The sequence below is a fragment of the Petromyzon marinus genome, chromosome 21 (genome assembly GCF_048934315.1).
Source record: "Petromyzon marinus isolate PM22_M1 ecotype Great Lakes invasive population chromosome 21, UKy_Petmar_22M1.pri1.0, whole genome shotgun sequence".
NCBI lineage: Eukaryota > Metazoa > Chordata > Hyperoartia > Petromyzontiformes > Petromyzontidae > Petromyzon > Petromyzon marinus.
The window spans coordinates 7,216,198-7,484,521 of NC_133687.1; the positions used below are offsets into that span (position 1 = coordinate 7,216,198).

The following is a 268,324-nucleotide window of genomic DNA, read 5'->3' on the forward strand; positions in this document are numbered from 1 at the left end:
GCCCTGCAGGATGAAGTGTTCACGCCGTGCAGGGTGAAGTGTTCATGCTCTGCAGGATGAAGTGTTCATGCCCTGCAGGATGAAGTGTTCACGCCGTGCAGGGTAAAGTGTTCATGCTCTGCAGGATGAAGTGTTCATGCCCTGCAGGATGAAGTGTTCATGCCGTGCAGGATGAAGTGTTCACGCCATGCAGGATGAAGTGTTCATGCCAAGCAGGATGAAGTGTTCACGCCGTGCAGGGTGAAGTGTTCATGCTGTGCAGGGTGAAGTGTTCACGCCGTGCAGGATGAAGTGTTCACGCCGTGCAGGATGAAGTGTTCACACTGTGCAGGATGAAGTGTTCACGCCGTGCAGGGTGAAGTGTTCATGCTCTGCAGGATGAAGTGTTCATGCCCTGCAGGATGAAGTGTTCATGCCGTGCAGGATGAAGTGTTCACGCCGTGCAGGGTGAAGTGTTCACGCCGTGCAGGGTGAAATGTTCACGCAGTGCAGGATGAAGTGTTCATGCCATGCAGGATGAAGTGTTCATGCAGTGCAGGATGAAGTGTTCATGCAGTGCAGGATGAAGTGTTCGTGCCGTGCAGGATGAAGTGTTCACGCCATGCAGGATGAAGTGTTCATGCTGTGCAGGATGAAGTGTTCACGCCGTGCAGGATGAAGTGTTCACGCCGTGCAGGATGAAGTGTTCACACTGTGCAGGGTGAAGTGTTCACACTGTGCAGGATGAAGTGTTCACGCCGTGCAGGATGAAGTGTTCATACCGTGCAGGGGGAAGTGTTCACACTGTGCAGGAATGAGTGTTCACGCCGTGCAGGATGAAGTGTTCACACTGTGCAGGATGAAGTGTTCACGCCATGCAGGATGAAGTGTTCATGCCGTGCAGGATGAAGTGTTCATGCCGTGCAGGATGAAGTGTTCATGCTGTGCAGGGTGAAGTGTTCACGCCGTGCAGGGTGAAGTGTTCACGCTGTGCAGGATGAAGTGTTCATGCCGTGCGGGATGAAGTGTTCATGCCGTGCAGGATGAAGTGTTCATGCAGTGCAGGATGAAGTGTTCACGCTGTGCAGGATGAAGTGTTCACACTGTGCAGGATGAAGTGTTCACGCCGTGTGGGATGAAGTGTTCATGCCGTGCAGGATGAAGTGTTCATGCCGTGCAGGATGAAGTGTTCATGCTGTGCAGGGTGAAGTGTTCACGCCGTGCAGGGTGAAGTGTTCACGCTGTGCAGGATGAAGTGTTCATGCCGTGCGGGATGAAGTGTTCATGCCGTGCAGGATGAAGTGTTCATGCAGTGCAGGATGAAGTGTTCACGCTGTGCAGGATGAAGTGTTCACACTGTGCAGGATGAAGTGTTCACGCCGTGTGGGATGAAGTGTTCACACTGTGCAGGATGAAGTGTTCATGCAGTGCAGGATGCAGTGTTCATGCCGTGCAGGGTGAAGTGTTCATGCAGTGCAGGATGAAGTGTTCATGCTGTGCAGGATGAAGTGTCCATGCCATGCGTAATTAAGTGTTCATGCCGTGCAGGATGAAGTGTTCACGCCGTGCAGGATGAAGTGTTCTTGAAGTGCAGGGTGAAGTGTTCACGCCGTGCAGGGTGAAGTGTTCATGCCGTGCAGGATGAAGTGTTCACGCCGTGCAGGATGAAGTGTTCTTGAAGTGCAGGGTGAAGTGTTCACGCCGTGCAGGGTGAAGTGTTCACGCCGTGCAGGATGAAGTGTTCACGCCGTGCAGGATGAAGTGTTCATGCTGTGCAGCGTGAAGTGTTCACACTGTGCAGGGTGAAGTGTTCACGCTGTGCAGGATGAAGTGTTCACGCCGTGCAGGGCGAAGTGTTCACACTGTGCAGGGTGAAGTGTTCATGCTGTGCAGCGTGAAGTGTTCACACTGTGCAGGATGAAGTGTTCATGCCGTGCCGGATGAAGTGTTCATGCCGTGCGTAATTAAGTGTTCATGCCATGCAGGATGAAGTGTTCTTGAAGTGCATGGTGAAGTGTTCACGCCGTGCAGGGCGAAGTGTTCACGCCATGCAGGGTGAAGTGTTCTTGAAGTGCAGGGTGAAGTGTTCTTGAAGTGCAGGGTGAAGTGTTCACGCCGTGCAGGATGAAGTGTTCACGCCCTGCAGGATGAAGTGTTCACACTGTGCAGGATGAAGTGTTCACACTGTGCAGGATGAAGTGTTCACGCCGTGCAGGGCGAAGTGTTCACGCCGTGCAGGGCGAAGTGTTCACGCCGTGCAGGGCGAGAACATCGCTCCATCGACCCCCCGGCATTTCTCTCCACTTTGAGTAATCAACGTCAGGCGTCCACTGTATTTGTCTGCTGTGCGTGATCAGCCCACTTCGTAGAGGTGTCATCTGTTACAGCCTCGTCGCCTCTTAACAAAGAGACACGGCGCCCGGTTGGGCACCTTACCCGGTCAAGTAAAATTATTTAGTTCCAGTAACTAACTGAACCTTTACTAACATAGCACATAAATGACGTCACGCACCTCGGGAGGGGGGGTGGGGTGAGTCAGACATTTGTGACGATGTGTGACGAAGGGGGGGGGGGGCGTTGAGAAATGTGACGTCACATCAAAATGCGCAACTTTAAATAAATATAGACAACACGTTCTACTTAATTAAATAGACGTTTTAATAAATGTTTTCTCCTACAATATCAGAGTGCAGCGCCACATTAAATAACGCACTACAATGACAATAGTTCAAAGCGATTTGAAGCATGTTTTATTTTTTTGGGGGGGGGGGAGGGGGGGGCAGAGCTTTGTGACGTCATATTTGAGGGGGGGGGGGTAAAAAATCGTCCAAAATCGCGTGACGTCATTTACGTACGGCCCCTATCCCGTACAGCGGACAAGTCAGGAATAAGCGGAGCTCAAAAAGTTCACACGAGCTGTTAGCGGTGACTCCGGAACACGTTGGGGGGGGGGGGGGGGGGTGTGGGGGGGGGACACGTGTTGACGCTTTTCAGGAATGGAATCCACTGACGACCGTGCCTATATATGTGTGTGTGTCGTATATTGTAGCTAACAATGACACGCGTTACCATGCCCGGTCCCGTGGTGGTGTGTGTGTGTGGTGGGGGGGGTAAAGTGTGACTCCTGACTCTCAGTGCCTGACATGGCACTGCGAGGAGGTCGGCGTCGGAGATGCACAAACAAGCCGAGGATTACTACTCATTGTTTTTTTTTGGGTAAAGTCACGTATGATGTAAAAATACAATTAAATTATATTAAAACAAAAAAAAACAATCACGACGTTTCGATCACAACGCAAGCGATCTTCATCATCAGTCACGAAAGCTTTAATACTTTATTAAGCCAAGGATTGGTTGCTGGACCACCCCCCTCCCCCCCCCAAACCAGTGCCGGATGAAGCGAGTGCGGGACCTGGGGAATGTGTGGCAAAGGGGCCCTAAATAAAATAAATAACGTAAATATTAAAACACACATTTTTGTTACTTACATAGTAAAGTAATTGTATTTGTTCATTTGCTACACAGCCAGATAAAATATGACAAATCGCTAACCTTAAACACCCAGTCGTTCATAACAGTTGAAGGCGGTATAGTATTATAGTAATAGAGCAAGTGCAGAATCACTGAAACGGAATTGACAGCTTGAAAGCATTTAGCGCGGGGTCCCTTGAAAGTGCTGGGCCGGTAGCAGTAGCTACTACTACACGTGTAGTAGCAGCTACTACACGTGTAGTAGCTGCTACTACAGCTACTACAAGCTACTACTAGTGTAGTAGCTACTACATATGTAGTAGCTACTACATATGTATTAGCTACTACATATGTAGTACCTACTACACATATGTAGCTACTTTTGCTCGGAGGAGAATCAGGCACTGCCGTCACCCCCCCCCCCGTCTCCTTCGCAGGAGGATGAGTTAAGAAGCCCGCGGACTTTTTATTGTGGAGCTCACAGCAGGAGAGAGACATCGCTTCCAGGAATTGACTCACAGGATCTCGGTTGTGGTGGGGTGGGGGTTGTGCTTGACTCATCGTCGCGGGAAAGGTTTGCAAGTTCAAATCCCGGTCAGGGTTCCACGCAGCCCGTCATGCGGACATAGGCGGAGTCTGACTTCGATGTTTGGGTGGCAGGGCACAGGGGGTTTGATGTCGGTGGTGGCCAGGACAGCTTTCAGATGTCACGCTGTACTTACGCCCGTCGTGGCCCGGGAATTGAACTCGTGTCACCGGGTTTGTAGCATGGAGTGATAACCGCTCAGAAGAATTTCTTCCAAGGCGGTAAAGTTGGGAATGTTAACGGCAGCGAAACATTCTTTGGAAGTCCTCGTTTTAGCAGTGGGTTTACAAAGGGCTATCTCGTGGAACGGATAACACGAAATAATTGTTTAAAAAAAAACTATGGCGTTATCTCCTAGGGTCACTTCATATATATAAAAAAAAATAGCTACCGAAAAAGCAAAGATCACCACCGCCTAAAATGGTGGGCATCTTAAAAAAAATACAACAACGGCGGCAATTTTTTTTGTAATTTATAGGTGCCTAACGTTTATTTGTGAAAAGTTACACCATTGTGAATGTCTAACATGGTTGTATCGCAATGCAAAAACGATTACGGTCATCCTCGCAGCGGCGGCTTTTGGCTAATCGTCGGACAAAGAGGGCCACCGCATCGCGCGCTTTCAGATCGGAGGGAAGAGCGTTCCAGACGGTCACAGAAGCGCATCCGAAAGCGCCGCGCGACGACGACGATGATGATGCGGCGGCCGCCGCCGCCGCCTTTGTTCGACGGCTGAGCCAGAGACGCGAGGAGGAACCACGGACGAGAGGGAAAGTCAGTAAGCCAGGCGGTGAGCCCGCGCCAAATCCCTACCCCCCCACCTCCGCCCCCAAGCTCTGCGATCCTCCATATATTAAGGCGCCATTGGCCAACTAATGAGTGCCAAGCCACGCTTTGCGAGGCGGCAACACTCCATCCTACACAGGTGGGACAGGTGGAGTTGTGCCACACTGCATTCTCACGGAAAGTCAGAGGATGATGATGGCACCTCCATGTTGACGGGGGAAGGGAGTTTCACAGTCGCAACACACATGCTCGGTGGGTGATCCACCGACTGTCGCTGGCTCCACGGTGCTGGATTAGGGGCAGGCACGTGGATAGCCACCACCGCCACCACTACCAACGCTACCACCACCACCGCCACCACCACCACTACCAACGCTGCCACCACCACCACCACCACCGCCACCACCACTACCAACGCTGCCACCACCACCACTACCAACGCTGCTACCACCACCACTACCAACGCTGCCACCACCACCACCGCCACCACCACTACCAACGCTGCCACCACCACCACCACTACCAACGCTGCCACCACCAACGCTGCCACCACCAACGCCACCACCACCGCAAACGCCGGAACCAACGCGGCTAAAATGTTTCCGGATTTCACGGGGCAAGCACGCGCGTTTGCTCGGGGTTATTGTCCACGTCACGGGGGCCGTCCTGGCTGGGCTTTGTACACGTGCAATTAATCACGCGATTCTTCCCGGCAATCGCCGCTATTGTGTTAGAACGCCGCCCTGTGGATGGGCTAACTTGCACCGCAGCCACAGACTCCCTATAAGCGCCGTACGGCGAAGTCCTCGCTTAACGCGTTAAACAACGCGACGCGGGGCACGCGCGCGCGTTATAACGCGGTTCCTGATCGGTGGACGACGAACTACTTACTCGGGGAAGTAGTTCACGCGGAAGGATACGGTAACGCGCCGCCTCCTTACTGCTGGTACATGGTACAATTCGCGGTAACGTTGCGTTATTTACCGGGGGGGAAATGTTTTCGCTTCAAGCGGCGCTCGTCAACAAACGCATCAACGACAACCGCGTTAAACGAGGGACAAGCAAGTTCCTCGCTTAACGCGGGGGGGGAGGGGGGGTTGCGTTCCTAAAAAAAAAATCGCCGCTTGTCGTTGTTATGTTAAATGATCGATCACGGAATCGATTTCACCTACGGGGGGGGGGGGGGGGGCGAAGCGGGTGCGGGGGGTGGGGGGTGCCGGGTGGGGGGTGCCGGGGGGGGGGTGAATTAGGGATGAACGAATTGGGGAAAATATCAATTTTTCTGGCAGATATTGCGATTGAGATTTCATTTGCGATTTTTTTTTTTGAAAGTCAAGCTTCAGTTGAATATTCACTGCGTGATAGATTTTAAACCATGTGATTTAAAATCGCACCCTTTGCGATTTGTTAATCGCATTGTTTCAAATTGCGATTAATCGATTTGAAATCGATTAATCGTTCAGCCCCCAGGGTGAATCGGGGTGCGGAGGGGCGGGGTGAGGGGGCGGGGGGCGGGGTGAGGGGGCCGGGGTGAGGGGGGCGGGGTGAAGGGGGCGGGGTTGAGGGGGCGGGGTGAGGGGTGAGGGGGCGGGGTGAATCCCCCCCCCACCCCACGCTGCCCCTCCCCTCACTCTGCAGCCTCCCTTCCGTCATGGCCGCGTGCGTGGAGGCGCCTCAGCCGATCGCCCCCTCGAGCGTGGCCAGCGTCTTCGACTCCATGGAGTACGGCCCGGCTCCAGAGGCGGCCGACGTGGCACAGGTGCATCATCATCATCCTCCTCTTCTTCTTCCTCCTCCTCTTGTTGTTGTTGCTGCAACCGACGAGTCTTGCTGCTCCGCCACCCACCGCTCGCTGTGACATCTGTGGGGGGTGGGGTGAACAAGAGCTTCATAGCTCATCGGATTACTCCGCGATAAATACAAAAAAACGTTCCGAGCGAGTGACGGCGCCGCCGCCTCCGCTGTCGCCTCGGCTGAGGCGGACAGAAGCCGGAGCGGGCGGCCGGGCGGGCGGCCGGGCGGGGGCCGGGTCCCGTGCTTCGTCGTCGGCGCGAGTTTTCTAGGAAATAGCGGAGGCGGGCCGCAGGCTTCGTGTCGGCCTCTTGAGGGGCGGCGATTAATCGTCGATTAATTGTGGGCGATTGGCGTTCGATTAATCGTCGATTAATCGGCGTCGAACTCGGTAGGACCCCACCCACCCCCCCCATCCAATATTGCGTCCGAGGCAAAACCTTTAACTCAGAGATACTGATTATGAGAAAGAGCGAATGGACCTGTGAGAGAGCCTGCTGCATTTTAGAGAGAGAAATCCAGGTAGGCAGTTTGAGAAAACAACATTTTAGCATTTTATTGGGAAATGTAATGCAATGCAACGCAGAGAGTCGGCTAGCACACAGTTAACGCACTTCCCCCCCATCTCTCTCTATTTAAGACCTCGACACATGCATTGGGTCTCTGTGTGTCTCTCTGTGTGTCTCTCTGTGTGTCTTTGTGTTGTGTCTCTCTGTCTTTCTGTGTGTCTATGTTGTGTCTCTCTGTGTGTCTCTCTGTGTGTCTATGTGTTGTGTCTCTCTGTGTGTCTATGTTGTGTCTCTCTGTGTGTCTGTGTTGTGTGTCTCTCTGTCTATGTTGTGTCTCTCTGTGTCTATGTTGTGTGTCTCTGTGTGTCTATGTTGTGTGTGTCTCTCTGTGTGTATGTGTTGTGTGTCTCTCTGTGTCTATGTTGTGTGTCTTTGTGTTGTGTGTGTCTCTCTGTGTGTGTCTCTGTGTGTCTATGTTGTGTCTCTCTGTGTGTCTCTCTGTGTTGTGTGTCTCTCTGTGTGTCTATGTTGTGTGTCTCTGTGTGTCTGTGTGTTGTCTCTCTCTGTGTGTCTATGTTGTGTGTCTCTGTGTGTCTATGTTGTGTGTGTCTCTCTGTGTGTCTATGTTGTGTGTTTCTCTGTGTGTCTCTCTGTGTGTCTCTGTGTGTCTCTCTCTGTGTGTCTCTGTGTGTGTCTCTCTCTGTGTGTCTATGTTGTGTGTCTCTCTCTGTGTCTATGTTGTGTGTCTCTCTGTGTGTCTATGTTGTGTGTCTCTCTGTGTGTCTCTGTGTTGTGTCTCTCTCTGTGTCTATGTTGTGTGTATCTCTCTGTGTGTCTATGTTGTGTGTCTCTCTCTGTCTTTGTTGTGTCTATCTCTGTGTGTTTATGTTGTGTGTCTCTCTGTGTCTATGTTGTGTGTCTCTGTGTGTCTATGTTGTGTGTGTGTCTCTCTCTCTGCTTGTGTGTCTGTCCGCGTGTATCCGTGCCTGTGTTTTGTCTCTCTCAAATGTAGTTCTACCTGATGACGGTTGCTTGTGTTGCAATCGAAACGTCGTATTCTATTATTTAATGTATTTTCTTTCTACGTGACTTTACCGAAAGAGCCAAAGAGTAATTCCTGCAGTCACGAAAGCTTCAAATCAAATTCGAGGCACTGAATGTCGAAGCCGCTCGAGATAGTTTTGTGTTTTAATTATTACACGCTTTTATTTAACTCGCTCTGTTTTATCCTCAAATCTTGTAACTCAGTTTTCACCCACTTCCCAATGTGGTATCGACTGCAAAACTTGGTATACGTATGTCATACTGATGACAATACTATATTCTATCATTAAATATATATTTTAAAACATTCTTTTGTATATGTTATGTTTCTGCTTGGGTCTAATTGTGCACGCTCAACTGACGTTGGCTGTAAATCACCACGGGCCCCTTACGTTGTGGCAAGCTTCGGGGCCACTTCATGGAGTCGTGGAGTTCTGCCAATACTCGTACGGTACATTTCATTAAAGCGTGTTTTTTTTAAAAGGAATTTTTAAATATTACTTATTTCTCTGCGCGGTGGAAGGGAAACAGGTGGGCGTTGGGTTATTTATCGATGTTTAGTTCGCATTTTACCGGTCTTAATTTTGTTGTGTATAACGGCGCTCGCTCGCGCTTATTTTGAGTTGTAGATTTAGAGGACTGTATCGTGTTTTATTGTGGGCGCTGGCAACCTGCGGCCAGATCTCGTTAAACTAAAATACTAAAGTACGTTTATTTTTTTTTTAGCAGGTGAGGCGCCCATTGAGCTATGTAGCCGTCTTTTTTTTTCAGAAGCGACCCTGGGCCATCGCAGATGGATAGCTGCTCGACGAAGTGGGCTGTCAATCACTTCTTTGAGCTATCGGGCACGGGGAGAGAGACGGTGCGAGAGAGACAGCGAGAGAGAGAGAGCGAGAGACGGAGACAGAGAGAGACGGAAAGAGAAAGACAGAAAGACCGAGAGAGAGACGGTGAGAGAGAGAGACGGAGAGAGAGCGAGAGACGGAGACAGAGCGAGAGACGGAGACAGAGAGTGACGGAAAGAGAAAGACAGAGAGACCAAGAGAGAGAGACGGTAAGAGAGAGAGTGAGAGACGGAGAGAGAACGAGAGACCGAGACAGAGAGAGACAAAAACAGACAGAGAGAGACAAAAACAGACAGAGACACGGAGAGAGAGACACGGAGAGAGACACGGAGAGAGAGAGACACGGAGAGAGACACGGAGAGAGAGAGAGACACGGAGAGAGAGAGAGAGACACGGAGAGAGAGAGACACAGAGAGAGACACGGAGAGAGAAACACGGAGAGAGAGAGACACGGAGAGAGAGAGACACGGAGAGAGAGAGACACGGAGAGAGAGAGACACGGAGAGAGAGAGACGCGGAGAGAGAGAGACACGGAGAGAGAGAGACACGGAGAGAGAGAGACACGGAGAGAGAGAGACACGGAGAGAGAGACATGGAAAGAGAGAGAGACACGGAGAGAGAGAGACACACGGAGAGACAGACAGAGAGACATGCAAAACTCCAAACAATATCAACACATGCAGCAAATTGTGACATCTTACATTACATATAATTGATGGGGGGAGTTAAAGGTCGTGGCCATCGTGAAGAGCGGAATGCTCCGGGCGGGAGTCGACAACGTTTTAAACTGGCAGGCAAAATCGTGTGCACCAATCCCGGCAATCGTTGCATAAGAGTTAATGCGCAACACGACTTTCTACCGAGGGTTCACGTTTCAACCACCAAACATCGTTGCCGTTCGCCAAAAGAATGGAGTTTATCTTGTTGGGTTGGAGGCATGCGGCTGGAATAACAGAGTGGTCCGGATGTCTCGTGACCCCTCCCCCCCCTGTTTAATTCGCTCAAAATGTGCTGTTTTTTTTAGGCGAGGTTTATTTATCCATAATACAGGTGTTTTGGGTTAGATCGCGTAAATATATAAATGTGTCGTTGTTAAACCCGCCACCACCCGACACAGCCAATTAGTAAGGTTTGTCACGTAAACAGAACATGCCAATTCATTACTAGTACAGCACACCGGTGTGTTGGAGAGCAAATTCACAACATTTACAATCTGAGTACGACGTTTCGCCTGTAATTACAACTAGCTTCATCAGGCGACAGCCAGATTTGTGGCGGGTTTAACGGCATATTTATATTTACCCGATGTAACCCAAAAACACCGATATTATGGGTGATATTTGTCGCGAAAGCCTACTGCGTGTTAAACTGAACATTTTCTCTTTGCTATGGTCGTGTGCTGGCTACTATAGCAAAGAGTAAATGTTCAGTTTAACACCTGCCCGCCCTGAGGCAAGCAAGCGAGCATTTCTTTTTTTCACTTTGACCTCGTCGTTGTGTTCTCAGGAGCTGGAAATGGCCGGGTAAATTTTGCAGATAACATTTTAGGACAAAGTCGAAATGCTGCAACGTGCAAACAAGAAGCACGGTGGTTAGGAGATATTACCTACCTTGCCCTGGTATGAAGGAGGAGGTCGTGGGTTCGATCCCGACGCTGACGCCTGCTGTTTATTTGGAGTTTGCGTGTCTCTCTCTCTCTCCGCGTGGTCGCGTGGATTTTTCTCCGGGTCCTCCGGTTTTTCCCTTCACATTTATAATCAACGTGCATTTAGAGTGTTCGGCTGCGGTAAATTTCCACGTGATAAGCCACTTTAATGGGCGATCATCTGTGGCCACGTCGCTTCTGAAAAAGAGCTATGTAGCTCAGTGGGCCTTACCTGGTAAAATAAAAAATAATTCAGCATTCCAACGGCGCACATCTCTATTGGTAGTCCAGGGCATCGTGGAAATTATGCATTCTTATGGGTTGGGGCCAGTTTATCAGCAAGACAACCAAATGTGTACGTTCAACAAGGTGGTGTCTCCTTGGCTGATGGATTGGCCGAGATTTGAACTCGCACCATTGTGAGGTTGAGCACTCTGCTGCAGGGATACTTGACAAAAAAATATGAGTGGTGGCCGTTTTGTATATCTTGGTGTTGGATCCCGAGACTTCGTTTAGCCTTGAATTCACAAGTGGCCAGTTTGCGGTCTAGCACGGGTACGGTACCTTGTAAATAATTGCACACTCGGTGGATGGAAGCTGCCCTTGGCTGTGAAGGGGCTTAAAACTGCAAGCATATTTATCCCCCGTCTATTTAAGACCGAAGCAGGAGGATTCCTCCACAATTCTGGCTGTCCGCCTGATGACGCTGGTTGTAATTATTGGCAAAACGTCACGGTACCTGAATTGTAAATGTTGTGGTCGTTACTTTCCAACACAACGGTGTCCTGTACTAGTAACGAATTGGCATGTTTTGTTTACGTGGCAAACCTTACCAATTGGCTGCGTCGGGTGATGGCGGGTTTACTGACGCGTTTATATTTACGGGATCTAACCCAAAAACCTCTGTTATGGATAATATTGGCCGCGAAAGGCTGACTACTCGGTGTTAAACAAACTGTAAGCACTTTGAATTTCAAGCTGCTGGAAATGCCAAAGTCGATCACGTAAACCTCGCAGACGATGCGAACTTGCACGTTGCTGACGTGGCTGGGTCGGCTCAGGGGTCAGCGCTGAGCTGGCATTGCTAAGATCCTGGGGGTTTCAAAGCCAGGCAGGGAGTCAAGTCGATGGCCTCAGTCCTGTCACCAATAACTGCACAAACCTTCCCCCCCCCCCCATGCATATAGCATCCTGCACGAAACCAAATACGGCTGAAAAATATTACGGTCAAGCAAATAAAGCCGGCATCAGAACCAAGTTTAATACCATTGAACATTATTGATCCGGTCGTGTGATACAATCATGAGCAGTGAATATCAATGTGACCCTTGCATTTGTGACTTTTGTTCCTTACACCTCAGTGGGTCCATGCCTGCTCGTAAACCTGTGATTTATCAGATGTTCCACTTCATACCAGGAGGGTGGGGTCTCAGGGAATGCAGGGGTTACTGCGGCTGTCTTGTGTGCATGGCAAGAGTGTAACAATGCGCCGATTAAAATCGATTCTTACGCTCGCGGGTATTTTCGTCAAAAAGTGCTTGTAAGAATTCGTTATTTCTGGAAGCATTGTTATCGGTCCACCACAAGTCAACTGAAGCGAACTAATCTGGACGCAGGCTCATACGTTGCTACTACTCATCCACGCGAATGCAAGAATGCAATTTTCAATGTTGGTATACCTTGCATGTAGCGGGTTTATATTAGCATCAACGTCATTCCATAACGAAGCACAGACATGAAGTTTCTTAAATCGCTCTGTTACTCCTACAGCTTCGCCAAAAAATTATCATCATCGCATTGTGCAAGTGGCCGATTTGTTTGAGTGGCACGGCTGGGGCCAATCGCCATGCCATTGCATCCCCCGGGTCACTGGCAAAAGCTGTTACGTGCATACAGCAGGGGCTGGGAGGTTTTAATCATTGGTTTAAAACAATTAAATATCCCCACCCACCATTGTCATTCGTACTGCAGAGCTACTCTGAAAAACGGCCAGTGCCGGAATTGTCAGCCTGGTTTGTGATATATCGGCGAGTGGTGTGGGTGCACCGATCGCTACGCTCGTGACGGAGCGTGTGGAATTGCGGCGCACGTGAGAGGGTCTGTTCTTTACAATGTGCGCAAATTTTGACACGGGTTATTTGCAAATGTTGAAGTTATGACCATCGAGGACAAACGAGGCTGTAGGCGTGGGGCGTGAATTTTAAGGTGAAATAACACAAATGGTGGTGGTGAAAACGATCCAAAAATAGTCATTGATTCCTGAATACAGTCAAGACCGCATCGTGGCGTTTTGTTTTGTTTGTGATTGCTGTTTTCATTGCTGTACTTTATTGTATTGGGTTTTCTTTTTGTCATTTTGGTCATTTAGGTGACGGTCATTTTGGTGACCCAGTTCACTCTTGCCAAAGTCGGCTCATCCTGGTCTCTTTGAGTTCTCTCCTGGTACAACAAAATAAATCTGACCTTGAATATAATCCTTTTGTGGCCTGCAAATTGTAAAATGCTATAAGACGGTGTTAATGATGGATGATAGTCGTTTTATGCATTCTCTTTCTCTCACCCCCTTCTAAAAACGTTCCTTTGTATTTAGTCTTGACCGCACATTTTCTTCGTAACTTTACATTTGTATTGATGCATCGCTTGGAGTTGGAGAAAGTGAAGTCCGATGGTTTTCCAGGAGACTTTACGGAAACCCTTTCCCGCTTCGGTAACATAACGTGCATGCCATCCAAACGAAACCAGAAGAAAAACTAAAATAAAATAGCTTGAGCGGTACCGAGGCTCCCACAAGGCCATGCGAGAGGGCGTGCGGCACAGTTTGGCGCCAGCCATCGAGTGCAGTCGCTACGGTTCTCCTTAAAAACGACGGCGCTACGTCTCTCTAAATAAAATTAACCCCGAGCCGCTTGCGCGCTCCCAAGATTCGGTGGTGAACGGGACACCCACCCTGTAACTTGCAGGCGTCTCGGACGGGAAAGGGTTAATTATAAGACGTGTAATTATCTTCTAACTCTCTTGTGGCCTTGCGCATCACGGATCTTGTATCTCTTCTACCGCCCTTCTCTCTCCCCACTTCCCCTCTGCTCCAGCAAATCACCTGTCTCAACCTACCTCCAATGTACACACGATGGGAGGTCATGCCTTTTCTTCTGCTGCTCCTTCTGCCTGAAAACGACGTTTCCTACACTGTCAGCACTATTGAAATGCAAAAACACAGCGATTCGACCCGTAAACGCCTGGATCTTTCCCGTCAACTGCCAAGATGCCTAACATGCCCTCGAGGTGCGCCTAGCGTGGCACAAGCGCTGCGTTGATGCGACCGTACTTGGTGGCAAATGTGTTGGCTGTTGGCATACGTATGTGCTGCCACTGATGCACATCGCTCTGTGTGTGTGCGCGTGTACACGGTCGTGGGGACCGCCAGCGCAACGGTTAGCGCTACGCTGCGCTACTAACCCGGTGACCCGAGTTCGATTCCCGGTCACGCACAACACCAGTTACGATTATCTGAATCGCCCCTGGGCCTCCCCTAGGCCGACTCGGCCTCAGATAATTACCTGGTGCCTTGTGTAAGCATCGCCACTGGGGAGACAAAGGCGGTCGGGCGTGGTGCTCGCCACCCACCCCCCCCCCCCCCCCATGTGCCGTGCCGGCCTTCACATGTGCTACTCGCTAACGGCACTTGCCCCAACAGCCTGTTAAGGCTATACGGGGGATCTTTGTCTTGGTATGCTTGCATACTGGTGTGTACGTGCACATCAACCTCTATATGTGTGTGCGTGTAGGCATGGCTGGATTCCCACGGCCGAAGTCTGGGCCACTTTATCGATGGCAAGTGGGTGAAGCCAGAGGGGCGTCCCACATACACCTCTCGCAACCCTGCCACCGGTAAACCGTTTTTCCCCCCACATTCGTTATTACAACCACCACCATCATCATCATCAGCCATGATCAATCCACTGCTGGACGACGGCCTCCCCCAAAGCCGTCGACAATGCCTCACGCAAATTCTGCGACGTGATAATCCGTCTAGCGTCTTCACACGAGGCTCCGTCTCCGCGGCGATTGGTTCCGTCTCCACGGTGATCGTCTCCGTCTCCACGGCGATCGTCTCCGTCTCCGTGGCAATCGGCTCCGTCTCCGTGGCGATAGGCTCCGTCTCCACGGCGATAGGCTCCGTCTCCGTGGCGATCGGTTGCATCTCCGCCTTGTGCGATGCTACGCCTAGGCAACCGTACGACCGCTTATTCCTACCACGCGCGTCATAGTTTCGTTCATATAAGGTTTTACCCTTTCTGGCAATTAAAACAGGAGGTGTTAAGATGTTAAAACACCAAACAGAAACATTTTGCAAGGAATCAAGTCTGTATTAACCACACACAGTACTTGTGGTGAACATGCAAACAAAATGATGTATCTGATAAGATATGCATTGTCTATTAAACTGATTGGTCTACACCAGAGAGAGCTTAACACGTCGCCCAATCAGTTTCAAAGACAATGCGATTTCTATTATCAGAGCATATTTTTTTTGTTTGCATGTTCACCACAAGTACTGTGTGTGTGGTTAATGCAGGCAGGATTCCTTGCAAAATGTTTCTGTTTGGTGTTTTAACTTCTTAACACCTCCTGTTTTATTGGCAGAAAGGATCAAACCAATTCTTATATTTTGACACTCGCAACAAAGGTCCCGTATTGTCGTTTCGTTCACTCAATCGCGTTACATCCAGTTCGCATCCGCGTTACAAACAAGTGCGTTCCCTAATACACTCGTCGTGTAAAATCCAATGAAAACCACTCGTTATCGGAGTATAGACTTGACCTCCGTGTACTGTGAGTGGACGTCAGCCCTACGTAGCCACAGAGCCATGTGCCAGCCTCCTCCTCCTCTAGCACGTGCAGGACAACGACAATCAACTACCGCACGGCCACTCCCTCGCAGACTTCACAGCCCCGGACGATGATGCGCCGCCATCTCCTAGCTCCCCCGTATTCACGCAGCGGGATCGTCACGGAGTAGTGCTTCGCCCCGTCGATGCTCGGCGGGAGGGGCACACACGCACACACACACACCTTGCCCTGGTCACACCGGGAGCGGTTCAACTGAACCCACGGGGCGCCTCGCGAGACTGTCGCCTCGGTGCGAGTTAAAAACGAAGTGAGCGAGCGCGGAATCGACGGCTCGCCCCATCGTCTGCGTCCGCTCGGCTGCCCCCCCCCCCCGCCCCCCGCCCCCACGTGCGCCCAGGCGAGGTGCTCGCGGACACCGTGCAGGGCACGACGGAGGATGTGGCGCTGGCGGTGGGAGCGGCGCGCCGAGCGTTCTCGTCCTGGAGCGCCCTGGCCCCCCACGTCCGTGCCCGCCACCTCTACAGGTGTGTGGGGGAGTGGGGGGGCGTGCAGGTTGCAGGCGCACGACCAGCATGTTGAGCTACGATCGACGGCCACGCGCGCATGTGTGGGGAGCGGTTGTGTAGTGGACCCGGTGAGCCGAATTCGACTCCCGCTCACGGCCAACACCGGTGATGATTATCTGTACCGGCTCTTGGGCCTCCCCTAGGTCGACTCAGCCTCAAATGAGTACCTGGTGCAGCGGGTAGACATCGCCACTGGGGAGACAAAGGCGGCCGGGCGTGGTGTTGGCCACCCACCGCCTCGCGTACCGTTTTGGCCTTCATAGTTGCTCGCTAACGGCACTTCCTCCAACAGTCTGTTGAGGCTACACGGGGGGGGGGGGGGGGGGGGGGGGTCTTTGTGCACTATGTGCGTGCTCGCACCGGTTGGATTGTCCCGATTGTCCTGCAAGTTAAAAGTGGGCACATGAAGCTTTTTATTATATATATGTTTTTCATAACATTGTATCGTCATTAAAGAACCCAGAATACAAAGTGGGTTAAAAAAAGAGGGGGAAAAAAACCCAGCAGATAACGCGTTGACAAGCTCGACCTAGCACGTGAAAGCTTCTGAACGGGTGAATTGCGTCTGTCGTGGCTTTTGTAAAAGCCGACGGTGGCGCAGATTCTTAGTGGGTGGCCGATGTAGATGATGTAGAGCAACAACTACGATTTCACATTCAGGCGGTCAAGCCAGATGACCGCGTCAGGAGCAGCGGAGTAGTGTATCATCATCGCCGTCATGTCTCCTTCGTATTTATGGATCGGCATTACGTCCTTATACATTGTACGGTATGTTCTGGATGACCACAGTCGCACACTGCTACTGGAAAGTTTTTCATCTTCCATTTGTGCGTCAGGTATTCGCATCTACTGCCATGGTTTGTGTCAGTGGATGCGGTTTAGGGTGGACCATGAGCCTCGTGGTGGGAGATCAAACTCGGAGATTGTCTGCGTTGGGTCTTTCACAAGGTCTTTGTTTTTGTGAGCTAGTGGGTGCCGCTAAATAAAACCATAAGCCAATCCGGTGAGCGAGCCTGTTCATAACAATTTCCACCGACGGTAGAAAGTGTTGAACCCTGGTCGTAATCACCAGCGAAACGTCACAGTACTCGAATTGTAAATGTTGTGGGTTTACTCTGCAACACGCCGGTCTGCTGAAGTAGCAACTAATTGGCACGTTTTGTTCACGTGACAAACCTTACTAATTGGCTGCGGTGGGTTTAACGGCGCATTTTCTATTTACGCGATCTAACCTCTGTTTAGGATCATATCGTTCGCGAAAGCCTACTGCTGCGTGTCAACGCGTTGACTTGTGCACGCCCCTCCTCCTCCTCCCTCCCTCACCCTCCCGCCCCCCGCTGCTCCGTGTTGCCCGTGGCAGCGTGGCGCGTCACGTGCAGAAGCACCAGCGGTTGCTGAGCGTCCTCGAGAGCCTGGACAACGGCAAGCCGATCCGCGAGTCGCGCGACTGCGACGTGCCGCTGGTCGTGCGCCACCTGTACCACCACGCGGGCTGGGCGCAGCTCGCCAGCCAGGAGATGGGCGCCTGGAAGCCGCTGGGTGAGATGGCGAGCGCCCGCGGGGGCGGCGACGGGGGCGTTGTTACCGGGCACGGCGCGCGTTGCCCTTCGCCCGGCTAGAGCCCTCTCCCGTTCCGAGGCGTCTGCGAGTTGAGAATCAGAATGATTGCCGTCGGCTCCGCGGTGCAGCCTGCGAGTCGATTTTTAGGGGGGGATGCTGATCGTTGTGCGACCGATGGGGATGTAACTGTGTGCGGGCGGCATCCTCGCCATTGGTTGCTTGCGCTCGCGTGGAAATCTACGATCAGCGATTCCAACTTGATGCCTCTATATTTACTTTTATTTTCCCGACCGAATTATGTTTTTTGATGTCCGTACTGGGCCCAGGGCCCTCCATTCCTTCAGCGACCCGCGCTGACCAGCAGCGTGGGTTAGGTACAGAATCAGAATCTTCATTTATCCTCGAGGAATCCGATGAGCTATAAATCTTTTTTTCACAGATGTCCAGTCAGGGCACGGGGTCAGAACATTACAACAACAATACAAAAACACGATCGGAGTGCAAAGTATAGGAAAGGTCAACGAATCACTTAAAAAAAATATACAAATAAAACTGAAATATTTTTTTATCTTACCAGGTTAAACCCACTGAGGTATTAACATTTTTTCAGAAGCAATCTGACCACAAATGATAGCTCAACAAAGTGGCTTATCGTGTGTAAATGTATAGCAGTTGCTGGGTGGGTATCCCGTTGACCGCTGAATCTCGGAACGCGCAAGCAGTTCAGCATTCATTTGTTTAGAGAGGCGTAGCGCCGTTGTTTTTAAAGACGTCGTACTCGCCGCAGAGAACTGTAGCGACGCGACTGCACTCGATGATAACTGGCCCCAACCTGTGCCGCGCCATCTGAATGGGAAAGAGCTAATAAGCGAAAGCGAAAGCTCTGGAACGATTCGTAGCCCCGTCTTCCTCTTCGCCAGGGCGTCTTGGAGTGATCTTGCACGCGATGAGCGGCTTACGTCGCATCTCACCTCGGCACATTTTAACTTTGGGCACCACCCCCCCCCCCGAGCGACAGCTGTCCCTGCATGGCACAATTCAATATTCATTGATGAAACTGTTGAGACTTTTTCCTTGCCAGTCGCTCCTTGCCCGGGGGCTTTTGCCCCGGGTTTTGATTCACTGGTCAGGTGTCGCCGAGTCTCCCAACGCCGTCCCCTCGGCGTCTTCCTGGGTACAAACGAGCGTAAAAGGAAAACTAAAGTGAAACGCAATCCCGCTCGTGTCCCGTGCGTGCGCGCGTGCAGGGGTGGTGTCGGCGATCGTGCCCTGGAACTTCCCTCTGATGCTGATGGCGTGGAAAGTGTGCCCTGCCCTTGCTATGGGTGAGCATCGGCCGGTCTGCGATGGAATGAAACGCCTCCCACCCACGCCCGCGATAATAAACCCTGTTATGCTGTGACTGTGAACCTTTTATTTGACCAGTTGAGGCCCACTGAGCTATGTAGCTCTCTTTCAGAAGTGACCCGGGCCCCAAAACAATAGCTTGACGAAGTGGCTTATCAAGTGCAAATTTCTAGCGGCCAATAAAACGCGTGACGTTGATTTTAAATGTGGAGGGAAAAACCGGAGGACCCGGTGAAAAATCCACGCGACCACGGGGAGAGAGACATGCAAACTCCCAAATATGTTTTACTCCTACTATGTAAGGTCCACTCAGCTGTGTAGCACTCTTTCAGAAGCGACCTGGCCACAAATGACAGCTCAACGAAGTGGCTTATAATAATAATAATAATTAAAACTTACAAAGCGCTTTTAAACAAACTTTCTCACGTGGAAATGCATAGCAGCCAAAATACTCTTAAACACGTGTTCATATTCAGCGGGCGTCAGGGTCGGGATCGACCAACTCGACCTTCCGTACACCAGGCGAGGTTACCTGCGGAGGAGCACGAGTAATGGGACGTGGCGCCCCCACGCGCCCGTGCCCCCATTTGTCTCTCTCTCTCTCGTCTCTCTCTCTCTCGTCTCTCCGCGTAGGCAACACGGTGGTGCTAAAGCCGGCCACGTACACGCGGCTCACCGCGCTGCTTTTCGCCGAGGTGTGCGCCGAGGCCGGGCTGCCCCCCGGCGTCTTCAACGTCGTCACCGGCAACGGCGCCTTCGGCGGCCTCCTCGCGGCGCACCCCGACGTGGACAAGGTGGCCTTCACCGGCTCCACCGAGGTGCGTGGACGTGCACTGGTCCGGCGGGGGAGGGGGAGACAAACGCTGCGCCCTGCCGCTGACGTCTGCTGCAGGGGGTCGGAGTCGGGGGTCGCCCCGGGCCTGGGGCTGGTGCGGTGATCCGGCACGCACTCACGCACTAAACCCGCCAACGGTGAGAGTTCGACCACGGGACGTGGTTAAAAGTCAGAGCTGGTCCCGTCTGCAGCTTGCGCTCGGCTCGGTTGCCAGTCGCAGTTGCCATCGGGTGGGAGGTGTTCATTCGGACTGACCGGCGTGGTGAAGTATGGTCAAACAGCCCTAATGGCTGACACGGCAACGCCTTCATCCAGCAGTGAGTAGACAAAAGGGCTCTAAGTTACGTAATCCAAGCTCCTGATAGCAGGCATTGGGTGCGTACTGAATCACCCGTCTGTCTACGGCAGCGATTCGATGAATTGTCACGGTTCTGGTTTACGATTCGGTTTAAGATTGGGTCTCGTTCATTCTGTCCCGCTCGCTCGCCGTCCCGTTTCCCGTCGGCTCGGCCAAACGCCGCAGGACGTCTCGCGAGTTTTTGCCTGAATTGTGCACGGCGCGGTCGACCGCTTTGATGCGTGCGACTCTTTGCCGTGGCGGCCTAAGGGTTATTGCCGCGCTCGCTTCAAAGTGACGCTCGGCGCCCAGGTGTCCCGTGGCGCCAATCGTCGGGAGGGTTTTTCCGCTGTGCGCCACCCCCCCCCGCCCCGCCCGCAGGTGGGACAGATGCTCCGGCGAGCCACGGCAGGGACGGGAAAGAAGCTGTCGCTGGAGCTCGGCGGGAAGTCGCCATTCGTGGTGTTCGAGTCGGCCGACCTGGACAGCGCCGTCGAGGGGATCGTCGATGCCATCTGGTTCAACCAAGGGCAGGTACCGGTGGTGCCGCTTGGGACGTCGCACGCGTACTGGGATTCCCCGGGGCTGTTAATCCGTGCGTACATCGTGTGTGCTTCCTTCCGTACGTACGTACGTAAATGCTTACGTTGATGTGCACATTCACACACACGCGCGCGCACACATATATACCGGGTGCTTCACGTGTGTGCCTACGTTAAACTCCTTTCGCGCCGTACGTAGCCAACCGCGCCAATCGGAGGGGGCCGTTCACGGCGTCGTCCGGACGACCGAGGAATAGTGAAGTGGGGCTCTGGGGCAGGACAACGTTCGTCAAGATCAGCTCGGCGAAGTCGCTTACGCTCTTTTAAGTCTAGGTTGAAAACTAAAAAAAAAAAAAAAATTTCGGCTCCTGCTTTTTGTGTTTAGTTTGTTGCACTTCCCCCCGCGCCTGTGCGTGCGCCCACGTTGTGGCCTGGTGTGTCCACGTTGTGGCCTCGTGTGTCCACGTTGTGGCCTCGTGTGTCCACGTTGTGGCCTCGCGTGTCCACGTTGTGGCCTCGTGTGTCCACGTTGTGGCCTCGTGTGTCCACGTTGTGGCCTCGCGTGTCCACGTTGTGGCCTCGCGTGTCCACGTTGTGGCCTCGTGTGTCCACGTTGTGGCCTCGTGTGTCCACGTTGTGGCCTCGTGTGTCCACGTTGTGGCCTCGCCTGTCCCAGGTGTGCTGCGCAGGCTCCCGCCTGCTCGTGCAGGAGTCGGTGTGGCAGCCGCTGCTGGCGCGGCTGCGCGAGCGCATGTCGCGCCTGCGCGTGGGCGACAGCCTCGACAAGACGATGGATGTGGGCGCCCTGGTGGACGAGTCGCAGCGGACGACGATCCGGGGCTTCGTGGAGGAGGCGAGGGCCGAGGGAGCCGAGGTGAGGGAGTCGCGCGGCGAGCGTCGCGGGTTAGGGGGTCGCGCGATGCCGCCACACGCCACCCCGTTGTGGCTTCGCCCGATTAGCACGGCCGCTTACGCACGGTGCGAAAGAAGTTTGTGCGTGCGTGCGTGCGTGCGTACGTGCGTACGTGCGTGCGTCTGTGTGGTGCGTGCTAGGGTTGTGGGGAGCGTTGGCGCCGCGGTTAGCTTGCCGCGATACGAACCCGGCGAACCCGAGTTCGGTTCCCGCTCACGACCAGCACCAGTGGCGATTTATCGGAACCGGTTCTGTGCCTCCCCTCGGTCGACTCGGCCTTAAATGAGTACCTGGTACGGTGCGCAAACATCGCCAATGGGGAGACAAAGGCGGCCCCGGGCGTGGTGCCGGCCACCCACCCACCCCCTTCGTGTGCTGTGCCGGCCTTCATAGGTGCTCGCTAACAGCACCTGCCCCAACAGTCTGTTAAGGTTACACGGAGGGGGAGATCTTTGTTGTTTGTGTGCAGGGGTGGGGGAGGTGTGCGTGGCAAGGGGAGCGATAGCGTTGCGGTTAGCGTGTACTGCCCTTCGAACCCGGCGACCATGGAAAAGTAATTAGGGCTTTCTGGAATCGTTATTCTGACCTCCTGGATCTTGCCCTGATGATGTCTCCTGCAAGACGCCCGATCCAACTGCCGCATTTGGTTGTGAACATGCAAACTCCAAATACGCAGCAGCCGTCGGGGTCGGCATGGAATCCACGACCTTCTTGCACACCAGGCGAGGTAGTTAACATCTCATGGCCACCGGACTCAAACTCTTGCTTAGTTTCCACACCCCGATTGGATTGGGTACTTTCAGTGTGTGTCGTAGGCGTTTAGTGTGTGACGGGCGAGGCGCGTGAGGGGGAGGGGAGGGGAGGGGGGTCGTTAAATTGATTTAACCCCGAGCGTTAATCGCGTGCTGAACGTGCGTTTTGCCCGTGCAGGTGTACCAGGTGTGCGCGAGCCTGCCGCCCAAGGGGCTGTTCTACCCACCCACCCTGATCACCAACGTCAACACGGCATCCCGGGTCGTCAGAGAGGAGGTGTGACCGCCCTGTCGTGGCCCATGGCTAGAAACCACCTTGCACTTTGTTGGACTTTGTTATTCTGGACGGTTTAAAAAAAAAAAAAAATCTATTTATGTTTTCAAAGCGTTGATGCCGTCGGCTGTATTCGTCTATAATAGAGGTTTTTTTTGTTGGGTTAGATCGCGTAAATATATAAATGTGTCGTTGTTAAACCCGCCACCAACCGACACGGCCAACTAGTAAGATTTTTCACGTGAACAGAACGTGCCAATTCGTCACTAGTACAGCACTAGCGTATAGTGTAGTGTATAGTAGTGTAGCGTGTAGTCTAGTGTAGTGTATAGTAATGTAGTGTGTGGTGTATAGTAGTGTAGAGTGTAGTATAGTGTATAGTAGTGTAGTAAACTAGTACAGCGCACCGGTGTGTTGGAGAGCCAAGCCACAACATTTACAATCCGAGTACGACGTTTCGCCAGTAATTACAACCAGCTTCATCAGGCGGACAGCCAGATTTGTGGAGAAATCCTCCTGTTTCGTTCCTTAAATAGAGGGGGAGATGTGATGACGTCACTTGTGAGCCCTTCCGTCCGCCCGTTGCATAACGGGAGGCACGCATCTCGATTGAAAACTAATTTATTTAGAACTGCTCGTTGTTATGTGTAGTTTGTTGTCCTTCCCCCCGCACCTCCAATTAGCACGGTTGGCTACGTACGGTGCGAAAGAAGTTCAAAATACATGCATACACCAAGTGGGAATGTAGCAGCCAAGTACTCTGAACGCACGTTGATTCAAAAAATTGAGGGAAAAGAACGCGAGAGACACGCAAACTCCAAATATACAATAGGCGTCGTCAGGCTCGGGATTGAACCCCACGACCTCCTGCATACCCGGCGAGGCAGTTAACATCTCGTGGTGCGGAAGAAGTGGAACATGCATACATACAACATATATACAACATACATACATAACCCCGGTTATCGACAGTTCAATGTGAACAGAAGTTTGGCGTATGGTTGTGTATGTAATTAGGGATTCGTTCCAATCTGGTTACGTTAAAAGGGTCCCTACGGAATCGCTGAGACATCTGGCGTGTAGAGCCCTTGCGTACCACAGAACACACTCGCGCTTTACAACAGTCATGAAATGTGTTCGGAGTAATTTCCGTAGCTTGTGTGCATCACCTGCAACAATTTGGTTGAATGCCATGGCATTCGCATACAAAAATTAATTCTGAAATATTTACCGCGTAATTACCGCTGTTTAAATTATCTTAATGAATTGCCCCACTAACCTTGAAGAATCGAAGCATTTCTATTCACCACGTGCTGCCTGTCAGAACTGCAGATCGCCCACGTCCGTGTGCATTGCAAGTGCAATGCAATTAGGATTTACGTAGCGTCTCCTATCTAATACAGCTGCATCTGAAGATGCCGTCACATCCACGTGCACTGTACGTTATTAATCAAGTTTCCTGCTGCTGCCGCTGTTCCTGCTGCTGCTGTTGCTGCTGCTACCACTGTTGCTGATGCTGGTGCCGCCGCCGCTGCTGTTGCTGCTGCTGCTACCACTGTTGCTGATGCTGGTGCCGTTGCTGCTGTTGCTGATGCTACCACTGTTGCTGATGCTGGTGCCGTTGCTGCTGTTGCTGATGCTACCACTGTTGCTGATGCTGGTGCTGCTGTTGCTGCTGCTGCCACTGTTGCTGCCGCTACTGCTGCGGCTGTTATTGCCGCTATTGCTGCAGGTCTTTGGGCCAGTGTTGGTGGCGCTTCCCTTCCGCACGGCGAAGGAAGCCGTCGAACTGGCCAACAACACGCCGTACGGCTTGGCGGCGAGCGTGTGGACAGAGAAACTCTCCCTGGCTCTGGAGGTCGCCTTGTCGTGAGTCCGCTTCGATGAACATGGCAGATTTTTGTTTATTTGTGCGTGTGCGGGTGTTTGCTTAGCGCTTTTTGTCAGTTCCCCTGTTGGACAAAGGCCTCTCCCCCATGCCGTGTCCGTCACCGGGGTTATTTTTGTCATATTTTACCGTATTTCCATCGCGCTGGTGAGTGCGGGTTGGTGAAACGGTGTGGCGGAGGGCGGGTGGGGGACAAGGGGGTGGGAGATTGGGAACTTGTTCGTACGTCGCTCATCGTCGATGTTAGCCTTGTTCAGGGATCGAACACGGGTCACAGGGTTCAGCGTGCGGTGTGCAAGCCAACGCACCTGGCGCCAGTTGTCCCAGTTACGCAGTTGGGAGTCGACTCGTGTGTGGACGAGGCTCGAGAACTGACCCCAGAATAATGTCGTACGGCAACTTCTGTGGTCGCTTCAATTGACCTTTTTTTCACCCAATGGTGCGTTGCACCACTTCATACTCCGCAAGCAGTGTTCAGCACGTGTGTGTGCGTGTGTGCGTCACGTGCGTCACGTGCGTGTGCGTGGACAGCATCAAAGCCGGCACGGTGTGGGTGAACGGACACAACATGTTTGACGCTGCCTCCGGCTTCGGGGGATATCGGCACAGCGGCTTCGGGCGCGACGGCGGCAAGGAGGTGAGAGAGCGAGACGCGCAGGGAGGCTTCGCCCTGCCCTGCGCAGGGAGGCCTTGCCCTGCCCTGTCCAGGAAGGTTTCACCCTGCCCTGCACAGGGAGGCTTAACAGATTATGACCTTAATTAGTTCAACCAAACCAATGGCTACATTAAACTTTATTAACGTGTTTACTATTTACTTTTAAAAGAGTGACGATCGCTTCCTTAACCCGCACACCCTACCTGGCCCTAGAGGGCATTGGGAGGGATTGAGAAAGGGAGGGCCTAAGCCCACAGAGACTGATGGCACATTGAGCGTGGGGACGGAGGGCCTGGTGTGGTTTCTGGGCCATTCCTGGGCCGGCAATTCATGGTTCCCAGTGATTGAGGAAATGAAGCAAGAGAGACCTTGTAATCTTAGCTGTCGTTGAGGCTTTCCCGGGTAAATAAATGGTTATTTAACAATATGTAATGTATGTAATGTGCGGCCCTTTCGTCAATCCACCGCTGGATGAAAGGCTCCCCACGTATCTCGGTCATCGGGGTGGTTTGACCATACTTCACCACACTGCTCGATGTGGTTTGGTGAAGGTGGGAGGGGGTGGCGGCGAATCTGGTTCACACATCGCTGATGTTAGCCGTGGCTCGGATTCAAACTCGGCTCCCTGGATTCGCAGCACTCTGCGCTGACCACCGCAGCACTGATTCCACCCCGAAAAATGAAACAGAACTACCAGCCGGGTGGCTCGGCAGCAGAGCGAACGGCACGCAGTCGGAAGAGTTCCGGGTTCAGATCCTGGTTGGGGATTGACTCAGCCCATCATCCGCGCGAGGGCCAATAAAATCAGTACCACTTTGCAGGGTGGGGGGGGGGGGTAGGGGGTGAATTCAACAGCGGTTGCCCTTTGGTCCGACTCACCCCTGCCATAGCAAAGTAGAATTTCCCCCCCCACTGGAAATCGAAGGCTGTAAACAGGAGACGTGCCCCCGCGCCTCGCGACGCTCGCTCGGGAAAGAGAATGGAAAGAAAAAACTGGAAAGGACGCAAATCCTGAGCTGGTTCCCGTCTCCCGTCACGCTGTCGTGGCGGCAGGGCCTGTTCGAGTACGTGCGGCCCCGCTGGGAGGAGCGTGCACGCCCCGACCCCGGCAACGTGGACCTCGCGGCGTTCGGAGCCGCCTACGGGGCCGACGTGGCGCCCATCCCCGGCACGGCCGCCGCCGTCGCACGCCCCACCGTGACGGCACACGAGCAGCTCCTCCCGAGGCACGTCGCGCCGCGCCGTGGCGGCGGTGCCGCGCCGTGGCGGCGGTGCCGCGCGATGCGCCGTGCGCGCAAGACGCGCTGTGCAGGCAGTCCCCGACTTACGAACGCCGGACTTACGAACGCCCGGCTTACGAATGCCCGGCTTACGAACATCTGACTTACGAACATCCGACTTACGAACACCAGACTTACAAACGCCCTACTTACGAACACCAGACTTGCGAACGCCAGACTTACGAACGCCCTACTTACGAACACCCTACTTACGAACGCCCGGCTTACGAACACCCGACTTACGAACGCCCTACTTACGAACGCCCTACTTACGAACGCCCTACTTACGAACGCCCTACTTACGAACGCCCTACTTACGAACACCCGACTTACGAACACCCTACTTACGAACACCCTACTTACGAACGCCCTACTTACGAACACCCTACTTACGAACACCAGACTTACGAACGCCCTTCTTACGAACGCCCTACTTACGAACACCAGACTTACGAACACCCTACTTACGAACACCAGACTTACGAACACCCTACTTACGAACACCAGACTTACGAACACCAGACTTAGGAACACCAGACTTACGAACGCCCTACTTACGAACACCCTACTTACGAACACCAGACTTACGAACGCCCGGCTTACGAACACCCGACTTAGGAACAATCCGCACCTATGAACGAGTTTCCAATATATTTTATTTAATCCTCCGACTTGCAAATGTGTACAGTATTTTTTTTTACAGTGTAACATGCAAATGTAGATATTTATTCTTATGAGTTTAACAATGCTTCCCTTTTTTTATTTAGCTGCAACACATTTTATAAACCTTACCACACGTGCATTTAAAGACAGTGCATTACTGTGTTCCGATGTACGAACCGTTCGACTTACAAACGGCTCTTAGAAATGGAACCCGTTCATAAGTCGGGGTGGGTGCCACAGTGGTGGGATGTTAACTGCCTTGCCTAGTAAACAGGAGGTCGTGGTTTCCATCCTGACCCCGATGCCTGAATATTTGGAGTTTGCATTTTCTCCCCGTGGTCGTGCGGCTTTTTCTCTGGGTCTTCCGGCTTTTCCCTCCACATTTGGCTGCTATACATTTCCGCACGATAAGCCAACTTGGCTTAAGCTATCAATTTGTGGCCACGTCGCTTCTGGAAAGAGAGCTGACGTAGCTCAGTGGGCCTTACCTGGTAAAATAAAAAAATAAAAAAAGAGTTTAGTAGTAGACTCACCCCGGCCGTACTTTTGTCCGTCGTGTGCCGTGTGGTTCGCTGCGCTTCGTGTTGTCCCGCTGTATCGGCGCGTGGGTCGCGGCTGTGACACGCTGCGTGTGTACGCACGTGTGTGTACGTACGTGCGTGCGTGTGCGTGCGTGTGCGTGCGTACACGCGTCCGCCACGCCGCGCAGCGTGGACCGCACGTACAAGCTGTACTACGGCGGGGCGCAGAAGCGTCCAGACGGGATGTACTCGAGGCCCGTGCTGGCGCCCGACGGCAGCGTGAGCGCTTACGTCGCCGACGGCAACCGCAAGGACGTGCGCAACGCGGTCGAGGCGGCACACAAGGCCGCGCCCGGGTACGTAGCCGCCACCACCACCACCCCCCCTCCATCGTCGTGCCGCTGTCAAACCCCCAGCGGTTTCAGTTGTGTGTGGCGGCCCTCGCACTGATGATGTGTTATCGGCGAAAGTGAAAATTAGCGAAGAACGCTGGTATTAGGGTGTATTGTATTGATGTCTTCACGCCGGTGCCTCCGCATTGCTTCGAGCCGATCGGGATCGGCTGCAGTCCTTCCGCGCGCGACGCCAAGGACGCCTTCTTGGCATCCGGCGGTTCGACTTTTTGTCAGAAATGTCACCCCCCGCGATGGAGAGCTTAGTTCGAAAGAGACGCCGGCTGTCACTCTTGTGGACATGTCGCCCCGTCCCAGTGCGCCAACTCCAGCGACTTGCGCGCGTCAGGTTCGCGGTCGACGTTGGAAGCGAAGGCCGCGACCCTCAAAGGAATGGCGCCAACAACCGTGTCCACCCCCACCCCTCTCGCCGCGATGCGTGGCTCAACCAAATCACTCGAGACGCCGGCGTACGGCAGCAAGGGCAGCTTATACGCGCGCGACGGGCGGACTAAATGAACGGTTGCCTCCCCCCCCCCCCCCACCCCCCGTATTCACATGGCGCAGGTGGGGCAAGCGTGCGGCCCACAACCGTGCCCAGGTGGTGTACTACATGGCGGAGAACCTGGAGCTGCGGCGCGACGAGGTGGCGCGCCGGCTGGCGGCGCTGACGGGCGTGACCCCGGCGGCCGCGCTGGACGAGGTGGAGGAGAGCGTGACACGGCTCTTCCACTGGGCGGCCTACTGCGACAAGTACGGCGGCACCGTGCAGGTGGGCACGCGCTGGGCGGCGGCGGCAGCGCGGGGGGCAACCAGGGCTGGCGCGCAGAGCAAACCGGAGCTTGTGAATACAGGGGGCAAACCGGGGACTGTGAATGTGTGGGGAACCGGAGCTTGTGAATACAGGGGGCAAACCAGGGACTGTGAATGTGTGGGGAACCGGAGCTTGTGAGTACAGGGGGCAAACCGGGGACTGTGAATGTGTGGGGAACCGGAGCTTGTGAGTACAGGGGGCAAACCGGGGACTGTGAATGTGTGGGGAACCGGAGCTTGTGAGTACAGGGGGCAAACCGGGGACTGTGAATGTGTGGGGAACCGGAGCTTGTGAGTACAGGGGACAAACCAGGGACTGTGAATGTGTGGGGAACCGGAGCTTGTGAGTACAGGGGGCAAACCAGGGATTGTGAATGTGTGGGGAACCGGAGCTTGTGAATACAGGGGGCAAACCGGGGACTGTGAATGTGTGGGGAACCGGAGCTTGTGAATACAGGGGGCAAACCAGGGACTGTGAATGTGTGGGGAACCGGAGCTTGTGAATACAGGGGGCAAACCAGGGACTGTGAATGTGTGGGGAACCGGAGCTTGTGAATACAGGGGGCAAACCAGGGACTGTGAATGTGTGGGGAATCAGAGCTTGTGAGTACAGGGGGCAAACCGGGGACTGTGAATGTGTGGGTAACCGGAGCTTGTGAATACAGGGGGCAAACCAGGGACTGTGAATGTGTGGGGAACCGGAGCTTGTGAATACAGGGGGCAAACCGGGGACTGTGAATGTGTTGGGAACCGGAGCTTGTGAGTACAGGGGGCAAACCAGGGACTGTGAATGTGTGGGGAACCGGAGCTTGTGAGTACAGGGGGCAAACCAGGGACTGTGAATGTGTGGAGAACCGGAGCTTGTGAGTACAGGGGGCAAACCAGGGACTGTGAATGTGTGGGGAACCGGAGCTTGTGAGTACAGGGGGGGGGGGGGGGAGGGCAAGCAGTGCTGGTTTAATACGTGATGACCCGGTGTGGCTGACCACGGGGGGCCGATGGACACGTGAGGAACCGCATCCGTTGATGCAGGTGGCAGCCAAGGGCGCTGAACTTACCGGTTGAGCCAGCGCTTGCACAAAACGCGTGTCCGCTTGTTGCAGAGGTTCGCGGTTCGAAAGCTGGCAAGTCGCGCTGGTAAATAAAAAACTATAGGCAATTTAAATTTTACCAGGTAAGGCCCACGGAGTTATTTTGCTGGCCACAGTTGATAGCTCAACGAAGTGGGCTATCGCGCGGATATTTAAAGCCGCCGAATACTCTAAATGCATGTTGATTCTAAATGTGGAGGGAAAACCCGGAGAAAAATCCACGCGAGCACGGCGAGAGAGACATGCAAACTCCAAATATATACAGCAGCAGGCGTCAGGGTCGGGATCGAACCCCACGACCCCCTGCATACCAGGTGAGGTAGTTAACATCTAACCACCGTGATGATGATAGAGAGAGAGACACGCAAACTCCAAAAATACAGCAGCAGCAGGCGTCAGGGTCGGGATCGAACCCCACGACCCCCTGCATACCAGGCGAGGTAGTTAACATCTCCTAGCCACCGCGGTAGAAGTGCCTCTACGCGAGCCTTCTTGCTCGCGGCAAAGAGTTTGGCGCGCGCGCTGAAAAACCACCACCCCCTCCGTGTGCCGTTTGGCGTTGCGTGCGTGCAGGAGACGACGCTGTACGGGGCGACGGTGATGGTGCGCGAGCCCGTGGGCGTGGTGGCCGTCGCGTGCCCCGACGAGAGGCCGCTGCTCGCCTTCGTGAGCCTCTTCGCGGCGGCCATCGTCAGGGGCAACGCCGTCGTCATCGTGCCCAGCGAGAGACACCCGCTGCCCGCGCTCGACTTCTATCAGGTGGGCGGGGGGTGCCCGTCGGCGGCCACTGTTTTTTTTTATTTTATTTTATTTTACCCAGGTGAAGGCCCACTGAGCTGTTGAGATCTTTTTCAGAAGCGACCCGGGCTGTCACAAATGCTCGCGCGACGAAGCGGCTCGCCACGTGGATATTTATCGCAACCAAACGCTCTTAAAACGCGCGCGCTGTTGATTCTAAATATGGAGGTCAAAAAACCGGAGGACGCCGACAAAAATCCACACGGCCAAAAGGGGGAGAGAGACAGAGAGAGAGAGACACATCGCAGACTCCAAATATACAGCGGGCGTCGGGGTCGGGATCGAACCCACGACCCCCTGCACACCGGGCGAGGTAGTTAACATCTCGCCGCTGAGCCACGTGGGTCACGGAGGTTGTTTTTAGCAGCGCTGCATCACGTCGGTCACTGCGGGTTGGGTAAGCGGGCACCCAGCACCAGTCCGCAACGCTCGCCAACTGATGTTCCCAGCGGCAGGGAATCGAAGCCAGGTTGCCGCGTTCATAGCGCGGCGTGCCAGCCACTGCACCGCCTCTCCACACGCTCCGTTTGCCCGCAAGATATTTCAACGGAGAGTATTATTTTTTCCGTCACGTGCACGATTCAATTAGTCCATTGAGGGCGTGAGACTATTTTAATTGGTGAATGTTTGCATGTACGTGCTCGTGCATGGGATGCCTGTAGTCCATTGGCGGAGCCAGTGCGGGGGGGGGTGGTGGCACATGCCCCCCCCCCCTCCCCCAATGATCCGATCGAAATCCCTCATTTCGATCGGATCATTTAGGTTTATTAGTAATAAATCGCCATTTTGCGACCCCCACTGCCACTGTGTAGCATATTATTACGTGCCAGGGACTCTATGAGATGATAGGACAATAGTCCGAGTCCATAATTGGCAATAAGTAACGGCAATGCGGTTATAAGCGACTCACAGAATTGTGCGCAGTTGCGTCTACAGAGTCCACGACTTGCCTGAAGGCATCGACACCTCCAGCGAGCGCGGTGCCGATCACACCACGCGGTTCGAACTCGACACCTCGCCATCGCCGCACACGCGTCAGAATAAAAACTCCTATCGTTTTTTCATTGCTGGAGAGGTTGCCCCCCCCCCCCCATTTGAAAATTAACCAGGGGCTGCGGGAATCTAACCTCGAAAACCCTCTGCAGACTCGCTCGGTGGGTCGAGCGTGAGCATTAGGAAACAAAAACTCGCGCTGGCAGGTTAAGGAGAAACGCGCAACAGCGAAGAGACAAACAAAATCTCCCTCGTCACGTTGACACGCAACCAGACAAGGCCGCGTGTTCCAGGCTGTTCTTGACGCGAGCTTGAGGCCTCAATCGTGGGACAGAGTCAACGGACGGTCGGGGTAGAAACCACTCCCCCCACCCCCCTCCCTCGGGGATGCCCTGCCGCCAACCTTAGATTGTGAAAAGTTGATGGGGGAAGCTACTGTTGTGTGCGTGCACAGGTATTCGACACGTCCGATCTGCCCGCCGGTGTCGTGAACATCCTGACCGGCTCGCGGGACCACCTGACCAAGTACCTGGCGGAGCACCAGGACGTGCAGGCCATGTGGTACTTCGGCAGTGAGCAGGTACGACCTTGCCTTTGCCTCGGATCGGCAGGATGAGCAGGGAGGCATGAACTAAACTAATATATTTATTTTACCAGCTAAGGTCCCCGCAGCTATAGAGCTCTTTTTCAGAAGCGACCTGGCTATTAACAAATGATAGCTCAGTGAAGTGGGTCATCATGTGGAAATGTGTAGCAGCCAAATACTCTAAACGCGTGACGTTGATTCCTAATGCGGAGGGAAAACCGGGTGACCTGGAGAAAAATCCACGCTACCATGGAGAGAGAGAGAGACACGCTAACTCCAAATATACAGTAGGCATCGGGTTTGGGATCGAACCCACGACCTCCTGTATACCAGGCGAGGTAGTTAACATCTCCTAGCCATCGTGGCGGCCCCCAATATTTCTGACCGAAAAAACTATCCAGAGGCGTTTCGCGTCTCACGAAATGGGAGGGGGCCGCACTGCATTTTCGTTTTTATTCCGCGCTTTTATTTAACTTTCCCTATATATCTGTTTAAATCTTTGACGCGTAATGTCTTCGGATCTACGAAGCCTAGCGAGCCAAAGTCTTCGACCCACAGTGTCCTCGTTCTCTCGCGTGACAATTTGAGATTTCGTTTCAAAAACCGGTCCAGGTCCGACCGATCCAGGGGCTCATCGTGTTTCTTTTTACTTCTGTTTTTTTATTCCACTATTTAAAATATTAGAATTATACAGACAATAATGAACTGTTGTTGTTGTCTGTGTTGTGATCCTAGAATGAATATGTACATACTAGCCTTTTGCCTGTCTCAGGATGGGTGTATTGCAGTAAATATGAAACTTGCATGCGAAAAGCACGTGATATTCACTGCATTAATTCGTTGTGCAATTTGTAAGGCCGCGGTGACACAGATTTATTTCATTTAAAGGTTATAATCCCTTGTTCATCACGGCGTCCTTTTTACTTCGATGTCTCAACAGCGTCACGGAGATCACGTGACGTGAGGGTTCTGCCTTTGTAGTGAGGGTTGTGAGTTGACGCCGAGGAAGGGGGGAGGAGGCGCCTCGCCCCCCACCCATGTGGAGTGACGTCACCCGTTAATTATTTGGAGGACGTCACCAGTTCATGATTATTGAGGGGGGGCTGGTTGACGTGGAGTGACGTCAGGCACATTACACACTGACATTATTGGGTAACTATAGTAGTAAATGCAGATTTTTTTTAAAAAAATTGGTCACAAAAAATAAGTTTGCCAATGCACACACTTTTATTTGCACTCAAAGGTAGAAAATAAATTATCTTTACCCCAGAATTAATCAAATTTGATGTGCCGAATAAAAGCGGGGTAGGCTTGCAAAAATTCCCTTCGACATATCTAAAGGAAAACCGCCCACTTTTATTCAGCACGTCAAGTTTGATTAATTCTTGGGTCCAGATAAATAATGTAACTTTTTCAGCGCAAATAAATGCGTGCGTATGCCCGCGCGTTGCAAAACTACCGTATATATTTTTTTCCCCCACTTTTGTTGTTGTTGTTGCTGCTGTGCCCCCACGCTCGCCGGATCGCAGGGCAGCAAGTTCGTGGAGATGGCCTCCGCAGGCAACCTGAAGCGCACGTGGGTGAACTACGGCGTGGAGCGCGACTGGGCGAGCGCCGAGTGCGGCCGGGGCGAGGAGTTCCTGTACCACGCCACGCAGTGCAAGAACCTGTGGCTGCCCATGGGAGACTCGTTTGCCAACTGAGCGCCGCCGCCGCCGCCGCACTGGGCCAAAACACGGCTTTTTACAGCGGGGGAGCGTTGGTAAACTGACAAACTTGATTTTTTATTTGTAAATATTTTATTTTACCAGCGCCGCGAAGCTCTTTTTCAGAAGCGACACCCGGCCATCGGCATATGATAGCTCGGCGAAGTGGCTCATCATCGTCTATGGCAGCCAAATGCTCTTAGACGCGTGATGTTGATTCTAAATGTGGGGGGAAAAACCCGGGAGAGCTGGAAAAAATTCCACGCGAAGCACAGGGAGCGGAGAGACACACAAATTCCAGATATATACAGCAGCAGGCGTCGGAGTTGGGATCGAAAACCACGACCTCCTTCATACCGGGCGAAGTAGTTAACATCTCCTAGCCACCGTGGGTTAGCAGCGCAGCACAATTTAACGATCGTGCTTTAATTCTATGCTCCTGTGTCTTTCCCCCCCCACCCCTCCGCTACCCATTTCAGGCTGAGTTGATCTACAAAGACAAAGATCCCCCGTGTAGCTTTAACAGACTTGGGGCAAGTGCTGTTAGCGAGCACCTATGAAGGCCGGCACGGCACACGAGGGGGTGGGTGGCCAACACCACACCTGGCCGCCTTTGTCTCTCCAGTGGCGATGTTTACACACCGCACTGGGTACCCATTTGAGGCTGAGTCGACCTAGAGGAGGCCCATGACCGGTTCAGATAATCGTCACTGGTTCGTAGCCCAGCACCCTGACTGCTGCACCACCGCTCCCCACCGTACCCCCACCGTACCCCACCGTACACACACGTACATACACACACACACATCTGCCTTAACAGAATCGGTGCTCTGTACGTCACGTTGTGACGCACACACACAGACACATTCACAAGATATCTGCGTTCATTTCAATCCGCAGCCTCGAGTCTCCGTTACTTGGGCTGTGTTTATCAACCGTGAGGCGCGTGCAGTGCGTTTCTACTTTGATGTTTCATTTCAGCAGGCGACGACGGCCGAGAAGTGACGCACGGCGGAAGCGTGCTGGGTGACTTGGGGACTGTCAGTTGGGAGACTTTGTTCACAGAGTTGATCATGAGTTGTGTCGTACATGTCACACACGGTGCATGTACGTTGAACTTCTTTCGTTGCGGTACGTAGCCAACGGCGCTAATTGTAGGTGCTGGCGAAGGACAACAAACTAAACACAACAAGCGGTTGTAAGCAAGCGAGTTTTCAATCTCGATGGTTTAAAAGTGTGCGTAGCTCCGAGTGGCTTCCTAATGTCGGAGGGAAGAGCGGTTCCAGACGGTCGCAAGAAGCGCATCTGAGAGCGCATGATGATGCGGTGACCGTCTCGGTTTGACGTGGTACTTTTCACGGGCAATGGTCGTGGTCCTCAGACGTTCAGAAGTGTGTGTTGCCGAGTGCATCCCAGCGAGCGATGCAGCTCTCTGTCAAGGGCCAACTCGGCCAGCGGACAAAGGGGTCGGCAGCAAGGTTTACACGTCACAAGTTACGCCCTAAAGAAATTAACGGTATCTCAAGCGTAAACATTTCTACGGTTGTATCTATGTTCACACGTGATGTTTTGTGATCTCAACAGGATCTGTTTAAGGAGAGCAGGGATGGCAGAGTGGAGATCCGTGGTAGCGCATCCAGCACTTGTCGCAGAGGGTTCACGGTTCATAATCCACTGGCTGCCCTGGTTATTTACTGTCGGTATATTAACCCTTTCCCGTTCCGATGACGTACGCGTATGTCATCAGCTCTTCTGAAATTAAAGAACGTTATCGATACCGAGGCTCCCGCAAGGCCATGCGGGAGGACGTGCGGCACAGTTTGGCGGTCGTGTCGCTGAGGTTCTCCGCGGTGAGTAACGACGTCTTTAAAAGCAACGGCGCTACTACGCCTCTCTAAATAAAATTAACGCTGAGCCTCTTCCACGTTGCGAGATCGACGATGAACAGGACACACCCACCCTGCCACTCGCAGACGTCTCGGAACCGTGAAACGGGTTACCTCCGATGATAATGGGGCACGGCAATAACTCACGGCGGACGTCACAACATCCGCCGACGTCATTTGCTGGAGCAGGCCATCGCGTGTGCGAGCGCCAGGGTCCCAAGTGTTGATCATTTGGGATCGTGCACCACAGCAGCAATCGTCGCCCCTCCCCCTCCTCCCCCACCGTTACTGCCAGACTTAACGCCCCAATTCACTCTTGCACATGAGACTCGTCCTAATGATGGGCCTCATTGAGTTCTCAATCTCGTTAAACTAAAAAAAAACATGAATTTTTCGCGAAGAGTTTCAGTTGAGAAAGGCGTGGCACTCACTGCCCAGTACCTGGTTCATAACATCTGACGCCGTTTTATAATTGTAATTTAATTGTGGGTTTTATTATGGTTTTATTATGGGTGGCACTGCCCAGTAGCTGGTTTAAAAAACCGACGTTTCCCGATTTCCAATTGTGGATTTTGTTTTGATTATGAGTAACACTGCCCAGTACCTGGTTTAAAAATCTGATACTGTTTTTATTATAATTGTAATGTGTGCTATTACCTCAAATGTTACGCGCCTGCGGTTGCATTTTGACCAATGGTGAATCAATCAATCGGCTTGTGCCATGAGGCAGTTTTGATTGGAGATGTAGATTGTGCATCCGAATGACGGTGACGAATGCAATGGACCTGGATCCTGCTGGACAATATTTTGACTGGCGTTATGAATATTACAATAAGGCACTGACATGCACTTATTATATTAACCCTCCCCCCCCCCCCCCCCCAAATTATACTTCAAAGATTATTATGTTAAAATGACGATCGCAATTAAAAAAAAAAGCTTGAATACGATACGTTTCCTTTTGTCTGTGTTTAGGAGGACAGAGGAGGTGACTCAATCAATCCATCCATATGATTGTTAAACCTTGCACGACGAGTTAGCCATTGATGAGTTTGCTGCCCAGATCACAAAGTGAATAGTAATTTCACTTTCCTGAAGAAGAAGAAAACAAAAAAATCTGCTTCCCCGGATTTAGAGCGCAGCTGGGAAGTTATAAAACAAACAAAAAATAATAATGTTGCTCATGTTTGGAGGTGTGGAGCACTTAGTTCAGACGTCAGGGCACTTAGCTGGTGCCAATGACAAGTGAGATCCTGGGTTCAAATGTAAGCACTCACCTGTTATTAAAGCGGTTCTCAAATGCAGTTGATGGTTCCGGCCAGGTCACCAATGACCGCACGCACAAATTTGCGCGATTTGATTCTCCACTGAATTTTGGTTAAATTACAGCTCGAATTTTTTGTTGTAAAATATTGGTCTGTCACGTTATGTGGCAATGCAGGTGGCAAAGTGCTGCCCCTATTGTGTGTGGACCAGACGTCACTTAATAGATATCGACTCCGCTACTTACGCACATTCGACTTACAAACTTTCAGAGATACGAAAAAACCTGTCCCCGTATGTCCAGTTGCCTGTTCGGACCGACAGTCGTAAGTTCAACCGCCGCGCAATAGATGGCGGTGGTGGCATCTACATCTGCAGAACGTGAAGAACCAGTGGCATCTACATCTGCAGAACGTGAAGAACCAGTGGCATCTTCAGTGAGGGAAAAAAGTATTGATTTCTGCTGATTTTGTACGTTTGCCCACTGACAAAGAAATGATCAGTTTATAATTTTAATGGTAGGTTTATTTGAACAGTGAGAGACAGAATAACAACAACATGACTTAGTACTTGGTGGCAAAACCCTTGTTGGCAATCACAGAGGTCACACGTTTCTTGTAGTTGGCCACCAGGTTTGCACACATCTCAGGAGGGATTTTGTCCCACTCCTCTTTGCAGATCTTCTCCAAGTCATTAAAGTTTCGAGGCTGACATTTGGAAACTCGAACCTTCAGCTCCCTCCACAGATTTTCTATGGGATTAAGGTCTGGAGACTGGCTAGGCCACTCCAGGATCCTGAATGTGCTTCTTCTTGAGCCACTCCTTTGTTGCCTTGGCCGTGTGTTTGAGGTCATTGTCATGCTGGAATACCCATCCACGACCCATTTTCAATGCCCTGGCTGAGGGAAGGAGGTTTTCACCCAAGATTTGACGGTACATGGCCTCGTCCATCGTTCCTTTGATGCGGTGAAGTTGTCCTGACCCCTTAGCAGAAAAACGCCCCCAAAGCATGATGTTTCCACCTCCATGTTTGACGGTGGGGATGGTGTTCTTGGGGTCATAGGCAGCATTCCTCCTCCAAACACAGCGGGTTGAGTTGATGCCAAAGAGCTCCATTTTGGTCTCATCTGACCACAACACTTTCACCCAGTTGTCCTCTGAATCATTCAGATGTTCATTGGCAAACTTCCGACGGGCATGTATATGTGCTTTCTTGAGCAGGGGGACCTTGCGGGCGCTGCAGGATTTCAGTACTTCACGGCGTAGTGTGTTACCAATTGTTTTCTTGGTGACTATGGTCCCAGCTGCCTTGAGATCATTGACAAGATCCTCCCGTGTAGTTCTGGGGTGATTCCTCACCGTTCTCATGATCATTGCAACTCCACGAGGTGAGATCTTGCATGGAGCCCCAGGCCGAGGGAGATTGACAGTTCTTTTGTGTTTCTTCCATTTGCGAATAATCGCACCAACTGTTGTCACCTCACCAAACTGCTTGGCAATGGTCTTGTAGCCCATTCCAGCCTTGTGTAAGTCTACAATCTTGTCCCTGACATCCTTGGAGAACTCTTTGGTCTTGGCCATGGTGGAGAGTTTGGAATCTTGATTGCTTCTGTGGACAGGTGTTTTGTATACAGGTAACAAGCTGAGATTAGGAGCACTCCCTTTAAGAGTGTGCTTCTAATCTCAGCTCGGTACCTGTATAAAAGACACCTGTGAGCCAGAAATCTTTATGATTGAGAGGGGGTCAAATACTTATTTCCCTCATTAAAATGCAAATCAATTTATAACATTTTTGACATGCGTTTTTCTGGATTTTGTTGTTATTCTGTCTCTCACTGTTCAAATAAACCTACCATTAAAATTATAGACTGATCATTTTTTTGTCAGTGGGCAAACGCACACAATCAGCAGGGGATCAAATACTTTTTTCCCTCACTACAGCTGCAGAACGTGAAGAACCATTGGCATCTGCATCTGCAGAACGTGAAGAACCAGTGGCATCTCCAGAACGCGAAGAACCAGTGGCATCTACATCTGTAGAACGCGAAGAACCAGCGGCATCTACATCTGCAGAACGTGAACAACCAGTGGCATCTACAGAACACAAATAACTGGTGCCATCTACATTTGCAGAACGTGAAGAACCAGTGGCATCTACATATGCAGAACGCGAATAACCAGTGGAATCTACAGAACATGAAGAACTAGTGGCATCTACATCTGCAGAACGCAAAGAACCAGCGGCATCTACATCTGCAGAACGTGAAGAACCAGTGGCATCTACATATGTAGAACGCGAATAACCAGTGGCATGTACATCTGCAGAACGTGAAGAACCAGTGGCATATACATCTGCAGAACGTGAGGAACCAGTGACATCTACAGGAGATTATACTACTTTTAAAGCTATTCCCCATATTTAGTGCACATGCCGTACGTGTTTGGAATCGACAGGAGTACGAACAGACCTGGAACCGAATCGTTCGTAAGGAGTCTCTACACTTTCGTGGGGCGTTTTCTAACCCAAAGGGATTGGCACTGTTCAACCAGAGATCCAATTTGGATTGTTCGTCTCGTGGTATGACGCTGGGTGCACTGTCGGCTACAATTGGGGCACCAGACAATGTGCAGGGTACTTAAAAAAATGGTTTAACACTTACATGGGGAAAAATAACGGCTAATAATACACTGTAACATGATAACAAATGTGACGTTAATAGCTTTAAAAGGGTCTCAACTTGTTCGCCATCATCGTCAACGCGTGGCCTGGATCTTCTCCCGGTTGTCTCCAGAGCCCGGAGGGCGCATTTATCGTGGTGTTGTTGCAAATTCTCAGAAGTGTTACAATTTTTTTTTGCATTTTTTAAAGTGATTAAATGTTGAAAAATCAATCCTGCTGAAACGATGCGCTCCCAAAAGGCCGTGTAGCTTGATTGGTTGTGTACAACACAAATACTTTTCCCGCAGAGACATGAAGTATTATCCGCTTACCCACGTGATTTTCCGACGTTTTCCTTCAGTGCGTACGTAACAAACAATCAAAAAAAATAACCACGCCACACAAAGCGCACGCTGACGCGTTAGGGGGCGCTTTAAACATTAAAGGTGAAATCTTGACTTGAAGCTTTCGTGACCGCAGGAATCCATACTCTTCGATTCTTTCGGTAAAGTCGCGTAGTTAGAAATAAAATAACATTAAAACAAATCACGACGTTTCGATCGCTTGTGTTGCGATGGAAACGCCGTGATTTGTTTTAATTTTATTTCTAACTACGTGACTTTACCGAAAGAGCCAAAGAGTATACAAAAAAAAGCGTTTCTTTTCTGTTACTGTCCATCACGTCGTCCCGGGACAGCCGATCGCGATCTGCTGCGGGTGCATGGCTGGTCACCCACGGTCGCAGCTGCCGAGATTTCTGGGGTCATTTGGGGTGATTTGATCACGGATCGTGTGCACGTGTCTCAGTGCGAACAGCGAAACCACCCGGTTTCTTAACCATGTACAACAACCAACAATCAACACATTTGTCAAGAGCGCAATGGGGACTATTAGGTGACGTTTCGAGCAATTTACCTTTATATCACTGTTCTAGGCTCATCATACCTGCCAACCAATCCGGTTTGCCCGTATTCTTGTACAGGGAAATTGAGTTAAATCATTTTTTTTGTCAATTTGTTTGTGTTTCTCCCTTGTGATGGAACTTTTTTTTGGATGAACGTTGAGATTGATAAGGGACACGGGGGGACCAATACGGTCTGAAATGGTCTGTAATAAGGTAGGGGACTGATAAGGGGTTGACAGCTGTGGAGTATATAGACGATAGCTCTGTGCTATGCAGAAGAGCCATTGCCCAAACATTGGCGGTTATATTTCCATTCAAGGCAGCGTTGATGATGGCGTCGAATTATTTTGTTGTGTTTATGCACCGCTGTCAACGCATCACAAAACGTGAACCCATGTTGCTATATTTGTAAAGGTTGAGGAGTTATGTATAAGGGGCCGTCCATAAATGACGTCACGCGACTTTGGCCGATTTCTGACCCTCGTCACACGGCGTCACAAAAAGTCAGACCCCCCTCAAATATGACGTCACAAAGCTCTGCCCCCCTCCCCCCCAAAACCATATTTCCATTTTGAAAATTAAACATGCTTCAAATCACTTTAAGCTATTGTCATTGTAGTGCGTATTTAATGTGGCGCTGCACTCTGATGTTGTAGGAGAAAACATTTATTAAAAAGGAGGCGTTGGAAAGCTGAAATTTAGCATAAAATTAACTTGAAAATATTTAACGTCTAACTAAAACTGCAGATGTTCAGAATATTATATTGCAATCACTCTTATAATTATAAAATATTAAAAGTAATTATAACTATAAAAAAGACTTGAAACTTTGTCGTAAAACGAAGCAAAATGGAGAGTACAATTATAACAATCATATTCATTCCACAGAATGAAAAGCCCTGGTAGAATCATTAAAATTTAAATGTTTAATAACCATTTTAAAAAAATGTATGCTTCTCCATTCTCCCATGGAGAAGCAAAATGCTCCTTCATGGAATAAGAAAAAGGTGACCTTAGTAACTTTAAATAATTAAATAGTTAATAATGAAAATTACTCAAAATTAGTGTTGTTATAACAATTCTATTGTTTATATTTATTTAAAGTTGCGCATTTTGATGTGACGTCACATTTCTCAAACCCCCTCCCCCTCTCGTCACACATCGTCACAAATGTCTGACCCCCTCCCCCCCCACTAGGTGCGTGACGTCATTTATGGGCGGCCCCATATATTAAAAAAAACTGCTGACATTGTTTGTCTCGTAATGTGGGTGGTAAGTACAAGACAATACTCAAACCAGTCCAGTTTGCATTGACTCAATGCCGCTACAATACTCCCAAACGGCCATGTTGGCTAAGGTTGTATAAAATAATCTTACATTATTTTTTACGTGGAAACGGAAGTGGAGATCTTGTCTACTCATTTAATTTTTAATCGATATTCTTCATGACAGTTTAACGTCGGATTTTGCGACCAATATTATTCACAATAAAGGTTTTTGGCTTGGATCGTGTGTCGTAACCCTCCACCACGCAACGCAGCCAGTAAGGTTTGTCACGTAAACAAAACTTGCAAATTAGTTACCGTACTAGTGTAGTGTATAGCGTAATATAATTCACCCCATCGTTGTGTTGGAGAGTAAATCCGCAACTTTTACTATTTTAGTCTGACGTTTCGCCGGTAATTACATCCAGCACTAATCCGGCGAATCGCCCGATGATGCTGGATGTAATTGCCAGCGAAGTCGTACTCAAATGGTAAATGTTGTGGATTTACTCTCAAACACGTCCGTCGGCTGAAGTAGTATACCAACTGGCACGTTTTGTTTACGTGACAAACCTTACTGGCCGTGTTGGGTGGTGGAGGGTTGCGACATATTTATATTTACGCGATCCAGCCCAAAAACCTTTTTTTTATTATTCTCCACGACGCTGATTTTGAGTTAATAGAGGGCTGCAGAGCTTGGGCAATTGTTGGTACCAGCTCCACGCCTGGCCTGCTGCTCTCTAGCTTATCCGTGATTCAAGTGATTGCGAGATGCAATTCGCATTAACCGTCGCTATATAAAACCATTTATTATATCAAACCAATGTAATTAATTGGCAATGTTTGTTACTTGTCCTCCACCACACCGGGCATACTTAGAGTCACGTTGAATGCGGTGGCTTTGCACCTTAAACCACGTGCATTAACAGTGCCAGTTTCGCGTTCCCTCTTCATCATCGAGCATAGGAGTCGGCAACACGCGTCTCCAGAGCAGCGTGCGGACTCTTTACGGACGGCTTCGTGACGTTGTGTGCTTCGTCACGTGCAATGCGGCTCTTGAAATATTAAACTTTATACAGAATTCGAAAAAAATGGCTCGTTATTTTGGTTGCAGAACCCTTGTGTATAGCACATAGCAAGACCAACTTGACACATTGGGTATCAAATTTTTATTTAAAGCTTTCGTGACTGCAGGGATTCATATTCTTGGTTCTTTCGGTAAAGTCACGTAGAAGGGAAACAATAAAATTCTCACGTTTCGACTGCAACATACGCAATCATCAGGTGTGAAAACCACAGCAAGAAAAAAATGATTGCTTGTGTTGCAGTCGAAACATCGTGAGAATTTTATTTTTTTATATTTTTATTATTTTGTTTCCCTTCTACGTGACTTTACCGAAATAACCAACTTGACACATTGGGTATCCTTTAACGGCCCAAAAACTTTGGCTTCTATCCACTTTTTCTATTTACCGTTGTACGTGTTTCAGTCCCGGATTCACCGACCCTGATACTGGTCACATGGCGAAACGCCCGTTCCCCAGTTATCTGGGGTCCAACCAAACCGCATCAAGAGCACATTATTGAACAAGAGTTGAGGCCATCATATAAAAGACACGGTTCAGACAGGTCAACATTTAAATAAGGTATATGTTTTATTAACCAAAATGATTACTTAATAAACTAATTAGCAGAGTGTACAGTATTTATTACATTTATCCATGCACAAAACTAATGCTTTAACTCAACTGTAAGTCACACACGACACTGGGTCACAAGCAGGCATTAAACAGTATTATGATGCATTATTCAATGCTGCACTTTGCAAACGCACATTGATCATTTTGGTTCAATTGACACCACACTAAGAGTCCTAATTGTCAGAAAACACCACAAAACCATCCTTAGAAATAAGTACAATGTGAACGACTCGCATTCAGAGCAATGACAAGCGCCCCTGGGAATTATGACGATTTAAAATACTCTCATATATCGTTGTGGAATTTTACACTCGCATCACACGACACTCGTCATGGCACATGCATCATATCCACAGGATGTCAAAGGTGAGACAAGAAACACCTGCATTTGGCTGCAGGCTCTTGCTGGGAAACACATTAATGGATATCAAGCAAATCAAACTCAAACCACCACCTTTACACCCTTCTGTAACGTTTTTGGGTTACGTAGCTTATGGCGCAGGAAATCCAGAACCAAACTTTCACCAAGTTGTCGCATGAACACCCTTGGTGCCAGCCCAATTTGCTACCAAGCCATCCATTTGTGATTATCAGGACAGCCAGACTACCAGGGCTTCAATACCAGCCACATCCAGCAGACTTAAGAATATCAAGGGCCACCTATTGGCGTTGCACTTCGCTGTGTACATGCCCACTTGCTGGTTTCTAATTTCTACTCTCTTCGTTACAGCTGCTGCCATACCATGGTTGACAACTCTGGCATGAGGGCGCTAAGGTGGCGAGATGTTATCTCCCTCGCCTGGTTTACAAGTCGTGGGTTCGATCCCGACGCCTACTGCATATTTGGAGTTTGCACGTTCTCCCCGTGGTCGCGTGGCTTTTTCTGCGAATCCTCCAGTTTTTCCCTTCCACATTTAGAAACATCACGCGTTTAGCGTAGTTGGCTGCTGTAAATTTTCACATAGGCGACTTCGTTGAGCTATTATGTGGCCAGGTCGCTCTTTAAAAAGAGCTATGCTGTATAGCTCAGTGGGCCTTACCTGGGTAAAATAAAATAAGAATGCTGGACACGTCCCTTGGTTCATCTGGCTGCCTTCGAGTAAAACCTGTCGATTGAGATCTTTACTCTGGTTCCATTCGGTAAAGTCACGTAGGTAAAAAATAAAACAAAAATCACTACGTGACTTTACCGAATAGAACCAAAGAGTATGGATCCTTGCAGTCACGAAAGCTTCAAATCTAGAATTGAGAAGATCTTGATCATTGGTTTCTTACACTTTTATCTGGCAACAAACTGAGACCTTTTTTTTTACAAGGAGTCATGTTTGCATTGACCACAATACCTGCGGTCGGAATGCAAACAAAAAAACAACTCTGATAATGTATGCACTGTCCTTGAAATTGATTGGTCCACACCCAAGACAGCTTTCCTTAGAGCCTAGTCTCACATGGTGTTGGACCAGATGACGCGCTTTTTGGCGTGCATACATTATCAGTTGTTTTTGTTTGCATTCCGACCGCAGGTATTGTGGTCAATGCAAACATGACTCCTTGTAAAAAAAGTGTCAGTTTGTTGCCAGATAAAAGGGTAAGAAACCAATGATCATATTTTGCTACTGGCAAAGGAGGTTCCAATGGTGAGATCTTGTTTAACATTTACTACCACCAACACTGTCCCATACTTGACCAGTTTCGTTCTTGATGCATTGATAAAATGGAGCTGCCTCAGGGTTGGTGTAACTTCACCAGTCATTTCGCGATGCAGAAATTTGGTGGATGAGCCGTAAAATGCCGCCACTTGCTTGTTGCTCGAGATCACATTCTGATGTTTTTAAAAACCGAATGAAACGAAGGTTTTGAATCTCCAGATGCTTATTGTAGCACAGAAAATGTCCATCTTCAGTGCCCACTAGCTCTTAGAAAGGTTAACGAGCAGAGCGGTAGGCTCCAGCCAGACGGTAGCTTTAATTTCAGTCACGTCAACTGGTTTCCACATTTTAGTTTGCAAATGTTCAGCATTCCATTCCGTACATGCCCAAAAAGCTCCAATCATGTATCCGATTCAGCAATGTCCATGATCTAATTTGTAAGGTAGAGGTCAAATGCTGTACTGTTGTTATCCACTCTCCCTTCTCTGGCAACACAAGAGCGGGTATCTGATGACATCTTGTGGACCTCTGCAATACACAGCAACATTAAGACTCCAAACAAATTTCTAGCTCCCATCTTTTCTGGCCTTGGACAAGACTTGCTTCATCTGCTTTACTCGTCCTCATATATTGCATCTTCCCCTCCTCCGTTCTAATCTTGAACATGCCTTCTGTCCCAACCACCCTTTTCTTGGCTTCTCTGTGGTGCAATTGCTGGAATTAGTGTGTATATATATTCTCCATCACCGGCACTGTCCATGGCATGCGCCTCACAATTTTCTCCTTGACAGAGCCCGATTCTTCTCTCCAGACATTAAGTGTTATTGTCTTGTTCAGACGCAACCAATTCTATCAAATGATCATTGTTGTTCTTTGAGTCTCAGTTCTCAGCTGTTCTATTTCTCAACCATCCAAAAAGTCACCGTCACCATCCCCACTGATCTCACCGCTGCATTCCTCGCTCACGTTCTACAATGAGGAACGTAGCGTGTCCACACTTGTGTATCTAGCTTGGCTGGTTGTCATTGTTTTTCATCAGTTCCCATTCTAAAATAATTACAATATGCTATCTTTTACACGATGGAATTGACACTTGCGAGTACCCCAGGCAAACAATAAACAAATTAAATATGAAGCCTACATTTCAATCAACCTGTGCATATGCTGGAGCCGTTATTTCACAATTGCCAAAAATCACAGAATCGCTTGGTTGTATCCATAAAATAAAAACCCTGGGGTCCATCGGACTCCAGGTTACATGACATCAATGTATGCTTGCACAGATCGACCCATATATAACAGCACAAACATAACTCAACATATTCATCAACAATTGCGAAGTTAGCTAAAATAACATTTCAGATATTAACAAGCACTGCCCCATGTATTTGCGCGAGATACACGGCCAGGGTGGAGGGTGGGTGGCAGGCGGGACATCAGCACAAAACAACCCGGTTCAACGCTGTGGGTGACGTCATCACGCAGAAAAGCGCAGTGACGTCACCACCGCGCACTTGCCAGCCAGCCAGCCAGCCAAACTTTTTTTTCTAATATAGCACGATTCAACTATCATCTTCCTTAACTTGTGCAACATTCGATTGCTGCGCCTTTAGATTTAGGTCGTCGTGAAGAATTCGCGAAACACTGCCATAGGACAAATTCAGTTCTGCGCTTGTGCTGCGGATTGACTTCTGAGGGCTTTTGAGCATGGCATCCTGCACGCGCATCACATTCTCCTCCGTTCTCACAGTTTTTGCCCGATTTTTCTTCACATTTCTAACTGAACCCGTGTCGCAGAATTTGCGATACAATTTGTAAATGGTTTTCCTCTGCGGTGGCGCGCGGTCAAATTCCTCCTGGAAGAGTCGCTGCGTGTGCGCCACGGATCCGTGAATCTCCATCCACGCTACCACCTTCCTCCTCTGCTCCTCAGTCAGATACGGAGCCATCGCTGTCACAATGCTCAATCACCTGTTGAGAAAGGGGTAAAACAAAAAATAAGAGGGTCATGAGAAATCGGTGGGTCTGGTGGTGTGCGTCTGGTTCTTTTGCGAAGCGATGGGAGTCATGGCAAAACAGTGGCCTCGTCAATTGGCGCCGCTGGCCTCTGCTTTCATCGCTACTGCTGTCACAGAGCTGCAGCGTCGTCGACTCTGCCATTGATCGCCCGGGGCGACTTGCTCTTCCTGGACTCGCTCTGTAAAACCCTTGGTCGACGCCTCCCTTTCTCGCTTGGCCCGCATGTGGTTTATTGTTAAAAATTCGGTCACAGTTCCTATGATCACTGTTACATTGCATTTATGGCTTTATTTTGGTGATTTCTAAAAGTTTTTTGGTTTGGCCATGTTTTTGTTTATTGTAGTACGGAGTTAGACTGATGGCCTTAATCTAAGTTTTCTTCTTGTTGTTTTGACTTGCATCCCACTGGGATTTTTGCACACAGCGTTGGTGTACGGTGCTATTTCAGGAATATTTTGATGGTTTTTCCTGGATTTTCTGTTTGCACATGCACAAAGTCACTTTAAGATGTTTTCTTGTTCATGTTTTTGTTTTTTTGTTTGTTGCGGTTGCACCCGATTCAAGAGCCGAATGGCTCACAGGGGCTATACCAAATAAATGAAACTATGGCGTCGACCTGCCCAACGCTTACTCGCCTTTCCTTTCTCCCTCCGGGCCAGCAAGAACTCCCCCGTTCCTCTTGCCGTTATTGTCCGGGTCAGAGCGTTGGCACGAGCCACGTCGAACGGGGGTTCACAAGAGTGTCGGGCGAAGGAGCCCTGCCCTCGCCCATCCTCCTGGACGCATTCTTCTCGAGGCCCTGCCACGTGGGAGCACAGCAGCTCTTCGATCGTGTCGACGACGCGGCCACTCTTAGCCTTGCGGGGATTTGCGTCTTCTCTCTGCCCAGCGATGAAGAAACCTCCCTCGCCGTCGCCACAGCGCTGGCCTCGGATTGCAACTGCTCCTCTTTGGATGTGCAAATTAAAGAAAGTTCGATGGAAGTTGGCATCCGGGCTATTTGTGTCCAGGGTTCCTCGTACCAAAGGTTTATGTTCGGCACATCTGCCCTAGTACTGGCCATTTCCACTTGATGGAAGAGAACCTCATTTGCCATTAAGTGGCGGTAATGTCAACACGGCGCTTGTGCCAGGCTATGTGCCACGTTGAGGCCACGTGAAGTGTCGAACGCCCGCTGGCAGGAGGTCACGGGGCAGACCCAGGTGGTGCCACGGGTCGACTGACTGAGATGACTGAGATGACTGGACGATGCACCACCTGTGCCCCCTACTGTACCATAGTCATAGTAGAGCCATGCATGCAAAGAAGATGGGGTCGTAAGCTGTCAATATTAACAGATTATTATGACATCGTCAGCACTTAACTATTACACCAAAATTACTAATTTGAGTGGTTATAGTCCCTGAAAAACGAAAACTTCACTTTTCCATCTGCATAGTGATTGGCACCCTGGTGGTATCTAGAAATGGATCAATGTAACCTCAGGCATTCTACCCATGTGATTTACACTGGCTTTATGCAAAATGTATCATTGTATAAACTATTGATGCTTATTTTTTACATAAACGGAGGTGACATCTGGCTTTTATACACATTTCCCTAACCGTTTGAACATACAGCACGTACTGTATGTGTATTCCATACAAATTAACGCAACTGCTTCGGAACACAACCGTGGTATATTATAATCCAATGACATTGATCACGCAACTATTCATAAAACAATTGCAGTACGACATGGTAAACCGAAAGGAAAACGTTATACATGCATATACACCGTACCATAATAAAGTGTGTCAAACATAAATAAACTACCGAGTTAATATTGTACGCGGCAAATACCGTGTGAACAATGACATCACACTTCAATGCGAAACGTACTGGAACGCCTCAGAATTTATTCCCAATGACGTAAACCGGTAATGTATAGCAGTAGCGGTGAAAGTTAAAACGTATGTGAACGACGCAAAACAAAACAACACATAACACGCGCGGCGTAGGTAACATCAAGCGAATACATTTTGAGGCGAATTATTGTTGTGTTCCACCGCTACCTTTAAAGCAACAGCGACATCGCCTCACGGGCAACCCATCAACTTTGCACGAAGGCTCTCATTTTGCGCGCTAAAATCGAAACACCCGAACGAGGATTTTTTTGTTTTAAAATTATTAACAAAACTATCAGATTACGTACGCGTACAAACCCGCGTGAGATAGTACAGCAACGTAAACAACAACAAAAAAATAATCCTTGAGGTAAAATTAAAAAATAAATATATATAAAACGCTGCCCCGCATTATTTTGTACGGGCGGGCAAAGCGGAGTGCGAAGGGACGCGACCTACCTCCTCCGCGCCGTCCGCCATCTGGCGACTGCACGAAGATGGCTCGCGACCGCCGCGCTTACCCATTGGCCGGCGCGCCTCCCGCGTCATCCCCCCCCCTCCGCCCAACCACCGCAACCCCGCCCCCCCCCCCTCACTAACCCCCTCCCCTCACCCCGGGCAATCGGTTGGCCCCGCCCGCGCGAAGGCGCTCGCGACCAATGGGGAGCGCCGCGCGTGCCGGGAGCGCGCGCGGCGGTTGGTGGGGGGGTGACCGGGATGGGCGGGGCGGTAAGTTCGTGGTGGGTTCGGGGCGATGGTGAGAGATGGGCGGGGCGAGTTGTGGGAGGAGTGGTGGGCGGGGCCGTGATACTGGAGGGGAGAGAGGAAAAGGGGAGGGGTTTACTCGCTAATGACGCAATTGCCGCACCCCCTCTAGGCCCCTATTGTTGCTACCCCACTTTCCCCCCCCCCGCCCCCCCCCAAAAAAAAACCTGTGACGGACGGCGGCGTCGGTCGGCGGTGAGCGTCGGGGGTTGGATTGGCTGAGCCGGCGGGGGTGGCGAGGCCGTCCGCCGAGTGTGAGCGAGCCGAGCGTGAGGGGCGGGCACGCACAGCCGAGGGAGTGGAGCTCGCGAGCGGCGCTCTCTCTGTGTGGGGGGTGGGGGTAGGTGGGGGGGGGGTCTCTTCCCTTTCTGCACACGACGAGCCGCCTCCAGGGCGCCTGGCGCGCTCGAAACTCGCGGGGTTTTTGTGTTTGGGCGGCCCAGCTACCAGCCCCCCCACCCACCCACCACCACCACTTCGCTTACCGCCGATAGATTCGTGCGTGGTGGTGGCGGGGTTGGTGGTGGTTGGTGGTGGCTGCTGCTGCTGCTGCTGCCGGGCGGTTGAAGCGGCGAGTCAGGGGAGTGGAGGGAGGGACAACAGGCGGCGGGCGGGCGGGCGGGGGTGTTCGCTCGGCTCGGCTCTTCCCCCTTCGGGAGGTTTTTTTTTGGTGTGTGGCGCGAGGCCCCGCGCGCGCGCTTTCTGCCTCGAGGGCGGCGGCGTGTGGCGAAAGTGTCGTGGTAAATAAGTAAATAAATCGCGGACACCACAACCCACACACACACACAAAAAGGCTGCCGAGGCCAGAGAGGCGCGAGGCGAGAGCGAGGAGCTAAGGAGGATCCCCGGGCCTCGCGGCGCCGTGCGGCCTCCCGCTTACCCCTCCCCCTCTCAGCGGCGGCGGCGGCAGCGGTAGCGAGAAGCAGAAGAAGCCGAGGAGGGCCGGCCGGGAGGGGCTTGTCGGGGTTGGGGGGGGGGGACTGCCAGCGGTGGTGGCGGCGCGGCCGGAACGAGCAAGAAGAGAGAGGAGCGTGCGAGCGTGTGAGAGGAAAAGAGAAGGCCGAGAACAAAACAATCCTGTCGAGGGTAAAAAAAGGCTAGACGCCGCCGCCGCGTGATGATGATGATGATGTTGGGGGGGGTGGTGGTGGTGGGTTACGGTCGTTTGATATGGGTTGTGATTAAAATGAAGGCGATGTTTAGCCTGGGATTTGAGCCGCTCAGGGCCCCCGTTGTTACCGTGACGGGTCGCCTCGCTCCGACGTTCGTCAACGCTTGCGGTTATTATTGTTGTTGTTGGTTGGCTACCTTTGTTGCTGCTCGTGGTGGTGTTTCCCCCGCCCCCCCCTCCACCCCTTCTGAGGGAGGCCGACCGGCCGAAACGTCGAGGCCTAATCGCCCTCGCGGTAGTGGCGGTGAATAATAAAGAGCGACCGCCGTGTGTGTGGGGGGGGGAGGTTTTTGTTTGTTTGTTATTTAAATGGTCGCCGTTAATTAACCTGTTATTGTGTAAGTTCAACCAAGCAGCAACTTTGTGGCTTATTTGTAATTGTACGGCCTATATCTCGGGCCCCCCAACACACCACCACCACACACCTCGCCACCGCTTCTCGGACCGCGGGCTTTTTTTTGTAGGCCCCTTTGGTGGTGGTGGTGGTGGTGTCGGGTTGGCGGGCGGCCTAAACCCAGAATACCTGATTACAAACAAACAACAAACCCCCCCCAGTCAACAAACAACAACAACAAACCGATAGTGGCAAAGGACAATTTGACCCGTCCTGAGCCGGCAAAAAAACCCCGTTTCGGGGAAACAATTGCGATGGGCCACGCGTTTCGGTCCCGGCCGAGGAGGATGCGGGGTGGTTGACCGGGCGATGCGCTCCCTTCTCTACACGGGGGTCCGGCTATCGTTTCCAGGCAGCGGGGCAGTACATTAAAAAAACATCCGCTCGTAAACGAAACGATCCGATCCATTCCTCCTCGTCTCTCTCTCTCTCTCTTGATGATAGCTGATTGCCATGAGAAAAAAAAATCCGCACGAGTCGCGTGCGATTTCAAGGAGTTGTGTGTGTGGTCCTGTGCTGGTGGTGGTGGTGATGATGATGATTCGGGCTCGCCTCGGCCCTTGTTATTAATTGTGGTGTTTCAGCTGTTGCTTGCTTTCTCTTTCTCTCGCCGTTATTGTTACGAGTTGGTTGCTGCTCGCATTTAAACGGCCCCGCGTTTTTTTATATACAGCGGACCCTGTCGTGTTTTATACTTTATTTATTTTGGAGGTTTCCTCCGATCCACCCTCCCCATCCTTGATTACCTTCTCGCTGCTTTCTATCGCTATACCTGTGGGTCCGGATTTATATCGTTTATACGGGACCGCTTCCTTCCAATTGACAGTATCAAAGATCGTTTAGACCAACGCTATGAATGTTATAAATGAAACATATGTAACCTACCATATCTGAAACCTACCATATCTGAGGTGGGGGTTTTCATTGTAGTTCCTTGCAATACAGCTCTGTTTGACTCGGTTCTCTGTGAACACTTTCATGAAATCAGTTGTGATCAAAATGGGTTTATGTTTATCCGTGTAAATGGAGTGATTTTAGCTTTTAGCATTTCTTCATGACTTCCTACCCAGGCAGAAGCTAAAGTGGCGGGCAACTTTTTCTCTAAATCCGTAAAAATGTCAGTCCTGTGTTCACATCCTCATCGGCTTCCCGTTTGATCTCTGTCGTTCAATACCATTATTTAACCTTTACAGTATCTCCCAATATTTAACGTCAAGTACTCCCTTCTCCACACTCATACATCTCCCACGAATGGCCTTTAATGTCTCCTGAGGAATGTCTCTCTCCCTTTCATGTATCCCATCCTGTATTGTAACGTCTCTACTTATAACTTTAAAAGTCGTTGCAATGCTTTTTTGGATTGTGTGTAACATCCTTTCCCTGGTATTACATTTTTGTTTTGTTTTCTATTTGTTACATTTTATTAACAACCCTCTCTCTTCCTTTCCACCAGTACCAGCCCAGTGAAGAATCGCCTGCCGCCGTCAGGTCAAGGGAAACAACACAAGAAGTGAAGATAGACTTCGGCGAGAGCAACTGCTCTCATTTTGGGCCTGGGATTTCGCTGCAGCCAGCATGGGCCTCAGAGGCAGGGCTGGCCAGGACTTGCTCGGCTAGAAGGCCCTTCACCAAGGAAGGACCGAAGAGAAGGGGCCCTGCTTGGCGGCGAAGGGAGAGAGAGGTGGGGGGGTGGGGGGGGGTGGGTGGGCTTGGGGTGGATTTGTCCACGCTGGGTTTTTGAAGTGGCTTTGAGGACGTGGACCTTGGTGGTGGTTTTGGTGGTGGTGGTGCTGGAGGTGACGGTGTTCTTGTGCGGTTGGCGAGCGGGAGGATGGCTCACCCTGGTGGGGCCGTGGAGCCGCGGAAGAACAGCGCGTTTCTCGACGCACTCCGACAGTTCCACCAAGGCCGCGGGTGGGTGAACGCTCGGCTGTCTTTCTACAGTCGTTTTCTCGACACAGTATCAATATGTTTTCTCCCGACCCCCCCACCACGGTTGCCTGGTAGCTTGTTGGTGCACGTACGTCTGTCCTTAGGCATTCCCAGGTTTGGATCCCACTATTGCGTTATAATGCCATCACGTCGCGTAAGGATTCAAATTGTCAGGTATGAACATTGACAAGCAAGTAATGGCACTCGTAAGAGGCACGTGTTTTACTTGATAATCATAAATCCAGCGAGTTAAATATCCTATGACTCCATTACAGACCTTGATTAGGAATTGTAGGTTTCCTTTTATGGCTACAAACAGCATCCTCACGAGAGACACGTATCTCGCCAGGCTATCACCTGCTTGTAAATAAAGGAACTTGATATTGAATCACCCCTCATTGCTGCTGCTCCATCACATTTTATTGAAAACGTTTTTTTTCCTTTCCCGCATGGGAATGTTAACCATAAAGGGTACAGGTGCCTCGTTTGCAGACTGGTCCCCGCTGGGACGAATCGGGCAGCAGAGCTAACACAACATATAAATGCAATGTGCGGTAGCGTAATGTTTCTACAATATAACTACTTCCAAAAGAGCCTCCGAGAATGCACTCCACGCAAATTCCACCCACTGTACAGTATACAGAGCCATTGCACATGACTGCCCCTCCAACACCAGCTCCTTTATTGAGCCCTTCCCCAGAATATCATTCCTGAAAGTATGTGTTTACGCTCAATAGATTATGCTGCATTAATGATCATGTTCAGAGTTGTGTTATTGTTGTTGTTCATTCAATGTCATAGGAGCTGGAATCCAGCAGAGCTGGCATTGTATTTAAATGACGATGCGGTCTCTGTTGTCTTTTATCACAGCACGTGGGATGGTGTCACATGGCCACACAAGTTTGGTTTTTTGGCTAAATTGACGTAGCTCCGTTACAAGTGGACACATCCATTCTAGACACACATCCATTCTTCACTGCTTGTTTGAGGGGGGCGGGGACTGGTGTTGGGTAATGGGATTCCTTTTGAAATGATACGAGAAATATTGTGGCATTATCTCCGTGAGCTGTTTCCTGTTGCGCGACATCGTGTTCTGTAAATTTTTTTATTCTCAGAGAAGATAATTTTCTCATTTTATGCTTTAATCCAGATGGTTAAATTGGGGTATCATTGGTGGTCAATCCTAAAGGGACAATGAAAGAAACCCACATTGTGAACAGTTTTGGACAAGCTACTTAACCGTAACCAGATTGTAGTACTAAAATGTATTTTTCTTAATTGTCTTTTCATGCTTATGATTGCATAGAATGTAGGTTGCACAGTGTATGGAGTAGACGTGTATTGATTAATCGATTTACATTTGATTATTATGCCTGCGATACAACGATCCCTTCATGGAAGAGTTGATTATCAACAATTTTTCAATGATGTGAAAATATATCCGAACGTTAACTTGTTGAACAAACGAGACAATGGAAACGTGGCTGCATCTACGTCAAATAATTTCAAATGAATCAAATAATCACAGCAAAAGGTAACTAAATGTTCATCTAATTGTTGGTGGGGGGCGTTGGATTGTTAAATGCCGTGTTACGGGGTTATTTAAAATATACTATTATGGCTCTTAAAAATTATCCTCTGTTGTACCTTTCTTTTGTAGCACACCTTTTAAAAAGACCCCTTTAGTTGGCGGCAGGGAAATTGATCTGCATTCGCTGTACACACGGGTGACTTCTCTCGGCGGCTATCACAAGGTGAGTTTCCTCTCGGTGTTCCCATTATTGAGCTGTCGTTTCTTGAATTTATCGGCTGAAAACTTTATTCACAGCCACTATCATCGTCAATTCAATTGTTGAACTGTTGACGTTACCTTCAGGTGAAGCTCTTAACTGGAGCACTGTTGTGACAAAGCCTGTTGGAAACAGCACCTGAAATTGGACATGAGGTCTCAAAACTGGATATACTTTTGTGCTTAAACTGAAACATTTTATTGGACACATGCCATTGGGCAGTACATAACACTGTGCAAAGTAAAATTATTTGGATTGAGAGCCCAAGTGAACCCGCCATATAACAAAATAACCTTTTACATCTGATGTATGATGTCACATATTGCAAATACATGTTTTAGCAAATGTATATTATTGTAAGGGACTTGCATTTTATCCTTTGTCATATGCATTGGTTGATGCCGTTTGACTGCTATATTTTACCGTTGAGCTTGTATGATATCATTTCTCTGGGGTTGCCAAAACTAAGATCGCTTTATGGGAAGTCAACATTTTTTGCCATTATGAATAGGCTGGCTCATGCCATGGGTGTGTGGAATTTCCACCACTGCCGATCAGTGCTTTGCCATTGCTCGCTTGTGCAGGGAGATGGTGACTTAATTTATCCAGCAGTACCTTTTCAGGCCATTACCTTTTGCAATTTGGAGGAATAATGGAGTACCTAGAGAAAACCCATACATACGGGGGAATAACATTAAAATATAGCTGCAGATTAATGAGGGCCATTTTCTATACTGCCATCTACTGGCCTCTGCTTAGCCTAAGTTGATTGAGAGAGTCAAGTATTTAAACAATGTGGAAATAAGCATGACTTCGGTACCTGCATTCAAATAACATTTTTCAATTGGTTTTTGGAATAAAAATTAATGTGGTAACATGCCAACACTGAGTTGTATTTCAGGTATAAATCCAATTGTTGTTAAACCCATTGTGATTTTCAATACAGACTATTGTCTTCAATAAAAAATGTTTCAAACATTGTTCATTGTGCAGCACGACCATTTAGGCAAGTGATACTATTTAGTTGGTTGTGTGTGTCTAGCCTAGGCTATGGGCTGCCCATACAAAATGTATTGATGGCTCTCAAGCGGTGGAGACGCAAGGTTGGGTTTTCAGGATCAAATTCACGCTTTTTCCAGGAACCTTTTAAAATTGTTTCATGCTTTTGTGGATTGAAGACCAGAAGACTTAAATGTTTTTGCTAATGGCATTTTAGGTCCCCTAATAACCTCTCTGTCGACGTCTGTCATGGCGAGAAAGAAAATAACGTTGCGAATTTTGATTAATATGTAAAGTGAAGATTCATGTTGGTAGGTTGCTGTTGTCCCACAATCTCGGCCCTATTGCCCACAATATGACTGTGCAATGGATGGAGAGAAACCGTTGAATCGACAAGCTATTTGTTTATTTTAAGAGCCATACATACCCCCTTGTTTGACATGCACCTGGCACGTGTTTGATTTTATTGGCCCCCCCCCCCCCCCCAAAACGCTTGTAGGTTAAAAGTAGCAGGGGCGTAGTGCTTATTTTTTTCTGTGGATCCTGGATGTGCCAGTAACTCGGTTTTTGCACGATGTGCTTTGAAAGACATTAGACGTGTTTTAGAATTCACGGCGTAGTTTTCCTTAATCGACGTCGCATAATCGCTGTTTTTTTTGCCGTGTTATCTGTTCTCCTGATTAAGACTACATTACGATGCTACAGTGCGGCGAAAGCATCCTCTTGTTCAAGTTCTGAATGCCTTTTTGTTGTACTCTGGTATTGTGACTGTACATGCTATGCCATCGTGTATAATTTGTTCATTTTATTACTCTTAAATGGCCTGGTACAGTGCAGTTAGAGTACAATCCTTTCAGATGTATTTTATTACCCTTCCTGTATGCGTACACACGTGCGTGCAGGTTCATTCGTATTCGTTTTCTTGCACAGGCACACGTGGCAAAAGCTGTACACACGTGAAAGGCATTCATCAGTACAACACATACATTTACATATGCAAATTTCCTGTGTACAGATACCCAGCATGTAACAACTCGTTGATTAAAAGTGACCCTTACGCTTAACGTAGATGCTTCGAATTGTGCGAGTGATAATGGATTATTTCCGATTTATATATTTTAGTACGTGATTGGATCACATAAACCCCTACAGCCACTACAGATTCTTCATTCACCAGAGCAGCAATAGAGAATCCAATGTTTGAATGTAATCATGACCCAGGATTGACAAGTTATCCTATTCTTGGAGGGGGGGGGGGGTGGTTAATGCCCAATGTACACCGTGATTTTTTTTTTACTTATAAGGTAACGTAGTTAATTTAATGCTACCTTGGGAATGCTCAGTAATTCTGTAGGAGGAGGCTTGATCTCAAGACCTGTGTGAGATGTGTGTGCATCCTCCTCGTACCACAGCACGCGATGGCCCACAGAATGTGCCAGGACATTGACATCCGCCAGAAGGCTGTGACTTGAGTTGATAAGATTGGTGGCTTAATGTCCACTGTGGAGGATGGTGTGCTCGGACATGTACAGATGCTCGGCTGTTTAGGCAATGAAATACAGTATCCAGAATGTTTTCTAGGGTGTACTGTTGTTCCACTTAATTTTTAGTCACAGGAGGATAATAATTCCAAGAACTTGTTGCTGTTTTTGTTTGCTTGGGTAATTAGGAGTTGGAGTACATGGATTTTTATAATCGCACAGTGGAGGAGTGTCGTATATTTTTGTACATTCCACCTATATATTCTGGAGTACATTAGTTAATAATTGGAAGCCTTGTTTTCTTTAGAAACTGCATGATAGCTGTGGTAAGTATGACCTCGAAGACGATGGCTGGCCGGTTAAATTTGTGATCGTGGCTGTGGAAATGGAAGGAGTTGATTTTTTCCACTTATTTCCTCTGCTCAGGCCAGTGGTAAAATGGGGAGATAATTTTCAATGGTGGGGTGAAGTGTGGTAACTTTTCGACCGTTGAAGACCGTGATGAATGATCTTTTAAAGAGCACAACGCACACACACTGCCCCATATCCAATATGTGCAATAATCACAAGGCCTGTGTTAACGAGACCTCGTAACTGCAGCTTTGGGGCAATCTGTACCTTTTGCAGATCACTGCTGGATATAAAAATTATCAATTGGAACAAAGCACTGGATCGCGATGACCCCGAGCAATCATTAATAACTCGTTTTTACAAAAAGGTTTGTAGCAACTGAGTGTTGTTGAAATGTTGCCCGTTTTCGCATAATTTCAGTGCTGTTAAAGGTTTTGATCAAAGTTAATCTCGTACAATTACTTGCAATTTATTTTTGCTACCTCCGCAGTGGAGTTGTCTGATGTTTATACGTTGTGATTTTTATTATTGCCTTTTAAAATTATTAAATGCCATTGTAAGTAAAATGTCTGAATGCTTTGGAACATAGCACTCTCATGGTTTTTTATGCTTAATTAGTTTCTTTAATTAAATTAGATTTGTTTGGCTGTGGTGCATTACAACCTTAAAAGTGCATCCAATGGATTAAATTTGAGGCCGTAACTTGTTTTTAGTTGGAATAAAAGTAAGTGTGTAATGTCCAGGTTGTAGCGAGTAGTAGATGCTGATTTGTGCTAAATCCTCATGCCGATGGGACAATGAATAAATGAAGGAAGTGATTGATGCAATAAAAATGGCACTCTTTAATTGATTGGGGACTTAAAGTGCTTATCATCATCAGCTATGATCTATCCACAGCTGGATGAAGATAATCCATCACCATCTCTAATGCTCCCGCACTGTCACAGTCCATCTAGCGCCTTCTGTGCCTTTCCGCTCTGTCTCATCCATTGGCTATCATCCTTTTAGCAAGGTGTCCCGTCCAACCCCACTTATTATTCTTTACAGTCTCTATGAATTATCGACGTTTTGTTTGGTGTGGAGCACAAGGGAACACCTTCAACTTAAGGACCAGGGGAGGAGAAAGGGCTACCTGACGTTGCACAAGAGATTGGTGGCATGGTGTGAGAATGGAGTGTTTAACTACAGTATAAAGTTAAGGTTTGTCAAAGCAATTTTAGTCGACATGTACCAGTGGGGGGTAGCTTAGGGCAGTGGTTCTCACTTCTCAACTTTTTTTGGACGAAGAACAGTTTACATTCTCCACCAAAATCTCTCAGCCTCACTTTAGTGGGTGGCATTTTATGGGTGAGTTGGGAGGATGTTGGAGGGTTGGTAAGTTATTGTCAAAAACGTGGTTGAAAGTAACTAAAATCATATTTTTAAAAATAAAAGTAATCTTCCCGTTTTTCTTTTAAATAGCTATAAAAAAATTGCTTCCTAACTCAAATCCATTGGCTGTGCAGGGTAAAGAGAGAGCAGGGGTTTGGGAGGAATTGGAGTACGAGGATAAGCCACCAAGCCTCATAGTGTTGTGGGGTGTGTGCCTGGTCTTGTTTCTGTGCTAGAACTGGAATAACTCTGCGTGATTCTCATCAGTCAAGGAAATGAGGCATGTGCCTCATGGTACATTGCAAACTATCTCTGTAGGCTTGTGATATCTGGAGCACTTTAGGGGAAAAAAACTGTGCTTCGAAGAAAAATGTGGCTCGTGGGAGCAGGATTGGGTGAATGGATTATTTTAGGCAGTGGAGAAAGATGTTGTCGAGTTTGGGATTTGAGTTTGCTAGAACGAGTTGTGCACTGTAGACGGTCAGAAGGAAACACCTCTTGTACAATGTTGGCATGTGGGGAATACAAGAAACTGCACATTTTGTCTGGACATTGATGTGTGAATTGGAAAGAAGGTATTGCTTTTGATTTAAAGCTTTCGTAACTGCAGGGATTCATATTCTTGGTTCTTTCGGTAAAGTCACGTAGAAGGGAAACAAAAAAATAATAAAAATATAAAACAAAATTCTCACGACGTTTCGACTGCTTGTGTTGCAGTCGAAACGTCGTGAGAATTTTATTGTTTTATATATTTTTTATTTTATTTCCCTTCTACGTGACTTTACCGAAAGAACCAAGAATATAAGGTATTGCTTTTTAAAAGCACAGTGGAGTGGCATTAAATCAGATAGGGAATGGTAAGACACGGGATATTGAAAAAGTGCCTTTGAAAAAAGTGGCGGTTTTTCAAATTTTTTGCTGTAGTTTTCACACCTGATGATGATTGCTTGTGTTGCAGTTGAAACGTCGTGAGAATTTTATTGTTTTTATATTTTTATTATTTTATTGTTTCCCTTCTACGTGACTTTACCGAAAGAACGAAGAATATGAATCCCTGAAATCACGAAAGCTTTAAATTAAAATACTGAAGTGGGAGTCGAGGGTCTGCCCTCTATCCTCTCCCGCCACGGAGAGGGGGAGGAGGGGAGGGCCAAACCCCCCCCCCCACCTCACGTGACATCCAGCCACCATTTCCTCAGTGACCTGTATAACCAACTAATTTAAGGAGGTTACGTGGGAACAATCACATCTGCGAGAAGCATCAGCAAGGTCCGCAGACCAACTTGACAATCACAATGGCAACGCAACACAGCAAGCCATTCGAGTACAACTGTGCACATAACTGTCTTACTGACACACACGTCAGACAAACAACTTGTGAAGGTGGTAAAACTTGGCGCGGACCATCGGCGAGTGCAGCGCGTGTCGATGGCGAATTATGACAACTCGGTGTAACGTTGGCCACCGACCCTCTCTTGACTACACAAATGAACCCATGACAGAGCTTAGCTGGCGGCGGGGAAAAAGGATTTCCAACCTTCAGCATGCCCTTAGTCTGTCACCATGGCCGAGAGTACCGTGTTCCAAAATTTACCACCTTGAGCCCCCAGCAAATGAAGTCTGTGATGTTTCATGAAGGTGTGAGGGGGAGCTCCACACTGCGGCCTTGAATATTTTTCTTGTCAAAGGCATGCCAGCTTTGCTAGGTCACCGCCATGGCCCTGATGAAATGTGGATTACCCGGCTCGGCTCTACCATGCCCCGTGACCTTGTATGCCTATTGGATGTTTAATGAAGGTCCCCAAATGCAGCACTTCTTGGATAACGTTTTTTGTCCTCAACAACAACGTCCAGTGCCCACCACCAGCCAACATAACTCCCTCGCTTTCCCTCTCCCGAACGCCCCTTCCTCCACTTCACTCTTTCCTTTTATCCTCTTCTCCCTCCCCCTCTCCAGTCTCCATCCATCCCTTCTAACCACTCCTTCTGCTCACCTTATAACATCCTCAATGGACCCCTTGACTCTTTGAAAATATTCCCACCTTTCAAACCTTCCAACCAATCGCCATCTAGCAAGGCACGTTATCGCGATACTTTTGCAGTAGCGCCCCCTCGTGGCGGTAACGGTGTTTACAATATTAACGTCCCCCATGTCTGACAAATATGATATCCAAGGATGTCTTAACATCCATACAGATGCATACCCGCACCCACGTGGCCTCCCTTTGTTTTGAAGTTGCCTCTCTTTTCCTGCTTGTCCAGGACAAGTAGCTGCTCCACCTTCCACATTCTCTGCGTTTTGGAGATAAAGAAGGCCATCACTCGAACTGGGTTGAGTCTGGGGAGGCTTGCTTCCACCGGGGAGCGGAGAAGCAGCAAACAAAACGCGAACATCACGATCTTCTGGCTAATGTGAAACTCGTAAAGGGCATTTTGGACAGACCGGGGGGAAGTCCGCATCGCCACCTGTTTATATATCACGATAAACCAGGGGGTTCGCCATGTGGGCTTATAGTTCGCCAACCCTTCGGGCTGAGGTGATCGCCAACAAGAATAGCATTTTGAAGAGTCAACAGCCTTTCAGAGCACATCACCATGGGTTCAAAAGGAGATCTACATTGAGACTTTAACTCCAGGTGTAGATTCCCGGGCACCACCCTCGACCGTATTGTTGGCCTCTCCTGCCTCGTGGCCCCGAACTTTTGACAGGATCTTGGATGACACCACCACCACGTGCCCCTCGACTTCCTTGTGAAAAGCCAAGATAGCCGCCGCTCTTACTCGCAGGGCCGCCAACAAAATCTGTTCACCGAACGCCTCCAAAAAAGTTGCAATCTTCGCAACACCACAAAATGCAAAGCCTTTGCTTGACACTATCCTCAACTTTTTTTTTTCCAGTGGGAAGCACACCCTTGCCAAGTGGCCTGTCTCCTGGATTCCAGGAGTAAATCCTGAACCCCTCTTATCTAGACCAAGTCTGGAGAACCTGGTCCTCTTAATTTCCATGCCGCCAGGTTCAAGGCTTGCAGACCCTTACACCAGACCCCCCCTCTGCGAGAGCAGGTGCGGCCTCGGATCCAGGGTTTCTCGGCTTAACCTGATTCTAATTTTCGACCCCGGAGAGGCCTAGATAATTGAAGCATCAGCTTGTTGGTTCACCATGGTAACCGCTGTCACATTGTCGCACCTGAACAAGACTTCCCCATTTCTACGGCTTCTATCCATAGCCTTATGGGCTCGAGTAGATCGATACTGACCTTCCTTTCCTCTGCCAACTATTTCCCCAGCAAGGCTCTTCCTGGGGAAATCTCTTTCCCCCGCACCTCCGATTAGCACAGTTGGCTATGTACGGTGCGAAAGACGTACACACATACAAGGCTCCGCTTTAGCAGCAAGCTTCTTAGCCGAACTGGCTCGAGTCCTCCCAACGCTACCTGCTCCTTGATAAAGCCCAGGTGAACGCCTTCCTGTAAGCAAGGCGTCTGGAGCCACACCATAAGAGGCCCCTGCCTTGCCGACTCGTAGAGAGAGCTTCACAAAGTGTCTCATGTCGCCCCCCACAGGTTGTTATCAGGCACCACTGCATGGCCCTCCTAATGTAGGCTGGCCAAAGGGACCATGTCTCCTGTGACCACTCTATGGCCCGGGGTTACCAGGAAGCACCTTGCACACTGCGCCTATCGCCGAGTCCCCGAGGATGTTCTGGTCCCCGGCACAGGAACGGTGTTCATTTGTCATTTGTTTACAGTCAGGAGTGTTGTCGGTGGCCAACGTATGAATAATAGTTTTTCACATAAGGCAGTCATTTGGGTATGTTGATGAAGTTCGTAAGTTTACATAGTTCAATGACAACATTTAAAAATAATTAAATATCAAACGTCAGCTTGTAGCCTGGAGTTGAAATCGCAGTCTAACCCTGAGAAAGTGGCTTTTTGGGTCCATTGTTTAAAATATCTGTTTTTTGTTATAGACTTAATAACATTACTATTAACTGAAAACAAGGCAGCAGTACAATTCAGTTGGGAGGTCTTAACAGATTCATAGAAGTTTCCAGGGAATCCTGAGTGTAGCTCACTTTTTTTGGCAGTTCAACATGCCGCATTATTTGCAAGAACAGCATGAGGGCATGTATTTATCAATTCCAAACACTACTTGATTTGAACGTACCCCAATGTTCTAGTGTTATACTTGGGGGAAAAGTTTCAAATTACAAAATGAAGAAGCTTAGACAGGCCTTCACAACTAAACAGAGCACCTTCCTCAGAGAAGAGAGTAAAAATTAAATTAATGAAATGTGATATCTCTTTCGAATGCCTTTTCCTGACAGCGTTTTCCTTGCACGGTACGCAGGCAGTATGTTTAAGAAAGTATTACATTTAGGAAATAAATAAACGGTAAATGGCTATGGCCTTGATGCTATGTTTGCTTCCTTTGTGGGCTTATAATGTCACTCTTCCCCACTCCCTTCATGCATCGTTTGAATTAACAATTTTATTCAAGAAGCAACTTTTTCTTGTTGCATTTTCACTCTCGTTTTGCTCCATCTTGTTTGATATGATTTGGAATGGTGCCTCATATTTTTCGAGAACGGTTTGTGGTAGCAGATATCACAGAACTATTTCTGAAATATTAAGTGAACTCTTATTCACACTGTCCAGGGCAGCACTTTCCCACCCGGCTTTCCCAAACGTAAGAGTACCGTGTTCATGACGGGACGGTTCAAACCATGTTTTTAATTATCTAGGCTGGAATTTAGTTAACAATTCAAGTGCAGCGCCACATTTTAATGTGGTGGAATTGTGTGCAGTCGTTTTGTGGCATGGGTGAGACCGTCACCTTATGACACTTAAGAAACCAGTTTAATCGCAGGCGGCGGTGGCCTGGGTTTGAACCCCCAGGCTCTTAGCGATGCTGCCTCGGCACTCGAACCTTACTTATCCTCAAACTATGTTTTATTTTTTTAAATCGCCCAGATTAAGGCTCTGCAACCAGCTGCTCTGGAGCCGCATGCAGCTCTTTTTTTTAAGGACTGCTTCGTGACATTGTTGATCAAGGACCACAGTCTCGTAAGCGCATTGCATTGCGGCTCTTGCAATATTGAGGGTTTTTTTACCGAATTCTAGAAAGAAAAATGGCTGCTCTTGTTAATTTGGTTTGACCCCTGGCCCAGATGCATGTCTATGAGTATGCATGTCTGTATTTTCGTTGTAATTTGACTTTATTTTTTTATATTAATTATTACTATTATTGTGGAGCAGTGGTGTGGTGCCTAGTGGACTTATCAATTCACTTGAACTGGATATGTGAGTAAATGGTTATCTGAACCTGCTCTGGTCCTTATCTAGGTTGACCTATCTCAAAACTAGGCTCCTATTGTGGTAAGTCCTCATTAGCAATGGGAAGACAAGTTGGCAGGGCTTGGCACTGGACCACAACGTGAACCATTTCTCTCAGAAATGCCATCCATTCCAGTGTCCTGTCTATTGCTGTTGAACAATGAACAAAACCAAAACGTTGACCGAATTTACTTTTAGCTGTTTTCACATGTAACGTTTTGTTTGAAATTGAATGTCTTCCATACTTCTTAAAAGTATTAATACATTGAATTAAGTTCATGGGATCTCATGCTGTTATTGTGCAGTACAATAATTTTGCTAATGAGTGAAATAATCTTAAACTTCACAAAGTGCCATGACAGTACATCCGTTTTAAAATGCAAACGTCTTTAAGACGTTTGCAAGAATAGTTTAGATTTATAAAATAACAATGACTTGCTATGTCTACTGGCATCCATAAATGGTTTCTCTAATATCACTGATGTCAACGCACATGTGCTCAATGGGGTCTGGTTTGCCTGAGAATTTGTAATGGCAGTATGATGGACTTAACTGTCAACTGCACACACAGGTAAGTTGGACCAGATTTTGCAACTTATGTACTATCTTATGGTGATTTAAACGATTAGCGTTGATGAATCTTGTTGAATACTGTATCTTGTTGAGGCTTGTTTTATATGAACTGTACAGGGAAATCATGGCAAGACAATAGCTGCTTGTTGCTTGCTAAAAATGGTGATCTCTGCAGTTTATGGCACCTTAAACTAGTTTTAAATGTTTCTGTTGGTTTCGACATCTAAATTGCAGTGCATGCGCAAATATTTTTTCTACTCGCAAAGAACTTCACTTCAGCAATGATGGCATGCGTAGCGTCTCGCACAAACAAAATGATTTGAGAAGCTAGGAGATCCCTTATTGAATTGATTTTGGTTTATAAACCAAATTAACATACTCCATGGTGTACATATTCTTACCAATAAGATATTTTTAAAATCCCCAAAGCGATATAACCACAAGCCTTTGTAATTTGTTTTTTTTCGGTAAAGTCACGTACAAGTAAGTAATAATAAAATGACATAATAGCGTACGACGTTTCGATTGCAACACTTGCTTGTGTAATTTTATTATTTCTTATTTCTACGTGACTTTACCGAAAAAAAACAAATAATAATTCCTGCAGTCACGAAAGCTCCAAATTCAAGTTTCAAGCCTTTGTAAATCAATGGCCAAGCTCTTTTGGTTGGCAGAAAGGCGGATTCTGCTGCTATCTGGCAGAATAATTGCTAATTTCACAAATTTAAAATGGGCATCTACAGGAGAGTGTTTTTAAAATAGACATTAAGTCCCCCATAACTTCAAGACTGCACTGTATGGAAAGTCTGCAGGTTGTCAAGGTAAACATTTACCCACCTGCTTATAAGGCCTTAACAGCTGGACTAATTACCTGAAAATAAATGGTAATTAAAATTAAACAAATCTGATTTCTGCACATTATTAATTGCATGATTTGCTGCTCATGATCATGTCATTATAAGGCCATTTGCAGTTGTATGCATAGAATCCAGGAACGTTTTCAGTTGAGAACTTATAAAGGAACTCTGTTGTTTTAGTTTAAAACAATGCTTTTTAGTGTCTAAGAACGCACCCTGGTAATACGCCGGTCACCTCAAACGAAAATGTAGGCAAGTGCCTTTTTAAAAGTCTGTTGTACGTGAACTTCTCACGACGTTGGACATTTTTTATTTGTGTTAATAATAACGGTAACGCGGTGCTTTCAGGTGAAAATTCGTGGGAATGTACAGATGCTGTGTTTATATTCCACATGTACTCGTGTCACAATGGAACTGGTGCCAGTCATATGATGGCATGATGTGGAGCAGCCAATCACGTTATTGTCAGCCCTGTGGCGACATGCATCCAAATAGCAATCGATGAAATATTAACGATTTGGATTCAAATGAGACGGTTTTTCTGTTGCCTTGCTCATCATGTTCTCTGGTATAAATAATTTTGAAGGAGGAGAGATTTATTATTTTTGTGTTCAAAATGATGACAATCTTAATGTGTTACAAACTGACCTTAGGAAGCTGATTGTAATTACCAGTGAAACGTTGTACTCTAATTGTATATGTGGGTTTACTCCAACGCACCGGGTGTGTGCTGAATTAGTAACGAATTGGCATGTTTTGTTTCGGTGAAAAATCGTACTAATTGACTGTACCAGGTGGTGGCGGGTTTAACGACACATTTATATTTACGCGAGCTTATATAAAAAAAAAACTCGTATGGAAAATATTGGTCACGAAAGCCTACGTGTTTATATCCTGACCTGGTCTGACAGTTTCTGAGCATGTGAACAGAATAAGCGGGTCTCTTAAGCCTACTGCTCTTCTGGATATGCTTACAAGCCATGTTTGCTCCCACTTACTACTTAAAAAAACGTTATTTGCAGTTATATGTGCAGTGAGTCCAACTGGCCGTGCAGGGGACGTCAGTCGTGCAGCGCCTGGGGGCGGAACAGAATCGCTCCGCTGAGGACTAACCTCAGCGGGCGTACACTCCGGCTCGTCGGACACATTCGACGCTCGGCCCCTGCGGTGTGGAGATGAAACGAATTCGCGCGGCGCAATAAACGGTTTCAGGCGAGAGGGATGCATGAACCAACTCCGCCGACCCAAGTTGACCTGGACACACTGTGGTCGTAGACGCTGTTCTTCAGAGGCAACACTTTTATTGTAACATCAACCCGTTAACACAAAGGGGTAACTGCCCCTTCACCAGATACAGCCTAGGGTGGTGACCACCCAGCAAACTACTCTATACGTAGCAGTTACAGCTACAAAGGGTCAGACCCTCACTCGGGTCCCCGACCATGTGTTGATGCCGCGTGGAGCCTGTAGACGTGGAGCTTCCAGCTTGTAGAACCCCGGTCCCTCCCAGGGACCCACCTTATATATCCCTGGGTTGGGCCTGCCCCGCCCGCCTTCTCGAGCGTTCTACCTTTCTCTCATCCCTTTCGAGAGCTCTCCCCGGACACGTGATCACCCCCTAGCACCCCCCCCACCCCACCTGGGGCCCTCTCTGTGAACACTCCGGATCACGTGTCTACAGGGTCAACCAGAGTGCCATGGCCCGGGGCAACCCTGCCCCTGGGCTGATACTCTCCAACTCCCCCTTGTGGGAGCCCGCACTGCATGTCATGCGTGGTGCCCGTGCTATCCCAGCGCTCACCAAACCCCGCTAGGGCTGGTACTACACCCGCCTATTGGGTGTACGCAGTGACAGTGCATCGCACGCCGTGCTGTGCTAGAGCCGGCTTCACACAGCAACCCACCCGGTGCTGTCCAAGATGTAGGGACATCGCATGCCGGCACCATACAGTGACATACCCTATGTTACTACGCATGTACTGCCGTGATGTATTGTTTTTGCTTTTTGGGTGCATTTTGTATAATTTGTAGATAACGTGTTTTGTGATTTCCTGAAGCTTTTGAAATCCGTTGATGCTGCCCACATTAGCCTGATGGCACCACAGATGCTCCTTTTTAAAGCAGCCTTCTTCTTAAGGGCCAGGTGGTTGCTTTTCATTGTTGTTCTATTAACATGGTGCTCTACTCATTGCACCAATTTTTCGTTCCTGATTGCTCTGGAAGAGAATGCACTACTGCTTAGAGCAAAATATGGAAAATATTACATTGCTGTGCCTGTAGATTTAGCTAATTGCGTATATGTATAAAAATGCACTTGGTAATTATTTCCTCTTTGCATTGTAGTCTATTTGTAACTGCCACTGCAAGTGAAACCATTTTTAGGCAATTTCAAGTAGCAAATGGGTTGATAAGAAGTATTTACCTGACGTGACGAGATGGCTTTGAGGGCCGTAGTCACTTCCTCTGGACTTTAAAGTGCTGGGTCTGAGACCAAGACACCTTTATTGTATAGCTTATATCAGTTTAGTTGTATTTTATTATTAAGTAATTATTCATGTTTAACTTTTTTTTTTTTCAACTTTATCCATTGGTGCAGTCTGTCAGCTTAATATGAACGTCATATAATTTGACAGTGACCAACAATCATTAGAAGCATATTTCTGTTAATTGATGTAAAATGTTTACCATTTCAAAAATTTCGAGCCACATTGATAATGATGGATGGCAAGCGATGGAGGTTGCTGAACATAGCAGGGAAAAACATTGGTAACAATCTTGACTCGCAGCAAGAAGGGTCCTGGGTTTGATTCCCGATTCGTGTGCCTTTCAGTGTAGAGTTTGCATGTTCTCCCCCATTTCTACAGAGATTTCTTCTGAGTTCTCCGGTTTCCTCCAACAGCTGACATAAAAACCCGTAAATTGTAACTGGTATTGACCAAATATCCCAATGCTACAGCATTACCTGCATATTAGTCAATTGGAATTAGGCATTGAAACTAAACTAAACTAATTTTTATTTGCCAGGTTAGGCGCATTGAGCTATACAGCTCTTTTTCAGAAGTGACCTGGGCACAAATAATAGCCCAATGAAGTGGCTTATCATGTGGAGATTTATAGCGGCCAAATACTTGAAACACGTGTTTCTAAATGTGGAGGGAAAAACCGGAGGACCTGAAGAAAAATCCTTGTGCCCACAGGGAGAACATGCATACCTCTAACTATTCAGGCATTTTCGGGGTCGGGATCGAACCCATGACCAACTTTATATGAGGCAAGGTAGTTACCACGCCCCCCCCCCCCCCCCAATTAAAACATCAACCCCTGCTGATAAAACTCTGCAGAATCTTAATGATGAAGAGTCTTCAGACTCTGCGAGGCTTTCCTGAGTGTAAATAAGAATAAGAAGAGAGTTTGAGAAATCAACACGTATTTCAAGGCAGTTCCTTATTCCGAGAACCAACCGTATTTTTATTAAATGAGGCCAAATATATGTTCACTGTATGAGCAGCAATAGCGAGGGTGGTGTTTGTATGCATATTTATGGGTGTTGAGTAAAACCTTGGATTGCGAGCATAATTCGTTCCGGAAACGTGTTTGTAATCCAAAGCACTCATATATCAGTTGTTATCACGTGACACTCGGCAGTACAAAGTGTATACGTACGCTGCTCGTATTGCAAGACCCTCGCTCGTTTATCAAATTAATATTTACTTAAAAAATTTGCTCGTCTTGCAAAACACTCGCAGACCAAGTTACTCGCAATCCAAGGTTTTACTGTAACACCAATGTACACACCACCTTTTATGCTGCCACAACGTTCATCGGAATGCATGGATACTCACAAGGATTTTCCATTTTGAACAAGCAGCATACGGGTTAAGGACAGAAATGAGAGGAACTGCATATTTATGAGGTTTTTTTGTTTTGTTAGATCGCGTAAATATAAATGTGTCGTTAAACCCGTCGTCACCCGACACAGCCGGTAATGTTTGTCACGTAAACACAACATGCCAATTCGTTACTAGTATAGTTTTGGAGAGTAAACGCACAACATTTTCAATTCGAGTATGACATTTTTGCCAGTAATTGTAACTTGCGTAGTCAGGCGACAGACACATTTGTATAAATAAAATAAATGTAAATATTTCCATATTTCTGTATGCCAATCAGAGGATCACAAGAATAAAACTAAAACTGCATGTATATTGGTATTTTTTTCAATAAAACAAATTACAATTGAAAATTAGGCTTTTTAAAAATATAATTGGTCAATTTGCTAATTTTCTAAATGTTTCATCAGCTTTGGAAGTGTAATTTTTCAGAATTTTTAAAATAATGATTTATGTTTAAATTGAGGGATTTGTATTTGGAGAACGGTAGTGTAGCGGTTAGCGTGCTGCCCTACAAACCCGGCAACCTGAGTTCGACTCCCGCTCACGGCCAACACCAGTGACAATTATTTGAACCGGTCCTGAGCCTCCCCTAGGTCGAATCAGCCTCAATTGAGTACCTGGTGCTATGTGTAAAAACATCCCCACTGGGGGAGACAAAGGCGGCGGGGCGTGGTGTTGGCCACCGACCCCCTTGTGTGCTGTGCCGGCCTTCATAGGTGCTTGCTAACAGCACTTGCCCCCAAACAGTCTGTTAAGGCTATATGGGGGATCTTTATCTTGTGTTTTTGTATTTGGACTCCACTGCACAGGTCAATAGCTATGTGTAATGAGCGACTTCCACGACACGTCGTATAGAGGGTACTTATTCTTTATTTCTCACACTGGGCACAACACAGGCCAACACTGGTTCTTCCTCCCACTGAATATACTCGAGGCAATAACACCTCTACCGGTCACACGCACAGCCGATCACTCGGCGTGGTCCCCTCGCCCTCACTCGTCTCCGCTACTGGCTGGCGGCGTGACGACGACGGCGATGGAACCCACGCAGGAGATCTTCCACGTGACCGGACGACGGAGAGAGATGTCGGTGAACAGCGACACGCCAGGGCCCAGTACCCCACACACGAGCCCCGAGCTCCGGGTCGGCTCCCTCTTATATCCCTCCAGGCGTGGCTAGGCCCCGCCTCCGGCCACGCCCTGTCGTGGAACCTTCGAGTAGGTTCCCGGAGTATCTCGGCTAGCCCCACCTGTTACCTTTGCCCCAGATACACCTCCTTCTCTGATTGGTTGTTACCTCTGTGGCCGTACCCGTGAATCCCTTCCCAGGCCAGCAGGTGTCACCCTGTCCTTACATATGTATTGCCCACTTCCCCCTGCAATTCAGTGAATTATAATTCATGATCACAATTTGATTCGCTAAGGGAATCATTAAAAAATCTTTATGTTTTTACCTCTAATTTATTCTCCGTTTTTTATTTGAAGCTTTCGTGACTACAGGAATCCATACTCTTTGGTTCTTTCGGTAAAGTCACGTAGGTAGAAAAATTAAAGAAAACAAAAAATAATATCACGATGTTTTGATCGCAACACAAGCGGTCGTCCTCAGGTGGTAAAAATATAATCCAGCAGTGGGCTGGTTCAGCAGTTCCACTGCTGGATTATATTTTTTTCGCCTGAGGACGACCGGTTGTGTTGCGATCGAAACGTCGTGATATATATTTTTTCTACCTACGTGACATTACCGAAAGAACCAAAGAGTAATTATTCTCTATTGTTTGTTTTGCTTGGTCCTAAGGCAACAAAACAATTTCTACATGGCACGAATAATTGCGTAAATCCATAGATGACTGCTCTCTGTGTCGAATATTTGTTTATAATGTGTGATGCACTACAAACCCAGCAAACCTACCATGCTGAGACCACCGTCATTTTAGCTGTCAACAGTGGTTACATATTGTCAGAAAAGAACTGGAATGGTTTCTGTATTTATACATTACCTAATCAGCAATTTCCATTATACACTGTTCTCAATATTAATGGATAACCGTGTGTGCTGTTTGTATAAAAAGGAACGGTTATTCACAGAAAGTAAAGCGTAATCAGTCATTCGGATGACAGGCCTTCAAGGTGATTTTTTAAAATTTGAAACTGCTTTGTGGTCATGGTACTTGCTCCTAGCACCCATAGCACGAAGGCTGTTATATAGTAGATCAGCTGGTAGAATAGAAATCGTGCGGTTGTGAGACTGAGTTAATACCCTGGTCCCGGTCTACTTTGCCATCCCACCCACTCGGCTTTGTGTCATGGTATAGAAAGTATCACTTGGTGGGAAGTCAACAGTGGCTGGACCCACACGTGCATTTTCTAGGTCAGCTTTAATGTCACGGGAAAAATATAAACGGCGTTGTTTCACTAATCACCAGCCATCGGCATATCCCATACCTCTTGAAGACAACCTTGTGCACAGCACACACTGGACGTTCTAACAAATACACAGTCTGCCCCAGGGGTATAACACTTGTCACTTCTGGAACTTCGCGTCACAGATCCCGTGACCCTATGCATCAGAAGCCCCTCGGTGATTTTACTCTGGAGGGCCCGGCGTGCACAGAAGTCGTCTGTGTTAGTTCCACATCGGAGATATATTTTTTTTAACATCATTTTGAGTAGGTTGCTCCGTAGCTAGGACACTGGAGCAGTAACCTTCATGAAACGTGGAAGATTGTATGTCATGCAGCAAACTTGTCTCATCGAGGGGAGTGCATGGTCACGCTGGAGGTTTGGTGATCCAAGTGTGGCAGTGCTAGCAATAGCCTAACCACGGCAGATGCACGCACTAATAGCATGAAAGAGTCTGGGTTAAAAAGGCAGAGGCAGGGAAGGTGCAGGCGAATCAAAGTGTCGTGAGACCCCACATAATCCACAGCCCTCCTTATCCACAGCCCAACCTTGTGGCAGCAGCAGCGGTGATTCGGACTTCCCGTGAGGTCCTAGGAGGAGGCCTCACAAGGCCCTCACAAGGCCCTCTTAGCGACTCCTCCTCAGGCATGAGTCCACTGTCAGAGCGTACATGGGGAGCGAGAGACTGGGAAGATCGATGGGTAATGACCCAGAGGCTGGGTACGGCCTCGGAGGGAGGCTGAGCCCCTCAGCGTGAAGAGGCAGTCAGGCAAGCCGGAGGATGTGCGCTGTGCCTCTTTAAGGTGGAGCAACCAAGTTGGGCTGGCCTCGTGAAATAAGAGGTTGGGCATAAAAACCCTGTGTTACTCAGTGCGAGGCCTCGGGGAGAGGATCAAGTAGCATCTGGACCCGCTTCCCCCCGCCCCGATGCTTCTGGGTCATAGGAAGATGGAGAAGGGTGAAATATTGAAAAGGGGCCACTGCAGTGACAGGCACTCACAAGCACAGGCACTGCAGTGCTATCCCGCAGGAGAGTCCCCTTGGTAAGAGAAAGAAGGCAGGAAAAGGAAATGCTAAGAAGCTGGAATCCCAGATGCTACTTCCTCTTGGTCATCAGTATAATGTTATCATTTTATTCCTTCAGCTCTTCCGATATTACCGGCACATCCAGAACGGGTTTCTGGACAGGGAGGCATGGATGTCTCACTGTGTAGCAGCAATGTGCGTCGGGCATCTGTGTACATTATATTTCCAGGTAAACCGACTGGAGAGTCATTGAAGTGCTTAAAATTAAAGTGTTTGGAGTTTTCAGATCAGCAGGATATCTTAAGATGTCATGATGGCAGCCTATTATGCAACAGATGCCAGTTTGGATGGAATAAAAATGTTGGTGATAAGGAGGATAGGCACTAGTGTAGTTCTGGCAATGCATGTCAGGGCATTTTCCAAGGTTGTGAAGGTTTTGTTGTCGCTTGCCTCTGGAAGGAGCTGTGTGGCACATCCACCCCTATCTGGGATAACCTCCTCACAACATGATCAATTGAGCAGCAGGAGAGGACAATGATGGCACCGAGGACTTTTCGAGGTGCACAGCTTCGTACTCATTTTCAAAAAATTTCAGACGGTCCTGGCTCTTGGCTTTGATTTTTTTTATGACCTCTATCACTTTTACTTCGAAAGTTGTTTATAATGCATTTTGATGCTAAGTTTTGTGCATTAATGATATCCTGCAGCAAAACTAATACAATCCCTCAGCAGCTCTTTTCTTTTGGAGTGCTGAAGGAAATCTGCTTTCGAGGGTGTAACGTCCTAATGTAGTGAGCAGAAACAAATACATCCATTCACCCCCTACTAAATCTCAATACACGACGTTGACTGTGACGGGGAAAATTGCCTGCATTATTTCCAGCAGACATCAGGGGCGACAGATCATTGTGGAGGCACAGCCCATTCGGAAAATGCGAAGAAAGCAGGCTTTTTGTAGCACTGTGGTCGCTTCCGTGCGTATAATTCTCGTGCTTAAAGACTCACACGTTGCTGTTAAAATTCCTGGAAAGTGTCGTTGCAGAGTCTAGAGAAGACTGGTGTCTGCCATTCAGGAGAATTTGATCAACGCCACTCGCAGTTCAGGACACTGACATTATTGTACATTAAAATTAATGATTCTTCTTATTATTTGACCAAATATGTATCTACAGTTGGTCAAGAAGAAACATTCTAACTTAATACAATGCTTATAGATGTCAGTCATGAATATGCTAAGTGTTTCTGTATCGTTGCATTTAAGATCGATTCACTGACCTTTTCTGTCCAGTTCAGTGAAAATTGTTCGCAACCAGTTCAACATTGTAACCTGAGCCATTAACAACATGACGAGCATGCAGATTAGGAAACATGTGGTGTCAGTGTAGTAAAGGAAGTGAAAGTGGCTCTATCAATCCCCCACAACGGTCATATTTGCATGGGGCAAATCGTATTTCAGAAAACTGTAATTTCGTTTTTTGCATGCACTTGCCTGCAGGGCTTTTTCCACTTAGTTTATTTTCGAGTGATGGTGGCTGATGTTTCGGGATGCCGTTACGTGACGTGTTATCAATTCAAATTGTGTTGTAATTCTGCTGGTTCTTTCTGAAAACATACATCACCAAATTTTTTTTTGCTCACCGCAGGTTTAGCCTGTAGACAATGCCTGCAGTCACGAAAGCTTCAAATCAAGTCTGTAGACATTGCTTTGTGTTTCCCCATTGTGTGTCTGGCTGTGCTTGTGTATGCACTCGACTCGGCCTCAAATGAGTACCTGGTGTGGTGTGTAAACATCGCCACTGGATCTGGCCACCCACACCCTCTTGTGCCTTGCCGGCCGTCATAGGTGCTCGCTAACAGCACTTGCCCAACCAGTCTGTTAAGGCTATACGGGGGATCTTTGTCTTGTATGCGCCCGCACGTGTTTATGTGCGTGCGTGTGTGTTCGCGTGCATGTACATGTCTGTTGGAGAGGAGTGGTGGCCCAGTAGTGAAAGCACATTGTGTTAATCTTGATTTGAAGCTTTCGTGACTGCAGGAATCCATAAATAAATCACATTGGAGTAATTTAAACATTGTTGTTAGTAACCTGACAACCAGAGTTAGATTTTTAGCCACAAGTAACATAATTGGCGAGTTGTATCAGAACCTGTTCCGAGTCTCCTCTCGGTCGCATCATCTGTCATGAATATTTGATGTGGTCTGTATACATATTGAAGAAACTAAGGCAGCTTTGTGGGATTCTAGCAACACCACCTCCTTGGTGTGTTTTGCAAGTTTCAATAAGTGCTTGCCAACAGCGCTTGCCCTGGCAGTCTGTGCGACCTAGGATATTTGCCTTTGTGTAAGCGTATATTCCATTATTTGTGTACATGTTTTGCAACACCGCCAGTAGTGGTCTGGAGTAGCGCGTGCACATGTGCAAGCCGACACGGTGCAAATCCGTTTGTTGCTCGCGTGTGCGCGTGCCTGTTTTTGTGTGCGTGCATGCTTGAATACAAGTGTGTCTGTAACTGCACGTGTGTGTTCGCAGGTTACGGACAAGCTACTCTGGGAGGACATTGTAGAAGACTTCAACTTCCCGAGAGGCTGCTCAAACGCGCCATTTGCTCTCAAGCAATGCTACAAGAGGTGAGGTTCATTGCGCTGGTGGCACACAACAATCTGTGTTTAAAACGTGGATTAATTTTTTTTATTTCATGCTATCCCATTGTTTCTTAAAATGTGTATTTCATCGGGTTTAATTTGCTCCAAACCATGACTGCACATCGTTTGAATCTTCATGTGTAATAAGGACAATTAGTACGTTTGATAATTATATTGTCTGTTTATACTTGACCACGTCACTCTGAAGCATTTTATTTACCTGAAAAATTAAAATGCAATAATCATTCTTCTAATATTTGTTTGCGTTTGTAAGTTAAGCGTTTTAAAAATTCTTTTGAAACCGATACTTGCACTTGACACTGCATCATAACCAAAAAGTGGCCCCTTGCTCAGAGTGCGCAATATTTTCTTCCTCCTTTGCAGGAATGTTCATATTTCTGTTGTGATAGTTGTACTCATGAAGCAGGTGTCTTTTACATATCTTCTTTCAGAGCACTACCATACATAGTGTCGTGTCACACTTAACACTTATGTGCGTATTAATCTATAGATGTGCAGGCGAAGAGTTTACCACAGAGTGTAAAAAAAAAATCACGGCTAACCAAGCCCTGGCTTTGGTGAATTTTGCATTGAACATGTTAAATTGTGTCCAATGTCATTATTGTGCATTGCATGTACTTACGACGGCAACACGCTCGTGGTGGCGAATGGCTAATGAGGGAAGGCAGAGAGGGGTGAAAAGGTGTGGGACGGTGGGGTAGGGGTGGAGGGAACCATCTTCCCTCGAACCAAAAGACGATGACTACCGTACTGTACAAAGATCCCCCATATAGCCTTAACAGACTGTTGGGGCAAGTGCTGTTAGTGAGTAGCACCTGCGACGGCCGGCATGACACAACTGGGTGGCCAGCACCAAGCTCGGCCGCCTTTGTCTCCCTAGTGGCGATGCTTACACCACGCCAGGTACTCGCTTGAGGCCGAGTCGACCTCGGAGAGGCCCAGGCCTGGTTCAGATAAACGTCACCGGTGTTGGCCGTGAGCCTGAATCGAACTTTGACCATCTGTTTTGTAGCGCAGCGCGCTAACCACACCTCCGATTAGCACGGTTGGCTACATGCGGTGCGAAATAAGTTCAAAATACATTACCACTCCCCACACTCTCCTGTGCAGCACAGCACCATACACCCTAAGTATTTTTATGTTTGAGTCTGTATACTAACACACATTCACTGCACACGCAAATATATGTATCATATACTGCACAATACCCGAGGTTGCTGTTTTAGTTTTTCTTGCATTCAATTTCATTGAAATCTTGGCCAACCGCACGAAGAATTCCCCCTATTAGTCTGGCTAGCCTGGGTTCAGTAATGACATTTTGAATAGCCAAGAATTATTACAGCATAGAGTTGCGGTGCATTAAGACATGGAAACTGACTTTAATACCCACTGCATAAAACTAATTTAACATTTTGGTGTGCCCAAATTTGGGAACACCTCTGAACAGAGGATGTTTTATTTGATTATTATGAATCGGGGTTTTTAAAGTCAAACATATGGGGAAGGATCGGTGGAAGTTTACGCAGCTTGCACATGGGAAGATTGGTGAAGTTGTTCTCTCACTTTGTAAACATTGAAAACGACTGTCAGAGACTTGTGATTATCTAAATACGGCATATATTTATAGACAGACAGTAACTGTCTATAAATCCTTTATAATCAGGTCACATGAAAGCTGTTTTGTATCACCAATATGGCAAGCAGCCTACGTACACCCCCGATGTAACATGTACATGCAACTTCTCATGTAATATCTGCATATAGAGTTTGTACAGTTTCACGTCGCAAGATTGTTGCAAACTCCTGGCTGGAAAGCGGAGGCTGTGTGATCTTCCATTTAGCAACTTCTCATGTAATATCTGCATATAGAGTTTGTACAGTTTCACGTCGCAAGATTGTTGCAAACTCCTGGCTGGAAAGCGGAGGCTGTGTGATCTTCCATTTAGAATTGTGCTTGTCACCATAACTTTTATATTCTTTTAGCAGTACAGCCTCATGGCTCACAAAGCGTTGTTCAAATGTTGGAAAAGTATTGAAAACATGAGTTATGAAGCACAGCAAAGTTTAAATTAATTAAGATGTGTATTTTTATTTGCCTGGAAAAAAAAATCCTTCTGTCAATGGACCTTTTTTCCAGTATCAAAGTATGAAAAATAAGAATAGGTTTTACCCCTTTCTGGCAATAAAACAGGTGTTAGGATGTTAAAACACCAAATATATACATTTTGCAAGTAATCAAGTGTGCATTGACTACACGTATTTGTGGTGAACGTGTGTGTAGCTACTCATGAATGAACACCCATGTACTGTATTCATGAATTACTCGTGAGATGCGGGCCTGTCATTCATGTTTGCGGAAAAGCAGTGAAACGTTTATATTTCGCACGTCATATATTTCATCTACTAATATACTTATGTACCAAAAATGTTGGTAGAAACTTTTAATAACCCCTTCCAGATTCTTATAATTAATTTGAAGATACAGAATAGGGTTGTATTTAAAAAAAAACGCTTGAGACTTGGGAAGAGCAAAGCTAAGGCAAATTTAGGATTTTTCCGATTCGGTAGAAGCGGCTTGCACTTGTCATACTGATACATCTTTAGGATTTTCATGGTTTAGTGGGTTTACTCAAATTTCCCTAAACTCAGGTAACTATATGTCTCTTAGGGTTTTAAGGATTACCTGATGCTTCTTCGTGTCCTCCGGATTAATTGGAAACCCCTAAAGAGGCAAAGGGGGCAAACGAAGACATTCCCGAGTACAAGCTTTCAAGACTTAATCAGCTAATAGAATGTGTGGGAGAAAAATGTCATGCTCACCTGAATGGCTGACCTGTAAATTGTATTTTCTGTGCATTTGCATGTTTTGGCCGAATGGATTGTGTTACAGGCTGTATGTACATTGGCAGAAGAGCCGTTTCTAGTGATATTTAGGCTTCGGAATGGCTACATTCCAGCCTGGTGCAGTAATGCTATTATGTGCAATAATTGTTAATGGCCCTTTTTAATGTGCAAACATTGTAAATCTTGGGCCTTTAAAAAATAGTTACAAATAACATGAATGTAATTGATGTTACAGCCGGTACTCTGACCCAGGTCACTGCCACAAATACAAATATCATTTCACGTGCTATTTTTATTACTCTGTTGGCTGCTTGGGCATAGACCTTTTTCTGTACACTATAGAGGACTGATAAATTGACACGTGGCACTGTGGAATATGTACGTGAAAACAGTATTTTACAGGCAGGTTAAAGCACGTGTTTTATTCTTGCAGCCGGAAGGTTTCAGCTGGTGGAGTTGAACTCCCTTTGCAGTCTTCCCAAAAGCCGCACATTCTATAAACCCTGTTGGCGCCGCAGTGTCGAGACGTTAACTCCCTCGCCTAGTATACAGGATGTCGTGGGTTCGATTCCGACCCTGACGCCTGCTATGTATTTGGAGATTGCAAGTTCGTGGTCGCATGGATTTTTCTCCAGGTCCTCCGGTTTTTCGCTCTACATTTGTAAAATGTGCATTTAGAGTATTTGGCTACTGCTTTAAATTTCCACTTGAATAGCCACTTCGTTGAGCTATCATCTGTGATAACCAGGTCACTTCTGAAAAAGAGCTATATAGGTCAGTGGGGCCTTAGCTGGTGAAATAAAAAGTTTAGTTTTAGTAACTGCTATCCACTACATCCTATTCGGCTGGACCTATTTTTTTTTCACCTCGCTTCCAATACCTTTGTTGACTGCTGCATTGCTTGTTTGGATGTCGCTCAATTCTATAATCCTTTTCTTTGACAGTACCCCAAAGGACCTGTCTGTGCAAATGTTTTTGACGCTCAACAAATAAGAAATATTCTGCATCTGCATCTTTTTAAAGAAGTGCACGTGTAATGCAAATACGGCACTTCATGCTTCTTGGCTTTTGATAGCGAGAATTAGTGACAATTATAAGTATAATACAACTTTTAAGTGTAATTATTACTATTATTTTAATTGTACAGATTTGAATTTATCCTTCAGTTTTAAATATTGGATAGCTTGCCTGACCAAGGCAAGGTATCCAGCAACAGGGCATGAGCTGTCAGATAAAAAGTGTAATTGTAATGCTTATGCTAAAAGGTTACTATCCTAAAAGTATTTAAAATCAATGATACAGCAAGTGAAGTGTTATACAAAAAAACATAAATACATTTTTTTTATAATTATAATTAAGAATATAATCAGCATATAAATAATGTAGTTGGCATGCTCACCACTTGCAGTTAGCTTGGGGGGGATCATAGGTTCAAATCTTTGCAGATGCTGTGTGGTTTTACTCGAGCACGCCATCTGCCTTACAATGATTTGCCAGAATTCCTCGTAGGGTTTTCCAGTTCGTTTTCACACCCCTGTAACGTGTGCGTGTGAGGCAAGCGTCGGTGAGGGGGGGGGGGGCTCAATCGACGAACACTCTGAAGGGCCGCTGCTGTATTAATATTGCCCAATTCAACGTGTACAGCTTTATTCGGAAGAGGTGTAGCAATAGAACGTTAGCACTAGCGACGCATGTACACGCTGTTGCTGCCGCCGCCGCTTGTAATAATGCTGGCACTAGAGATTTGGAACTGTAGTGAGATGGAAAGAGATATGAAGAGCGATGTATAAAATATGAAAGTGTAGTCAGATGAGTGAAAAGCAGGAAGATTTATAAATGCAGTGTTATGAGAGAAAAGGAATTGGCAAAACGCAGATGTGCAGTGAAATGGAAGAAATGAAAGACGAATGAGATAGAGATGTAAGAGATGTGATGACAACGGTGAGGTAGGACAGAGATGTTTTCGCTTGATGTAAACAGGTTTACAGGAGAGATGCATCCAAGAGATAGAAAAATATGAGAGATGTATTTTAAAAATGAATATGAGAGATAGATCTTGACTTCAAGCTTTTGTGACTGCAATAATTCATATTCTTTTGGTCTTACGGTAAAGTCACGTAGAAATAACCTTTCTACGTGACTTTACCAAAAGACCCCAAGAATGAGAGATAGATGTGTTCATAAAAAAATTCATAGTGGTATGTATTCACAAATATATTATAAAATCAGAATATATGATATATAGGAGATGCATTCAGAAGGAATGCATGTTAGACAGCTGGAGAGATAGGGAGATAGCAGATGTATTGAGTGGTGAGATTTGATGGACATTGGAGATCTCAGAAAAGAGATCAGAAGTAGGAAATGTAATGAGAAGAGAGAGGAGGTCTGTGCAGAAGAGAGATGAAATGGGGGAGGAGAGAGATTGTGATCAAATGTTTGAGCAAAAATAAAAAAATAAAAGATGAATAGATAAAAAGCATTGTGGTTAAAGCACTCGCTCATGTCGGGCTGAGATCTTCATGCCGCAGGCGTATACATCCGCCCACCTCCCCAGTACGTGCCATGTCACTGCAGATCCTATATGGTGACCCTGGGTCATTCACTTAATTATTTTACAGTCGTGTGAAATAATTGTCGTTACTCTAATGTAAAACCACGGTAAGCGTTTTTTTAATCAAAAGTACGAGTGGCACTGTCGGCCGAAATTAATGGGTGCCACGGTGGCTAGGAGATGTTAACTACCTCGCCTGGTATACAAGAGGAGGTCGTGGGTTCGATCATGACCCTGGCACCTGCTGTATATTTAGAGTTTGCATGTACTCCAGGTGGTCGCGTAGATTTTTCTCCAGGTCCTCCGGTTTTTCCCTCCACATTTAGAATCAATATGCGTTTAGAGTATTTGGCTGCTATACATTTCTACGTGATAAGCTGCTGCGTTGAGCTGCAATTTGTGGCCAGGTCGCTTCTGGAAAAGAGCTATGTAGGTCAGTGGGCCTTACCTGGTAAAATAAAAAATAGTTAAGTATAGATTTCGATTTAAAGCTTTCGTGACTACAGGGATTCATCTGCTTGGTTCTTTCGGTAAAGTCACGTAGAAGGGAAATAAAATAATAATAAAAAATAAAACAATAAAATTCTCACGACGTTTCGGCCACAACACAAGTAGCCTTCCTCAGGTGAAGAAACAGTGCTGTCTTAGAATTTTATTTTATGATGTTTTATTTTTATAATTTTATTATTTCCCTTCTACGTGACGTTACCGAAAGAACCAAGAAGAAGAATAGTTAAGTAGTTAATAGTTAAATATTGCTGGAGTTCGCATGGCCCTTGTGTAGAAAGATAGTTAGGAAAAAACAACAAATGTTAACGTTTGTATCGTCATCGATGCATCAGCATTCGCAGACTAACGATCACTATTAACAACGCTGGGAAATGCTCTTGTGATGGTATTCACAAATCGTAGACAGCCTGTATGCTATTGTGTGCCAAAGCCCAAGCTTGAAATGTAACCGCATTAATGATGACAACAGTTAATGCTGATAGCGGTATCAAACAACGGCATGAAAGAATGAGCTTCGTTTTCCACAGATAAATCAACCCATAATACAAAGCATATTCTTATAATATAACAAGCACAGGAGCCTGCTTGCAAAGTTTAGGAAAAAACCACTAGTCCCATTACAGTACGTGCTTTTAAAAATGTCTCAAACAAAACTGCATGTGAAGCAAGGCAAAGACACAATGCATGTGCATCTTGTCTGTAATTGTTTCCAACTTGTTTGTCCTTGGAATTGCATTGAGGTTAAAGACATTGAAACTCTTAAAAAAATGTTAAGTGGCCTTTTCGGCAGGATCTGTCACGAGTATATATTGTGGTCTTCGGTGGCAGGCAAAGTAAGAAACACATGCCTGAGAACATCCTGGCTATCACAAAATGATAGCTCAACGAAGCGGCCTATCATGTGGACATTGATTGCAGCCAAATATTCTGAACCCATGTTGATTCTAAATTTGGAGGGAAAAACCAGAGGAACCGGAGAAAAATCCACGCAACCATCGAGAGAGAGAACACGCAAACTTCAAATATACAGCAGCAGGCGTTAGGGTCTGGATCGAACCCACGACCTCCTGCATACCACGCGAGGTAGTTAATGGCTCACCACGTGGCGCCCTTTTATATGGGGAGGGAGGAGGAGGGGAAATGAGTTAGGGTCTGGATCGAACCCACGACCTCCTGCATACCACGCGAGGTAGTTAATGGCTCACCACGTGGCGCCCTTTTATATGGGGAGGGAGGAGGAGGGGAAATGAGTGCAGTGGAGGCCTTTGTGACGTCACAATGGCCTCCGCTGCACTCATTGTGACGTCACAATGGCCGAAGACACCCATGTAACTAACGAGGAGCTATCCCTTAACAGAGGTTTTTTTTGGGTTGGATCGCATAAATATAGAAATGCGTCGTTAAACCCGCCGCCACCCGACACAGCCAATTAGTAAGGTGGTCACGTTACCAGAACGTGCCAATTAGTTACTGGTTCAGCACGCTGGTGTGTTGGAGAGTGAACGACGTTTCGCTGGTAATTAGTACCAGCTTCATCAATTTTCTAGGTTTTATACATTGTTAGTCCCTAACCGCAACACACTTTAGTAGACTGACTTAATTTACGTTCATGCTGACTCTCTCATTTTATATGAGACAATCTTTCCAAGTGTTAACGTGGATAGACAGTCAATGCGTGAATGCTTTCAGCGTTAGTTGCAAAGTGTTAAAACATGTACATTTAACAAAACGAGTATATGAACGTGTCGTTATCATGAACTTGCCATTTTTATAGTCCTGTATCACATGATGCTGTGCAACGCAGTGTCATTTATTGTCCATCAAACATAGTTTATTTGTTCTTTCTCAGTAATTTCAACATCCTCTGTTCTATTCTTAGAATATGAATTACTGCAGTCACGAAAGCTTTAAATCAAAATCCTCTGTTCTAGTTGCTTATAGGATAAACGTTACTTGCGTATGCTTTTAAAATACACCCTTTACTCCGTATGGATTGTACATAATAATTGTTTACATGCATCCATCCTGAGCCGAATAATCCATGTGAATCGATTGCTCCAAGGCCATTGTTTGCCCACATTCCACATTCATATTTTGGCCCCTCATTTATTAGCGATTCAAAAGCCTTTCATCACTGGCTTTTTGGCTGTTATTTTAAAACACATTTTTTTTCCATTTATTCCCATCACCTGCATTGTTAGGGCAGCGATCATTCCTGCAGAGGTTGTGTGGGATCTATACGCCCTCGTTGTACCTCCTTGATGCGTGTGCATGCAGTTGGCTAAAGGCCACGCGAGCAGAGAAACCCTCATTTGTTTGCGCACCGTCTGGAAGCTCGTATGGATGTATGGCTGGGCTTGCAGCCTTGCGTTGCAAAATTTGGGTGGCTGCTTCGATGTTGCGCTTGCCGGCTGGTTTGTCGAAGCCACGTTGTGGACACGGGACCGGTGGTGGTTGAGGTTGCTGCAAGACAAAATCGTAGTAGAAATAGACTTAGGCGTTGGCCGATTTGCCCTTCTGGACCGCTGTTTTCCAGAAGTATTTGATTAATTAGGCAAACTCGACCGGCTTTGACTTTCTGAGTCTCATCCGGAGTCAACAACGACACTGAGTTTGCCTGCTGTTGTAAGCAAGGGCACTCCATTAACACCCTGGGGTGCACTGTGAGGGGAAAAACAAGGTAAGAGCCCGTTTCACTATTTGAATTATTCCATTAGTTCACCTGCAAGATGGGTGATATCGCAGGACAATGAGGCATGGTGGCAGCCTTGGGAGGCCTTTATCCACCGTTGTATAGACAGTGGCTGCTGCTGATGCCAATTTACTCCGTATGTACATTGTTCCCACAAAATAATGCTCAAATCAATAAAACAAGTAGCATCTGACGTATTTTATGTACTTTACTATGGACCACCCTGTATTTCCCCGTACCTCTGATTTAGCATGGTTGGATACGTACAGTGTGAAAGAAGTTCAACATTCATACATATAAAAAACAGGCATGTGTTAAAAGCAGAATATTTAAATTGCACAGACTATTTAAACGTTGTGTTTTATGCCAAAGAAACTTAGTTTTGGAGGAGGCAGTATAGCAGGCCGGTTTGGCATGTTAGCTGTTTGTGTTCTTTCATTCATGTTTACTTCGCAAGCACAAAGGTAATAATAAAAAAAAACCCTGAGCCTAACATCACAAGGTGGGACTTGCTGAAGAAGTTAAACTTGGTGAGGCTATCCTGGGTCAATCTATTGGGGAAAAACTTTTTTTGTATGATGAAGACAACAACTTCAATGCACGTTGAACAACATGGGTAATCAAAATAAACGTAACCTTATGTTTGTGCTGCGTGGAACAAAGAAGGCAGAACAACACGGAGCATACCACAGACATACAATACAAATGAGAATGTACGAATAAGATAAAATAATTTTTCAATTGAAAAGTAACCTGAATCATATAGCAAGCCAATGCAGCACGGGTACTGTGCAGGAGAAATTTACACCGTGCGCAGGAAATGTCAGCACCATGATGTGATGACAGAACCCACCAATACACAACGTGAAACAAATCCCTTCCTAAACACTGCGTTGATTAGGAGCTCGGACATGTGGTCTCTCTGTGTATCCTGGCCTTAGTAACCTTGGTTAGTTGGAGGGGTTGGGTGGAGCAGTTCTCAACGTTATTGGTATGGCGATTTCCCCCCCCCCGACAATCAAGACTGCTGGCAGTTTGGTCGAGTGTTGCAGGTGTATACGTGTGAGCCTTGATGCTAATAATTGCAGCCAGGCTTGACCAGAACTGGGTCAAAGTTGGGTGGTCTTTCAAGTGCAGATGCCGTGTGGAGTGTGTGAGCGTGCGTTTGTGAGAACCACACTTTCACAAATACCGATGTAGAAATGTGTGTGACTCAGAAACAGGGGAAATATGTGTCTGTGTGTACAGCGGTAGTGTAGCGGTTAGCGCGCTGCGTTATGAACCTGGCGACCCGGGTTCGATTCCCGCTTATGGCCAACGCCAGTGAACAGGTCCTGGGCCTCCCCTAGGGTCGACTCAGCCTCAAATTACTACCCGGTGCGATATGTAAGCATCGCCACTGGGGAGACAAAGGCGGCCGGGCGTGGTGTTGGCCACCCACCCCCTCGTGTGTCGTGCCGGCCTTTATAGGTGCTCGCTAACAGCACTTGCCCCAACAGTCTGTTAAGTCTATACGGGGGATCTTTGTCTTTTGTTTTTGACAGGAGTAAAGTCATAATGTAGTATCAACTGAGTCAATCCTGCACCTGAAAATTTGATTGAAGATTACTAAAGGGTGGGAGTGTGCTAGTGTCCTGAGCAACTGTGTGAATACACGAGAATTATGGAACCTCCTACACTACACGATTTGCAGGAAGCTTCCTTGAGCACCAGGTGCTATAAAAGTGGAGCCTTCTTGCCAATGTCACCAAAACACGAAGCACGATGTATTGGTGCATTGCACTATCAGGTGTACAATACAACATTAGAGGAGTTAAGTTGGTCTTTGAGTTACCATACTTCTGGAAACCTATTATAGCTGGCTGTGGCTTATGCAGATTTTTTTGTTTTATGGAATGTGGCATTTGACTGGCTAATCTAGGCAATGTTGGAAGCTTTACCATCCTTAATTTCAGGTACATTTTCTGATTGATTTGTTTCACCAAATAGGCATGCCTACATTTTCACGGTTGTGAGGTGTGTACCTCATCATACGAATGGATCCGTGCCAGATTACTAGGTTTTGGGGTTGTCCCTGCCTTTTCATTGTTGTCCTTGCCCCAAATGAAGTGAGGTTTCTTTTTTTCATAATGTGGGTTGTCCACCATTGGGATGGGCCCCCACAATACGTGCGAGGCTGTGGTGGTTGGGAACTTGTAGCTGGTCAAGATATCCAGCTATGGTAGCTTTTGTTTATGTGGAACTAAGAGCCAAATTGGTACGGAATAATACTTGAGAAGAGTGGGGTTTACGTGGACCATCCAGCTGCTCCCAGCCTTGTATTCAACGCTTAAGGATTAGCATTGATGGTAGTCATTCTAAATGGATGATTTGACATCATCATATTCAACTGCCAAAAATGGATGTGCCTGGCGGTACAAGTCCTCAAACATGAGTTAAAGAAGCAATGCTCACAGCGGTTCTCAGGGCAAGGAACAGCCCACTCACAGCATATTTTAATGTTTATGGCATGCGTGGCTCAGATTTTGGCCAACCCCAATTTTTTTTGTTATTATCCAGACTACCCTCGTGCCTCCTTGACCTTTCGGCAGCAAGCCGCGTGGCTTAATTTTCTCTGCGCCAAGTTTTACGTAGGTGCCTTGGTGATGCCACCACCATTAAGTGGGTGAATGATGGCTGAGTGTTTTGGTTAGGGTGTTTTTTTGCCCATTCGGCTTAAGTTGAGTTGTGCCCAGGGCAAATGTTTGATGCCAGTCTATTTTGGGTTTATTTAAAATTGTTAGCCCTGCTCTTTAATTCGAGACCACTCGCACTCTTTGACGATAATTGTGCGCTGCGCCTCGCCGCGTTCAGTTCATTTCGAGGTCCATGCAAGGTGTTAGTGAACCTGGTATTGCTTAATTCTAAACATCACATTTATGAACAACTGATGTGCAGTAACCTGGATGATTCACAACAACATTGCGTAACAAGAGATTTTGTAAAAATCTAGATGTGAATGCAAGGAGGTGTGTTTGTGGGACTTAATTTTGCGTGACTAACTGTTATGGCATGTTAAATGTCTGTAAGAGTGGGTAAGCCCTCCTAATTTTTGAATATATATCCGTATGTGTGTTTACGTGTGTGAGAGTTTGTGTGTTTCTGGGTGTCTGTGCATTTGGTAGATTGCATGTGTGCGCAATTATGTGTCTGGCAATTAAATGTGCATTAAGTGAAATTGCATGTGAACAGAGGTGTACATAGGTGAGGCTCTCAGTGGATGACAAAGTAAAGAGGGTGTGTATGAGGATGAGTGAACATATTTGAAAGTGAATGATGGTTGAGTCAAGATTTATATTTGAAAGTGTGATTGTGTAAACAGCTGTGTGCAAAAGTGGATAAGTGCATAAAACTGACATCCATTTGTTTAACCACAAATGTGTTCTGATATCTGTACCTGGCGCCTTACTGTTTTTTTTTTATTAATGGAGAGCAAACTCTGAATTTAGATATGAAACTACAGTTGCATTCTATTCCTAAAATATAAATGAATGTAGATTTGAAAGGTATGAAAATAATGTAGGTTTTTTCATGTTTTTCCTCATTTCCAGTTATGAAGTTTATATTTTTTAATCACAGTATTTGAAAAATATCTTGTCGCAGACATTCATAAACGTGTGTACGGGAGTTCAATCATTTTTTTGAAACGCCAATATGAAATATATTATGTTATACATTGTAACAGAAGCACGCAATAAAAAATAGCACCTTTATAAGTTGTGCCGTTAAGAAATTCTACATTTTCTCACCTGAGATTCAGGACTTTTTGTAGAGTGTCCGTCGTGAGGGTATTGGGCCCAATGACTCTCGATTTGTATACAGGAGGGAACCCCACGTGCTGCACAAACGTGGTCCACCAACATTGCTTCCATCACTGGCATTACAAACACATGGCCGCCATGCGTTAATTCGGTACTCTATAAATCCTCCGTGAGGTTGCATAGTTCACACTATAGCCACAGGTGCCATTTCTTTCACCGGTGTGACGGGCTAAGTGTGATTAAAATCTGTATCATCACTTAACCAGGCTAGTTTGACTGCATCGGTGCAAATACAACTCTCGATTTAATGTTGCAGGTCCTTTTGAAAGCTGGAACCAATTTGCTGTTTGGGGCAATAGTTATTGTGCAAGGCTTTGTCGGAGTCAATTGAGATATAATCTACATCCAGTTATCGTAGCATCTCCCAGATGGAGAACTAATCGTGGTTCTTTTAACCGAAAGAGAAATATGACATTTCTAGGAAACGCTGACAATTCATTTTGACATTTTCATATTGATTGTCTTTATCAGATAATTTCTCAACTTCAAGTCAAAGTGATATCTCATTCAAACGAGCATTGGAGTCGTTTACAGGCCCTTAGCCAGTAAGTGTAAAATCCACATTCTTATGGCAGGGGCAAGTGTATCCACAGGACAACTGCTATTAACTTTCCCAAAAAGTTGTACCTATTTTATCGACCCCCACAAAGCTAATGGAACTGGAACTCCGCAATCTCCTGATTGACAAATTCTCTTGCTCTACTACTGAGCCATCTGGCCGGTACCTGACCATCTGTGTCAACCCACTTACGGTCTTTACATATTGACCAAGAGGTTTAAGCTTAAACTGTAAGTAACAAATTATTCAGAGGCATCAAGTGTTGGTCAGCACTCTTGTGTTGAAATTCCGATTTTTTTTAAAATTCTGATTTAAACATCCCTGGAAATTGTTGAAGTCTCTCTGACAAATATCACAGGGCTTCCCAAACTCAACGATACTCCATTCCACATTTGATAATCTCAATTCAATTGAGAAAGAAGTAATCATTAATCATTCTTCACATCAAGTGATATGTAAACAGCCTACGCTGCCTGTGACCAAATCGCCGAAAATGTTACCCCATCTCACCTTTATCTCGGGTGCTAAGCAGGGCTGAATTTGCATAGTGCCCTTGATCAGCCACTGTACGTATGTATGTAAGTCTGTTCTCCTATAAAGCGTGTTGTTTTCATGGAATTAATTGGTCATGAATGTGCTAAGGAACACGTTTTTTATAACGTGGATGCGAATTTGATATGATGCGGAGCTATGTCGCGTGAGTAGGAATAAACGGTTGTATGGCTGCCTCGGCGTGGCATCTCACAGGGCGGGATGCTGCTGGATGCTTCTAGATGCCACTCACGCGCCTCAGTCCTTGTTCAGCCTGCGTACGCATCTCACGCGTTATCACGGACTGCTTTACCCTAAGTTATATATTATAACGCGATTTTCCCATAACGTGGTGTTCTTCAGGAACGCAACTACCGCGTTTTTGGAGAACAGACTACTTTTAACTTCTTTCGCACCGTACATAACCAACCGTGCTAATCGGACGTGCTGGGGAAGGACATGTACAACCTATACCACGGTGAGGTGTGTGTAATGTGGTTTAATAGGTTCTGTATTTGGACGACTGATTTGAATTTAACCTTGTGTTAATTTTATTTGAACTCGATGATTTTTGCTATTTTTTAAAGTATATATATTTGTTTTAGCTTTTATGTCTTCCTGTCTTTGGCTTGATCATGTTTAACCCAGGTGCCCCTTGTAAAATATATATTAGTCTCGGTGCCCTTTAACGTGTTTATAGATAAAGGCCTTAAATAGCGAGGTATACAGACTAAAGAAAGCTCAGCATAGCGCGGTGAATAAGTGTATCGTGGCTGGTTAGAGTTCAGCCCCTTCCTTATCCCCTTGTGGCCTGAGCTGTTGTCTGTTTTTGATGCATGGGCAGGACTGTTGCCTAACTAGGCACTTGAGCTATCTATGAATAATGATTCTTTCACGGTCTACTTCGTAAAATAACGGTTGCATTGTCGAGTATATTTGGTTTTGGTTTCGGACAGCATAAAATACTCATAACCAATAGCACTCAACACGCCTCTGATGCATTTTGCATGTAACAGCATGCATTTACTAAATGTTGTAATTAAATGTAAAAACTCATCTATCATGGTTATGTACCGACATTTAAAATATTTATTCAAATGTTCAATGCTTTTAAAGAAGCTTTGAAAAGGGAAACAAACCCAATTTTTATCAATGTTTAATAAAATGATCACACACACACAATCCAACCTTTTATATTCGTTTGTAGCAGTCGTTGTATACTGCATTCCAGAAAACGGTAAACTAGTAAGAGCCACGTGAGCATTGTATAGCAATGCCCACGTGCTACTGAACATCTGTAACAAAAAAAAGAGCTTTACAGCTCATCGGATTCCCGCAGTATAAATAAACATTCTGATTATAATTGGCACATTGCCTTCATCCAGTGGTGCCCCCCCCCACCAGCCTTTGATAGGTGAGTTTGGCTACGTTGCAGTGAAGTCCATGGGAGGCGATGGCCTAAGTGTGGCCGTCGTCTGCACCCGTCCGTAGCGTTGTGGACGGCAGAGAGTATTTAAACACTTGTCCCCTCGAAGAGTGAGATCCCCTCTTGCCTGTTTAATGGCATTGGGTTTTTTTATCTTCTTTCTGCGTGGCAGGCCATGTTGGTTATTCCAGCCGCGTGTGCTATTTTAGCCAGCTTTCTAGTTTGGAAACTTGGCCGGCCGCATTTCTTTAACTTATTTTGTTTTTGACTAAGTTAATGGCGGTAGCGCCACCTGCAGCCTAACCCAGTGGACGGCAGTCGATCGGGGTTGCAAGCTACACCTTTTAAACGCCACGTCTCCCGCAAGGCTGCATGAAATGCCTGGACCGCAAAATCATAAAAAAAACAATTGAAGCCGGCAAGGTATAAGTTGGACTGTAGGGGCGTGGATTAAAAAAAAACGAGCGTGTACATGCTTAATGTTTTCCAGCTTATGGCCAATCAACTTAGGGCGACTCGCCACTTGAACTTGCCCGCTGCTGCATCTGTGTGCACACACGGCCGCATGCCGATGTCATTATCCTCCTCCCCTACTTGTGGGTGGTATCACATTCCCCAATACTTTGCTCATAATAAGAGTTATTTACTGTAAGTTACACATTAATAATGTTACGCAATTTTTGGACTTGTCACACGTGTCAAACGTGAATTTTAAAAGGCTAAACTTTTTTCGACATTATTTTCTCACACGAGCTGAAACACTTATTCTGTAACATATTGGTTTGGACGTGATATCTCCCTACGTTTCTTAACTAACTATTAAACGTAGGCTGATTTCACGTCTCTGATTTAGCTGGGTGATAGCCCATTGCAATTAACCATGGTTACCCAAAGACAACCTCAACCCACTCGCAAATAATTGCACAAGAAGCATTGTCAAATGCACGTTAATTTGCCGATGGATTCATTTCTTCCTAGCTGCAAGGACTTAATTCGTATCATTAGACGCAGCAAGGGTCGACAGTCAAACGGAGCGCATTGTTCTTCAATGTTTTAAGGGAGAGGAATATATAATCGCAGGAGTAATGTCATTTCATTCTTTTTTTTCCTCCAACATGCTGTCCTTTCTTTAGTTGGTTTCATGATAAAACTGTAATTTTGCTCTTCCAACACTGCTAGCGAGTGGGGTGGATCCAGGTTTTTTCTGCCAACTGCATGTTCAGTGCGGCCGATGTCTTGAGTGCGCCACAGGCCAACACGGCGCCCGCTTTCTGCTTAAACTTCCACCGCGACAGCGTTTCCCCATGTCATTATTCATGGCAGGCGTTGCACGTTTTTTTTTTTTTACCGCATGCGAAGGGTCCTCCAGGTAGAGAGAGACGCCTTGCAATTAATGGTGATTGTTCTTCAGACTGATTGGGGCACAGACAGTCGGCAACGTTTGCCCTTGGCGTCGGAGCCTTGAGATTTATTTAAGGGGAGCCGCGCGTGTTCATGTGACTTGTATAGCAGTGTGGTATTGTCAACTCTCTCATCTGGTGTATATTAATGTCATAAGATCACGTGAAGTCATTCCTAAAATCTGATTTTCACAACACTCCCAAGGTGTGTTGTGCATTGCGTGTGCAAAACCTCTCTTGGTTTTATGTTGTTCTTTTGAGCCCGTAACAAATATATTCTACCTCCCAACTATGTTTTGTCTGTTTTTGTTACATACCTCTGTTTTTTTCGTGCGCATGCTATCAATATCTGTATTGTGTTAGTGTTCTGAAGTCTGGCCATTAATGTTGCACGTGCTTAATAAATCTTTGTGGTGGTTCATCCTGAGTCTCTGAAGCTACATTTTTGACTCTAGTAGATTGCCATAGATTAAGGGATGTTTAACAAGATTCATACCGGGGAATGCAGAAGAGATGCTTAGCCTTAGTTTTGAGAAAGGCCTTGTCAGAAATGTAATCAATCGGGGATTTTTGTTATACATACTGCATGAGAAAATGTATTGATCGCATGTACGTTGAACTTCTTTTGCACTGTACGTAGCCAACCATGCTAATCGGAGGTGTGGGGGGGGGAAGGATATTAAACCGAACACAAAAAAGCAGTTTTAAAGAAATGAGATTTTCAGTCTAGATTTATAAAAGCATAGCTCCAGTGGCTTCCTAATATTGGAAGGAAGAGCGTTCCAGATGGTCGCAGAAGCGCACCTGAAAGCGCGCGATGGAGGACGTTGGGCAAAAAAGGCAATGTTTTGGATTTGATGGAGGCCAGATATAAGTCCAGAGGTAAATAACGTTGGATAAGAACCTCCCCAGGCTGTGTGGGCTGTGGGGGGCTATTTGATCGTCCATCACCACACTAGTCAGTGTCGATTAGTGAAAGTGGTGTAGACATGGGGGCATAAAATTACAGGACAACACCTTTTACCGCACTGCCCTCTGCTGTGAATTTCTTTCTAATTATAAAAATAACTAAACAGGACCCCCCTCCCCCCAAGGCATTGAAGTGATGTTTTTGTACATATTTGAAGATAGTAGGTTTAGTCAGTTAAATGGAAACGTAGTGGAGGCACTCGAGGATAAGTCAGCATTGCCCTTTTGACACGTTTATATCGTGGAGGTGAGACGCAGTGTTACGTTACACCTGAGGTTTTAAATTAACATTTAGGGAGTCTGTAATATGGGCAGTTTGTAAAATGTAAATGTTCTCTTAATAAAATGGTCACAGCATTTAGTTACAAATTAAGACTTAACGATTGTATTGTTGTATTTCGATTTTGTATTCAGTCCTCTTGGCTGTCGCCTCGTTGCTAGTATTATTCATCTATTGTTTTTATCAAGCAGTTACAGAAAGTTAAGTTATCCTGGAGAAATCCAATGAGCTATCACAGATGCCCAGTAGCGGTTACGGGCTGAGAAAGTTACAACAACAAACAACACAAAAATCGGCGCATTATTATAAACAAATCCACGAGTTTTTCCTCTCGAAATTGTTTGCATCGTCTCAGATTGCTGTCGGGCTGGTCCACGTTTTTGTGCTTCCTCGTTTGTCTGTCCGAGTTAAGAGTTGGGCGCACACAACTACTTAACAAGCCAACAAGCAGGCCTGAGTTATCGATTGACGGATCTTTTTTTTACACTTAAACGTTCCCTTTGAAGCACCGAGCGAATCGCAGAACATTTGCGTGCATTTTGTTCCTTTTGCCCCCTTTTGTGCTTCCCCCAGTTGCTGAGAGTGGACGTTTCTTCCAATTACGATCCTTTTTCAATGGCCTTTCATCTCCTGCCGTTATTAGTGGCCGCGTACGCGGTAATCACGTGTGTGTGTGTGCGCACATTGCCGACCCATGCCTGCCTCCTTCGCTTGCATCTGCGCTCATGCAGCGTGTGTGCCCCTTATCCGCACTGCGTTCGACCGAAAAAGGAAATTGAGTGTAGAAGGTAGCCGAGTGGTTCAGCGGTTGATGAATGTTAAGCTTCCTCGGTTATCTCCATGGTTACTCGTGCATTGGGCTTTGGTGTTTTTCAAAGCGTCACACGTTGCAAAATGCTCCGGCGTCGAGCATCGACACGAAGCCCCCACCCGCTGGTCTCCCTCCCGGTTCACCTGCAGATCGACGCAAAATCTTTCCCTTCATCTGAAACACTCAGACATACCTCTCGTCTAATTTGCCTCAATTTTCACACAAAACCCCTGCTCCAATAGTCGATAAAAGCCTTGCACTTCATCTCTTGAGTTAAAACATTTTTTTTTATTTTCCTTAGCATAGATATAGTACCGGATGCCTTTTTCTGTTTTCTCTTACAATCTTCATTTGCGTTTCGCCTTCTTTTGCTCAGACATTTGACTTCCGGTATTCACGACGCGATTCTGCGTTGTGTTTTTGTTAACGCAGCAACACAACTGCGGCTTTCAGAGGTGCCTCGCTTTGATTTTGCGCCCTTTTATCGTTATTAAATTGAACCAAGCCGCACTTGTGAAATCCCCCGGTCTCAAGCGCTGACACGGGTGGAATACTTCTGCGGTGTGAGCCCCAGCGAATGACGAATGCCCCGAAACTGTCATCTTAAAAATGTTATGTTTGTTGCTCAGCTCAGCTGTTGTACACGCACGCGGTGTTGTGGGTATTCACAATGCAAGAGAACGCTTGCTTGCTTTCTTTCTTGTATTTTGAGGAAACATCTTCTAAGAGGTAATGTCTCGGTTTCGGAGGACTGTTCAACCAGGCTGACCTGTCATATGCTTGACAAGTTATATTGCTTCTATTTTAAATACAGCAGCAGTCTTTCTGCTGCTACTGCAGCTCGTGGTTTTTTGCATGCTTGTACATCGCACTGCTTTGCAGGCAAGAGTTGGTGGATCGAACATATATACACAGATATATATGCGGCAGGTACTTGTCTGTCGTGTAGAAAGTTGGTGAAATTGTGTTATTGAATGCCACGGTCATGCACATTCTTAGCTTTTTCCATTCTCGTTTTTTTACATTTGGCATTTATTTCACGCAAGAACAAGCATTTAAACACGTAAGAAATAAGCCCCCTTCTTTACCTTACAAATCCACAAAGTGTGTTATTAAACGGTGAATGTTAAACTGTAAATATTTAGTTGTTGATTGAATACATGTTCATTCAATGTGTTCGATGTTGGTCGTGTGTAAATTGAATTCGGATGTAAACAAGTATGAATTAACTTCAGCATGCAGGACACCCCCCATAACTGGACAGGCTTTCACCCCCAATTCGTCCAACTTCCAGAGGTATCGCTCTAATGCCCTGTGTTTGTCTAATAAAAACATTGATATTTTATATATATATCTATATATATATAATTCATCAAACATATAGGAGCCTACGGATGACCTTAAAAAAAACAACCATGCATTTTATCATGGCACTGGGTCGTCTTCTCTTTGTAGAAGATACTTTGTGTGCCTTGCATCATTATAATCTTGAACCTGGGTGCTCAAATTCACATCGGGCCTTAACAGACAACACAGCCGTGCACGCTGTGCAGTCTGCTTCTCCACATACCGATGCGAAGTGCAAGCTTTTTGGAGCCTTGTCCTACAGCGGCCGTTAATGGCTCTTTAGTTTGTGCCAGCTCTTTTGATATGTTCTTCTGTTGCCGTGGCTATGACACTCCTACGCACAGCAGCGTACGCACCAAACGCTGTTGCGCGCACGCACGTGAGGAACGTTTCGTGCAGCACCCGACTGAATTTTGACGTTCGTTGATTGTTAGAATTAAATTCGTGACTCAAAGCTTTGGTGGTTGCATTGAATGCATATTCTATGATAAAAAAAAATATATCGCGACGTTTCGATCGCAACACAAGCACAATCGTCTTCTGGTGAGAAAGCGATCGTCTTCAGGTGAGAGAGCTCACCTGAAGACGATTGTTTGTGTTGCGATGGAAAAGTCGTGATTTATTTTTTTGCCTACGTGGCTTTACCGGAAGACCCATGCATGGAATGTTAGAATTAAGTTTAGCGTGTGTGAATTGTCCTTTTGACGTACCTGGTGACACCTTTTGAAGGCGTAAGCTGTTGGGTGATATCTGTGCAATCATTACACCTGTTTTGCGAGTTGGTGGGTGTAAAAGGACTGCAAAGTTGGGCCCAGGATAAATATGAACACATTTTCTAAAATAAGTTAGGATATTGGTTGGAGGGACACACCTGGAAAACACAGTAGGATATTAAAATCCTTTCAACTTTATTGTATACAGTGCCTTACAATAATTACAATATCGAAGCACTTTTACTTCACTAATCCAAGACTAAAACAACTAGTAATGGTTACAGTAAACACTGCCCCTCATCACATCTGTAAACTGGGAAAATTTACACACAAACAAAAACAAGCAACTTAACAATACGGGATTCCCAGAAAAAAAATAGAGGCAGGAGTATGTGTACATAGAAGGGCTTTTCAAAGCAAGATAGGAATGAAATTGATGAGTTAAAGAGATTAGTTTGCAGTGTTTTTGGAAAACTGGTCTTGGTAACGAAAGGTATCGTACCTATGTTCCTCAAGTATAGACGATTCTCTTATTTATTTACGTGCTACTTGCCGTAATCCTGTCGTTTATAAGCGTGGCCTTTAACAACAAAGACAATTGAACGAGAAGTGAAATGCGCACAAGAGAGTAGCATTTAGAGATGTACGTTTTGAATTTACATTGAAGAAGAGGAGCATATGGATGAGAGAACATCCACAGGTAATTGACATCAGTCAGACTGTTCATAATATTATAAGTGTGCTTGGGCAGGACCCGTAGCTAGACGTGATGGTGACCGCTCGTCAAAAATAATGATGGAATGGCCGCCCGGTAACGGAACATGTCCGAGAGCGCACCCACCAAGGAGATGGAGCGATACAATTTGCTGGTTTGCTGGCGTTAGGTGGATTGTTACATTGCCGTATCACGAGAGATGTTCTAAAAATACTGTGTTCGGAGGGGTCCTACATTGGCACGTTTGGGCAATTCCTTTTGTAAGAAGTGGTTAGTATGTGGGAGAAAACCAGCGCACCTGTAAGACACTTTTAGGAGTTGCATAAGTCGAATCGTCGAATGTGCATGAACCAACCCAGCGAGTCGTTTTGGTGGCAAGCCTGCCGACTATGGGGGACATCCGGCCACGAACGGTGAACAACTTGCATTGGAGCCGCGCTGCTTTGTATTCCGTGCTACAGCTACGCACGGTCCATATTTTACAATGTCAGTTGCTATCCTTTCGCGCGGTGTCATTGACGCCTGACGCGCAGCTTGCGGCATTGTTATTCCAAGGTTATTGTGCAACATGAGCGCATCCCGCTATCTCCTTGTGGGCAGCAGCTCTGCAAACACAGCCCATTTTTTTTGTTGCAGCACCCTGGGCATCTTAACCGGCGTGTTAGTAGAAGCCTGTTTCCTGTTACCAGAACACGTGCCAGGTTTGACAAGGGGTTTGAAGCACTTTGGTCCAGTACAGTGTGCCGTGCTTGGCTTTGCACTCGTATGCATTCGCAAAGCAATTGTTTGCGTGCATTATTTGCATCATCATCATCATCATCACCAGCCATGATCTATCCACTGATGGACGAAGGCCTTCCTCAAGCTGTTGAGTGCAACAGTCCCCACTCTGTGAAAGACCCAACGCGGAAGATTCCTTAGGTTTGATCTTCCACGAAGCTCATGGTCCACCCTAAACTGCATTCGCTGCACAAACCATGGCAGTAGATGCGGATACCTTATGCATGAATGGAATATTAAAAAACTCTCCAGTAATGCGCAGACTGGGTCATCCAGAACAAGACTGTACAACGTATAACGACGCAGTTCCCGATCCACAAATGCAAAGGAGACATCACACGGCGACACACTCCGCTGCTGCTGACGAGGTTATCTGGCCTGACCACCTGGATGTGAAATTGTAGTTGTTTGCTCACCATCTACATTAGCAGCCGTGCGAAATAATAACAAGTTGCACATGAGATGATCTCATTACTCTGTGGTGGCCATCCTCTCTGGTAGGTTTCCTCCATACTCTTTGGTTTATTTCGGTAAAGTCACGTAGGTATATAATAAAATAAATCACGACGCTTCGGGTGCAACACAAGCGTCCATCAGGTGGGGAAAAAGCATGGTCTGCTGCTGAGGCAGACTGCGCCCGAAACGTCGTGATTTATTTTATTTAATACCTACGTGACTTTACCGAAAGCTTCAAATCAGATATCCTCCTGTTGGCTGCCACTCCGTCGTTCGTCCTGACCACCGGCCATTACTCCCGCGTAGTTAAGTGTCCTGCCCAAGCTCACTTATTTTTCTTAACCCTTTCCTGGGAAGCAAAAGGGGCGTGTGGCACAGTTTGGTGTTTGGTACCAGCTATCGTAGAGTGCGGTCATGTCGCTGCGGTACTCTATGGTGAGGACGATGTCGTTAAAAACAATGGCGCTGCTACGCGTCTCTGAACAAAGTGAACGCTGATCCGCTTGCGTTCATCCCAGATTCAGCGGTGCCGGGACACCCACCCTGCAACTCACAGATGTTCGGGAACAGGAAAGGGATGCCAAGCAATGTGATTTTTGATTTAAGGCTTTCGTGACTGCAGGGATTCATATTCTTGGTTCTTAAAACAAATATAAAGACAATGAAATGTTATTGTTTTATATTTTTATTATTTTATTGTTTCACTTGTACGTGACTTTACCGAAAGAACCAAGAATATAAATCAACGTGATGTCTCTAACTTACATTTTTTCGTGGATCAGTGTTTTTTTTTGTGTAATTCCAAGCATGCGTGGTCCACCACCCCCTTGTCTCTTTGCGCATTTGAAACTTTTGTTCCATTGTCAATGTCTATGCTCCTGATCTTAATGCAATAGTAGGTTACGTTTACTTCATGTCGGTCCAGGGGGTTGGTTGACCATATTTCGTCATGCTGATGAGTGCAGGTTGAAGGGAGCTGGTGATAGACGCTGATTTAAAATGTTAGGCACTTGCTCTATTGCTATTCATTATTCATGATTTTTTTTCTAAAACTGTGCCAAAATTATGCCACCTTTCTTGTGCTCGCCACTTTGTGTCAGCAATAACTGTCCGAGTAATCCATACAATACTGTGTTTTCTTGTTGTGTTCCTCTGAGCATAAATCTTCGCGTGAAAAATTCCAGGCCCCCCCCCCCACCCTGATTACCAGCTGTTGCCGAAGAACAAATTCCTTTTCCAATGAAGCAGCAGCCGCGAACGCAAATGGACCCGCTGTGCATAGTTCAAATTGACTGGTCATACAGATCTCGCATCCAGTGTCCTGGCAGAGCTGCGTTGAAGCTTTGACACGGCGTGGTCCTTATATATGATTAATGTGCAGCGCTGTGCGATGCTGTTCGCATGAAGGACCGCTATATAAAATATGAAAGTATTATTATGAGTGATATCCCCACGAGTCGGTCAGCCATTCTTTATTTTTATGTAAATAATGATTTATGTAAAATTAACGCTCTTTAATAATGGGGTGGAGCGATAGCGTAATGGTTTTCGCACTGTGCTACAAACCGAGCCATGCGAGTTTGATTTCCGGCCATAGATACACATCCGTTGCGGGTAGGGTTTCCCGTGATATAATTTCATGATGAGATTGTGGTAACAATTTACATTTCTCATAACCTTGGAATTCTATTTGACGTTTTTATTGGATTGCTTTTGCACTTGAAGTATGAATGTAGGTTACTTAGGACATTCACCTGGAGTTCACTCAACATTAGCCTGCTGTAAGCTTTCTAATCTTTTCAACGTTACAACCTGTAAGGCTTATGTACATGCGGTCAGCTACATAAATTATTCAGTGATAAATCACCGAAATGATGGTAGAAACAAGGATTCATTTCATGGGTGATATCCATGTTCTAAAACTTTAATATTATTGTGAACTTAACTGTTGTTATCTCGTGAATATTTTGTTAGGAAATAAAATACTTTTACAATTGAAATGAGCCACAGCAATCACGATGTGGAGATATTTTTCAAAATGGGCTAAAAGATTATCAAGCATTTGATATTGTGTATGGCAGATCATCAGGATGGCCATACTGCAGTAGCCCGAGCTGTGAGTGATATCTGAACCAGTTCTGTGACCCCCCACCCCTCCCTTTGCAAACCAAACTAAGCTAAACTTTTTAATATTGGAAGGAAGAGCGTTCCAGATGGCCGGAGAAGTGCATCTGAAAGCGTGCGATCCGGTGACCATCTTTCAAATGGCATAGAAAGAGTGAAACGGGATCGCACGCACCACTCACAAATGCCTTCCAGATACAGCCTATACATGTGATGAGGTTTCCCTTCCAGACAATCACTGCATTCTAATTCGAGATTGAAGATTAATTTATTTAGAACTGCATTTTCGGTTTAGTGTTATTGTCCTTCCAACGCACCTCCGATTTGCCCGGTTGGCTTGGTACGGTGCGAAAGAAGTTCAACGTACATACGGACACAGCCATATGAAGATCAATAGCGGGTCTTGATGTTTTTTTCTGCAAACATTGATGACTTGGCTGTGGTTGTCAAGCTCACTGATTAACTTTTCACCACTGCTGGTATGCTGGGTGCATTGACTTAGGTGCAGTCGTGCTGGCTGAGATCCCCCAATGTAGGCTACTGCATACTAAGCCACCTAGTATACTCTTGCCTGCACCTGGAAGTCATTTAACAGGGGCTTTTACAGACCTTGGCATATCACATCACTACCAATATGGGAGTTACTGTACGTTAACGCCAGATGGTTACCCTCGATTCATACAATTGTCTATATTATTGGTTGTGCAATAGAATGCACCTGACATTCACCAAGTGGTAGCTATTCTTGGCTAGCCATCAAACAAAGACGGCCATTGCATCGCACGCTTTCAGATGCGCTTATGCGGCCACCTGGAACGCTCTTTCTTCCAATATTAGAAAGGCACTGGAGTTATGCTTTTTAAAATCTAGATTGAAAACGAATTACTTTATCTGCTTTTTGTGGTTAGTCTGTTGTCCTCCCCCCGCATCTCCGATTAGCACGGTTGGCTAGGTACGGTGCGAAAGAAGTTCAACATACATGTATATATATACACTTGCAGCATGGCAGGATAGACTTTGATGACCAGTTAGTACTTGTGGATGCACAGGTACAATATTTATGAATGATGGAAAGAGTGTTGCCTGGGTTTACAACGAAGAAAAAGCAACACAGCTGCATGAAAAAAATTTCAATTGCGCAAGCAATTTTATGGCGGATCCAAGTACAAACGGTTGATTTGATTGTCGTGACCAGGAATGTAATGTTTAAATACATTAATGTTAACATGATGTATAAGAAACAATTCGAGTTGGGTAAATGTCAACGGCAGAATGTTTATTTTCCGTGTTTCGGCGCATCATGCAAATGGCTATCATGTGAAGCCATTGCAATCTTGTAATGATGAGCGCCCAACCGACGAGATTGCTGAAGCACTCTGCAGTGTAGTATAGCGTTAGCAGCTTGGATTCGTTAAATTGCGTGCCAAAAAGACTCGTTGCGGCCTGTTTTGTTGTTGCTGACTTGATGGGAAATGCACTCCGCACGCTGAAACATGCACGAGGCTCGACCATCTGGGCTCCTACGACAAAAAAGAACTGCAGCTCCTCTACAAATTGTGACGCCAACCTTCAACCCTTTCCCTTGTCAATCTAAATTAAGCCTAGTTGAGAACGAACGCAGGAGCATTTAGATAATTCAGTGGAAACCCCAATTGTTGTCACTGTATTAGATGTACAGAGATTTGAAAAGGTCACCGTAAATTAATTGTCCCATTAAAACGTACTAATGAAAGTATTCCAGTGAAACTAGTTATGTCACACCTAATTAACCACGATTGACAATATGATTGTCACAATTTGGAGATGCGGATTTAATTCAACAATTGATTATTATTTTTGTCTTGTTTGTGCAGTCCTGTTTGTATTGTCTTGTTGCCTATCTTCTGTCTTGTTCAATCCCGTTTATTTTATGAGCCTAAATGAGTTTTCTGAAATTGTAAACGATACATTAATTTGTGCAAGATTCCACGCATTCACTGTGAACACAAGACTTTTAAAATCTGAGTTGATAATTCTTTACGTGCCTCGTGAAGGTATTCGGGTCAAACCGAAAACATCAACAATGTGGTGTCGTAGAATGCCCTCTGGTGTCTATTATTTGAAATGTGTTACAAGCGTCATTGTGTTGAGCAGAGTTTGTCTCGGTAGTTACGTGTGTAAATGTTAATTTGCATTTACAAGTAGTATTGAAGCCATTTTTAGAATAGGCTATTTAATGTACATCTCTCCGAACGTTGTTTTAAAGTTTGTTAGTTTAAGTTTGTTGAACGTACATTTGCGTTTATTAAGTGAAGTGGATGTATGGAATGTATTTAATAGTACGTTGGTGCCCACATTACATGTCCTTTTCTTTCGAGGTTTTGACCACCTCTTTCTTTTATATGCAGTATGTATATTTTTTTCTTTAACTTAAAATGTAATTTAGTTTTTGAAACATTCGAGTCTTAATTAAATGCACATGCAATATCCTCGTGTCATGAACTAGCCTGCAATTCAGTGGCATATTCGTTCCTCCTGTCATGTGCCAGTACATTTCGCAAATACGTTCTGGATTTGGCCCGGACGCGGCACAAAATATCCCATTCGTAATTTGTCATGACCATGAGGGTGTTTAATGTCCACCTTGTAATGTACGACGCACTCCGCTCATGCACCACATTATTACTCGGGATAAGTTTTTTTTCTCTGTGTGAAGTATAGGTACCTACATTTTCCAGCTGCCTGTTTGTGTAAGAATTAATATGAATTTCTGTATGACAGAGGTATGCTGTAATTACAGTGGTGCGAGTTCAACACGCAGTAGGCTTTCGTGACCAATTTGATCCATAATAGAGGTTAAACCCAGCACCCGACACAGACAATTAGTACGGTGTGTCATGTCAACAATACGTGCCAATTCGATACTATTTCAACACATCGGTGTGTTGGAGGTGTTGTAGGTTTACTCTCTAACACACCATTCTGCTGAACTAGTAATGAATTGGCACGTTTTGTTTCCGTGGCAAACCTTAATAATTGGCTGTCAGGTGGTGGCAGGTTTAACTATTCATTTGTTTTTACGCCATCTAACTCAAGAAGCTCTATTACAGTCGTGATCGTTTTCTGAAATTTTCACTTGGCAGTATTCCAGTGTTACTCGTTGAAGATTGAAAACGAACTAAATATCTTACATTTTACCGAGTAAGGATTGCCGAGCTATATAGCTCTTTGTCAGAAGCGACTTAGCCACACTTGATTGCTCAACGATGTGGCTTATCACGTGGAAATGTATAGCCGGCAAATACTCTTAAACGCATGTTGATTCTTAATGTGGAAGGAAAAACTCGAAAGACCCGGAGAAAAATCCACGCGACCACGGGTACAACATGCAAACTCCATATGTACAGGCGTCAGGGTTGGGATCAAGCCCACGACCTGTATACCAGGCGAGGTAGTTAACATCCCACCACCATGGGGGTGCCATGGAGGTGAGAAGTGATAATAGTGACGGACAACCGGATAGCCTTCTGGTTAGTGAACTTGCTGCCGAGGCGACAGTTGTTTGTGTCCACATAATTACCTTGTGTGTCACGTTTCCCATTAATAGGTGCTTTGTAACAGAGCTCACTTTGAATGTTTCTTTTGCCAAACGGAGAACGTGTGTGTAACACTTCCGGGGTCTGTCTACCTGCATAATTATGCTTTCAGTGCACCTCACCTGCCTCTGCTTCCTTATCCAGATGAACAGTGGTGAGCTCATAGTGGCACATGAAAGTTACTGTGCAGTTCTTGTTTCTCCGTGGTACACTGGCACCACTGCTGCATATGAAGCAATTGGCGGGACCCCGGGGTCCCATCACTGCCCCGGGGTGGGAAAAACCGCGTAGCGACACGAGTCTTGCTGCCTTACCGACAACAACAAAACTAGTGGTCAATCGATTGGCCTCGTCGAGAGCTACTCGGGGCACTAAGTTTCGTAAAAAGTTGAAAAATTACATAAACACGTTAAATTTACTGCCTGGGGGTGGCGGGCTCGCCTTGGCAAAGAAGCTAAGGATCGACGGCTGACGGAGGGCGTTGTCGCCGCGCGCGACTGCGGCAGACGACCCCCGGGGCTTGCGTTTGGCCGGTGGGGTGGCGCCCATCGTGTTGATCGCCGCCTGCTGCTGCTGCTGGCGCTTGTTGGCGCGAGTCTGGGCGGGCGGCGCGTCGCTGTCGGGATCACGAGTGGGCGGACTGAACAACAATAATAATTATTGACCTGATTTTTGCGGGACCCCCGGGGTCCCGCCAAATGATTCAGTTGTTTAACAGATTGCCAAAGCTCACAGCTGTATCTCCTGACATTGTCTTCTTCGTCGCCCCTTGTGGGGGCCCATTGTCATTGTGGTTTATAGGTTAGACGATTTGACAGGTCGCATCTGTTGGGGGTAAAATGTGGGGTCACCCTCACCTCTTCCGAGATGTCTGGCCAGTGTAGAAGAGTGGGATAAAGTACCCGCTTCGAGGAACTTTCGGGAGCTGCTGTTTTGGGTGGAGTTCCTTTTGGCGACAGGAGGGGCACGATGCAGACGTTGGAGGGCTGCAACTTTGACCATTAATCTAGAATTTAAGCTTTTACGATTGCCGTTTTCTGGAGCCATGCCACACTCCGTTTGGTCACGTGTTTGTATCCAAAACACTTGCCGGCAAAGCTTTCTGCCAAAAATGAGATGTAAAAAGAAGAAGAAGAAAAAACGCACCGAGCTGCGTCTAGCAATTGAATTGCATTGTTGAGGTTAATTGGATTTAAAACAAGGTTTACTTTTAAAAATATTTCCACACAAGTGCTGAACAAAAATGGCAATGAAGAAGGGGGGGGGGAAAAAAACCCAAATGAACCTGGCCGTTCAGAACCTGTCATGGCATTGTGCGCTTCATTTCACACTCACAAACACATCCTATGCTGAGCGTACAAGAACATGAGCACACGCGCATTGATGTTGTAATTATTATTTTAAAATAAACGAAATCCAAATAAGGCATCGTGACGCAGTGCACTTAAGAGCCATGTGTGTTCTCATTAGCTGCCGACGCCGAGCTTAGCGTATTTAGGATTAATATTCTTGGTTCTTTCGGTGAAGTCACGCAGAAGGGACTTTACCGAAAGAACCAAGAATATGAATCCCTTGCAGTCACGAAAGCTTTAAATAAATAAAAAGTATTTAGGATTGTTCCCATTCAGTTAATCAACCACAACTCAAGGCGATCTGTTACTGAGAGTAGCAGGTAAAATGTTCCAAGCTGGCCTGGATGGCTGCCTCGATTCTTTAGTCTATGTTTCGATCCCACAATTACCTTTTGCTCACGCGAGAATGTGGCTGCCTCCACGGCTTAACGCGGTATATCTAAAATAAATATTTCGATTTTTCTTTAAACAAAACAGCGAATGATTTGAATACAATAGTTGGCTTGCTACAAATGCTGACATATCCTAACTATTTTTAATTGATAACACTGATATATTGACAATTGAAATTATAATATTTTATCTACTCTATTTTTTTGCAATAACATACTGCCTAAATTTTGATTTAAAGCTTTCGTGACTGCAGTAATTCATATTCTTAGTTTTTTCGGTAAAGTCACGTTGAAGAGAAACAACAAAATAATAAAATATATATAAAACGTGACTTTACCGAAAAAACTAAGAACATACTGCCTGTTGAGCACCGGGTTAACGCACAAGCTAGTCAGCGTGAATAAATATAGGCTGCCCCTTATCTTTCCTTTAAATTAATCTCTTGATCATGGCCTTTGCATGCTTCTGCACAAATCACGTATGCGTCCAGTAATTGGACAAACCCGTGTCTCTTTCCTTCAGTCCACCGTTGGGGCTCTCGAGGAGTATTTCTCCCCACTATTCTCGAGGTGGGGTTTACAACTTGATTAGAGCAACAACAAAAAAACAACAAATATCTGCCTCTATTTTTCATCCTTGGGTTTGTATTTTTCTCTTGATCGATTCTCCATTTTGATCTCTTCTCACTCTCCACCAGCCCCGTTCACTCCCTTACTTAGTGGCGCCGTGGTGGTGAGATGTTAACTACCTCGCCTGGTATACGGGGGAGGGTCGTGGGTTACGATCTCGACCCTTATGCCTGTTGTAACGTTTGGAGTTTGCACGTTCTCCCTTTGGTCGCGTTAATTTTTGTCCGGGTTCTCCAGTTGTTACCTCCACATTTAGAATCAACACGCGTTTTAGAGTATTTGGCCGCTATAAATTTCCACGTGATAAGCCACCTTGTTCAGCTATCATTTGTGGCCAGGTCACTTCTGGAAAAGAGGTGTATAGCTGTGGGCCTTACCTGATGAAATTTGAATAGTTTTAGTTTATTCTCTCACCTTTTATTTACCTCTGCTCTTGACCTCACCATGGCCACTCATGTCACACTATTGTTTCACTCGCCCCACCCACCTCTTTCTCTCGCCCTCTGGTTATGATGTACTCTGCGAATGTTCATTAGGTGCAGCTCACTTCTCGCGAATGGGTATGAACGGCAAAGATTACACACCACTTTTCAGTACAACCGTCAAACTGTAGCCATTCCATTTCCACAGCTTTGTATTCATGAAACTAGTGATGTACCAAAAGTGCAGTCGTTCTGGCTTTGAGCATGACAGAAGGGCAGTGTTAAAACAGCTGTTGCCATGTGCACGCTTCACAGAAATATACGCCTTTCTTTGTTTCCCACTGATGTCACAGGGTCATGTTCCAGGCTAAATGTGCCTGTACGGGCAGTTGTTCTATAGAAGATCAGCTTACAGCTGTATCCTTAATAATTCCGTATTCTCTGTTATATGTCACTTCGAAAAGTAAGATGCCAACTACATGTTTCTTTAAAGTAGTGTGTGTCATCTGGAGAATATGGTAAAAGTTATTTTTTTGTTATTAATCTTCAAGTCCATTTACTGCCAATTTCCGTTAAAAATTCCACGCACTGTTCGGTTGTTTTACGTGAAGATTTGAGCTATGCTTGCGCCCCTACAGCCTGGCCTTGTCGAATATCATAAGTCAAGCAGGGTGGCCCTCATCAGTACATGGATATGTATTATGAAAACTAAGAATAGGTTTTACCCCATTCAGGAAGTAAAACAGGTGTTAAGATGTTCAAATGCCAAATGGATACCTTTTGCAAGGAATCAAGTCTGCATTAATCACACGTGCTTGTGGTGAACATGCAAACAAACATGCTCTGATAATATATGGGAATTGTCTTTGAAACTGATTGGCCTACACCAGAGACAGCCTTCGTTATGGCCTAATCTCACCAGTGTCAGACTAGAGAACAACGGCAAAAGGCGAGCAGTACAAAGAGAATGCCACACGTATCAGATCATTTATAGCTCGGGGTGAGCAGCTATCATGGGGCCTTTTTGCCAGTATCAAAGTATGAAAAATAAGCATAGGGTTTACCCTTTCTGGCAATAAAACAAGAGGCGTTAAGATGTTCAAACACCAAATCGATAGGAATTTTTGGGGCAGGAAAATAATGTTAAGTATTCGGAGTGTACTGTACGGTGTCACCACATCCTCCTTCGCCCTAGCCGAACAAACGTCCCATCTACCGATGCATGGCATGGACATAAATCGCAACGGCAAATGTGAGCAAAAAAAAGTGGGCGGTGTATTAATGTAGCTGCCGGCGTTATTGTGTAAGAAACCTCTTGAGGCAACAGTTCATTGAGAGAGAAACCTGGTGTGATAGACCCGTGGATTTAGTGAACCATTTCAGCGTATGTATGTGTGTTGAACTTATTTCGCGCTTTAGTATATAGCCTACCGTGCTAATCGGAGGTGCAGCGTTGAGTCTGGGTAGTGTTAGTCTATGGGCAGTACGTACGTGTACTGTCTGAACTTTTGTTCACACCATGCGTAGCCAACCGTGCTTATTGGCTCATAGAATATACGTCATTTATAATACTAGATCTTCCTTTACCATGCTCTTCTTCTGCTTTTGTGCCCTACGTATGTGCGGCATTCTCTTTCTGGCGCGAAGCTGGGATCTACCTGACTTGGGTTGGATTCCTGTCATTGCACAAAAAGTACCAATTGGAATCTGAGCCTTGCCTCTTGCCCGCCTCCCTTAGGTAAACGGAGCATAAAATAAAGACTTGATGCAGTGAAATAAGACCTTAGCACGGATGGACATCAGAACTAGAGAGATAACATTTGATGGTCATGATGTTGGTCTTAATCCACGTTGTGTACCATTATGGCCAAGCTGCTCGTGCAGGGCACTTGTCCTGACACTTGGTTCAACTAAACAAAGAAAATGTGTCTAACTGGATGTTGACTGTAACTTATTTATGCATTTTCTTGTCTCACTATTGCGTTTTGGGAATTATGTATTGTGCTTTGGGGATGTGTATCCGGACTCTTTATTTTTCTATGGTGGAGGTTAAAACAACCGGAAATGAATGAATGAATGAACGAATCCCTGCTCATCAATAATCCTTTGCACTTTCAAAGTATTTTCTTGCAGTCTGTTGTTTTTTTCCCTTCTTCCCCCACCCATCCGATAAAACAAGTAAGAGGAATCCAAGCCAACCAGGTGAAAAAAAAAATAGTTGCACTTCAAATCATAATTGCACAATGCAGACTTCTGTTTTTTTTCATTTCAGGTACTTGGAGACGTACGAAAAGGTCCACCACTTTGGGGAGGAAGATGATGAATTCCAGGGAAGCTCGCGACCGCAAACTCCTGTGGGCGGCATCTCCTACACATACAATTACCAGCAGCACAATGTGCCCGGTGAGAGTAGTCCACAGAGTTCTAAATGCTTTGGAAAAAAATACACCGTGTTGGAACAAGACTACGGGGCCGCGTTTGTTTTGCTGAATTTCTCGTCAGGTTTTAGTTATAGTTTGATGGATTTTCTTGCAGTTTTTTTTCTACCATTACCTTGTTATGTTGTCACTTGCAAAAAAATGTTTGCCAATTTATTTTTGCAAACTTTTAATATACAATGCAAAATAATGTGTTTGGACTAGTAATAGTGTCCAAATGCGCTCACGTTTAAAACGCTGTGCGAGTTTTGTAGGTAGGAGGGGCACGCACATCAAGATAATCTGAAGAGTCTTTCTTGGGAAGAAAAGTAGACAGGATGGTAAAGATGTGAATTGAAACAATTTGGTCGAAAGGCTCCATCAGAGAGACATCGAGGAAGGTCTTGAGCGCTGTACTTGAACGAGGAAAAGATCTCAAAATTATGGAAAGTCGAGGGCAGAAATTGCAGACAAGTTGGACAGCAGCAGAAACGGAGTGATGCGTCATTTGAGCGATGGTTAACCGGGGGTTTTAACGGAATACCTTGGTTGCTGCATCGAAGGGGATTAAAATAAAATGCGAGAGGAGGGGTAAGGGTTGAACGGTTAGCAGGGGTTTGTTTTGTGGAGAATCTTAACTTCATGTTGGTACCAGCTTGCTGTGGTATATATTGTTCTGACATGAATGGGCTGTATGTGAAAAGGGTATGTGTTAAAGAAGTTTGATATTTTTTACATTCTTTTAGTGGTCAATGGTTGGCACAGTAGGGGCACAGGTGGTGCATTTGGCCATTCATCTCAGTAAGTCAACCCATGGCACCTGGGTCTGTCCCGTGTTCTCTGGCCAGTGGGCTTTTCACACTTCACGTGGCCTTGAAGTGAACATAGCCTGGCACAAGCACCATGGTGATGTCCACCGCCACTTCGTAATGATGAAACTGCGGCGGCGGTGGAAATTATTTTGTTGCGTGTCCTTCCTTTGGCTGCCAGTCTGTCATTAGTCTTTACCACGAGCCATCATCCCCATCTAGGGATGTGTCCAGCCCAATCTTCCATATATATTTTTTATTATTGTAAAATAAATAAAATGCCAAAGCATTGTTTGGAAAGAAGCTATAAACGTTTGGAAGGAGGGGGTACCTCTCTGTGAGCTGTTCTCTGAAGTCCGTTTTGGCCAAGAGCCTAGCAACGGTAGGTTCAAACTTAAAACGTCAGCTGTTAAAGGGTGTTATTAAAAAGTCTAACGACATTAAAGTACCTACATACAGTAGTGATGACACTGGTAGCATACAGAACTACACGTGTTTGGGGATCTCCCTCTCATAAGCTCCGTATACGGCCCAATGTTGATCGATTGTAGGATGTACTACTGTAGTGCTACACCATTTGCCCAAATAAGGCGTACGAGCCCCTTAATTAGTCATTTATCGTGCATTGTGTCCGTGCCGCAGCCTGCTCTCACTCCCTCTGAAATCGCTCCCTCTGAAATACGTTGAGGTGGCACGCAAGCCACAGAGCGGGAACTGCCACGTTAAACCATTCGAGAAAAGTGTTACCGATGATTGACGGGGTTACAACTGTAAGTCAAACGCTTCTGTGTCATCCTTTTGATCTTTGGAATGGCCACAATTTTAATCGGTTTGACACTACTTCGCAACGTCACTGCACAATGCCCAGTGCAATCTCCAGAGCGCTGCGTGCTGCCAATGAGCTCTCTGCTGGGACAAAAGCCCAGCAGCAGGGTTGCTGACTATAATAAAGCCCTTTCCCTTTGTTTAACCTTTACTGGCCGTTCGTCAATGAAACGAATTCCAGGTTGAAAATAAACAACATGGCTTAATGAGTTAATGTGCTGCTGACGTGCAGAAAATGTGTTGTGTGTATATAGCCCAAGGGATTAGTGTGTGAGTGCTGCCTGTCTTTATAATTATGTTTTTAGGGAAATATACACAAATTTATCAACTTGCAGCTGTGAAACTTGCTTCCTGCTGCAACTCGTCATGGATTGTAGCCAACTATTTTGAGTGACATACAACATTATTACTTGTAATATTAAGAAAAAGCCAGGGGAAATTTCAACTACAAATTTGAATAGTAACTATTCAATGTTTTATCATGGGACCTTTTTGGCAGTGTCAAAGTATGAAAAATAAGAATTGGTTTTACCCTTTAAGATGTTCAAATGCCAAATAGATAATTTTGCAAGGAATCAAGTCTGCATTAACGACACATACTTGTGGTGAACATGAAAACAAACAAGCTTGGATAATATATGCATTGTCTCTGAAACTGATTGGCCGACACCAGAGAGACAGCCTTCTTTATCTTGATTTGAAGCTTTCGTGACTGCAGGAATCCATACTCTTTGGTTCTTTCGGTAAAGTCTCGTAGGTAGAAATAAAATAAAATTTTAAAAAATCACGACGGTTTCGATCGCAACACAAGCATTCTTCATCAGGTGGAACAACCACAGCAAGAAAATGATGAAGTAGGCGAGAGAGCTGCCGTGGCAAGAGGTTATAGAGTAAAACCTTGGATTGCGAGTAACTTGGTCTGCGAGTGTTTTGCAAGACGAGCAAAATTTTTAAATAATTATTAATTTGATAAACGAGCGAGGGTCTTGCAATACGAGTAGTAACGTATATACGCTTTGTACTGCCGAGCGTCACGTGATCACAACTGATATACGAGTGCTTTGGATTGCAAACACGTTTCCGAAACGAATTATGCTTGCAATAGGTAAGAAAGGGGGGGGGGGAGGCAAGGGCCTCGTCTCACCAGTGTCAGACCAGAGAACACCAAAATGCGAACAGTACAAACACAATGCACGTATCACAGCATTGAGAGCTCAGGTTAAGCAGCTATATCATGGCACCTTGTTTCCATTATCAAAGTATGAAGAAAAAAAAGGTTTTACCACTTGATTTCTTGCAAAATGTATCTATTTGGTGTTTGAACATCTAAACACCTATATTCTTGGTTCTTTCGGTAAAGTCACGTAGAAGGGAAACAATAACATGATAAAAATATAAAACGTGACTTTACCGAAAGAACCAAGAATATGAATCCCTGTAGTCACGAAAGCTTTAAATCAAAATCTTAACACCTGTTTTATTGCCAGAAAGGGTAAAACCTATTCTTATTTTTCATGCTACAATGCTTGTTCAATTTGTTTATCAAATGATTGAGATTTCAACAAACATTTTTTACTTGTTGCAGAAATGCCTGAAATAGTACAAATATATTTTTGTATGTGAGTAATGAAATATTTTTTTTATATATACACACGTGTTCTTCCACTTCACTTGTACATGCAGCCATGCTATAATTTATCCTGACTTTAATTTCGATTTAAAGCTTTCGTGACTGCAATGATTCATCTTCTTTGGTTCTTTCGGTAAAGTCACTACCAGACAGTCTCGTCCCTTCACCTGATGAAGGCCGCTTGTGTTGTGGCCGAAACGTCGTGAGAATATTATTGTGTTATTTTATTTTATCAATTTATTATTTTATTCTTATCCTGACTTATAAAATGCATGTCAGGGAGGCTGGGAATATGGATACAATATGAATATGACTATGAATAAGGCTACAATTTATGGTGCATCAGCCTGACATATCTTTCAACGAAAGCAAAGGCAATTGTAGTAATCATCAATCTGAAATTTCACTCCATCAACAGGCTTGCATAGACCCAGAACCCATTGGAGTGCCCCAAATTTTCGTCGTGTCATTCAGAGTGCGAGAGCGACCCATTGCGCGCTGCGAAGTGACGTGCACGGTGCTTTGTTTTATGCGGTGGCGTCAATATCGCCCGTCGTCGCTGTGCGTGGACAAGAGAGGAGGTGACGGTGAGAAACTGTGGTCAAGTTGTCACTTTGGAAACCTGTGTGTAGCCGCATTGCCGCTTTGTGCTGAGCGATGTGTCCGCCCTTGCCGGGGATGGTTGGTCGCCTGGCCCGCAGACCACATGAGGCAAGGGAACGGGCTATCGACGGAGCTGCTGCCGGCGAGCGAGTACCGCAAGCTGGCACTCTCGCTCCTCTCGGGCCTGCCCAACGAGGTGGACTTTGCGGTGAACGTGTGCACCCTGCTGTCGCACGAGGGCCGGCGCGCCATGCACCTGGATCGAGACCCCCGCCTCGTGGCGCTGCTGCTTGCGCATGCCGGCGTCTTCGACGACAGTGAGTGTGGGAAGACCTCCCGGTGCCCCCTTACCCTCCCCGGTGCCGCCCTCTTACATTTTATTTTACCAGGTAAGGCCCACTGAGTGAGCTGTGTGTAGCTCTTTTTCAGAAGTGACCTGGCCACAAATAATTGCTCGACGAAGTGGCTTATCGAGTGGAAATGTATAGCAGCCAAAAACTGTGAACCCGTATGTGAATTCTAAATGTGGAGGGAAAAAGCCGGAGGGCCCAGAGAAAAATCTGCGACCACGGGGAGAATGGCATGCAAACTCCAAATATGCAGGCGTCAGGGTCTGGATCGAACTCACAACCTCCTGTATACCAGGCGAGGGAGCCAACAACTCGTCACCTGTGCGCCCAATGTTAATGTGCCGCAGAGTTCGCAAGGTTGACCACTGCTGATTGGTACATGCAGCCATAGCCAATCGGTGTTGGGGTAGTGCAAAGGGGATGGAGCTAAAGGGCTTAAAACATTTGCAATCAGCCACCACTGATGAACTGTCGCGTGTGGAGAGCGACAAGAGATTAACAGAAGTGAGCGCATTTGCGTAGCTGCACGACAATGCAGGGCCTGATTGCAAGGTCTCTAGAAAATTACAAATGATTGGTGTCAAACTCCGAAGTTAATTTGAAATTTCTTGGTGGAGGGGGGAGATGCTGGAGGCCTGGGCCCAGGGGCGGAGCCAGGATTTCAGGTCGGGGTTACATTCAACAAATTTTAATTTCAAGAATGATTAGAGAGGCAGGCTGTTGAACTAGACTCCATCGGTTGGCGACACACTCTGACAATGCAGTTGCACGGAGTCCGCCAGACCGAGTGTCGTACACTTATACGCAGAATGTCACCCCTGTCACCCCCCCTGGCTCCGCCCCTGCCTGGGCCGAGTCGTATATTCAAAAGTTGTAATTTATTATGACTGAAATTGGTAAAACATAGTGAGGGCTGTTGATGTAGTGGTAATAATAACCATGATAACTATGATAATTTGATATTATCAATGAAAACCGAAATATTAAATTGTACCTCTATAAATGCTCATAATTTGGGCCTAGTTTAAGCCTAAACTAAGCCCAAACTATGAACACCATGTAGCCAAAACTTTAAGAACTTCCACTGTGGAGAGGTGCGAGCATATTTTATGTCACCTAAGGCACGTGACTCATTCAGTAAATGTCGGTGTCAACTCTTGTGTGAACCTTGCCAGAGTTGCTTATGCCGAATGGCTGTGAAGTTTTTTTGTTTGTGTATTTTTATGATGGAAGATAATGTCTCTGTCTCTCGAGGAAAGTAGCTTATGCCTCACCTTGTACATAATCACATTTACCCAGGAAAGCCTTCCTGAGTACCAAGACACTTCTTCAGCAAATATTGGTATATTTGGCCAATTTCATTTTTGAGTGTTGGCTTCACGTGGAAGTCAACTATTGTACCTGGAGAAATTCCACAGATGTGAGTGTATAACAATTCAATCCCTTTAAAAATGTTATCTGTACAGATGGGTCCAATCCTTTAAATCGTATGTGGACTGAGCCCATCTCCTGTCCACCTTTGCAGCCTGTGATGGACTGGTGGTCACCCATTCAAGTAGTTAACCTGCTTAATCATCCTGCTTAGCTTCTGATAGCCGATGTGTGTTGAGCGTTATTTTGATGTTTTCGTGACAGTAATTTAACATGCGGTCTCTTAAATGAGCAATAAACTGCAATTGCGTGGATTTCTAACTCGGGAAGTTATTTATAACTCACGAGTTATAAACCTTTACCAATTGAACCACAAATACATGTAGCTATGGTGTTAAATGTGTCTGCATGAGACTCGAATCCCAAGTCTACGTCCTGTCTTACAGGTCCAGGGAGCTTGTTCAATGTCTATGACTCGGAATGGAGGGCAAAGTCTGGACGGGACTTCATTAAGGTAAGAGTGAACTTTATGTAAATTACTTTAACGCTTGTTAAAAATGAAAACCAAATATATATTATTTTTGTAGTGACTGGGTTTGAGACCATTTTATAACCAAACACTCACCTCTCATAAAAATCACGGTTTAATCCCAGGTGGTTATCCTGACCCACTATTTAAAGAGCACTCATTAATTCCCCTGACATTTGCTTTCATCTCCATGAGCCACTCAAAGATCTTTATCTTATAAAACATGTATGGGACTTGCTATTTCTGTTCGGATACAATTATGTTTGGATGCATTCGGCATTCTGTTTCACGTTTGTTACGTAATTTTTTTTATTTTTGTTGGGGTTTTTTCTTATGTTGGCCATGAACACAATTCTCACGCATGTGTGTGTTGTATTTTTTTGTTAGTTTATGAAAGCAGGTGGGGTTCAAGTTTTTCGTCATGAGTGTTGTCAATGACCGCCTAAGAAAATTTGACTTTTGACATCAGCGGCTAAGGCCCTGATTTGTGCCATGGTTTAGTAATCAGTACCTGAGATTCAGATGACATAAGTACTCTTGGGATCCTTTGAAATTATTTCTCACGGTGATTTGATGTTTGTTCCCGGCTGTTTGTAGTTCTGGAAGCAGTCGATCGATGACTTGGAGGTGCGAGAACTCATCTGCGACAAAAATAAAGGTGAAATGTTTACGGAAATTAATATTACTGGTCACTGCAAACGAACAATTTATTGACTTAAACTGAACAAACAGATATTTAAATGAAACTTAAACTTTAAAGAACTAAACCCGAAAAATAGTTTCAATAAATATGATTTAATTGAATTATTGACGTTTTGATATACTGTACTCAATTTGGAACCTGATGTTGCATGATAGCAAGTCTTCTACAATTCATATCAGTGGTCACAAAAAATTATGCGAAATAATATATCGGACTTTTAACTGAAACTTGGGTAAAACTATAGGACATTTATCAGGTATGGCATTTGAATATGAGTAATATACAAAACTAAAGCTAGCAAAATTATAAAACCTAAATTTACCTGCAGCTGGACATTTAAAATGCATAATACGTGGTGAACACTTTGTGACAGTTCCTCATCAAATGTGCAGCAGACCTGGCATGTTGCGATTCATTGCTAGAAACAAATTATCGTGTTCATTGTACACACTTCAAATGGTGCATGTAATAACTTAACATATGCAATTCATGCACATTTTTATTTTGTTATTTTCATTACGCTTGCTTACCCAGGTAAGCCTTGTTCTATCTCATATTTCATGAGGGTCCCAACAAGCCTTTGCACGCGGGGGTGATGATTGCTTACGTTTGTTCCAATAGAGCTGTGAAGCAATACGCATTGCAATTGTCAAATTTGGACCGTAAAGTCGGCACACGATAACGTTCTCTTGTGAAAGATGTCACAGCATAATTTAATGTCCGCTGTGAAGCAGACTATGTATATATTTACGGTTGATACAACCGCACTTCTAATTACGGATATGTATTTTTTTTCCCAAAACGCTAATGAGACTTTGCAAACAAGGCAGAACAGAGGCAGTGAATACAAACGATACCAAAATAGAATGGATCTTCAATGCAAATCACGACTTGCAACTCACGACGGTTTTAACATTACCTAACATCATTGTAGTGATAATTCTATTTCACAAGGCCTTATTTAATTTAATTGGGGTTCCTCTGTGGCGAGATATTAACTACCTCGCCTGGTATACAGGAGGTATTGGGTTCGATCCCAACCCTTGACACATTTGAAGTTTGGCCGCTATCAATTTCCCCGTGATAAGCCACTTTGTTGAGCTATCATTCATGGTCAGGTTACTTCAGAAATAGAGCTCCATAGCCCCCCGCGGGCCTTACCTGGTAAAATAAATATAGTTACTAGTCGATTAATTTCTCCCCCTCCCCCACCTCTATCCTCCACCACCACCACTGCCCATCTGTGCTTGGCCGTCCGACCTCTCCTCCGATGGCTGTACCAAGGCCGCACGGAGCAGCGTCCGTGGGGCGAGTGGCTGCTGAGCACGGGCCGCAGTGCAGGCGTGGACGACCCCGAGTGCCAGCGCGTGCTGCAGATCTCCGTGATCCTGCGCAACCTCTCGTTCCTCGAGTCCAACGCCAAACTCATGGCGTCGCACCGCGCCTGCCTCCGCTTCCTCATCATGTGCGCGCACTGCAAGTTCTCCAGCCTGCGGCAGATGGGGCTGGACACGCTGGGGAACATCGCCTCTGAGGTATCGATCCTACCACCGCGTTCTCTTCACTCTATCCACGTGCAGGGTGGGGGCTGTGACTGAGCGGGGCGGGGGGGGGGGTGGGTGGTGGTGGTGCGGGGGGCAAGGTCCCGCCAAGGTCCCTGGGACTTGTCTTGTGTGAGAGGGAGGCACCCAGGGGTGGGAAGTGGGGGTGTTGGGGGTGGCAGAGGACTGTCAACAACAGGTACTTTTGCCGTATTATTTTTAAAACGTTTTTCTGGCTGGATGAGAGGGAGGGACGGTTGCGTCCAAAGTGTAGATTCAGAACGTGTTACTTAAGTTTCCTTTTGAGTTTTCAGGGCACCAAAGTGTAAATTGCGATCAGCCAACATTGCCATGCTGGTGCGCTTGCCGTATTGCTTGCGGTATATGTTCACGCTGTCTGGTGGTGTTTCCTCAGTTGCAACTGGATCCCATTGACTTCAGGAGTACCCAACTTATCTTCCATACCATCACCAAGTGTCTCACCTCAACTGACAAATTCCAGAGGATACGAGGTGAGGTCCCCCCCCGCCCCCGCCCCCCCCCCGTATTCTCATTCGCACCTCTGCTCAGGCATGGCTCGGCTCGCAGCCATGCTGAAGGTGAGCTGATGCTGAGCACCGATTTCTTTTTGATAGAGGTGGGGGCAGTGAGAGGCTTTCCTAATTTGCTCAATTCCAATGTAATTCCATCCATGAAGTCAATAATTTACGGGGATGTTGACGTGTCTAACGATCATGTAAATGATCGGACAAATAGTAATAATTTTATAACCAATTATTATTACGTGGCGAGTGATAGCGACGCTGTTTTGGGTGTATTGATATTTGCACCAATGGTAAATGGTGGTGTCGCTTAAGATGATGATACTATACCGGATGATGTGACGGCACTAGTGATAATGATGATGGAATCATTGACAATGATTAAACTGTCACGTGTAAAACAATAACAGACGTGACCTTTTACGGATGACCTCAACCTTTACCCATTCTAAGGATCTCGGCAGTGCCAACCCTACGCTTAGGTCGACTACCGCAATAATTAGCTCATGCCTAAAGTACAATTGTTAGTGCTTTACCCTGTCAATCATGTCTTTATTTTGCACATGCATACAGGCACCCTTAAATAATTTCTGAATTTATTTTACATTTCAATAATGTAAAGTTTTGCTGTCTCTATGCTTCTTAGCGCCCACCATGCATTTGTGTATGATTCTGTGCTGCACATTCTGTTAATTGCAAATTCAGTTAATTTAACTTTGATAATGTCACGTTTTCATTTCCTGTCACGTTCAATTGCTCTAACTCATTTCACGGTGGGCTTATTTTGACAAATGTTCCATGTTAATTTTATTTACTTTTAATTTGTTGCCCATCCGTTTCAGTGCTAGAACATTAAATGGAAATTGTTATATTCGGTGTTGTTGTTGGTTAGAGTTTAGGAGTTTAGGCTATGAATAGTGTTTGTCACCAAACTAGTTTTAGTACTAAATTAGATTTCAAGTCGGTGCATGATTATAACACTGGGATACAGGTTACATAGAGGGTCATACCTGTTACTTTGTACTTTTGAATAGTAATATTGTTATGGTGAAAATATTGCACAGAAGGGGTAAGTATTAGAGTTAAAGTATGGAACGGAGTTAGCTTTAATGTGGGTCCGTTTTGTGCAAAAGTTACGGCATATGGAAACTTATGCCCGTCAGCTTTGGTAGTTGTTAATTGTGTCATGCACCAACACATTTGAACTAATTTCTTTAGAACTGCTTCTTGCATTTCGTTTGTTGTTCTCTTACCCCCCACTGCGCACCTTCAATTTCCACGGTTGGATACGTACGGTGCAAAAGAAGTTCAACTTACATGCAATTCCTAAGCAGTGCGTGTACTTGTTTTAGTCTGGACGGATACTTGGATGTAATGGAAAGGCTAGTAAATGCTAGGTTTATTCTTAGCGAATACTTTTTGATGCAAGGTTGTGTATTCAGGCAGTATCTTTTAAATTGAGGGAAACGAATACGTAGAAATTTTATTTGTAGGGAATTAAAAGTTTGCACTGTTGTTTGTTTATATTGGTTCTTGTGTGAAAAGTTTAGCAAGATAATTCAAATGCTTTTGGATAGCATCAGTACAATCCTTAATGTAATACAAAGCAATAGTGTGTACGGTTATTATATAATGAAATATAATATAACTAGAGGGCTAGTAATTCACCCCCCTTCCCCTGTGAAGTGATCCGATCAATTATCACCATTCAGGATAAAGATAAAGGCAGTAATTTTCTTTTATGTTTTAAATATTGTGGTGGGTGTAGTGGTCACTAGTGGCTGCAAGGGGCATGTGAATCCATTGCATACAAGATAGATGATATATAAAAAAACATCAGTTCTTGCACGTGCGATATAATGTGTGTATCGTGAGTGCAATACTCAATGTTAATAAATCGCTTCATTGTTAAACATTTAATTATGAGGTCAGCTATACTCCACGTAGGTAAATATACCTCCTTTGTCAGTTAAACGAATATCCCCACCATCAGTATTTACCTTCCCTTTGCATTCATTTCTGCCCGCATGCGACTCGCAGCGTTAACGGCTATTTACATAGCCTGTGCAGACTCGTTGCACTTATTAATAATTTCATTAAGACAAAACAAAAGCCCTTAAGGCAGCGCACGTCACTGAAGGTGATGACAGCCGATAGACACTACTAGGAAAGGAATGGTTGTCAAAATAAGGTGTGAGTGTGCACCATGTACTTTTAACTTCTTTGGCACTGTACGTAGCCAACCGCGCTAATCGGAGGTGCGGCGGTGGCGAGGGGAGGATAACAAACTGAACACAACAACATGCAGTTCCAAAGAATTTAAAAGAGCAGGTTAAAGAAGGGGAGAGACGCGGTGATTGGGAGTCTTCAGTATTTCTGAGAGAAGTATCATGTAGCTGAAAGGTACCGTTTGCAGTTGGGTCATTGTGTGGGGAGGTCTTCATTCAGCTGTGGCTTGTAATCGGCTTTGATAATGATGATGATTTGTTATCATAGTTTGTGCAAGTTTCAACGCATGTGTTCCTCCTGTAAGTCTAATACGCCTTCTGGGTGTTTGAATGTTGTCTGCCCATGGGATTAACTTTTAAATTACGTGCAAGTGCGGTGCTTGCGTCTACCATCCCGACCTTACTGCACTGCCAGGTGAAAAATAAACAATGTAAAAAATGTATTATGGCAACCATTGGATTGAACGTGATGGGTGTAATGCTTAATGATGCTGACCTCCCCACGTGTTGAACTTCCAAACGTCTCTGCGTACGTCTTTGCACGTTTCTCCCTATGCATTCAGTGCCCCACATGAGTAATGCGTGTTTGCAACGTGTCCGTGGGGAGCGGTAGTGTAATGGATTAGTGTGCTGCGCTACAAAGCTCGTGTGTGACCCAAGTTCAATTCCCGCTCACGGCCAACACAAAGTAACGATTATCTGAACTGGTCTTGGGCCTCTCCTAGGTCGACTCGGCCTCAAATGAAAACCTGGTGCAGTGTGTACAAAAATTGCCACTGGGGAGACAAAGGCGGCCGGGCGTGGTGCTGGCCACCCACCCCCCGTCGTGTGCCGTGCCAGCCTTCATAGGTGCTCGCTAGCGGCAATTTCCCCAACAGTCTGCTAAGGCTACACGGGGCATCTTTGTCTTTTTTAAGGAACTGAGCTGTGGGGTTGTGACATGGGGGAGGGTGTTTCTTAGTCACCTTGCAGATACGCAATTGCCCTTCAGAAGAGCGCTTTGAAATAAAGTTTAGCCTGTTCCAAAAACCCCCGGTGCTCAGCCGTTGTGGTAGTCGCCCACTTCTCCAAAGGACAGAACACAACGTGGAGTATCTACTCATCATCTCCAAACTTTATATATTTTTGTCATTGTCTGTTTAGCACAACCTGTCCCCCCTCGTTGGGATTCACGGCGGGAGAAGAGGGACGGGGCGGACCGGCTACGCTTGTGCGCGTCTGCATCGGTGCGGTGCATGTTCTCGCGTTCATCCGTTGGCGCCGGTGCGTTTTCCCGTGCGTGACCTCTGCGCACGCGTCCGCCTCTGGCCTTCAGGCATGGAGATTTTGGGCAGCCTCTGCATGGCAGAGGAGAACGGCGAAGTGGTTGGCGAGTGCGTGGAGGTGGAGGCCTACTGCGAGATGGTGCAGCTGCTGGTGCTGCCGGACGTTCTGCTCGTACTGGGCACTCTGGAGGTGCTGTACCAGCTGTCGGAGATCGGGGAAGGCCCCTGCAGCAAGATCGCGCGCGTGCACCGCAGCGTCGGTAATGAAACTTTGAACAAAATCGTAAACTGTTTTTTTTATATATCCGGTAAAGGGCCCACTGAGCTATGTAGCTCTTTTTTTTTCAGAAGCAACCTGGCTATCACAAATGGTAGCTCTGCGCGGTGGCTTATCACGTGGACATTTATCGCAGCCAAATACTCTAAATGCGCGTTGATTGGAAATGCACACTCCCAATATGCAGCAGGTGTCAGGGTCTGGATCAAACCCACGGCTCTCTTGTCTACCAGGCTCGGTAGTTAACTTCTCGCCACCATTGCCCCCCTGCGTCTCGTTGCCAGGCAGCCAACTGTCGGACCTGCTGCTGTTATTATTTTTCCTGTGGCCAAATGACGTGTGGAATGTTCCTGATCTCATCGGATCTCCGGTCCTGCGCAGGGTGGAGCCTGGATAGTGCTTGGATGGGTGACCACCATGCATAGCAGTTTGCTATGGGTTGCGGGGCTATGTGGTGTGCGGCAGAGGGCAGTGCACAATCCATTGTAGTACCGTAGTGCTAAGCACTTCCGATGAGCACGGTTGGCTACATGAATTCAACAGACTTACATATGCTGGTCACCTTTACCAACCCGCACTGACTAACTTGATGAAATTTGGTGAAATATGAACAATGCACGCGTACGCAATCGCAAAAAAAACACATAGCTGCTCTTTGCTGTCGCAATAAACAAAAACATTTGACGATGCCTGCTTCGACGGTGTGACTGCTACCACAGTTGCCCCATGCGCGTGTGTGCTTGACGGCCGGTTTGCCCCATCTCCCCGCAGAGTGCCTGGTGAGCTTGGCGACGCTGGACGTGCAGACCATGGGCACGGAGTGCCTGTCGGTCGTCAAGATCGTGGAGCACCACACCCCAGCGCCGCACGTGCCGGCGGACAGCCGCAGCGCCAGCGGCGCCTCCGCCGCCGCTACTGGCGGCGACGCGCACCTCGCCCCCGCAGGCGGTGGTACGCAGCAGCAGGGCGGGCAGCCCCTTGCGTCGCACCCGCCTACTGGACACCTGTGAAAAAGAGCTTTATGGCTCATCGGATTCTTCCAGTAATAAATGCATGTTCTGGCGATTCTGAAATGAGCAGAGCAGCAAGTGAGCCGAATGGTGCAAGGATGATGATAACAAGAAATAGACGGTCAATAGATAGGCCAATGATGCAAATGATTTAGCTCGAAAAGACGATGCAGATACCCCCCGTATAGCCTTAACGGCCTGTTGGGGCAAGTGCTGTTATTAGCGGGTGCCACACGAGGGGGTGGCTGGTCAGTACGACACACAAAGATCCCCCGTATAACCCGATCAGACTGTTGGGGCAAGTGCTGTTAGCGAGGGGGTGGGTGGCCAGCACCACGCCCGGCCACCTTTGTCTCCCCAGTGGCGATATTTACACATCGCAACAGGTACTCATTTGAGGCGGAGTTGACCTAGGGAAAGGGCCAGGACCGGTTAAGATGATTGCCATTGGTGATGATGGTGGCCATGAGTGGGAATCGAACTCGGGTCGCCGGGTTCGTAGCGCTGTGCGCGAACCGTCGCATTGCCGCTCCCCACACAGAAGAAAGCTGTCGAGCATGCTCGCACAGAAGGACGAGCAAGCAGAGCAGATAAAAATAAAGACGAGAAAATAACAGGCCATTTAAGCCGACAAATAAGCATTGAGAGAATGAGTTGAAACAGTATAAATACAACCAGCATGCACATAGAGAGGAGACCAGCATGCAGGTGGCAGGCAAGCAAGGGCATAAAATATCTCAATTGATGCATGTTTTGAGCAGACAATCGCGTGTTCCATTGATATTCGATTCCGTGTTGGGCAGCTTTATTCATGTGTAGCAGCTAAGCTGTGACTTTTGTGTTCAGCCTCCAGGGGTTCATTGTCCACGTCTGCTCTGGGGACAACCGAGGTGGACGGAGAGACCTTTGCGTGTCAATGGTGAGTTTAAAAATAAGTTGGGCCAGCCACTTGGTTGAATGAGCGACAACGTATTAGTGAATTGTAAACAGCATACCCACGAATCAAGGAGCAAATGTGACTGGCGGCCTTTGAAGGCAGCCTGGCTCCTCCCCCCCCCCCCCCCCCCTCAGCTATATAATCCCTTGTCAAAGTAATCTCTTTGGCATACTTCAGCGATTTTTTTTTGGGCTGTGGTTATCCCCACCTGATGACGGACGCTTGTGTTGCGCCCGAAGCATCGTGATTTAATTTAGTTTTCATTTTTGTTTTATTTATTTTTTACCTACGTGACTTTACCAAAAGAACCAAAGAGTATGGAGCCTTTGAAGAGTCGTTAAAACGTAGCATGAGAAATGCTCAAATCGTGCGTACAAATGGCTGCTATTGTAATTTTGGGAGTCGGAATAATGATTAATTTATTCCAGCAGATTGTTACGCTCATAATAAATATACGCATTGTACGGTTCATCTGTCAAAAAACAAGAGAAGCTATATGTGTACACAGTTGAGGCATTTCTCCTGCTACCCATCGGTCATTTACAAACTGACACAAATTGTACCATGATAGATTCTGCAGATCATATGCAAACTATAGATTCTAGCCGACTGAATATTTACCCCTTGCGTGCGTCTGTCGAATTGCAGGATGAATTCTCACTTCGAGGCGTCGTCGGACTCGTCCATCTCGAGGACGGACATGTACTCGGAGTACCTGTCGACGTGCAGCAAACTGGCTCGCAGCAGCATCCTCACCTCCACTGCCTTCAGCAAGGGCCTCAAGTGAGCGCAGTGTTTCACCCTGTCCGTGGAGTGTCGATGTACACCGCAAACGGTGTTAAAATACAAACATTTGCTATTTCAAAACAGTTTTGGTTGCTTTCGAAAAATGCCAGACGTCCCTAGAATTAACTCTTTCCCATTCCGATGACGTACGTGCGTGTCATCGGAATGAAATTATAAGAAAAGGTAAAGTAAAATAACTTTTGTCGATATCGAGGCTCCCACAAGGCCATGCGCGAGGGCGCGCGGCACGGTTTGGCGCCGGGTATCATAGAGCGGTCGTGTCGCCACGGTTCTCTGCGGTGCGTACAACGTCTGTAAAAAACAACGGCGCTACCACGCCGCTCTTAATTCAAATCAGCGCCGAGCCGCTTGCGCGTTCCTGGATTCACCGGTGGATGGCGGCCAGGCTGCAAACTTGCAGACGTCTCGGAATAGGAAAGAGTTAATGATGTTGACCAAGTTTACTGGGGGTGAGTGTTGGTGCGCGTGCATGAGGCAAAAACAACCCCTTACCTCCTCGTGGTGCCGGACGGCAACGCTGTGGTGGGCAGTGCCATGGGGGGGAGGGCCAATTTAGATTGGCTTTTCCCTTCATGGCCTTTGTAACCACCGCGGCGGCCAAATGGGGGCTCTGGACGGGTGCGAGGGGCTGGTAACCCCTCCACCTTCAATTATCTACCAACAAACTACGATTAAAATTTTTTATTAAGCTTGTGCCAGAGGCCCCGGGGGGACAGGGAGCTATGAAGTCTCCTGGCCAACCCCCATTTGGCGGAGCCAGGAGACTGAATCCTTACCCTCAGGGGTCCTCCAGAAGCAGCAAAAAGCCTCTACGGATGGTCACGTGGAATGTTCGAACGCTCACTGCGGAGGAGAGGCTGCCACTCCTCTGTCGGGAGCTGGACTGGTACCGCCTGGATCTCTCTGGTATTCAGGAGGTCCGGTGGACCAGCTCTGGCTCCTGCCACCATGAGGGGTGGAGAGTCCTCTACTTGGGGCAGGAGACTGCCAAACAACAGATGGTGGCTCTTCTTCTGAACAAAAGAATGAAGGGGGCGTGGGAGTGTGGCGGTGAGGTCTGGGAAGCTGTAAACCCCAGACTACTTTGGGCTCACCTTCCCATCAACCAGAGGCGAGGAGTGGTGGTCGTGGTTACTTATACCCCCACCGAAGACAAACATCCGTGGAGGGATGCAGGCAAGACCGATGAGTCGGATGCCTTCTATGACCTCCTGTAACAGGTGCTAGCTAAAGTGGCCCCTCGGCATAGAGTCATCTTGTTGGGTGACTTCAATTCCCGAGTTGGTCATGATGCTAGCACCCTGGTCTGGAGTGATTGGAAGGCATGGGCCCAGATCAGCTCAATAACAATGGTAGAAGGCTGCTAGAATTTTGTGCAGCCCATGGGCTTGTAATTACCAACACGCTGTTCCGGCATTGGCGCATCCACACAACATCATAGATGCATGCCGGGTCCAAGCAAGAACATCTGCTGGACTACATAGTGACGGAACGGCAGATGCGGGCCCATGTCCTTGACACCAGGACCTACCGTGGAGCTCATCTGCCCACTGACCATCGACTTGTCATCTGTAAGATGCGCCTGCCATTCTTCCACTGCGGTGGTGGGTGTACACCCAGGACCCCATTCAAACCCATAGTGGCATGGTCTCAGCTAGCTGATAAAAGTTGCAAGCGAGAATTTCATCATCGCTTGCGGCTGGGGTTGGCATCGTCCCCCACTCCTCCTGATGTCGAGGGTAAATGGGCGAGGTTTAGGACTGTGGCTCATGCAGCTGCCATGGCTGCTTTGGGTACACAGTCCAGACCTCCCCAGAGACCCTGGCTGACAGAGGAGGTGTTCAGGCTGGCTGAGAAAATGTGACAGGCCCACACTCATCGGCTACAGTATCCCACATTGGAGAATGAGGAGGCTTACCGCAGCCTTCGCTTGGAGGTTCGGAGAGCCGTGAGGCACTATAAGGATGGGTGGTGGTCGCGGGTTGCCGAGGAGATGGAGTCTGCCTCAATGGCCCACGATCACAAATCGCTATTTAACTCCATAAAAAAACCTGCAGCACCACACCTATTACCATCATTAGGGGAAAGAACAGTGATCCAATCTCCGACCCCCAGGAACAGGTTTTCAGATTTGTTGAGCATTTCTGTGAGGTCCTGGGGGAGGGGACATCCCTCAGCCTGGAAAACATTGTGGGACAAAGTGGGGATAACCCTGCTGAGGCTGCGGTGCCTCAAATATTGGAAGAGGAAGTCACCCCTTGTGAGTGGCTGGCTGAGGTGCCATCTGCTGAGGAAGTACTGAGGGCGATCCAGAGCCTGAGACCAGAAAAGGCACCGGACAGAGATGATCTCCCAAGCAAAATGCTGAGGAAGGGTGGCGTTTGTGCACAGACTGCCCTACATGACATCATAACAACAGTCTGGACTACTGGACGGGTTCCGCAGGATTGGAAGGATGCCCTGGCATCTCACTACTCAGTGTGCCGGGAAAGGTCCTGGCAAGGATTAATCAACATCGCCTTGCCAGGCACGCTGAGGAGAGGCTTGGGGAGCCCCAATGTGGTTTCAGGAAAGGGCGGTCTTGCACAGATGCCATATTTTCTGTCTGTCTGCTACAGTAGAGGTGTAGGGAATTCCAACAAGACCTACATCTCTGCTTTATTGACCTGGTCAAGGCCTATAATACCATCAGTAGGCCTGGGCTATGGGTTGTTCTTCGTGCTCTCGGAGTCCTTGACCCACTGCTCACGGTCATTAAGGACCTTCATGATGGTGAGCGGGTCCGGGTAAAACTACATGGCCGGGAGTCGGAGCCATTCCCTGTTCACCTTGGGGTGCGACAGGGATGTCCTCTGGCTTACACATTATTTAACATCTATTTCGACCACGTAGTTTGTGAAGCCTTCAATAGCTGACCGGAGGAATTTACATCTGGTACAGGTACAATTGGAGGCTGATCAATGCCCGGGTGCGGTCAAAGGATGGCTCTCTATTGCTCAACCATGTTATGTATGCCGATCTGGTAATTGCTGCTCACTGAGGGGGAGTTGGAGGCGCTGCTGCTGAACCTGGAGCTTGCCACTAAGAGGTGGGGACTTACAATCAGCCCCACCAAAACTAAGCGCCATCGGACACTCCACCCCCACAATTCCCAATTGGTGATAGAGCACTTGTGGAGAGAGTGGAGAGTTTCCCATACCTGGGCAGTGTGCTCATGACCAGCTCCGGTTTGACAGCAAAGGTCTCAATCCTAATCAGTCGAGCAGCATTAACTTTTCATCGGTTGCGTAACGCTGTGTGGAAGCTACCTGGTCTGTCTCTCCGCACGAAGCTTCAGGTCTTTTCGGCCACAGTCATTCCCTCCCTTCTCTATGCTTGCGAAACGTGGACCCCCCTAATGGAACATCTTCGCCGGTTAGAAATATTTAGGCTGGTCTGCCTACGATCTATCCTGGGTCTAACCAGGCTCGATTGTGTGAGGAGCTCACCTGTCCTTGAAAGATCTGGACAAAGTCCCATCGGTGAGCTCCTCCAGCAGGCAAGGCTGCGTTGGCTGGGTCATGTAGCCCGCATGCCCAGCCACCGCATGCCAAAACAGCTTTTGTTCGGCCGGATCGAGGGGGCTAAATGGGCACGGCATGGGCTAGAAAAGAGATGGAGTGATGTGGTACAGGAGGATGTGGAGCTGAGTGGACTTGCCGATGACTGGTACCAGCGGTGTCAAGATCGGCCTCTGTGCAGGAGGCTCGTGAAGGACGCTACTGGGCAGTTGGAGGCAGTTGCCCTCCAACAACAACAGAGGGCGGAGGAGCGATGCTCACAACAACGAGCGGAGCGCCGGGTGTCTAAAGCACAGCAAGTTGGCACAGTAGGGGGCACAGGTGGTGCATCAGCCAGTCATCTCAATCAGTCGACCCGTGGCAGCTGGTTCTGCCCCGTGACCTCCTGCCAGCGGGCGTTCGATACCTCACGTGGCCTCAATGTGCACATAGCCTGGCACAAGCGTCGTGGTGACGTCACCGCCACTTGGTGGCAAATGGCGGTTGTTGTAATGCACACACCTGTACGCATACAGACTTTACACGCAGTGTTGAGAGAATTCAAACGTGTATGTGGGTATGCACAAGTGTTTGTGTAATTTGTTTTGGACTTTAAAAAAAAGTTGGCTTGCGTTGCCACAGCAGTTACAGGTATAGGCTTGGCATGCACACGGCGTTATTGCTTTTGCAGGCAGGTGACCACTCGTTAGTGGGGTAATTAGTCCACTCATCGATTGGATGAGTCAAGGCTACTTGTCGGAAGTCGTCTCGAATTGTTTTTCTACATTACCATTATTACTGATGTTTGAACAAAAGTAATGGTCGATGAATAAACGTGCACCTTGTGCTTTTGTCCCAGTTTTTTTGTAACTGAAACTGCTATAGTTGCCACACACAATCTACCATTAAATAGTGTGTGCATCGTCCGTTCCACGTTTGTCGTTAAAACTTCACCGTCGAACACTGAAACAACACGCTTTCCTGGTGTGTAGGACAATCTTCCCGGGCTTGAGCTACAAGCGAATCGAAGACCCCCTCAACCCGGGCCACGTGCAGTACCACATTGTCGGGGTGCGACGGCGCCCGTCGCCGCTGCCCGCCCACGCGGCGTTCGCCCCGCACCGCCCGGGGACGCCGAATCGCGCCGGCGGCCTCAACCCTGGCGACGCCACGGCAGCGCCCGCCGCCCTGCCCTGCCCAGGATCCGCTCCTGGCGGCACCGCGCCATCACCCGGTCCGTCCCGCCCCCTGCTGCAACAAGCACAAACGCCGCCTATACGCTCGCACCGCCGGAGGCTTGCGTGCGCTGCAAATTGAGAGATGTTAACTGCCTCGCCCTGGTGTACAGGAGGTGTACAGAAGGTCAGGGGGTTCGATCCTGACCCTGACGCCTGCTGTATATTTGGAGTTTGCGTGCCTCTCTCCCCGGTGGTCACGTTGAGTTTTCTCCGGGTCCTCCGGTTTTTCCCTCCACATTTAAAATCAACGCGCGTTTAGAGTATTTTGGCTGGTATAAATTTCCACGTTATGGGCCACTTTGTTGAGCTATCATTTGTGGCCAGGTCACTTCTGAGAAAGAGCTGCATAGCTCAGTGGGCCTTACCTGGTAAAATAAAAATATTTGAGTTTAAAATTGGCTCTGTCTAGCTGTTTGGACGTCCCGTAGGGGGGGTGGTGGTGTAGTAGCAGTAAAGGCCTGGTGGGTTTGCTTAGGCTGGTGCTAATTTATCTTATATCCCTGAGACAAGGGTGCAAATTGCAGTTTGATATGGTTGGAGTGAGTATATATAGGACAATAACTTTTGACTTCCTACAAAGTGGTATTCGTTTTATCCAACCCCCAGAGATATGAAGGGTTTCAAGAAGCCCTTACAGGGATTGGAACTCAAAATCTGTTGATTGTGAGCCAGCGAACACTCTAAATTGATTCCTTGTAGAAGGTTTCAGTTTGGTGTTTTAACATCTTAACACCTGTTTTGTTGCCAGAAAAAGGGGAAAAATCTATGATCATACTGTAAATTGTGTGCCACCTGGCCCAATGGAGTATCAGTACTGCTCTGAACAATGTTTGTATTGTTTAGCCAAAGCACATAGAGTCAAAGGAAGTAAGTTATGTGATAACACAAGTATCCTGGCTGTCCTGTTATCAGTCTACAGGCCCTAGCAGGTCTGAAAGGAGGCTTCTCGGCTTCATGCTATTCACGCTTTTTTACAGTTCCAAACTTAATAAAATAAAACTTAATCAAATCAAATTATTGTAACTAGACTTCATGTAGACATGTATTAAATGTTCATTTAACCTTAATGACTGATTATAAGCAAAAAATGCAGAGATAATTAGTTAAGTTTTTGGCCCGAGGATATTAGCTGTAGGTGGTGTAATCCTAGTTAACTAACTTATTTCGCGAACTGAAAATAACAACTCGGAAAATGTCAATTCTTTCCCATCCCACAGTCATCGGGCTCCAGGGCCCAATGGTGACGCTGCAGAGACCGCCCCAGGTGCTGCCCACCCACCAGTCACCGTGCCCGCCAGTCATCTACACCACGTCCACCATCCCACCGCCGGCCCTGCCCCTGCAGCCACCGCCGCCGTACCAGCCTACCGCTGGCAGAACGACCGGCCAGCCTGCGATGTCTCACTCGTTCCCAGCCTACCAAACGGTCGTGGTGTCGTCCTGCTCTGCCGCCAGCAAGCCGGGCATGGGTGTCATCATGACGCAAGCGAGGCTGCCGGCGTCTTCGACGATCACGGGCACCGCGCAGCAAGGCGGCGTCGTCGTCCATGCCAACGCTCAACCGGGGCAGCAGCAGCAGCAGCAGCAGCCGGGCGTGCTCCACTTCTCACAGGCGGGGCAGGTTATAACGAGCCAAGGCACCGTGCAGACCACGTACGCCGTGGTGTCGTCGACGCAGTTCGTGCACGTGACGCAATCGTCGGGCTTCCCCGTGCTGAACAGCTCCGCCTCGCCGGCGACGGTGGTGGTGACGACGCCGGGCGTGCAGCCGGCTGGCGCGTTGGTGACGACGCAGGTCCAGCCTGGCGCCACTCCAGCTGGCAGCCCGGTTGTCGTCGGCGGTGGCGGGTGCAGTGCTGGCGCCATTCCCGTCGGCCAGCCGATGCTGCAGATGACCCAGCCGCCGTCCGCCATCACCGCATGCCACATCCCGGTGATACAGTCGGCAGCGCAGCCGAGCGGCGCTGTGGCTAACCACGTTCAGGTGCCGCAAACGATGGACGTCTCCGTGCAGAACTCTGTTGCGCGGTTCCAAGTCGTCTCGCAGCATCAGCAACAGCAGCCGCTCAACCAGCAGCAGCAGCAGCAGCATTTGGCTCTTTATCAAGGTCAGGTTCATCACGTGACGAGCTCCGCGGGCCATGTCGCCTTTCTTCACCAGGCCCTGCCGACACAAGGGGGCAGCACCGTAGCGGCAGCAGTCGGCCCTGTGGCCGTAGCAACGGCCGCGACTTCGCAACAGGAGCCCGTGATGCTCAGCGCCGCGCCCCACCAGCAACAGCACCACGCGCTCGCGTCGGCACCGACGGTCATCCAGAGTCCAACGAGACACACCTTCCAAAACATCGCGCCGAAGCCAGCCACTGGCACTCCCACGCCTGCACCCAGCCTGCAGAGCCCGCAGCAGGTGCACGTTATTGTTGGGCAGCAGGGCGGCACGTGCGTGGCACCGGGCGGCCCCCAGCACGTCCCTGCTGTGCATCAGATAGTGCTCGCTGGGCAGCCACACCAGCGGCAACTCGCCCCAACTCCGCACGGCAGCGGTGGCGGCATTGGCAGCATGGCGGGAGTACAGCCGCAGACGTCCGCTTGTGTGACCCCGCAGGTGGTCGGAATACCTTCCGGTGTCCCCACGCTAAACCAGATGCTCACGATACGTTGCCAGCACCAGCAACAGCAGCAGCAGCAGCAGCAGCAGCCAATTCAGCCGGCGGTCAGCGGAGCAGTGGCCCAGCAGCAGGCGACCCCGATGCAGGACTCCACATCGCCGTTGGTGAAGCAGCTGCTCTTGCCGCGGAGAAATGCCGTGACGCCCACCGGCAAGATGATCCTGACGGTCCCGCAGACGGCGCAAACCTTGCCGAGGCCAGCAAGCCCACAGGTGGTCTACCAGGTGACATCTGGACCGGGCGCGGGTGGCCTTGTCACGGCGCAGGGTGGACAGCTGCAGCAGTTTGTGGTCGGGCAGGCAGGGCCAGCATCAGGGCAGCACTTGGTGGTGGGCCAAGCAGGTGGGCAGCAGATAATAGTTGGGCAGGCAGCATGCCCACACGCACCTCAGATCGTAGTCGGGCCAGCAGCAAGCGGACAGCAGATCGTGATGAGTGGACAGCCGCAGGTTGTTGGCAGCGGGCAGCCCACATTACCGGGTACACCGCAGCAGCAGCAGCAGCAGCAACAACAACAGCAGCTTCTGGTGGGACCAACGACGAATCACGGGCTCCCCACGCAGCAGATTGTGATGGGACAACCGGCATCGCATCTACCAGGAGCGCAGGCTCATCCGTTCTTGGTTGGCCAGAGTTCATTCCAGGTAATACATCACACGTCGCAGAGCGGCATACAGACGCTTCCCATCTCCCACATGCAGTTGGTGCCGGGCCCTATCATCAGCAGTGGGGCCAGCCAAGTAGCCATCACCATGATGCCAAGCACAGGCTTTGCAGCGAGCAGCGCGGGAAATTCGTCCGTGATCAGTGCGACTCCGGCAACGCACAACCATGGGATGCCCATGCCCGCGTTGAACAACATCAGCTCGCCGCTCACCGGGGGGGGCAGCTCGCTCTGGCTAAACCAGACCAACCTGGCAGCTGACGCCGTCCTGTCGCTACCACCGCCCGCAGGGGCGGCGGTGGTAGCGCCAGAACTCAAGGCGGAAGCGCTCGGCACACCAATGGGGTGCGACGATTCCAAGAACAGCCCCACTCGGCCGCCTGACAGCCCGAGCCGGCCGGCAGCTAATGGTGAGGCGTCTGCTACGAATTTCTCAGCCCTTCCCAACGGCAGGAATAACAAAGTGGAACTACCTCTCAGCCCGCCGTGCCCAGGCAACATGACGTGCGAACAGCAGCAGCAGCAGCAGCAGCAGATCAACCCCGTGAACCTCAATTCCACCGGCATCCTGGACAGCACTCAGGATCTCAAAAGCGAACTCTTGAAGCAGCAGCAGCGCCCGCTGGTGAACGGCGACTCCGACATGACCAAGGGAGAGGAGACGCACATACCCAACAGCATCCACAATCACAAGGCCACGCCGGTGCAGAACCACATGGGCAATGGTGAGCTGTCGGACGAGAGGGACTCGAAACCGCAGTGTCTGCCCTCGACGAACGGACCCACGTCCGCGCTGTGTTCGGGCTGCGACGCGCCGTCCCCGACAGCGCCCCCCGCCGTGTCGCACAACGGCACGGCGCCCGGCTCGCCCAAGCCCCAGGCGCCGCATGGCAGTGCCAGGTCCGAGCAGTGTCCGGCCGCCCCCCCCACGGCGACGGCAACGCCTGCGCCGACGACGAACCCCTCGCCCACTCCCATGTTGACCACGACAGTGTCTCATGATGCACAGACGGCGGCGTCGCCGGCGGCGGTGCAGGCGGTAGCGCCGAAGGACGGTGACTGTAAGCGACCGCCACTCAAGAGGCCGCACGATGGCTCGGATGCCCTGCTTGCCACGGCCGTGCCGAACAAGGTCGGCGTGCGGATAGTGTCGGCCGGCGAGTCGCTAACCAGGACTGCGGCGTGCGCCCCAGCTGAAATGGTGCAGCAGCAGCAGCAGGCAACACAGCAAGTGATGCAGATACCCCCTGCTGCGGTCCCGGCAACCCCCCCTACGCCACCACCGGCACCACCGTCCCTTGAGCTGACACGCAAGCCCAACCAGCACTTCATGTGCCTGTGGAAGGGGTGCAGACGGTACGTTGGCGCGCTCCAATCTTTAGTATGTCACGTTAGAGCAAGGAAAATGTTTGGCCTGTTGCGTGTTCGAGAGTCTCCATGTGTCCTCTCGTTTTCAGTGCAAAAAAATAAGTCCCACGGGTTTATGGAGAGTGCAAATGCACGACATGTATACACAAGTCGGTGTAATGAATGTGACCGATATCAATTTGCATTTGTTAAGCAATGTTCATAGCCTGATCTATATACAGTGAGTGGACTCACTTTTTTTGACATTTCAGTCATGTGGACTGTACTAACAGTAATTGATTGTAATTTTTTTTACCAAATTGTTTTGGGAAGCCTCCTGGCTGACCCAAATTTTGTCTTTCTGGGATCTGGATATGAGAGTTTTTACTGCTCTTCCACTTTCACTCAAACCTATGTTTTAAGATTAACTATTTGTCGTCTGATGCCTTAATTTATTCGATAACATTTTTGGGGAAAATGTGCTCGCGTTGCTATGGATAGACTTGGTGAGAGCGTTTCTCCCTGCCCGATGCTTCTCGTTTATACTTTGTTGCATCTTTACACGTGGACTTGCACACAGCTCAGAGAACAAAATGCAAATCTAACACCAGCACATCGAATGTCAAGAAAAGCAAGCGGGCTTAGGCAGGACGCCGCTGGAAGGGATAATTGCAGAAGGACAAAATTGGTGGTGAATTGGCAGCCAAAGGAGGAAAGACACCTGAGAGAATGACCAACATGGAGATGGAGTGATGAGATCGCGTGTGTGTCTGTACGCCAGTGAGCGAGCGAGAGAACTTGCAAACTCCCACACCTCCGGTGCGAAAGCAGTTCAACATACACACAAACTGCCCGCATGTTTTAGATACTTCTACAACCACCTGTAACCAATCCCAAAGGTGTGTGCTGCATGGGCGTGGTTGCTGGCCACCTACCCCCTCGTGTGCCGTACCGGCCTTCAAAGGTGCTGCTACTCGCTACTTAACAGCACTTGCCCTAATAGTCTGTTGAAGGCTACACGGGAGACCTTTGTCTTGTGTTTATACACGCGCGGTCCACTTGTCCCATGGTGGACCAACCTGAGATCCCCAGGTGAAATTGCGACTTATGAATGTCAAATTATTTTCGTTGTTGTTACGCTCGACGCGTGTGAACGTGGTTTTGCGTTCTCCCAGGTGGTTCGAGACGAACGGCCACGTGTTCCGGCACGCGGTGAGCGAACACGGCCGGGCGGGCGTGTACCCGGGCCGCTGTCTCTGGGAGGCGTGCGAGGCCCATGATCGCCAGCGTTTGTCTTTCATCACTCACCTCCAGGTCAGCGCGTTGCGACGCACGCACACGCACACGCACACACACTGACGTGCTTGTGTCGGCACAGAAGCGTTCGCCGCACTGTGCTTGTGGATGTGTGTAATGTGATTGTAATTAGGTGGTGTAGCAGTTTAGCAGTAGTGTAGCGGTCAGCGCGCTGCACTCACAGCCACCAACACCAGTGACAATGATCTGAAGAAGTCTTGTGCCTCTCCTCGGTCCGCTAGGCCTCGAATGAGTACCTGCTGCTGCGGTGTGTAAACATTGCCACGAGGGAGACCAAGGAGGCCGGGCGTGGTGTTGGCCACCCACCCACCCACCCCCCCCCCCTCGTGGGTGCACGTTAACAGCACTTGCCCCAACAGTCTGTTAAGTCTGTTAAGGCTATATGGGGGGGATCTTTGTCGACTCCGACTCAAATGTGCATTTCCACAAGGAAATAACTTGGTTTCTTGGGGTGCATAATTATTTGCAAAAATTGGCTACACACAGCATCGCATTCATTGCTCTCAATGTTTCAATTTTTTTAGAAACCCAGTCATAGTTTAATTGGGAATTACCAAATCACAGACCTTTAATGTGCACATAAAGACACTGACATCTAATTCGAAATAAGAGGCAGCCAAAGTGAAAATATCTGTCTACAGAAAACGAAATGTTTACTGTTATGTCAGCCAGACATTTTTTTGTGAATGCGTTCTCACATTGTGAAAGGGCATCAATACAAAACAATATTAGCTCAAATAAACCAATATTAAGTAAAGCAACGCCTTGCATTGTAAATATTTTAGTAGCCTGATCCCTTTCAAGCATTGCACCTTTACCCACCCAGTTTAATGATGTTGATTTACAATACAGTATGTTAATGCCAAGATGTGAGGTTGATCGATCAATGTTTATTACTAGATGTCATTATAATTGATGCCAGGCCTACCATTTAAAGCAATGCGATTGTATCTTTGACGTTAAACGCGTGTTAACAAACGGCGTGCATGTTGGTTTTAAAGGCTTATACGCTGAGCGTTAACCGCGATGGCATGTGTTTTCGTTTGTTTCCAGGATAAGCACTGTACGAAAGAAGCCTTGCAGGCAGGGCTACAAAAACTGGAAGAAAAAATACAGTCCGAAAAGCAGCAGCAGCAGCAGCCTTCCAGGTGAGCTCGCCAACAGTGTCCAACAATCGCCTGCGTACACTGCCATGAGAAACAGTGGAGGCTTCCCGTAGTTGTGTACGCTAGCGCACGTAAACACGTGTCGCGGGGTAAATCAAACGGGATGTTAAACTAGGTAGGAGAAAATTATTTCCAGTTTTCAGGCCAATTTTGTGGCAACCAAAAAACTTGAATAGTCATTCCACATTGAACCCCAACCGAGTATTTGACACTTATTCTATTCCAGCTCTTGCCAGATAGGCAACGTCAAATATCCACCCTAATATGTTGCAATAAAAGTTTTCTTTTTTTAACAGCCACATGTCACTCCATCCCATGCCTTCATCTCTCTCCTTACATACATTTTCCCCATTTAATCTCATTCATATTCATTCCTTCACTATCTTTTTTTTTTTGCCTTCCTGCTTCCCATCCTTCCCCATTGTACCTTCTCCTTCGATACTGAAATCTCTCTTCTTCCCACATACCCTTGTACCCTCCATCTCCCTCCTTCCCCTTCCCTCCCTCCGCTCTCCCCCTCCCTCCGCTCCCATCTCTCCCCCCCCCCCCCTCTTCTCTGTTCATCTCCGTCCGTCCGCCTGTGCACCACCTCTCGGCCAAATCGTGTCTCTCAAACACTGTCTTGTCTGCCCCCGTTTTTCGCCCCCGCAGCCACGCTCCCTCAAACCCCCCCGCGGCAGCATCGACGGCAGCGTCGGCGCGACCGCCGGCAACGCCGCCGCTGGCTGGCACTGCCCCGGGGTTTGCCGCGCACGGCCGCCCGGTGAAAACCCTGGCGGGACACCCGGGTGCCGCCATGCTCGCTCTGCGCCGGGGTTCGCGCTCGCTCACCTTCCGCGACTTCACGGTAAACGGCTCGTGCACGGGCGATGCTGCTCCGGGGGGGGGGGGGGGCTGGTCCCCCCGTTCGTTCACCTGCCGATTTTAACATGTTAACCAAACCGAAGCTAACTCGGCCTGGTATGCAGGAGGTCGTGGGTTCCTTTCCAACCCTTTTGACGCCTGTTGTATATTTGGCGTTTGCATGTTCTCCCCGTGGTCGCGTGGATTTTTTTTTCCCGCTCTACATTTAGAATCGACGTCCGTTTGGAATATTTGGCTGCGGTCAATTTCCACGTGATAAGCCACTTCGTTCAGCTTATTATTTGTGGACAGGTCGCTTCTGAAGAAGAGCTGTATAGCTCAGTGGGCCTTGGTAAAATAAAAATAGTTTAGCTTAGATTCTAAATGAGGGAAAAACCGGAGGGCCTGGGGAAAAATCCACACGACTCTGGTGAGAGCATGCAAACTAAAAATATACAGGTGTCAGGGTTTGGATCGAACCCACGACTTCCAGTATACCAGGTGAGGTAGTTAACATGATCTTTTTGGTACCACACGCAGTTTGTGTGTCCCAAGCTCTCGAAAATAAATTTTAAGCTTTGTTAATGTGTGAGATTCTGCACGTCATGTGTGTGAGAGCGTCGGGTGTGGGACAAATGTGTTAAGAAGCATTTTCAGGTTATTTGCAGCTCGTCACGAGGCTTTGCTGTAAAGCAGCAGTAGTGCTTGAAATATTGGAAGAGAAAAAGACAGTAATATTATTTTAATAAGTTGCGGCCAGGGATATCAGAAGCCAATCAGGATGATGCACCGTATCTCCTGTGACCACACAGGAGTGCACGAGCTGATCTGGCAGTGAATCAAGAGGGCTCTGGCAGGGTAATTGAAGGCTTTGGACGAGAAACGGGCGTGCTTGGAATGCATTGCGCTTAAAATCGGTCTAGCTCAAGCGGTGGTTTTTTTTGTCGTTGTTGGTATCCACGGGACGCGTGGAATGTAAGGGCGCACCAAGCCGTGGACATTGGCAGCGGCTCTCAAAATAATATTTACTTTTTAAACGAAGAGGTCATCGCTTACTCGACCGCTTCTTGGGATGTCGGCTACTGTGGCGCCCGGCCAGCAGCATTGGTTCAATCGTACGACACGTTGTCTTTCGTCTGGTGTGCTGTCCAGGATGACAAGGAAGGACCCATCACAAAGAGTATCAGGATAACGGCTTGTCTCGTGCTCCGCAATATTGCCAGGCACTCAGAGTCCGGGAGGAGGTATGCATCTGCACGTTTGAGAACACGGACAGCATTTCCTTTTTGCACGGAGATGAAGCTTGTTGTAATTACTGGCGAAACGTCATACTCAGATTGCACATGTTGTGGCTTTGCTCTGCAACGCACCCGGTAGGCTGTACCAGTAACGAATTGGCATGTTCTGTTTACGTGACAAAACTCACTAATTGGCCGTGTCGGGTGGTGGTGGGTTTAACGACACATTTATATATTTACGCGATCTAACCCCAAAAGAGTGATTTTATACATGTGTGCTATGTATATGTATGCGGTCCATTGTCAATATATTGCTGGATAAAGACCTCCCCCACGTTGCGTTGGTCAGTGCGGGTGTTGGTAGTGATGGGTCACCCAGGTCTGGCCGACACCATCATGGGCGAGTGTCTGGAATTGCAACGTGTTACAGTATAGGTGGTACCTCAATAGCAATGGTTCTTCACCTGGGGTTGCACGCACCCCCTGGGGGTGCGAGATGCCATTTCTGAGGACATAAAGGGGTGCAGGCTGCAGGTAAGATTAAGAACCACTGCTCTATAGTATAGCACGGTAATATATAATATATTATCACACGTCCTGCAGCTATATAAAACGATGTTATTGGCCATGATAGCAATTTTAATATATGCTGTGTATGTAGTGGCTGAGGACCACATAAACGATTTCTCGTTCGTGGGGGGGGGAGCCTCAAATTTGTAATATTTCCTCGTGCTTTGTGATGGGTAAGGTGAACCCCCTAACACCCCCCCTGATGCTGGAGAGAAACCCCCCCCAAGCGTTCTGGCGAGTCGCTCACGAGCCGCAGCTTTCGCGGCCTAGGATAACGCATCAGCTTCCACGGCCCCCCCCACCACCCCCCGCTCATCGTCTCTGCGTTCTGACGCGCTGGCCATGTACCCTGACCGCAGGCTGGTGCGTCGGCACGAGGCTCACCTCTCCACGATGGCGCTGAGCGGCATGGAGGGCTCGAGCACGCTCGCCAAGTGTCTGTACGAACTCGCGCAGCACCCGCCGTCGCCGCAGAGGCGGCACGCGCGCCTTCCCGCGGACGACGGCCAGAGACTCTAGCGCCCTCGGACGGACGGTTTGGTACGTGCGCGTCTCGCGTACGTGCGCGTCTCTCTAACTGCAGCGGACAATCACGGCGGCGGCGGCGGCGGCGGCGGCGGCGGTGGTGGTGGTGGTGGTGGTGTGGTGGTGGTGGTGTGGTGTGGGGTGAACTCTCCCGGAAAGGAGGTGAACTCGCAAAAATGGTCCTGGCACGCGCACGTGAGAGAGAGAGAGAGAGACGCCGCCGCAGCGTGAAGTTGCGATAGTGTCCCGTTGCGCACCTCCCCACCACCGCCCCCCCCGCCCCCCAAACTCCCCCACCACCTCATCCCTCCCCGCCCACCCCCCTCCCATTGCTTCCCTTCTTCCCAGCTGCTCCGACGTCTCATCCGGCCTCTGCAAAGAAGAAAAAAGTATCTATTTTTTGAAAATCTTGGACATTACCTGGAGAATCGCTCGTCCGCCGTACGTTTCCTCAATTCTGTGTGGAATATCTTCTTCGTCTTGTGCGGTGGGGCGTGGGAAGAAAAATACGTTTTAAAGTAGAGAGACCGGTAGCAGCGGTGGCAGTCATTTTAAAATATTGATCCTTAGATAGTATAGATTTGTGTTTTTTCCCGAGTAGATATATTCCACTTTAGGATTCTAGAGAGAGAGACACACACACACACACTGGGAATACTTTTTTTTTTTCAGAAAGTGAGGATTTTTAAAATAAAACAAAAACAGTGGTTGTTTACTATAATATAAGGGTAAATTTATTCGATACAATGGCATTACATATTTTAATATACAAAGGGTAGATGCCTTTTCCCTACTTTTAAACCAAGATATTACAATACATTTGAACCCGCATTGGTTAGGGCCTTTGAGTTTATTTTAAAATGGTTGAAATATTGAGGATTGGTGACGTCTCTCGGTCAGTTCATTTGATAGAAAGTTACAGCTTCTTAAAGTTCAGTCAACTTTTGTTTTCATCAGTATATACAAGAGACTATTGTAAATTATTGTGGCTACTTTGTTGAATTTATTGTGTAAATTAAAAAGACACCTGCATTAAAATTACGGAATGAACGTTTCCAACTGAATGCGAGCGGTCATTCAAGCGGTAAAACTTGATGCAAAATACCTTTGCAAAAAAAAAAATAAACGTGTAGATGCTTTATTTTTTATTTTGTGTTTTTGTGCCCACTTGCTTTTGCGGTAGAGTTTAACGGTAGCCGGTGCGCTTCCGCACGCTGACAAACTCGAACGCTCGGCAACTTGGAACCACGCGCCATGATTTGAGAGGTGTACCACGTTTATTGGGTATTCACAGGCGCGCGGGGCGTGCTTGCTAGAGTTTCACAGTTACGTTTTTTTTTCATATCTCAGAAGAGGACTTGGCAACGTACGATATATTTGTACCCATTTTTGTGCGTGCGTGCGTGCGTGCGCAAAGTCGCAAACAATCCCGGTGCTAACTGTAAACCTGCTGCAAACTTTGCACAAGACGTTTCGGTTCAAGACTCCTCCGCGCGTTATGTTCCCTCTTCCTTTGGTCGCAACGGTGGGGGGCGGGGGGCGGGGGTTGGGGGGGGTGGGGGCGGAAGTTTGGCAACAGCGCTCCCAACAGCGCTCCCCGCAGCGCTTCCCGTCCCGTCGCGTACAATGGCCCACAGCGTCCAGCGAGGGGCCAGCGACGAGGAGCAAGCAGCCTAGAACGGAGAATTAAATCGGCGGCCGCTGCACGCTTTATTGACCCGTTGCCGTCTCTGAGGCTCCGGACATTTGAGCCGGATCTCCTTCTACTTTACTCCTTTCAATCCTCCCCTCCTCCACTCCCCGACCGCCCCTGCCATTTCTTAGCCGTTAAAATCCATGGCCTTTCCCCGTCTCTACGCTGCCGCTCCCCCCACCCCACCACCCCCCCCCCCCCCCCCACAGCAGCAGGATGTCCTAAGGCAAATTGAGCTGGCCACCTACTGCTCCATTAGTATTGGAAAAACATTGCAGAGTTTGATTTTGGGTTCGTGTTTGAGAACAAACGTTGCGAAGCATGGGGGAGAGAGTTAAAGCCCCCCTCGACGGAATGTCCTGGATGCTGTCGTTTGTGCTCGTTGAGCACCGTTGCAGCGCCCTGAACGTTATTGCATTTTGCTTACTTCTAAGTGTGAATAGTTTTTTTTGTTTGGGTTGTGGTAAACTGTTGTTCATTATGTGAGTATTTATAAAGAGCTCAATTGGAAAGTGCATCTTTGGACAGACTCGGTTGCAAAAGCGTTTTTTTCCCACTGTGCACCACAATATTGAATGATAACCAATTCTTACCAAAGCATTTTTTATTGGCTTAACTTTCCAGGTTTTAAAATTTCACATCTTTTTTTCATGAAATGCCCTTTGGATATTTTCAAATTAGAATTTTACAAATTAAGTGAGAAAGGCGAGTGCAGATTCATCGATTGGGGGTGGGGGGGGGAGATTCACACTGGAGAGAGTGTATCTCGAATTTGAAGGGTTTAAAAAAGTGAGTGCTGTTCTTGGTTGAATTAACACCAAGAAAGTACGCGTGTGTGAGCATCAATTGCCACAAGCTATGGATCGCCGCTACGGTGAAACGTGGACTGGTAATATCCTTATTTTGGTGCCCTATAAAATTAACTTGTGGTTTTATTTTTTTCCCCACCCCTACCCCCCGCCCACCCCACCCCTGTTCCTCCCCGCTGACTTAAAACGATGACGCAACCGCCGGTAATGAAGTCGCTGTTTAAAGTTGGAAAACACACATGCGCACGTGTGTGTGGGAGCCTGGCATACCGTATACCGGTGAAGACGATCAAGGCGCGGGAATAAGGCCGTGCGCTCAGAACACGTGCCCTAAGGTGGTCACCACACACGTGTGCTGTCCATCGATTTGGCGAGATTTACACAACAAAAAAAACTTGAACTTCTGTACTGAAATTCAGCACAGGGGGCCCATAGTGGACGAGGGGGACGGGGGGGGGGGTGGGGCGAGGACCGGGGTGGGGGCAGCGATTGGAGCAGTCAGGAGGTGGGCATGGAGAAAAAGCCAGGCGACCACCAACCTGCCGTGCGTGCCACGGAAAACAATGCCTTGCGAAATGAAGTTCTTTTAAAGGCGCGAAGAAGATATGATGGGGAGGTGTGTGTGTGTGGGGGGGGGGGGGGGGGTTAAAGGAGAAAATATAAAACACAAACACTCAGCGAATTCACAAGTTGGAAAGTATGCGTTTTTGTTCATTTGTTTTTCGCAGTTGTGTGTGTTTTTTTAAAGTTCACGCAACGCCAAGACTGTTAGAGCAAGAAGCATCGATTAGAGATGGGGGAGCCGGTAGAGGGGAAAGAGGATTTTTCCCCCCGAGTGAGTTTGGTTTTCGGTGACATTTTGTCTTCACACCAGCATAAACTAACCTGATGTTTCAGCAAGAAAACAGAACGATGTATAGTGTAAACAATTATGGACCACTCTTCACGCTTAAACACTTGGACCAGAGCTCTCGGACTCCTGACAGCTTTCTGCATTAGACCCACGCTTAAAAATAATAACGTTAAAAAGATAGATATGTATGCATATATCCAATCTCTTGCGTTGTATTGTAAAAAAAAAATGGTCATTTGTAAAGGTGTTATTGCTGAATATTTTTTACACATTGGTCCAGGGACAGGTCAAGTAAAAAGATGCTTGTACGAGGGCAAGTTTTCCTGTGGGATTATAATCTCCTTTTACAATAAATTAAATTCCTTTGTGAAGAAAAAAACATTTACAAAAAAAGTTAAATGTAAGTAAAATAGAAAGAAAAAAATCAATTGTCATGTAACTGAAACACGTGAGAATGGTTTAGCTTTCGTTTTGGGGGGTTTTATTGTTTGTGTCGGTTGATATTGATGTACATATGTGAATAGTGTGCATTGTGCACTACCCATTTAAAAGGGGTAGTTTATACTCTTAAACACCAGTGGCAGCCGAAAGGTCTTCATTTTGTGTGCATGAACGCAAAGTGAAATGGCTGAGAATTTACACAAATCGCTCGGCGTTTCTTTTTTGAATTATAACTTTTTTTTTTACAACAATAAAGTTCATGAATAATAAAATAAACGTTTAAATGGTAAAATTATTTAATGCAATCTTATTTCTCCGTTTTTCACGGTACGGATGTAACATTTGTTTAAACAAAAAAAATTGAGAAAAATGTGACCAGTTGTGACTATGTATGTGTACCGTATACTCACAACCTGATTGTAATGTTCGTCCGGTAACGGAGCGTTTCTCAAAATTTGGAATTTTCTGTCGTCCCCACCCCTCTACCGTTAAGCAGCTGGTCGCCTGTCAGCGCACCAACCAGTGGACGTTTTTAATCCCAAACGCAAACCTGATGTTTAGTACAAATATCTACTTGTATAGGAGGTTAATTTTTGTATGTAAAAATTGGTTTAATACATACATTTTATACAGGAATTTCTTCTTTGTATTATATTTGTATTTCTGTGCCAGTGTGAAATGTTCCATACTCGTGTTTCTGTTTTTCCCCCTCTCTCTTTTTTTTTTACTTAAAACGTCCTCGTTTAAAATTGTCTGCGTGCGCTTCCGCTGTGTACATGCGGTGCCCCCAAAATAATCCTTCAAATGTGTAACTTAATTTGCTACCCCCGCACCCCGTTTCCCATTTAAAATAGCGGCGAAAAAAAAGTGAATGAGACGTGTGTGTCCTCCTCCTCCTACCGCCCCCCCCCTCTCCCCATCAACAGTTTTAACCGCTGTGAACCTGCCAAGAATAGCATTTTTTTCTGCTTTGTTGAGTTTGTGAATAAAAAGTCTGCGCAAATTACACAGTTCATTCGGGCTTCTTCCATTAAATCCATTTTGACGGAAGGTCACAAACCCCCATGCCACCACCGCGTTCTAGAACGAGGCTGGCGGGAGAACAGCCTGAATGTCCGGGCTATGCCTACTTTCTTGAGAAATGCATCTGTAGCATTACATTGCACTAGACCACGCAAGAATGATGGAAGTGGTACTTAAGAAGTGTGCATGGTTTATCCTTAAGTTATTGCCAGTGTCAATATTCAGTACATATTTCTTCCCTCCGATATATATGTATACCAACGGTGATTTACATTTGAAGACAACATTAAAGTGCTTTTTTTAGGGGGGGGGGGGGGCGTTGATATTACCAACCTTTAAGTCAAACGGTGTGAAACCGCAAAATCCGCAGTTTAAATTGGCTTGTTCGCTGTACACCTGTGGTTAAGAATTATACGTAGTCAAGTATTACTCTTGGTCGGTAGAGGTTCACACAACCAGCAGACCTCTTAAGATTACTGGTTCCCTACACTTGTAGATAACAGCCATTGAGGGTGGGCAGCTTTGAAAACTACGTGCAAAGTTCACGTCAAGGGGCGTCTATGGTCTTAATCGGAGTGAGGTGTGAGTTCGGCTTGAGGGAATGTCGCCCCTCCACCACGACGCATAGCTCGTAAAAGCTCCTTCGAATTCCTTCTGACAACAACCGTGTGGTTGAGAAGCCGTTGCGGTGAACCGCGACTCCATATTAGGGCAACATTTTGACAACATTTAAGGTCGAACGCTTCTCTCGACTTGAACAAAACAAATATATACGAGTCTGCTGAACACAGCCACGTACGTGTGTGTGCGCAGGGTGTATAAGATACGTAGCAGTGTCAGGTGTGCGCTGGGTCTTTCAACATGTAGTGATACGCAGGGCCTCATTTGATTTATCAACCTTTCATGCACTTCGAGGATGTCAATACAGCTGTTAATGATCGGTTAAACTCATACCTGACCGCACACCGTTAACTCTTATTGGAAACAGGACAAATAGGACCACAGTATAAATGATAACATGCATGCCCCCGTGCGCATTTTGCTGACTGGAATACCAGATTGGTTTAAGGGCCAGAGCACGTCGATGAACTTCCCCGATCCGAGTAACTTTTGAGGAACGTTCGACCAAATGCCGCGATGGCCCCCAATATCGGCAGGCGACAGTCAAATGCAGAGACGTCGCTCGGATAGAGGCGTAGTGTAGAGACGAAGACCAGCGGGTAAAATAATTGGGGTGGCCTGCCTTCGTGTCAATTTAGGGACATCTATGTTTGTCAAATTTTGGAGTGTTGTTGGTAACATGTATGCACGTTTGTTGAACTTATTTCGCGCCGTACGTAGCCAACCGTGCTAATCGGAGGTGCCGGGGAGAAGGACAACAAACTAAGCGCACAAAAATCAATTGGAAGGAAATGGATTTTCGGTAACGAGTATTGATTGGTTCGTGAAAAAAAATTGCAGACAGATTTTTTTTTTTTTAAAGCCACATCTAACGATCCTATCGTGAGCCCACGAGTTTGGAGCGCGGTGCCATGTGGCAATTTTGCAGAAGTTCACTGCGATAGTAACGCTGTATATTGGAGAGGAGCGTCGGCGGTTGGGGGGGGGGGGGTGAATGTCAAACCCAGGTGGTGCACTGCTGCCTCGGACTCTTGACGAATATTGTCTCGTTTCACAAATCCAGCGAAAGCGGTGCAATGGTCCCACGAAATGCAATGTTTAAGGCTCAGCAGAGTGCACGGTATAAGCAAGCATCGTTTGTGGGGGGTGGGGGGGGTATAGGTTTCTCGAGAAATGTTTTGTTATATCAGTAATGTCACCAGCCTTGTAGAATTTGGGACACTTTCCACAAATTGAAGTTGGTCCCAACTTTGGGGCTGTTGTGTCGGCTTTCTTTATTCCCATGTGTGTGGTCTTATTTAAGTGCATTTAAAAATCTATACATATATATGATTTGTTGAAAACAGCTGTCCGTGTGAGTTGTGTTTTTCTTTTCGGCCACAAGGAAAAACTGCGCGCACACCCAAACTGGTGGCTTTGTTGTAGACTATCCCTTGTGGTGAGCACACACGACGTTTTGGGTTGTTGTTGGCTTATTATTTTTTATTCTGAAGGTTTTGTGAAAATATTTCGGCGCCCGTCCATCTAAACATTCCCGAGGCATTTCAGGGCGGGGGGGGGGTGGGAGATCCTGAAATTTCAAGCATTATATTGGGTGTAGGGTGTAAAATATAAGTAATTAATAATGGGGGAGAAAAAAATCAGTTGCATTGATTGTTTTTTTTATGAGAACGAGTTCACGATGGCAGCTTTGTTCATTTCGGCGGTGTGGCTAAGGAAAACGACAAGAACTCGATGCGATTAAAAAAAATTAAAGGAAATACGGGGGAAAAAAACGAGGTGCTCGCTGAGTGCTGTTTGTGTACAAGTGTTGAATAATTCCAATTTGTCTTAAAGCGGGCTTCTTTTATTTTATTAAAACCATTTTGCCCACAATTCTGTATTATCAACTGTATCATCGACGACCTGTCCTTGTCTTACCCCCCCCTCCACCTCCTACTGCCGGATTCCCCATCATCTCCTCCACCTCCCACCCACCCAGCCATCCCACCCCTCCTGATCCTCCCCCCCCCTCCTCCCATCATCCATGTATTCTATATTCCACAGCCCGGCTAGCCCCCCCCCCCCCCCTAGAGCTTGCAAATTGCGCTAGCACTGGTTTTACAAACTTTGGAGACGTTTGTAGTTTTAAACAAATGTTATAAAATAAAAAAAAAACCTTTTTAAGTGTTTTGAAATAATGAAACCGGTGTCTGAGTCTTCATTCCCGTTGTGTCAAAGTAACATTGCACACGCGCGCGCGTGTGTGTGGTTCGGTTCTTCGTCCACTTGTGAATTGCGAGTCGAACCTCGAACCTAAAAGCACTCGGAGCCAGGTCAAGAGCACCCCCGGTGGCTAGATGTTAATTACTTCGCTCAGTATGCAGGAGATCGTGGGTTCGATCCCGACCCTGACGCCTGCTGTATATTTGGAGTTTGCGTGTCTCTCTCATCATCATCACGGTGGCTAGGAGATGTTAACTACTTCGCTCAGTATGCAGGAGATCGTGGGTTCGATCCCGACCCTGACGCCTGCTGTATATTTGGAGTTTGCGTGTCTCTCTCATCATCATCACGGTGGCTAGGAGATGTTAACTACCTCACCCGGTATGCAGGAGATCGTGGGTTCGATCCCGACCCTGACGCCTGTTGTGTATTTGGAGTTTGCGTGTCTCTCTCTTTCGCTGTCTCTCCGTGGTCGCGTGGATTTTTCTCGAGGTCCTCCGCTTTTTCCCCTCCACATTTAGAATTAAAGTCACGCGTTCAGAGTAATTGGGCTGCGATAAATTTCGACGTGATACGCGACTTCGTTTGGCCATCGTTTGTCAATGACGGGTCGCTTCTGAAAACGAGCTACGTCGCTCAGCGGGGCCTTAACCTGGTAAAATAAAGAATAGAATGAAGATCAAGGGTACACACAACTGTCGTCTCATTGGCAAGAGTGACCTGGGGAATTAGCTGCCAGGTGGTGGTGATGATTGCTCTGTGTAGAGGGCATGTGGTCCCAACCGCAACAAACTGTCGGTCATTTTCGAATTTTGGCAAAAATGTGGACTCTTGACGCCGGCACAAAGTGGCCTCACACCACCAATCTTGAACGTTCACTGAAGCAGACAAAGATCCCCCCTATAAGCCCCGTGTAGCCTTAACAGATTGTTGGGGCAAGTGCTGGTAGCGAGTCGCACCTATGAAGGCCGGCACGGCACACGGGGAGGGGGTGGTTGGCCAACACCACGCCCGGCCGCCTTTGTCTCCCTGGTGACAATGTTTTCGGTCGACTCAGTTGAGGCCGAGTCGACCTAGGGGAGGCCCAGGACCGGTTGGAAGATAATCGTCACTGCTGGTTGTCCGTGAGCGGGGGGGAATCGAACTCGGGTCGTCGGGGGTCGTAGCGCAGCGCTAACCGCTGCACCACCAAAGTTGGGAGTCCAGCAGTAGCCGCCGCTGGACTCGAACCGCGAACCTCTGCGGTGAGCGGCGAGGCGACGACGCCGCCCAAGCCCCTCCACCCCCCACCCCCCACCCCTCCTGGGTTAGTTCGCCATTGTGGTCGGAGTTTGCTGGCCGGAAGGCAAAACTAAATTGGAACTCGCAAGGTTCCTGAGTGCGTTGCAGCAACAACAACAACAACATCAGCAGCAACGACAGCGTGGATACATAATCTCATTGTGAAGTGCGCGGTGACGTCAACCACGGCGCTTGTGTACCAGGCTAGGTGCACTTGAAGGCCACGTGAAGTGTCGGAACGCCCGCTGGCACGGGGTCACGGGACAGACCCAGCAGGTGCCATGGGTCGACGGACTGAGATGACTGGCAGATGCACCACCTGTGCCCCCCCCACAGTGCCAACTTGCTGCGTTTTTATCCGCCCGGCGCTCCGCACGTTGTTGTGAGCATCGCTCCTCTTGCCCCCGCTGTTGCTGGAGGGCGACTGCCTCCGACTGAACCGGCAGCAGCGGCGTTCTTGTGCCCCCCCCATGCCGTGCGTTGCTCCCAATCATTTCGCCACCGCTCCTCACGGTTCCAAGTTGCCTGTCCCGCGAGACGAAGCCGTGACCACTCCGGCCTGACTCTTCATCGCCTTTTGCAGTTGGCGAAGAGAACGGCGAGAGCCGTCCACAAATCTGTTGTTGTTGTTTGTGTTTGTGTCTTCTGGTGACACCGAACATGAACCAGCAGGCGGCGCCGCAGCACACGGACTGGCACGCACGATGGAGGGTCCGAGTTCTTGTGGGGAAAACGGAACGTAATAACGTGTAACTTCTTTGTTTAATGAAACAAATTAAATACTCCCTCCCCCCTCCCCCCTCCCAATGTGACTTCTTAATAAGCGCGCGTCACCTCTGAAGACGTGGACTTTCCCTTAATGGTGAAACTCGCCATCGCTCGTTTGCAAAATCGGATTTCATCTCTACCTACGTGACTTTACCGAGAGAACCAAAGAGTATGGATTCCTGCAGTCACGAAAGCTTCAAATCAAGACTGAGTTCATCTCCTCCGACATCTGCGCCATTCGTCACCGAAGTGGGGGTGGGTGGGGGGGGGGGACATCACCACGGTGCCTGTGCCAGGCTACGTGCACGTTGAGACCTGAACGTGCCAGCATCTTATAATGAGCGTGGTCACGCGTACAGCGCATTCGTGACTACCACTGCGGCCTTAAAATGAAAAATTATCGATAATTGGCGACGTTTCGGACAATGGTCCTTCTCTTGATAGGGCGTGAGCAGGGTAGGTCGAGGTGTTTGGAATCTGAGTTCTACAAAGGGCACCTTCTTGATTTAACCATCACCACATTTATAATATATTATAACATATTACATTATTACAGGTTAGTATATTATTTGAATATACTATTACATTGTATTATTTTTTATAGGATTACATTATACTATTATATTACAAAGGTAAGGCCCACTGAGCTCTACACTTCTTTTTCAGAAGCTACTTGACTCTCACAAATGACAGCTCAACGGAAGTTGGCTCATCATCATCATCGTCGTCGTGTGGAAATGTTGAGCAGCCAAACACTCTGAACGCGTGGCGATGTTGATTCTGAATGCGGAGGGAAAACCGGAGGACCCCGAGAGAAATCCACGCGACCACCTGGGGAGAGTGACACCGCAAACTACAATTATACAGCAGGAGTCGTAATCGAACCCACGACCTCCTGTATACCACGCGAGATAGTTAACATCTCCTAGCCACCGTGATGATGATGAGAGAGACACGCAAACGCTAATATGCAGGAGGTGTCAGGGTCGAGATCGAACCCACGACCTCCTGTATACTACGAGGGAGTTAACATCTCCTAGCCACCGTGATGATGATGAGAGAGAGGACACGCAAACTCCAAATATACAGCAGGAGTCGTAATCGAACCCACGACCTCCTGTATACCAGGCGAGGTAGTTAACATCTCCTAGCCACCGCGGCGCCCCTGCTCTGCTGTGCTCCGGGGCGGCTGCTTGAGGCCTCCTGTGGAGTGAAGTTTGGAAGTCCGAGGTGGAGGTCCAGCCCGGTTGAGAGTCGGAACCTCCCAGGTGGCCTCTAACCTCACGGAGCAACTCCTCGCCACCGTGGTGTCCCGAGACGGTGGTGTGCGACTGTTCTTGCCGGGTGCGGGTTTTTGTTTGTGTGTTGCGCTTTTACCGGTAATGGAAAGAAGAACCCGACGCGTGACGCCAAACCTGCACGGGATTCGAATCACAGGATTCAGGCGTGGCGGTGATGGTGGTGGTGGTGATGGTGGTGATGGTGGCGGTGATGGTGGTGGTGATGGTGGTGATGGTGGTGGTGGTGATGGCGGTGGTGGTGGTGATCGTGGTGGTGGTGGTGATGGTTGTGGTGGTGGTGGTGATGGTGGTGGTGATGGTGGTGGTGATGGTGGTGGTGATGGTGATGGTGGTGATGGTGGTGATGATAATGGTGGTGGTGGTGATGGTGCTGATGATGGTGATGGTGGTGGTGATGGTGGTGGTGGTGGTGATGGTGGTGATGGTGGTGGTGGTGGTGGTGGTGATGGTGGTGGTGGTGGTGATGGTGGTGGTGATGGTGGTGGTGGTGATGGTGGTGATGATGGTGGTGGTGGTGATGGTGGTGATGATGGTGGTGGTGATGGTGGTGATGGTGGTGGTGATGGTGGTGATGGTGGTGGTGATGGTGGTGATGATGGTGGTGATGGTGGTGGTGATGGTGGTGATGATGGTGGTGGTGGTGGTGATGGTGGTGGTGGTGATGGTGGTGGTGGTGATGGTGGTGGTGGTGATGGTGGTGGTGGTGGTGATGGTGGTGGTGGTGATGGTGGTGATGATGGTGGTGATGATGCTGATGGTGGTGGTGGTGATGGTGGTGGTGGTGATGGTGGTGGTGGTGATGGTGGTGGTGATGGTGGTGATGATGGTGGTGATGATGCTGATGGTGATGATGCTGATGGTGGTGGTGGTGATGGTGGTGGTGATGGTGGTGGTGATGGTGGTGGTGGTGATGGTGGTGATGGTGGTGATGGTGGTGGTGATGGTGGTGGTGATGGTGATGGTGGTGATGGTGGTGATGGTGGTGGTGATGGTGATGGTGGTGATGGTGGTGGTGATGGTGATGGTGGTGGTGATGGTGGTGATGGTGGTGATGGTGATGGTGGATGATGATGGTGGTGGTGATGATGGTGTGGTGGTGGCTGCTGCCCCATGCCGAACGCCTCCAAGCTGAGCGGAAAGTGAATTCCGAAGCTTCGGTCAGAACGGCCGCTCGCTCCACACCAGGGGTCACCTCTCATCCAGCAGTGGATTGACACAGGCGATGTGTGTGGGGGGTGCAGTGTGTTTTATCGCCGCTCGCGACGTGACAGATTGCCCAATCGATACGCGACATGGTGCTGCTGTTGTTGCTGCTTTATTGTGTTAGCCTCATGTCGTGCCCTTGGTGGTTCAGAGCCAGTTCCGTTACGAAGCCCAGCATTTGTGTCGCAGCGAAGTCTGCTTCCGGGACGCTGAACAAACCGTGTCGTCTCAGTCGTAGAACGATGAACAGGCCGTTCGGTCTGTTGTACATTTATTTAGAGGCATTGCATTGCTCGCATTTTTAAGACAAACACATTTGTCAATAAAATAAAGAAGTTCAATAAACTGTGGACTTAAAATTACAAATATACATTTTTTTAATGTACACATATGATCGGTGACGTTTATTAATATTAGTGTCATCACATTCATAGGCAACATTTTCGGCAATGGTACTTCTGCATAGCACATACACAAAACGATGAATGATTACAATTAATGAATACACCATTCTTAATTAGGTATGTGCCAGGAAGAAGGACTGTAGGCCGAAACGTCGCCTGTAATTTTAGTTTCCCTTAAAACAAAGACGAAGATCTCCCGTACAGCCGTAACAGAATTTTGGGGGGACAAGCGCTGTTAGCGAGCACCTATGAAGGCGGGCACGGCACATGAAGGGGTGGGTGGCCAGCACCACGCCCGGCCGCCTTTGTCTCCCCAGTGGCGATGTTTACTACTACACACCACCGCACCAGGTACTCGTTTGAGTCGACCGAGGGGAGGCCCAGGACCGGTTCAGAGAATCGTCAGCGGTGTTGGCCGTGAGCGGGAATCGAACTCGGGTCGCCGGGTTCATAGCGCGACGTAGCGCTACCTACTACACTACCGCCACAAACACACAGACACACACAGTGATACACACACACACAGACACACATAGACACACAGACACACACAGAGACACACAGACACACAGAGACACACACAGACACACACAGTGATACACACACACAGTGATACACACACACACAGACACACACAGACACACACAGACACACATAGACACACACAGACACACACACACAGACACACACACACAGACACACACACAGACACACATAGACACACACACAGACACACAGTGATACACACACAGACACACACAGTGATGCACACACACAGACACACAGACACACACACAGACACACAGACACACACACACAGACACACATAGACACAGACACACACAGACACACACAGACAGACACACACAGACAGACACACACACAGACAAGAACAACAACAACCGCCATTTGCCACTAAGTGGCGGTGACGTCACCACGACGCTTGTGCCAGGCCATGTGCACCTTGAGGCCACGTGAAGTGTCGAACGCCCGTTGGCAGGAGGTCACGGGGCAGACCCAGGTGCCACGGGTCGACTGACTGAGATGACTGGCTGATGCACCACCTGTGCCCCCTACTGTGCCAACCTGCTGTGCTTTAGCCACCCGGCGCTCCGCTCGTTGTTGTGAGCGTCGCTCCTCCGGCCTCCGTTGTCGTTGGAGGGCGACTGCCTCCAACTGCCCAGTAGCGTCCTTCACGAGCCTCCTTCACAGAGGCCGATTTTGACACCGCTGGTACCAGTCATCGGCAAGTCCACTCAGCTCCACGTCCTCCTGTACCACATCACTCCATCTCTTCTCTAGCCCTGCCGCGCCCGTTTAACCCCCTCGATCCGGCCGAACAAAAGCTGTTTCGGCATGCGGTGGCTGGGCATGCGGGCTACATGACCCAGCCATCGCAGCCTTGCCTGCCGGAGGAGCTCACCGATGGGACCTTGCCCAGATCTTTCAAGGATTTGTGAGCTCTTCACACAATCCAGCCTGGTTAAACCCAAGATGGATCGTAGGCAGGCTAGCCTAAACGTTTATAACCGGCGAAGATGTTCCATTAGGGGGGTCCACGTTTCGCAAGCGTAGAGAAGGGAGGGAATGACCGTGGCCGAGAAGACCTGAAGCTTAGTGCGGAGCGACAGACCAGGTAGCTTCCACACAGCGTTACGCAAACTATGAAAATATATTGCCGCTCGACTGATTCGGAGTGAGACCTCTGCTGTTAAACTGGAACCACACAGACACAGACACACGTGGTGTCATGACCGACTAACGTGGAGTTTATATGTTAATGTGGCCTTAAGTCTAATGTGGAGTTTATATGTTAATGTAGAGTGAATACTAATGGAGAGTGTATATGTTAATGTGGAGTTAATACTAACGTGGAGTTTATATGTTAATGTTGAGTTAATACAAACGTGGAGTTTATATGTTAATGTGGAGTTAATACAAACGTGGAGTTTATATGTTAATGTGGAGTTAATACTAACGTGGATAGTATATGTTAATGTGGAGTTAATACAAACGTGGAGTTTATGTGTTAATGTGGAGTTAATACAAACGTGGAGTTTATATGTTAATGTGGAGTTAATACAAACGTGGAGATTATATGTTAATGTGGAGTTAATATTAACGTGGAGTTTGTATGTTAATGTGGAGTTAATACTAACGTGGAGATTATATGTTAATGTGGAGTTAATACTAACGTGGAGTTTATATGTTAATGTGGAGTTAATACTAACGTGGAGATTATATGTTAATGTGGAGTTAATATTAACGTGGAGTTTATATGTTAACGTGGAGTTAATACTAACATGGAGCTTATATGTTAATGTCGAGTTAATACTAACGTGGAGTTTATATGTTAATGTGGAGTTAATACAAACGTGGAGTTTATATGTTAATGTGGAGTTAATACAAACGTGGAGTTTATATGTTAATGTGGAGTTAATACTAACGTGGATAGTATATGTTAATGTGGAGTTAATACAAACGTGGAGTTTATATGTTAATGTGGAGTTAATACAAACGTGGAGTTTATATGTTAATGTGGAGTTAATACAAACGTGGAGATTATATGTTAATGTGGAGTTAATACTAACGTGGAGTTTGTATGTTAATGTGGAGTTAATACTAACGTGGAGATTATATGTTAATGTGGAGTTAATACTAACGTGGAGTTTATATGTTAATGTGGAGTTAATACTAACGTGCAGTTTATATGTTAACGTGGAGTTAATACTAACGTGGAGTTTATATGTTAATGTGGAGTTAATACTAACGTGGAGTTTATATGTTAACGTGGAGTTTATATGTTAACGTGGAGTTAATACTAACGTGGAGTTTGTATGTTAATGTTGAGTTAATGCTAACGTGGAGTTTGTATGTTAATGTTGAGTTAATACTAACGTGGAGTTTATATGTTAATGTGGAGTTAATACTAACGTGGAGCTTATATGTTAACGTGGAGTTTATATGTTAACGTGGAGTTAATACTAACGTGGAATGGCCCCTGTTGGCTATGTACTGTGCGAAAGAAGTTCCACGCACAATCAGCAGCATGGCCACCAAGTTGCTCCATTGTAAGGAGGGGGCGTGAGTCGTGGCCGAGATGCGAGGCCTTAGCAACGTTTGACGGCAGTGACAAATGAAGATGAGAGAGCAGAGACGGAGCTTGGGGGGGGGGGGGTGGGGGGGGAGCAGACCCATGGGGGGGGTGGAGACGTGGGGGGGGTGGAGATGTGAGGGGGGTGGAGAAGTGGGGGGCGTGGAGACGTGAGGGAAGGGGGTGGAGAAGTGGGGGGGGGGGGTGGAGACGTGGGGGGGGGTGAAGGGGGGGTGGAGACGTGGGGGGGGGGAGACGTGGGGGTGGGGTGGAGACGTGGCGGGGGGGGGGGTGGAGACGTGGGGGGGGGGGTGGAGACGTGGTGGGGGGGAGAGTCGTGGGGGGGGGGGGAGAGACGTGGGGGGGGGGTGGAGACGTGGCGGGGGTGGAGACGTGGCGGGGGGTGGAGACGTGGCGGGGGTGGGGGGTGGAGACGTGGGGGGGGGGGGGTGGAGAGGTGGGGGGGGGTGGAGACGTGGGGGGGGGGGTAGAGACGTGGCGGGGTTGGGGGGTGGAGACGTGGGGGGGGGTGGAGACGTGGGTGGGGTGGGGGTGGAAACGTGGGGGGGGGGTGGAGACGTGGGGGGGGGTGGAGATGTGAGGGGGGGGTGGAGAAGTGGGGGGGGGGGTGGAGACGTGGGGGGGTGAAGGGGGGGGTGGAGACGTGGGGGGGGGGAGGTGGAGACGTGGTGGGGGGGAGAGACGTGGGGGTGGGGAGTGGAGACGTTGGGGGGGGGGGGTGGAGACGTGGCGGGGGGGGGGGGGTGGAGACGTGTGTGGGGTGGAGACGTGGGGGGTGGAGACGTGAGGGGGGGTGGAGAAGTGGGGGGGGAGAGACGTGGCGGGGGGGGGGGGTGGAGACGTGGCGGGGGTGGAGACGTGGGGGGGGTGGAGACGTGGCGGGGGTGGAGACGTGGGGGGGGCTGGAGACGTGGGGGGGTGAAGGGGGGGGTGGAGACGTGGGGGGCGGTGGAGAAATGGCGGGGGGGGGGAGGGTGGAGACGTGAGGGGGGGTGAAGGGGGGGGTGGAGACGTGGGGGGGGAGGTGGAGACGTGGGGGGGGGTGGAGACGTGGGGGGGGGGAGGTGGAGACGTGGCGGGGGGGGAGGGTGGAGACGTGGGGGGGGGAGAGACGTGGCGGGGGGGTGGAGACGTGGGGGGGGGGCGGTGGAGACGTGGGGGCGGAGAGAGACGTGGGGGGGTGGAGACGTGGTGGGGGGAGAGACGTGGGGGGGGGTGGAGACGTGGGGGGGGGGTGGAGAAGTGGGGGCGGGGGGTGGAGACGTGGGGGGGGGGTGAAGGGGGGGTGGAAACGTGGGGGGGCGAGGTGGAGACGTGGCGGGGGGGGAGGGTGGAGACGTGGGGGGGGGGTGGAGACGTGGGGGGGGGGGTGGAGACGTGGGGGGGGGAGAGACGTGGGGGGGGGTGGAGACGTGGCGGGGGTGGAGACGTGGGGGGGGAGACGTGGCGGGGGGGGGTGGGGACGTGGGGGGGGGTGGAGACGTGGGGGGGGGGGGGAGAGACGTGGGGGAGGGGGGGTGGAGACGTGGCGGGGGGGAGAGACGTGGGGGGGGTGGAGACGTAGGGGGGGGTGGAGACGTGGGGGGGGGGGGGGTGGAGACGTGGGGGGGGGTGGAGACGTGGTGGGGGGGGGGTAAACAGATTAGAGGATTTTGAGTAATCCCTGAATCGCATTGGGCGAGTCGCTGCGCTTTAATCCACACGGAGGGCCGAGTGGGCTCTGTGTAACAAAACAAAACCAAAACTAAAAGCAATCAGAATATTTTTTTCATCATTCTACTTCACCAGAGATTGGGTGGGGGGGGGAGATAAATCTATTTCCTCGGTGAGTGAGGAAGTTGGGGGTGGGAATGAGCCACGGAGGGAATGAAGCCAGATAGAGAGAGAGGATACAGAGGCATTGATTCATTCATTACGCCGTTCGTTCTCCGTAACCTTTGTCAGCAGGCGACAGCTCTGTGTGTTTGCAAGAACACGTTTCGTATTAGGGGTTCTGTTTAAGCGGAGCGGGGGGGGGTAATCAAAATAAACTTCTACGATGGATGATATTGCTCGCGAAAGCCTCTTCCGCGTTTAACTTGCTCCCCGTGTGAGCGATGCGATCGCTGGGCGGCAAAACACTCGGCAGCCGAATGCGGCTGCTGACGTCGCTGAACGCGGGGGCCTGTGAGCAATCGAACGCGTTCGATAGAGGGGGGGGGGGGGTGAGGGGGGGGGTGAGTGACGAGAGGAGTGTTCACTCGAGTGACGGGAGGAGTGTTCACTCGAGTGACGAGAGGAGCGTTCGCTCGAGTAACGAGAGGAGTGTTCACTCGAGTGACGAGAGGAGTGTTCACTCGAGTGACGGGAGGAGCGTTCACTCAAGTGACGGGAGGAGTGTTCACTCGAGTGACGAGAGGAGTGTTCACTCGAGTGACGGGAGGAGCGTTCACTCGAGTGACGGGAGGAGTGTTCACTCGAATGACGAGAGGAGCATTCACTCGAGTGACGAGAGGAGTGTTCACTCGAGTGACGGGAGGAGTGTTCGCTCGAGTGACGAGAGGAGTGTTCGCTCGAGTGACGAGAGGAGTGTTCGCTCGAGTGACGAGAGGAGTGTTCGCTCGAGTGACGGGAGGAGCGTTCACTCGAGTGACGAGAGGATTGTTCGCTCGAGTGACGGGAGGAGTGTTCGCTCGAGTGACGAGAGGAGTGTTCGCTCGAGTGACGGGAGGAGCGTTCGCTCGAGTAACGGGAGGAGTGTTCACTCGAGTAACGGGAGGAGTGTTCACTCGAGTGACGGGAGGAGTGTTCACTCGAGTGACGGGAGGAGTGTTCACTCGAGTGACGGGAGGAGTGTTCACTCGAGTGACGGGAGGAGTGTTCACTCGAGTGACGGGAGGAGTGTTCACTCGAGTGACGAGAGGAGCGTTCGCTCGAGTGACGGGAGGAGTGTTCACTCGAGTGACGGGAGGAGTGTTCACTCGAGTGACGGGAGGAGTGTTCACTCGAGTGACGGGAGGAGTGTTCACTCGAGTGACGGGAGGAGTGTTCACTCGAGTGACGGGAGGAGTGTTCACTCGAGTGACGGGAGGAGTGTTCACTCGAGTGACGGGAGGAGTGTTCACTCGAGTGACGGGAGGAGTGTTCACTCGAGTGACGGGAGGAGTGTTCACTCGAGTGACGAGAGGAGCGTTCACTCGAGTGACGGGAGGAGTGTTCACTCGAGTGATGGGAGGAGCGTTGACTCGAGTGACGAGAGGAGTGTTCGCTCGAGTGACGAGAGGAGTGTTCGCTCGAGTGACGAGAGGAGCGTTCACTCGAGTGACGGGAGGAGCGTTCGCTCGAGTGACGAGAGGAGTGTTCACTCGAGTGACGGGAGGAGTGTTCGCTCGAGTGACGGGAGGAGTGTTCGCTCGAGTGACGAGAGGAGTGTTCGCTCGAGTGACGGGAGGAGTGTTCGCTCGAGTGACGAGAGGAGTGTTCACTCGAGTGACGGGAGGAGTGTTCGCTCGAGTGACGAGAGGAGCGTTCGCTCGAGTGACGAGAGGAGTGTTCACTCGAGTGACGGGAGGAGTGTTCACTCAAGTGACGGGAGGAGTGTTCACTCGAGTGACGAGAGGAGCGTTCGCTCGAGTAACGAGAGGAGTGTTCGCTCGAGTGACGGGAGGAGTGTTCACTCGAGTGACGAGAGGAGCGTTCACTCGAATGACGGGAGGAGTGTTCACTCGAGTGACGAGAGGAGTGTTCACTCGAGTGACGAGAGGAGTGTTCACTCGAGTGACGAGAGGAGTGTTCACTCGAGTGACGGGAGGAGTGTTCACTCGAGTGACGGGAGGAGCGTTCACTCGAGTGACGAGAGGAGTGTTCACTCGAGTGACGAGAGGAGTGTTCACTCGAGTGACGGGAGGAGTGTTCGCTCGAGTGACGGGAGGAGCGTTCACTCGAGTGACGGGAGGAGCGTTCACTCGAGTGACGGGAGGAGCGTTCACTCGAGTGACGGGAGGAGCGTTCACTCGAGTGACGAGAGGAGTGTTCACTCGAGTGACGAGAGGAGCGTTCACTCGAGTGACGAGAGGAGTGTTCACTCGAGTGACGAGAGGAGCGTTCACTCGAGTGACGGGAGGAGTGTTCACTCGAGGCAAAATCAATCGCGATGTCATTGCGACCGAACTTTGCCCGGCGATCCCCCCACACCAGCGCCGAGGGCGCTGCGTTCCTGCGGAATCGCAGCGCCGTTGGGGGGTGGTGGTGGTGGTGGCGTGAAAGTCGAGATAAAAGAGGGTGGCGGGGGGGAGACAATACGAGATCAGTCTCGAGTTTTAGTGAGAGGGCGGGTGGCCAGGGTATAAAATTGAGATATGTTGGCCAGAGACTCAAGAGAGCGAGTGGAGACAAACACAAAGGAAAAGAGCCGCACGCGGTTTAATAGGATTAGAGCCTTTGTCTTCACGTGGAGTCTCCACCCCCAGCCCCCCCCGTACACACAGAGACAGTCGTGTAGGGAGGTGCCTTGCCCTGACTCCGAGTTACGGACGCTACAGTGGCGGTCCTCGGCACGAGGTGTTAAAACCACGTCGCCGTCTCCTGCGACCACGTGGCCGCAAACACAAAAAGACAAAGACGCCCCAGCCATCAACCTCCCCCTCCTCCTCCCCCCCCCCCAAGTAAAGCCTTCAAGAGGCTGTTGTGGGCAAGTGGCGTGAGCGAGTGGCAACCGATGTAGGCTTGCACGGCACACGATGGGTGGCTGTCTTCGTCAACAGCGCTCAGCCGGCGACGATGTTTGCCACAACGCGTGGCAGGAAATTCGTTTTTTGACGCCGAGGTCGAGCTGGATAGGCGAGGGCCCACGTGGGTGACCGGCTCACGTCGCTGGCTTCATCGCATTGGTCGCGAGCGCACTGCGCCAACCACTGCGCCACCGCTCCCCGCAGGCAGAGGGTCGTCTCGACTAACTCAGACAATTACACAAGTCAATTAACGACTCGGTGACGAGAGAGAGCGAGAGAGAGAACACAGTGGTTTATGTTACGTGGGTAAACATGTAAATATGTTATATTATTTTATAAAACGTGGAAATATGTTATATTCTTTTTATAAACCGTGTAAATACGTTATTTTAAAAAAAATAGGTCATAGAAGCTCACAATTAAAAACCATATTCTTGGTTCTTTCGGTAAAGTCACGTAGAATGAGAATAAAATAATAAATTAATAAAATAAATAACACAATTAAATTCTCACGACGTTTCGGCCACAACACAAGCTGCCTTCATCAGGTGAAGGGAAGGGACGAGACTGATGAAGGCCGCTTGTGTTGTGGCCGAAACGTCGTGAGAATTTTATTGTGTTATTTTATTTTATTATTTTATTCTCATTCTACGTGACTTTACCGAAAGAACCGAGAATATGAATCCCTGCAGTCACGAAAGCTTTAAATCGAAAATTTTTAAACCAGTGGAAATTTTTGAAAGAAGCAAAGTGCCGAATAGCCGAGCATTTTATTTGGGTTTGTCACCTAGCAATAGTGAACAGTGGGGCTATCGCGACAAATATTATCCACAACAGAGTTTCTTTTGAGTTAGATCACGTAAATATGTGTCGTTAAACCCGCCACCACCCGACACACAGCCAATTAGTAAGCGTCGTCACGTCAACAACACACAACCCCCGGTGTGTTGGGGACTGGAACAGTCGCAACAATTTTTTTTTTAATTTTAAGTTTAATTTTAAGTTTCTGGCGTTTCTGCAGTGTCGTGGGTCACCACGAGGTGGATCCAGCACCACGCGAAACCTCCCTGCGACGGGGACATCCAACAACAGCGGGGGAGAAAAGGGGGGGGGGGGGGGGTGCCGCCCGGGTGTGATGCTGTTCACTCCAAAGTCAAAGATGCCACCCCCCCTCCTCCACCCCGTATAGCCTTCGACAGACTGTTGGGGCAAGTGCTGCTGGCGCTAGTAGAACCCGTGTCAAGGCGGGCACGGCACACGAGAGGTGGGTGGGTGGATGGCCAGCAAACATGCCCGGCCGCCTTTGTCTGTCCCACTGGCGACGTTTACACATCGCCACCAGGTGCTGGTTTATTTTTTTTAGGCTAAGTGGAACTCGAGGAGGGCCGGAGAGCGGGCATCGAACTCAGGGGTCGCCGGGTTCGTAGCGCAGCGTGCCGGACCGCTGCACTACCGCACCCCACATCAACACCAGCAGTGCCGGATTATCCTGGTAGCAAAAGTAGCTGCTACACGTGTAGTAGCTGCTACACGTGTAGCAGCTACTACACGTGTAGTAGCTGCTACACGTGTAGTAGCCCTAAGCGATACACCGTTAAACTGCACGCATATTCAAAGTTAGCATGTGCCGATGAACTGCGACGAATCCGACCTGTAATAGGACACGGCATGTTCTGAGATTAACGTCACCAATTGTAATTTGCATGATCGCAGTTGACGTTCATTAAAGCAACCTCCACTGTGATCTTCGCATCTGTCAGGCACACAGTGACGGCATCGCCCTTGCTCGATTGCAAACAGCAAACGGGAGGAGGACTTTGTCACAATCCCAGCGCACAAATTCGCCCGACGATGCTGCTGCTGATGCTGCTGATTGGTGTCGTTGTTGTTGTTGTGATTACCGGCGAAAGGTCACGCTACTTGAATTGTAAATGTCGTAGTGGGTTCACTCTCCGACACATCACGGCAGAGGTGCGCTGAGCTCGGCACCAATTGGCACGTTTTGTTTACGCGACACAAACCTCGCTCATGTGGCTGTGTCGGGTGGTTGGTGGTGGTGGTTGGTGGTGGTGGTGATTGGTGGTGGTTGGTGGTGGTAGGTGGTGAGTGGTGGTGGTTGGTGGTGGTGGTTGGTGGTGGTTGGTGGTGGTTGGTGGTGGTGGTTGGTGGTGGTTGGTGGTGGTGGTTGGTGGTGGTGATGATTGGTGGTGATGGTTGGTGGTGGTTGGTGGTGATTGGTGGTGGTTGGTGGTGGTGGTTGGTGGTGGTTGGTGGTGATGGTTGGTGGTGGTGGTTGATGGTGGTGGTTGGTGGTGGTTCGTGGTGGTTGGTGGTGGTGGTGGTTGGTGGTGGTGGTTGGTGGTGGTGATGATTGGTGGTGGTTGGTGGTGGTTGGTGGTGATTGGTGGTGGTGGTTATGGTGGTTGGTGGGTGGCGAGTAGTGGTGGTGGTTGTGGTGGATCTAACCACGTGTTTATATTCACGCGGTCTGAACCAAACGAACTCTGATGATGAAGGCCAGTTGGCCACCCACCCCCTTGTGTGGCCGTGCCCACCTTCACAGGTGGTGCTCGCGAATAGCAACTTGCCCCGACAGTCTGTCGAAGGCTCCACAGGGGAGATCCTCGCCTGCCACAGCCTGGCCAGCTACCCGAGTTGAATTCCTGGCCGGGGCAAACATCGTGGGTGCCCCTTCTAAGCATGTGACATTGACACGCTTGGCTACGTACGGTGCAAACGAAGTTCAACGTACATACATGCATACAGACCACAAGTGATTATTTTAGTTTTTTGTGTGTCCAGGCATTTCCCACTTGGATCCGTATATTACTTTATAAAGTTTTAATGTATTTTTATTTTAATATATTCTGTTGTTGTTGTTGTTAAGTCATGTGTATACATAGTTCCCACTTCGTTGGAGACAAGGAGCAGCCTGCAATCACACGCAGCGTACTGGACCAGGGCTGGGTAGCCAAAGTATGAAGAAGAGACAACATTTTTGTTTTCCAATTCGACGATCCCTTAATGAAGAACGGCCACGGAGCAGTTCCTTAAAGAGACGAAGGTGAAATGCAGAAGCGTCTCAAGACAACCAACAGGCACATTAGTGCCATCTGTCTTTATTTTTTTGTAACGAGACGCTTTAAAGTGAGAGAGAGAGAGCGAGCGCGCGCATTACTGGGCATAAGGCAGAGAGAGTGAGGTCAAAACACCGAGCAAGACATTGAGCCTGGCCTTGAAGAGCAGAAGGAGGGCCGTCGGCAGCAAAGATAGCTGGGAGGTGGGGGGGGGATGTGCTGGAGAGAGTTCCAGATCATTGCGGACAGCGGAAGACCCCCCCTCCCCCCCGCACTCGGCAAATCGCGTTCGATGTTGTGGAAAACCCTACTGGTGAACTCAAATTGGCCGGAGGAGTTTCCAGTTCGAGTGTGGGAGGTGAATGTCACCCCGGCGAGGAAGCGATTCGGGTTGGGTTAGCAATGGTGGAAATCGCGGCCGTTCCATGTCGAGAATTCGATTGCGGCTGCACGTGGCTTCTGCTGCTGCTACTGCTGCTGCTGCGAGCTACTGCTGCTACTGCTAGATGCTGCTGCTGCTGTTAGCTGCTGCTACTGCTGCTGCGAGCTACTGCTGCTACTGCTGCTGTTAGCTGCTGCTGCTACTGCTAGATGCTGCTGCTGCTGTTACTGCTGCTGTTAGCTACTGCTGCTGCGCGCTACTGCTGCTACTGCTAGATGCTGTTGCTGCTGTTAGCTGCTGCTACTGCTGCTGCGAGCTACTGCTGCTACTGCTGCTGTTAGCTGCTGCTGTCACTGCTAGATGCTGCTGCTGCTACTGCTGCTGTTAGCTGCTGCTATTGCTGCTGCGAGCTGCTGCTACTGCTGCTGCTACTGCTGCTGATACTGCTGCTGTTACCTGCTGCTGTTACCTGCTGCTGCTAGATGCTGCTGTTACTTCTACTGCTGCTGCTGCGAGCGGCTGCTAAATGCTGCTACTGCTGCTGTTACCTGTTGCTGCTGCTGGATGCTGCTGCTACTTCTACTGCTGCTACTGCTGCTGTTACTGCTGCTGCGAGCTATTGCTGCTGTTAGCTGCTACTGCTGCTGCTAGCTGCTGCTGCTGCTACTGCTGCTGCTAGCTGCTGCTGCTGCTACTGCTGCTGCTAGCTGCTGCTGCTACTGCTGCTGCTAGCTGCTGCTGCTACTGCTGCTGTTACTGCTGCTGCGAGCTGTTGCTGCTGTTAGCTGCTGCTGCTACTGTTAGCTGCTGCTGCTACTGTTAGCTGCTGCTGCTACTGTTAGCTGCTGCTGCTATTGCTGTTTGCTGCTGCTGCTATTGCTGTTTGCTGCTGCTGCTGGTCCTCCCAGCATGCCTTGCCCGTCACGTGATCGATCAGCACGCGCCCTTGCGTGATGCCACCAGAGATTCACACCTGTGGCCATAGCACGTGAGTCGGACGATGATCCACGTGTACAGATACCGCCGTCAAACGTTCAGCAATTATATTGTAGATTTAAATAAGAGAAAAAGACTGAATTTAAATATCATAGCTCCCAGGGAGGGCAACTCGAGGAGACGATGTTTGTTTCGAATTTGGTGGTGGGGGTGGAGGGGGAATTAATAAAAAAAAACCTCTCGATATTTCAAGAGCAGCAATGCGTCGCGTGAATAACGTCGACGAGGCGACCTTTAAACGAGCCGCATGCTGCTCAGGAGCAGCTCTTTAAAGCTCGCAGAGGCCCCGACGCCGCCGCCTCTCCCCTGCGTCGCGACGTGCCCGTGGGGCACAAGCGGCAACGTGTGTCGACAGATTATTGTTGTTGTTGTTGTTCTTTGGTGGGAATCATCAGCACGATTGTAGCCGTGGAGTGAGAGAGAGAGAGTGGTGATGGTGGTGGTGACGACGCGGTTTCCCTCCCTGTGCGCGCCGAGCCCTGTTCGTGTGGGCATGGCGATTTCGCGTGACAGCTGCAGGGGGTACAGGTGGTGGTGTTTGGGGGGTGGGGGGCTGTAGTACCATGGTGGGGGGTGGGGGGCTGTAGTACCATGGTGGGGGGTGGGGGGCTGTAGTACCATGGTGGATGGGGGGGGGGGGTCCTGCATCACCGTCTCGCTCTGAAGTCCCCGTGGCGTGGATCCGCGTGCCTGTGGGGTCCTCTCTCGGGCGACGTCGCCATCGTGGTGACTACACGGGCCCCCCCACACACACGCCACCACCACCACCACCCCCCCTGGAGATGGACAGCTCACGTGCACCCCCCACCCCCCCCACCCCCAAGGCCACCCACCTCCTCTGTGCAAAACAATTAAGTTTAGATTTTGACTTAAAACTTTCGTGACCGTAGGAATTCATATTCTTTGGTTCTTTCGGTAAAGTCACGTAGAAGGAAGAATAATAATAGCAAATAAAGTTAACTGAAAAAAGTAAAAAAGCACTAATTTAGACTGTAGCCTGGTTAATGAAAACATTGGCTACAACCGGAGATAAGGGATAACCCATTGGGGTGCCTTCAGTTTGTTTGTAGAATCTTACATTCCAGGTGAAGTGTGCATTGGTGAGGCAGTGTTTCACCAGGGCCGGTACAACAGCATTCAATCTTTGTTGGACCAAATCGAGGGCACAGGAACTTTGGTGAACAAAGAAACTACATCGAAACTGACGAGCAGATCACCTGGGGACAGTGAGATGTCTTTAAATTGACGATACCAGGTGAGCCGAGTTAAGTACAGCTGAGGTGGTCTTACCATTGAATGGCTGTAAGGTCTCAGGCAGAAATTAGGCCAGTTTGTAGGTGGGTGAGCCAACGGTGGAGACGATGGGACGAAGGGGTGTCCCTTCTTTACGGATTTTTGGCGAGCCGTACAATCTGGGTGGCCTAGCGGCAGAAGGTTTTAAGGAAAACCGTTTGGTCGGTTCAGTTAATGAAGCTGGAATCAGCAACGGTGCTGTTCGTATGTGTAACGAGGCTGTTGGTTGGGATCTCTCTTAATTGTTGTGTAGCTACCATCATTAAGCAGGTCCTGAATTGTGTTATTGTACACGACGACGACGACGAGGTCGACGAGGTATGAAGATCGTTGTCGGAAAGATTCGTGGCCCCTACTTGGAGCGTATTGGCACCGCAAGGCGTGGACACAAAATGACGACGTGGAGTGGACAACCTGCGACGGGGATGACCTGTACCATGGATCGTGATGATGATGGTGATGATCTAATTGGTTCTTTCGGTAAAGTCACGTAGAATGGAAATAAAATAATAAAAATAAAACGTAATAAAATTCCCACGACGTTTCGACCACAACACAAATTCTCACGACGTTTCGGCCACAACACAAGTGGCCAACACAAGTGGTCACTTGTGTTGTGGCCGAAACGTCGTGAGAATTTTATTGTTTTATTTTTATTATTTTATTTCCCTTCTACGTGACTTTACCGAAAGAACCAAGAAGATGAATCCCTGCAGTCACGAAAGCTTTAAATCGAGATGGTGGTGATGTGATGATGTTGCTGTGATGATGTGATGATAGTGATGATGGTGATGATGTGATTATGACGCTGTGATGATGATGCTGTGATGATGATGATGCTGTGATAATGATGATGCTGTGGTGATGATGATGATGATGATCAATTTAACACGTAGGCTTTCGCGACCAAAATTATTCATTATAAACGTTTTTGGGTTAGATCGCGTTATTTATAAATGTGTCGTAACCCTCCACCACCCGACACGGCCAATCAGCAAAAAAAGTGTCACGTTGACAAAAGACAAATAGTTCACTACTTTAGCCCACCGGGGTGTTGAGGAGTGAATCCACAACATTTACAGTTTTTTTTTTTAATACGACGTTTCGCTGGTAATTATATCCAGCATCATCGGGCAATTCGCCAGAATGGTGAAGCCCTCACTTGCTCCCGGTCTTAAATAGAGCAGCAGGGTGACGTCATCATTTAATTCATTCAGATGCAGTGATTTGAGGCGGAGTGGGGGGGTGTATTGTAATTATAAAATATATTGGTGATCAGTCAATTGTTATGATTAGTAATGAGTTGTAATGTGTGATTTTGTAATTATATGCTACATTAGTAATAAGTTAATTAGTATGTGTTTCCCCTATAAGGAATTGTAATATGCATTATTTAATACTACGCTTCCAGGCCGCACTAAGCCTGTAGCTGTCAGAGCGATTAAAGTTATTTCTATTTCTCTCAATTTCAATGGATTCTCTAATTAGTCTTTGCCAGTAATAATTAGTTTTACACAACACTTCAACGTTATCAAAATCAATTGAGTGTCCTTGTTGGCAAGTATGTTCTGCCACCGCCGACAGTTGTGTTTGGGATAATTTAATATTTCTTTGGTGTTCTTTTAGTCTTATGCTGATGTTACGTCCCGTCTGTCCAATATATCATCTGGCACATAAGCAATTAATCCGATATACACCTTCTGTTGATAATTTATGTAATTCGTCTTTAGTGCAAGATACTAGTTTTTGGATTTGTGTACTGTACCAAATCTTACTGTAATGTTTTGCAGCCTGCTGTAATGATGATGCTGTGATGATGCTGTGATTATGGTGATAATGATGCTGCGATGATGATGCTGTGATTATGGTGATGATGATGATGCTGTGATGATGATGCTGTGATGATGATGCTGTGATGATGATGATGCTGCGATGCTGACGCTGTGATGACGGTGATGTTGTGAAGATGTTGATGATGGTGATGATGCTGATGCCGTGATGTGATGGTGATGATGCTGATGATGATGATGACGCTCCATTGGACTTCGTGCAGCGCAATGCACACAATAAGTGCCGCCACCACCTCCAATGTAACAGCAACGCCTCGTATTCATAGATCGCGTTAGTGTAAATGTGTCGTAACCCTCCACCACCCAACACAGCCAATTCAAAAGGGATTTATCACGTGAACAAAACGTGTCAATGAGTTACTACTTCAGCCCACCGGTGTGTTGGAGAGTAAATCCACAACATTTGCAATTTGAGCAGTACGACGTTTCGCTGGTAATTACGTCCGGCATCATCGGGCATCGCTTGAGACATGCGTCTCTTTTTATTTTTCAAATATGGGCATCGCCACTGGTTCTTCATCCAACTCCCCCTCCCCCTTCACCCCCCACCCACCCACCCACCGTATCCTTCCATCGACTCCACCAGGAGCCATCCATCCGTTTGGAATGTTTCGAGCGATTCCATCGCTTGAAAGCTTTCGTGACTGCAGGGATTCGCGTTCTTCACCTGAGGACGGCTGCTTGCGTTGTGGCCGGAACGTCGTGAGAATTTTATTTTAGTATGTTTTATTTTTATTATTTTATTCTTTCCCTTCTACGTGACTTTACCGAAAGAACCAAGAATACGATTCCATCGCCTTCGAGGAAATTGCTCCGTGAGCTTAGAGGCCACCTAGGAGGTCCCGACTCTCAACTGGGCTGGACATCCGCCTCGGACTTCCAAACTTTACTCCACAGGAGGCCTCAAGCGGCCGCTCCAGGGCACAGCAGAGCAGGGGGCGCCGCGGTGGCTAGGAGATGTTAACTACCTCGCCTGGTATGCAGGAGGTCGTCGGTTCGATTACGACTCCTGCTGTATAATTGGAGTTTACGTGTCTCTCTCATCATCATCACGGTGGCTAGGAGATGTTAACTCCCTCGCCTGGTATGCAGGAGGTCGTGGGTTCGATTACGACTCCCTGTATAATTGGAGTTTGCGTGTCTCTCTCATCATCACCACGGTGGCTAGGAGATGTTAACTACCTCGCCTGGTATGCAGGAGGTCGTGGGTTCGATTACGACTCCCTGGATAATTGGAGTTTGCGTGTCTCTCTCATCATCGTCATCACGGTGGCTAGGAGATGTTAACTACCTCGCCTGGTATGCAGGAGGTCGTGGGTTCGATCCTGACCTTGACGCCTGCTGTATATTTAAAGTTTGCGTGTCTCTCAGCTCGTTACATGTATAAAAGACAACTGGGAGCCAGAAATCTTTCTGATTGAGAGGGGGTCAAATGCTTATTTCCCTCATTAAAATGCAAATCAATTTATAACATTTTTGACATGCGTTTTTCTGGATTTTTTTGTTGTTATTCTGTCTCTCACTGTTCAAATAAACCTACCATTAAAATTATAGACTGATCATTTCTCTGTCAGTGGGAAAACGTACAAAATCAGCAGGGGATCAAATACTTTTTTCCCTCACTGTAGCTGGGAGATGTTAACTACCTCGCCAGGTATGCAGGAGGTCGTGGCTTCGATCCCGACCCTGACGCCCGCTGTATATTAAAAGTTTGCGTGTCTCTCTCTCTCTCTCTCCCCATGGTCGCGTGGATTTTTCTTCCGGAACCTCTGGGGTTTTTGTCCCTTCCACATTTAGAATCAACATCACCACGCGTTTAGATTGTTTGGGGTATTTTTTGCTGCTGCTATAAATTATCCACGCGATAAGCCACCTCGTTGAGCTTTCATTTGTGGCCAGGTCGCTTCTGCAAAAGAGCTGCTGTGTAGCTCCGGTGAGGCTTAGATGGTCAAATACAAAAATGTAGTTTTAGTAATGTGTTTAACTGCTGCTTGCTTATTCTTGGTTATTTCGGTAAAGTCACCAACGTAGAAGGGAAACAATAAAATAATAAAATATAAAACAATACAATTCTCACGACGTTTCGACTGCAACACAAGCAATCATCATCAGGTGTGAAAATCACAACAAGAAAATTTAAAAAAAGTGGCGGTCTGAAAGCTTTAAGGTGGCTTTCAGACCGCATCCATTATTTTTCGTCTCCCCCCTCCTCTTTTCCGAACATAGATGGACTCGTCCATCTGAGCAAACTGTCAAATCGCTCTCCGTGGTGCTAACGTTAAAAAAAACCGCCACTTTTTTCAAATTTTCTTGCTGTGGTTTTCACACCTGATGATGATTGCTTGTGTTGCAGTCGAAACGTCGTGAGAATTTTATTGTTTTATATATTTTTATAATTTTATTGTTTCCCTTCTACGTGACTTTACAGAAATAACCAGGAATATGAATCCCTGTAGTCACGAAAGCTTTCAATAAAAATTTGCCGCTGGCTTTTTTGCTTCACTGCTGTATCCTGCAACGTGTCTTCTCGTGACGTGGCAGCTGTCGTCAATTTGTCTGACCCGTGTCTCTCTTGCGAATGAGACCCCTCTCACTATCCCACCGGGTTCAACAACAACAACAACGACGACTTGAAAGTCGAGCGACGGGGGTGAAGATGACATCGGCCCACGCACTGCATGACGGGCTTGTTGGGTGCGTTTAACATGTCCAAAATCATGAACAAACACAAGATCCAGGTCCGATTTATTACAGTACGTAAAATTCGTGATCTGATCCCATCTGTGAAGGATAAGATTTCTGACATGCAATATCCCGGCGTCTACAAACTCAGCTGTATCTGCGGCAGCAGTAACATTGGGGGAAACTAAGTGACATGTCTCGGATCGTGTCCGTGAGCACAAGGCAGATTTGAAACACGGTATGACCAATACTTCTGCCGTGGCTGATCGTTATTTTAACGCGGCTGGCTCACGCGGCATTTGAACGAGGCCGTGCATTACCCATTGCGCCCTCTGCTGACAAAGGCGGATTAACCCCGGCAGCCTATAACACCTGTCACGCACGTGCGGTGATTCGGTATCCCGATCCGAGATGGAGATCCAGGCGGTCTGTCCGAGGGTTCGACGCTCATCGCTTGATGAGCTATCCGCAGTGCGGGCAAAGTGCTCACGAGATTGGACACGAAATTTCCCGAGCCCTTTTACTACGAGATGTGGGCCCAAAAAGTCTGGACAATGGCCCTGACAAATTGTTTTTAATTCATTATAATTCATAATAAAGGTTTTTGGGTTAGATCGCGTTATTTATAAATGTGTCGTGTTCATATTGTATCTGCTAAGTTAATATTGTATCTGCTAAGTTAATATTGTTTCTGATAAGTTAATATTGTATCTGCTAAGTTAATATTGTTTCTGATAAGTTAATATTGCATCTGCTAAGTTCATATTGTATCTGCTAAGTGAATATTGTATCTGCTAAGTGAATATTGTATCTACTAAGTTCATAGTGTATCTGCTAAGTGAATATTGTATTTGCTAAGTGAATATTGTATCTGCTAAGTTCATATTGTATCTGCTAAGTGAATATTGTATCTGCTAAGTGAATATTGTATCTGCTAAGTTCATATTGTATCTGCTAAGTTAATATTGTATTTGCTAAGTTAATATTGTATCTGCTAAGTGAATATTGTATCTGCTAAGTTAATATTGTATTTGCTAAGTTCATATTGTATCTGCTAAGTTCATATTGTATCTGCTAAGTTCATATTGTATCTGCTAAGTTAATATTGTATCTGCTAAGTTCATATTGTATCTGCTAAGTTCATATTGTATATGCTAAGTTAATATTGTATCTGCTAAGTTAATATTGTATCTTCTAAGTTCATAGTGTATCTGCTAAGTGAATATTGTATTTGCTAAGTGAATATTGTATCTGCTAAGTTCATATTTATCTGCTAAGTGAATATTGTATTTGCTAAGTTAATATTGTATCTGCTAAGTTCATATTGTATCTGCTAAGTGAATATTGTATCTGCTAAGTGAATATTGTATCTGCTAAGTTCATATTGTATCTGCTAAGTTAATATTGTATTTGCTAAGTTAATATTGTATCTGCTAAGTGAATATTGTATCTGCTAAGTTAATATTGTATTTGCTAAGTTCATATTGTATCTGCTAAGTTCATATTGTATCTGCTAAGTTAATATTGTATCTGCTAAGTTAATATTGTATATGCTAAGTTCATATTGTATCTGCTAAGTTAATATTGTATCTGCTAAGTTCATATTGTATCTGCTAAGTTAATATTGTATATGCTAAGTTAATATTGTATCTGCTAAGTTAATATTGTATCTTCTAAGTTCATATTGTATCTGCTAAGTGAATATTGTATCTGCTAAGTTCATATTTATCTGCTAAGTGAATATTGTATCTGCTAAGTTAATATTGTATCTTCTAAGTTCATATTGTATCTGCTAAGTGAATATTGTATCTGCTAAGTTCATATTTATCTGCTAAGTGAATATTGTATCTGCTAAGTTAATATTGCATCTGCTAAGTTCATATTGTATCTGCTAAGTTCATATTGTATCTGCTATCAATGTCAATTATTTTTTCTTATTTTTTTCAGATGATATCTAAAGATGAAAATAAAATTGACTCAAGACAAACGAGTTCAATTAGTCTGTTTTTTTTACGCATGCCAAACAAGGCAGCCGTGGTCTTTAAAACAAAGTGACGTCTTAATTTCAAACGTCAATTCATGCATGCATTGATGCTAGTGGACGTGAGTTTGAGCAATTGTCAACATCAATTAAACAAGCCTACGTGATTTGTATGAAATAAAAATCATAACCCTGTGTGTCCTGACTTTTGGGCCACCCTGTAGATTTGATTTGGGTTTCTTTTTTTTTTTTACAAAATTGCTGAGCCATGGGTCTCAAGGCGGCCAGCAACAAAAGCAAGCGCGTGATAAAGTTGCAATCGCTAAGAGTTTACTCTGAAGAGTTCGTGGGGTAAGCGACAAACGTCGGCAACAGGTTACAAAGTGGAGCGGTGCCAGGGGGAGAAGCAGAAAGACGGGTGATGTGAGCTGCAGTGGGGTGGGGAAATTAGTGGGTGGGTGGGTGAGTGAATAAGTGGGTGAGTCGATGAGTGAGTGAGTGTGTGGGTGAGTGGGTCGATGAGTGAGTGAGTGGGTGAGTCAGTAAGTAGGTGGGTGGGTGGGTGAGCGAGTGGGTGAGTTGGTGAGTGAGTAGGTGAGTGGGTGAGTGGTTGAGTGAGTGCGTGAGTGGGTGAGTGGGTGGATGAGGGAATACGTGAGTGAGTGAGTGGTTGAGTGAGTGGGTGAATGGGTGAGTGAGTGGGTGAGTGAGTGGGTGGATGAGTAAGTGGGTGAGTGAGTGGGTGGATGAGTAAGTGGGTGAGTGAGTTGGTGAGTGGGTGTATGAGTAAGTGGTGAGTGAAAGGGTGAGTGAGTGGGTGGTTGAGTGAGCGGGTGAGTAGGTGAGTGAGTGGATGAGTGAGTGGGCAAGTAAGTAGGTCCGTGAGTAAGTGGGTGAGTGAGTTGTTATGACTTGCAGTGTGGTGGGATAATGGGTGAGTTGGTGGGTGAGTGGGTGGGTGGATGAGTGAGTGGGTGGGTGAGTGAATGAGTGAGCGAGTAGGTGAGTAAGTGAACGAGTGAGTGAGTGAGTGAGAGGGCGAGTGAGTGAATGAGTGAGTAGGTGAGTGGGTGAGTGGATGAGTGAGTGAGTGAGCGAGTGAGTGGATGAGTGAGTGGGCGAGTGAGTGGATGAGTGAGTAAGTGAGTGGATGAGTGAGTGGGTGTGTGAATGCGTGAGTGAGTGGATGAGTGAGTGGATGAGTGAGTGGATGAGTGAGTGGATGAGTGAGTGGATGAGTAAGTGGGTGAGTGAGTGAGTGAGTGGGTGAGTGAGTGAGTGGGTGAGTGAATTGTTGGATGAGTGAATGGGTGGGTGTGTTTGTGGATAAGTAAGTGGGTGAGTCAGTAAGTGGGAGAGTGAGTGGGTGAGCGAGTGAGTGAGTTGGTGAGCGATTAGGTGAGTGGGTGAGTGAGTGGTTGAGTGAGTGCGTGAGTGGGTGAGTGAGTGGGTGAGTGAGTAAGTGGGTGAGTGAGTGGGTGGATGAGTAAGTGGGTGAGTGAGTGGGTGGATGAGTAAGTGGGTGAGTGGGTGTATAAGTAAGTGGGTGAGTGAGTGGGTGAGTGAAAGGGTGAGTGAGTGGGTGGATGAGTGAGCGGGTGAGTAGGTGAGTGAGTGGATGAGTGAGTGGGCAAGTAAGTGGGTGCGTGAGTAAGTGGGTGAGTGAGTTGTTATGACTTGCAGTGTGGCGGGATAATGGGTGAGTTGGTGGGTGAGTGGGTGGGTGGATGAGTGAGTGGATGGGTCAGTGAATGAGTGAGCGAGTGGGTGAGTAAGTGAACGAGTGAGTGAGTGAGAAGGCGAGTGAGTGAATGAGTGAGTAGGTGAGTGGGTGAGTGGATGAGTGAGTGAGTTAGTGAGTGGATGTGTGGGTGAGCAAGTGAGTGGATGAGTGAGTAGGTAAGTGAGTGGGTGAGTGGGTGAGTGAGTGGATGAGTGAGTGGATGATTAAGTGAGTGAGTGAGTGGGTGAGTGAGTGGGTGAGTGAATTGTTGGATGAGTGAATGGGTGGGTGAGTTTGTGGATGAGTAAGTGGGCGAGTCAGTAAGTGGGAGAGTGAGTGGGTGAGCGAGTGATTGAGTTGGTGAGCGAGTAGGTGAGTGGGTGAGTGAGTGGTTGAGTGAGTGCGTGAGTGGGTGAGTGAGTGGGTGAGTGAGTGAGTGGGTGGATGAGTAAGTGGGTGAGTGAGTGGGTGGATGAGTAAGTGGGAGAGTGGGTGGATGAGTAAGTGGATGAGTGAGCGGGTGAGTAGGTGAGTGAGTGGATGAGTGAGTGGCAAGTGAGTGGGTGCGTGAGAAAGTGGGTGAGTGAGTTGTTACGACTTGCAGTGTGTTGGGATAATGGGTGAGTTGGTGGGTGAGTGGGTGGGTGGATGAGTGAGTGGGTGAGTGAGAGGGAGAGTGAATGGATGAGTTAGTAGGTGAGTGGGTGAGTGGATGAGTGAGTGAGTTAATGAGTGAGTGGGCGAGTGAGTAAATAAGTGAGTGGTTGAGTGAGTGGGTGAGTGAGTGATTGAGTGAGTGCGTGAGTGGGTGAGTGAGTGGGTGAGTGAGTGGGTGGATGAGTAAGTGGGTCAATGAGTGGGTGGATGAGAAAGTGGGTGGGTGAGCGGGTGGATGAGTAAGTGGGTGATTGGGTGGATGAGTAAGTGGTTGAGTGAGTGGGTGAGTGAAAGGGTGAGTGAGTGGGTGGATGAGTGAGCGGGTGAATAGGTGAGTGAGTGGATGAGTGAGTGGGCAAGTGAATGGGTGCGTGAGTAAGTGGGTGAGTGAGTTGTTATGACTTGCAGTGTGGTGGGATAATGGGTGAGTTGGTAGGTGAGTGGGTGGGTGGATGAATGAGTGGGTGGGTGAGTGAGTGGATGAGTGAGTGAGTGGGTGAGTTAATGAGTGAGTGGGCGAGTGAGTGGATGAGTGAGTGGGTGAGTGAGGGGGTGAATGAATGAGTGGTTGAGTGAGAGGTTGAGTGAGTGGGTGAGTGAGTGGGCGAGTGAGTGGATGAGTGAGTGGGTGAGTGAGTGGGCGAGTGAATGAGTGAGTGGGTGAGTGAACAAATAAGTGAGTGAGTGAGTGGATGAGTGAGTGGGTGAGTGAGTGGGTGAGTGAGTGAGTACGTGAGTGAGTAGATGAGTAAGTATTGAGTGAGTGGGTGTGTGAGTGAGTGGATGGATGAGTGAGTACGTGAGTGAGTGAGTGAGTGGACGAGTGAGTGAGTGAGTTAGCGGGCGAGTGAATGAGTGAGTGAGTGGGTGAGTGAGTGAGTACATGAGTGAGTGAGTGAGTAGATGAGTGAGTGCGTGAGTGAGTGAGTGGATGGGTGAGTGAGTGAGTACGTCAGTGAGTAGATGAGTGAGTGCTTGAGTGAGTGGATGGGTGAGTGAATGAGTAAGTGAGTGGACGAGTGAGTACGTGAGTGAGTGGATGGGTGAGTGAGTGAGTGGGTGAGTGAGTACGTGAGTGAGTGATTGAGTGGATGGGTGAGTGAGTGAGTACGTGAGTGAGTAGATGAGTGAGTGCGTGAGTGAGTGGATGGGTGAGTGAGTGAGTGGACGAGTGAGTACGTGAGTGAGTGAGTGAGTGGACGAGTGAGTGGGTGAGTGAGCGGGCGAGTGAGTTGTTGTGACCTGCAGTGGTTGGACGCAGTGTGGATGAGACGAGCCACTGTCAGTGTGTGGTGAACACAGTTGACGATGATCGATGATCGATGCTGAACACACGTTGCGACGCACGATGTCCCTTGAGCCGAATAATCGATTCTCATTTGCCTCGGGGAGAGCTTCTCTGAATGGGGGTTAATTCGGGGTGAGCGTACGCCCCCCACCCCCCACCACCCCCCCCACCACACCCACCCCCCCACACCTCCGGGCCCCACGTGACCGCCAGACGACCGCACCTGTCTGCAGCCCTCAGGTGTCTCCTGTGTCAGCGCGATCTCGCATACCACGCATGGCGCGTCTGTACATCGCATCCGCGACGCGCACGCACGTGCACGCACACACACACACGTGCACACACACACACGTGCACACACACACACGTGCACACACACACACACACGTGCACACACACACACAGACACACACACGTGCACACACACACACACGTGCACACACACACACGTGCACACACACGTGCACACACACACACACACGTGCACACACACACGTGCACACACACGTGCACACACACACACACGTGCACACACACACACAGACACACACACGTGCACACACACACACACGTGCACACACACACACACGTGCACACACACACGTGCACACACGTGCACACACACACGTGCACACACACGTGCACAACAACAAAAACAATCGCCATTCGCCACTAAGTGGCGGTGACGTCACCACGACGCTTGTGCCAGGCTATGTGCACCCTGAGGCCACGTGAAGTGTCGAACGCCCGCTGGCAGGAGGTCACGGGGCAGACCCAGGTGCCACGGGTCGACTGACTGAGATGACTGAGATGACTGGCTGATGCACCACCTGTGCCCTCCACTGTGCCAACCCGCTGTGCTTCAGCCACCCTGCGCTCCGCTCATTGTTGTGAGCGTCGCTCCTCCGCCCTCCGTTGTTGCTGGAGGGCGACTGCCTCCAACTGCCCAGTAGCGTCCCTCACGAGCCTCCTCCACAGAGGCCGATCTTGACACCGCTGGTACCAGTCATCGGCAAGTCCACTCAGCTCCACGTCCTCCTGTACCACGTCACTCCATCTCTTCTCTAGCCCGTGCCGCGCCCGCTTAGCCCCCTCGATCCGGCCGAACAAAAGCTGTTTCGGCATGCGGTGGCTGGGCATGCGGGCCACATGATCCAGCCATCGCAGCCTTGCCCGCCGGAGGAGCTCACCGATGGGACCTTGCCCAGATCTTTCAAGGATTTGTGAGCTCCTCACACAATCCAGTCTGTTTAAACCCAGGATGGGTCGTCGGCAGGCCAGCCTAAATGTTTCTAACCGGCGAAGATGCTCCATTAGGGGGGTCCATGTTTCGCAAGCCTAGAAAGGGAGGGAATGACCGTGGCCGAGAAGACCTGAAGCTTAGTGCGGAGCGACAGACCAGGTAGCTTCCACACAGCGTTACGCAACCGATGAAAAGATATTGCCGCTCGGCTGATTCGGAGTGAGACCTCTGCTGTTAAACTGGAGCCGGTCATAAGCACACTGCCCAGGTATGGGAAACTCTCCACTCTTTCCATAACTGCCCCATCACCGATTGGGAGTTGTGGGGGTGGAGTGTCCGATGGTACAAAATACCCAGGCAGGTGCTTAGTTTTGGTTGGGCTGATGGTAAGGCCCCACCTCTTAGTGGCACGCTCCAGTCTCAGCAGCAGCGTCTCCAACTCCTCCTCTGAATGAGCAGCTATTACCAAATCATCGGCATACATAACGTGGTTGAGCAATAGGGAGCCATCCCTTGACCGCACCCGGGCATCGATCAGCCTCCCATTAAATCTGTACCATATGGAGATTCCCCCGGTACAGCTATTGAAGGCTTCACGAACTACGTGGTCAAAATAGATGTTAAATAATGTGGGAGCCAGAGGACATCCCTGTCGCACCCCAAGGTGTACAGGGAATGGCTCTGACTCCCGGCCACGTAGTTTTACCCGGGCCCGCTCACCATCATGAAGGTCCTTAATGATCGTGAGCAGAGGGTCAGAGACTCCAAAAGTACGAAGAACAACCCAGAGCCCAGGCCTACACGTGCACACACACGTGCACACACAGACACACACGTGCACACACAGACACACACACGTGCACACACACACGTGCACGCACACACACATACACGTGCACACACACACACGCGCACACGTGCACACACACACACGTGCACACACACACGTGCACACACACACAGACACACACACGTACACACACAGGTGCACACACACACACACGTGCACACACACACGCGCACACACACACGTGCACTCAGACACACACACGTGCACACACACACGTGCACACACACACGTGCACACACACACGTGCACACACACAGACAAATACACACACGTGCACACACCCACGTGCACACACACACAGACACATACACACACGTGCACACACACACGTGCACACACACACAGACACATACACACACGTGCGCACACACACGTGCACACACACACAGACACATACACACACGTGCACACACACGTGCACACACACACACGTGCACACACACACGTGCACACACACACGTGCGCACACACACGTGCGCACACACACGTGCACACACACACGTACACACACACACAACAACAACCGCCATTCGCCACTAAGTGGTGGTGACGTCACCACGACGCTTGTGCCAGGCTATGTGCACCCTGAGGCCACGTGAAGTGTCGAACGCCCGCTGGCAGGAGGTCACGGGGCAGACCCAGGTGCCACGGGTCGACTGACTGAGGTGACTGGCTGATGCACCACCTGTGCCCCCTGCTGTGCCAATCTGCTGTGCTTTAGCCACCCGGCGCTCCGCTCGTTGTTCTGAGCGTCGCTCCTCCGCCCTCCGTTGTTGTTGGAGGGCGACTGCCTCCAACTGCCCAGTAGCATCCTTCACGAGCCTCCTCCACAGAGGCCGATCTTGACACCGCTGGTACCAGTCATCGGCAAGTCCACTCAGCTCCACGTCCTCCTGTACCACATCACTCCATCCCTCCACACACACAGACACACACACACGTACACACACACGTGCACACACACGTGCACACACACACACAGATACACACACGTACACACACACACAGACACACACACACGTGCACAGACACACGTGCACACCATAGCGGTGGTCCGTGAGCTTTACTGCAGCCCTTTGGATCCCTGTGAATCTCGATCGTAAAAACTAAAAACAGAGTTTAATGTTAATAATAACTACGTCAGGGGGTTCGGTGAAAGGCAGCGAGTTGTAACTTACGGTGCCCACCGTGCTTGATGTGTGTGCTCTCGATGATTTCACTTCTCAAGATAAGATCTGTCCGTGTCTCGCCACCTCCCAGAAAGGGCATCTCGTACCCGCAGAGGGTGCGAGATGCACCCCCAGGTTACTAAGAACCACTGGTGTAGTGTATAGTGTAGTGTAGTGTATAGTGTAGTGTAGTGTATAGTGTAGTGTATAGTGTAGTGTATAGTGTAGTGTAGTGTATAGTGTAGTGTATAGTGTAGTGTAGTGAATAAAGTGGTGTATAGTGTAGTGTATAGTGTAGTGTAATGCATAGTGTAGTGTATAGTGTATAGCGTAGTGTATAGTAGTGTAGTGTATAGCGTAGTTTATAGTGTAGTCTATATAGTAGTGCATAGTAGTGTAGTGTATAGTGTAGTGTGTAGTAGTGTATAGTAATGTAGTGTTCAGTAGTGTATAGTGTAGTGTATAGTAGTGTATAGTAATGTAGTGTTCAGTAGTGTATAGTGTATTGTATAGTAGTGTAGTGTATATTGTCGTGTATAATGGTGTAGTGTATAGTAGTGTAGTGAATAGAGTAGTGTATAGTAGTGTATAGTAATGTAGTGTTTAGAAGAGTATAGCGCAGTGTATAGTAGTGTATATTGTATTGTATAGTAGTGTAGTGTATAGTAGCGTAGTGTATAGTGTAGTGTGTAGTAGTGTAGTGTATAGTAGTGTAGTGTGTAGTGTAGTGTATAGTAGCGTGGTGTATAGTATTGTAGTGTATAGTAGTGAAGTGTATATTGTAATGTATAATAGTGTAGTATATAGCGTAGTGTATAGTAGTGTAGTGTATAGTGTAGTATATAATAGTGTATAGCGTAGTGTATAGTGTAGTGTATAGTGTAGTTTATTCTAGTGTATACCGTAGTGTATAGTATAGTGTATAGTAGTGTATAGTGTAGTGTATAGTGTAGTGTATAGTGTAGTGTATAGTGTAGTATATAGTAGTGTATAGCGTAGTGTATAGTGTAGTGTATAGTGTAGTGTATAGTAGTGTATAGCGTAGTGTATAGTAGTGCATAGTAGTGTAGTGTATAGTGTAGTGTATAATAGTGTAGTGTATAGCGTAGTGTATAGTGTAGTGTGTAGCGTAGTGTATAGTGTAGTGTATAGTAGTGTAAAGTATAGTGTAGGGTATAGTAGTGTAGTGTATAACGTAGTGTATAGTAGTGTAGTGTATAGCGTAGTGTATAGTAGTGTATAATAGTGTAGTGTATAGTAGTGTAGTGTATAGCGTAGTGTATAGTAGTGGAGTGTATATTGTAGTGTATAATAGTGTAGTGTGTAGTAGTGGAGTGAGTAGTATAGTATATAGTATTGTATTGTATAGTGTATAGTAGTGTATAGCGTAGTGAATAGTAGTGTAGTGAATAGTAGTGTAGTGTATAGCGTAGTGTATAGTAGTGTAGTGTATATTGTAGTGTATAATAGTGTAGTGTATAGCGTAGTGAAAAGTAGTGTAGTGTATAGTGTAGTGTATAGTAGTGTAGTGTATAGTGTAGTATATAGTAGTGTAGTGTATAGTAGTGTAGTGTATAGTAGTGTGTAGTGTAGTGTATAGTAGTGTAGTGTATAGTGTAGTGTATAGGAATGTAGGGTATAGCGTAGTGTATAGTAGTGTAGTGTATAGCGTAGTTTATAGTGTAGTCTATAGTAGTGTATAGTAGTGTAGTGTATAGCGTAGAGTATAGTAGTGTAGTGTATAGCGTAGTGTATAATAGTGGAGTGTCTAGTGTAGTGTATAGTCGTTTGGTGTATAGTGTAGTGTATAGTAGTGTAAAGTATAGTGTAGTGTATAATGGTGTAGTGTATAGCGTAGTGTATAGTAGTGTACTGTATAGCGTAGTGTATAGTAGTTGAGTGTATATTGTAGTGTAAAATAGTTTAGTGTATAGTAGTGGAGTGAGTAGTGTAGTGTATAGTATTTTATTGTATAGTGTATCATAGTGTAGTGTATATTGCAGTGTGTAATAGTGTAGTGTATAGCGTAGTGTATAGTAGTGTATAGTGTAGTGAATAGTAGTGTAGTGAATAGTAGTGTAGTGTATAGCGTAGTGTATGGTAGTGTAGTGTATATTGTCGTGTATAATAGTGTAGTGTATAGCGTAGTGAATAGTAGTGTAGTGTATAGTGTAGTGCATAGTAGTGTAGTGTATAGTAGTGTAGTGTGTAGTGTAGTGTAGAGTAGTGTAGTGTGTGGTGTAGTGTATAGTAGTGTAGTGTGTAGTGTAGTGTATAGTAATGTAGGGTATAGCGTAGTGTATAGTAGTGTAGTGTATAGCGTAGTTTATAGTGTAGTCTATAGTAGTGTAGTGTATAGTGTAGTGTGTAGTAGTGTATAGTAATGTAGTGTTCAGTAGTGTATAGTGTAGTGTTTAGTAGTGTATATCAATGTAGTGTTCATTAGTGTATAGTGCATTGTATACTAGTGTAGTGTATAGTAGTGTAGTGTATGGTGTCGTGTAAAATGGTGTAGTGTATCGTGGTGTAGTGTATAGAGTAGTGTATAGTAGTGTACAGTACTGTACTGTTTAGTAGTGTATATTAGTGTAGTGTATAATAGTGTAGTGTATAGTAGTGTAGTATATAGCGTAGTGTATAGTAGTGTAGTGTATAGTGTGTAGTGTATAGTAGTGTAGTGTATAGTGTAGTGCATAGTAGTGTAGTGTATAGTGTAGTGTATAGTGGTGTAGTGTATAGTGTAGTGTAGTGCATAGTGTAGTGTATAGTAGTGTAGTGTATAGTGTGTAGTGTATAGTAGTGTAGTGTATAGTAGTGTAGTTTATAGTGTAGTGTATGGTAGTGTCGTGTAGTGTATAGTGTAGTATATAGTAGTGTAGTGTATAGTGTATAGTAGTGTAGTGTATAGTGTAGTGTATAGTAGTGTAGTGTATATTAGTGTAGTGTATAGTAGTGTAGTGTATAGTAGTGTAGTGTATAGTGTAGTGTATAATAGTGTAGTGTATAGTGTAGTGTTTAGTAGTGTAGTGTATAGTGTAGTGTATAGTAGTGTAGTGTATAGTGTAGTGTATAGTGTAGTGTATAGTGTATAGTAGTGTAGTGTATAGTGTATAGTGTGGCGGTTCTTAACCTTTACTGGAGCCTGCACCCCTTTGGTTCTCAATTGTAAATGACCATGCTAATAACTACTAATAACTACTAATAACTACTAATAACCACTAATAACTACTAATAACTAATAACTACTCATAACTACTAATAACTAATAACTACTCATAACTACTAATAACTAATAACTACTAATAACCACTAATAACTACTAATAACTACACAGGGTTTGTTGAAACAAAGTAAGTTGTAACTTACGGTGGCCCTTGCTCAGTTTGTGTTTTCGATGATTTACATTCTCAAAAAAACACTCTGGCCACCTCTCGCGCCGCCCAGGAGGGGCATCTCACTCCCCCAGTGGGTGGCGTGATGCACCCCCGGGTGTAAGGAGACGAAGGGCCACTGCTGTAGGCCGTGTCCGCGTCTTTGCCGTGCCACATCTGCTGGATGAGAGCCTCGCCCACCGGACTGGCGACTCACAGTCACCGCAAAATGTGTGTGTGTGTGTTGCGAGCTTTCGACGGCTCCTTGAGACCCGGGACAGCGGTGTGCGCGTACCACATCTGGGGCCGTCCATAAATGACGTCACGTACCTGGGGGGTGGAGTGGGGGGTCAGACATTTGTGACGATGTGTGACGTGGGGGGTGGGGGTTGAGAAATGTGACGTCACGTCGAAATGCGCAACTTTAAATAAATATAGACAACACGTTCTACTTAATTAAATAGACTTTTTTTTAAATAAATGTTTTCTCCTACAACATCAGAGTGCAGCGCCACATTAATTACGCACTACAATGACAATAGTTTAACGCGATTTGAAGCGTGTTTTTTTTTCAAAATGGAAATATGGTTTTGGGGGGGGAGGGTGGGGGGGGGGGCAGAGCTTTGTGACGTCATATTTGAAGGGGTCTGACTTTTTGTGACGCCGTGTGACGTGTGACAAGGGGGGGGTCAAAAATCGTCTAAAATCGCGTGACGTCATTTATGGACGGCCCTATCCTCGTGGCGAGAGAACAGGCGGACTGTAAATACCCACGGGGCGATGACTTCACACAAACCCGGGAGCTATTCGTGTGACCACCAACGCATCGCATTGCCCGTCATATTTGACCACTTGACCATACTTCACCTTCACGGAAGGCGTCTGCGTGGCGTGATGCTAACTACCTCGCCTGGCCCTGCAGGAGGGCGTGGGTTCGATCCCGACCCTGACCTCTATCATGGATGATATCGGTTGCCAAAGCCTACGCGTTGAATTGTGCAGCTGGTATTCTTTGGGTCTTTCGGTAAAGTCACGTAGGTAGGTTAAAAAAACAACAACAATGAAATGAACAACAAAAAAACGACGACGTTTCGATCGCAACACAAGCGACCGTCATCAGGTGGGGAAAAAAAAGAAGGGGGGGGAGAGGGGGGCTAGTGGTTAAATAACTAAAGGCGAGCGGTTTTTAACACACCGGTGGGCTAAAGTAGTGAATTATTTGTCTTTTTATCAACGTGACACTTTTTTTTGCTGATTGGCCGTGTCGGGTGGTGGAGGGTTACGACACATTTATAAATAAACGTTGATCTAACCCAAAAAAACCTTTATCATGAATAATATTGGTCGCGAAAGCCCACGTGTTAAACTGTTTTTTTAAAATGTTTAAAATGGGCTTAGCCCAGGCCCCCTGCGATCAGAACCAAGTGGGCGGGACACACACGTGGCCTGGGGCCGGCACAATCTTCGACGTTCATGTGAAATCGTCGTAACGAGGAGAGGGGGAGCCGCACGAGGCGTGGAGAAATGAACAAGTCGTGGTACGCCCAATTGCAGGGGCGACAGAAACGTCACAGCCAGTTATGGCTTAAACTTGTCGATGACGTCCTTACAATGATTGCTGAGTTCGTCCCCAAGATCTCGGTTTTTATATTGTGCCCGTGTCCGTGCATATGGATGGCTTCATGAACGAATATTTGTTGTTAGCCAGTGGGGCTCGCAAAGTGCCTTCGTCTTAGAGAAATCTATTTCGTGTGAGAGCTACTCAGTGCGTCTCATCGGGGTAACAATTTTTAAAAAATAAATAGTTTGGATTAGAGTGAGACCCAGACTCTTTGCTGATTTTACGTCGAATTGCGACAAGTCTACAAATTAACACTCCCAATTATCTACGGTTGGCTACGTACGACGTTGCGTACACACCGCGCGCATGGAGACGCAAGATGACCCCGTGTGTGTGTGAGCAAGCATTTTGCGTGCTGTGAAGAAGGGCTTTATCCATTGGTGGTGTTGTCGTTAGTTCGTCGCGAGCTTTTTATCGGCATTAGCGTCGTACTCCGCGTGCTGCGGTGGGGGGAGGGACGCGAGGGAGGGTTGGGGGGAAGGGGCGGGGTGGAGGTGCGGGCCGTGGGGGTTTGATCCCGACCCTGACGATGCCTGCTGCTGTATACTTGTAGTTTGCGTCTCTCTATCATCACGGTGGCTAGGAGATGTTAACTATCTCGCCTGGTATACAGGAGGTCGTGGGTTCGATCCCGACCCTGACGATGCCTGCTGCTGTATATTTGGAGTTTGCGGTGTCTCTATCACGGTGGCTAGGAGATGTTAACTACCTCGCCTGGTATACAGGAGGTCGTGGGTTCGATCCCGACCCTGACGATGCCTGCTGCTGTATATTTGGAGTTTGCGGTGTCTCTATCACGGTGGCTAGGAGATGTTAACTACCTCGCCTGGTATACAGGAGGTCGTGGGTTCGATCCCGACCCTGACGATGCCTGCTGCTGTATATTTGGAGTTTGCGGTGTCTCTATCACGGTGGCTAGGAGATGTTAACTATGTCGCCTGGTATACAGGAGGTCGTGAGTTCGATCCCGACCCTGACGATGCCTGCTGCTGTATATTTGGAGTTTGCGGTGTCTCTCTCTCCCCCCGTGGTCGCGTGGATTTTTCTCCGGGTCCTCCGGTGTCTCCCCTCCACGTTAAGAGTCAACATCGACTGTTTGGCTGCTGCTATAAATTTCCACGTGGTGGTGGTGGTGATGATGATGATGAGGTGTAGCCGCCACTTCGCTGAGCAATCGTTTGTGAGAGCCGAGGTCGCTTCTGAAAAATAGCTACGTAGCTCTTCAGCGGGCACCTGACCTGGTAAAATGAAATAAAACCACAGCCCTCCTGCACCACCCGACAGAGCCTATCAAATATATTTGCCACGTCATGGACAAATATACTAATCAATTTGGTTTATCAGCAGATGCCTGCATTGTTTTTGCTGATTTTCTCTTTTATAAATATATATTTTTTTAAACCGCGCGTGTTTTATTGTTTTGTTTTCATTTATTCTACGGAATAAAGATGCGCTCCGCGTTGTCATTTGAACACGCAACCTTCGTCGGAGGCTTTTGCGAGCAGTAGTATCCACAGTAAGAGGTGAGACATCGCGTGAGTGTAAATGTGTCGACTTAAAGCTTTCGTGACTGCAAGGATTCATCTCCTTTGGTTCTTTCGGTAAAGTCACCACGTAGAATGAGAATAAGATAACAAATTAATAAAACAAAATAACTCAAAAATATTCTCACGACGTTTCGGCCGCAACACAAGCGGCCTTCAGACCGCGGTCTGAGCTTGGCTGTGTTCGCTCCAGCGCTGTCCTCCAGACAGTCTCGTCCCTTCACCTGATGAAGGCCACTTGTGTTGTGGCCGAAACGTCGTGAGAATTTTATCGTGCTATTTTATTAATTTATTATCTTATTCTCATTCTACGTGGTGACTTTACCGAAAGAACCAAAGAAGATTTAAATGTGTCGTTAAACCCGCCACCACCCCCCCCCCACACACAGCCAATTCGTGAGGTTTGTCACGGCCAGAGAACGTGGCACGCCGATTGCGTGCTCGAGAATAAACACAACATTTACACGTAGAGTCGTGGGGTTACCCACAACATTTAGAATTCCATACTCTTTGGTTCTTTCGGTAAAGTCACGTAGGTAGATAATAATAATAATGAAAGATCACAACGTTTCGATCGCAACAGCAAGCGGTCGTCCTCAGGCAGTTCCACTGTTGGATTCTTAGTTTCCCCCCCCCCCCCCCGCCTGAGGATGACCCGCTTGTGTTGCGATCGAAACGTTGTGATCTTTTGTTCTGTTTTTCTTCTACCTAAGTGATTTTACCGCAAGAAACAAAAATGATGCATTCCTGCACTAACGAAAGCTTCATTTAGAATTGTGGCTTTGCTCTCCAACACACCGCGGCGTGCTGAACTAGCGACGAATTGGGTCCACGTTCTGTTCACGTGGCACTAAACCTCACTAATTGTCTGTGTCGGGTCGTGGCGGCGTTTAACGACACATTTATATTTTGATTTAAAGCTTTCGTGACTGCAGTAATTCATATTCTTAGTTCTTTCGGTAAAGTCACGTTGAAGGGAAACAACAAAATAATAAAATATATATAAAACAATAAAAATTCTCACCTGAAGACGACCGTTTGTGTTATGGTCGAAACGTCGTGAGAATTTTTATTGTTTTATATATATTTTATTATTTTGTTGTTTCCCTTCAACGTGACTTTACCGAAAGAACTAAGAATGACACATTTATATGTTTACGCAATCTAACCCAACAACAAGAAAACCTCATATTATGGATCGCGTCGCCATGTACAAAATTTGTATAATTTTAATGCGTGTAATATTCATTTAATTTGTGTAATTTTAATTTGCAACATTTTAATTTGTATCATTTTAATTTGTATAATATTAATTTAATTTGTATAATTTTAATTATTTTAATTTGTCTCATTGAGATTTATATAATTTTAATTTGTATAATTTTAATTTGTATTATTTTAATTATTTTAACTTGTATAATTTTAATTTGTATCATTTTAAGTTGTATAATTTTTTATTATTTACATTTATATAATTTAAATTTGTATAATTTTAAATTGTATAATTGTCATGAGTTTTTGTTGTTGTTGTTGTTGTTGTGCTCCTCGTTGTTGCCTCTGCCTCAGCCGCGTCTACATCCCAGCGTCTCCGAAACGACCTCAGCCATCTCTCATCACTCGCACGGCTTTCGACAAAGTTATCGTCAGTGTGTTTGTACATATATATTATAGATATATATACTGGTAGTGTAGCGGTTAGCGCTACGCTGCGCTATGAACCCGGCGACCCAGGTTCGATTCCCGCTCACGGCCAACACTCAGTGACGATGATCTAAATCGGCCCTGGGCCTCCCCTATGTCGACTCAGCCTCAAATGAGTACCTGGGTGCGGTGTGTAAATATGACCACAAGGAAGACAAAGGCGCTCGGGCGTGGTTGCTAGCCACTCACCCCCTTCGTGTACCGTTCCGGCCTTCATAGGTGTTGCTCGCTAACAGCACTTGCCCCTACAGCCTGTCAAGGCTATACGGGGGATCTTTTTACCTTTGTCTTTGTAGCCGATGTCGTGGGGGAACGGTGGCGCAGTGGTTAGCGAGTTCGATTCCCGCTCCCACGTGGCCAGCACCAAACGACGATTTATCTTCACCGGTCCTGGGCATCCCCTAGGTCGACTCAGCCTCAATTGAGTACCTGGTGTAGCGATGTGTACTAAATAACAAAACAGAAAACGCCGCCACTCGGGAGGCAAAGGCGACCGGGCGAGCTGCTGGCCACCCACACACCTCCTCCTCCTCGTCGTGTGAGATTCACGCCCTTCGCAGGTGCAGCTGCTGCTGCTCGCTAACAGCACTTGCCCCAACAGTCTACAACAGCCTCTATACGGGGGATCTTTGCGTTCATGATCGCGTTATTTATAAAATGTGTCGTAACCCCCCACCACCCGACACACGGACAATCAGTAAAAAAAAGTGTCAGGTTGACAAAAGACAAATAGGTCACTACTTTAGCCCACCGGTGTGTTGGAAGAGTGAATCCACAACATTAGCAATTTTCGAGTACGACGTTTCGCTGGTAATTTCATCCAGCATCATCGGTCTCAAACATTGGGACTTGATGCTTGCACGGCACAGCAACATTGGCCCACTTGCTGTTAATGGAGACTGCGTTCGAGTGAGTTAATTGTTGTGCTTCCTTCGGGGGAATACGGTAGATATAGCGATGAGTATGTATATATATATCTCTGTGTATGTGTGTGTGTCACGGGGAGTGGTGGCGCAGCGGTTAGCGCGCTGCGCTACGAACCTGGCGACCCGGGTTCTATTCGCGCTCACGGGCAACACCAAGTGACGATTATCTTAACCGGTGCTGCTTTGCATGGCCACAATCGCACTGCTTGTCTTTAATTTATATCTCTCGGTGTCTATGTATCTATATGTGTCTCTATGCATCTCTCACCGTGTCTCTATGTGCCTCTCTGTGTTTCTGTGGTCCAGAGTTAATGGTTTGAATGACCATAATCGCACTGCCGTGGCTTGTATTTAATGTATCTCTTAAGGTGTTTATGCATCTCGATGTGTCTCTCTGTCTCTCTGTGTCTCTATGTATCTCTCTGTGTCTCTATGGGTTTGCTACGTGGTCCAGAGTTTATGGTTTGAATGGCCACAATCGCACTGCCGTCCCTTGTCTTTAATGTATCTCTTAAGGTATTTATGCATCTCTATGTGTCTCTCTGTGTCTCTATGTATCTCTCTGTGTCTCTATGGGTTTGCTACGTGGTCCAGAGTTTATGGTTTGAATGGCCACAATCGCACTGCCGTAGCATTTCTTTTTAATTGTCCATTGTATGACGACGAGGAGGAGGAGGCTTATTATTTTATAGGCTGATGGACAGACTATATGTTTGTTATTTTCATTCGGATGGGACAATTTGTTTTCGTGTCTATTTAATCATGTATAAGCCACAATCCTCTGGGATGGTAAGTTTTTGTACGTGTGTGTGTACTGTATATACATTTGCATGTATATTTATTATGATTACAAAATATCTGCGTTGTGTACGGTTCATACATATATACGCGTGTATTATGAGTTAATCATCGTTCCATTATTTTTCTTTGTACGCATATTTGCATATAATCCTTGTTAAATATAGGTGGGTGCTCATCTGGAATAAATACTTTGGAAGGATGGTGTATCGATTGATATGCAATACTGTGTATACACTCTGCATTATGTATACAAATAACGTGTATATAATAGGCGACGTTATGGGCAATGCCCCTGCTTAAAATGGCCTTATGCTCGAAACGTCGTCTATAAATTTTTGCTTTATTCTCTGAAGTGTGTTGAGTTCGCGTTGTCAACTGCGCTTGCTTGTACTGCGCCTTGAACCTCTCACGTACGTACGTTGAACTTCTTTCGTACCGTACGTAGCCAAACCGCGCTAATCGGAGGTGCGGGGGGAAGGACAAAACGAACACAAAGAAACATCAGCAATTATCTGTCGCACCACCACCACCACCAAATGATTGAAGTTATTTTTTTTTAATACGTTACACGAGAGAGAGAGACATCGTAAAGGCAGTGATGACGAAAGACGGCAAGCGCCACGGTGGCTAGGAGATGTTAACTACCTCGCCTGTTACACAGGAGGTCGTGGGATCGATCCCGACCCTGACGATGCCTGCTGCTGTATAGTTTGAGCTTGCGCGACTCTCTGTCTCTCTCTCTCTCTCTCCCCCCCGTGGTCGCGTGATGTTTTTCTCTGACATTTGGAATCAGCGTCACGCGCGTGTCGAGTCTTTGGCTGCTGTACGTTTCCACGTGATAGGCCCATCATTAATAATCATGAGCGGGTGACGTCACACAACATGCCGCACCCCTCCACAACAACTACGAGGGGCGACATCACACCACATTCCGCACCACTCCCCAATAACCATTAGCGGGTGACGTCACTCCACATGGGGCAACCCCCCTCTTTAATAATCATGAGCTGAACAATTTTTCTATTGAATATTTCAGATTGACTGCAATATACACCCGTCCTTGGGCGGGCAAACAATCTAGTGTATAATAGGTGACGTTTCGCGCAATGGGCATTAGCTTGTGCTTGTGTGGCACTGCCAACGCAGCATCACCAAATAATGAGTACATTATTACGTAATATTGGCGTTGCGTGTCGAGTGGACATTCTCTATGAATCACACGACGAATGTACATTCTTTATGACGTCACACGACGCCTGTACACGTGGGGGGGAGCGTGGCGGGTCGCCAGGATGAATGGCGCTGCGGTGGCTATGAGATGTTAACTACCTTGCCTGGTATGCAGGAGATCGTGGGTTCGATCCCGAACCTGACGTCTGCTGTATATCTGGAGTTTGCATCTCTCTCTCTCTCTCTCATCATCATCACGGTGGCTATGAGATGTTAACAACCTCGCCTGGTATGCAGGAGATCGTGGGTTCGATCCCGAACCTGACGTCTGCTGTATATCTGGAGTTTGCATCTCTCTCTCTCTCTCATCATCATCACGGTGGCTAGGAGATGTTAACTACCTCGCCTGGTATGCAGGAGGTCGTGGGTTCGATCCCGATCTTGACGCCTGCTGAAGATTTCGAGTTTGCGGTGTGGATTTCTTTCCGTCTGCTCCGACTTTTTCCCTCCACATTTGAAATAACGCGTCACGCGTTCAGAGTGTTTGGCTGCGATACGTTTCCACGTGATGACGATGATGATGATGACGACCACGTGGACCCACTTTCGTTGGGCTATCATTTGTGACAGCCAGGTCTAGAAAGAGCTACACGGTTCAGTGTGGTAAAATACAAAAAAAATACAAAAATAAAAGTATGAAGAACGCCGAAGTCGGGTTGACACTGAAACGTCATCGAATCCACGACCTCGGTCGTTCAGAGTGTTTGGCTGCGATACGTTTCCACGTGATGACGATGATGATGATGACGACCACGTGGACCCACTTTCGTTGGGCTATCATTTGTGACAGCCAGGTCTAGAAAGAGCTACACGGTTCAGTGTGGTAAAATACAAAAAAAATACAAAAATAAAAGTATGAAAAACGCCGAAGTCGGGTTGACACTGAAACGTCATCGAATCCACGACCTCGGTCGATGTGAGGACCGTTTGTACGCGTCAAAGCCACATTGCGCGCATGTTTAGTGGGGGTTAAAAAATAAGAAGCAGCAGCTCACCAACGTTGAACTTTTGCGTTCACAATCGCGTGCGTCTCTACAGGATTGCGTCTCTAAAGGCGTGCAGGCTGCGGTAAAGGTTAAGAAGCACTGCACTATATACTATACTACTATAGACTGTACCTCTACACTACTATACACTGCACTATACACTACACTACTATACACTACACGCCTATACACTACACTACTATACACTACACTATACACTACACTATACACGACACTATACACTACACTATACTCTACACTATACACTACACCATACACTACATTATACGCTACCCTATACACTACACTCCTATACACTACACTACTATACACTACACTATACATTACTATACACTACACTAATATACACGACACTATACACTACACTATACACGACACTCTACACTATGCTATACACTACACTATACACTACACTACTATACACTACGCTATACACTACGCTATACACTACACTATACTACTATACACTACGCTATACACTACGCTATACACTACACTCCTATACACTACACTACTATACACTACACTATACACTACACTATACACTACACTATACACTACGCTATATACTACACTATACACTACGCTATACACTACACTATACACTACACCACGCTATACACTACACTATACACTACACGAGTGGTTCGTGATGCCCCTTTCTGGAGGTGCGAGACACGGCCAGATTTTTGTCCGAAGGTAAATCATCGAAACACGCAAATTATGCACGGACACGCAAGCTACAACCCGATGTATTTATTAACATTGTAAACAAAAAGTGTGATCGAGATCCAAAGGATTGCGCGGCTCCAGTAAAGGTTAAGAACCACTGGTTGAGCGCTTTCACGACGGAGAGAACGATGCAGAGTTGTAGTTGATTTCTTGCGGGCTAGGCCACTTTGCGCCGTGTGGATGTTTAACTGTGACTTCACCCCCCCCCCAACAACACGATAGAGACGAGTTGTTTAAGTTATCACCCCACGATTCTGGATGTAATCGTCTCACCAAGTACGATTATTTGCCGTTTTAAAAATGAAAAATTTGCTCACTTTTCATCATCCCTCCGGTTTATTTTTGCCGAAATGAAAAACAAAAACAACTAACCCCGAAGACCCAAAGACATCGGTACGATATTGGCCGTGTATGGTCTGGAAATGTGTCAAACAAATTTCTTAAATGTCGATATATCGAGATTAAAACACGTACTGCACACGTAAAAAATAACTAATTATCGTATTGTTTGGTTCGTTTGGTAAAGTCACTTAGATAGAAAAATAAAAAAGTGAATACAAAAATAATCAAAATAAAATACAAATAATAAAAACCACTAATGTAGCATGTAGCCTGGTCATTAAGTTTGGTGAGTGTACTGGCAGTCTATAATGTAGACTGTAGCCTGGTTATTAAGTTTTGTAAGTGTACTGACAGTCTATAATGTAGACTTAGCCTGGTTCTTAATCTCGGTGAGTGTACTGAGAGTCTATAATGTAGACTGTAGCCTGGTTATTAAGTTTCGTGAGTGTACTGACAGTCTATAATGTAGACTGTAGCCTGGTTCTTAACCTCGGTGAGTGTACTGGCAGTCTATAATGTAGACTGCAGCCTGGTTCTTAACCTTCGTGAGTGTACTGGCAGTCTATAATGTAGACTGTAGCCTGGTTATTAAGTTTTGTGAGTGTACTGGCAGTCTATAATGTAGACTGTAGCCTGGTTATTAAGTTTTGTGAGTGTACTGACAGTCTATAATGTAGCCTGTAGCCTGGTTCTCAATGTGAGTGAGTGTACTGGCAGTCTATAATGTAGACTGTAGCCTGGTTCTTAAGTTTTGTGAGTGTACTGACAGTCTATAATGTAGCCTGTAGCCTGGTTCTCAATGTGAGTGAGTGTACTGGCAGTCTATAATGTAGACTGTAGCCTGGTTCTTAACCTCGGTGAGTGTACTGGCAGTCTATAATGTAGACTGTAGCCTGGTTATTAAGTTTTGTGAGTGTACTGGCAGTCTATAATGTAGACTGTAGCCTGGTTTTTAAGCTTGGTGAGCGTATTGTAGACTACATTATAGACTGCCAGTACGCTCACTCAATTTAATAACCATTGCTACAAAATCTAATTGTCCTACGCCTTCCGCGTTGCCTCACGACTAACAAACAGTGTCAGACCAGAGGACAACGCCAAAATGCGAACAGCGCACAGACAATGAAAGTATCGGGGCATCTATAGGCCGGGGTGAGCAGCTATTATCATGGGAAAACTTTCCGCCCCCCCAACACGTACATTGAACTTCTTTCGCACCGTACCATAGCCAACCGCGCTCATCGGAGGGGCCCATGACGTGAAGAACTTGACTTGATTGACTCTGTCGGGTGGTGGAAGGAAATGGTTTATTTATTATTATTATTTAAATATCCATTGTACCATCGATCAATGTATCGATAACGACATTTGAATACCGTAATGGGTGTTTTTTTTGTTGTTGTTGCGATTTATATGCCGTAACGGCGTTTGTTAGTTGCGAGGCGATGTGGTGTGGTGTTTAAATGAAGCATTTTGTGTATTTTTAACACTTACGCGTGCTTAGACACACACTGACACACACTGACACACACACACTCACACACTGACACACACTGACACACACACACTGACACACTCACAACAACAACCGCCATTCGCCACTAAGTGGCGGTGACGTCACCACGACCACGACGTTTGTACCAGGCTATGTGCACGTTTGAGGCCACGTGAAGTGTCGAACACTGACACAAACACACACACTCACTAACACAAACCCTCTTTGGTTCTTTCGGTAAAGTCACGTGGAAAATAAAATCAAATAATAATATAATACGACGTTTCGATTGCAACACGAGCAACCATCATCAGGTAAGAAGGAATGATAGAACACAGGCACGGAAACAACAGCAGCATCTGTGTCTGCCTTTGTTGTTTCCTGGAGATGGGATCACCGTTCTTTCCCCTAATGATGGTAATCGGTGTGGCGCTGCAGGTTACTTTTTCGATGGAGTTAAAGAGCGATTTGTGATCGCGGGCCACTGAGGCAGACTCCATCTCCTCAGCAACCCGCGACCACCACCCATCCTTGCAGCGCCTCACGGCTCTCCGAACCTCCGAGCGAAGGCTGCGGTAAGCCTCCTCATTCTCTGACGTGGGATTCTGTAGCCGATGACAGTGGGCCTGTCGCTTGTTTCCAAGCCAGCCTGAACACCTCCTCTGTCAGCCAGGGTCTCTGGGGAGGTCTGGACCGTGTACCCAAAGCAACCATTGCAGCTGCATGAGTCACAGTCCCAAACCTCGCCCATTTACCCTCGACATCAGGAGGAGTGGGGGACGATGCCAACCCCAGCCGCAAGTGATGATGAAATTCTCGCTTGCAACTTTCATCAGCTGGCTGAGACCAGGCCACTATGGGTTTGAATGGGGTCCTGGGTGTACACCCACCACCGGAGTGGAATAATGGCAGGCGCATTTTACAGATAACAAGTCGATGGTCAGTTGGCAGATCAGCTCCACGGTAGGTCCTGGTGTGAAGGACATGGGTCCGCATCCGCTGTTCCATTACTATGTAGTCCAGCAGATGTTCTAGGACCCGGCATGCATCCATAATGTTGTGTGGATGCGCCAAGATGACTCTATGCCGAGGGGCCACTTTAGCTAGCACCTGTGACAGGAAGTCATAGAAGGCATCTGACTCATCTGCATCCCTCCACGGATGTTCGTCTTTGGTGGGGCATAAGTAGCCACGACCACCATTCCTCGCCACTGGTTGATGGGAAGGCAAGCCCAAAGTAGCCTGGGGCTTAAAGCTTCCCACACCTCACCGCCACGCTCCTACGCTCCCTTCATTCTTTTGTTCAGAAAAAGAGCCACTCCCTGTTGTTTGGCAGTCTCCTGGCCCGAGTAGAGAATTGTCCACCCCTCATGGTGGCAGGAGCCAGAACCGGTCCACCGGACCTCCTGAATACCACAGTGATCCAGGCGGTACCGGTCCAGCTCCTGACAGAGGAGTGGGAGCCTCTCCACAGTGAGCGTTCAAACATTACACGTGGCCACCCGTAATGGTTTTTGTTGTTTCTGGAGGAGCCCCGAGGGTAAAGATTCAATCTCTCCTGGCTCTGCCAAATGGGGCTTGGCCAGGAGACGTCATAGACACCTGTCTCCCCGGGGCCTCCGGCACAAGCGTATTAATTACATTTTTTAAATCGCGGTTTTGTGGTAATTAATTGAAGGTGGAGGGGTTACCAGCCCCTCGCACCCGTCCAGAGCCCCCGTTTGGCTGCTGTGGTGGTTACAAAGGCCATGAAGGGAATGGCCAATCGAAATTGCCCCTCCCCCCGACGGCACTGCCCAACCACAGGGGGTTGTTTTCGCCAGACCACTCACTAACACACACTCACTAACACAACACACTAACACACACACACACACACTCACTAACACACACACACACACTAACACACACACACCCACGTCAGTGGACCAATCGACAGAGAGAAGAGAGTGGCTGTATGAAGAAGGCGCTCCAGCCGTGCCCGTCTGACACGTGCGGTGGGAGTCAAGAGGCTGCTGACACCTCGCGCGCCCGTGCGTGCGCGCGCGCGCGCGGGTGGGTGGGCACGTTGGTGGGTAGGGCGCGCGCGGGCTTGCGGGTGGGTGGGCACGTTGGTGGGTAGGGCGCGCGCGGGCTTGCGGGTGGGTGGGTGGGCACGTTGGTGGGTAGGGCGCGCGCGTGTGGGTGGGTGGACGAGTGGGTGTGTGAGCGCGTTCGCTGGCGGCGGTCAGTCACGGCGCGCTACCTCGACACAACGCGACGCAGCTTCAGCAGAGCGCACGCAGCCGCAGCAGCCGCAGCCGACGCCTCTGAAGTTTGTCCCTGCTCCGAGCGCGCGGCGCTCAGAATCCGCGCACGCGGTGTAGGGAGGCGGCGTGGGGGGGGGGGGGATCTCTGCTCAAGCCGTGTGCCACAACCACCACCACAACAACAACTTCAACAACAACAACAACGCGGGTTCCGCGTGCCCACCTGCGCTGCGGCGTGAAGCCCAGGTGAGAGTGTTGTTCGGTAAAGCAGCGCACTGCCTGGTGCTGTGACGGGGGTGGTGCCCCTCCTGCTGTCCGGTGTTGTTTATTGGAGAGAGGGGGGGGAAAGTCGTCGTCGAGGCTGCCGGTGAAGAGACGGAGGGACCGGCGGTAGGCCACCCAATTCCTACCGAGTCCTCCCGCTCGGTAACTTAATCGACGCTGCGCCCGGCGTCTCGCTGTCTCGCTCGCTCCGTGTGTGAGCTGCACGACCTTTGTCGGAGACGTTCCTCGATCGTGGCCTTGTCCTCGTCATCGAGCTCTGTCCGTGATGTTTACTCGAGAGCTCGTGGAGTCTGTGGTGCAATGCTAGTCTATGAGCAATGTGAGTCTATGGGTAATGTTAGTCTATGAGCAATGTGAGTCTATGGGTAATGTTAGTCTATGAGCAATGTTAGTCTATGGGCAATGTTAGTCTATGTGTAATGTTAGTCTATGGGTAATGTTAGTCTATGGGTAATGTGAGTCTATGAGCAATGTTAATCTATGGGTAATGTTAGTCTACGGGTAATGTTAGTCTATGAGCAATGTTAGTCTATGGGTAATGTTAGTCTATAGGTAATGTTAGTCTATGGGTAATGTTAGTCTATGAGCAATGTGAGTCTATGGGCAATGTTAGTCTACGGGTAATGTTAGTCTACGGGTAATGTTAGTCTATAGGCAATGTTAGTCTATGGGTAATGTTTGCCTATGGGTAATGTTAGTCTATAGGCAGTGTTAGTCTATAGGCAATGTTAGTCTATGGGTAATGTTTGTCTATGGGTAATGTTAGTCTATGGTAATGTTAGTCTATGGGCAATGTTTGTCTATAGGTAATGTTAGTCTATAGGCAATGTTTGTCTATAGGTAATGTTAGTCTATGAGCAATGTTAGTCTATGGGTAATGCTAGTGTATGGGTAATGTTAGTGTATGGGCAATGTAGTCTATGGGCAATGTTAGTCTATATGCAATGTTAGTCTATGGGTAGTGTTAGTCTATGGGTAATGTTAGTCTACGGGCAATGTTAGTCTATGGGCAATGCTAGTCTATGGGTAGTGTTAGTCTATGGGTAATGTTAGTCTATGGGCAATGTTACTCTATGGGTAATGTTAGTCTATGGGTAATGTTAGTCTACGGGCAATGTTAGTCTATGGGCAATGCTAGTCTATGGGTAGTGTTAGTCTATGGGTAATGTTAGTCTATGGGCAATGTTACTCTATGGGCAATGTTAGTCTATGGTAATGTTAGTCTATGGGCAGTGTTAGTCTATGGTGCAATATAAGTCTATGAGCAATGTTAGTCTATGGGTAATGCTAGTGTATGGGTAATGCTAGTGTATGGGTAACGTTAGTCTATGGACAATGTTAGTCTATGGGCAATGTTAGTCTATGGGCAATGTTAGTCTATGGGCAATGCAAGTCTATGGGTAATGTTGGTCTATGGGTAATGTTAGTCTATAGGCAATGTTAGTCTATGGGTAATGTAAGTCTATGGGCAGTGTTAGTCTATGGGCAATGCTAGTCTATGGGCAATGTTAGTCTATGGGTAATGTTAGTCTATGGGTAATGCTAGTGTATGGGTAATGTTAGTCTATGGGTAATGTTAGTCTATGGGTAATGTTAGTCTACGGGTAATGTTAGTCTATGGGTAATGTTAGTCTACGGGTAATGTTAGTCTATGGGTAATGTTAGTCTATGGGTAATGTTGGTCTACGGGCAATGTTAGTCTATGGGTAATGTAAGTCTGTGGGTAATGTTAGTCTATGGGTAATGTTAGTCTATGGGTAATGTTAGTCTACGGGTAATGCTAGTCTATGGGCAGTGTTTGGTCTATTGGCAATGTGAGACTAGGGGGCAACGTTGTACAAAATATTAAGATCCCCCGTATAGCATTTAACAGGCTATTGGGGCAAGTGGTGTTATGGGAACACAGTCCTTTACATGGTAAAATTTCCAAGTATTTAAAATATATTTTTTATTAGCAAGTGTACACCTTTACATATGTATACGCTGGCGCTGGGCAAATTGGCGTGCTCTATACATGTACGCATATATATAGTCTACAGTACTTGACGCACAGATACATAACCAAATGAGTACCTGGGGCGGTGTGTAAACATCGCCACGAGGGAGACAAAGGCGGCCGGGCGTGCTCTGTACATGTACGCATATATATATAGTTTACAGTACTTGACGCACAGATACATAACCAGGCACGGTTTAGTGTGAGTGGTACACACACACGTTGTGTGTGTGTGTGTACACGTTGTGTGTGTGTGTGTACCACTGTTAAAATTGTTTTTAAAAAGAGTCTGCCTCAGCAGCAGACCATGCTTTCCCACCTGATGACGGACGCTTGTGTTGCGCCCGAAACGTCGTGATTTAAATTAGTGTCGTGATAACGGCGCTGGCTGCTAATCGCCACGACGCCACACAGGTGTCCGATGCTCGGGTTCATCGTTAGATAAAGACAAAGATCCCCCGTGTAGCCGGTAACAGACGGTTGGGGATAAGTGCTGTTCGCGAGCACCTATGAAGGCCGCAAACGGGCACACGAGGGGGTGGGTGGCCAGCATCACGCCCGGCCGCCTTTGTCTCCCTCGTGGCGATGTTTACACACCGCCCCAGGTACTCATTTGAGGCTGAGTCGACCTAGGGGAGTCGCATGACCAGTTCAGATAACCGCCACTACTGGACATCGGTGAAAAATAGCTTTATAGCTCATCGGATTCCTCCAGTATAAACAAATATTCTGATTCTGATAGTGACCCCCCCCTTTCCCCCCCGAGCGGGAATGCAACTCGGGTCGCTGAATTCGAGGCGTAGTGCGCTAACCGCTGCGCCACCGTTCCCCATCATTACACATCCACACACACTACTTAGGGCAAGTTACGTTCTATAATATAAACACGCATCACCCATTTATTATATATGGTTAAAATAAACCAAACCAGCGTCACGACGACTGAGGAGGCGAACGCACAGCTGTATGGGATGCGCGCTTTCCCCAGACTGGGAACAGCGGATATATTAAAAAAAACAATCCTGATTTGACGCTTTCGCGACTGCAGGAATCCATACTCTCTGTTTCTTTCGTGACTTTGCCGAAATAACTAAAGAGTATAGCGGTGTAGTCGATATAACGGGAAGCCGAGGGGGTTTTTTGTTTGTGTCGGTGGGAATATTTTTTCATCCGCCGGGTCGCAGGGCGCGAGATGATTAAATAACGACCCCACGCGTTTTTAACGACCCTGGCATCCCTATGAGCATTTTATTTTATTTTACCATTTGAGGCTCACTAAGATATATTTGGCTATTTTTCAAAAAGCGACCTGGCTACCACAAACGATAGCTCAACGAAGTGGAGGCTTTTCCTCATCACCACGTGGACATTTTCTCGCAGCCAAATCATCTCAACGCGTCGTGATGTTGGTGTCTAAACGTGGAGGGGGAAAACCCGGAGGACCCAAAGATAAATCCACTGCGACCACGGAAAGAGAGAGAGACACCGCAAACTCCAAATATAGAGCAGCAGGCGTCAGGGTCGGGATCGAACCCACGACCTCCTGTACACCAGGCGAGATAGTTAACATCTCCTAGCCACCGTGATAATGATGAGAGAGAGACACGCAAACTCCAAATATAGAGCAGCAGGCGTCAGGGTCGGGATCGAACCCACGACCTCCTGTACACCAGGCGAGGTAGTTAACATCTCAACACCACCATGATGATGATGATGAGAGAGAGACACGCAAACTCCAAATATACAGCAGGCGTCAGGGTTGGGATCTTAACCCACGACCTCCTGTATACTTAGAAACACCCGTTTAGGTCATTTTGATTAGTTTGCTGCTGTATATGTCAAAATGATGGCCCACTTTGTTGAGCTATTATTTGTGACCAGGCCGCTTTGGAAAATATCAGTTTATACCTCAGTGAACTGTCTGGTAGGACGGTGATGGTTTCGTGTTTGTTTGTCTTTGTTTGTGTTTGTTTGTGTTGGTTTGTGTTTGTTTGTTAACCTTTCTTGTACCTTTGAACTCCCGTCGTGTTTCTGTAACTGTTTGTTGTTGTTGTTGTAACGTTCTTACCCCACGCCCCTACTGGACATCTGTGAGAAAAGGAGCTGTTATAGCTCATCGTATTCCTCCTGCAGTGTAAATCAATCATTCTCATTCTGATAGCAGCGGGCGGGGTAGTTAACACACCTCCCAGCCATCGCGGCGTCCCCTAGTAAATGAACACGCGCGGCGCGTGGTGGAAATTGCCCGCAGTACATTCAACCCGGTGTCACCCCTAAAGCGAGATGCATGACGAGATGTAAACGTGCTGACGGCGTTCTCCGTCACAACGCTTCGATTGGAGGGGGGTGGAGGGCAATGTTGGGTTTCAACAAGACACGCGCGGGCACAGGCAGCAAGTTAAGTTTCACCGCAAACATTTGTAACAATTGCATCAGAATCAGAAGAAGTCGATTTCCCACTGAGTGAAACCGGTGGGGCTAAGAAGCTCGTTTTTCCAGGGCGGCTCCGGCCGGCAGACTACATTTAAGCACTTCCACAGTTACATATTTAACAACAACAACAAACACGATAATAAACGTTTTTTTTAGTTCGATCGCGTTATTATCAATGTGTCGCAACCCTCCACCACCCGACACGGCCAATCAGTAAAAAAAAACCAATGTGTCACGTTAACAAAACGCCAATTCGTTTAATCTTCAGCCCACCGGTGTGTTTGAAGAGTGGATCCACAACATTTCGAATTTTGAGTAGTAAGACGTTTTGCTGATGATCACATCCAGCATCTTCGGGCGGTTTGCCAGAACAACATCGGGTAAACGCCTATTCGTATTGTTCATACTTACATAACTCGGCACACTCGTCAACGCCAACCGCGGTCTCCTTAAAGAGGAGAAGTATGCAATAGGCGACGTTTCGGACAGTGGACCTTCTTCGCAGGGTCGTGTTGTGGTTCACCTCCGCATGCCCTTGACCGCGTGGTCGCGTCTCGGGACCAGTCTTGGCGTTCGTGTCGTTCGTAGATTTGCATGAATGATGCAAGTTAAACTAAACGTAACGAATTCTTACGGCTGTATATGGCATCATAAGCTGTTTCTACGTTCAGTTATTTTTCTTACAAGTCCGTGTTCATCCAGAGAGAGAGCGATTTTTAATACATCCTCAATTGTAACACGGAAGGATCACACGATCAATATCTTCTACAAGAGGGGTTTTTGGGTAAGGTCGCGTTTTGTTTACGTGACACAAACCTTCCCAATCGGTTGCGTGTCGGGTGGTGGCGGGTTTAACGACACATTCCTATTAACGCGATCTAGCCACCCCAAAAACATCTTCAATTCAATGTGTTCAGGAAGTAATTTAACGCGTCGTCAATCACTAAGGATGTCAGTTTAAATACGTTTATCAAACATTGTCGAAAAGCAAACACACACATATATATAAATGATCAAACACAGCAACTAATAGCATGCCACAGTTCGCTGCACGTGGTCTGCGTCTCCAAATTCAGAGCCATCCATCCCAATCACCATCCAAGCGGTGCTGAACATATATTATAAATAATATATTATTTATAATATATTTATAGACGACAGAACCCATACACCGAAGATCAATCGGGTGCTGTAAACACCATCCCTGTGTAACGATCAATCAATCAAGTCTTCATTTCGATAGCACTATTTCGTACAAAAGATGCAATTCAAAGTGCTGTACAGGCAAAGTGAAACATTGTTAAGAGACTAAATAGCAACAACAATAAAAGCAATTTCCAGACAAAACAAAATCGCATTATAATACATTTCTAGCGAAGGCATATTTTTGTTTGTTTTTAAAAGACGCTTACAAAAGAATCCTAAGTCAAAGCAAGTTGGAAAAAAAAAAAGCAAGATTCTAGCTTCAACTTAAAATCGCTGAACGATTGCGTAGCCCTCGGACCCCCGCTGATAGGCTGCTCCTCAGACGAGGCCCATGCGCACCGAACGAAGGCCGACTTGCCCGTGAGTTTCAGACGACGAGAGGACTGCAAGCGGAGGGATCTGAGCGTTCCCGTTGTTTGGTTCACGTCTACAAAGCATGGAAGACAACGTTGTCCTGCTGGCGCCAAACCATTCACCATCATCATCATACACGAGATTTATATGACGCTTTTCACCCATGCATCACAGAGCGCTGTATAGCAGTAAGCGTAGTAGTAAGCGTGGAAAGCGTTTAAAAAAAGCGTAAGAAGTAATCAGTTACATCGTCTAATGAATAATCATCATCATAATAGCAAAAGGAGGGCATGAATCTAAAGATGACACTCTGGCGAAAGCCTTCTTAAACAGAAATACTTTAAAAAAAGCATTGCTGTTTAAGAATCACGACGTTTCGGGCGCCCGAAACGTCGTGATTTATTGTATTTTCTACCTACGCGACTTTACCGAAATAACCAAACAGTGTGGATTCCTGCAGTCACGAAAGCTTCAAATCGGCAATGCTTTAAGTGTAGACTTTACAACGTCAGCACTTGCCCCAACCAACACTCTACGTAGACTACACGGTGGGTGGCGTGTGTCTTTGTGTCTTTGTGTGCGAGACCAGTCAAGAGCCGTGTTGCCAACGTCCTTCGCTGTTTGTTTTGGTGTGTGTCTCGCTTTGTCTGTGTGTGTGTCTCTCTCTCTCTGCATGTGTGTCCGCCTATGCTGTCCCCGTGTCTGTGTTTTATCGTTCGTTCTTACCTGATGACGGTTGCTTGTGTTGCAACCGAAACGTCGTATTCTATTATAATTTGATTCTACTTTCTGCGTGACTTTACCGATAGAACCAAATGGCACAGCGGCTTTACCCAACGTCCCACTCCACAACAATCATTACAATCCCGCGCTGCCTCTCTTTTAGATATCACCACATGTCGTCTGCACGAGTTTGCGAGTTGTTATAAACCGACGTCCAATCGCCCATCGTCGCTTACCACGTGGCTCCCGATGGCACGCCGGCCCGTGGCCCCGAATCGAACTGCCCGCTCACCCAAACGCCGTGCGCCCCGACTTCAAAGATTGTTGCTGCTATTCGGCAATGGCTTTGTGGGTGGTTAGAAGACACAGAACGCTCACATATAGCGGACCTAGTGGCGAGCGTATTTTTAGTGTTTTGTGTTTTGTGTTGTTCCCGCACAGCATCACGCGCGCGCGCTGGGCACGTCGATACTCCACTCTAGCTGGGACGAGCCAACCACCCCCCCCCCCCCCCGGGGTCGCGCGTGATGCGCGTTGAACTTCTTTCGCACCGCACGTCGCCAACCGCGATAATCGGGGAGGACGGGGGGTGGGGGGCGATGGTGCCGGGGGTGGGGGGGGATGACGGAGGCAAAGAAACTCGCACCAGGAGCGGTGGGAGGAGGGGGGGGCGGCGTCGCGTTAATGATTGCGGCCCTGCGCTCACCGGGGGGGGGGGGGGTCTCATTGTAGGGGAGCTGCCAGGGGACACGGGCGGGGAGAGTTCGGGGTGGTCAGGGAGGTGGTGGTGGTGGTGGCGGTGGTGGTGGCGGTGGTGGCGGTGGTGGCGGTGGTGGTGGCGGTGGTTGTGGCGGTGGTGGCGATGGTGGTGGCGGTGGCGATGGTGGCGGTGGTGGTAGCGGTGGTGGTGGCGGTGGTGGCGATGGTGGTGGTGATGGTGGCGGTGGCGGTGGTGGCGGTGGCGGTGGTGATGGTGGTGGTGATGGTGGCGATGGTGGTGATGGTGGTGGTGATGGTGGCGATGGTGGTGATGGTGGTGGTGATGGTGGCGATGGTGGTGATGGTGGTGGTGATGGTGGCGATGGTGGTGGCGGTGGTGGTGGCGGTGGTGATGGTGGCGATGGTGGTGATGGTAGTGGTGGTGGTGGCGATGGTGGTGGTGATGGTGGCGATGGTGGTGGTGGTGGTGGTGGCGGTGGTGATGGTGGTGATGGTGGTGGTGGTGATGGTGGTGGTGGCGGTGGTGATGGTGGCGATGGTGGCGGTGGTGATGGTGGCGATGGTGGCGGTGGTGATGGTGGCGATGGTGGTGGTGGTGGCAGGAGGCACGTTCAGGGTGGCAGCGAGGAGGGATGGGGGGGGGGGGATCCCCCGATTGGCTCTGGCCATTTGCCTTCGACGGTGGATGATGGCTCTGAGTATTTATCTCGTGAGGAGTTTGGGGTGGGGGGTTGTGGGAGAACGGGGTGGTGGGGGAGGGGGGTCAGGTGGGGGGGGGAGGTTGCGAACGAACGCACGCACGGCCTGGCTACTGCTTTGTGAATGGCTCGTTAACTTTGATGAGGAAAGTTCATTTTGTAAGCCGGGGTAATTATTACACGGGGGGGGGAGGGGGGGGGGCACTGTGGGTGGGTGTGGGGGGGGGCTCTTCTTCAGCTCTGGCAGCTCGCACGGCCGCGTTCGCTACGGCCTGTGGACGTCTCGCCCCCCCCCCCCCCCTTCATCCCATCTCATCCACAGGCAGCGGTCTCGGCAAACGCCGCAAAGCCACCAGTTGTGAATTCTAGATTTGAAGCTTTCGTGACTGCAAGGATCCATGCTCTTTGGTTCTATTGTGACTTTACCGAATACCACCAGTTGTGTTTTGCCCCGCGCGCTTAACCGTCAAACAGTGGCACTGCACAACCCTGATGATGATGATGGTGGTGGTGGTGGTCTAACACCGTTTTTGAGACGAGGCTCAAAAGAAAGCTGTCTCTGGTGTGGACCAATCAGTTTCAAGGACAATGCATCATATTATCAGAGTGTGTGTTTTTTGTTTGCATTCTGACCACAAGCATTGTGGTTAATACAGTAACATGATTCCTCGTGAAAGGTTCCAGCTTGGTGTTTTAACGTCTCAACACTTCTGTTTTGTTGCCAGATAAAAGGGGAAACCCTATTCTCAGATGATTGTTGTTGTATGTACGTTGAACTTCTTTCGGAGACTATTGGAGGGGTCCGGGGGAAGGCGGGGAGGACAGAAAAAATTAAACGCAACAAAGCAGTTCTCGAGGAATGAGTTTGTCAATGTAGACGACGATTTCGAAGTGCCGCAGCCTCCCAGTAGGCTTCCTAATGTCGGAAGGGAAGAGCGTTCCAGACGGCCGCAGAAGCTGGTGGTGGTGGTGATGACGTCGGTACGTTTGTGCGTACGCAATGTTGAACTTCTTTCGCACCGTACGTCGCCAACCGCACTAATCAGAGGTGCGGGGCAAGGACAACAAACTAAAGACACAAATCAGTTGTAAAGAAATGAGTTTGTCAATCTAGACGACGATGGTTTAAAAGCGAATAGCTCCCAGTGGCTTCCTAATGTCGGAAGGGAAGAGCGTTCCAGACGGCCGCAGAAGCGCATGTGAAAGCGCCGCGCGATGATGACGATGATGACGACGATAATGATGGTGATGGTGATGACGGTGATGACGATGATGGTGATGATGGTGATGACGATGATGACGATGATGCGGTGACCACCACCGTCCTTGTTCGATGGCTGAGCGAAAAGCCGCTGCGAAATGATGCTGCTTGGATAGCCAGAGTACCACAAACAACAAACTCCTCCTCCCTCCTCCTCCTCGTCCTCTCTCCTCCTCCTCGTCCTCCCTCCTCGTCCTCTCTCCTCCTACCTCCTCTTCCCCGTCACGAAAGACGACGCAGAAGTTCACCTGAGGCTTTGGTCTCCGCCGCGAAGCTTCTGGGGCCACAACCCCTGAACAGCTTAGTCCTCATACAAACCACAGCAGCAGCTGATGATGATGATGGTGATCATAATGATGGTGTTCATGGTGTAGATACTTAATGATGATGATGATGGTGTTGATGGTGTAGATACTTAATGATGATGATGATGGTGTTGATAGTGTAGATACTTAATGATGGTGATGGTGTTGATGTTGTAGATACTTAATGGTGATGGTGTTGATGGTGTAGATACTTAATGATGATGGTATTGATGGTGTAGATACTTAATGATGATGATGATGGTGTTGATGTCGTAGATACTTAATGATGATTATGATGGTGTTTATGTTGTAGATACTTAAAGATGGTGATGGTGTTGATAGTGTAGATACTTAATGATGGTGATGGTGTTGATGGTGTAGATACTTAATGATGATGATGGTGTTGATGGTGTAGATACTTAATGATGATGATGGTGTTGATGGTGTAGATACTTAATGATGATGGCGTTCATGGTGTAGACACTTAATGATGATGATGGTGTTGATGGTGTAGATACTTAATGATGATTATGATGATGGTGTTGATGTTGTAGATACTTAATGATGGCGATGGTGTTGATAGTGTAGATACTTAATGATGGTGATGGTGTTGATTGTGTAGATACTTAATGATGATGATGATGGTGTTGATGGTGTAGATACTTAATGATGATGGCGTTCATGGTGTAGACACTTAATGATGATGATGGTGTTGATAGTGTAGATACTTAATGATGGTGATGGTGTTGATGTTGTAGATACTTAATGATGGTGATGGTGTTGATGTTGTAGATACTTAATGATGATGATGGTGTTGATGGTGTAGATACTTAATGATGATGATGGTGTTGATGGTGTAGATACTTAATGATGATGATGGTGTTGATGGTGTAGATACTTAATGATGACCGTGTAGATACTTAATGATGATGGTGTAGATACTTAATGATGATGATGGTGTTGATGTTGTAGATACTTAATGATGATGATGGTGTTGATGGTGTAGATACTTAATGATGACCGTGTAGATACTTAATGATGATGGTGTTGATACTTAATGATGATGATGGTGTTGATGGTGTAGATACTTAATGATGACCGTGTAGATACTTAATGATGATGGTGTAGATACTTAATGATGATGATGGTGTTGATGGTGTAGATACTTAATGATGACCGTGTAGATACTTAATGATGATGGTGTTGATACTTAATGATGATGATGCACAAACGTGCGCGTAGACACTGCCTCGTGTCCCGCCGTGTGGAGCAGCAGCCACTTGAAGTTACATTCGAGGTGTCCGCTTCGGTGTCCGCTTCGGTGTCCGCTTTGGTGTCCGCTTCGGTGTCCGCTTCGGTGTCCGCTTTGGTGTCCGCTTTGGTGTCCGCTTCGGTGTCCGCTTCGGTGTCCGCTATGCGTGGACGCCCTCTCCGTGAGAGATCGGAACAGATTCTCCTTTTCACGACGCCTCAATGCAGCGACCATCATCAACAACGACAATAACACCAATAACAACAATTACACCACTAACAACAATAACAACAACAACAATTACACCACTAACAACAATAACAATAGCACGTGCAAGCGACGTGAGTTGGCTCGTGGATGATGCTGCTGCTGCTGCTGATGATGATGATGGACGATGACAAAGCTGATGCCGATGTTTGATGATGATGATGTCGGTGAGGCTTTCGTGGCTCTCGTGATCGTCACACGGTTGGGGGGGGGGGCCTCTGATTGATGAGCGACCTTCTTCCTGGGGTTCACGCCCAGGTCGGCGAGGCGCACGCCACAAAACGCCGTCGCGTGGGACATCTGAAACGACGTCCCGCGGACGATCAAAGCGAACAGCGTTGTGTAAAATCTAACCGTAACCACTATATCTATAGTATAATATACACCGCTATATAGCGGTATGATGTGTACATATATATTTAGTGGTGTGTGTATATATATATACAGAATACTGTTAGCCCCAACATATACACACCGCTATATAGTGGTATAATGTTGATATACAGAGTGGTGTATATATACAGAATATAGCTAGCCTCACTATACACACACCACGATATAGTGGTATGATGTTGATATACAGAGTGGTGTATATATACAGAATATAGCTAGCCTCACTATACACACACCACGATATAGTGGTATGATGTTGATATACAGAGTGGTGTATATATACAGAATATAGCTAGCCTCATTATACACACAACACTATATAGTGGTATGATGTTGATATACAGAGTGGTATGTATATACAGAATATAGCTAGCCTCAATAAACACACCACGATATAGTGGTATGATGTTGATATACAGAGTGGTGTATATATACAGAATATAGCTAGCCTCAATTATACACAAACCACTATATAATGGTATAATGTTGATATACAGAGTGGTGTATATATACAAAATATAGCTAGCTTCACTATACACACACCACGATATAGTGGTATGATGTTGATATACAGAGTGGTGTATATATACAAAATATAGCTAGCCTCACTATACACACACCACGATATAGTGGTATGATGTTGATATACAGAGTGGTGTATATATATACAGAATATAGCTAGCCTCACTATACACACCACGATATAGTGGTATAATGTTGATACACAGAGTGGTATATATATATACAGAATATAGCTAGCCTCACTATACACACACCACGATATAGTGGTATGATGTTGATATACAGAGTGGTATGTATATACAGAATATAGCTAGCCTCATTATACACACACCACTATATAGTGGTATGATACAGAATATAGCTAGCCTCACTATACACACACCACGATATAGTGGTATGATGTTGATATACAGAGTGGTGTATATATACAAAATATAGCTAGCCTCAATTATACACACACCACTATATAGTGGTATAATGTTGATATACAGAGTGGTGTATACATATATATACAGAATATAGCTAGCCTCAATATACACACACCACGATATAGTGGTATGATGTTGATATACAGAGTGGTATATATATACAGAATATAGCTAGCCTCACTATACACACACCACGATATAGTGGTATAATGTTGATATACAGAGTGATATATACAGAATATAGCTAGCCTCACTATACACACCACGATATAGTGGTATGAAGTTGATATACAGAGTGGTGTATATATATACAGAATATAGCTAGCCTCACTATACACACCACGATAAAGTGGTATAATGTTGATATACAGAGTGGTGTATATATACAGAATATAGCTAGCCTCACTATACACACACCACGATATCGTGGTATTGTGGTGTACATTATATATGTATTCTGTATACCACAATGTACTGGTATCTTACCTATATGTCACTATCGTGGAATCATGATGATGAGATATGTATTAGTCTGTATATATATAAGACTTATATGCAGATGTTCGATCCTGTTTGTGGCGCATTGAGACATTTTGACAATGATGACGACACAATGACCACGATGAAGATCGTGATGGTGCTGATGATGGAGACGTCGATGACACCTCACGTTCGACCTGCTTAACACGTGGTGCGCCTTCTGCTCCACGTGTGACGTCGATGACGACGCTACACGTCCCACCTGCCTAACACGTGGTGCGCCTTCTGCTCCACGTGTGACGTCGATGACGACGCTGCGCGTTCGACCTGCCTAACACGTGGTGCGCCTTCTGCTCCACGTGTGACGTCGATGACGACGCTACACGTCCCACCTGCCTAACACGTGGTGCGCCTTCTGCTCCACGTGTGACGTCGATGACGACGCTACGCGTCCCACCTGCCTAACACGTGGTGCGCCTTCTGCTCCACGTGTGACGTCGATGACGACGCTACGCGTCCCACCTGCCTAACACGTGCTGCGCCTTCTGCTCCACGTGTGACGTCGATGACGACGCTACGCGTCCCACCTGCCTAACACGTGGTGCGCCTTCTGCTCCACGTGTGACGTCGATGACGACGCTACGCGTCCCACCTGCCTAACACGTGCTGCGCCTTCTGCTCCACGTGTGACGTCGATGACGACGCTACGCGTCCCACCTGCCTAACACGTGGTGCACCTTCTGCTCCACGTGTGACGTCGATGACGACGCTACGCGTCCCACCTGCCTAACACGTGCTGCGCCTTCTGCTCCACGTGTCTCCAGGCCAATCCTCATCCTCCTCCTCCTCGTGTCGTTGGAGGACTCCACGCGAGGCATCACCCCGATGCTGTAAACAGACGCCCATGTATCAAAAAGGCAAGTGGCACCTGCGTTGGGGGCGAGAAGCACTGAAGCGAGGCAACAATTTCACACGTCTCATTTTGATTGCCGTTGTTGTTGTTATTGTGATAATGAATTAGGTCACAGCGGGGTTAATCAGCTGGGCGGAATGTTCGTGAACGGACGTCCGCTGCCGGACTCCACGCGGCACCGGATCATCGAATTGGCTCACAGTGGGGCCAGGCCCTGTGACATCTCCCGCCTCCTGCAGGTGAGAGAGCCCACCTGTATTTATTAATTCATTGATTACATCTCACCTGGAATATTCACAATGTTAATAAATCGCCCGCAATATTCCTAATGGCAACATCGAAACTGGATTGTTGGGAATTATATCTCACCTGGAGTATTCCTAAATAAAATGTCTCACCGGGAAAATTCCAAATTGAATATCTCACCTGCAATAATCCCTCGTATATTATCTCACCTGGAATATTTCTGATTTTATCTCACCTGGAATATTAAAGATTAAATATCTCCCCTGGAATATTCCAAATGAAATAGCTCACCTGCAACATTCCCTGTTATATTATCTCGCCTGGAATATTTCTGGTTTTATCTCACCTGGAATATTAAAGATTAAATAGCTCGCCTGCAACATTCCCTGTTATATTATCTCGCCTGGAATATTTCTGGTTTTATCTCACCTGGAATATTAAAGATTAAATAGCTCACCTGCAACATTCCCTGTTATATTATCTCGCCTGGAATATCCGTTACACGCAGGCACAGCTCGTGCATTCACGCCTCACTTTGGTAGCCGCCGGTGTATTGACGTGGTTGAGCCGTGCCGATCGTTAAGAGCGGAGTAAAGATGCCACCCCTCTGGGGATCACTCCACACGATCGTGAGCGTTGTTGTGGTGGAAATAAATAAAAAAAACACAAAGAACATAGTAGGTGAGAAGACGAAACTCCTCATTCATGTATCCGTTTCTCCAGTTAGGAAATATATTTACACACGTTTGGCTTTCGCGACCAATATGATCCATTACGGAGGTTTTTTTGGGGGTTAGATCGCGTAAATATGAATGTGTCATTAAGCCCGCCACTCTTCGACACACCGGTGTGCTGTACTAGTAACGAGTCGGCATGTGTTTGTTCGCGTGACAAATCTTACTAATTGGCTGTGTCGGGTGGTGGCGAGTTGAACGACACATTTTTTTCTTACGCGATCTGACCCCCCAAAAAAAACCTGTATTGAAGATATATATTGGACTCTTTGTTTTTGTTTACGCATCTCATCGGTCATAAGGCCTTCTTGGGAGCGCATCATTTTCAACACAATATTTTCTTCAAGACAAAGCACACCTGTCTAGCGGTTTTGACACGCTGGGGAACAGTTCATTGGTGACCCCTCTTTGAATGCTCACCAAGGTGGAAAGGCGTTCGTGCTGTTAATAGCAACGACAAAAAAAACACATTTGTCAATAACACCATGGCTTTAAAATGAAAAATATGACAGGTGTGTTATCCATGCGCGTTGAACTTCTTTCGCACCGTACGTAGCCAACCGTGCCAATAGATGGTGATTTAAAAGTGCATAGCTCCAGTGGCTTCCTGATATCGGAGAGAAGAGCGTTCCAGACGGCCGCAGAATGCGCATCTGAAGCGCGTGACGCGGTGACCGCCGCCTCTGTCCCATGGCTTCGACAAAAGCCGCTGGAGTTCGTGTGATGGTGGTTTATGCTCCTTCTCACTTAGAACTTTCGTGAGTGCAGGAATTCATGTTCTTGGTTCTTTCGGTAAAGTCACGTAGATATAAAATAATAATAATAATAATTTAATCTAAGTAAAAAATAATACGTTGAAAATAATAAAAGCAAAAAAAAACCCACAACGTTTCGATCGCAACACAAGTGGCCTTCATCAGGCGGAGATACATTTTATTTATCTATTATTTTCAATGAATTACTTATAATTTTATTTTATTATATTTTTTATTTGTATTTTCTATCTACGTGACTTTACCGAAAGTGTCAAGAATATTTTGATTTAAAGCTTTCGTGACTGCAGGGATTCATATTATTGGTTCTTTCGGTAAAGTCACGTAGAAGGGAAACAATAAAATAATAAAAATATTGGAGCGAAAGAACTAAGAATATGTTTACGCGACTTGTTTACAATTTCCGTGCCCGCTACCGCCCTTACCATCTACACCCCACCCCCCTGCCCCTCCCCCAATGGCTCCTCCACGTGACAGCGTGGGGGGGCAGGGGGGTTGCTTTGGCCCCTCTCTGGTGGCCAAAGCTATGAGTTGCCCCCCCCCCCCCCACCCCTTGACAAGCACCATGGGAGATGTTTTCAAAAGCGTAAAAGAACAACTGCTTTATTTTTTTTTTAAAACGAGGGTTTCCATTTGTATTTCATGAACACGCTTTCATTTGCGTTGCACGTTCTATTTGCAGTTACTTAGAGCGGTAGCGTGACTTTGTAAAAGAGGTGACTCCTACGGAGCAGCAGCGAGGCTCTATTTCGCCAAGGACGCGGAGCGCCACCGCTACAGCTTTAAACGTTCGAGACCGTGTGAGCGTAACGACGCGACCCGATTGGGGCAAGGGAAGCCGCGATACGGAAACAGCCTTCGAGGTGCGGCCGTGCGAGACAAATCACACGCGGACTGTTCTCCTGCAACGCCGCGTGCTGCTTTCGTAACGCGAATCGGAGGCAGCGCGATTCACGCGTCGGATGTCACGCGATCGAGCGAACCTGAACCACGCGCGGCGGGAGCGACGAGCGGTCGTACGGCTGCCCCGTGCTCCGAGATGCGACCCCACGCGGCCCCGGGGTCTCTGCTCAGGCCCCCCCGTCCTACGCATGTCTCTACGCGTTATGTTTCATTCATCCCACAGCTGGCGGTAGTTGCGTTCTTCTTCAGGAGCGCAGCTGATAACACAGGATGAGAACAGATACTTGCCGGGTCTCCCCCCCCCCCCACGACTGACCCGATCGCCCCCCCCCCTCCCTCCCCCACCACCACCACCACCGCTTTCTTCATCGACCCGATAATGTCGCCGCTACGCCCACTGCCGCCGCCCCTACCCCAACCCCCGCGGCCCCCGCGGTCCCCAGGTCTCCAACGGCTGTGTGAGCAAGATCCTGGGCCGCTACTACGAGACGGGCTCCATCCGCCCACGCGCCATCGGCGGCAGCAAGCCGCGCGTCGCCACGCCCGCGGTGGTCGGCCGCATCGCCGCCCTCAAGAGGGACTGCCCCTCGATATTCGCGTGGGAGATCCGCGACCGCCTACTCGCCGACGGCGCGTGCGGACCCGACACGCTGCCCAGCGTGAGTGGCGCGGACGTTGGGACCCAGCGGCAGGCGCTGGCGCCGTGCCCACGGTCACCAAAGCGTTGTGGGGCTCAGAGGGAGAGGGGGGGGGGCGGTGGGGGGGGGGGGTCGGGTGGTGGAGCAGGGCCGGGTTGAGGGCAATGGCGGAGCCAGGATTTTCAGGTGGGGTGGGGTGGGGGGTGGGGGGGTGGGGGGTGTGGGGGCAACCCCTCCTGCAATGAGAAATGATGGAGGAGTTGTTAGTAATAAGTAAGGAGTTGTTAGTAATAAGTAAGGAGTTGTTAGTAAGTAAGGAGTTGTTAGTAATAAGTAATGAATCGTTAGTAATTAGTAAGGAGTTGTTAGTAATAAGTAAGGAGTTGTTAGTAAGTAATGAGTTGTTAGTAATAAGTAAGGAGTTGTTAGTAAGTAATGAGTTGTTAGTAAGTAATGAGTTGTTAGTAATAAGTAAGGAGTTGTTAGTAATAAGTAAGGAGTTGTTAGTAAGTAATGAGTTGTTAGTAATAAGTAATGAGTTGTTAGTAAGTAATGAGTTGTTAGTAAGTAATGAGTTGTTAGTAATAAGTAAGGAGTTGTTAGTAAGTAAGGAGTTGTTAGTAATACGTAATGAATCGTTAGTAATAAGTAAGGAGTTGTTAGTAATAAGTAATGAGTTGTTAGTAAGTAAGGAGTTGTTAGTAATACGTAATGAATCGTTAGTAATAAGTAAGGAGTTGTTAGTAATAAGTAAGGAGTTGTTAGTAAGTAAGGAGTTGTTAGTAATAAGTAAGGAGTTGTTAGTAAGGAGTTGTTAGTAATAAGTAAGGAGTTGTTAGTAAGTAATGAGTTGTCAACAAGTAAGGAGTTGTAAGTAATAAGTAAGGAGTTGTTAGTAATAAGTAAGGAGTTGTTAGTAAGTAATGAGTTGTTAACAAGTAAGGAGTTGTAAGTAATAAGTAAGGAGTTGTTAGTAATGAGTTGTTAGTAATAAGTAAGGAGTTGTTAGCAAGTAAGGAGTTGTTAGTAATAAGTAAGGAGTTGTTAGCAAGTAAGGAGTTGTTAGTAATAAGTAAGGAGTTGTTAGCAAGTAAGGAGTTGTTAGTAATAAGTAAGGAGTTGTTAGCAAGTAAGGAGTTGTTAGTAATAAGTAAGGAGTTGTTAGCAAGTAAGGAGTTGTTAGTAATAAGTAATGAGTTGTTAGTAAGTAATGAGTTGTTAGTAATAAGTAAGGACTTGCCCCTTGATGTTTATCCGACGCGTGTGCGGCGATGTCGAGGTGGCGAGTTCGAACCGCGTGGTGTGATCGATGTCGAGGTGGCGAGTTCGAACCGCGTGGTGTGATCGATGTCGACGTGTCGAGTTCGAACCGCGTGGTGTGATCGGCACCGCGCTCGCTGGAGGTGTCGATGCCTTCAGGCAAGTCGTGGACTCTGTAGACGCAACTGCGCACAATTCTGTGAGTCACTTAGAACCGCTTTGCCTTGACCCAGACTATTGTCCTACAGTCTCACAAGAGTCCCTGGCACGTAATAATCTGCTACACAGTGGCAGTGGAGGTCGCAAAATGCCGATTTATTACCAATAAACCCCAATGATCCCATCGAAATTATGGACGGGAGGGGCTTTTGGGGGCTGCGGCCCAGTTGGCCTCCACCTGCTGTAGGGGGGCCTCCAGAGACCAGGTGGAAAGTTATTTCGTTGGTGAATGTTTGAATTGTATTTGTCGTTAGCCCTGTGAAAAATACATTTTATTTTTCTTTAACATTGTTTTCCTTTAGAAAATATTACTGGGGAGTGGGGGATGTGGGGGGGAGTGGGGGGAGTGGGGGGTGTGGGGGGTGTAGGGGAGTGGGGGGGAGTGGGGGTGTGGGGGGTATACGTAGCCAGCCGTGCAGCGTAATCAGAGGTGCGGGGGAAGGACAACGAACTATGGGTCTCTGTGTGAGTCTATGGATGTCTGTGTCACTCTATGGGTCTCTGTGTGAGTCTATGGGTGTCTGTGTCACTCTATGGGTCTCTGTGTGAGTCTATGGGTGTCTGTGTCACTCTATGGGTCTCTGTGTGAGTCTATGGATGTCTGTGTCACTCTATGGGTCTCTGTGTGAGTCTATGGGTGTCTGTGTCACTCTATGGGTCTCTGTGTGAGTCTATGGGTGTCTGTGTCACTCTATGGGTCTCTGTGTGAGTCTATGGATGTCTGTGTCACTCTATGGGTCTCTGCGTGAGTCTATGGGTGTCTGTGTCACTCTATGGGTCTCTGTGTGAGTCTATGGATGTCTGTGTCACTCTATGGGTCTCTGTGTGAGTCTATGCGTGTCTGTGTCACTCTATGGGTCTCTGTGTGAGTCTATGGGTGTCTGTGTCACTCTATGGGTCTCTGTGTGAGTCTATGGATGTCTGTGTCACTCTATGGGTCTCTGCGTGAGTCTATGGGTGTCTGTGTCACTCTATGGGTCTCTGTGTGAGTCTATGGATGTCTGTGTCACTCTATGGGTCTCTGCGTGAGTCTATGGGTGTCTGTGTCACTCTATGGGTCTCTGTGTGAGTCTATGGGTGTCTGTGTCACTCTATGGGTCTCTGTGTGAGTCTATGGGTGTCTGTGTCACTCTATGGGTCTCTGTGTGAGTCTATGGATGTCTGTGTCACTCTATGGGTCTCTGTGTGAGTCTATGGATGTCTGTGTCACTCTATGGGTCTCTGTGTGAGTCTATGGGTGTCTATGTCACTCTATGGGTCTCTGTGTGAGTCTATGGGTGTCTGTGTCACTCTATGGGTCTCTGTGTGAGTCTATGGGTGTCTGTGTCACTCTATGGGTCTCTGTGTGAGTCTATGGGTGTCTGTGTCACTCTATGGGTCTCTGTGTGAGTCTATGGATGTCTGTGTCACTCTATGGGTCTCTGCGTGAGTCTATGGGTGTCTGTGTCACTCTATGGGTCTCTGTGTGAGTCTATGGATCTCTGTGTCACTCTATGGGTCTCTGCGTGAGTCTATGGGTGTCTGTGTCACTCTATGGGTCTCTGTGTGAGTCTATGGGTGTCTGTGTCACTCTATGGGTCTCTGTGTGAGTCTATGGGTGTCTGTGTCACTCTATGGGTCTCTGTATGAGTCTATGGATGTCTGTGTCACTCTATGGGTCTCTGCGTGAGTCTATGGGTGTCTGTGTCACTCTATGGGTCTCTGTGTGAGTCTATGGATGTCTGTGTCACTCTATGGGTCTCTGCGTGAGTCTATGGGTGTCTGTGTCACTCTATGGGTCTCTGTGTGAGTCTATGGGTGTCTGTGTCACTCTATGGGTCTCTGTGTGAGTCTATGGGTGTCTGTGTCACTCTATGGGTCTCTGTGTGAGTCTATGGATGTCTGTGTCACTCTATGGGTCTCTGTGTGAGTCTATGGATGTCTGTATCACTCTATGGGTCTCTGTGTGAGTCTATGGGTGTCTGTGTCACTCTATGGGTCTCTGCGTGAGTCTATGGGTGGCTGTGTCACTCTATGGGTCTCTGTGTGAGTCTATGGGTGTCTGTGTCACTCTATGGGTCTCTGTGTGAGTCTATGGGTGTCTGTGTCACTCTATGGGTGTCTGTGTCACTCTATGGGTGTCTGTGTCACTCTATGGGTCTCTGTGTGAGTCTATGGGTGTCTGTGTCACTCTATGGGTCTCTGTGTGAGTCTATGGATGTCTGTGTCACTCTATGGGTCTCTGTGTGAGTCTATGGGTGTCTGTGTCACTCTATGGGTCTCTGCGTGAGTCTATGGGTGGCTGTGTCACTCTATGGGTCTCTGTGTGAGTCTATGGGTGTCTGTGCCACTCTATGGGTCTCTGTGTGAGTCTATGGATGTCTGTGTCACTCTATGGATCTCTGTGTGAGTCTATGGGTGTCTGTGTCACGCTATGGGTCTCTGTGTGAGTCTATGGGTGTCTGTGTCACTCTATGGATCTCTGTGTGAGTCTATGGGTGTCTGTGTCACTCTATGGGACTCTGTGTGAGTCTATGGGTGTCTGTGTCACTCTATGGGTCTCTGTGTGAGTCTATGGGTGTCTGTGTCACTCTATGGGTCTCTGTGTGAGTCTATGGGTGTCTGTGTCACTCTATGGGTCTCTGTGTGAGTCTATGGGTGTCTGTGTCACTCTATGGGTCTCTGTGTGAGTCTGTGGGTGTCTGTGTCACTCTATGGATCTCTGTGTGAGTCTATGCGTGTCTGTGTCACTCTATGGGTCTCTGTGTGCGTCTATGCGTGTCAGTGTCACTCTATGGGTCTCTGTGTGAGTCTATGGGTGTCTGTGTCACTCTATGGGTCTCTGTGTGAGTCTATGGATGTCTGTGTCACTCTATGGGTCTCTGTGTGAGTCTATGGATGTCTGTGTCTCTCTATGGGTCTCTGTGTGAGTCTATGGATGTCTGTGTCACTCTATGGGTCTCTGTGTGAGTCTATGGGTGTCTGTGTCACTCTAAGGGTCTCTGTGTGAGTCTATGCGTGTCTGTGTCACTCTATGGGTCTCTGTGTGAGTCTATGGATGTCTGTGTCTCTCTATGGGTCTCTGTGTAAGTCTATGGGTGTCTGTGTCACTCTATGGGTCTCTGTGTGAGTCTATGGGTGTCTGTGTCACTCTATGGGTCTCTGTGGGAGTCTATGGGTGTCTGTATCACACTATGGGTCTCTGTGTGAGTCTATGGGTGTCTGTGTCACTCTATGGGTCTCTGTGTGAGTCTATGGATGTCTGTGTCTCTCTATGGGTCTCTGTGTAAGTCTATGGGTGTCTGTGTCACTCTATGGGTCTCTGTGTGAGTCTATGGGTGTCTGTGTCACTCTATGGGTCTCTGTGGGAGTCTATGGGTGTCTGTATCACTCTATGGGTCTCTGTGTGAGTCTATGGGTGTCTGTGTCACTCTATGGGTCTCTGTGTGAGTCTATGGGTGTCTGTGTCACTCTATGGGTCTCTGTGTGAGTCTATGGGTGTCTGTGTCACTCTATGGGTCTCTGTGTGAGTCTATGGGTGTCTGTGTCACTCTATGGGTCTCTGCGTGAGTCTATGGGTGTCTGTGTCACTCTATGGGTCTCTGTGTGAGTCTATGGGTGTCTGTGTCACACCTATGGGTCTCTGTGTGAGTCTATGGGTGTCTGTGTCACTCTATGGGTCTCTGTGTGAGTCTATGGGTGGCTGTGTCACTCTATGGGTCTCTGTGTGAGTCTATGGGTGTCTGTGTCACTCTATGGGTCTCTGTGTGAGTCTATGGGTGTCTGTGTCACTCTATGGGTCTCTGTGTGAGTCTATGCGTGTCTGTGTCACTCTATGGGTCTCTGTGTGAGTCTATGCGTGTCTGTGTCACTCTATGGGTCTCTGTGTGAGTCTATGGGTGTCTGTGTCACTCTATGGGTCTCTTTGTGAGTCTATGGATGTCTGTGTCACTATATGGGTCCCTGTGTGAGTCTATGGGTGTCTGTGTCACTTTAGGGGTCTCTGCGTGAGTCTATGGGTGCCTGTGTCACTCTATGGGTCTCTGTGTGAGTCTATGGATGTCTGTGTCACTCTATGGGTCTCTGTGTGAGTCTATGGATGTCTGTGTCTCTCTATGGGTCTCTGTGTAAGTCTATGGGTGTCTGTGTCACTCTATGGGTCTCTGTGTGAGTCTATGGGTGTCTGTGTCACTCTATGGGTCTCTGTGGGAGTCTATGGGTGTCTGTATCACTCTATGGGTCTCTGTGTGAGTCTATGGGTCTTTGTATGAGTCTATGGGTCTCTGTATGAGTCTATGGGTCTGTGCATCTATGGGTTTCTGTGCGAGTCTATGGGTCTCTGTGTGAGTCTATGGGTCTCTGTGTGATTCTATGGGTCTCTGTGTGAGTCTATGGGTCTCTGTATGAGTCTATGGGTATCTGTATGAGTCTATGGGTCTCGGAGTTTATGGGTCTCTGTTCGATGAGTCTCTGGGTCTCTGTGCGAGTCTATGGGTCTCTGTATGAGTCTATGGGTCTCGAAATCTATGGGTCTCTGTGCGAGTCTGTGCATCTCTGTGTGAGTCTATGGGTCTCTGTATGAGTCTATGGGTCTCGAAATCTATGGGTCTCTGTGCCAGTCTGTGCGTCTCTGTGTGAGTCTATGGGTCTCTGTTCGATGAGTCTCTGGGTCTCTGTGCGAGTCTATGGGTCTCTGTGTGAGTCTATGGGTCTCGAAATCTATGGGTCTCTGTGCGAGTCTGTGCGTCTCTGTGTGAGTCTATGGGTCTCTGTTTGAGTCTATGGGTCTCTGTGCGAGGATTCTATGGGTCTCTGCATGAGTCTATGGATCTCGGAGTCTATGGGTCTCTGTGCGAGTGTATGGGTCTCTGGGTGAGTCTACGGGTCTTTGCGTGAGTCTATGGGTGTCTGTATGAGTCTGTGGGTCTCTGTATGAGTCTATCGATCTCGGAGTCTATGGGTCTCTGTGCGAGGAGTCTATGGGTCTCTGTGCGAGGAGTCTATGGGTCTCTGTGCGAGGAGTCTATGGGTCTCTGTGCGAGGAGTCTATGGGTCTCTGCATGAGTCTATGGGTCTCTGAGCGAGTCCACGTACGTTGAACCTCTTTGGCCACGGCGCGTAGCCGAACCGCGCTTCGACCGGAGCCGTGCGCGGCGCGCGGTCGTGGTGAACGACAGCAAAGAAGCCCAGCTGCTGGTGACCCTCAACGCCACGCGTCTCAACCCCGCCCGCAGGTGTCGTCCATCAACCGGGTGCTGCGCAACATCTCCAGCGACAAGCAGCACCACCACCACCTCCTGCTCGCCGCCGGGGGCGGCCTGCACGACGCGGGCCTCCACCCGTGCCCAGACAGCGCAGGGGGCAAGGCGTGGGGGGGCCCCCTCGCCTCCTCCTCCTCCTCCTCGGCTCCTCACCCGCCGGGCCACGGCGACGCCGCGGGGCCGCTGCTCGGCGGCCCCGCCGCGGGCCCCTGGGCCTCCAAGCTCGGCTGGGTCGCCTGCGGCAGCGCCTCTGCCGCTGCTGGGGACGGCGCCTTCGGTGAGCGCCGCGCATGGGGCGAACATTCGCCTGCTGCTACCACTGCTGCTGCTGTCACTGCTGCTGTCACTGCTGCTGTCACTGCTGTCACTGCTGTCACTGCTGCTGTCACTGCTGCTGCTGTCACTGCTGCTGTCACTGCTGCTGTCACTGCTGTCACTGCTGCTCTCACTGCTGCTGTCACTGCTGTCACTGCTGCTGCTGCTGTCACTGCTGCTGTCACTGCTGCTGTCACTGCTACCACTGCTGCTCTCACTGCTGCTGTCACTGCTGTCACTGCTGCTGCTGCTGTCACTGCTGCTGTCACTGCTGCTGTCACTGCTACCACTGCTGCTCTCACTGCTGCTGTCACTGCTGTCACTGCTGCTGCTGCTGTCACTGCTGCTGTCACTGCTGCTGTCACTGCTGCTGTCACTGCTGTCACTGCTGCTACCACTGCTGCTACCACTGCTGCTGCTGTCACTGCTGCTGTCACTGCTACTGCTGCTGCTGTCACTGCTACTGCTACTGCTGTCACTGCTGCTGTCACTGCTGTCACTGCTGCTACCACTGCTGCTACCACTGCTGCTACCACTGCTGCTACCACTGCTGCTACCACTGCTGCTGCTGTCACTGCTGCTGTCACTGCTACCACGGCTGCTGTCACTGCTACTGCTGCTGCTACCACTGCTGCTACTACCACTGCTGCTGCTACCACTGCTGCTGTCACTGCTGCTGCTACCACTGCTGCAAGCTGCAGGCCACGAGCGCCCCCCCCCCCTTTAACCCGCCCCCCCCCCCTACCTCCCACCCCGCCAGAGCTGGAGGGGTGTGACTACCGCGAGGTGGGCGGGGGTGGCAGCACCGCGTCCTCCGCCGACGACTCCGACGACGTCCAGATGAGGCTCCAGCTCAAGCGGAAGCTGCAGCGCAACCGCACCTCCTTCACCCACCAGCAGATACAGGCGCTGGAGAAAGGTGCGGGGTGTGTGGGGCGAGGTGGGGGTGGTGGTGGTGGTGGGCACTGGCGGTAGCCCTCGTGGCCTTTAGTGCGCGCCCCCCCTGCCCCCCGGCCAAGACACCACCACCCCCCCGTCGTTGAGCTGCCACAGTGGCTAGGAGATGTTAACTCCATCGCCAGGTGTACAGGAGGTCGTGGGTTAGATTCCGACCCTGATGCCTGCTGCTGTATATTTGGAGTTTGCGTGTGTCTCTCTCTCTCTGTCACTCCTCGTGGTCGCGTGGATTTTTCCCCGTGCTCCTCCGGCCTTTTCCGTCCGCATTTAGAACGAGCATCACGCGTTTACGGTATTTGGCTGCTGTAAATGTCCACGTTATTAAAGACACTTCGTCGAGCTATCATTTGTCATAGCCAGGTCGATTTTGCAAGGGAAAAAAAGAGCTATATAGCTCAGCGTGCCTTACCTGGTCAAATAAAATTAATTGTTTTGTCACTCATCACCGTGGCTTCAATCCTTCAAAGTTGAATCTGACCTTCGACATTGGCTCAGGGCTTCCCTCGGGCTCAACAAACCACTCTGTGCCACTCTCTCAGTCAGAATCAGAATCCGCAGTCATACCTGCAGGATGAATCCGATGAGCTATGAAGCAATCATTTTCTCGGATGTCCAGTAAGGGCACGGGCTCATGAAGTTACAACAACAAACAATACAAAGGAGTTCAGAGTAGGAGAAAATGTTTCACCAAGTAAAACCCACTGAGCTATTAGCCTACGTTGCAGAAGCGATCAGGCCACACCACGTGATAGCGCAACGGGATGGCAGACCGTCACGTGGGAATTCATAGCGGCTGAAATAATTCAAAGCGGTGACTCTTAACCTCTACTCCACCCTGCACCCCATTGGTTCTCAATCGTTAAAACAATGTAGGGTGTCAATAAACACAGAAGGGGTTTGATTAAACAAAGTAAGTCGCACTTTACGTGCCCGTGCTAATTTTGTTCCTAAAGATTATTATTATCCTCCGGAATCAGTCTGGCCCGTGTCTCGCCACCCCCAGAAAGGGGCATCCCGCACCCCTAGGGGTGTTGCGTGCACCCCCAGGCTAAGAAGAAGAAGAAGAAGCGGCGCTGTTCTAAACAGCCGCACTGCAATCGCAACGCTTCCAACCCCTCCCGTTGCTACCCCTCCCTCCTTGTGTCCGGGTGATTTCCACTCGCGTTCGAATTCGAAAACCGCTCCAGTTGCCTTTGGGAAATGTCCTCGCAGTCCCCCCATCCCGCCCCCCCCCCCCCATGGCACTTCAACTCCCGAGGCCACACGGCATCCTCTTGTGGACGCCTCGTGACCAGAAGTTCAGCCCCTCCTGACCCGCAAAGGCAACACATCCACCCCCCGTGTAGCCTGTAACAGACTGTTGGGGCAAGTGCTGTTATGTAGCGAGCACCGAACGGCACACGAGGCGCTGGGTTGGCCAGCACCACGCACGCCCGGCCGCCTTTGTCTCCCGAGTGGTGATGTTTTTACGCACCGCACCAGGGAACTCGTTTGAGGCTGAGTAGACCTAGGGGAGGCCCCGGTTCAGATAATCGTCTCACCGGTGTCGGTGGCCGTGAGTGGGAATCGAACCCGGGATACCGGGTTCGCAGCGCTAACCGCCACTAAACTACCGCCCCAAAGACAAAGGCACACACACACCCGCACGCACACACACACGCGCACACACACACACACGCACACACGCACACACACACGCACACACACGCATACACACACGCACACACACACGCACGCACACACGCGCACACACACGCACACGAACAAACACGCACACACACGCACACACACACGCACACACACACGCACACACGCACACACACACGCACACACACACACACGCACAAACACGCACACACGCACACACACACGCACACGAACAAACACGCACACACACGCACACACACACGCACACACACACACGCACACACGCACACACACACGCGCACAAACACGCACACACACACACGCACACACACACGCACACACGCACACACACACGCACACACACACACACGCACAAACACGCACACACACGCACACATACACACACGCACACACACGCACACACACACGCACACACACGCACACACACACGCACACACACGCACACACACGCGCACACACACACGCGCACACACACACGCACACACACGCACACACACGCGCACACACACACGCGCACACACACGCACACACACGCACACACACGCACACACACACACGCACACACACACACGCACACACACACATCTCCTTGAGCACTAAAAGTTGACCTGCCCACTTTTCCAAAGCAGTTTTTACGTTCCCCATAAACCCCCCCGCTCCGCCCTCTCTCTCTGTCTTTGTTGCTCACACAAAGTCACCTCTTGACCTCCTTATCCGTTGGTCGTCCCCCCCGCCCGCCCCCCCCCCCCCGGTGTAATGCACTAAATTCTGTACCTATAGACAACCCCAGACTATGCCAACCACTTGCCGCTGCTACCGCTTTGTAAGCACTGCAGAAGCACAATTAACAAATAATTATAAACACACTCGTTAACAACAACAACAGCAATGCGCGCGCGTACATGTGGCCTTAAAGGGAAAAACAAATATAACAGGTGACGTTTCAGGCAACGGCCCTTCCCCATAGCAATGTGAAACAGAGAGGCCAGACAGAAGAAACTGACCCCATTCGCGACTTGTTTCCCTTTTGGTCTCTCTGCGAGCTCGATGTCAATCCGCAAAGCCGGTCCATTGAGAGCACGTTAGCAGCGTGGCCTTAGTTGGTGTTCCACAAGGCAGTGTGACATCACCGGCCTAAGCTGTCAACGGAACGTCTGGGATCCCCCGCACACGTGCGTGAGCGTTGTGGGAAGCGGTAGCAGCGGTTAGCGTCGGCGAATCCGGCGGCACGGGTTCGATTCCCGCTCACAGACAACACCGGCGACGATTATCTGAGCCGGTCCTGGGCCTCCCCTCGAGGTCGACTCAGCCTCAAATCGAGTAGCTGGCGCGATGTGTAAAAACATCGCCACTGGGGAGACAGAGGCGGCCGGGCGTGGTGTCGGCCACCCCAACCATCTCGTGTGCCGTGCCGGCCTTCATAGATGCTCGCCAAGAGCACTTGCCCCAAACAGTCTCAAGTCTATACGGGGGATCTTTGCTTTTGTGTTATGACTCACAGGCCTTCGCTTACAGGACTTGCCCCAAACACTCTAAAGGCTATACGGGGGATCTTTGTCTTTGTGGTGTGACTCATGGGTGTTCGCTCACAGCGCTTGCCCCCAGCAGTCTTAAGGCTACACGGGGGATCTTTGTATTTGTGTTGTGACTCATAGATCTTAGCTAACAGCACTTGCCCCAAACAGCCTGAAGGCTACACGGGGGATCTTTGTATTTGCGCTGTGACTCATAACTGCTCGCTGACAGCACTTGCCCCCAACAGTCTAAAGGCTACACGGGGGATCTTTACATTTGCGCTGTGACTCATAACTGCTCGCTAACAGCACTTGCCCCCCAGCAGTCTAAAGGCTACACGGGGGATCTTTGTATTTGCGCTGTGACTCATAACTGCTCGCTGACAGCACTTGCCCCCCCAGCAGTCTAAAGGCTACACGGGGGATCTGTGTCTTTGTGTAGAATTCGAGCGGACGCACTATCCCGACGTGTTCGCCCGCGAGAGGTTGGCTTCGAAAATCGACCTCCCGGAGGCGAGGATACAGGTAACGGGGAAGGGCTCTTCTCGTGCTTGTCGGAGGACGCGCGACACCATCACCGCGGCCATCAGCGGCGGCTTTCGGCTGGCCCTGGTGGCGAGGAGATGTTGACTACCTCGCCCGGTGTGCACGAGGTCGCGGGTTCGATTCCGTGTGTGGGAGTTTATATTTTTCTCCGGGTCCCTTCTGGTTTTCCCCCCTCCACGTTGAGAATCAACGTCGGGGTTCTTCGGCTTGCTGTAAGTGTCCGCACGATATGCCGCCTGGGCTGTCACTTGTGTGGCCAGGGGGCTTCTGAAAAAAGAGCCTCGACACCTCAGCGGGGCCTGACCTGGTAAAAAAATAAAAAATAAAATGTTCGGTTTTAGTTGAAAACAGGTCACCGCGTCGTGCGCTTTCAGGCGCTGGGAGCCACGCACTTTAAGGTCGCGTGGATTGAAAACTAATTTATTCACAACCGCCTTTTGTGTTTAGTATCTTGTCCTCCCTTCCCCGCCCCGCCCCGCACCTACGATTATCACGTTCGTCCTACGCACGGCGCGATATAACCTCAAACGTGCATGCGTACATTCCACACCACCCCCCGCCCCGCCACCGCCAACGCGAACCTCCGCACGCCACCGTTCACCGTCCGCGTTCGCCGTCCGCCCTGTCCCAGGTGTGGTTCTCGAACCGCCGCGCCAAGTGGCGTCGCGAGGAGAAGATGCGGCACCAGAGGCGGCAGCTGGCCGGCGGGGACGCGGGGGACCCCAGCCAGGGCACCAACGCCCAGGGGGCCTACGGCGTCTCCTTCCAGCACCACCACTCGCACGCGCAACAAGGTGAGCTCGCGTTCCGGTGCCCAGGTGATTTATCAAATTGACAAGTAACCTCATGTACCCCCCAGAGGTCCCCACGGATCTCCACCCCCCCGCCCCCCGCCCCCCGCCCCCGGTTGGAACCCACTGCTCTAACGCACAGCGGCCGTTGCAGGTCAGATGCTGAGCCCGGTAGAGTCGGTGAGCATCCCCGGTGCCTATGGAGCCATGGGCCCCATGCCCAGCTACCCGGGCGGTGGGCTACCCAGCCAGGTGCGGCACACGCGCACGCACGCGCACGCACGCACACACACGCACGCACACGCACACGCACGCACGCACACACACGCACACACGCGCACACACACGCGCACACATACATACGCACACACACGCACGCACACGCACGCACACGCACGCACACACACGCGCATGCACGCACACACACGCGCACACAAAAAAAGAAAAAAGACAAAGATCCCCCGTATAGCCTTAACAGACTGTAGGGGCAAGTGATGTTAGCGAGCAGCACCTATGAAGGCCGGTAACGGCACACGAGGGGGTGGGTGGCCAGCACCACGTCCGACCGCCTTTGTCTCCCCAGTACTCATTTGAGGCCGAGCCGACCTAGGGGAGGCCCAGGACCCGTTCAAATATTCGTCACTCGTGTCGGTGGCCGTGAGTCTTAAAGAAGGGGCAGGGTACGGTGCTACGGGTGTGAAGTAACAATACAAATTGGAATGCAATTTGCAACTTGCACAATATTTCCCGGACATGCATGACCGTGACTTGTGCATGCATACTCTTTGGTTCTTTCGGTAAAGTCACGAGGGTAGAAAATTAAAATAGATCACGACGTTTCGATCGCAACCGTCATCAGGAGAGACAAACACAGCAGTCCTCCTGCTGTGTTTGTCCCACCTGATGACGGTCGCTTGTGTTACGATCGAAACGTCACGTGATCTATTTTAATTTTCTACCTACGTGACTTTACCGAAAGAGCCAAAGAGGATGGATTCCTGCAGTCACGAAAGCTTCAAATCGAGATTGTGCACGTATGTGCGTTGAGCTTCTTCCGCGCTTACGTAGCATAACCGTGCTAAACGGAGGTGCGGGGGAAGGACAACAAACTGGATGATTTAAAAAGAGCGTTCCAGACGGCCGCAGAGGCGCACCTGAAAGCGCGCGACGCCAGTGACCGTCTTTGTTTGATGGCTTTAGCCAAAAGCCGCCGCTGCTGCTACCACTGCTGCTGTCACTGCTGCTGTCACTGCTGCTGTCACTGCTGCTGTAACTGCTGCTGCTACTGCGGCTGCTGTCACTGCTGCTGTCACTGCTGCTGTCACTGCTGCTGCTGTCACTGATACTGCTGTCACTGATACTGCTGCTGCTGTCACTGCTGCTGTCACTGCTGCTGCTGTTACTGCTGCTGTCACTGCTGCTGCTGTCACTGTTACTGCTGCTGCTACCACTGCTGCTGCTGCTGTCACTACTGCTGTCACTGCTACTGCTGTCACTGCTGCTGCTGCTACCACTGCTGCCGCTGCTGTCACTGCTACTGCTGTCACTGCTACCACTGCTGCTGCTGCTGTCACTACTGCTGCTGTCACTGCTGCTGTCACTGCTGCTGTCACTGCTGCTGCTGTCAATGCTGCTGTCACTACTACTGCTGCTGCTGTCAATGCTGCTGTCACTGCTACTGCTGCTACCACTGCTGCTGTCACTGCTACTGCTGCTGGTACCACTGCTGCTAACCAACCATCGTCACGCGACACCCGAGTGTGGCGTGACGATGGTTGGTTTATGATCCTGAACGAGATCAGCAGCAAGGTGTCGGTGGTCCTATCGTGCGTGCGTGCGTATAATGAGTTCGGCAAGACCCGCTGGGCAATGCTTGCTCGATAAACGCTCGTGTTGGACGGGGCAGCTGGTGCCCGGCGGGGCGACGGTGCCCGCGTCGCAGATTTGCCGCCTAAATTCGGATCATTTTAACAGAGGATTACTTCCAATAACCCGTGCAATTGTCTAGATTTGCATCGATGCAAGCCTGTCACATTAAATACAATCACTCTTTTTGGGTGCATCTGATATTTTGCGATGAGTAAATGGACCGACCTTGCAACCTGTTGTTATTATCATTGTTATTATTATAATTGTTATTGTAATTGTCCCGTGTATTAGTTGCTAAGACTGGGTTATTTCTACGCCCGTGCGACGTTTCCCATCTCGCTCAGCCGACGTCCACCAATCAGACGCAGGCTTTCTCGTGCATGGTGTCGTCCAATCCGATGCGAGGGTTCGAAGCGTACTCAAACAATCAGCCGTCACCGCACGTGGGCAGCCAGCCAATGGGAGCGACCAACACTGGATCCACAGGTGAGCGGAATGGAACCGCCACCTCTGCCGGCTGTGACGTCACAGGCTGTGGGGGCGTGCGACGCCGGACATGCGGGGCGAAGAGCTTTATAGGTCGTCGGATTTCTCCCGTGTAAACAAATATTTAGATTCCGAACGCACGCCAGGTGACTGGATGAGTTACACGTATCCTTCCCCCGGCACCTCCGATCTAGCACGGTTGGCTACGTACGGTGCGAAAGAAGTTCAACGTCCATACAAAGCGACTGGGGCTTTGGGAGAGCTCTCCATCAAGTTGTATGATGACAATAATAAGTGCCACGTGCTTGTATGAATTTCTTTCGCACCGTACGTAGCCAACCGTGCTAATCATAGGTGGAAGGACAACAAACTAAACACAAAAAGCAGTTTGAAAGATATTTAGTTGTCAATCTACATGATTTAAAAGGTGACGGTTTAACACGCTAACGATTATTCCAAGTGTGTAATACTATATTTTATTGTTATTATTTTATTAAATCGTTTTAGCCATCTGGGATTCAACGGTACAATAATGTATTCTCTCTCACTGTTCACACATACACGTGTATATATACAGTTAATTGTAGCGACCAGGAACAGAGTGGGGATTTTGATACTGAAACCTCCCCGTTTCTACGGCGATATTTATATGCGGCGGCGAGCAGAGTCCCCACAGCGTGACCTATCCCCACGGTAAGAGAGGACAGCCCCCCCCCCTCCCCCAACCTGCTGGGCACGTGGTCACACAAAGAGAGCACGAGGTCAGCCTCGTCGAGATCGCCTCGTCCCATCACGTTAACCGTTGGGGCCTTGGCAGCGGTTCGCGCACGCGTTACAACTAAAAAACCGAAACTATTTATTTTTTTGTTATTATTATTATTTTAGCAGGTCAATAAGGCACAATTGAGCTATGTAGTGGCTCTTTTCTTTGCAGACGCGACCTGGTTATCGTAAATAATAATAATAATAGCTCAACGAAGTGGCGGCTTATCATCATCATCGTCGTCGTCACGTGGAATTTATAGCAGCAGTCGAACGCTCTTGAACGCGTGACCTTGTCCCTCCACACTTATAATTATACATTTATAATTATAAATGTGGAGGGAGAAAACTCCACGCGACCATGGGGAGAGAGAGAGAGACACACACAAGCTCCAAATATACAGCAGACGTCAGGATCGGGATCGAACCCACAACCTCCTGTATACCAGGCGAGGTAGTTAAACATCTCCTAGCCACAATGGTGATGATAGAGAGAGACATTCAAACTCCAAATATACAGCAGCAGGTGTTAGGGTCAGGATCGAACCTACGACCTCCTGTATACCAGGCGAGGTAGTTAACAGTACCGCGTATGTCCCCCCCGCCCCGCCCGCCCGCCGTGTAGGGATGCTGTCACTGGGCCTCTCCTTCCCACTCTCCATCCCGAGTGGAGACCAGGAGCTCGCACACTACTGGTCCAGGCTCCAGTAGGCCCCGGCGAGATTTTCTTCGACACGGCTTTTTGGTCATCCCCCCACCCCGCGCTCCCCTCTCCCCCTCGCCTCTGAAACGAAGCACACGTGCGCGCGCCACGTGCGCCACGCCACGTGCATCACGTGCGTCACGCCACGTGCGTCACGTGCCTCACGCCACGTGCATCACGTGCCTCACGCCACGTGCATCACGTGCGCGACGCCACTCGCGCCACGCCACGTGCATCACGTGCCTCACGCCACGTGCGTCACGTGCCTCACGCCACGTGCGTCACGTGCGCCACGCCACTCGCGCCACGTGCGCCACGCCACTCGCGCCACGCCACGTGCGTCACGTGCCTCACGCCACGTGCGTCACGTGCCTCACGCCACGTGCGTCACGTGCCTCACGCCACGTGCATCACGTGCCTCACGCCACGTGCGTCACGTGCGCCACGCCACTCGCGCCACGTGCGCCACGCCACGTGCATCACGTGCCTCACGCCACGTGCATCACGTGCGTCACGCCACGTGCGTCACGTGCGTCACGCCACGTGCGTCTCGTGCCTCACGCCACGTGCATCACGTGCGCGACGCCACTCGCGCCACGCCACGTGCATCACGTGCCTCACGCCACGTGCATCACGTGCCTCACGCCACGTGCGTCACGTGCCTCACGCCACGTGCATCACGTGCGCGACGCCACTCGCGCCACGCCACGTGCGTCACGTGCCTCACGCCACGTGCGTCACGTGCCTCACGCCACGTGCGTCACGTGCCTCACGCCACGTGCATCACGTGCGCCACGCCACTCGCGCCACGTGCGCCACGCCGGGCGCACCAACGAGGAATGAGAGAAGCAGAGTCGCGCGCAGCAGGAAGGGTTACGACTCAGATGTTGCGGAACAGCGGAGGTCGTGACCGGTGCTTCCTGGAGCGCGCCGCTCGTGTCTCGACCCCTGCAAACGTTCCGTGGGCCGTCAATGAATGGGCGATGCTCTTCCTGCTCCTCCTCCTCCTCCTGCTGCTGCTGTTGATGCTGATGCTGCTGATGCCGCTGCTGCGTTGGTAGCGGTGCACAGCCAACAACGCGAACTCAACGACTCAGTCGTCAAACTCCCCCCCTCTCTCTGTGTGTGGCCTTAATATGAACAACAGCAACAACAACAACGGACGTAAAACAGACAACGTTCCGGGCAATGGTCCTTCTTCACAGCAACATGAGTAGAATGATCTTTTATGTTTTTTTTTTTAAATCGACGAACGCGTTTAGTTTCATGTAAAATGAAAAAATTACTTTATTGGCCGTTTGTGAAATTAAATCGAAAGGTGCTTACCCCCTCTCCCCTCCACCCCCCGGGACCTTGCGAGCACGGGGTTGGCTAGCGTACGGCGCGAACGACGTGTGCGTGGGTGCTGGCGTGTGTGTGTGTGTGCTCGTGTATGTGTGCTTGTGTGTGTGTGCTTGTGTGTGTGTACTCGTGTGTGTGTGTGCTCGTGTGTGTGTGTGTGTGCTCGTGTGTGTGTGTGTGTGCTCGTGTGTGTGTGTGCTCGTGTGTGTGTGTGTGTGCTCGTGTGTGTGTGTGCTCGTGTGTGTGTGTGCTCGTGTGTGTGTGTGCTCGTGTGTGTGTGTGTGTGTGTTCGTGTGTGTGTGTGTGCTCGTGTGTGTGTGTGTGTGTTCGCGTGTGTGTGTGTACGCGAGCACCGCTCGGCACTACGCCGCGCAGAGGAGCAGCGGCTCTCAACGGTGTCGCCAAGGGGTGTCCACGACGGCTCTCCCCAGCCGGGGGTCCCCGTGGTGTCCGGTGATGCGAACGCGAGGGGGTCGATGGGCAGACGGTCACGACGTTTGTTAACTCCGTCTCGTTTCTGGACGTGAATTCACGTTGATACCCCGTGATATTTAATCCCAAAAAATTATGTAAGTTCTGTCAACTACTCCTCGTTCAACTATAAATGCTCCCCCCACCCCACCACCTCCTCGCCAAAAAATATATAGCCGCGTTTTTAAAATAAAATATATATGTTCGAGGTGATAGGAATAACTTTTTTTTATGAGTGGTATTTAGAGAGAGGGGGAGTCGATTGCGTTTTGTCACCCAAGGGGTGTGGAGGGGCGTCCAAGCCACAACAGAAGTTTGAGAGCCACCGGCGGTCGAGTGGAATGCCCCCACCGAGCGCGTGGCTTGACTGAGAGGCGACAGGGAACCAACTGGTTCGCGAACCGGGCTACGGACACTCGGTGATCTGAGTTCGAGTCCCAATCCGCGGCTTTTGCCATCCGGTGGATGCGAGTGAATTTCTGAAATCCAGCACATGGTGGTGACGTTACAGCCGAGTCGAACGCGGCATGGGCCAGGCGGTTCATCCAGCAGTGGATTTACAAAGGTCTGTAAAAATGTGTTTTATTAATATTATTATTTAACTGTCAGTTATATTCGCTGTAACGAGCAGCTTGTGATGCTGCTGAGTAATCGCACTCACGCACGGGAGGTGCAGGTACACGGAGGGCTTCTGGGTGATGGAGTCGATGGGGTAGGCAAGCATTAGGCAGTCGCTCAGCATAATGCGCTACAATGTATAACAGACAAAGAAGCTCCCCCTCCCGTTGTAGCCTTGATATACTGTCGGGGCAAGTGCCGTTAGCGAGTAGCAACACCTATTAAGGCCGGGACGACACGCGAGGGGATGGGGTGGCCAGCAACCACGCCCGGCCGCCTTTGTCTCCCGAAGTGACGGTGTTTACACACCGCACCAGGCACTCATTTGAGGCTGAGTCGACCTAGGGGAGGAGGCCCAGGACCGGTTCAAACAATCGTCATCGGTGTTGGCCGTGAACAGGAATCGAACTCCGGCCGCCGGGTTCGTAGCGTAGCGCTAACCGCTACCACCACCGCTCCCCACACACATCAACACACAGACACACAGCCAGACACACAGATAGACACACAGACACACACAGACACACAGACACACACACAGACACACACACACAGACACACAGACAGACACACAGACACACACAGACACACACAGACACACAGACACACACAGACACACAGACACACACATTGACACAGACACACACACACAGACACACAGACAGACACACAGACACACACAGACACACAGACACACATTGACACAGACACACAGCCACACAAACACGGCCACGACGCAGCGTCAAGCGCAGCGGGGCCGCTCTTTTAGCAATAAATAGGGTAAGTACGGTAATGCCAACCAAATAGGGTAAGTACGGTAATGCCAACCAAAACACGTGCCTTGGGATATTTGGGTGGCGACGCAGAGTTAGCAAAGTGCCGTCACGTGTTCCTTACGCGCGTCCGACGTGAGCGGTGCGCGTTTTGACGATGGAGCGACAGTGCGGGGTTCCCCACGTGCCCCTGCTGCACACACGTGCCCCTGCTGCACCCACGTGCCCCTGCATCACCCACGTGCCCCTGCTGCACCCACGTGCTCCTGCTGCACCCACGTGCTCCTGCTGCACCCACGTGCCCCTGCATCACCCACGTGCCCCTGCTGCACCCACGTGCTCCTGCTGCACCCACGTGCTCCTGCTGCACCCACGTGCCCCTGCTGCACACACGTGCCCCTGCTGCACCCACGTGCCCCTGCTGCACCCCCTTTTGAGATGGTCGCAGCTGGGCCACCCGCATCGGTGCAAGCGTGGAGAGAGAAATCACGGAAACGCTTTTTTGCTGTTCTTGTTGTGGTCGGCGTCTTTGTCTCCACACCAGCGACGAGTGGAGTGAGTGGAGCGGTTGTCCGTTGCACGGTTAGACGAGTCGCACCTGCCGCCGTAGGAATGTGGAATTTCCCACCTCTGTGGGATCGTGACCGACTTTAATTTTTGTTGTTGTTGTCATGGCAAAGCAATGACGGAGCGTGGATTTGGGCCTCGTGGGTACAGCGGTTCGAAGGCGCAAATGCGCCGTGAGCCGGGCAACACGCGGTGAGATTCCTGAGCAGGGCTAAACCGTCGGTGGCGACCAACGTCTGAATCAGTCCTGGGAACGCCACACACACGCTCACCCCTCCAACCCGGTCAGCAATCTACGCTGACCAGCGTGGTGAAGTATGGTCAAGCAGCCTCCCGTGACCAACACTCGTACGGGAAGGCATCAACGCGAGTTTCCTTTTTTGTGTGTGTGTGTTTTAGTGTTTGTTGTTGTCCTTCCTCCGCACCTCCGATTAGCACGGTTGGCTACGTACGGTACGAAAGAAGTTCAACGTACACACAAACACACATACGTTACAGCAGCGAATGACCTACCGTCTGCCGCAGGCCCGCACAGCGAGTGAATCCCGCGGTCTAAGCTAAACTAAACTATTTTTTTTTATTAATTGGGTCTTTCGGTAAAGTCACGTAGATAGGTTCAAAGGAAATAACAAAAAACTACGACGTTTCGATCGCAACGCATCAGGACGACCGCTTGTGTTGTGTTGCGATCGTAACGTCGTCGTTTTTTGTTAATTTCTTTGAACCTATTATCTACGTGACTTCACCGACAGACCCAAGGAATATGGATTCCTGATCATCGTGTGGAAATTCATAGCAGACAAATATTCTGAACGCGCGATGTTGTTTTTACACCGTGGAGGGGAAAAACCGGAGGACCCGCAGAACAATCCATGCGACCACGGGGTGTGAGAGAGAGAGAGAGAGACACGCAAACTCCAAATATACAGCAGGCGTCAGGGTCGGGATCGAACCCACGACCTTCTGTACACCAGGCGAGGTAGTTAACATCTCCTAGCCACCGTGATGGTGATGAGAGAGAGACACGCAAACTCCAAATATACAGCAGCAGGCGTCAGGGTCGCGATCGAACCCACGACCTCATGTATACCGGGCGAGGGAGTTAACATCTCATAGCCACCGTGATGATGATGAGAGAGAGAGACACGCCAACTCCAAATATACAGCAGCAGGCGTCAGGGTCGCGATCGAACCCACGACCTCCTGTACACCGGGCGAGGGAGTTAACATCTCGCTGCCGTGGGGCGCCCTTCGACGGCCAACTGGTGGATCTCTCTCGTGACCTTAAACTCGCGCCCGCGTTCAACCAGCGGTGCTGGCGGCGGATAACTCGGCGCGACCCCGGGGGGGGTCGGCGCTCTTTTGCATCTCAGCCTCCGGCCCTTTGGGGCAAGAATACCGGAGGCGTTAAAGACGTTCAAACACCAAACAGATCGGCACGCTTGTTGCGAGGCGTCTGCATTAGTCACACGTGATGCTTGCGGGGGGTGGGGGGAAACATGGCAACAAAAACCGTGCTTTGATTTAAAAAAAAAATGTGCGCCATGTCCTTGACACGGATTTGGCCTCGTCTCACCAGTGTAAGCCAATCGGTTTCAAAGACAATGGCATGCGTGATCAATGCGTGATCAATACGTTATCAATGCGTGATCAATGCGTGATCAATGTGTCATTAATGTGTGATCAATGCGTGATCAATGCGTGATCAATGCGTGATCAATGCGTGTATCAATGCAGACTTGATGCCTTACTATAGTTGTCTATGTGGTGTCTAAGAGGCGACAGGGTGGTAAGATGGTAATTATCACCTGTTATTCATGAGATCGTGGGTTCGATCATGAGCCTCACGCCTGCTGCTGTATATTTTGGAAGTTTGCGTGTCTCTCTTCCCCGTGGTCGCGTGGATTTTTCTCCGGGACCTTCGGTTTTGTTTTTGTAAAACCTCCACATTTAGAATCACCACATCACCACGCGTTTAGAGTATTTGGCTGCTGTAAAATAAAAAAATAAATGTCCACGCGATGATGAAGAGCCATTTCGTAGAGCTCTCGTTTGTGATTGGCCAGGTCGCTTCTCAAAAAGAGCTCAGGACCTTACCTGGTAGTAAAATAAATAAATAAAACTGTTTAGTTTGAACATTTGATCACCTCCTGTATTCTTGCCGGAAAGGGAAAAAGCCAATTATTTTTCATCATCTCGATATCGGCAAATAAAAAAGTGTGCCCCAGAGAGATATTTCTGAATCTCATTCTGGAGAACGGTTTCTCTCTCTCTCGCTTTGTTGTTGAGACGTCACGAGTAGAGGGCTCGTGGTTGTCGTTGTTGTTGTTGCTCTGCAATGGAAAATAAGAGACGGCTGTCATTGCCATCCACTTCGCACGATCCTCCTGTACTCGCAGCACTCAAAGTTATCTGCTTTTTTAATGTAATAATAAAATGCCAATATAATTTGCATTGTGATGTTTTTCCCTTCTTCTACTATTCTCTAGGATTTTAAGAATAACTCCGGTTATATAATCACATTAATAGGAGCGCGAAATTTGTGTTGAATAAAAGTTTGCGCGTTTAGCTTGTTGACCTTTTCTCACGGGCACCAACGATTAGCACAGTTGGCTACGTACGGCGCGAAAGAAGTTTGGCACACGTACTTAAATAGACTCGCAGAGTGACCCATAGGCTCATCGCACAGAGACCCACAGACTCACACAGAGACCCGTAGTCTGCTGTCCTTCCCCCGCACCTCCGATCAGCACGGTTGGCCACGTACGGTGCGAAAGAAGTCAAATGTACGTACTCGTGACTCGCACGGCTGGGTTAAACCGAATGCAGCGTGAAGCCAAACTTTATCCGTGTGTGTGTACGTGTGTGTATATATATAACTTCTGTCGCACCGTACGTAACCAACCGCGCTAATTGGAGGTGCGGGGGGGGGGGAAGGACAGCAAACTAAACACGACAAAGCAGTTCTGAAGAAATCAGTTTTCAATCTTGATTTCAAAGTGCATGGCTTCCTAATATCGGAAGAGCGTTCCAGACGGCCGTTGAAGAGCATCTGAGAGCGCGCGTTGCCAGCGACCGTCTGTATTCGATGGCTCGGCCCAAAAAGACCGCCGCACGTGTGTTGAACTTCTTTCGAACAGCACGTAGCCAACCGTGCTAACAGGGCTCGAAGAGCCACAAGTCACTAAATGCTCTTAACTTGACAACCTAGCTCAGCTGTTCTCACGCAACATTAACCACCCCACCCACCCACCCACCTGCTACATGTCCCAACCTTTCGGCTGGACTCCGATACAAATTGAGATACAAATTGCAGGATTTGGGCCCGACAGCGGTTCTTGTTGTACGTGGTCTCTGCCATGGGAACGTGGAGTGTCCGCCACTTGCTCAGGATTGACATTGGAGGTGAGGACGACCCAATGCGTAAAGCGCAGTAGAGTTTGCACCAATGAACGTCTGTGCGCACACTCGATGCAATAATTTAACAACAACAAATGTAAAGCCAAACACGTTCGTTAATAGCACTGCGCGGCCTTTAACAATATAAAATATGCGACGTTTTAGGCAATGGACCTTCCTCTGTAGCAGTGGTTCTTTAACCTTGACTGCAGCTTTGCACCCCTTTGGTTTCCAATCGTAAAAAAAAATGTACAATGTTAATAACTACCTTGGGGTTTGATGAAACAAAGTCAAAGTTGTAATTCACGTGGCCCGTGCTCAATTTGTGTGTTTCGATTATTTACCTTCTAAAAAAAAAATTCCCATGCCTCGCCACCCCCAGAAAGGGCATCTCGCACCCTTAGGGTGTGGGCGTGCACTCCCAGGTTAAGAACCACTGATCTGTAGGGTTGTTCTTCTTTGGTTCTTTCGGTAAAGTCACGTAGAATGAGAATAAAATAATAAATTGATAAAATAAAATAACACAATAATATTCTCACGAGACTATCTCGTCCCTTCACCTGATGAAGGCCGCTTGTGTTGTGGCCGAAACGTCGTGAGAATATTATTGTGTTATTTTATTTTATCAATTTATTATTTTATTCTCATTCTACGTGACTTTACCGAAAGAACCAAAGAAGATGAATCATTGCAGTCACGAAAGCTTTCAATCGAAATGTAGGGTTGTTGTTGTTGTTGTTTGCTGTGCTTGTGCACCAATGCCAACGCAGCATCATCACCAGAATAACACAACATTGCCTCTTCACCAGTGAGCCCACTTCAGAATCAGAATATTTATTCATACCGGAGGGATCCGATGAGCTATGAAGCTCTTTGTCACAGACGTCCACTTGCACTGCCGTACCCCCTTGAGTCAATGTTTGCGAATCGCTCGAGTGGCTTGTGACGAACCTTGGGTGTTTACTGCCGCGTGCTGATCATCCGTCTCGAGATCGATTCTCATCATCATCACCACCACCACCATCAACATCATCACCACCATCATCACCACCATCATAATCATCACCACCACCACCATCATCACCACCATCATCAACACCACCACCACCATCAACATCATCACCATCAACATCATCACCACCACCATCATCACCACCATCATCACCACCATCATCATCACCACCATCATCACCACCATCATCATCATCATCATCACCACCACCACCACCATCAACATCATCACCACCGCCACCATCATCATCACCACCACCACCATCATCATCACCACCACCACCACCACTACCACCACCACCACCATCAACATCATCACCACCACCATCAACATCATCACCACCACCACCATCATCATCACCACCACCACCACCTTCATCACCACCATCAACATCATCACCACCACCATCAACATCATCACCACCACCACCATCATCATCACCACCACCACCATCATCATCACCACCATCAACATCATCACCACCACCACCACCATCATCATCACCACCACCGCCACCACCATCATCATCATCATCACCACCACCACCACCATCACCACCACCATCACCACCACCATCAACATCATCACCACCACCATCAACATCATCACCACCACCACCACCATCATCATCACCACCACCACCATCATCATCACCACCATCAACATCATCACCACCACCACCACCATCATCATCACCACCACCACCACCACCATCATCATCATCACCACCACCACCACCACCATCACCACCACCATCAACATCATCACCACCACCATCAACATCATCACCACCACCACCATCATCATCACCACCACCACCATCATCATCACCACCATCAACATCATCACCACCACCATCATCATCACCACCACCACCATCATCATCATCATCACCACCACCACCACCATCACCACCACCATCAACATCATCATCACCACCACCACCATCATCACCACCACCATCAACATCATCACCACCACCATCATCACCACCATCATCACCACCATCATCATCACCACCACCACCATCACCACCACCACCATCACCACCACCACCAGCACCACCATCATCATCACCACCACCACCATCAACATCATCACCACCACCACCATCATCATCACGATCCATAGGTACAAAGAGTATAGGTACAGAGAGCCCCGTTAGGTGTGTCCACTGCACATTTCGTCACTTTGCTTCCACTGTCCCCCACCGACACGAGGTTGTTACTTTCCGCAAGCCTCCTGGCTGATATGCGGTCATTTATTTCTCCACGTTGTTCTTGGGATAATTTTCAATGCAATTCAAAGACATATTTGTAAAACCACAAAAACTTGTATTATTAATAATATGAGCCAAGAATGTCTGTTTGTGTGCAACGCGCGTGACGTCACTCCACATGCCGCACCTCCTGTCATTAATATTCATGAACGCGTGACGTCACTCCACATGCCGCACCCCCTGTCATTAATATTCATGAGCGCGTGACGTCACTCCACATGCCGCACCCCCCGTCATTAATATTCATGAGCGGGTGGATTTTTACACTCACACAGAAGAAGGTCGAGCGGAAATAAAAAATGTTTTTACAAATTCGCTTTAAGTTTGACGTGTATTTATTGAAAGTGAATCTAATAAATAATTATACGCAACAACAAAGTGGATTTGGTGTCTTTATTTATTTCTTCAGCACTTGAGACGAAAAGTAAGTCTAATTCATGCTTCCACATTATGATAAAATAGACATTTCTCGGTGATTTTCCAGATATTGTATCGAATTCCAATTTATTTAAACCCTGGCGACCGAAAGCAGAAGAGAATAAAGTATCAGAGGAGTGAATTTGAACAAATTGAAGGTCAATTATATACAGTACTACCGTGAACTCCTGTGAAGTGTTTGATGACATTCTTTAGTGCAAGATTCACTGCCGTTAAATTTACACAAGATACAATTACACTCTGCTCAATATTTTCCTAAATATTGCAGCTTCCGTCCTGGAATGGGCAAACAAGCTAGTTATGACTAATATTGGTCGCGATAGCCTACGTGTTAAACCGAAAATATATATATGATTTGTGAAAGTTAAATCAAAATTGTTACACGCACAGGTGACAGTCACTTCATTACTCACTGAAAACGGAGCAATGCGGATTACTGTCGTGCCATAACGTTGACTAATGATGATGATGGCTGTCGCCTGATGAAGCTGGTTGTAATTACACTATACACTACACTATACACTACTATACACTACACACTACACTATACACTACACTATACACTATACTATGTACGACACTATATACTACACTATACACTACACTATACACGACACTCTACACTACACTATACACTACACTATACACTACTATAACACTACACTATACACTACACTACACACTACACACTACACTATACACTACACTATACACTACACTATACACTGCACTATACACTACTATACACTACACTATACACTACACTATACACTACACTATACACTACACTATACACAACTATACACTACACTATACACTACTATACACTACACTATACACTACTATACACTACTATACACTACACTATACACTACTATACACTACACTATACACTACTATACACTACTATACACTACACTATACACTACTATACACTACATTATACACTACACTATACACTACACTATATACTACTATACACTACACTATACACTACACTATACACTACTATACACTACAATATACACTACACTATACACTACTATACACTACACACTACACTATACACTACACTATACACTACTATACACTACACTATACACTACACTATACACTACACGCTACACTATACGCTACACTATACATTAATATATACTACACTATACACTACACTATACACTACACTACTATACACTACACTATACACACACTACACTATACTATACACTACACTATGCACTACACTACACTATACACTACACTATACACTACACACTACACTAAACTATACACTACACTATACGCTACACTATACATTAATATACACTACAACTATACACTACACTATACACTACACCACTATACACTACACTATACACAACACTATACACTACACTATACACTACACTATACACTACACTATACACTACACTATAAACTACACTATACACTACACTATACACTACTATACACTACACTATACACTACACTATACACTATTATACACTACTATACACTACACTATACACTACTATACACTAAACTATACACTGCACTATACACTACACACTACACTATACACTACACTATACACTACACTATACACTACACTACACACTACACTATACACTACACTACATGGCCAGATTAAATCTTAGAAGATAAATGATCGAAAATACAAATTAAGCACGGGGCACATAAGTTACAACTTACGTTGTTCCATCAAACCCCTGTGTGTGTATTAACGTTCTAAAACGTTTAACGATTGAGAGACAGAGTGGTTCAAGAGTGCAGTGAAGGTTAAGAACCACTGATCTGTGGCCATCCAACTCTGGGGAATACCGTCGTAAAATAATCCGGTGTACGGTATTTAAATCGTCGCATTCACTCGTCTCGTACAAGACTTTACTGCACATGCAACGCATCTGCGTAATGCGTGTAGGAATAATCTAAGTTTTAGATCGCCACGTGAATAAGTCAATAAAAATAAGCGTCATTCAAAAAGTAATGTGTTCTTGGTTCTTTCGGTGAAGTCACGTAGAAGGGAAACAATAAAATAATAAAAATATAAAACAGTAAAATTATCACGACGTTTCGACTGCAACACAAGCAATCATCATCAGGTGTGAAAACCACAGCAATATTTTTTTTTTAAAGTGGCGTTTGTTTTTAAACGTTAGCACCACTGAGGGCGATTTGGCAGTTTGTTCAGATGGACGAGTCCATCTATGTTCGGAAAAGAGGAGGGGGGAGACGAAAATAATGGATGTGGTCTGAAAGCCACCGTAAGCGTGAACAATCAATTAAGACCCGAAATGGTTTATAAAATCCTTCCAATGATTGCTAAGCCAGAATCCATCTTCTCGGTTGAAATTGTCTCTGTCATTGTATATGTGGATAGCCTCACGAACGAATCTCTCATGGTAGCCAGATGGCTTGCAAATGTTCTCGTGCAACGCAAATGCAAACAAATTAATATCCGCTGTCACCTTTTGACCCACGCGGTGAGCCTTGATGCTAATGTGAGTGGAAGTCCTAACTCGCGGATGAATCACGTTTTTACCTCTGGGCTAGCACGCACAAGACGGAAAACGCACGCAGACATGTGACTTGGGTTGCCAAGGTCGTTCTGTCTCTCTTCACGTGTAATTAAACAGCTGTCAGTCAAAACCTCGCGGCTGTCTAACGCGCGCGCGCACGCACGCACGCACATGCACACGCACGCGAACTCGCACTCACACTCTTCACACAGACACAACAACAACAACCGCCGCCGTTCGTCACTAAGTGGCGGTGACGTCGCCGCGGTGCTTTGTGCCAGGCTAGGTGCACTTTGAGGCCACGTGAAGTGTCGAAGGCTCGCTAGAAAAGGGGGTCACGGGACAGACCCAGCAGGTGCCATGGGTTGACTTACTGAGATGGCTCGCAGATGCACCACCTGTGCCCCCTGCTGTGCCAACTTGCTGTGTTTTAGCCACCCGGCGTTCTGCTCATTGCTGTGAGCGTCGCTCCTCTGCCCTCCGTTGTTGCTGGAGGGCGACTGCCTCCAACTGCCCAGTAGCAGCAGCAGCGTCCTTCACGAACCTCCAACACAGAGGCCAAATCTGGCACTTCTGGTACCGCGAGTCCACTCAGCTCAACATCCTTCTCTACCGCATCAGTCCATCTCATCTCTAGCCTATGCTGCGCTAGTTTATTCCCATTTATCCGGACAAACAGAAGCTGCACACTCGCTGTATCTGCACATCAGATGTGCTCCGTGCATCATCACACTCGCGTGGAATGACGCACATAGCCAGAACATCCCAACGCGAAAAAAAGGCAATAGAATGGGGCAGTGGCTTTAACATCTTTACCCGTAATGCCTTCCACTCTCAAGGTTTGGTTTTTCGGCAGGGGTGGTTCCGACGCTGCTGCACGTGGTTGTTGCTGCTGCCCGTAATCATAACTACAAACGATACGGTTGGCTGCGTACGGTGCGGAAGAAGTTCAACATGCGTATATACACACACAAAACAAACCGATCTGAAAACTGAAACTAATATAAACTAAAACTAAACTTTGTATTTTACCAGGTAAGGCCCACCGAGCTAAAAAAAAAAACTATTTTTTTCAGAAGCGACCTGGCTATCACTAATGATAGCTCAAAGAAGTGGCTCATCGTCGTCATCATCGCGTGGGAATATACAGCAGCCAAATGCGCTAAAACGTGTGGTGTTGATTCTAAATGTGGGGGGGGGGGGGGGAACCCGGAGGACCCGGAGACAAATCCACGCGACCACGGCGAGAGAATCGTACAAACTCCAGATATACAGCAGCAGGCGTCAGGATCGAACCCACGTCCCTCTCGTATGCCAGGTCGAGGTAGTTCACGTCTCACCGCGGCGGCGTTCCACGGTGGCACCAACGACGGGTTGGCAAATGGTGGTTGTTTGACGGTTGCCAAAGACGAGAGGACCACGATGCAGTTCTTGGGGAATCGGTGAATGGTTTTGTATTTTGAGCACGATGCTCAAATGGACGCGGTGCTTTGGCACGCTACGTGTTTGTCACGTGGCGGTCGAAAATTACTTCGTGCGAGTTGGAACACATTTTTATTTTTTAAACTGTCCACTTCATTTTTTATTTGCATCTGCCATGTGGTAACTTACAAATGTGTCCGTTGTGAGAGGGGTGGGATTGGGGGGGGGCTGTTATTTTACCATACTTCACCGCACGGGTTGTTATGTATCTGTAACAGTGATTACAATATCGCAGGACCCGAGTACTGTAACATCATTTGCCAGTGTGCTGTATAAATATAACATATATCAAAGCGTGCGATAGACAAAACGGACACATTCCCAAAATCTCCAGTGAGATTTTATCGGGATATAACACGTCCTGTCGCATTAGGGTGAATGAAGTAGAACGTCGCTAACGGATAAACCCATGTTGTTGTTGTTTTCCCCTAAGAAAGAATAGCAGTGGGAAAGTTGATTTAGCTCCTCGTGTTTGCCCGGCGCATTCCGCCGGATGACTGAGCCGGCGTTGTTACCCTTAACCGAATTCGTAAAATGATGTGGCTTCAAAACTTTGGTGCGTTAAACCGTGCAACAACAACAAAAAAAAGCTGTCTCGCCACATCAACCCCATGGCACAAATACGCTGCACTTGCCAGTAAACGTCAATTTATTTTTTTACGCTGAATATAACAATGTTATCATTAATGACGATCGCTCGCGAGCCCTGTGTCAATCCATTGCCAAGTCAGTCGTGACTCTAATTGAACCATACTTCGCCACAATTGGTCAGTGCGTGTTGGTCAAGTTGGCGGTGGTGGTGATGGGACGACCAGAGACTGGTTTTATAAATCATCCGTCACCGAGAATCGAACTCAGGTCACCGAGTTCACGGTGCAATCTCCTTTGCAGGGTGGGTGGGGTGGGGGGGGAATACAATTCCTCCTCGTCTTACGGACGCAGCAGATTAAGTTTACTGAGTCGAAAACTGACGAGCTTCCCGTGGAGTCACATTCTCAAGCCCGATGAGTTTATATTTCTAACGGTGGAGGACATGGGGGGGGGGGGGGGAGAGAAATCGCGGCAGACGCTCGGGACGGATGGCCAGGCGCCAGATTAACCAAATTTATAAATCTCGGCGCGTTTGACTCAATTTCCACATCAAATGCCACCCGTAAGGTCCCCTTGAGTGAACGGACTTTGGGGGTCCTGAAACCCCCCTCCCCCCCCCCACTTAATCCGCAGCCGTGCCCAGGGATACCTCAACAATTGATGTGCATCTTCTCTGAAGTTTCAAAGGGGGCATGTGCCAAGCATTACAATTTCGAGACTCATCTGTAAAGTAAAAATAAATAAAAGAACGATAAACAATTAGGGTGCCTACCGATCACCGTTAGTCAATGACGTCCAAATTACTGTGTAGCGATGGGATGAATGGAATCCTCGAGGGAAATGTGGCAGTCTCTCTGTGTCGGAGAGATGGTCCAAGGATTAGCACGGTTGGCCACGTACGGTGTTAAAGAAGTTCAATGCGCATGCATTCCTATTACTAAACCTATTTTTGTTTATTTAACCAGGTAAGGCCCACTGAACCACATAGCTCAGTGGGCCTTACCAGGCTATCACAGATTATAGCTCAACGAAGTGGCTTATCACGTCGAAATGTATAGCGGCCAAATATTGCTCTAAACGCATTGTGATGTCGATTCAAAACGTGGAGGGGAAACACCGTAGGACCCGGAGAAAAATCCACGCGACCACGGGGAGAGAGAGACACGTAAACTCAAAATATACAGCAGCAGGCGTCAGGGTCTGGATCGAACGCACGACCTCCTGTATACCAGGCGAGATAGTTAACATCTCCTAGCCATGATGATGATGAGAGAGTGACGCAAACTCCAAATATACAGCAGCAAGCGTCGGGGTCGGGATCGAACCCACGACCTCCTGTATACCAGGCGAGGTAGTTAACATCTCGCTACGGGGAGGTGTGTCGTTATACCCAATTCTAACACGCGATCTCATACATTCTGATGCGCTCACTCCCATCATCTTACCTTCCCCCGTCTCCCTCGGCCCTCAGTTGCTCTCCTTTGTTGAAATGAATGTCACACGGAACACTACCGCAGTTAACCGGCGGTGGCGAATACCTCGGCGAGATCGACTCATTCTCAAACGAGTACCTGGTGCGGTGGTGAAAAACATCGGCAATGGGTTGGAAGACAAAGGCGGCCGGACGTGGCGTTGGCTTTCAGTTTCAGTTTTCATTTATTTGGTTTAACCCTGTGAGCCATTCGGCTCTTGATACGGGTGCAACCGCAACCAACAATAAAATTACAACAAGATACATTTAAAATGTACTGCGCGCAAATTGAAACATCCCCTATATAAAAAAAAAAACAATTAAATCTTCCAGAAAAAAAAGCACCAATATGTTTATGTCTGCGTACAACAACACGTTGCAAAAATCCCAGTTTGATGTTAGATCACAATCACAATTTAGATTAAAATTCTAAGTATAACTCTAAACTGCAACATACAAATATGGCTAAACTAAACCTTTTTTTTTTAGAAATCACCACACCTACCCCACCCCAATGCTATGATGACCGTGCTCAGTTTTCGCCGTAGGGCCACCAGGGAGGCTACAGGCCCCGCACTAGCTTAATGCCGTAACGTTGCGGAGTGGCGGCGAAGCGCCGAAAGTTGTCGCCGTAGTCCGTGGCGCCGCCCCTTCAGTTGTGCGCCTGAGTTGTCCGCGGTGGTGTGGGATGCGTCGCGGAGCGTGCGTGTGCAATGGGTCACAGTGGGTTTCAGTTTTCAGTTTCATTTATTAGGTACGGATGACCTTGTGAGCCATGCGGCTCTCTTGACTCGGGTGCAACCGCAACAAAAAAAACAAAAACGTGAACAAGGAGCATCTTAAAGTGACTGCGCTCAACAGGAAAATCTAGGGGGGAAAAAACCAGCAAAGTCTTCCAGAAAAAGCACCGCATTTCAACGCTGTGTTGCAAAAATCCCAGTGGGATGCAAGTCAAACAATAACAACCAAAAGACAATTTAGATTAAAGTTATCAGGCTAACTCTGTACAACAACAAAACGAACACGGCTAAACCAAAACGTTTTCAAAATCACCAAAATAAAGCTATGAAAACAATGTAACAGTGATCATAGGAACATGTACGACCAAACTTTGCGGGGAAGTTGTTGCGTGCGGCGGAGGGGGGACGTGAGTGAGAAGTAACTTGGGTGGGGAGCGAGAACAGAATTATCATATTTTAGGCTTCGACATATTGGCACTGTCTTTCTGTTTGTCAATCTTTGGAAGAACGTTAATCAAGCAGGCGGGGTGTTGACTGTTGTGTTGGCCGACTCTCTGTGTTGTATAACATTATATTTATAAGTTTACCATGGTTTTTCTTTCTCGTTCATTCGTACCTGATGACGGTTGCTTGTGTTGCGATCGAAACGTCGCATTCTATTCTATTGTTTTATTTTCTACGTGACTTTACCGAAAGAACCAAAGAGTGATCGTCATTTGTTTTCATTCCCGGAGGAATCCGACGAGCTGTGAAGCTCTTTTTGCACAGACGTCCAGGCGAACACGAATGGTCGAGGAGACAACATAAGGGACACTCAGAGAGAGGGGATGGCTTTTTTTCAAATATATATAAACTAGCTTTATACTACTCGGCTTCGCCCGAGACTTGGATTTTTGTCTTGGATTAATACACGGCAGGCACACTGCGTGACGTCACTGCGTGACGCTGCCGCATGCGGGTGACATCACAGCTGTGACGTCACCGCTCACTTCCCGTGCAATATAATATATCCGTTATTGCGCCCCCCCCCCCCAAAAAAAACAATACAAAAGTTTATTTTTATACTTTTTGCATTGTGTTCAATCTGGAAGCTACCCACATGCCAAATTTAAAGTTTGTTGCATGTCGGGAAGTATGCTAAACATTTCGAACAGACACACATATTCACAAATTTCCCTTTTATATACAGATAGATAGGTGGGTAAACAATGTACATATGTACATGCACGTATGTTGAACTTCTTCTTTGGCACCGTACGCAGCCAATCGTGCTAGAAACACAAAACACATGTGCGTACGTATGTTGAACTTCTTTCGCACCGTACGTGGCTACACGTGTTCATTGGCGGTGCGGGGTAAGAGCAATAAACTAAGCACAAGAACAGCAAGCAGTTCGACAGAAATGAGAAAACAATTTAGATTGCGTGTTTGTTGCAACACAACGCGAGCCCGGTACAATACGCCAGTCGCCAACGGCGGGGAAGAGAGACTTTAAATCAAGATGGTTTGAAAGCGCGAATAGCTCCCAGTGGCTTCCTAATGTCGGAAAGAGAAGAGCGTTCCAGACGGCCGCAGAAGCGCATCTGAAATTGCCGCGCGATGATGACGATGATGATGACGATGATGATGACGATGATGATGACGATGGTGATGATGACGATGATGATGACGATGATGACGACGATGATGATGATGATGGTGATGATTATGGTGACGATGATGATGACGATGATGACGACGATGATGATGGTGATGATGACGATGATGATGTTGCTGTGACCACCACCGTCTTTGTTCGATGGCTGAGCCCAAAAGCCACTGCTGCTGCTGCGAGGATGAGCCGGAGTGTCACGTGGCGATGATGATGATGTGAGGATGATGATGATGATGATGTGGCGATGATGATGATCATCATCATCATCATCATTCCCGGCCATGGCGATCCCTCAACAGGAGTGGGCACTCCATTCGCTAAACCTCCACGGACAACATTGCGTCGTGACGCCGCCGCCGCCGCCGCTGCTGCTACTCCATGGGCAGTTGTGCACAAGCAAAGTATTTGTTACACTTGCGTTGCCCCGTGCTTGAGCTGCGTGTTCTCGATTATTTAACTTCTTAAAAAAAGATCAGGCCGTGTCTCGCACACACCCCCCTCCTCCCCCCCCCAGAAAGGGCATCTCGCACCCGCAGGGGGTGGAGTGATGCACTGCTCGGGACGTGCAGTTATCAGGATGCGTTTGTGTAACAGGTAGTAGGCGACCAATATTATCCACAATAGAGGGTTGTGGGTTAGAGCGCGTCAATATAAATGTGTTAAATGTTTATATCTGAAAATTTTGCACCACGGGGAATTTAATATTCAACTCTGATTGAACGCTCATCCATGCTTGCACAACATTCTCGATTTCTGACGCGCTACAGCTGTTTGTGTTCGTTTGCTCTCATTCCCATCTGGTTTCTATCTGGATCTGATTATATCTGGTTCTGATGCTATCTGGTTTCATCTGGATCTGATTCTATCTCGTTCTGATTCTATCTGGTTTCTACGCGGATCTGATTCTATCTGGATCTGATTTCATCTGGATCTGATTCTATCTGGTTCTGATTCTATCTGGTTTCTATCTGGATCTGATTCTATCTGATTCTGATTCTATCTGATTTCTATCTGGATCTGATTCTATCTGGATCTGATTTCATCTGGATCTGATTCTATCTGTGTTCTGATTCTATCTGGATCTGATTCTATCTGGATCTGATTCTATCTGGTTTCTATCTGGATCTGATTCTATCTGGATCTGATTTCATCTGGATTTGATTCTATCTGGTTCTGATTCTATCTGGTTCTGATTCTATCTGGTTTCTATCTGAATCTGATCCTCTCTGTGTTCTGATTCTATCTGGTTTCTATCTGCTTCACTGCTGCGTAACCTTTTTTTGTCGCTAGTAATTTTCGGTGACCCAAGGCCACTCTTGCAAACGTGACACGTCCTGACCTCTTTGAGGTGTCCCCATCCAATTAGCGCGCCTGGGCTACGTACGGTGCGGAAGAAGTTCAACATACGTAAATACATACCAAACAAAGCGAACTGAACACTTAAACTTAATGCAAATTAAATTTTGATTCAGAGCTTTCGTGACTGCAGGGATTCATATTCTTGGTTCTATTTATTGTTTTATTATTTTATTGTTTCCCTTCTACGTGACTTTACCGAAAGAACCAAGAATGTTAATGCAAACTAAACTAAGCGTTGTATTTTACCGGGTCCACTAGGCTATGTATCTCTTTTTACAGAAGCGACCTGGCCATCGCGAATGAGAGCTCAACGAGGTGGCGGCATGTCGTCATCATCACGTGGACATTTATTGCAGCCAATTACTCCAAACGCGTGACGTCGATTCTGAATGTGGAGGGGGAAAACCCGTAGGACCCGGGGAAAAAAATCCACGCGACCACGAGGAGGGAGAGAGAGAGACGCAGACTCCAAATACACAGCAGCAGCGGGCGTCAGGGTTGGGATCAAACCCACGAACCTCCTGCATATCAGGAGAAGTAGTTAACATCTCCTAGCCACCGTGATGATGATGAGAGAGAGAGAGATACACGCAAACTCCAAATACACAGCAGCAGACGTCAGGGTCGAGATCGAACCCACGACCTCCTGTATACCGGGCGACGTAGTTAACATCTCCTAGCCACCGTGATGATGATGAGAGAGAGCGAGAGACACGCAAACTCCAAATACACAGCAGCAGGCGTCAGGGTCGGGATCGAACCCACGACCTCCTGCATACCAGGCGAGGTAGTTAACATCTCTTAGCCACCGTGATGATGATGACAGAGAGAGAGAGACATGCAAACTCCAAATATACAGCAGCAGCGGGCGTCAGGGTTGGGATCGAACCCACGAACCTCCTGCATACCAGGCGAGGTAGTTAACATCTCCTAGCCACCGTGATGATGATGAGAGAGCGAGAGACACGCAAACTCCAAATACACAGCAGCAGCAGGCGTCAGGGTCGAGATTGAACCCACGAACCTCCTGCATACCAGGCGAGGTAGTTAACATCTCCTAGCCACCGTGGCGCCCCCATATAAAATGTAATCAGGACTCTGGAAAGGCGCCCGCGTAGAGGAACTGCGTGAATATTCCGGCTGTAGCCGTCCGCGTCGCAGCTCTGCCCGACAAACTCGAGAATTCTCCCCCTGAAATGCTGTTTCGTCAACGGCCCCGCGAACCGCCTGCCTCGTTTATTTATCTCTATTAAAATGCCAAAGTGGAGTTTGTTTTAATCTCTCTTTCACGGGCGGGGGCGGCGGGGGGTGGGGGAAACCTTCAAAACCTTTAAACAATAAATTTTAGCGAGAGAGAGAGAGAGATGGAAGAGAAGAAAAAGAGAGAGAGAGACATTAAAATCACAAAATAAATTCCACCAGCGCAGAGACGAGACAAAAGCTAAAACCCAACGGTGGCTGTGGTGTCAATTTGATCGCTGCCCGCGTGGTCCCGGGCTAGGAGCCGGACCCATCACGCTCCAGCGAGCTCTGAAGGGTCTCAAGTGCAGCAGGTTTGACAGTCTCAGCCGAAAGTTAATCCGCGACACAAAACGCCGTCAACGAACGGGCCACGGCACAGACACTTTTAATTCGATGGCTCGCGGCTTGCAGCTGCTGCCTGCTTGCTGGTGTTGTTGTGGGTGTTGTTGGTGGTGGTGGTCGAGAACCCGCGGGAATAATTACTTCTAAAGGACGCGTAGGATCCACGCTCGATTTATAACGCTCCCAATCGCCTGATTGTCGATGCCAGAAATTAGAAAATGAGGCGAATTCCTATCCGCTGTGTGGTTGCCGTGTACCGGCGAGGCAATGTCCGTGTGTGTACGTGTGTGTACGTGTGTTTATGTGTGTACGTGTGTGTACGTGTGTTTATGTGTGTACGGGTGTGTACGTGTGGTTATGTGTGTACGTGTGGTTATGTGTGTGTACGTGTGTTTGTGTGTGTACATGTTTTTATGTGTACGTGTGGGTACGTGTGTGTACGTGTGTTTATGTGTGTACGTGTGTGTACGTGTGTGTACGTGTGTTTATGTGTGTACGTGTGTGTACACACGTGTGTACGTGTGTGTACACACGTGTGTACGTGTGTGTACACACGTGTGTACGTGTGTGTACACACGTGTGTACGTGTGTGTACACACGTGTGTACGTGTGTGTACACACGTGTGTTGGGGAGCGGTAGTGTAGCGGTTAGCGTGCTGCGCTATGAACCTGGCGACCCGGGTTCGATTCCTGCTCACGGCCAACATCAGTGACGATTATCTGAACCGGTACCCGGGCCTCCCCTAGGTCGACTCAGCCTCAAATGAGTACCTGGTGCGATGTGTAAACATTGCCACTAGGGAGACAAAGGCGGTCGGGCGTGGTGCTGGCCACCCACCCCTTCGTGCACCGTTCCGGCCTTCATAGGTGCTCACTAACAGCACTTGCCCCTCCAGTTTGTGAAGGCTATACCGGGGGAATCTTTGTCTTTTTTTTAATAAATATATTGACAGTTTTCGGCACAGCACGGGAGACATTCGCGACTTCGTTGCCACCACTGTTGACAGCAGCGCGCTTCGGCGTTCTGCCACCTCGATCGAGGCGCGTGGGGGGTAACCCGGGTGCAGTTGCACCGCCTGCACACTCCTCGATAGCCCTTTCCAGCAGCACCCCCCCCCACCTCCACGTAGAGACGCGGCGACCTCTCCGAGTCTGCCGTGGGGCAGATTGAGAGTCAAGTGCACAACGTTGCCGCTTGCCAAATGTTGGGGAGGGAGAGATACAAAACCAAAATCAAATCCTTGCACGGACGGAGAAAGAGAAGCCGCGTGTCCGAGAAGTTTGCGCCCTTAGCAACGGAGACGATACGGAGAAGTCCAAAGTAGATCAAGGGGAGAGAGAGGGGAGAGAGAGGGGAGAGAGGGGAGAGGGAAAAAAGTGGCGGAAAGAATAAGGTCAGCGTCGTCAAGACGGGGAATTGTCTGCAGCGAGATTGAAGGTGAATGTTGTACTGCCTTAGCAGAAGCGAGGAGTTCGCATGTACCGTAATGCATGTAAGTACCCTATGTAGCGCGTGTGTTTATGTATTATGTATGTACCGTAATGCATGTAAGTACCCTATGTAGCACGTGTTTATGTATTATGCATGTACCGTAATGCATGTAAGTACCCTATGTAGCACGTGTTTATGTATTATGTATGTACCGTAATGCATGTAAGTACCCTATGTAGCGCGTGTGTTTATGTATTATTCATGTAAGTATGGATGTAAGTACCCTATGTAGCGTTGTGTTTATGTATTATGCATGTAGCGTAATGCATGTAAGTACCCTATGTAGCGCGTGTGTTTATGTATTATGCATGTACCGTAATGCATGTAAGTACCCTATGTAGCGCGTGTGTTTATGTATTATTCATGTACGTATGGATGTAAGTACCCTATGTAGCGTTGTGTTTATGTATGTACCGTATCCACAACAGAGGTTTTATTGGGCTAGATCGCGTAAATATATAAATGTGTCGTTAAAACCCGCCACCACCCGACACAGCCAACTCGTAAGGGTTGTCACGTTTCGTCACTAGTACAGCACCCCGATGTGTTGGAGAGCCAGGCCACAACATTTACAATCTGAGTACGACGTTTTGCCAGTAGCTACAACCAGCTTCATCCGGCGACAGCCAGATTTGTGGAGAAGTCCGCCTGTTTCGTTCCTTATGTAGAGGCGTAGATGTGGTGACCACGCTCCTGCGCTCTTTCGCAAAGTGGTGTGTGGGGGGGGTTAATGAGTCAACGTGCATTATGCATTATGCGAGCCCTTAGATCTTGTCCTGTACCGCATGTATATACCGTATGTACCATATGTGCGTCTGTACCGTATGTACCATATGTATATTGGAACTTCAATCGCCACGGTACGTAGGCCTACCGTGCTCATCGGGAGCGCTTGAGCCTACGTGGTGAGGTGGCGGTGAGCGCGTCGCGTGACGAGAGAGAGAGAAAGGAGAGAGTCTTTTGGCCTTCTCTTCCAGACGTCTTGCAAGAAGTTGTAGTCTCCACGATGTACACGACCCCCCCCCCCCCCACGTGGTGCGCTCACGGCCACAAACACCACGTGACGGTCCCGGGTCTTCGCCTAGGTCGAATCAGACCCCCCGATGCGATGCGTAAACATCGCCACTGGGGAGACAAAGGCGGCCGGGCGTGGTTGCTGGCCACCCACCCCCTCTCGTGAAGTTCCACAGTGCCGGCCTTCATAGGTGCTACTCGTTAGCAGCACTTGCCCCAACAGTCTGTTGAGGCTATAGCGAGGGGGTGGTTCTTTGTCTTTGTCTGTCTTGGGAGTAATCAAGGAGACAGACATCGAGTCGTCGAGTTGCGTAGTGGAACAAACACTCATCGACAAGCTAGGCCACGGTGTGTGTTTGTTGTTACAGCGTCGTTGTTGTTGTTGTTATTTTGTTTATTATTATTTGGGGGTGGGTGGGTGGGGGGGTGCGATATTAAATTAACCGCCGACAACTGTTTATAGAAGCCCAGATGAAGGAAGAGGCCCGATTCCAAGTTGTTCGCGCTTCTAAAGCCACGGCCGTGACTTCGCCTGGGGCCCTTGATTCCGAAGTCACCAAATGTTTCCGTGACCCCCCCTCCTCCTCCTCCTCCTCCACTCCCCCTGAGTCGCGAACTCAGCTCCGAAATCGTCGCCTTGGTCTCGGGAGAGCAGACTTTGACTTTTAAACAACTTTTATTGCCGCCAGCAGCAAAAGCACTGGAGGCGATTTCGATACGAAACACACAAAGTCACCAGCAACACAAATGAAAATAAACGTTACAAATCCACGCGCTGTGGTGGCGCTAAAAAGCACCGCGCACATCACGAAAGAAAAGCCACGTGGTGGTGGTGGTTGTGGTGGTGGTGGTCATCGCGCACGCCACGGTGACGAGCGAGCGCTTCAGAAGGTGAACACGTGGGGTGGTGCCGTCCACGCTGGTACAGAGAGGGGCTTGTCCGGCTCCCCAGCGTTCGAAGAAGACGCGCTGCACATCACCGGCACGTGTGTGTGGCACGTGGCGTGCTCCAGCCGGAGCCGCGCCTTGAGCAGGCCCCTGAACACTGGAAGCAGCACAGAGCAGCCGTCAGTGCCCATAGTTCCATAGTTTAGTTCCATAGTTGCATTTATTTGGTATAGCCCTGTGAGCCATTCGGCTCTTGAATCGGGTGCAACCGCAACAAACAAAAAACAAAAGCATGAACAAGAAAACATCTTAAAGTGACTGTGTGACTGTGCAAACAGAAAATCCAGGACAAAAAAAACATCAAAATATTCCTGAAATAGCACCGTACACCAGTCACCTTCCAGCATCTTATTCCTCGTTCTGTACACAGCCATCGCAGAGGGCCCCTTCTGGTGTCGTTTCTTTCTCTCGCTCCCTTCCTGGTGCGCCACGTGACCACGAAGACAAATGTCCCCCCCCCTCCTCCTCCTCTCCCCACCCGTGTAGCCTCAACAGAATGTTAAACTTGAAACAGACTTCATTTGAAGCTTTCGTGACTGCAGGAATCCATACTCTTTAGTTTATTTCAGGTAAAGTCACGTAGGTAGACAAAAAAAAGCATAGATGACGACGTTTCGATCTCCACACAGGCAATCGTCTTCACCTGAAGATTATTTTTTCTACCTACGTGACTTTACCTGAAAGAACTTAAAGAGTATTCAAACGAACTCTTCATTTTTTTTTTATTTCACCAGCTAAGGTCCCCGGCTGAGCTAATCGAGTAGCTCGTTTTCAGAAGCGACCTGACTGTACCAAACGATATCTCAAGCGAAGTCTTGAAATCAGCTGATATCGTTCATGTCAGCAGCCACGCACTCTCAAACGCGTGACTTTGATTCTTAATATGGAGGGGGGAAAACCCGGAGGACCCGCTGGCGGCAATGAGGAGCCATCCCTTGGTTGGCGCCGAGGCCCCAACTCGTCGGTCCTCCACGTGCCCCACTCGTCCCCCGGCGTCCCATGCCCAACTCCCTGCTGCCTGGGATGACCCCCTTAGAGACTACCCCGGCCTCATTTTTTAAGGGACTCCCGCCGGACCCCCCCACCCCCGCCCCTCTTTGGCTAATGCGTGGAGTTTCCCTGCCCCATTCACTCATCATCCTCATCATCCTCATCATCCTCATCATCATCCTCATCATCCTCCTCATCCTCCTCCTCATCATCCTCATCATCATCCTCATCATCATCCTCCTCATCCTCCTCATCATCATCCTCCTCATCATCATCCTCATCATCATCCTCCTCATCATCATCACCCTCCTCATCATCATCCTCCTCATCATCATCCTCCTCCTCCTCATCATCCTTCTCCTCATAATCCTCCTCCTCATCATCCTCCTCATCATCATCATCCTCCTCATCATCCTCCTCCTCATCCTCCTCCTCCTCATCATCCTCCTCCTCATCATCATCCTCCTCCTCATCATCCTCCTCATCATCCTCCTCATCATCATCATCCTCCTCATCATCCTCCTCCTCATCATCCTCCTCCTCATCATCATCATCCTCATCATCCTCCTCATCATCCTCCTCATCATCCTCCTCATCATCCTCCTCATCCTCCTCCTCATCATCCTCCTCCTCATCATCATCCTCCTCATCATCCTCCTCCTCTTCATCATCCTCCTCCTCATCATCCTCCTCCTCATCCTCCTCATCCTTCTCCTCTCCGCTCACCTACAAAAGTGCCACTCGATTTGCAATCAACACGACCCGATTGACTAAAGTTGTCATTTAAAGCATTACCCATTATATATTTAAAAAAAACACCTTTAACAATAATACAACGGCAATGTTTAAATCACAATTTCGATTAAAAAAGAAACGTTTTTAAAAACACACACTCACACAAAATGTAATATATATAAATAACCCTTTTAAATAAATTCCTCAACCACCCCCCCCCCCCCCCCCCCCCCCCCAGCTGAATCACGGCTCCCTAAAACCGGCTTCGTCCAATAGCCTTTAACGCTTGGCTGCTGATGTGTCTATCCGGCCAGAGCTCCCATTGTGCGCGGATCTCACCAGTGGCAGGGCAACTTGTATTCGCGGGTCCCGGGATCACGCACGGGTCACCGCTCGTGACATCTCAATCATCCCCGCACAGATTCCCTTGCCGAGTGCCACGCTGGGCTCCGCGGTGCTGGGTCGAGCTTGAGGAGGAACGTTCGCTGGGGAGGTCCCCAAGCGCTTGGTGTGATGTCAACCATTTCTATATATATATACCAAGAGCGTCCAAACAAGGAGTGGGTGAGCGTGGGTGAGTGAATGGGTGAATGAGTGAGTGAGTGGGTGAGAGTGAATGAGAGTGGGTGAACGTTGGTGAGTGTGGGGTGAGTGTGGGGTGAGAGTGGGCCAGGTGCAAGCGGGTGGTGTAGTGTAAAAACGAATGTGCCATGAGTGTCAAACGAGGCGTGGGTGAGTGTGGGTGGGTTAGTGGGTTAAATGTGCGTGAGAGCACGTGTGTGTGTGTGTGGGGAGCAGTGGTGTAGCAGTTAGCGCGCTGCGCTATGAACCTGGCGACCCGGGTTCGATTCCTGCTCACGGCCAACACCAGTGACGATTATCTGAACCGGTCCCGGGCCTCCCCTAGGTCGACTCAGCCTCAAATGAGTACCTGGTGCAGTGTGCAAACATTGCCACTAGGGAGACAAAGGCGGTCGGGCGTGGTGCTGGCCACCCACCCCTTCGTGTGCTGCGACGGCCTTCATCGGTGCTCGCCAACAGCACTTGCCCCAACAGTCTGTTAAGGTTATATGGAGGATCTTTATCTTTGTGGGTGAGCAGTGGGTGAGCAGTGGGTGAGCAGTGGGTGAGCAGTGGGTGAGCAGTGGGTGAGCAGTGGGTGAGCAGTGGGTGAGCAGTGGGTGAGCAGTGGGTGAGCAGTGGGTGAGCTGCGGGTGCGGTGCAAGCGGTGTAAAAAAAATAAAAGTCCAACTTTCAAACAAGGAGGAGACGATTCACAAAATGAGGAACAATCACAGCCATTTGTGCAACAAACAACAACAAAAAACCCCATCAGCATTTACTGAAGGAGTGCATTGTGGTCCCCTTGTCTTAGGCCACCATCAACGATTTGGAATTGTTTTGCATAATTCACAAAGGCTGAACATATTTTTCTCTGCGTCGTTTAAAAAAAAAAAAACCTCGTGGGGCTTCCCAGCCCGCGCCATTATTCCGTCGAAACGATGGCTTTTTCCCATCGTTCACGACATTATAACGCTGCCAAACAAACAAATAAAGAACAAAACGAATACGTTTACAGAACTCCTATTAAAGTTTCCGTTTGTGTTCCCGTTGCGCTCGCGCGCGCGCGCGTTTATTAAGCACCACCTTCAGTCTATTCAAAACGTGTCCAACCTCTCATCGTCACACCGTGATATTTACATCCCACACTTTCGCAAGGACACCGTTACGCATCTGCGGCCTTTCTGTCAATCCACTGCTGGATGAGGCGGGGGGGGGGGGGCTCACGCGCGCCTGTTGTGCGGCTCACGAAGGTCATTTGACCATACTTCACCACGCTGGTCAGCGCGAATTAATTCATGCAAGTGGCAACGTCATTTGTTTCTTATTTATTTATAATTGGCGACTTTTGCATACCATTGTCTCTATTTTTGCGCTCCTAGCGTGTTGTTTTGAAGTGTTGTTTGCTGCTGTTGATGTCACTTGCTGACCCCCCCCCCCCCCGCCCCATACTGAGACATCTACGAAACAAAGATCTTTATAGCTCCTCGGATTCCACCGCCTGCATGAGACGAAATAAAGATTCTGATGCTGAATCGGTGAAGGGCAGGCGGCACATAACGTGGAGTATCCCACAACAATGGATTTTTCGGGGTCCAAGCAATTAACCAGGCTCACATCTGCCCGGCTCCCAAGATAAAAGGCGATCCGGCTCTGACAAACCCATGGCAGGGTCACCGTTGCGACATCTTCAACATTGCGAGCGCGTGTGGGTGTTATTGTCGACGCAGCAAAAAAGTACAGCCGCTCAGCTCGGCACCGCACACGCATCGACACAGAGGATATATACACACACACACAAAGACAAAGATGTCCCCGTACAGCGCTGAACAGACTCCAATTAAATCTTGACTTGAAGCTTTAGTGACTGCAGGAATTCAAATTCGTTGGGTCTTTCGGTAAAGTCACGTAGATAGGTTCAAATTAATAAATAGTAAAAACACGCCGTTTCGGTCACAACACAGGCGCGATCGATGTTGTGATCTAAACGTCGTGTTTTCATTTTTACTGCTTCAGCCCACCGGTGTGTTGGAGGGTAAATCGATATTGTAAATGTTGTGGATGTTTTTCGTTTACGTGACAAATCCCTTAATAATTGTCTGTGTCGGGTGGTGGACGGTTACGACCCGTGAATACTTGGGCGATCTAACCCCCCCCAAAAAAAACTTTCTTATGAATAATATTGGTCGCGAAGGCCTTCGACGTGTGAAACTTAAACAGACTGTAGTGGACAAGCGCTGTTAGCGAGGACACGGGCAGCTAGCTGCAGGGTGACCAGCACCACACCCGGCCGCATTTGTATGCCCCGATACCGATGGCTCAAACATCGCCCCACACGCAGAACTCATGTGTCTCAAGGCTGAGTCCATCAACAGGAGTAGCCAACATGGGTGCAGATGCCACGTGCCCCTGGCGTCGTCCAACGCCTAGAACTGAACTCTGAATTCCGGGGCAGGGGGGGGGTTCATCGTGCAGCACGCGAACCAACAGCGCCACCGCTACCCACGCACAATGGCAAACGCCGTTATGGAAAGTGCAGGGCGAAAATCTGTTTTTTCTTCCCCCCCCCCAACCCCAACCCCACTTCCTCCACATTTCGAAACGTGCGTGTAGATGCGCTACGTAACACGATTTTTGTTCCCGCAGTAGTAAGTGTTATTTTCTAATTGCTTATGCCTCAAATGTGTAGAAAACGGCTATTGTTCCCCACAAACTTTGCTTTTGTGACCAGGACTTTACGTGAAGGAATGACACAAATGCACACCACGTTTTCTCATTGAAAATAGGTCAATTTCAAAATATCACTGTCCTGGTCACAAAAGTTTATGGGGAATAATAGACATTTTCTGTATTTTTGAGGCATAAGCAATTAGGAAATAACACTTACCACCCAAGGAACAAAGAATAAATTTGCGACTGTTATTAATGGAGTGGATTATTAACTTTGCTTTTGTGTCCTGGTCACAAAGGCAACGTTTGTGGGGACTAATAGACATTTTATGTACTCTTGAGGCATAAGCAATTGGAAAATAACACTTACTACCCAGGAACAAAAATATATATATATATTTTTTTGGTTTCACAGCGAATTATTTAGTTTAGTTTGCTGCTATAAATTTTCACGCGATAAGACACTTCGTCGAGTTATAATTTGTGGCCTGGTGTCACCCCCCCCCCCAAACCCCCCATAGTCAGTCTCCAGGTTGCGATTTCAGGCTGAGTGCGCCAGAGATAAGAGTTCGGCACCTGTCACCTGAGAGCACTCCCCAACGACACGCTCGGTGGCCACGACTCAGAAGCAGAGGAATCCGATGAGCCACGAAGCTCTTCACTTGCACAGACGCCCAGTAATGGGCAGGTGAGAACGCACGCACACGGGCACCGTGAAGTCACCAAAGTGTGCGGCCCTTTTGGTGTTCATATACCAGACAGCACACGTGGACGCGGTCGTGGTTTCTTTTTAAACCGTTGAGAATGATCAGAATTTGGAATTTGCTGCTATTGATGCCAGTCGCGTAACGAGCGTGAAGGTCGGCAGGGGGTGCCCTGCCCCCTCCTCGCCTCCCCCCCCCCCCCGGTGGCCAAAGCTAAGAGTTTGGGGGGGGGGCCTTAACAACCACCATGAAATTTGTTTTCAACAACATTGTAAAAGAACAAAGCAACTTCCATACTAGATATTGGGCGCGAAAGCCACGTGTTAAAGCAAAAACGCGTATTTAAAACGCGGATTACATGTATGTGTTGATGAGCATGCTTTCATGTTCGTTCCACGTTTTATAAATACAGGGCGCTTCAAAAAAAACGTTAACACCTCAGTGAATTTGCAACAGCACCACGATAAATGTGTCTCTCATCTCTGGAGATCACCCGGAGAAGATTCCAGGGCACGCGTTGACAACGATGGCGAACAAGTGGGAGACTATTTTCTTAGCTCTTTCGGTAAAGTCACATTGAAAGGAAACAATAAAATAATAAAATATATATAACAAAAAATTCTCACGACGTTTCGACCATAACCGTTTGTGTTATGGTCGAAACGTCGTGCGAATTTCTATTGTTTAAAATATATTTTATTATTTTATTGTTTCCCTTCAACGTGACTTTACCAAAAGAGCTAAGAATATGAATTACTGCAGTCACGAAAGCCTTAAATCAAAATGTTAGTGGGAGACTCTTTGACTTTTTTGAAGCTATGAACATGACATTTGTTATCACGTTACAGTGTATCATCCATTCTTTTTCCATGAAAAAACTATAGTCCCATAGAAGCGTTAACATGTGTTCAATTCGAACGGTAACGTAACCGTTACGCGAGACAAATCAAATATTGGTGGTGGGGGGGTGGCACATCTGTACCGATTGCCACACCACCCACCCCGAGCTGATAGACGGTGCTAGGCTGAACCTTGCACAGATGCAAGGACGCGAACCCAAGTGGGGGGGGGGGGGGCGGGGGTGGGGGGCACGGCTCTGGCTGTGGTTGCGACGGAGCTGAGGACGCATCAGCGTCTGTGGACCCACCTCCGAACGAATAAATCCGCAGGGAGAAGCAGAGTGCAGAGCACTGCGTCCGCTAATGCCGGAGCAATCCGATGAGCTGCGAGGCCCTTGTGTTGTTTTTGTTCGCACGTGCGTGCAGTAGGCGCGCGGGTTTGAATGTTACAACGACAAACGATAGAGAAACACGGTGGGAGTGCAAAGTAGAGCAGGAGGTAAACAAATCACGTAAAATAAATATATATATGCACTGATAAAAGCTAAACAGTTTTATTTTAAAATCTTACCGGCTAAAGGTCCACCGGGCCATTAGCTTATTTTTCAGAAGCGACCCGGCCACAAACGATAGATCCCAACCAAGTGGCTTATCATGTGGAAATGTATCGCAGCCAAACAATAATAATAATAATCTTAATAAAGGGGCGCTTTGGTGAAAAGGCGTTGAAGGGAATTGGTGGTGGTGGAGGTGGGGGGCTGGTTCACTTGGGGGGGGGGGGTGGGAGGTCAGATGTCATCACAAAGGTTAAAGGTTCGCCCGTCTTAAGGGAGGCCAAATGAGGTCGGGGCATTTTTTTTATTTGACCTTTTTGTTTTTTTGGTTGTTGTTGTTTTTTTTTTTAAAGAGCCTCCAATAAACACGTAGGGGGGGTGGAGGGGGGTGTAGGGGGGTGAAAAAGAGAGCGGCGGCCGTGAGCGCCCGCAGGGAACAAAAGGTGGGACAGCTGTGGGCGTCTTTGAGGCTTAGACGCGAGTTAATGTTTATAAGTTGGAGCCACATAATGACTCTTGGCCTCCTTTTCACTTTCACGTTACAGCGCCACCCCCTCACTCCACCCCCCCCCCCCCCCCCCGAGTATCACCCAGGACGGACTCCTGGGTGATGCTAGGGGTGGGGATGGAGAGGAGGTTTGGGGGGGGGGGGCCTAAGTGGGGGGCCCTAAGTGGGGGGCATGTATGTATGTATGACGCTGCATTGCCCGCGGGGAGCTTTCAATACCACTGGCGCAGTTGTCCACTTATTTTCAGAGGGACGGGGGGTGGTGGTGGTGATGGGTGCCACTTTCGCCGATTAGACATCAGCAGTGTGAGGTTGCCGCCACACATTTTGAAACCATTGTTGTTGGGTTTGACAGCAGCACGATGATGGTGGTGGTGGGGGGGGGGGGCATGGTCTGGAGGCCCGCACGAAAGGCCACCAGGGTGCCGCAAGTGGCACGCCAGGCCTTGTGATGAAGGACGACTGATGGATGTATGTTGAACTTCTTTCGCGCCGTACGTAGCCGACCCTGATGTATCTTGAACTTGATTCGCACCGCACGTGGCCAACCGTGATGTATGTTGAACTTATTTCGCACCGTACGTGGCCAACCGTGATGTATGTTGAACTTATTTCGCACCGTACGTGGCCAACCGTGATGCATGTTGAACTTGTTTCGCACCGTACGTGGCCAACCGTGATGTATGTTGAACTTGTTTCGCACCGCACGTGGCCAACCGTGATGCATGTTGAACTTGTTTCGCACCGTACGTGGCCACCCGTGCTAATCGGAGGTGCGGGGCGTGCTGCGTGCGTGTGAACGCGGGCACGTGTTCACATCTCGTGGCGGACACACGGAGATGGAGGGGGGGGGGGGGGGGTAACGGTGTTAATTGTAACGGGGTGACGCTAACAAGCAACGGTTAGCGCGGTGAACGAATGTGGAAGAGTAGACCAAATAGCCTCCTAGAGTCTATTGGAGTGAACTTTGCGCTACGAGTTGAGCCTGAACTCTCTCTCGAGTCTCGGGTGAACGCGAGCGTCGAGAGAGTGTTTGGTCTACTCTTCCACGTCGAAGCTGACATTGACGTGGCGAAAGAAAACCGTTCCGAGGCATTCGTGAACAGCACCGCCATGACGGAAACTGGAGTGGGGCCCTGCGCACACGAGGCCACGGCATTAGGGCAGAGCGTACACTTGGAGACGCCTTCGGCCGAGGTGCACCTAGCCTGGCACTTCTTCTGTCGTGCGGCTGCTGGTGCACACGCAGAGCAACAGCTACGATTTCACATTCGGCTGGGCCAAGCCAGACAACCGTGCCAGTAGCAGTAGCGGAGTAGTGAATCATCATCATCATCATCGCTGTGATGTCTCCCTCGTATTTGTGGATCGGGGTATTGTTGCGTCGTTACACGTTGCACTGCCACGGTCCGTTCTGGATGAACACAGTCGACCCTAAACGCAATGTTGCAGTGTGGACCATTAGCAAGGCTGCTGAACTGCATGTCTGTTGCGTGTTAACGACGCTGCTCGTGTAGAATCGAAGTCACTTTGAACCTTGAGATGTCCACCGAGGCCTTCAGAGGCGCGCTCACCCCGTGATCTCGCGCAAAAATCGCTGCCCTCTTTGTGTTACTGGGAGATGAGAATGATTAATGAGCTAGGAGATGTTGACTACCTCGCCTGGTGAACAAGAGATCGTGGGTTCGATCCCAATCGACTGACTGACGCCTCCTGTATATTTTAAGTTTGCGATGTGTCTCTCTCTCTCTCTCCTTGTGGCCGCGTGGATTTTTCTCCGGGTCCTCCGGTTTCCCCCCCCCCCCCCTCCACATTTAGAATCAACATCACCACGCGTTTAGATTATTTTAGCTGCTGCTAGACATTTCCACACGATGATGATGATGATGACGATAAGCCACTTCGTTCAGCAGCTATCGTTTGTGATAGCCAAGTTGCTTCTGAATAAAATGCGCTATATAGCACAGTGGTGCTTACCTAGTCAAAATAAAAGTTTCTGGTTTAGCTCCGCAGACCACTTCCCACACAGCCCCTGTGGCCAGCCACAGGGTCTGTAACCACCGCTCAAGAATGATCATTGTTAGAAGGTTTGACCAGATGGCTGTAATGTTGTGGACTGTCAGTGGCAGAAGCTGGCAACCCCGCATGCGTGTGCTTGTGGGGGGGGGGGGGGGGGGGTACGCAAGGTTTGTGGGATGTTGTTGTATTGTTGTGAAAGGCGAAGCGATTGTCTGTGTCTAATGGTCCTGCGGTGACGTGATGGGGGTACGCTAGTGGGTGCAGCGGTTCGCGCTACGCTGCACTACGAACTTGGGCGACCCGGGTTCGATTCCCGCTCAACGGCTACCGACGGTAGTTGACGATTATCTCAATGGGTGCTGGGCCTCCCCTAGGTCGACTCAGCCTCGAATGGGTACCCGGTGCGGTGTGTAAACATCGCCACTGGGAAGACGAAGGCGGCCTGGCGTGGTGCTGGCCACCCACCCCCACTCCCAGCGTGTGTGCCGTGCCGGCCTTCATAGCTGCTGTTCGCGAACGGCACTTTTTTTTTTGGTTAGATCGCGTAAATATATAAATGTGTCGTTAAACCCACCACCACCCGACATAGCCAACTAGTAAGGCCGTGTCACGCAAACAGAACGTGGCCCAATTCCTTGCGAGCACAGCGCTAACCGGCGTGCTGGGAGGGTAAACCCACCGCGACGTTTACAATTCGAGCGCCGTGTGACGTTTTCGCCATACAATTACGACCAGCGTCATCAGGCGGGCAGCCAGAGTTGATCCCACGTGCTAACCTGCAGTCTGTCGCAGGTTAGCACGTGGGGTGGGGGGGAGGGGCGGTCTTTGTGACGTCACCTCGCTAATGCGTGGCCGCCATTCGTCTGTTCAAAGCACGTGGGGGTGCAGACACAGGCGGAGTTTGACTTCGATATTTTGGCGGCGAGCAGGGGGGGGGGGGTATCGCTTTGTCCCTCACGTTAGGATTTGAGGGTGCATATAATCAATTTATTTATCATCTTAATCGTAAAGCACTGGAAATAAATTAAAGGTGGCCAGTTTGGGTGGTCAGTTTGGGTGGTCAGTTTTGGAGGGCGTTGACCCCCACCCGTGTGCCCCCCCCGGTACAACCCGCCCCACCCCCCCGTGCCCCCCATGCCCCCCCCCGAAAACTCCACCCATGGGTGCAGAATCCTCCTCATGGCCCACAACTCAAACCAACCCGCAGCCGCGTGAGGGCCAAACCGCTTCTTAAATTGCCCACAGATCCGTAACGCATTCGTTACAGCAACCCTTTAACCTTTTTTCATTTTATTTTACCCCAGGTAAGGCCCCAGTGAGCTACTATGTATCAGCTCTTTTTCAAAGCGACCTGGCCATCACAAACGATAGCTCAACGAAGTGGCTCATCATCGCCATCGTGTGGAAACGTTGTAGCCCAAATACTCTAAACGCGTGATGTTGATTCTAAAATGTGTGGGGGGGGGGGGTGGAAATACCGGAGGGCCCCGAGAAAAATCGACGCCGCCACGGGCAGAGGACATCGCAAAACTCCAAATACACAGCAGCAGGCGTCAGGGTCGGGATCGAACCCACGACCTCCTGTACACCAGGCGAGGTAGTTAACATCTCCTAGCCACCGTGATGATGATGAGAGAGCGAGACACGCAAACTCCAAATATACAGCAGCAGGCGTCAGGGTCTGGATCGAACCCACGACCTCCTGTACACCAGGCGAGGTAGTTAACATCTCCTAGCCACCGTGTCCCCCTCGTCCACACGGTGTCTTAATTACAGCAGCGTAAGGTGCGGTCTCAAAACTCTTAACCAACTCTCACCTCTCAGGCCTGCCTCTGTCATGTGCTACGAAGAAAGGGAAAATTTCCCGAAACGTCGCCTGAACATGCACGTTCCCCCTTCTTGAAGGCCACGCAGTGTTTACCGACGCCCGCTTCCGTCACTTGCCAAGTTTGCCATCATTGTCGACGGCTCCCGCCTATCCACGTGCGGCGAGCGCCACCTGCTGTCACCTTTCGGAAGTGTCGTGATTTTACATTACGAGACCTCCCCTTTGCCAGCAGCAAGATATAATAATCGGTTTTAACCCTTTTATCTGGAAACAAAACTGATACCTTTTTACAAGGGATCATGCTTGCATTAACCACAAGACTTGCGGTCAAAATGCAGACAAAAAGACAACACTGATAATGTATTGGCACGGTCCTTGAAATTGATTGGTCCACACCCGAGACAGCTTTTCTTAGAGCCCAGTCTCGCATGGTGTTGGACCAGATGACGCCAAAAGGCGTATAACTCAAAGACGCACCATGAACTCTGATGGTTCGTTGTATTTGAGTTGTACGCCTTTTGGCGTCATCTGGTCCAACACCATGCGAGACTGGGCTCTAAGAAAAGCTGTCTCGGGTGTGGACCAATCAATTTCAAGGACCGTGCCAATACATTATCAGTGTTGTCTTTTTGTTTGCATTTTGACCGCAAGTGTTGTGGTTAATGCAAGCATGATCCCTTGTAAAAAGGTATCAGTTTTGCTTCCAGATAAAAGGGTAAAAACCTATAGTTATAATACTAGTGTTGATTTGGTTCCTAGAGTTGGGGCGGGAGGAGGGGCATTGTAAAGGCATGGTGGGTGTAGCTTGCTTTCCAATGCGAATCGTCTCTCGTGTACAAACCTAAACACCAACAACAACAAAACTTTGACTTGTGTTGTCTGTTATCAATGAGCGGTATTGACCAGCGACACAGGGGTAGATTAGTGCCATACATACAGTGAGGGAAAAAAGTATTTGATCCCCTGCTGATTTTGTACGTTTGCCCACTGACAAAGAAATGATCAGTCTATAATTTTAATGCTAGGTTTATTTGAACAGTGAGATACAGAATAACAAAAATCCAGAAAAACGCATGTCAAAAATTTTATGAATTGATTTGCATTTTAATGAGGCATATAAGTATTTGTCCCCTCTGCAAAACATGACATAGTACTTGGTGACAAAACCCTTGTTGGCAATGACAGAGGTCAGACGTTTCTTGTAGTTGGCCACCAGGTTTGCACACATCTCAAGAGGGATTTTGTCCCACTCCTTTTTGCAGATCTTCTCCAAGTCATTAAAGTTTCGAGGCTGACGTTTGGCAACTCGAACCTTCAGCTCCCTCCACAGATTTTCTATGGGATTAAGGTCTGGAGACTGGCTAGGCTACTCCAGGACCTTAAGGTGCTTCTTCTTGAGCCACTCCTTTGTTGCCTTGGCCGTGTGTTTTGGGTCATTGTCATCCTGGAATAACCATCCACGACCCATTTTCAATGCCCTGGCTGAGGG

At 48.2% G+C, this 268,324-nt stretch overlaps 3 protein-coding genes across 7 annotated transcripts; all 3 read left to right on the forward strand.

Annotated features, from left to right (window-relative positions):
* The first annotated feature begins 6,437 nt into the window (after nt 1–6,437).
* Nucleotides 6,438–36,791, forward strand: ALDH16A1 (aldehyde dehydrogenase 16 family member A1). Its single transcript, XM_032958021.2, has 17 exons — nt 6,438–6,581; nt 14,442–14,544; nt 15,905–16,031; nt 17,434–17,612; nt 18,881–18,958; nt 19,614–19,798; nt 20,534–20,686; nt 21,371–21,568; nt 22,538–22,636; nt 24,366–24,502; nt 25,053–25,158; nt 26,230–26,402; nt 27,829–27,996; nt 28,600–28,804; nt 30,510–30,695; nt 32,182–32,307; nt 33,843–36,791. The coding sequence occupies exons 1-17, from the start codon at nt 6,474–6,476 to the stop codon at nt 34,014–34,016; spliced, it is 2,505 nt and encodes an 834-aa protein (XP_032813912.1). The 5' UTR covers nt 6,438–6,473; the 3' UTR covers nt 34,017–36,791.
* A 13,360-nt stretch (nt 36,792–50,151) lies between these two features.
* Nucleotides 50,152–144,960, forward strand: ARID2 (AT-rich interaction domain 2). 5 transcript variants are annotated; one of them, XM_076068489.1, is made up of 22 exons: nt 50,765–51,101; nt 53,034–53,494; nt 55,173–55,266; nt 76,123–76,220; nt 109,471–109,601; nt 113,581–113,799; nt 115,650–115,717; nt 116,330–116,390; nt 117,720–117,970; nt 118,392–118,488; nt 122,062–122,271; nt 123,060–123,239; nt 124,145–124,217; nt 124,884–125,018; nt 129,574–129,815; nt 131,037–134,508; nt 135,675–135,813; nt 136,870–136,964; nt 137,634–137,829; nt 138,978–139,069; nt 139,993–140,173; nt 140,507–144,960. In XM_076068489.1, the coding sequence occupies exons 2-21, from the start codon at nt 53,412–53,414 to the stop codon at nt 140,150–140,152; spliced, it is 6,096 nt and encodes a 2,031-aa protein (XP_075924604.1). In that variant the 5' UTR covers nt 50,765–51,101; nt 53,034–53,411; the 3' UTR covers nt 140,153–140,173; nt 140,507–144,960. The 5 variants fall into 5 exon arrangements, with proteins under 5 accessions (XP_075924606.1, XP_075924607.1, XP_075924605.1 ...); XM_076068488.1 differs by having other exon boundaries at nt 142,874–144,960; XM_076068491.1 differs by lacking the exons at nt 50,765–51,101; nt 140,507–144,960 and adding an exon at nt 50,152–50,210 and having other exon boundaries at nt 139,993–140,494.
* Nucleotides 144,961–196,811: 51,851 nt separating this feature from the next.
* On the forward strand, nt 196,812–230,077 carry LOC116944442 (paired box protein Pax-6-like). Its single transcript, XM_076068493.1, has 9 exons — nt 196,812–197,040; nt 210,942–211,269; nt 214,130–214,345; nt 221,017–221,320; nt 222,119–222,277; nt 225,940–226,022; nt 226,675–226,837; nt 226,989–227,086; nt 229,048–230,077. Exons 2-9 carry the CDS (start codon nt 211,168–211,170, stop codon nt 229,303–229,305), a joined length of 1,383 nt encoding a protein of 460 aa, XP_075924608.1. The 5' UTR covers nt 196,812–197,040; nt 210,942–211,167; the 3' UTR covers nt 229,306–230,077.
* Nucleotides 230,078–268,324: the final 38,247 nt, after the last annotated feature.

Excerpts from the sequence above, each read along its gene's own strand:
- ALDH16A1 (XM_032958021.2), top strand. The coding sequence starts at position 6,474 with ATGGCCGCGTGCGTGGAGGCGCCTCAGCCGATCGCCCCCTCGAGCGTG. Across the intron at positions 17,613-18,880 it reads GGGCGCCTGGAAGCCGCTGG|GGGTGGTGTCGGCGATCGTG; the intron begins GTGAGATGGCGA and ends GCGCGCGTGCAG. Across the intron at positions 22,637-24,365 it reads CCCGGGTCGTCAGAGAGGAG|GTCTTTGGGCCAGTGTTGGT; the intron begins GTGTGACCGCCC and ends CTATTGCTGCAG.
- LOC116944442 (XM_076068493.1), top strand. The coding sequence starts at position 211,168 with ATGTTCGTGAACGGACGTCCGCTGCCGGACTCCACGCGGCACCGGATC. Across the intron at positions 211,270-214,129 it reads ACATCTCCCGCCTCCTGCAG|GTCTCCAACGGCTGTGTGAG; the intron begins GTGAGAGAGCCC and ends CGCGGTCCCCAG. Across the intron at positions 227,087-229,047 it reads GCGGTGGGCTACCCAGCCAG|CCGACGTCCACCAATCAGAC; the intron begins GTGCGGCACACG and ends CATCTCGCTCAG.
- ARID2 (XM_076068491.1), top strand. The coding sequence starts at position 53,412 with ATGGCTCACCCTGGTGGGGCCGTGGAGCCGCGGAAGAACAGCGCGTTT. Across the intron at positions 137,830-138,977 it reads TCACCTTCCGCGACTTCACG|GATGACAAGGAAGGACCCAT; the intron begins GTAAACGGCTCG and ends TGTGCTGTCCAG. Across the intron at positions 139,070-139,992 it reads CACTCAGAGTCCGGGAGGAG|GCTGGTGCGTCGGCACGAGG; the intron begins GTATGCATCTGC and ends CCCTGACCGCAG.